This window comes from Hermetia illucens, chromosome 2 (assembly GCF_905115235.1).
Source record: "Hermetia illucens chromosome 2, iHerIll2.2.curated.20191125, whole genome shotgun sequence".
Lineage (NCBI taxonomy): Eukaryota > Metazoa > Arthropoda > Insecta > Diptera > Stratiomyidae > Hermetia > Hermetia illucens.
In genome coordinates, this window is record NC_051850.1 from 147,909,386 (window position 1) to 148,156,247 (window position 246,862).

General features: G+C 41.1%; 3 protein-coding genes across 16 annotated transcripts; 1 reads left to right on the forward strand and 2 right to left on the reverse strand.

Annotated features, from left to right (window-relative positions):
- Window positions 1-9,002: 9,002 nt before the first annotated feature.
- LOC119648147 (protein SCAI) lies at window positions 9,003-77,542 on the reverse strand. Of its 13 annotated transcripts, none has more exons than XM_038049704.1 (10): window positions 76,351-77,542; window positions 40,714-40,837; window positions 40,454-40,657; window positions 33,550-33,780; window positions 33,365-33,487; window positions 26,812-26,955; window positions 21,541-21,845; window positions 16,388-16,639; window positions 16,107-16,310; window positions 9,003-11,287 (listed from the first exon to the last, which is right to left on the reverse strand). In XM_038049704.1, exons 2-10 carry the CDS (start codon window positions 40,809-40,811, stop codon window positions 11,043-11,045), a joined length of 1,806 nt encoding a protein of 601 aa, XP_037905632.1. In that variant the 5' UTR covers window positions 40,812-40,837; window positions 76,351-77,542; the 3' UTR covers window positions 9,003-11,042. The 13 variants fall into 13 exon arrangements, with proteins under 13 accessions (XP_037905632.1, XP_037905641.1, XP_037905643.1 ...); XM_038049713.1 differs by having other exon boundaries at window positions 40,714-40,862; XM_038049715.1 differs by having other exon boundaries at window positions 26,812-26,940; window positions 76,351-77,541.
- A 22,098-nt stretch (window positions 77,543-99,640) lies between these two features.
- LOC119648395 (UPF0428 protein CG16865) lies at window positions 99,641-100,716 on the forward strand. The gene is made up of 4 exons (XM_038050134.1): window positions 99,641-99,852; window positions 99,929-100,077; window positions 100,183-100,443; window positions 100,503-100,716. Exons 1-4 carry the CDS (start codon window positions 99,732-99,734, stop codon window positions 100,653-100,655), a joined length of 684 nt encoding a protein of 227 aa, XP_037906062.1. The 5' UTR covers window positions 99,641-99,731; the 3' UTR covers window positions 100,656-100,716.
- Window positions 100,717-110,029: 9,313 nt separating this feature from the next.
- On the reverse strand, window positions 110,030-243,062 carry LOC119650168. Of its 2 annotated transcripts, XM_038052718.1 has the most exons (8): window positions 242,245-243,062; window positions 211,312-211,368; window positions 159,138-159,179; window positions 119,343-123,959; window positions 118,416-119,223; window positions 116,967-118,312; window positions 110,756-110,792; window positions 110,030-110,557 (listed from the first exon to the last, which is right to left on the reverse strand). In XM_038052718.1, the coding sequence occupies exons 4-6, from the start codon at window positions 123,642-123,644 to the stop codon at window positions 116,976-116,978; spliced, it is 6,447 nt and encodes a 2,148-aa protein (XP_037908646.1). In that variant the 5' UTR covers window positions 123,645-123,959; window positions 159,138-159,179; window positions 211,312-211,368; window positions 242,245-243,062; the 3' UTR covers window positions 110,030-110,557; window positions 110,756-110,792; window positions 116,967-116,975. The 2 variants fall into 2 exon arrangements, with proteins under 2 accessions (XP_037908646.1, XP_037908645.1); XM_038052717.1 differs by having other exon boundaries at window positions 110,030-110,792.
- Between the last annotated feature and the right edge of the window lie 3,800 nt (window positions 243,063-246,862).

Sequence of the window (246,862 nt, forward strand, 5' to 3'; positions counted from 1 at the left end):
CCAAAACGGCTAAACCGGTTCGAACGAAATTTGGTGGACAGAAGGGAACTATGAAATCCCACGCATACAGTGACATAAATTTAGATGGAGTTTAAAGGGGAGCTCCCCATACATGCAAAGGGGAGATTTAGGAAAATTTTTCATCAGATGTAGTCGTGTAGGGTATCAAATGAAAGGTCTCGATTAATACTTTGCGAAACTGATCTTACTTTTGTCATGAATTGCAAAACTGCCAGTAAGGAGTCGAAATGTACGCACTTAAGGATAGGTAGGACTCATTTTGGAAAACTACCCAACCGAAAAATCCGAAAAAATCAGGAAAGTGCGCTCAAACAAACTTACTAATAGTATATTAACAACTTTTAGAAATTTACTAAAAAGCCCCCCTTAAATTCATTCTAAAACCACCAAATTTCGCACCAGCATATTTCACATACCCGTGCCAAATTTCATGTAAATCTGGCTATTAACCCGAAAGTTATAGCAGTTCAGCGAAAACCTGAAATCTATTTTAATGGATTATTCACGGCCGGAATCTGTTGGATATGCAAATGATAGCGGTTGGATGTCAGTAGCGGATTTTGTCATTTTCCTGAAGCATTTTATCAAGTTTACTTCGGCCTCAAAAGACAACCCCCCAATGTTGGTCATGGACAATTACGTGTCACATGTTTCGATTGATGCTATCGATCTGTGCATTGATAATGGCATTACTGTCTTAACACTGCCGCCTCATTGTAACCACCGCATGCAACCGCTGAATGTGTTTTTGGTCCCACCAAAAAGTCATACGCGGTGAAATTCCATGAATGGTGTCTCAGTAATGCCAGGCCGAAGTTCGGCATGTAGCTGGATTGATTGGTAAGGTTTTGATTCAGAGCTGCACATTCTTCAATATCCGAGAAGGCTTGGCATCAACGACATTTTTCCTATAAATTCTGACACAGCTCACGATTTTCTTATGTCAGACTTTAGCAGTGAGAATCTAATGGCCAAAGAACCCGATGAAGAGGGAGACGTGTGCAATATGATTTTCCTAGACTATGGTCATTGGTCGCACTGGGGAGGTGTCAGCAATAGTAACAGCATCTGGCATGTGAAGGAATTTTGCCAAAAAAAATGAATCGTAACAATTTACTGCAACACTTGCGACATTCCATATCATCTAAAATGCAAGGTCGCAACTACTTCACTTGTGCACATTGCGATTCAGGTGAGAAATCGTTTTTCGAATAATTTCTTCAATGTTTGAGCATTAAAAAGTAAAAATTCTAATAAAATAGGTTTTTTCTTCAAAGTTCAATTTTTCTAAGCTCAGTTACATCACACAAAAGATTTTTTTCACCAAAATTTGATTACTTTTCAGCCTTACAGCCATTTATGTAAATATCATTGCATGTATTACCTGATTTTCGCGGATGTTGCTGTTGGACGACGTTTTTCGAAAAATGCCAAGAACGACCTTCCGGAAAATTTTCAGAATTAATACCAAAATCTAAATTAAAAAATAATGATAACGAAATTTAGTATTTTCCTTCCTTTATATGATATAGTCATTTTATATTCAAAGATTTAATTTTTGGAGATTTTCCCTGAACAACGAAGAAAAGTGTTGCACATCACCCCACTCCACTACATAGTTTCAATCTTGCAATGGCTGAGGTAGCTTCACCGGTGGATGTTAGTCTTTGAGCATATATCATTACTGGTGAAAGGATATGTACATCAATAAATAAAAACCAAGTATTTTAATTTTTATAAGCATTTTATTTTTAACTATATTCACGTTCTCTTATAATTTCTTTGCATTTTTCTCTTTTTTTCTTTGTTTTTCTGTTTAAATACAGTATGTCTTGTTTTATTTTTTTTTGTATGGCTTCTCTATAGTTTCTGTTAATTTTCTGCATTTTTGGATACAATTTGGTTATTAAACTATTTCAACTATATTCATATTTGATACATAATGTTTCGAAAAAGGATTAAATGTTTTATAGGTTGTGTTTTCTTTTTCTTGTATGTATGTATGTTTTGCATGTTATCTCTGCTTTCTTTCGCTAATACAATCTATTCTTATTTCTGCTTCGTTACTTTTAACAATGATATATGCATATAATGTATGGGGGATGACGTATTTTTTCCGAGGTTTTCGATGACATTTGTCGATTTGGGTTCTATTAAAGCATTAAAGGAGCGATTCGTTTTCCAATGAAGGAAATTCGTTACAGGATTCATGATTGTGTGAGATGGTTATTGCTTTTCTGAGATTTTTTATGTTTTATGATGGTTTCGTCTTTCTTACTCATGTTATGTAATATTCTCTTGAATAATACTGTTCGGTTTTGTTTTGAAATACAGAGTCGAGACTTCATGTTATATAGAAGAATGACCAACAACTGGCTTTCAATGCATTTTCATGACCTGATTTGGATGCTGTTTTGGGTAAAGGTACTAATTTCGTTTCAATGTGTAGTGAGAGTCGAAAATAAAGTCTACTAACTAAATGTTAATTGTTTTTATGTAAAATTCTAAATTCTAAGTGACCGAAACGAAATCAAATTGCACAAAACTGCTTGATTTATATTTTATAAATTATTTATTCAAAAGTCCAATGTTTTTGTTACAAACCTAACTTCGACTCTGCCAACTAATAGCATTCTGGTATCAACTTATAAAACTAAAGTACATTTATATAAATATTTTATGTTACACCATCATTGATTTGAATAGTCGAATAATGTAAGAATATTGTTGAAAACAATTCATATTACAGTTCATTTGACAACTAAGCACAATTTTAAATATATTTTACATTTATATATAATATTCATAATTTATTCAATTTTATTTGTATATTATTCACTTTGTATGTATATCATAAAAAATCGAATAATAGAACGCTTATTGTTATCTGTATAATATGTATAATAGTGTATAATATTTTTTAAAGATCTTTTACTCACATTATTATTGTTGTTTGTTCTTAACTTAATTTAAATAATAATGAAAAGAAAACATAAATCAGAACTTTGTTGTTAATTCTCGAAATTTCACCTTATGAGGTTTTGTTTCAGACTTATATCACTTTTATTGATAGATATTGAAATTATGATAGTATGTAGATGTACATTGTTGTTGTAAGAAAAGAATGCATTTCGGCGTTATTTATTGTAAGTTTTCAACTTGATTTTATTTTGCAAGAGCAAAATATCCGGTGTCTGCTTTGTTGTTGTATTTAGAAAGCGAGTATGAATTTCATTTATTCAGAAATACAATTTGATAATATATTTCTTCAGTTAGACTGATTTCAGAATTTGCCAATGGCTATCACAAATATTTCCTAAAATACTCGCTTTTTACTTGTTCAAGTCTAATTATCAACGGCAAATGATAGTTTCATATTGAATAAAGAGTGCAAGAATTCAGTACAAATCCAGAAGCAAAATCACCTCAATGTGCTTCTAATACACATCCATTGACTATACTGAATGCTACATTGATCTTTGGAGAGTTGGTTTGACTTATTCATTTACTTCTGCTATGATTCAGTAAATATTATCCGTAATTTACATTATATTTATTCGATTTTGTATAAAATCTGTGCGTCGTGTTTTTATTGTTTGCCCATTAATTCATTAACTAAGTTTGATTTGATGAATATAAGAAGCTTTCTATATTTCTTTTTTCCGTTCGTTACCTACAGTTGATTTTCGATATGAAGAAACTTAGGGCAACTTATAAATATGGTTATGTTTTCATAAATTATTACTTAACCGCTACTTTTAATCGCTTTCTTTTTGAATATGGTTTGCATGAGATCACAAAAGGGCTTGATCTCGTACCGCGCTTCTATGCGTTAGTTTTGTTTGCTTCCAATACTTTGGCGGTTAGAAAAGTGAACTTGGGATGACTCTGAAGAAATTAATTGAATAAAAATATTCAAAAACAAGGGAAACTTGTATGAACGTAAGATTATATTGAACCGTGTCATATATATAAGTGTGATTCACAAATAGTTCCATATTTTGACAAATTTTTGGCTTTTTTAGGGACTCAAAAATTAACAAACTGGTATTGTTCTAAAGAACTTTTTAAAAATTCAGCGTTCAGGTCTTAAATTCGGTGAACACAAAAATGAGTACCCAAATTAAATTTAGTTTCACAGAAGATAGAGCATTCAAGTGAATTTTGCTTGGTAAATTATTCTTAACTACTTATGAAATTAGCTTTATATTTATGTTACACAACTATATCACTAACACCTAAGCAGATGTTTATTGGTAATTTCATATCTTTTTTTACAATAGTTTACATAATGTTGCTTGCTATCATTTATCTTATTAATTTTATAGTGAAACACGAAGGGCAGTGATGTATATTTTTTGTTTTTCTCTATACATAAAAATTTACATTCATCAAATTTGTTTTAATATTTAAATTATCATTGCGCAAAATGCTAATTAGAATATTAATGAACAAATTAAATAAGACAATAAAGGAAGTTGTAAGCTCTATTTTTATGCAGTTCCTAATGCACTGGTTTGGTTTAACGCTGTCTTCTCCACAATAGGACGAATTTTCTGTTACGCTTACTTATCAGTAACTTTTCAGGAATACTCCTGAACTTTAGCAAAGACAGAGGACAAGAGAAGCAGAGCAGGGCCGGGTTGGAGGAAAACACTGGCAAATGGGGAAAATCACAGCGAAAAACAACTGAAACTAGATTTGTCCTTATCTCCCATTCCTACTTCGTGATACCCTCATTGCATATACATACGCATACTACTACCAGTCCTGGAAGTTTGAATGTGTACAACAAGCTACCAGTCAAAGATATGGTTCCATACACCCCTTTGTGAGGTAAAGCGCTTCAACCATACCTACGACATCACTGTCAAAACTAGCCAATGTGCTTCAATTCAACCTAGGATTTGCTGAGAAACTTGCTCTCCTCCTTCGCTGTTCTCACTATATGTCTCTGAATGAACCCACTCATCTGCCATTTAGTAAGGATAGGCACTTAGCCAGCAATAGAATTGCCACCTTTTCTTGCTGTGGCACCTATTCACTGCCACTTTTGCATTTTCGTCAACACATCTACCGATACTTGGCATGTCCACCGACGAAGTTCTTGTTCGAAATTGTATCAAGCTAGGAAACCCCGATTACATGACATGAATTGAAGAAAGTTTCTTGCTTTTGAGTAACAGTAGCGGCCACTTTCTATGCACCATCCCCATATATAGTAGCGCAAAAAGAACATTGGTGCAGAAGAACCTCAACTTCACATTGTTGTTGAAATAGATGCGTTTCCAAATTTTCCATAAAAAAGCAAAAGCGGATTTAACGTTTTCAATGCGTCGATAGACACTAAATTCAGTGTTGTTATTGGCAAATAGAAGTTTCCTAGATATTCAAATTATTCTGTGATGTTCTGCCGATTAACGCAAAAAGTGTGATGACCACTTGTTTGTCATTTTTTCTAAGTCCCAAGTCATTAACCAAGGTCCATGACTCGAGAAAGCAAGCAGATGTCATAAGTGTAGTCGAGGTGTTTAAGAAAGGATGGCATAGTCCACTGAACCCATGTCCTCCAGCCAAGGTAGCTTGAAAAAAGTCACCGATAACGAAAAGAAAATTTATCAATGGCAACATGCAACCCTGCCGGACTCTATTTTAGACTTCAAATTGTTCCGGAGTTTACTTCGATGTAGCACATGACGCTCTGCGCCATCATATTTCGCTGTGATAATAACTATTCCTTTATTCGTAATGCCCCTCCTGCATTACGCCATCCCGGATACACTTACTCATTTGGGCGCTTTAGAAAAACCTTCCGAGAAATAACATCAAGCGGGCATTTAAAGCAGTGAAAGTACTTTTAAGTAAAAACTAGCCTCTGTAGATACAAGGGTGGAAGCCCAATCACCAGGAGTGTTGAATAAACAAAAGATGAACGTGTTACTTCTCGATACTCCTGATCCCTCGCAATGGCAACAAAAGAATCATTTGTGGAACATGGAGTCCTCCGCTCATAGAACATAGAGAAGTGTTTTGTTGATTTCAAAGAAGCACACGAAAGTGTCGACCGTTCGGTACTGTACAAAATATTTTTTTTTAATTTGAAGTTCCAGTACAGCTTATTAGACGCATCTGAATGAAAATAGTCAGTCTAGCACCCCACTCAAGATACAAAGCTAATTAACAAGAGGATTCAGCACAGAGTTCATCGCTCTGACTATATAATCCTGAAAGCGCCAGTGAGTCTAAAAAGTACGCTACTGCACAAATCATCCAAAATGATAGGCCAGATAGGCCTATGCAGATGATGTAAATATCCTGGCACCATCGAAAAAGAGCGCGAAGGAAGTCATGGTCAAACTTGAAGAAAAAGTCAAGAGAAGTTAGACTAAAAATATAGGAAGAGAAAACACCAAGTCAATTATTGAAATTTCGAACAAATCGACTACTACTTAAACGCAACTCTCCCAAAGGACACTAGCGAAATAGACGAAATCAACATGTTGATGATGTTTCCAACAAAACAGCTTACCTCGTACTGCCAGTTACAGAAAATGTACCCAGGAAAAAAAGTTCAAAATATGTAAACTTTAAGAAGGGCGTTCCTGTATTACGGCAGCAAGATGTGGACAATGTACAGAGAACGAAAAATTTACGCTACTGAACATCCTGTCCTTAGGAGAATCTTAAACCCAATAAAGGTGGACGACGGATAGCAAATAATACGGCATACCAGAAGCCGAAAGCTTCATTAGGCAGATCATATGGAGCAGATGAATATCAAAACAATTGTAAGGCGTCTGCTCAAAGACAAGGTGGAAGATAAGGGACCATGTGGAAATTGCACGTTGCTCGGTTTTGAAAATTGGAGGTCGCTATCGCTTGTCCGAGAAGACTCGGCACCAAGATTACGGAAGACTAAGGAAGAACTGGTCTGAAAGCAGCACTCCTCCTATCCGTGAAAAATTAGCAAAATTCTATGCCAAAGCATAGGTATCTCACTAACAACAACCACAGAAAAAGAGGCACAAGCCAAGGCTTATAACTAGACAGTCACCACAGTACACCACCGCATCTATTAACGGATAGGCTAGACTTAAAGAAATACTGAAAGTAGAACACCATCAATCATTAATACCAAGCAATTGTAGACTTGAAGCACGTTTACGAGAGTATTCATCGCGTAGTAGTGCTTAATGACAAAACTATTTTCGGTTCATAAAATCCTTGATGATCGACAAATGTGGGTTCAGAATACGCTGACTGACCCTTTGGTCATCTAAACAGTGCTAAAAAGGAAGAAGGGTTGATCCCTTGCTTTTCAATTTATTACTCCGTATGTACTCACGAAGCTCCTCGTCAACACTAAAGGATTACTTTTAAGTAAATCTTACCTGATGACATTAACGCATCTTCCCAATTTTGCCTCGGCTCAAAAGAAACTTTGCCTACCCTGAGAATGGAGAATTCACTTGCTAAGATTTCTCTAATCCCCCCCAAAAAAAATTGAAACACGGCAACAAAGCAAACTGGAAGAACGGCTGGCTATTGCTATTCTAACTGATAGCCAGGCAGCTATCAAGATACGTCCAATCACTCTAAACTGACATGGAAATGCCTTAGTAAATTGAATACGCTTGGCTCACACAATAATAAAATCTGACAATAAGGCAGTGCATGAACTCCCCTCAAAAGGAGCAGAGACTCCGCTATGTGGTGCCAAAATCCTTTTCTAGAATCGGGAAGGGGTTAATACCCATGACGCGAAGCGGGAAATATGAACCTTAGCGTTCCCAGGATTGTTTAAACTTCAGCAAAAACCGCTTAAAGATCAAAGTGGTCACGGGTCACTGCATACCACATCGCTACCTAGAGTAGCTAGGGGAGGGCCGTATCTGCAGACTCTGTGAGGATAGTCACGAAACCTTCACATATATTAATTTCTCTTATTGCCATAATTATTATCGAACAGATGGGCACCAGCAAAACCATATATGGAGCGTTTAACTTTCAGACCACGAAAATCAAAAAATTATGTGAGGATTCCACCAATGCAAACAAAATCTATATGCCAGTTGGAAACTCAGTTGCTGGATCAAAACGATAAGAAAGCCAAAGTATCAAGGAAGGAATAATGGTTGACCTTAGGGAAAAGGCGCATGTATGCCGTCTAAATTATGAATGGAATAATTCCTGAGCCCATGAAGGAGCATTCTTAGAATCCAATTCAGTCCATGATCTGAGTCCCCTCAGTTTATCATATTCACTGATTATTGTAAATTTAGGAAATCTGTTCCACACGCTGGCAATTGTCGTACGATCGGAAAAACCAACAAAATTTGAAAAGGGATGTTTCCTAGATCTCCTTATATTATTAAATAACCAATGGAACGTCACATTTTATGTCGGAGTAAAACTTAAATATAATTTATAGTTAAAAAACCGACCCTGTGGATGGCAACTATACCTTTTCTTTTTTCCTTTATAGACTGAGCCTGGCTCTTAGATTCGTTTTTATTACTGTACAAATTCAAAGGCGGATTTTCTGTGCCAGACAAAACTTTCTCACATAGTATGTGCAGTGAAAGGCTTCACTGCTAGAACTCCAACAGATCTTGTAATCAGCCCCTATTCTGAATCGACTTGAACCGAAAATGCAGTCAATGGAATTAATCGACAGACTCCCTACCTATACAGCAGGCACACGGTCTCACAATATTTTTTATATAATATAATAAATGAGAATTCTAAATTTTCTATAGTATCGACCGCCCTGTTGCCCTCTATGGTTCTGAGTATTGGCCGAATATAAAACACAATGAGCGGCGCCTCGCGAAAATGAAGACGAAGATGTTGCGTTGGACCAATAGCGTAACATATCATGATCACATCCGAAATGAAGATATCTGTGACCGATATGGGGTTGCATCGATCGGGGAAACATTCCGAGAGAGACGTCTTCGAATTAACGAGAATTTACTTGCCAAGATTGGTCTAAACATCGAAGTCGATAGGAAACGACCAAACGGCCGACCGAAACAATGATGGCTTGATAGGCTGGATGGTGATTTGAAATCCTCGCGACTGCATCCAGTTCAGGCTTTCGACTAGAACAAAGTAGCGGAGCCGATCAAGACGAGCCAACCCCACTTCTGAAAGGGGTAAATAATAAATGAAAATTTTATTTTTAAACTGTCCTCAATTCTCCCCATTAGCAACTATTCTTACCAGAACCGGGTCATTAATTTGAAGTTCACTCAGTTTTATTTTATTTTGCGCTTACAAACCATTTCAGAAGTATAAGCTCAAGCATTCCATATAAACACAGTTGTAGGATAAATAAAGTGAATCCGATGCTAATAAAAAAAAATTATACAATGAATTTGAATAAAAGAACGCTTTTCAGAATTTCACTTAGCAATAGAGTATGAAATGTTTTGCCCTAATCCCATAAGTGGTTAAGTGGTCATTTACGCAAAGGTAATTGAATTGTTAAGCGTCATAACCTACTTTGTTGTTATTTCTTTTTACACGTAATTTATTGAAAAATATGAAGAATATATTATCTGCAGTGTTTACAACAAATATCCCATTCAATGATTATTTGGTTTTATTTTAATGTTTTAAATGTACTGCAGTATGCATCAGACAACATCAAACCTGGAACTCAGGGTAGATATTAACAAAGAGTGAAAGTAGCTAAATATGGTTTTATAACATTTTTCCTATAAAAAAATCTCTCACATGAAATCGCATTCATTTCACTCCTTCATCCTTTCATAATTTTCGGTTATTTAAATGTTTTTCGGGTTATTGTATGTGTTTTTTGCTATTTTTCACTTTTTCTATTTTCACACGTAGAAAACGTTCATGTTTATGTTGAGTATCTACTTCAGTCAATCATTGCTGAATATGTGCAAATGTAGTTTAGAATGTGATGATTCTGTTTTTCATGCTTTACTAGCTTTGGAAAGTCCATTTGTTCACAACACTGGCTTCCTGCCTTCACTTGAACAGAAGTAAAAATGAACACATCGCAAAATTTTGATAAAGCCAGATGAGTAAAAAGTCAAATCCTTGGTCTCAATCGTCTTCAAATTAAATATTGACATTTAATGATAGATAAGTTTGTAGAGTATTTACAAAGTATTTATATACAGGATATGATTGTAAATGATAAAAATATTATTTTACATTTATTTTAGATTCGCAATCTACAACAATTTGATCCTTCCTTCGATTTGCTGAGTAAAGTGATTTTACAAAAACAGTTTTTATTACTTTTCCACTTGCTCTGTTCTAGTTTCTTCCCCTTATTTTGCTGCCATACCATATTTTAAACCACTATTGGCATACATTATTTACAGGACATTCATTCAATTACATTTCTCTTAAAGCTTTCGGTTTGCAGTTGAGCATAAATGGGTTCATATTTGTATGATTAAATGAAATATGACTCTACCGCTTCCATTGTTTCAAATTATTATTTGATTTGTTATTTCTTTCTCGTTGCTTATTCATAAGTGATTCAATATGATACCATCTTCCGATGAATTAATAAGAATGTATGCAAATGGATCCATAGATAACAAATTAATTTTCTTTGTTTTTAGTTCAAGTGTAGAAGACGATTGATCCAATCGCGCGTAATTTAAATAAAAGCTTACCATAATGGAGTCTGCTATGAGTAAATATATGGAGATTACATAAATACTGCTTTACAAAACTCTTTCCTTAAAAAAAATCCGGCATCTGTTCTTTGAAATATCTCATTGCATACCATCTCACTCCATCAGTTATTATGTGATACAAATGGTCTTACTTGTATTCGTGATCATTACCAGCATTACTCTTTTTGTTCTCAAATTATTGAAAATCACAAATAGCAATTGAATTAGAATAACTATACAAATGTAATAGTAATTATAAATATAAAGCTTATTGAAAATGTATGAAATTAGAAACATTGTTGTTGTTGCTGCTGTTATTATTCTTGTATTACGACTAATTTCTAAATGCGGCCATCAATCGCCTTCGGGTCCCTCAGAGAAATGCCCTCGTACATCTAATGCATTTGCCAATTGCAGTATAATGTGTGATAACGATGGATGTTCCAATAGTTCGTTAACTGGTAGTGGAGGTTCACAGCGTGGACGCATATGACGTCCACGAAAAGCTCGATGCAATCGAAGGACGACATCACAGAATACAAATCGTAAGATAAGAGTACGTAGGAAATCATCACCGAAGAATTGGACATACGATGGATCTGAAAACAAAATGGAAAGTATAAACTTTAAAGCCTGAACCATGATGATATTTTCCAATTAAAGTTAACGGTAATATTTTTCTTGTCTCGGGAAATTAAATAATAAACCTCTCTCAAGGCCAGCTCGGGAAACGGTTTTTATTTTTTGGGCGGTTCGGAATAGAGACTTAAACATTATTTTATCAATATTGACTGACGGTTTTGTCCAGGGTAGAGGTAACTCATCAGACTCTGCCTCACCAACGAGAGGTCCGTGAACCAAAAAACGTAAGAGTAAGTTGCTCTCCATTTGGTCCAGTCTAACATCAAGTAGACTTAGGATCCCTCATTATCCAAAACAATTATTTAATCATTGCGTAATTTATACAGTTGAGGACATAATTTTCATCATAAGTCAAATTTTTCTTGTTCTAGCCCACTCTAGCCACTGAGTTAGCTAGTTCGGGAATGTGAACCGGGTCCTTATCCTATCTCATTTGAAAGCTACGCGTCAACTCTCTCGCTCACCCCAAATCAATACTTATTTTAAGGAATTACATCCATATTCGACACTATCCTTCTCTTCAAGTTACAATAAGACTAATTTTCACCATATGCTTGGATCTTTTCCTAACAACCTTGAAAATTCCAGGATCACGAGCTATATCTGGTAATATTATATATTAAGCGCCAATACCTTGAATTTGGCAAATGGCCCTTCTTTGTACTCAATCATCACCAACGGCACAACAACCGATATCCGGTCTAGGGCTGCCGAGGTCCACCAATTCGATATCCCTAAAAAACTGTTTGGTGTCCTGACCTACGCCACTGCTCCATCTCAGGCAAGGTCTGCCTTGTCTTATTTTTCTACCATAGATATTGCCCTTATAGACTTTCCGGGCTGGATCATCCTCATCCATACGGATTAAGTGACCCGCTGACCGCAGCCAGTTGAGCCGGATTTTATCCATAACCAAACGGTCGCTCATAGATTTCGTCGTTATGTAGACTACGGAATCGGAGGATTCTTCTCTCGAAGGCGCGAAGGGTTCGCAGTTTTCTTTGCTAAAAACCCAAGTCTCCGAGGAATGCATGAGGACTGGTAAGATCATTGTTTTGTGCAGTAAGAGCTTTAACCTTATGATGAGACCTTTCGAGTGGAACAGTTTTTATAAGCTGAAATAGGCTCTATTGGCAGCCAGCAACCGTGCGCGGAATTCATCGTCATAGCAGCGGTTGTGATTTTCGACCCTAGATAGGAGAAATTTTCGATTCGATGTTCTTTGTTCTTTCGATTTTGGGTTTGACACTGACGTTGCCACCATGTAGTTCGTCTTGCTTTCATTAATGTGCAGCCCAAGATCTCGCGCCACCTGCTCGATCTGGATGAAGGCAGACTGTACATCTCGGTTTGTTGTTCCCAGCATGTCAATATCGTCATGGTAGGCCAGTAGATGGGTGGGCTTGAAGAGGATGGGGTGCCTCTCGCATTTACATCGGTATTGCGAATCACTTTCTCCCGGGCTAGGTTAAAGAAGACGCATGATAGGGCATCCCCTTGTCTTAGACCATTGTTGATGTTGAATGGTCTCTATAGTGATCCTGCTGCTTTTATCTGGCCTCGCACATTGGTCAGGGTCAGCCTAGTCAGTCTTATCAATTTCGTCGGGAAACCGAATACTCTCATGGCCGTGTACAGTTTTATCCTGGCTACGCAGTCATAGGCGGCTTTAAAGTCGATGAAAAGATGGTGCAACTGATGTCCATATTCCAACAGTCCAACAGAGAAAATCTGATCTGTTGCTTATTTGCCTGAAGTTAAGCCTTTTCAGTTGGTGTAATTGGTTGCCTCCATATTTAATCAATTCATCTGTAATTCCAGCGCTTCTTGCGACTTATGATTTTTAAGCCAATGAATTGCACGGACAGTTTCTTCTATGCTTGGTGGTGGCAGTATTTGTCAGTCGTCTTCAGTTGGCGGGACCTCCAACTCGCCGATATTTTGGTTGTTGAGTAGTTCGTTAACATACTCAACCCATCGCTCCAATATGCTCACTCTGTCAGAAATCAGATCTCCCTCTTTGTCTGTAAACCTTCTGCGCCTGATGCGGTTGCTCCCTGTAGCGTACCTGCTGGTTCTCCCAGACTTCTTTTTTCCATCTGTGAAGTCGTTTCTCCGCTCGACGGAGTTCGTGATAAGTCTCTGTGCGTGTCCGCGTTCTTTGAGAATGCAAGATTACTCGGTACGCAGCATTTTTCCGTTCTATTGCTAGCTTACATTCAGCGTCGACCCAGTCGTTCCGACTTTCCTTGCGGCTGGGGCCATGTAGGTCATTTGTTGATGCTTCACCTCCAGGACATATGTTAGCTTCTGTTATTACGGCATCCATTTTTCCATTATAGGTGTTACGGAGGGATGTGTTGTGAATGTCAGAGGAGATTGTAAGTGGTGTTGTAATTCGAACTCGGAGCACTATGCCAACGAGACAGTGATCCGAGTCTTTATTGGCCCCCCCTTATATGTTCTAACATTCATCAAGGCTGAAAGGTGCCAACGTTCGATCAGCACGTGATTAATTGTGTTGAAAGTGGTCCCATCTGGAGAGGCCCACGTATGTTTGTGGACCGCTTTCCACGCAAACTAAGTACTTCCAACAACCATTTCGTAGGACTGAATCTACTGCTTTGGTTAATTAATAAAGAGACATCCATGTTGGCGTAAGATTTCTTCGGGCTCATCCCTGAAGTCGCCTATTACTACGACGAGGATATCTTACGCATACTGGAAAATGTTCAGCTTTCTTGGAACACTTCTCATGGAGGGCGGATGTGTAAATTTTGAAGAGCATACCTCTGGGGCAGGCCATTATTTACCGAAGTTTGACGACCGCACATGAACAGTTACCTGTTGCACATGATTCTCTAAGTCCCTAAGATAATGTAAGGGAGGAGATTCATGTTTGACATCACGTTTATCAAAACCTTGCTGATGTCAATGGATACACCGTGGGCATGCTTTTCTGGCTTTTCTTGATATAGATGTGTAGAAGAAGCTGATTGAGGCATTGGGTGGTAGACCTGCGCCTCCTATAGGCGAAGCAGTTGTCGGGAAGAATGTGGTAGTCTTCGAGGTATTAATTAAGTCTAGGTTTCACCACGGAGTTTACAATCTTTCTGAGTTTATCCTTTCTTCAGAATCGGGACCAGTTCTCCGCAGGGATCTAGTTGAGCCAGATCTCATTCTAAAGTTCCTAAAACCTAAAAAAAGGTTTTAAAGCCGCACTCCACTAAGATTTCTGGATCGAATTCCTGTCATTCGGTTTAAAAGTAGAGAGTGAGATATGATTGTGAGCAGCCTATGATGCAGGTTAGATTATTCAATTCTATGCGCTCTGATTTAAATGACTTTTCTGCTTTTAATGAGATGGTGATTTGACATCTCTTCCGCTGGTGCGTTCCAGAGCCGGTTGGTCGAGACTGAATGTTCGGGGACAGAGCCGACAAGGTTCGAGGCATTGGATTTGGCATAATTTGCGAAGTTTAACAAGTCACATGGCAAAGGAAGTCCTAAAATGGTTCAACAGCTCGAACTGAAACGTGTAGCTGCCTTTAATATCATTAAAAGAAAGTATGTAGTTGTAAGATCCGCCGGAAGACTTTACAGCAAAATGGCCAATGCAAAATGACTAGAGAAATGCTAAGGCGTATTTCGACTAATAGTCGCCGTTTGTGATAATCGGTTTTTGGGGAAAAGATTTTGAGATTCCGATACGCTAGCATCAATATGTTGATTGAGGCTTTGGCACATGTCAGAGACAAAATCACAAGTGCAATCATATCAATTTTCAAGAATGAGTTAAAAAATATGTTGCTGATTGATTTTTTTCAAAAATGTGTTATTATGAAGTTTAAGGATTTCCTTTTCGTTGTTATTTTGTAATCAATATTGTAGAATATAATCTAATAATAATATATATTTTAAAAAGTACTCGGCCGCTCTTTAATAGAAGTGTTGTTCAAGCGTTATTGTACTTCAAATGTATGTTACATATTTCCCAATGTGTTACGCCCTGTCTCCTTGCAAGGGAGATGTTCTTCACCGACACGAATTCCCGAATGAGAAACCTTTCAGTGATGCAGATTGGAATTGATTCAGGTTATTAGCCGCGTCTCGAAAAGTCCGGACACAAGTTCAAGCAAGTGGCAGTATTTCGATAAAAGCAAGAAGCGGGGGTTTCGCATGGTTACTACTACGACTACAATACTACGATGAAACGCAGGAAAAATAGAAAGGAATTTAGCCTCCTATTGGTCATAAAAACAGAAAGGAAAGGAAATTTTGCGAAAAGATAGTTATTTCAGCTCTAAGGTATATATCAGAAGAAATTGCAGATGATCGTCTATCTCTGGGATATTCAATTGGAAAAAAATAGCAAGAGGCTGCTCCTCCCTGGTGGTGAACAACTTTATAGTTAGAAATACACATTATGAAGATCCTCAATGGTGCCTCCAGTAAAATTCAATATAATGCAATACCTCCCAAGAAAATAAAATAATCTGAGTGTAATTATGCGGTGTTTCCAACGATTAATTATTTGAAAAAATAAAAAATCTGATGAAGAGAACAAGCGGTTCCCGAAATATCGGTATTTGCAAGAATAAATATCTACACCAGGGAAAAAGAAAAAAGAAGTTTTTATTATTCCAAATAAAATAATTTGGAGAAGAAGACAGATTACATATTAAGAAACGATTTCAAACTAGAATGGTGCGTAAACGCATCATCACCATCCTCATTCTATATCTCCCACCAAACGTTAAGAATTCACTACTTTACCTATAAATCCAATTCCTTGTTCGATTTCATCAATACGACATCTCGTCACAAGCCTCGAAGCCTCCGTAACAAAACGATCCACATAACTTTGACATCGCTCCCAATGATGAATTGGTACATCACCCACATTGCAAACATAACAAAGAGCTGTTAATGGCGAGTGTAGGAACAGAGTAAATAACGAACCGTGATGCTGTACATCGACTGTAATCCGAGAAAAATAAATTTTCAATTTAAGAATTACTTCAACACAAAAGTAGTAAAGATACTCAAATACTTACTTTGAAAGGCTGATGGCACGTCTTGAGGTGACATGAGTACAACAAGTGGTTGCCCGAAATAACGTGGGATGTGTTGAAAAACGAATGAATTATCTGAGTCGATGATGATGAATAGCGGACGCCTTGTAAATGGATATAGATCACCCGGGTATAAACAATGTGGTTCCTTGTATGATTTCCCCCTACATGCTACTCCGCTGTCCATACCATCACGTTTAACACTGGTTGCCAGACCTCCCAGTTCATAACCATCTGCGAAAAGTGTTTTGTATAAATTCTAAGCTTATGTTTCATCATGTTTCGTGGCTTACTTGTTTAAATATAACTAAACAAAATATTTAATAATAAATAATTATAAGGTAAATCACCAAAAAAATTATAGTACTATTTGTACTATTCTATGAATCAACTTTAAATAATAATCAGCATTATATCGTATGTTGATTTTTCAACCTCATCCCCGGAGCAGGTAGAAAGTTTATGGAGGGGGAAGGACAGCCATCATATTTGAAAACCTATGGCCGCTCAAAGTGTATTTTTAATGACATCATGGTCCAGTTTGAATTTCCAACCCTACTCGTCAGGGGAGGAGGATGAGAAGATATGTAAAGGAAGGTCCCCCTTTCTAATCTCGTTAGGGCGGTTACTTCCTTAAAAAGCAATGAAGCCTAATAGTGAGGCTATTTTCATGTCAACATGGTAGAGTTTCATTTTGAAGTCTATCCCCGCAGGGGTAAAGGAGAGTGTGAAAGGAGACCCGGGAGCTCCTCCCTCTCGAACCCCGTTGAAAAATTGTGACGGCAACCCCGCTCAAAAGTTATGACGCACCCACGCAGTTAGGGAGGAGGTTGAAAGGCAAGGGATCGGTCCCCTATATAACCCGCCTTGCACATCATGCGATAATTGTCCTACCAATAAGCGAATTAAAGGTACACAAGTTATTCGTTTTTGAGGATCATAACTTTCAACGGAAACGCCAGTTTTTCAATGCTGCTAGAAAGAGGAACATTTTTCTTCATCCTACATACCCTCTTTTTCCTCCCTCTGGAAGCTGCGATTTTTCAAATGGGCTTGAGAGGGGTATCTCCTGCTCCTCCCTTCCTATCCTCCTTTACTTCTTGCAGTTGAAAGCTAAACCCAACCGTTTTGACATGAAGGGAGAGACCGCCACATATCCTCCCCATTCTTTCCCCTACATGGGATAGGATTCAAAATTCAAACTTTACTCAAATAATATAAGAAAAACCTACGCATAAGTTTTTAAGTGGGGGCGACCGCCACGAGTTTTCATTGGAACCTCCCCGCTTGCACGCTAAATATTGGCTCCTTTACTGGAGAGACCGCGGAACTCGTAAGAGCCCTTCGGAAAAAGCGCATTGATATTTGCGCTCTACAAGAAACCCAATAGTATGATGCCAAAAGCTACTACATAGAACGCGAATGTGGTAGACAGGCCTTAAACTTTTTTTGGTAGCCCACACATTCAATACGGTGTTGATATTGCCAACTTTGAGGATTTCCGTGATGCCATTAAAGAAGTAGAATGATTTGATGATCGGCTGATGAAGCTCACCATTATATCAGCCGATCCCACTATTCACTTCTTCACCGCGTTCGCACCACAGACAGGTCGACCTGATGCCGAGAAATATGTCTTCTGGCAACTTCTCGATTGTTACGTGATTGCTAATAACTGTACAATATCATCATTGCAGGCGACATTAACGGTCATTTGGGTGAAAAGGAAAACGGCAACAGATGCCCAGGGGGAAAAGGGTTTGGAGTATGCAATGGGGGTGGTGACCCTCTAGTCAATTCTGCGGATATCAATGACTTTGTAATTATGAATACATGGTTCATTAAACAATTGTCTCATTTTCCTACATTATATTGTGGAAACAGTAAAACACAAATCGACTATATTCTCATAAGATCCAATTTCGTTCCCTATGAGAAAATCGCTCCTCAGCATTGACCGTCAATTGCCGTCTTGCGAATCAACAGCATTAGGAACGCACTGGCCCGCGGTGCATTCAATGGTGGTGATTTCGTAAGAAGAAAGAACCCGGCTTTGGAATGACTATGTCCATGAAAAGAAACGCGTCTACCATAATTTTCTCAACGATTGGTAAATTTGCAAAAATGTCTTTCCGGTAAGCAAAGAAAGCGATTGCTGTCACCCGGGCAATTCATTACACTGATCTTTACGATAAACTGAACACTGAGGATCGCGAGAGAGAACTACATCGACCTGTCAAAAATTGACACCAGGGCATACAGGATATCGAATACTTCTGTTGAGTCAAGGATAAGAACGGTACTTTGCTTACCGACCGACGAGCCGCGACGGATAGATGGTGAGAATATTTCGAGCGGATTTCAACTGAAGAATTTGTCTCTCCACTTCCATAGCATTTCCGACATTTGGAGCAGTTCCACCTGCGAGATTCACTGAAATCGAGGCCGCAATAAAATGAACGAAATCGCGGGAAGCAACAGGACCTGACGACTTTGCATCTGACCTCTGGAAACCGGAGATCTGGATCCCATTACTGTGGTTCAGTGAATTTTTCAATTGGGAAGATAGAAAGTAGACCACAATCTGACTGACAAGAAAGTACCCCAGTTCCAATCTGGGAAAAGAAAAGTAGTCCAGTATTCCGATCCTGTTGTTGTCCCATTACATGAAAATTTTTGAACGCATTCTTCACAACCATACTCGCGAAATTTTTCATATAACCGTGAATCAAGCCGGGTTGGTTAAGAACTGCGATCCACGATCCGAAAAGTAAAGTTCGAAGCCCGCTTCGTGTAAGTAAGTAGCATGTCCAAAAATGGAATAATCTGAGATTGAATCTGAATAAAACTGAATCTGAATTTTTGACGACCGATCCCCATGAAACAGGTACTATTACTGTCAGTGTCAGCGACCTTCCCAGAACTGAGCAATTTAAATATTTGGGGTCAATGCTATTAGCCAATGGAGAACTACTTTAGGAAATTGCTTCACGCATTAACGCAACCCGGATGAAGTGGTGTTCCACAACTGGTGTTTTTTGTGATCGACGTATCAACGAACGTCTCAAATCTAAAATTTACTGCAATGTCATCAGCTCTGCCGTTCTCTATGGTTCTGATTGTTGGCCGACTATAAAAGATAATGAACAGGGTCTTGCGGTAATGGAGACGAAGATGTTGCGTTGGGGTAGTACTGATCACATCCGAAATGAGGATATCCGCGATTGATATGGGGTTGCACCAATGGGGTCATGTAATTCGCGCTAACGAGAATTCACTCGCCAAGATTGGTCCGGCTTGATATGCTGGATGAGGTTTCGAAAGTCTCGCAACTTTATCCAGATCAAGCCTTTGATAGGACAAAATGGCGGAATCGATCACGACGAGCCGACCCCGCTTGTGAATGGACAAAGGCCAAGTAAAAAAAGAATTGGTTTGCAAATTTCCAAAGCGGGAATTTTGAACTCAAGTCGTGCCTCTCTTTGGGCGACTTTTTAGCTGCACAAAGATCCTATGAAGGCTTTTTTGAAAGAATATTGCCGTTAAGCAACTCGGAAGTTGGAAGCAATGATGGAGAGGAATACCACGATTCTCCAATGACCTGCCTCAATGGAAGAAATTGAATGACTCTGAGTTTGACTTTCCTATGAACCGAACCAAAGCAAAAACAAAAGAGGCTTTAGTATCTGATCTCATCCACAGCAGTGGCAAACCAAGGAAACATACAATTTTGACAATACTTGCGTATGGGGAGGATTCGTGGTTATCCGCAAAAGATTTGTATTTTCTCAGCATTCAGTCCACATTTTAATAGAAAATTGATCAAAAGTAGCTTTTAGCGATGAATAATATTCGAGATAATTTTCTTGTAACTATTTTTTGCAATAGAATCATTTTTCAATTGAAAATCCTTTACCATGGTCATCTGTTACTGCACCAGAATTTTCTGGAAAAAATTTGGAGCACAAGCCTAAAAGCTGAATTTTTGAGAGACCTATTTTTAATTTCAAAGCTTTATACATAGGAAAGCGGCTTTAGATGAGTTCTTATGACTTATCAGCCTTTTTATTTCCGAGAATACTATGACATGCTCCTTTTTTTATTTCATTCAAACTTTCGATTATTCATAGTTAAACGTGAATTCTTCATACCTCTTCTTATTGGCGGGGATGAAACTTCTAGCTTTACGTCAGTTTTGTTCTAAGGTAAGTCTTTACCATCCTTATTCACTGCTGTGACGAAATTTTATGAGATCCAACAGATACGAAGCAAGTCTAGAAAATAAGTGTACTGGAGCTCTCACAGTTGTAGGGATAGTTTTTTGACATGTTGACAACACCACACATTTCAAAATGAGACCAACATACTAGTTGAAAACTCTTTGTCCTGGATCATTTGTTGTGAAAAATTTGGACATACATCGTATTTTTTTGAACCTTACAAATTGAGGACGGAGTTCCAGTTTCATATCGCTATCGCTTGCGCAACTTTACTACCATTTTACCAAATAATCAGCGCTTCATTCAATCCTTGAAACATTTTTTATAATCAGTGTTTTACTTGGTATGTCTACAGCCTTTGATTTTTCCACTGTCTCATCCATAGCGATTTTTTTAAATGATTGAAAAAAAGGAAACCATAAGGAGCCAAATCAGGTGAATTATGGTTGTTGCGAGTTTGATCAAAAATTTGCAACTAATGATGCCATTGTCTGACGATACATTATCGTGGTGCAAAATATATGAAATGTTGGCCCACAAATGCTTTCATTTTTGACGACGTGGCAACATCACAGAAAAAGACAACTTAATTCGGGTAAATAGGACACACACGGCCAATTCCGGGAAAGCGGTTCGTATAAATTTTGAGCAAGAATTACCAAGCTACCTGCTAGAAACATATAAATTAAAATTAATTTGAAAATGAAGTAGAATAAATTTTTGATTTTAAACAATTAAAATATTTAAATTATAATATATGATTATAAAAAAATATACCTAAACACAAAAAACGAAAGCAAATTTACAATCACACACAAAATATTTATATTTGAAGAATTTTCGCTTGCAAACCAGTGTTATTGCTCCATTTATTTTCAAATTTTTAAATCTTAAAATTACATAAATAAAACTTACAATCTTCTGGATGTTTTGTTGTCGAAAAACACCCATCCGCTGAAATATATAGTAATAATGCACCGCCTGGTGGTAATTCTTTAAATCCACTAGCTAAGAACACGAGAAGTTGACTAATTGAAGGCTTATACAAGAGATATTTGTGAGGATTGTCGCGATAATGCCGTCGATCACCATTTTCCATATAACCCTTTGAACCCGGTACACCATAGGGTGGCATCCGACTTGCTGCAGGACTTGCATCATGTCCTGCATGATGTGGGTGTGCCGTTTCAGTTGGTTCACGTTCCAGAGTTTGTAACATCCTGTAAAGTTTAGATAGGGTTAAATATTACTGACAATTTTGTTAAATTATAATTAGTAAAAGGAGCTCAACAAAAAAGCAAGTATCATTTATGGTGCTCAAATGAAAAACTATTCGTAGTTCGTGGAAGCAAACCTTTTTACTTTATAAGATAAAATCTCTATTCGCAAGTTAAAGGTTTGACAGACAGATTTGCTTCTAAAATCGTTAATAATGTCACACAGGTATTATGTGTAGCGGCTGTTATTTAATCTGTTTTGTTAAAAGTGTCAACCTGGGGAGGGGGTAGAGTTGTCCCTTTATGAAAAGTATCTTAAAAGTGCTACTCAAGTTATTTTCATCTATTGTCCTTACCTACTGCTTTGAACATTAGGATCTCCTTTGGAGTTTCTTGGGGGTATCCAAGATTCCCCTTTGGCTATCAAATCTAAGGATGCATTTACAATGCGCATGATGAAATCTCACTTATTGCAAGGATGAAGCTTACTTACTTACTCTATCTAGTTGACACTGACATCTTTGTCTTTTTTTACTTTATTGCCGTTGTAGTGAAAGTACACCTTTTTGCTATATTGTAAAGCTTCATCAAGATTGATCTCATCGGCTAATTAACAAGTGTAGCCATAATTACTGGTAGCCACGATATTGATTTAAAAATGAACGCATATCGAACTCTTTTCAAAGTTTGCTTCTAATTTATTGGACTCCTCGACTGCAGTACATTTTTAAGGTTTTGTGTAACTTATAATAATAATTTAATTCTTTAGTAATTGCTGCAAAACCCCCCTTAAGTTCATTGTAGCACCATAAAATTTTGGAGGGGTCAAAGTTGTTGCTTCTTTGCAAATTCAAGACTTTGAATGGCAATATCACCTGAATGTGGATATTCTTACAAAATATACGCATATATTACGTCTTACGTACTAATGGGACAAACGCACACTCTTTATAGAAAAAGTACACAAAACCTTTCATACCTGAAGCGTCCAGCTTCCGGTTTCCCGACTTGTTCTTGCATAGAGAAGCTATCCAATCCACAGATGTGGCAACAATTCAATATGTAATGTTTAAGATAGCTGGCAAAATAGCGGTTAAAGCTTAGGTTACCAATTAGAAAATCATCTGTTAATATTAACTTCCAAACATTGTTTTTGAATCAAAATTAAGTCATTTGTGTCTTATGAGTCAGAGCATAGTCTTGCTGGGAGTTCCACGCTAATTGGGGACCATTGATTTTTGCGAAGCCTTTTCACTTTCTTGGAATTGGCGGAAGGTTGACGAAGGTTGTCAATACATTCTCACGAAAACTCCTTAATGGGCGTAAGTAAATGTCCAGTGAGTTTGTACCAACGCCGTTCCAGGTAATCTTTTATGAACACTGAAGAATCAACTTACAAATTAGAAGATACACACTCTACACAAGTACGTACCGAAATATTTTACCTCATTCTGTTCAGGGATCATTACACCATTGCCTAAGGCCTAAGTAATCAAAGATCCTGATCCTTTCCACATATAGGAGATATTGCAATTTCTGAAACCTTCCGAGCCTTGTTATGAGTCATGCGTTGCTCTCTTAGGATCTTTTTGATAACTCGAGTGACTTGATGGGCTCGAAATGAGAAGTCTTTCTTTGATGTAACTGTAGATATTTGTGTGTGGCATCACCTCTTGCCCAGCCGCCGTCTGCTGATCTTAAAGGCGATTTACGCTAAACAGGCCTCCGGAGCCAGCCTGGAAGGCATTTCCGTGCGATGCTGGCGCTGCAGCTGACACTATCGTAAATGAACCCAACAACGACCGCCTGCAGAGCTTCTATGCACAAGGAAGCATCGAAACCGGACAAACATTCTATGTATTGGCGGAAATTGCAGAGCTCCGGAAGAAGTGTTACAGACTACACTGCTTAACACAACGTGTTTAAACGACCGGGAGGGGAGCGGGGAGCAGCGCAACAAACAGAAGCAAAAGTCATGGCTGACAGGACCTGGTCGACGAGATGAATGGGGACCTTTGGGAACTCGATTAAAAATGAGTAACCCGAAAAGTCTAGATTCTGCAGAAATCCTGTTTACTTAAGGCCCCGCAGATGGACCATATTGTATGGGTGCTATTCGCTGCGGCTCCCGTGCCGGTTGATGACAACAGCATGGAAGGCATGGAGGATTGCTGCTTTTTCTCTTTAAGAGAGTCCTATTTACGAAAAAGAGGAAAGCACCAGGAGCCGAGAGAGATTCTAGGCACACTAGACAGCACTTTCAATGTGTCGAGCTACTTACCTGTTGTGAGAAAAATCGAAGTAGTCATCCTGACTAAACAGAGAATCACGACCCTTCGTCCCATATCAATTGGCGAGTCGATAATAGAGCCGAATCCAACGGTTAAGTTGATTGGATTGACGCTTGTCTCAAAGATGAACTTTTTCGAGCAAACCAAAGCAGCGGCGAACAAAGGCTGCAACTGAATTTTCGACCTTAAGTCGGCTAATGACAAACATTGGAGGGCCACCTTAAAGAGGCAACGTTTTCTGATGAGTACAATGCAGCCTGTTCTACTTTACGGCGCAGAGGTATGGCTCGCGCAAGTACAGAAACGGAAAGCTTTGAGTCACTAAAGAGTGTAAAGCCATATACAAGCGCAAGGGAGAAGAATCACTGAAGAATCACTGCTTGTGACACGTTCTCCGAAAAAATGTTGGAGCCTTGAATCACACCGATTTTGCAGACCTTTTTCTCACATGTCAGCCGTCAAATAACTTCCATAACAGGCCGAATTGTCGGCCGAGCATCAGGTACGACTCGACATCGGCGGGATCAATGTCGCGACGAAAATCACGATTAAGTTAGTAAATGATAATCTTCCTTGGTAACAATACGATCATCAACCTTTTGAAGAATGCAATGGGTTACTAAGTTTGCTGAAAAATGAGTTTTCTCACAAATTTGTCAAAGATGACCATCGGCACGTCATTTGAGAATTAAGCTGTAAGCCACCACGAAATTCTCTCCGAAATCTTTTGCGTTCTGAACACAACAACACAACACAACAACTGAACACTAAAGTTGATTAAGGTCCGATAAGTATTCTGATTTCCCGGCTATGGATAGCAGACAGAAGTTACCGATACTCAAGACAGATCGCGAGTTCGAAAACTTCAGAGTTTGGTGGACCGAATCATAGGTACCTACACTGTAGAATCTTATGTAGAACACCTAGATATTCGTGATCCATGGAGCACTATATAGGGTGCATTCAGTGATACTTACTTATACGGGCTATATGCTTTCCGAGATTTCTGTTTGCACCTTGAAATTTGCGATTGTGGCCATGCGAAAAAAGCAGGGATGATGAGAGGGACTAGAAGGGGGTGAAAATTGTCTCAGTGATCCGGAGTAAAGACGTTAACCAAATTAAATTAAAGGGACCCTTATGAACTCTGGGCCCACATTTTTTCTCTTTAATCTTGATATTTTGATCGGTCCGCTCAATGCAGAAATTGTGGGGTAAAGGTTTTATTAGCAATGAGTACCATACGACCTTCTGTGGAAAAGAACATTACATGGTTTCTGCTAGCGCTAAATACTCAGGAAATTAATGCGGCCTCAACCTTCCAAGAGTTTTTAGCGATTTCCGTACCTAGACTATTTCCAAAGTGGACTTTATAAGAATCTTTGTAAACCATTTGTATGAGACAGTCTTTTATTAATTATGATAGGCACCGTATATATGTCAAGCTGCACCGTCCTTAAAAGTCATATTTTAACAGAGTTTGAAAACATGCTTCGTTAGCCTGCTCTCTGACGCCCGTGAATGACAAGAGAAAATTCAACGACCTGCAGTCCGTTGTAAAGTTTTCCGCAGTTGCGCAGGGTATTGGGGCTGATTCCATTGTGAAACTAAAATTTCTTAGCGCTACGTTGGTTCAAATCATGTCTTAGCACTTCAATGAGGATTCCCTACATTTCCCACATTCCAACTAGGGAAATAGCCGAGGAGAAACCTCTACCTCCAATGAGGTCGTCAAGGCGCTGAAAATTTAGTTAAGGTGCGAAAGGAAAACTGATTTATAAAAAGAGAACAAGCTTATGAAGACGTGTAAAGAAACCTCGAGTAAGTGGTATAGTGGAGTGAGGCAGACCCTTAAAACACGGGTGGGTTTCTAGAGGTTTCTGATCGGACCAGAGAAAAACCTTCCTACCAGGTCGTCTCCTCGGAGTTATTGTATGTTGAACCCTAAGGACTATTAGTGGGGCGTTGATCTACATTCTCTTTAGTCTTTGTCTTGTTCGTTTCGGAGCCAACTTGAATAAATCAAGTTCGCCATTTGTTTAGATCGTAAGCTTAGTCCGAGTGAATCCAAGGGATTCTGTGAGATCACGCCATCGCTATTTTGGTCGGCCCTTGGGTTGCCCAAAGACTATTGATGCTAGTCTTAGTAGCAAGTAATCATCAGTAGGGATTATATGACTATGAATATACCATCAAAGTTGATTATCTCACAACTTATCCAAGATGGGTGAAATACCATATCCTTCACGTCCATTGATTTGGGAAGCGCTGGTACATTTGACGAATTCCTTTGCGGCTTTCTCTTCAATGAAGTTATGAATATGCTATTCGTAAAGCTTGGAATCTTTCATTATAGTTCAATAGTGATATCAACTGTGATGACTGCACTGACTGACCTTCAACTCGAAGTCTCGAAAATTCGATAGAGACTTCATTACCGCATTGTTGATTACAGTTCTGGCGGGAGAGGGCCAAATAAGGTAGGGGACAAATAATATTCTCAGCGCCATTCTACTATCTACTTTAGAAGTTTGCCTTGCTAGCCCACGCAATTACCTCAATAAAAATTCGGACTGTATATATATATTGGTTTAATTACATTTGAGCTTCAGGACCTTTGCCAAACTCATAACTATGACAGAATATTTACAAGAAAATTGCAATAAATTTCAACCTACCTGAACATATCCATTGTTAACTCTGAAAATTTCGCTTGTTCACACGCTGATCCCACGATGAGAATCTCTTGCAAACTCAGTGTCATATGAGGTGACCGCTCACACGGCGGCGTCGTCAGCGGCGATAGCCTGGAACCGGAACCACTGGTGGTCAATTTGTGGAGTCAACCTATTCAAATTAGTGCACCCATGGCCCGTGCTTTCAAATGGGGCGATTTGTGTAATGATGTGAAATGTGTATGTGATGATAATGGATCCATTCGGGTTTGAATTGGAGTAAGGTTTTCGGGGTGTTTTAAGGAAGGGATATTTCTTTGCAGATATATCGGTTTGGAAGTTGGCTCTTTGAAATTATGTTTAAGAAATCTTCGAAATTCCAATCGGCGGTTGAAAAAGATACCCTAAAAAGAATTTCAAAGAACCAAGATCCGAGCGTTTCACGAAACTTCGTAGAAGAAAAAGAGTTTCCTCATGGTACTGACAAATTTCTTTATTCCATCTGCAATGAAAACTCCTTCTTTTGGGTAGGTTACTATAGGATAGTTAAACAGGACTTGGTAAAATAAAGCTGAAGGACCACAGATGTAACTTATAATATTCAAGATAAAATTATGTATGTTTGTGAGCTAGAAAGTAAAGCTTAAATGTGTTGTGTTATGTTAAAATGCGACTGGCAATGGCAATGATCTCTGATACATTTACAGATAGGGCAAGTGAGCTAATAAATAAGAACAGAAAATATACTCGAAACCATATGATACAAAAATAGATAATCAGCCTAAAATCAACGTTTGTTTTTCGACAAAATAAAATATTTCGTAAAACAATATTAAATTTACGGTGGCAAGATACTCTAAGAGGAGCAATTGTTTGAAGAATGTTGAAAAGTATGCTAAAGAAGCGACTAATGAATTTCGAATGATATCAAATGGACAAATGAAAAACGGGCCAATTCTTATTTGATACAAATATTATTAATATTATTATCAATATTTATTAATACGTTACTCGAATATATATGAATATATTTCACGTACATTTAGAAAACGTATATGAAACATCTAAAGCAAAGTATAGGATACATTGACTTAAAATTAAATTGCTTCAGCGTTGCTAGCAGCAGACATTACGAATAAACGATTAGACTTGGAAAAATAGATACTTATAGTAAGATAAAGGAAAACACACGATAAAAAAGAGTAGAAATTCTTAATAAAATTTTATTAGAAGAAACCTTAAAAGTAGACTGGAAAATTAGAATATTTAATAATTGAAATTAAGTCAATAAAAACTTTATCATCCCTTTTCCTATATTCACTAACAAACGTCTAAGCCCTAAATTTTGTTAAGATCACATTGCTATAACTTCTCAACCAGCTAATAGTCATCTACCCCACATTCAAGCTACCAATTTTTTTCCGAATAGTCGACTAGAGCCCGCTTATAATGTTAAAATAAAGTCAACTTATTTAACTCACGATGCTGCCCATATATTTATACTCAAGATTTTGGAAAACTACGGACTAGTCGAGTCAATACTTGCTGGAACTAACTTTATTTTCGGCATAGTTGCCTTAAAAGTTCCACACACTAAATCTAATCTGGAAAAATTCACAACAACACACAAAACACCTTTCCTAAGATCGTGGAATAAAATTGGCTCATTTTTTGCACATTACTAAGAGTCCAGCATATCAACTACATCTACTCAAACAGATCCACTGATTCAATCCCCCAAAACAACTTCGTCAACCCAATATGTTTGCAATGTTCATGAAACAGACAAGGAGCAAAAATCCCGGCCATAATCCTTAAAACATAATACGTATCCATCAGCCCTTTTCTTTCAACATTATTCAACCATTGCTTATAGAATGATCATTTCCCTTCAAACTGAAAGTGTGCTCAGATCACACTCATCCCAAAGAAGTACGAAAAACGGGCTGATCTGATTATGCTTCAGGCTAGGGTTGCATAATTCCATAAGTCCTCTAACGACCTCTCCACAGAGGAAGCTAGAAACCATATTCGGACGGGCTAAGAGTGTATAGAGGCGAGCTGGGAGTAGGTTTATCCATCGGACCTTCCTTGCCTGCTAGTTATGTTTCAAGAGCATGTCAATCTAGCGAGGGATAAAATGTAGCAACAATTCGCGGACCCCAAGCAAAGGTGGAACAGCATACACTGAGCGCTGCGTGGTCAATAGGGAGCTTGGGGTCTATGCGTATCTGAATATCTCGAGTACCTTCAATTTTAAGTAAGACCCTCTCCTTGGTGACCAAACTAGCTAAGGTGAGCAACATTTCGTTAGGTTTCGATGACATGTTGTAGCAATGGCAGATGTTATTCATATGCTGAACGCGTTATCTCCACTATAGGGTAGTTAGTGTATGACCATCAAATTATGATCTCTTTTGACGGGTTCCAAACGAGAGCAAGGATCATACGCCAACATTTTCAAAACGCTGAAAGCGAGTTTGAGGAAAAATGTTAGCACACCAGATGACTCCAACAAGTAGACCTTAAGTTGGAGCTCTTAAGTGAAGCAGCCGCACAGCGAATGTTAGAGGATGTTTTCCAACAAGATACTTGCAAATGCTGCCACAGTGTTTCCTCATAAAAAAAAACAGCTAAAGGCAAATGATGGTCCTGTTCATTGAACATGCGGTGCTTCTAGTTAATGGAAGCGAACTGTAAATATGTGGAAAAATTGGGGACAATAAGGCCCCAAGTTACAAAGGCATTCCTAACAAAGCTTTGAAGCTACCAGTGGCAACTAGGCCCAGCCTGTTTGTCAAATCTTTAGAAGCAAATCCACTAGTTGGATACTGTGTTTAAGGTGATGGAGAGAGTCATCTACAACAGACTGGTGCTCATCATCACCTGTAGGTTGATAGTCATAGCAGGCTTTGTCCTAATCTGATTATCAAATAATCAAGTATGATAATTGGCGAAACTAAACTGAGCTGTGAAAGAGCACCTGAGTCAAATCAAGGTAATAATCTCGGGCGAGCGCAATGCTGACCACATTGCCTCCTTTACGGTACTGTAATCCTGTAGTATACCGTTACGGTGATCCAATTGGATTGTTGCGCTAACGAGTATTATTATTAAATTAAGCTTAGAAGGGCAGCTAGAGTATGAGTGCTAAAGCGCATCTGATAATTCTGACGGTTTGCAGCGCTTAATAATTACATAAGATGGAATAGCACTGACGGTAGCAAGCATGATCATAATCGCGCAAAAAATTAAGTTCCTATGTCAAATTAGACATATAAATGCAAACACGGAACACAGAACCTGGGTAAATACCTAAGTTATATGAAGACCAACTATGATAGTCATTACTCTGGAGAAGTTAGGAGTAATATCGAAAGTAATTTAAAGTAGAACGTAGTTCAAAAAAGAAGCCTTATTCGAGTCAAAAATTGAAGAATTTAATGAAAAGAAATAAGATTTTTCTACTTATTTTTTTTTGTTTTTTTTTCAAAGGAAAAGCGAATACGAGAACGGTCCCAAAATGTGATAAATATCACGCATAACCGATAAGGTAGGGGATGTCTACAGTAGAGTAAACCTTTCGAAATGAGGAATATTTTGCGGCCTAGAGAGAATATAAGGGCATCATCATGATTTTTTTCAGGTTTTTAGCTGAGTAATTTCTGATAATGAGATCTACACCTAAGTGCGAACTTTTCAGCCTTTATTCTCTACCCTTGAAAACTAACGTCAAAATTAAGACCTGCTGGTACTAATCGAAACCTCTCATTTGATACCCTAAATAGCCATGTTTAGTAAAAGAAAATTTCGCACCTGCCTTTTACACATTTGGAGATCTCCCCTTAAACACAACGTAACACGATTTCATACATTGCTTGTGTAGGGGTTCTCACTTTCACCCTTCCTATCAAAATTCATGTCAATAAGTGCTAATTTCAAGGATTTTTATTTAGAAGAACTACAAGCATCGGAACAATAACTATTTCGAGGAAAGTGTTTGCGATAGAAAGGCGGGCGGACGAAAAGGATGATATACAGGCAGATGCCTGGGAATAGGTACACCCTTTCCTGCGGATAAGGAAAGTCTCGGTCGTGCGAATGACCATGCAAATGTACGAATATAGAGAGGTGCATACATGGGCATCTTTAAGCGGGTAAGCGTCAGAACAACATCTACCACTGACGCAAGCTGGTACAAAAATAATCATTATCATCTTGTATGCGAACTTCATACCCGTACGTTTCAATGGCTGCCTATGTTCCTCTCCAAATAAGCGATGTGGCGATCCGGGTAGAATTGTACCGGTTAATTTCCTTCGGAGTTCAGAATCCAAAACACCACTTTGTTGCAATCCTGAACCGGATACCTATTATTACCAAAAGCATAAAGCGACCCACCCAAACAAGCCCTAAAGTGGAAAGTAGTAGAGAGTATAAGGAGGCGGAGAGAAATGAACGAGAATATTTTAGCAAAGCTTCCAACACAAGAAAAGAACAGAACCTTCAAAGAACCTGCACCGGGCGAGTGTTTACGACGGTTTGAACTTTTTGAGTAACAGTGCTGGTTACTTTCTACGTGCAACACAGAAAAAACTTGCACAGAGCATTCTCACTTAATGTTGATGTTGAGCTAACTGCATTTCTACTCTGGCGCTCTTAATGTATTGAGTGACATCATCGGCGGAAACCACGCTTCCTAGATAACATTGTCAACGCCTTCGATGATCTGCCATTCATTGACAGCTTTGGTTTTGTTGGTGTTTATCTTCACTCCGACTCTATTTGCCTCTCTTTCCAAATGTAGGGCCATTTTGCCAAGATCTGACTCAGTAAGAGAGTAAACAACAAGTCAACATGTTTAAGGAAAGATTTCATAGTCTATCGAAATCCTCCCTGTCCTCAGGACAAAGCAACATGAGGAACGTCACCGCTAACAAGACGGAATAACAATGATGGTAAGCCGCTACCCTGGTGGACTCCACTTTGCAACTCAAACACCTCCTAGAATTTACCTTGATGCAGCACATGACACCATATTTCGCTCTGATAATAGTTTTAGTTTCTCCAGAATACTCCTGCCGCGTAGACCATATGAAATACACTTCCGATTCACACCATCGAACGGCTTCTTGAAATCGATGAAGTATAGGTGGAGCGATGATCTTAACTCCAACACTGTCCCAAAAACATCCGAAAGGTGTTAATATAGTAGGTACAAGAGAATCCAGAGTGGAAACTAGCCTGCTTTCTATAAATCAAGCTTGGCAAGATCAAGTATGGCAGTTGATGAAGTCTTAGAAGAGCTAACAAATATTCGAATACAGGTCCAGGGTTATGCTGATGTCATTGTTTTCATTTGTATATGATAGAATCCAAACTGGACTAAGAATTACTAGGACCTCGTGCAAGAAAGCGGAGCTGCGCATCAATTTAACCAAGACCGCCATAGTACCATTCACTAAGGCGAACAAACTTGGTCACCTGAGAGCCATTAAATTACATCGCATTACATTAAACGAGAAACAGATGTCAAATATTTAGGAAACTAAAAACTACTTTAGAAGACACACGTCGGGAGCATGTTTCAGATAGCTGTCAAGGTCCTGATGACTTTTATATCCATAGGAGAGAAAAAATTAGCGATGCTCCACGCAAACATTGAAGATTTATATTCTTTCCAGGCGGTATTCCAAATTACTGATACCAAGGGGTAGGATGACAATGAGGTCGCATTTCGACTAGGAGTTTGAAACAGGTTGGAATAATAAGGTAAACTATAAAGCGTGGCAATGGCCTACGGCTTAAACCAGCTGTTGACCTGGTGCATTGACGGGTCCCTCATTAAAGGTGGTTAACTTAAAATAGTCATCTGAACATTTCCAAGCAACCCTGCTCATTCCATATTTCATTATGCTCCCAAATATAATTCTTCTGATCGTTACTGTCGTCGGCCAATTTCTTCACATTCCTATCGAAAATGATTACTACGCTAAACGCTAATTATGATCACTACGTCTAAGCAAAGCCTACCAAGCGCGATAGATGGCATCAATTGCGCATTTACTTATGAAACTGCTCCTGCAACAACCCATACCTACAAAATTGTTTTACCCAACTTTACTTTCAGAAATCTCAGAATAAACGTAACTAAACCTATTCAACTCTAACTAATACTCGGCACCCACTCTGCAATCTCCAAAACCAGCCTAAAATTAAATCAGCCGAAAATATGTAATTAAAAAAATAAAATTATTTTAATTTGATAATTATGTTGCCTTGATTTTGTCTGAGAATGGTGTAATTGGCCGAAATGTATAAATTAAACAAATTTATCGGCTGATTTAATCAACTGTTGAAATCTAACTTGTGTACTTAACCCTAGTATAGTATTTCTGTAGCGATTGCAAACAGTCTGGAAGTTCAACCGTACTGATGATTCCAAATGCCACATTCAATACAATTGTCCTTCCGCGCACTGCTTTCAAACGTAAAATTCACCATAAGAAAGCACGGGCTTGAAGCTACTCTACAGAAAAACCAGAATTTTCCTCACCTGTGTGAAAGTACAATGGGATTCGAGTCCGCATGCAGAACCGCAACAGCTGCTTCAGCCTTAATAAATCCTTTAATTTCGTCTAATACTAGTGACCATTCTAAATGATCTTCAGGTTCATATCTGCAACAAGAAAGGATATTTTCATCACACAAAATTTCACTAGTTTTCCTATTGAGCCTTACGTTGTTGTATATTCCTGTATTTGTTTCTCTAACTCCGCTACCAGTTCTCGAACTAATTTCATCTTTTTCAAAAGCAGACACACCACTATAAATCGTGCATAATATCTCAATTTCTTAACCATCAGATCGGGTCGATCCTCCTTTATAGCACGTGAATAATAAGCTCGACCACGAATTGCGGCATAAAATTGATACGCTTCATTTAAATAATTAGTTTCACTTGTTCTAAGGCTGGAATCGGAAGAAAAATTCCATTTTAGAATTTACATCATATGTTACCATATATAGATAAAAATTTTCACTTATATCTGAAGAAATCATTATTCTAAGGCAAAAGTGCCAGGATAAAAAGAACAGTACCGACGATTTTTGGGAGTAGGCAAGCGGACTCCCAGCCGTCAATATCCAGCGACCGCAGTGCGTTAGTAGTGGGGAACTTGGCTACTTTGGGACCTAATGCTACAAGAGATCTTATAGGAGTAGAAATGAGATCTACACCGGACCTTGCGAGGTCATCACTGAAGAAAACATTGCCCCTAGGCAGTCAAGATTCGTCGCGGAACTCAGAAAGGAACGTGGATAGTCCCCGGATTGACCCGGATTACCGATGCTGCAAAAGACGAGCATGGAAGGAAGCAAACTGTAACAGCGTTTGTTTCGCTGTACTCTGTGATTTCATCAAGGAGAAGGGGAATATCCACCAAAATAGCAGGTTTCTGATACGTGGCAATAAGTTTTCCTACATTAGAGCGGTGGAGGAGAAAAACATCCAAGCGTCAAGTAATCACGCGGGAGATACAAGTGACTCCTCCTCTAAATAAGGTAGATGAGAACCCGAAGTGAACCCTTTGGTGCTCAGTAAGCAGCCAAGAAGAAAAAGGCCTCTTCGCCGAAGAAAGCTGCGCCGGTGGGTAGTTCGTCCAATATGGCCCCAGCTTTGACAAAAGGGGGAGAGTGTACAGCTCATTAACCGGAATAATGGACAAAATTGGGCAGCAAAAAATGCAGAAGGAAAAAAAGAAAATTCGTCCAAAAATAATAATTATTTCCAAGAAAAGAGATATGTCTTGCGCCAATATTCTTGAGAAAGTCAAAGCCAATCCAGAATTGACAGACCTGGCCGGCAGTGTGAGTCGTAGTAGGCGTACGCAGAAGGGGGATCTGATGGTGGAGCTGAACAAATACACTGAGAAGACAGCGGATATTTTTCACGGTCAGATGGAGAAGGTGAGCAAGCTGAAGTAAAAGCTCGACCATAACAGATAGTAATCGAGTGCAAAAACCTAGATGAGGTCACATCACGAGAGGATATCTGTGCTAAGGGAACAATTCAACCTTAGCGCAATAGAAGAAAATGCCATAAAGGGAATGAAGAAGGCGTATAGAGGTACATAGACCGCTATCATTAGCTTGCGGTTGAGTTGGGTCGTGTGCCGAATTAAGGAGCAAGTATCTCTCAAGGGATGCTTTAGATGCCTCGACTTCGGTCACTTTGCAGCAGCACGTACTAGTGAGCACGATAGGTCGGGAAGGTGCAAGAAATGTGGAGATAAAGGCCATCTTATTAAAGACTGCACTGGAGATCTGCGATGCATATTGTGCAGAGAGAAAAAGGGACTAGACAATCGGACGTTGCAGGTCAGTACCCGGCATACAGGAGGGAACTGAATTGTAGGCATAAATGAGGTGCAAATCAACCTCAACCGCTGCGAAGCAGCTGAAGGCTTGCTGTCGTAAACCATTCGAGAGTCGAATGTGAACGTGGCGGTAATCTATGAACCTTACTAAAATTATGTTAGGGCTACGTGGGTAAAAAATTCATCTGGAAACGCAGCGATATGAGTATGCGGACAGCAAGTCATTCAAGAAACAATGGTTTTGTAAGGGCAAAAGTCACCGTCGTCCATATCTACAACTGTTATGCTCCTCTTTGCGCAATATGAGGAGATACTGGACGGCTTTGTGTTGGATGCCAGAGACCACAACCGCAAAATCATTGCCAGCGATTTGGACTCATGGATCTTAGACTGGAGAAATAGAGTCACGAACACCAGGGGCCAAATCCTGCTTGAAACCTTCGTGAAGTTGGACAGCGTACTAGCCAATGTTGGATTCGTGCCCACCTTCCGAGGCAGAGGGCTAGGCTCAATCGTCGATCTGACTTACTTCAGTTAGCGAAAGGGCTGGTCTGGCGGGTAGGTGAACACTATACCCACAGTGACCTGGGGCGTCTTTCTCGACATCAGAAACGGAGGAGGTGACGGTGTAGTGAGCAACAGTAGATGAAACCAAGAAATTGCGAGCACCAATATTGAGAGCACCGTTGATGCCATTGTAACCGTCGTGGACCTGGCTCGGGGGGCATCGGCCGCTGGTAAGTGCTGCGCTGCGCCTAATATTGGAGGGCCATCTAGTCGGCCGGTGCTTATCGCAGGGGTGGTGAAATCAATCCTGCTAGACGCGGCTCATGTCTGGGCATGCGAACTGGATAACACAGTGAACCAAAGAAGAGTAAGTTCGAAATACCGGCCAATCGCGCTGAGGGTGTGCAGTGCATATAGAACAGTATCAGATGTGGCAGTGCTTGTCATCGCGGGAATGATTCCCTTGGATCTTCTGGTGAATGAGGCACACTGTCTTTACCGGAGAAGGAGGGTGAATCCGGCGGGAGTGACAGCGGGCTTCCTAAAAACCACTAGGAAGGAGCTGTATGGGAGATGGCAGCAACGGTGGGATAATTCCGAAAAGGGCCCCTGGACCCATACACTGATCCCGTATATTAAGAGATGGGTCGAGCGCAAGCATGGAAAATTAAATTACCACCTAAAGCAGCTCCTTACGGGACACGATGGATACGAAAAGTACTTGCATCGCTTCGGATTGGATGAGTCTCCAGACTGTCCCGAATGCGCCGCTACACCCGAGGACCCGGAGCATGTTATGTTCCACTGTCCGAGATTCGCGAATGAAAGAAGGAGGTCAAAAGATGCCCTCAACGCAGTTATTGGACCCCATAATAAAGCGGAACAGTAACTGCGACACAGGAGAAGCTGAAGGAACTGGAACGAGCCCGGAAAACGCGACGGATGCGTGACTTAGTTGTGCTGATGTAAACCAGAACCCTCATCCCGAAGTAATACTTTACGGTGGTCTGGCGAGGATTTGGGCGGAGAAGTGGGGGTGGTTTTAGTGGGTGAGAATCCCACACACTGCTGCAACCTGGCGTAGCAGCGTCTTTTTAAGATTTCTACCTCCATCTATAAAAAAAACTAGCACATACATATACATACATAAGCTTACAGACAAACAGATGGGCGAACAGACGGACAGGCAGAAAGACACTGTGCTGAACCATTTGGAGAACCGCATCTACTTTGACTAAAGTAAAAAAAAAGGAAGACTGCAATAGAGATAGCGGCCAGATGCGCTGATTATAAAAACAACAAGCGAGCTTACATATGCGGAAATCTTGCCGAAAGTTAAGGCCTCCTGGACTTAGTTGAACATATCAACAAGATAAGAGGTACGCAGAAAGGCGATTTACTTCTTAAGCTTAGGCCTGGGCAGAGTAAGTCTTACCATCTCCATAAGAAGATCGAATCATCACTGAGCAAAGCAGCGGAGGTAAAGGTGAGTCAAGACTCAATGCTGATTGAGTGCAAGGACCTAGATGAGATCTGTGAGGTCTTAAAGATGCATATGATGGTACTTAGACGGCCACAATAGCTTTGCCATTCGCAGCGAAAAAAGATATTGCTGTTGGTAAAATTCGCGTTGGCTGAATCAGCTGTTGGCTGCAAGAGTAGATAACGCCGAAGAAGTGTTTCAAATGCCTGAAATTTGGACACAGTTCGGGAAACTGTCCAAGCAAGCACGATACATATAATATGTGCCGATGATGTGGCGAGGAAGGGCATATTTCCAAAGTATGCGAATCCTACCTATCCTACTATGCAGAGAAATACAGGAGAGTAACATCGACCCTATCACAGGCAGTTACCGATGTCCGGCGTTCAAGAAGGCGATTTCAGCTTTCCATAAATGAAAGTCCTACAACTGAATTTAAACCACAGCCCAGGACCTGCTGTTCCAAAGCGCACTTAAAAATAAAATTGGCTTTGACATCATATGTGTATATAACAAAGATCTCCACAGTGGTGTTTTCATATCAGATAGATGCGGAAAAGCGGCAATCTGGACCTGTGGAAGCCGAGCAATTGGAGAGACGACGAATAGCCCAGAAGACGGATTAACACGGGCTAAGCTGCGCCAAGCCTCACGCTTGATGAATTCGTATCAATGGTGGAAGGATTAGCTTCTGAAGCAAATCGCCTCAACCCAACAATAATTGCTGGCGACTTTAACACTTAGGCCGAAGATTGGAGTAGTCGGGAAACAAATGCAAAAGACCGCATATTGCACAAAGTATTTTCACGTCTGAATATCGTTCTGACAAATACTGGCGACGTCAATAGTTTTTGGAGACGAGATATGGGTTCGGTTGCGTTTGTTAGCGACACATTATCTAAGGATCTCCAATGGCAGGTGAGCGAGGAATATAAGCACAGCGCCCATTAGGCTACCTTCAAGCAGCCATCTCTAGAAGTAAAACTGAACACTTCAAGAGGTTATGCAACTAAACAGACTCTAACTCATGGGGAGGTGGATACAAGGCAGCCATGGCATCAATTAAAGGTAAACGCCCGCCACCGAACACCAACCCCGCTTTGCTGCGGGATTTCATTAATTCTCCCCTTCCAACAGTTTCCAATGAATCAAACCAGCCCACTGTCCATGTAGATTCCGATGACTCTCCCGAGGTAGCCACTGAAGTCTTGGCTGTCACAAAGAAACTTGTAGAAAATCAAGCCCCAGGCTTAGACGGAATTCAAAATAAAGTTCTGGTAATGCCCGTTAAAACAGTTCCAAGGTGCTTCGCTGGAATATTTACGACGTGCCTCAAAGAAGAGTTTTTCCTGGTAAAAAAAAATAGCTGAGGAAGTAGTAGATGCCAATAAATCTTGCGCGGTAGTTACTCTCGCTGCTGCAAAATGGAGCAAAATAATTACGGGTTTAGCAAAACTGAGGACTGCCAAACACCTAGTGCGCATAGTCAAAAAAATCCTCCAGGAGAGGCTATTATGTTGCAATTCGGACGATAGACCTAAGACATATAGAACAAACTGTGGGGTTCCACAAGGATCAGTCTTTGGTCCTCTCCTGTGGATAATAATGTATGATGGAATTTCGAAATTGCAATTGCCCGCAGACGACATCGGAGTGGCTATCGTGGCACAAGATATTGAGGAGATCGAGGTACTCACAAACAAGGCAATTTTTGAAATAAGGTCTTGGCTAGAAGACGCTGGTCTGACGCTCGCAGAGCATAAGTAACTTTGATCACTAAACGAATGAAGCAAACGTCGATAAAGGACAGAATTGGCGAACACATCATACATTCTTGCTTTATGCTTTATATCTAGGAGTCATGGTTGATCAAAGACTAAAATTCAGGCCTCACCTTGAGAATTTGGCAACAAAGCCTTCCGGGGCTGCTACACTGATGCCAAGCACGTTACCAAATGTAGGTGGCCCTAGGCAAAGCCGTCTACTACTTTTCTCGAGAGTTTTAAGCCCCGCCTTGCTTTACGCAGCTCCAGTCTGGGTATCGGCATTAAAGGTATAAGCAAATAGAAGAAAAATTGCAGCCTCATATCGAGTGAGTACGCTTACCATACAGTATAAGACGAAGCAGCATGTACGATAGCAGCCAAAACCAAACGAAGACACGGTGAAGTTAGTTACCACCTGACTCAATGCCTTGCATGATACCGTGTATACCTTAATCGCTTCGGGCGTAACGACTCCCCATATTGCCCAACATGTGAGATGATTCTAGCGGATGCGGACCAGGTTGTTTTTAAGTGCCCGAGGTTTACCGTAAGCAGAGCGGAGGCGGAAATTGACGCCCGGGCGAGAATATCGTCAACGAAATGTTAGCCTCTGAAAAACTTGGAGGGCGGTGGAAAAATTCGTGAAGGCGATCCACAATCACCAGAAGGAGGACCTTCGAAGGAAAGTGGTAAATAACGAAACAAGCCGCAGTTTGTAACTGATCCTGCCCCGCAACGTAATACCGAAATGGCAGTCCTGCGGAGTAAGCGGAGGAGAACAAGGTGGTTTTAGTATGGCAGGAGCCAGTGCTAGGTTTTGAACCCTTCCACCTTCAAACGCCAAAAACAAAACCGTCACTGAATCAATTTTAATAAGGTTTTGTTGTTTGTGCATCTGAGAAAAAGGGGTGGTTGCTCGCAAAGCGAAATGAACACTTATTAAATATATTTTCATTGTGTTCACTACAAGGAGACTAAATACAAGAGATTCGCCTCCCATCGCAATGGTTGAAATTGTATGGTAGAAAATCATTGAGCATGTTCGACCGCCTTCGGTACGTCTGCGAGAAAAATTGCACGCATATGGCCAGGATTTAATGCCGTGCATGTGATGCGGTGCATTGGCGTGTGGTGTGGCATAGGTGTTTAGGGCCACGGGCCTATTTGCTACCTCTTCCTTACCCCACGAATACGTAATGTCATTCCGTGACCCCAAAGCATTTGCTCTTCCTGTATGTAGTCTTCGTGGTTCACTATTATATTTTTTGAACATCATTTAAGTGACATGACATGACATTTTTGAGGCATACCGTAAGTAGGTCACTTTTCTATAATACGAAAAGTAGGAAAGGGGAGAAAGTTTCAATTAAAAATGGGCATTACAACTCGAGATTTTAGTGCAATTTTATAAATTCAATGATGATAAGGTGAAAGTAATCCAGTCTCATTATTATACTAAAACTTTCTGTAAATTAAAAGTTATCTGATTTTCAAAAACAATATTCACTCACTAATAATGATAATACAGTTGACCAATTTTGCTAGCTATCTCTCCAATTTGCCATCGTTTCAATCCATATTTTGAATCGAGTACTAATCGATGTTGTTGTTGAAATTTCCATAATTTCGTATAAACATCGAATGTTCGACCAAAATATGCTTGCCACTGTCGGTGACCATATTGTGGTAGGTCCCTAGAATTACAAAATATACCACTTAAATTAAAAGTAGATTATGAAAAGCAATAGCAAGTAAAGTGCTCTAAAGTTACCTTAATCCATTGAATAGTTGCTTAGATTTTTCCAACAAGTGGCAAAATTCTAAAACAATTTTCCTATCCTGTTCTTCCGTTGACTCCATTTTCACCATACCGTCAATTGTTTATATTATTAATCCTGCAGAGAGAATGTCGATAGTAAACTGTTAATGCCATGATTGATTTCAGGCATGTCAACTATAACAGACTCCTAGCGATTATCTATTATCTGAAAATCAACACATGCAACGAATTTACACTCAAATAATCTGGTTTTTAAGTCAACTACCACTTTTTGCATCATGGAGCTCCCTCAAACCATTTTCAACGCCAATATTTAATCTGATAACAGTCAGTCAACCAGGTACTAACGCATGTAATTCAAATAGATCCACATCAAGTTTTCACTCAGAACTCATATCAAACACATGCATACATACATATGACCCGCAGTGAACAATGGCTGAAGCAAAACCACCACACTTTCCTCTCGTACACCCACATTTTATTGAATTAATTAGTAATACTACTCATATGGTAAACGCGCAAACAATTCCTCAGATTCGAAATAAACATGTTTACTTCATGTTGTGGATGTTGCTAAAACATTTCGATTACTTGCGTCCCTGCTCAACACACTCTCGCTAGTTATATTTAGAAGCACCACCAAAGCTTACGCTGTACGCGGGCTAATGCTGTAAGACTGTCCGGCAACTTCTTCACATTAGCAATTTTCACTTGGATCCATTTGGATTATCTTCTACGGAAGCTCACCTCTGACTCATAAAAAAATTTTCAATTTGCACTTTGCTGTGCATTTGCGATTAGCCCGCGAATTACGTCACTCACTCACTCATGCCTAATCCGCCTTCTGCGAAATGAATCAACTCCCGCCTGAACCATAATTAAACTATCTAGGGATGAAACTGCCACAACTGTTCATATTTTATTAGAATTCCATGCCTAATTTTTAAAGCTCCAACTGAATTGACGTAGCCATTAAAGCTACGTCTTCGATGGAAATGGCGACATGAATTTTGCTTTATAACGTATGAGTTTAGAATTAGAACTAACAATATCAGCTAAACCCATTAAAAATATCTCTTCAAATTGTTGACTTCAGGCTAGATTAGGATTACGAATTCGATTTCAGAGTAAATTAGAATTAGGGACGGTTTTGTTTATCATTCTGTCTTTACTTATTTTGTGCCATCTCATTTAGTAAACTTCCTCCAAATTATTTTATTATCTTCTCCTGCACTTGCAGAATAAACTTAAGATGTCAATGTTCCAGGTAATTTATTTCGCCGCCTTATCAATTAAATTCACTTTCTCTATTAACCTATCTGAGAAAAATCGTGAAATCCAGATTGTACCCGAAGATGTGTCTTTGGAAGTAATACCTCGAATTTTCCTGGCCGTTTGCAAAAACAAATTTCAAAGTCAATGAATCACAAAAGGCTCACGACTATCCTTCAGGATGCGCTAGTAATAAAGGGAATGGATGTCCTAGGTCTACATATTCGGAATATATATCGTGCATGCCTAGCACACGCTTATATTCCAATTAAATGGTGTGATGTGAAGGTGTTGTTTATTCCTAAACCAGGAAAATCCACCTACACCGGCACAAAAAGCGTCCCCGGCCCTGGCCTTGGGTACCCTGCTGTGGCTGGAGGACAAAAAGTCTTCGCGCAAGCATTTGCGGATGACCTAGCCGTAATAATTACCGGCAAGTTTGCGGACACAGTATGTGTTAAACACCGCATCCACGCCAACGTTTCGATTCCCAGGCTGTGAAGGAAGCATTCCTGACATCACTTTTCCGTCGGAATCTCTGGCATCATCGGTGGACGGGTGGCGAGTCCTAGAAGACTTCTCGGCAAGTGATCACTAGTACATCGCGTTCGAGGTGGTTGACGCTACTTGCCGGTGAGCACCAACGCGACGCTCCCCCTGCCTGTGGAATGTCGCGAAGGTGACCATCGGCAAGTTCGTCGAAGCTCTTGGAGCACGCAAGGCCACGCTGGAGGGCACTCCAGGGGGTGGTAGTGTCGCAGCTGACACCGTCGTAAATTCAGTGATGAATCTGATAACGACGACGTGTGAGGCTTCCATGCCCCGGAATGGCCCCAGGCACGACAACCCTTCTATATACTGGTGAATGACAGAAATTGCCGACCTACGGAGGAAGTGTCATTAACTTATCAAGAGTAGACTCCCTGAAGCGATCCGCGCTGCCGGGGACTTATCCGCAAGGCAGTTTGGGTTCAGAACAGGGAAATTTACAGTGGATGCTGTTATGGAGGTCGTAGATGCGGTTCATCAAGCCGTGGCACACAGCCGCCGATCTCGACGGATAGTGCTCCTCATAACGCTTGATGTCAGAAATGCCTTCAATTCCGTAAGATGGACAGATATGCTAGGCACACTAGAAAACTCATTTCACTTGCCAAGCTATCTCTTGCGGATATTGAGAGATTATCTAAAAGACCGCTCCCTGCTCTATGAGACGCTAGAGGGCCAAAGGACGATGGAAATCACGTCGGGAGTAGCACAGGGATCCATCCTAGGGGCGGACCTCTGGAACGCTTCCTACGATAGTCTGCTGACACTCGATATGCCCGAAGAGTCACGCCTGGTCGGTTATACAGACGACGTTGCGGCACTTGTTGCCGGACGAGTCCTTACCGAGTGGCAAAATGAGCCAAGGGCCAAATTAGACCCGTGGTTGAACAGAACGCACGGTGAGATTGATTACTTCCTCACCCAACTTCTAAGTGGGCATGGAGGTTTTCAGTCTTACCTGCACAGGATCGGGAAAGCGCGACATCCTGATTGTGTTTTCTACAATGGAGCGGCGGCCGACGCTGAACACACTTTTTCTCTTGCGACAGGTGGGACGGCTTTCGTCAGCAGCTTTATGCAGGCACAGGGGAGGTCTTTCCAGACAACATTGTCAGAGAAATGCTGAAAAGCGCTGGCAGCTGGAATCGTATTGCGCATTATGTTCGGGCTCTTCTTACTGCGAAGAAAATTGAACTCGACCGGCGGAGGGATCGGACGGGGCTCCCTTCTTCCCCTCCCCTCCCGTTGGTGAAAGGAATTCCCCGACTTGAAGGCTCCCAAAGCCGGGAGAGTGGAAGGGCTAGCCCGAAGTAATGTGTCAAACGGTTCCAGGCTAGTTCTCTGATGACAGGGAGGTGATTAGTTGGTAGTCCGACAGCGTACTATTGCGGGAGTCCAACACTCTGTGCGTAAATTCATTCACCTACCCTACTCCCAAAAAAAGGGAGAAGTTATAGTGTAGTGTATCCACTACCAAGAGCTCCTGGAGGACAAAAAATTTTCGCGCAAGCTTTTTCGGAAGATCTAACCATAATAATTGTCGGCAAGTTTGCGGACACAGTATGTAACCACTTAAATGCAACTCTGCATGAAATCCACAGTTAGTGCATCAGCAATGGACTCACGATGAACGCTAGGAAGACTGGACAAGTTATATTCACTAGGAACGTCAGGTGGGGCAACTATACGCTACCCACCTTAGCAGTGGCGGAAATCCAGCTGGCACAAACAGTCAAGTGTTTAAGAATACATTTCGACTCCAAGTTAACGTGGATGCACCATATCCAGGAACAATATCAGTAATCCTGCAGATTGCTCTGGTGCTGTAGGAATGCGATAGATGAAACCTGGGAATTCTCACTAAAACGGATACACATAATAAAATCCATTTTTATGTATGCATGCATCGTCTGGTGACCGAAATGGAAAGCAGCCAACGACGCATATAGACTTGTTACCATTGGAGCGTGGAAAGGCAACCAATCATACTTCAAATTCAAACATCCGGCAGCTCTGATGCCGGCCGATCATATGGTTTCCAGATTCGTCTTTGAGAAGACATACACTGTCCTAATCACCAAAAAAGGAAAATGGTCAATAAATGGTCATGAGTCTTTTCAGATTGCAGACTTGATAATTATCACCGACAGGTCGCTTATGAAGGGCGGATCGGGCGCAAGGGTGTTCTCGGGGAACCCGATTATGGAACTGGCCTGACCCCTCGGAAAAATTACGACCATATTCCAGGCGGAGATATATAAGTCTGCGCCAAAAATGGAGGGGCCGCAACATTCGGATCTGAGTCAGGCGGCATTATTAGCCTTAAACAGCAACAGCAACGACATTGCAAGGCAGTTGATGTAGAGTTGCCATCAGGTGTTGTTGAAACTTGGCCGACTGAACGAAACATTCCTGATGTGGGTACCGTCGGTAATGAGGAGGCTGACAGATTGACTCGCCGAGGGTCTGCATCCACAATGGTGGGGCCAAAACCAGCATTTGGAATCCGGTAATCCACGGTCAAGTCTACTCAGAAGGGTGAAATTGCAAGGATTCACGCGGTCGAATAGAGAAATTTGAACTCTTACCGGCAGGCGAAATTTCTTGTGAAAAAAACCTAGGGTCGCCACAATGGCATTTTTGTCGTCCATTAAGAAGTGGGATATGAAAACCCTAGTAGGGCTTTTAACGAGACACTGCTCCTTAAACTACCACCTATGGAAAAGATTGAGGTAGTTGTTTCGGCTATGTGCAGCCAATGTGAGAAGGAGAAGGAGGAGACGGCCTGCACTTTTTATGCAGCTGCCCGGCCTCCTCAGATCTTAGACGAAGGCGCCTTGGTAAGGTTTTCTTCAATGTAGAATCTGCACTTTCTTTGCCTCTGGAGAATGTTCCCAGATTGGCAAAAGCCTCCGAACGTCGTAGGAGGGAAGCCATTGAATAGGCGATTTACGGGGATAATACAATGAACCTAACAATGGCCTGAGTGCTCAGAGCTGCGGCTCCCCCTAGCCTGTGCGTCGACCAACTTCTTTGTTTGAAATGGAATCAGGTCAGCCTACATCGATGATACCATTTTATACAAGGCAAGAAATTAAACGCTTTTAATGCGTCAAGCAACATCCGTGCACTGTTCCAGAATGATCCGTAGAATGTTAATGTGGTCAATGTAGGAGGATCCGGAGCAAAAACCAACCTGCTGCCGATCAAGTTTTCCGGATATTCTGTAATGCATTCCAGGGTTATTTTAGCTATTATCTTTGCGACGGAAGCGCGCAGACACCCCTCCAATTGTCACACTTAAAACGGGTGCCCTTTTTTTAACCTTAAGGATCATCCACTTCTTCTACTCTCTGGGGATGTTCACGGATTCTCAGGATTTCAGTGTGAGTAGGAGACCGTCAAATCCAGCGGCTTTACACCTTCTTCTGCTGCTTCTGTTTCGAGGAACCGTCCGTATCCGCATGATACAGTGATTAACCATTTCATCCACAGAGAAAGAACCCCACCAGATGTGATACGGTTAAGAATCGTGGTAAAGTGTTCTTCCCATCCCTTCAACTGCTCGTCATCGTGGATGACATGTCGACCCAAGTTTTAGCAAAAAGAAAAGCAACGGCGTCCAAAAAATTCGATGTCGTACTCTAGACCCTAAAACCCCAGAATAATTATTAGCCAATCAACGAGCGAATCTTGGAATTAGGAAAACGAGTGACTTAAATCAGTGGCCAAATTCAACTGGAATCCTCTTTGAAGTTGAATATCTTACTACTAGCCAAAGTTGTATGTGCTCTCAACTTCCGACGTAGGAAACTAAACTCGATCGTCGTCCTAAGAACATCAGAACTAACGAGACAATTGAGGATACAGTGAGAAATCAAAGGTTGCTGGGTGATTCTCTTCTTTAGAAGAAGTTCACGGTGCAAACGTAATCGCGATGGAAATGCCCAATGTGTAATTATGTGAATGTTACGCTATAATGCCGGGAAAAGGTTGAATAGCAGCAACCAAACTAATGGCGAAATTAGCAAATCTCGAGGTTTTGTTTCCGAGCAAGGAGGCTCTACCAAAGAGAAACTGAAACATAAGGTACCGAGCTCCAAAGAAACCTGAACAAATTCATTCATTCATACAAGAAGCAAACGAGAAAGCTGCAGGAAAGTGTACTTTGATAGGAAAAATTCACCTAAGGACGCGCTTTTGATGAAAGTACAAGCGCATTGGAAATAGCCAGGGTCGGCATTAGATCGAACCTTGAACAAAACTTCCAGGTTGGTGGCTGAGACTAGATCAAAGAGGTTTATAAGCATATTCGAATTGTGCATGCAGAAAAGTGTATTTTTCGCCCAGAAGTTGGCACTGCCAAAGAAAAACCATCCGAGTTGCTTGGAGTTTATGAGCCCAAAGGGAACAAATTTATTGATTTTGCAGCAGAAGCGAGACAGTGTACGTCATCGCGGAAGTGATGCCCGCAGATCTGGTAGTGAATGATACGGACTAATTTCATGAAAGGAGGAATACAAATAGCTATGTGGCTGCACGAGAAGAGTACTACCAACTCTAAAAGGATTACTCAGGTTAAGCGCAACATCTTTTTAAGACTTCGATTTCCAACCTTAGAAAAATTCCTTGAAAGTGAGGACTATTTCATGGTTTTTTTCGGAATCGAAATATATTTCCACTCTAAAAGAGGGACTGCCCCCTTCGTCTATTTTTATATCAGTTTTATAAAGATAGAAATGAGTTGGACTACTTTGTTTACTGTCAACGATAACAAAAAAAAAATAAATTATTATATTTAATTATTATCACATCAACCCATGACATAGGATGAATCTATACATGACCCAATGGCGGTTATTGAAAAGAGCAGGATCATGTATCTTGTATATACGTCCCCTATGATTGCCCTTCTTACCCGTACGAAGAATTATTTGACAGTTTGTCGGAACTCCTTACTGTCGGATTTCCTTCCCTCCATTTCTTCCTTTGCGGAGATTTTAACCTCCCATGCTCCACTGGCCTAATCATCCTATCCTTCCAATTCCTTCCAACAATCTCTCTCATTCTTCCCTTCTACTTTCTTCCTTTATGAACACTTGCTCTGCCCTGAATTTAAATACCACCAAAAACTGTTTGGACTGCACTCTAGATATCTTCCTTTCTAGCCTCCCCGAGTGCCACCTCTCTTTATTTCCTTGCACACCCCCTTATGTCAAAACTGACGCTCATCACCACTCACTTGAATTTGAAGCTAAGCTACCCCAGTCAAACTTCAAAACGGCGCGTAAATCTACTAAGTTCAACTTCGGCAAAGCCAACTTTGACAGTCCCAGCTCAGCTTTAACGTTTATCAACTGGGTTCACATATCATGCAACTCAACGTGTGATCAAGCCCTTAGCACCTTTTAAAATATCCTGCCCGATCTATTCTCCTATTATGTCCCGTCTTCCCCTGCTTGCCTGCGTTCGTATCCAACTTGATTCACGACGGAGATCCTTAATAACATTCGCCTGAAACATACACTGCGGAAGAAGTTTCGGACTTCTAAGAATGACGCCGACCTTGCTGACTGTGCGGCTATACGCTCCAGTGTGAAGATGATGATTAAAAAAGTGCATAAAAGATACTTGTTGAGCATCCTCGCCCGCGGTAACTTGGAACCTTTTTGGTCCCACACGCGCTACTCCCGTAATCCTATTTATAATGATCTCTCCAAAGCCTTTGATATCGTTGGCCATAATATTCTCCTCTTCTACTACTACTTCCTTCTACTCAACTTCCTTCCCTCAATTATCTCTGGCTTTTCTCTCATCTCTCACACCCTCGCTTTTTTCTCATCGCTCATACGGTTCCTGCAGAGTTTCTCGTCATGGCTCGGTTCTTCTCTCCTTCCTTTTATATTCCCCAAGGCTTTATACTTGGCTTCATACTCTTCCTGTTTTTTATCAATGACCTCGTCTCTACTTCCACCTGCCCATGTTTGCTTTGCGCAGACGCCCTTAAATTGTTTGCCTCTGTTTCGTTTCCACTGGACTGTGCTCTCTTGCAGTCCAGCCTTGATACCCTGATCCGTTGGTGTTCGGTTAACAAACTGAATGCTAGCAAATGCCACAGGAGGTGCTATTCGCTTAAACCGTTCCCCAATATCCTTTTCCTATTCTCTTAGCGGACAACCCCTTTCACTACTGACCTTCTTCCAAGACCTGGATGGCAAACTTCGTTTCAGTTACCACTTCGTTAACATCATCAATAGAGCTTAAAAAATGTCTGGTTTCATCCTATGTTCCTCCTCCAAATTTACTCCAATTCGGACGTCCTAAACACTCTTCAACTCGCTTGTCAGAAACATCTTTGAATATTTCTGTGTGGTCTGGTCCTGGTGACGGTCGCGCTCTTGAAGTTGTACAATGTGAATTCACCCGGACCCTCTTTTACAAAAAGAACCTTCCACGGGTTGACTATCCGTCACAACTCCGCATCCTCAATCTCCCTTTGCTACAGCAACGCCGCATCTTTCTTGATATATGCACCATTTTCAAACTCTATGATTGGCTGATGGACTGCTCTGCCAACTCTGATATTATTTTCCACATCGCCTCTCATGATACTTGTGGTGCGAAGTTTTTTGAAATCCCAGGCTATGCCGGTACAACGCCTTACAATTTGGGTCCTTCGACTCTTTACCCTTCTTTAGCTTTAAGCGTAAGGTAAGCCATTTACTTGCTCCTCCTTATGAGGACAATATATAACAAGGAATTTGTTTTCTGTATAATATCTTAATCAAATAAATAAATTTCGAATTAAGTGGTTCCCCGAATAATTTCGCGACTTCTCCCTTCACCGCCTTGCTCTGTTAGTTGAGGCTTAAGAATACACTCACATTCCTTCCTGCCTGTCGTAAAAACCAACTAGCAGGAATAGAAATTTATGAGCTAGCAATATGAAAATTTGAAACCTTATTGCTACCGAAAAGTCAAAAACAACACGGATAGGGGCTACGACCTTTCGTCCCAGAAATGCTCGTTTTTTACAGCTTGAGTAAGAATTCCAACGATATAAGCTGGGCACTCTGGGCCTAAGCGAAGTGAGATGACGGAACTCTGGGGAGTACTCCTCTCCATCTTGCGACAATTTGCTATTGTAGCTTGCATCTCGGGTCTCGTCATTGGTGGCATATTTTTGGGATACAACATTCAACAATCGTTATGGGAATCGTTTCAACAATCGTTATGGGAACCTCTGTGCTTGGGTTTCCACTGGTCGCCACCGTACGAGCAATCAGATTGACAATTTTGCGATCAGCAGTAGAGTTAGAAGTTCTTCTAGATGTGCGTAACAAGAGAGGCGATGACATCGCCTTCGAAAAGGATACGTTCTCCTGCGCGTTGGGTCCGCCCCTTTCCGTAGAGTTGGAGAGTTGCAAGTCCTCAAGTTCAACAGCTACCGCTTGTATGATCCAGCTGCCGCTCGACAGTGGGAAAACTATTGTGCTTATCAGATGGCAGATACATTGAGTAACCCACCCGAGAATCATCGTAGGGCACGTCCCGAAAGGGCATCAGTCTGACTGACTGGCTGCAATAGTGAAAGTGGATCTATCCATTAAAGTTCCTCCTCTTGAAGATAAAGTGGCTAGTCACCGCGGATACGACTGCATCTCCAAGCAGAAAAGATCAAAGCCGCTAGGCAGTTTTCGCAGATCTGTTACTTCCGCTCGTATTAAAATCCTGGGAATTCGAAACTTTTCCCAAAGAGTAAAAGAAGGAGATGATCGTTAAGATTGCAAAGAAGGGCACCCGCTTTGAGTATGACAATTAAAGGAGTGTCTGCGTACTTCCTGCCGTCGCAAACATCATAGCTAAAATATTCCTAAAATGCATCAAACAACATCTCGAAAAGTTGACCGACAGAGACCAGGCTACTTTCTGCTCCGAATTCTCCTCCATTGCAGGGTTCTTCGCGTCACCTGCTGTTCATCGATTTGAAAAAGGATTTCCACAGCGTGAAGAAGAAGTGCATCTGGCGTACTCTACCCAGGAGAAGCATTCCGGAAAACGAATAGCTATTATGAGAGCGACATATGATAGCACGAATGTCACGTGTTGCATGGAGGGAAAATATCAGAGGAATTTGGGGTTCAAAGCAAAGTCTGTCAAGGTTGCATTTTATCAAAGATATTATTTCTTCTTATTATTGGTCGCGTTCTTCATGCTGCCTCCAAAGGACTTGAAGGAGTTTGATGAACGACGACATCTTTCCTCAAGCACCTCAATAAAGCTAATGACATCGGTTTGCTACCGAGGTCCATTATTTAGACCTCGGCCAAATCGCTCTGGATTTGGAAGGAGAGACAAGTAAAATTGGGCTCAAAATAAACACCAACAATATCAAGGTTCTCAACCGGAGGGGTCATCGTACTCTCCCCATCTGCATTAATGGGCAGAGCATCGAAGGCGTCAATCAATTTGTATATCTACGAAGCGTGGTTTCTGCCGACAGTAGCCCCAAACTAGATGTTCCCCGACGCATTAACAGCGCTAGATCCCCTCTCGCTGCCCTGTCTAAAATCTGGAAATGCAATCTCAACACCAAGATCGAATATAGACCACTCTGTGCTAGTGTTCTTTCTATGTTATTACAGAAGAGTAGCGCATGAAAAGTGACTACCACTGCCACTCGGAAACTCCAAGCCTTTGTAAACACCTGTCCAAGTCGTATCATCGGAGTACAATGGTCCAATACTATATTGAACGACAAACTTGGTCGCCGCATTGGCCTCTCACCCATGGGTACCATGATCCGCAGGCGGAAGTAGTAGCGGATAGATTACACATTAAGGAAGGGCGGCTATTTCGTGGAACTCGGCGCAGAACAGTAGAGGAGAATTGCGGACATCTTGGATAGTCCTGGGAGAGCCGAAGCGCTTTTTAGCAATCCACGAACAGTGACGCGTAGATTGATGCGCTATACCCCACCAAGAGGTATATGGCAACCATATATATGCTTTCATCAAGCCATTACAAACATTAAATTCGATTACAAAATTCCTCGAAATATAGCGTGAAGCATATTTTTTTTCTGATTTATTAATGATTCCCATTCCCATATTATTTAGCCTATATGGATTCGTTTGCTACCATAGGCATTAGCAATCTTGAATCTTCCCATTGTTGTATATGTTATGCATGTGTGAATGGTAATGAAATTCAAAGTTACACACGCATGGAGACACTAGCAGGAGCGATGCTCACATCTCAGTAAAGGTAAAACCACTGAATGCTGTTACTGAATAATGTCCCTCATAATTGACGTCAAGAACGAGCTGAACAGAATCAAACGAGGGATTATTGATGATGCGGAAGATGGTTTGACAATGAAGTCGAGCACTTAGTGCTCTTACTCACCCCCTAACTCATGTGTCTGACGACAGTTTCATTAAAAAATAAGCGAACAATGATGAAAGCATAGTAAGAAATCCCCTACTTAAGCTTGCAATTACTTCAAGCTTTCGAAGGAGGGTTGTGAATCGCCGATATTACTAAAACCTTGCACATCAACAAATCGTATGCAATTTCATAGATGTGAATCAGACTGTGCCATTTTGAATAAAATTCACTGTCTTAAAAAGCCATAAGCATACAAAGTGAACAAAGGCTTTTTTTCCACCCTCTGGTGAAAGGATGGCACATATGTGCATATGTTGGTGCATCCGCCTATCATGACCACTAGTTGGCGGTAATCCCTTCGCAACACACTGCGTGAAAGCCCTCGTGTCGCGATGTCTGGAAAATTAAAGAACACGTCGTTGTACATCACCTCCATCATTCTATTTGAGCTCGCTGTAAGATAAAATTCATCCAAATTCCTCGAGGACATTTCGATGTCTGCGGCAAGATGCGATAGACCACCGTTGGGTTAGAGGTCCCATCGTACTCTTCCATCATCATTTCTCTGTGCACTATGTGAACTTTCCTCATTTTCACTATTATACACTCATATCTTGAGAATACAAGAAGAACACACAAGAGACAAAAGAGACATCGCATCCCTACAATGGAGTCTCCCCCGCATGATAACGAAATGTCTACAATAAGTGAAGTAGACGTGGTACACACTGTTCTTTCCAAGCGTATTGTACAGCACAATGTACAGATATGTCATGAAATATCTTTAATTGCCAAGTACTTAGGAACAATTGTTAAACACAACATTGGCTGTCTTCTAGTCAGGGGAATGGGAAGACATGATTGTAGCATAAAAAGATATTATCGGCTCTCCGCAATGTGCAGTTATTTTTCGAGGAAAATTTAAGAATTAGCACGTTTTTTGCAGGATAGCACTTCATTCGCTTGCTGCCGCTTATGAGCAAATTCATTAGGAAGTCTCTAATCAGTGTATAGACACCTCTTAGCGGGAAATCGATGGAAAGTTCAAAAATAACGTCCCAGGAGGACTACAAAAAAGCGAATTTATTGGAAAGAACGTACCCAGTGAAGCCTACCTTTAAAAATTCAGATAGAGTTTGAACGGTTCTATTTTTCGCACCTGACCCCACCCATTCCTTACGAAATGCAAAATAAAGCAAAAAAGGAATCATATTCTCCGAATACAAATTGAATTTACAATTAGAATCGGAAAAACTAATCTCTCAGCACTGCAAAATCGAACATTATTTGACGTACATCAGCCACTGTGTCCTCATTGCCAAACGATTTATTCATTCCTTTAATTGCATCCTCACGATATCCCTTCAATTTTTCCAAATATCTCCCATATATTCTTCACTTGGACTTCGCTTTCCACCAAAAGATGGCTCGTCTTCAACCCCGTCCATCTTTTGCGTGAACCAATTTTCCAGAAATCAGTTTCAAAGTAGCACGAACCAAGGATGCGATTGCTGCTACTGCCAGCTTTGCTATCTTATTCCCGATTTCACTGTGAACAGATTTTCTTCCGTAAAAGACTTCAAGGATCTAAACGTACGAGTACAAGGATAAAGAGATGAGGATAGTTTAAGTTTTTCATTTTCATTTCGTCATAGTGTCGTTTTCTTCTACTACAAGTCGTTTTTTGATTTTTTCCCTCCATATCCTTTCTTATATTTTTTCCAGGATAAAGGACGACATTTCGGTGGCGATAGTTCGGGATATCATACTGGCAGTTTTCCAATTGCATCCTGGATCATGCTGCTGACTAATGTTTGAGCAAAAAATGCCTCGCTATTCGTCGTTTTAGTTCTCATCCTTGTCCCGAAACCCAAGCCAAAAGCAGGAACTGAAATGAACTTTGTTGGAGAAATGTGCGAACGTGCTTTAAATCGACCGATTAAATTCTGTTATCCTTATTCGTTTTTCAATGAGTCCCGTGAGAAGTTGCCGTTGAAATAGTTTGTATTTAGGAAAAAAATCTATTGGGAGTTTAAGGAACGAGGACATGGTTTAATTTGATAAAGAATTGAATCTTTCGAAATCTAGAAATGATTTTCTACAGTTTAGATACAAAAGCTTGAAATCTTTCCAAAAAGCTACAGGTAAATCACTTGTTTTGAAGTATTGAATTTCGTAGTTAATACGGAATAGACCTGGGTAAAAAAGGATAACCCTCACGCTGGTCCTCAATTTTTTTTTGCGCTGGTGTCTATATTTGGAGACACAATGTACTTCCAAATGATTAAAGCCTTCTGTATGTCGCAGTATTATGCATCCATATATAGACAACATTCATTTATGTACACACACATGTAAATATATTTTAACGTAATTCACTGGAATTTCGGTAGTAGATCAGGGACAAAAACGTAGGCCAAGAGAAATTGCGACATCATAGGGTATATCTGTCGCCAGAATGCTGCCCTACTTATGTGTAGTATTTCAATAAAAGTACAAAGATAGCAACAAAAACAACGTACCAAGTGGTTAACAATAGATTTCCCATAGCTTTTTAGGTTTTTTGGCAGCCAAACTCTCCATACTGGGTGTGCTTGGAAACGAAAAACAAATTAACGTTAAGATAGCAAAGGATTTCACTGGAAAAGTTTTTATGTATATGTCCTGTGGATTTTATTGTTTTTGCCAGAAACCATCAATTTTTCTCTCGTTCTTTTAATAAATAAAAGTGCAGCCTGATTGTAACGACTTTGTTTTTCTCGTACTCTCCACACTAAGGACACCGAGGTGGAAAACGTTGCGGCCTTGTAATGTCTTCTGAAGAAGTTAATGTAATTGGAATGGAAGTTTTCGTAAGAATGATATGATTTGTTTGCCAAATTCTTTGTTCGGTGAATAATCCATTCACTCCGGATTCCTCTACTGACCTTCAATAAGATGGATCTAATGTCCACTCATCCATTTACACTTTGCACCCTTCGGAGGGATGAGAAGTTAAAAATAGAAAGCTTTTTTATAACAAGCATTATATGGAAATAAAGAAACTGGTAGATTAGTTAAAGTGGATATTCTGGAAACCAAGGCACAATTAGTGCTATTATAGTCCATTTTGATATTACAGCTCCCAAAAGCAATGGGAGAAGAAAGAAACCAAATCGGTACGGGCAGTTTCGAACTCTCAGAAACAACCCAAAAACCGTACAAAAGAAACCAGTTCCCTTACACTTTATAGTAAGAGATTTCCGTCTGCCGCGGCGACTACCTAACTTGCCGTGATGACGGAGCTTAGTAAGGTAGATCTTCTAGGCAACCAGAGGTAAAACCTGAAGATAACCGCTAAACGAAAACCCAATATATATGGTTGCCATTTACCCCTTGGTGGGGTATAACACATCAACCACACCTATGTCCCATCGTTCCCGATTAGCTGAAATGCCCTTCAGCATCCCCAAGACTTCCCAAGGCCCTCCCAATACTCCTCTCCTGTTCTGTGCCAAGTGCCCTTTGGGACGACCCACTCATCAACTATAATATTTTGGGAGAGTGGATTTCACTGCATGGTGTGCAATTGTCGCCCCTCCTTAATGTGTGACCTATCCGCTGCTACTTCCAATTACAATGCGTGCGAGTCCTAGACCTATGCGCCGACCAAATTGCTCGTTCGAGATACTGTCAGGCCATCGCACTCCAATGGTACAATGCAGACAGGTAGTAACGAAAACTTGGAGCTTTTGGGTAACAGTGGAGTTCACTTCTCATGTCCTGATCCCATATAGCAACACAAAAAGAAAACTTGCACGGGACAGTCTCAACTAAATCTTGGTATTGAGATAACTGCATTTCCAAATTTTAGAGAGGGCAGCGAAAGCAGATCGCGCTGTGAATGCGTCGGGCAACATTCAGCCACCGTCAGCAGAATCCACGCTTCCTAGATATAAAAATTGATCAACGCCTTCGATGCTCTGTCCAATAATGCCATGACCCGTCAAACGGAGAACTTTGGTTTTGTTGGTGTTTTGTTTTTCCAAATCCAGAGCCATTTGGCCAAAGTCCATGACTCGGTGAGACAGCAAGCATCAGAGTAATCGCGGTATTTGAGGAAACATAACAATATCAGAGGGCCTCCAGTTTCAACTAGTCTTGTCTCGACATGAAGGAGCTCTGCTGAGATCGACTTACTTTCCCCAATAAAACAAAAATCATGACAGCCAATCATGAAAAAAAACTCCTAACAAAACACAAAAACAAACATTTGCCTCCGTTGAAGAAAACAATGTCTACACGCAAACCAACCGCTTTCAGCAAACCGCCCCGTGCTGATCACAACCCCCAAGTTGTGCTGAAGTGGAAGGAAAAGGTTCGTGGAGGCATCTACAGCTGAGGGTAAATTGAGCAGCAACGGTTCCATGATGATCCCAACTCAATAGTCCAAAGGGTGGCAACGAGCACCAGGCTGTCAACGGCCAGAACTTCATTTAAAGCCAAGGCTACCAAAGCCAATGGATGTGTCCTGTATAAGGACACCAATTCATCCACTTGCGCTAGTGATCGTTGCGAACTGCTTTAGAATAAACTCGTCATAGCTGTAAGGACTGCATCAAGGTTAACTTTCATTCACCGACTGTATACCATGTATACCGCGAAATGTTACGGCTAAACTGTGCCGGCGAAGGTACGAACAATTGGTTCATGAAGTACCACTTTTCTTCTCACAACGATGTGTGCGACGGTGCGCGATAAACCTCATAGAGGATCTCAAAAAGTACTTTCTCTGGCTCCCAGATGAGGAACCTAATGACGATGAGGCTCTGGAACAACTTTCCAGCATCTTTCTTAACTATCGATTTTCCTGAACCGAATATTAAGGAGGTTCGAGAGCAAACAGGCTACCGGCTCTACTAGGGACTTAGGATCATCATATTACCAGTGCCGGCTCCTAAGGTCAGTGAAGAGGACGTGGAGCCTATAGCATTTTCATCCAATGAGCAGATGAAGTACAATATTTTTCAAATTAGTAACATTAATCATTTGTCGAATCATCTGCAAGCCGGGGTCGTTGATGGGCAAATCAGGGGCTTAAACTTCCTACATACCGACCTGTTGTATGCCAACGGAGGTGCTACACTCCGCCCTTGCATAGTGATTTCAAAGGACTGTTGGAACTGTTGAATTAGCCATGAAAAATCAATAGCGAGATACGCACACGATGACAGGACACCTTACTATGATTCCTGTATATGATCCCCTAAATGTAACTGGCTGGCGCCTCCGTAACGAACTCCTGATGAACATTAGGGAGACTAGACTAGTTTCATTCACGAGGAATGTTCCATTCTACCTACATTATCGAGAGAAAAAATTCAGTTAGTGCAAGCAGCCTAGTATTATTTAGGAGAACATCTCGATTTCAAGCTAACGTGAAAGTATCATATTCAGTAGCAATATCAGAAAACCTGCAGATTGCTCTGGTGTTGCAAGACTGCGATAAGTAAGACCCAAGGATTTTCACCATAGCACAACCGTAATAAACCCCATTTTAAAGTATAAATGCATCGTCAGGTAGCCGATGCTGCGCTGATCCAAAACTCTAAGTTCTACAGGAGCGGGGATTACTTTCCGACATCACTCAAAACTATCCTATTTCTAAACCCCAATTATTTGTGATTTTTAAGAGGACATTCAAAGTCAGTTGCTTGTCGTAAAAGGCAACTAAAAGGCTAGCACCCTACAAATTTCGAAATTTTGCTGCTAGCAAAACGTCAACAATGCCTCAGATGGGGACTGATCTCACGGGTACTAACTTTGACTATCGAAAACCGACTATGATCAGTTTCTGGAAGGTATCCAAGCTCCTCGACAACGACATCGAGAGTCCTCAGAATTTTTTTTCTTCAGGTAGAGCGAGAATTCCAATGACATAAGCATGCTGCTCCCAAGCAAAGTGAGATAAATTACTGTTTAGAATATTCCTCTCCGTCTTGTATAATAGTTCTGCACTTCTGTACTCTGAAAAACCAAGACGCGAATCCGATATTGGACAATTACGGCGAGGTTCGCTCTCTTGATTTGGGAGCCGGTTTCTGAGAGACTTCTGATTACAAGATTCCGGTCCAGGTTAAGGATAATCGCAATTGTATAGTGCTATGTACCAGCGGGGACTTCCGACATAATGGAGAAGGATGTGTTCTACGAGCAATTATACGCAATTCAGACAAAGCTCCCTAAAGATGAAATTACGCTCGTTATGTGCGATCTGAATGTCATAGTGGTCTCTGACAATACCTCGTTCGGACATGTGATGGGGAAACACAGTCTTGGTGACTGTAACAATAGTAAAGGAAGGTTTTCGGGTATTTACAGCTTCGACCACCTAGTCATTGGAGGCACATTGTCCAAGAACAAAGTTTGCCATAAAGTCATTGACTACTTTACGATCAGCTATAAATTTAGGAGTTGCCTTCTGAATGGGTGTAACAAAACAGAAGAGAGAGGATTACCATCTAATGGTTTTTTGCGACAGTTGGTGGGGTACCTGCGTGCTTCCTGCCGTCATTAGTGAAAATAAACCTGGACCACTTCAATGAACATCTTGAAAACTTGACCGACAGAGAGCAGGCTAGTTTCCGTTCTGAATCCCTCGGCATTAATCACATCAACACGCGACTTTTGGAACAGTGAGCGGAGGTTAGATTTTCGCTTCACCTGTTCTTCATAGGTTTGCAGAAAGGTTTCGACTGCGTAAATAGGAGTGTATTTGGAGTGCTATTCGTAAGAGCCCATTCCGGAGAAACTAATAGTTATTAGCAGAGCAACATACTATGCACAGAATGTCACGTCCAACACCAAGGTGAATCTCAAAGGAATTTGAAAGCGGAGTCCACCATGGTTGCATCACCGATATTATTTCTTCTTGCTATCAGTGACATTTTCCACGCTGCCTTGCCCAGAGGACGTGGAGGAGTTCAATGGACTTTGATATCTTGCCTCAAACAGCCCCACTACGTCCATGACATCTGTTAGCTCTCTCAGCGGTACATGGACCCTGGCAAAATAGGTTTAGAAACAGAGGAAATTAGAGTTGGAGTGAAGATAAAAACCAATCAAACCAAGGTTGTCAGTCTCACGGGTAATCGCACTCTCCTTATCTGCATTATTAGACAAAGCATTCAAGGCGTCGATCAATCTGTATATCTAGGAATCGTTAGTCTGCCGACAGTGGCACGGAACATAGTGTCGCTCAACGCATTAACAATTCTAGGTCCACCTTCGCTGCCTTGTCTCAAATCTGGAGAAGCATTTATTTCAGCAACGAGACCAAGTTAAGATTGTTCTGTGCTAATGTTCTTTCTGTGTGGACCACCACTGTTATTCAACAGCTCTTATTTACTACTTCAAACAAAGAACCTGGTCGACGCACAAGCCAGTTACAAACGGACAAGTTGATGAGAATGCGAAAGTCGCAATGGATAATAAGTCACATATTAAGAACGGGTGACAATTGGATTGCTCCCGCTATGCGGGAAAAGTCACTCTCCCATAATAGCCTACGTCCCAGGAGCATTCAGCGCGTAGAGGTAAAAGGCAACCATATACATTTATTTGGAGGTGGAACAGAAAACCGCTAACGACGCGTATAAGCTAAAAACAGCGGCCAATCATGACTGGCTCTGATGTCTGCCAATCATAGTGGTTTCAAGGCTTGCCTTTGAGAAGACCTACTCTGTCGTAGTCATCAAAAGCAAAGAATGGTAGAGAAATAGTCTTCAGGGTTAAAGACTTAAAGTCTTCTCAGAAAACCCAAGCATGAAACTGCGACTCCTCTCGAATGAATGGTGACTATATTTCAAGGAGAGATAGATGCCACTTTCTGAGCTAGCAGAAGAACTTTTGCGACAAAAATGGGGGGGTCGCTCCATTTAAATCGGCTCCATCAGCACTAAAGAGCAAGACTATATCAAGATTGTCCAAAACATCAAAGTCGATGGAAAACGACCAAAAGGTTCGCCGAAACAACGATGACTTAAAACGCTGGATGGTGATATGAAAACCTCGCGACTACATCGAGATCAGGCCTTTGACAGGAAAAACGGGGCCCCGGACGGGACGATCCCGCTTCTGAACGGAACAAAGGCTAAATAAAGAAAAAGAAGAAGATATCAAGATAATTAGTGTGAAGTTTCCATTAGTTACTGCTGAAGCTTGGCCATTTGAACGAAACATTCCAGATGAGGGTGCCACGTCATTCAAACATCGCTAGTAATGAGTGGGCTGACAAACTGGTCTCTTTCCAAGTGTTTTAGCCTGGTATCGGCTATTAAATACTCTTTCAAGTGCCTTAATTACTTTGCAGTCATACCTATCTAAATAAAGTGAGAAATAGGACAGGGGCGTCTCCTGTATCGGCAAGGTTTTCTTCATCGAAGAAGGCAGGAGTCCGTTGAATGAGTTGTTTTAAGAGACGGTATAATGGATCTAACAAAAGGCCTCAGCCCTTGGAGCTGCGGTTCCCCTTCCCAACCAAAGTAACTTTCGGAGCTTTTTTTAAATGGAAAATGAAAAATTTCAAGAGAAATACAAAAACTGGTTTACTCAAAATATTGTCCCTCGCTAGTTACATACGCCACAATGAAATGATGCGTCTTTGAACCGAATTCATTCATTCAATCAATTTTACAATTCTTCCGCCTCCGACCGAGTAATCAAAAGGGATCAGATCCGGTGAATATGGTGGTTGCGATAACACATCCAGCATTTCCTTCTTTCCGAAGCTATTTGCCCGTGGAGTCGCTGTTGATGCTTCGAAAAAGCAACGTTTTTTTTTGCATTTGGGATTCTCAAAATGTTGTCATTTCTCATCGTCATTAGCAATTCGATGGAAAACACTCTTTTTTCATACCGCAAAAGCGAAACTTTGGAAGTGACTCTTCGATCCTCCAGCTGTCTCTCAGTCAAGTTATGTGCAATCCATTTTCCCTCTTTTGAAATTGTCCCCCTAGCGTGTAAATGTTTCGAAATAACTTAGTGCAAGTTGTTTGCCTATCGTTTTCATCCAATAACGCTTACAGACCGGCATCCTTAAATGTTTTTTTTGATCCTCCGGAGCGCTCCTCAAGCCTCCTCAAGTGAACAACGTACTTTAGTTGCATTTTTTTAAGTTAAAGCAGAAAAGAAAAGCTTCCCGCAAATGCCGTTTATTTGACACAAATCTTAACATCTTTCTATGATTCATAAAATATATTTGCGTTAAATGTCTTGCTGACAGATATCCAAGCAGTAAAAAACAATAGCTTTCGACATTTAAAATATACTAAATATGATGTTAGCGCCATCTATGTGTGAAACCTGGGAACTTACTTGCGCTCCTAACACTTGCGATAGTCAAACGGGCAAACAATGATCCGATTTGAATAAGGTTTTGTTGTATACACCTAAGGTTACACCAGCTGAAACGAGACGCATCTTTTCAGATTCCCACCCTGCTCTTGAGCCTTCACCTTTCATTTTTATAAATTCATATTAGAAATATTCTTGGATGTAGGGGGTGAAGAAAAGAATCGAAACTATTCGAGGAGACACATAACCAAAAACCAGCAACGTAAACGTAATTGCCACCCATTACTTCACAAGGGTGTTAACAGTTATAGTATATATATAGAATCGTTTCATCGAAGACGACAGTCATGGGAGACGATATATTGAAGACTTCGTGGAAGCCCTAATAGATCCCAAAATATCCTTCGTTTTGAATTTCCCTTGTTTAATGATAAAATCCTTTGAGCTTAACACGCACTCCTTTCACCATTTTCCTACATTGCAGGAATTGTGATTTGTCTGAATTCCAATTGATTCTGTATTAGTTGTACAATTTTCACTGTGAATTTATGTTTCATAACTCACAGGGACGCTGCAAAATTCCTTGCAATATAATTTTGCATTTTCCAATTCTCAGCAGTGAAATCCTCCATGATTTCCTTGCTGTTTTACTTGTGAAAATGAGAGACGCTTCTCATGTTTCCATGCTAAACGTCTATATAGATAGTATGTAGTAAAAGCTCTCTAAGTACACTACAGACTAAAAACTCTACTGAAGGAATAGGAACGTGAACAAATAAACCCAATGAGAAAAAAATATTCACGCGGTCCTTCCTATTGCTTCCCGGTTCCTCTGTGAATCCTCTTTTTGCTGAGCTCCTCCTGGTTTTCTACCCATTACTCCCGAATCCTCTTCCGACTCAGAGCAGCGCAAAACCCCGGTCCGTACAGGAACTAGCACTATACGTAGCTGGAAGGCTTCCTTACATTCACCCCCTTCTATGTGTGTATGTTTTTTTTTCCTTTTTACACGTGGAAAAAATCAGCGTCTGTGCATCTTTTATGCTCCACTACAGAATAGTTTATGTAACTTTTGTCTGCTGTTGAGTGGAAAGTTATTGCTGAGCTCTATGATTTTCAGATATGGCAATTATGAATGTATATCAGGGGAAACATGAGCTAGTTAGCCGCAGGAAGTGGGTAGGTAATTATTTGACTAAGATTAACGAGCAAATATTTATAAAAGTTCTTTCCAAAGGTTTTTTGGTAACTGGATTTTTCATTGTGAGGAGAAAACGTATTTTTTCCAGATTTCCTAACCTTCCTAAGTACAGTAACGGCAATTTTCTCCAGCTCTGCATTTTTTACGAAAAGTAATATCAAAGTTTATTCGCTCCATAGAACAAAATCAATTGCAATTCCCTATTGATCCCAAAACTCAGATCGTGATTAATTTCGAATCCCAGATTCGCAATCAAATTCTGAAAGAAATCATATTTCCCTCCCCATTGTAAACCACAACTTCTCCTATCATCCTTCGCCTTTATATCCCAGAAGGCCTATTGATTCCGAAAAGCGATACACTCAAATTCCATACATTTCCCCCTCATGCAATCTGACTAACAATTAGAAAGGAGAGGGTGAAGAATACCAAGGGTCCATACTTCCTCATAGACAGGGATTTTACATAAACAATGACCTGCAAACAATATTCTGTGTTACCCAACATTTCCCTGCAAATCCTAGCACGTAGACACATAGGAATCGGCAACCATATGCCAGGAGGGGGTGTATGGAAGCGATATGGAAAAAATGTTCACAAAATTTCCAACACAATAGGGCTGAAGTTTTTCATATTGTTATAAGTGGAGTTCTTTCCTATGTGAATCGGCATACATTCATGAATGAAATGGTTCAATACTGATGGCATTGTTCCCTTTGTGATGACAACAAAAAGTTGAGGTGTCTAGGATAAAAAATATACACATTTCTGACTCGTTCAAATTCTAATTATTGATGTTGGTTATACCACAATGAGCATATTCCCGAAATTGAGGTTAACACTGTCGAAAAGCTTTTAACTGAGCGTTCCTAGCATAAAATCGCTTGACTCCTATTATCCAAATCCATTCTCACGCCATTACGCTCCCCAAACTACATCGTATGGTCATAAAAGCATTTAGATGTTTGAATACAATGCCAAAATGGTTTAAGTAATTCATGTAAAATTTGGAAACACTACACAGAAATGCAATCGATGACTGGGGAGTATGAGGGAGTTTCAAGAAGTTGCTGCCGCTTAAAAATAGTTTACTTGGCTGCAGATGGAGAGGTCTACATCGAGAATATGGGCCCACGTAGCTACTCGAAATTGAAAACAATTGCTTCCTCTCTTATTTCAAACTACTTACAAGTGATAAATATGGCTTCGAATGAGAGTCTTGTTTGGCCCCACGCCAGGATTCATATCTTTTCTTCAAGGAAACACAATCATTCACCATTTCATGAAATTCAATTTAGTGTTAGTCAGTCGTGTAGTAATTTCCACCCAGCAGCCCAAGGCGAAATAATATTTAATCATTGTTAACTCTATATCGTGACCTAAGCGTCTAAGTATTTACCCTTTGCTCCAGGAGCATTCGTTCAACCATAACCATGCACGTAATTCACCTGGAATCTCATTCGCCACCCTTCCGCTCGTTGCTAACTTACCTGTGACACAAGCATGCACAGAAGCTTTACATTCCAGCCATCGCCAAAAAGTAGTAATTATGGCGTATTAAGTCTAATTATTTTATAAATTTCACAGTCCTGGTAATCACGAATCGCATTTCCGCGTTTATGTTATAATAGCGGCAGTCAGCCGTCTATTTACAAGCACGGATAAGAACTGGAATATAAATTATATTAGATATTCACCTAGTGGGTCGAGACGAGGGTATAATACGTCCGTTAAGGGGTGGTGCTCTGGTGCATTGAGGGTTGCAAATTGGTATAAACGTTAAGGGTTCTTGTGACTAACCATTTCATAGTTGCTTGGATATCTGATTTGATGCGAAGATTGATGAGGCATAAGCAGTAATCGGGTGGTGACCAGAAATAATGTATTCAAAATGCTTAAGGAAGAAAGTAGTGCAGGAAGGAATTAAGGGAGGATTACCCCATACATGAGGCAGTTATTAGAAGTCAACCCAATTAGACATCAAATAGTATCTTCTCAACACTTCACAATTCGTCGTGGTACCGTTTTTAAGATTTTGTGTAAAACAAAACATTAAAATCGATTCACTATCTGTCTTTCACACGTAGTTTCCTTTAAAACGGCTAAACCGATCCAAACGAAATTTTGTGGACATATGGGAACTATGAAATCCTACGCATACTGTGAGTGACAGAAATTTATGTAAAGTTTAAAGGGTACTCCCCATAAATGCCAAAGAGCAATGCCAAAACGTTTTTCACCGAATATAGTCATGTGGAGTAGCAAATACCAAGTCTCGATTAGTACTTTCCGAAAATGATATCCGTTTTAACGTATGATTGTAAAGTGCGCGAGTAAGGAGTCCAAATGTGCATTCTTAAAGTGAGACAGGTTCCCACTTTCCGAAACTACCCAGCCCAAAAATCTGAAAGAAAATTAGGTTTACATGAAATCTCACGCATATAGTGAGTTACATCGTTCTACATGAAATTTACAGGGGGTCCCCATGCATACAAAAGGGGAGTCTACATTTTTTTCACGAAATATAATCATGTCAAGACTGGTTTCAGTTTTGACATTTAATTCACAAGGGAGAGGGCGGTGGCTGGAAAAGGATAATTTCTTTCCCGGGGCCATTCTCAGAGCCTACTCAACCCAAGAATTTGAAAATAATCAGGAAGCTGCTACTTCATGTTACCTAGGCTCCAAAATACCCTTCATACTGATATCTGTCAATATAAAGTTAATATTAGTATATTACTATAATTTTTAGTAAGTGACTGCAGAACTCTCCTTAAGCCCATCCTAGAATCATGAAATTGCAATAATATAGGCTATGATATACAGCATGATCCTACCAACTTTGATGGAAATCGCACTGCTAACAAAGTCATAATAGGTCAAAGTTGCCATTTCAATGTGAATTCTACGACTTTGAATGTCAGTAGTATCCAGTGGATACTCTCACATAATATATGAATATACATCACGTGCTAGGGTGAGGAGATGTTTTTGTAAAAGAAATACACAAAACATTTCATACCTTCAACAGATTTGTATCTGTTGTAAGTTAACTTTTTCACATTTGCTAATAATATTGAATTCCTAGTGTGAATCGTATAGAGTTGACTGTTATCAATACAGTGCTTTCCAGATCAAATTATTTGAATAAATGGTTTTTTAAAAAATCCAGAGCAATTAACTTTTAAACTGTCATACACTAATCGTTCCTCACATAGGGAAACAGAAAACCTTATATACCTGAAGCGTGTAGCTTCCGGTTTCTCGACCTGTTTTTTTTTAAAGAGGTGGAAATCTTCAAAAGACTAACCCCATGTTTCACAATCTCTGGGGGTATGGGATTTTTATCCACTGAAACCACCTCTTGCCAAGTTACGACTGAAATTTCCCCAACTAGTAGCTTTCTTTACATATTTTGTGTTTCGTTTTTATTAGGAGAAGACCCTGAGGTCAACCCCAGCACTTCGGTAGACTTTGCTGTCATTTGGCTTTACTCTTTTCAGTCGTCCAATTATATTAGAGTTACCAGTCAATTTTCGAACTTCGTTATTTTCACGTGAGCGTTATCGGCAGAGATGCTTAATTGCTTGGTCTTTGATAACTTTACTAACCAACTCTACTTCCCTATGCAGATCCTCATTACAAATGAACCAGGGACCGTCTACTATGCTTCCAAAGCACTTTATTTTAGAACGTTTGTATGACCTTCAAGTTTGAATCTTTGGCACAACTCCAGAGGTGGATACCGGACGTCCATGGGCGTTAGGATCTGCTTGTAAATTAGCAACTTGTTGTCAACGGCCAGCTGGAAATTCCTTCCCAAATACCAGTACATCTATATGTAACTGATATTTAACTCGTCTTTCTCTCTTTAACCTCACTCGCCTATACGTCTTGCCCATTTATGTTGACTTTAGCTTGATTCTCTTTTTGTGTGTGAAGTTAAAGTACGTTGATATGCTTTCGTTTAATGTTATTTTCTATTGTTTGGTCCATTCTACAATGTGATCAATAGCTGTTTATGCTTTATTTTTGCTTACTCGTGGTAAGGATATTCATCCGCAAATGTCACTACTTTGGCTTTGCCGCAGCCAACTACAAACAACTACATATTTTGGCATTTTAACTGGGGGATACAAACCAAAACTGAAAAATCGTAGCGGTCACCTGAATTCTTAATATGGAAATGACACGTGACACTGGAAATTATTCTCTGTCAGGCAACTCAACAGCATCGCTTCGTTGGCTGAATGTCGCGTCGCATAGTGTCGCTCAAGTGTGAATTATTGACTATGCCTGCAATTTGTAAATGGAGTCCTACCTTAAATAGACGCTCAGATACGCATGATTTTAAGATCTCAAAAAAATCTTGATAAACAGTGTTGGTTTGGTCATTTACTTGGATGTACTTTCAGAATATTGCCCACTTTCTTTGTTTATTAGTCAGCCTGGGAGGATAGCCTTTCCTTCTCACTTTTTCACTGACAAGCATCATAACAGGCAAGTGATAGGGCATTATGGTTTCATTATTGACAACATGTATTTTTGTTACCTCAGTCGGCCAGTATGTACGCTTACCGCTGGAGTGGAAATTGCACTTTTGTTGTTAGCCTAGATCCCCAGAATCCACTTTTTGCGTTAAAGTCACCTCCTATAAAGAAGGACCTTCCAACAAACTGGAATAGTCGAGCGAGATTTTCTATTTAAGGTATTGTGGAAACAAAACCTTATAAAAATCGATTCAATGTCTATTTCTCCGTCTGTCTGTCTGTCCGTTTGTCACACGAGATTTACTCCGAAACTTGTGGACCAATCATCACGAAATTTGGTGAGAGGGTTCAATAGTACTTTTCGAAAATGATCTTATTCCACATATTAAGTGAATTACAGGGGTGTGAAAACTCAAAATGTGTGTCCCAAAAAGTGAAACAGGTGTCGCTCTCAGAACCTATCTAATCGTAAAATCCGAAAAAAAAACAGTAATGCATCGATACAAAATCTAGACGACACTAGGCTGACACTAACACCAGGCTGTTGTAGCAGTCTCCTGGGTATGAGGTTAGGATGGGAAGCTAATCTGCCTTTATACTTCTTCACCTGGAATGAGCTCTCCTCTCTTACTGTGGCAATTTTAAAGTCTCTCTGGATGTTTTCATTTTTCACATACCAAGGTGCATCGATGATCATTCGTAGTATCTTCGATTAGGCTCTTTGTAGCAATTCGTTATTAGATATACACACTGAACTCCATATTGACATTACGACGGCTTTGCAGGGCAGGCGTTTGTTCTCGCGTCCCAGCTTAAAGTTTTTACTTATAAGCCAAAACATATTTTTCGTTCTCAGCTTCATTTGCATTACCTTCGTTTCAATATGTGGTACTTTACCTCATTCTCTTGAGAGATCATTGCACCATTGTTTTCTTTTGTTGGTTCAGGGTAAAAGTGACGTGATAGCATCTGAGTTCGCTTTTAGCTGGATTTGTAAGTTTTTTGATGCAACCGCAAACGTTGAGGTTATCAGGTTAAGATCAATTGGTGGATCCTAGGTATGGCGGTAGATGAGGTAGAATGTCGGTTCAAGGAAATAGCCTTGAGGGACCCCAGTTTGGATATTGTACCAGCGAGAGGTGAAGCTTTTGTATTTCACCGCGAATCTGCGATCCGGCAGAAAAGATGCTAAACATCCATGAAACTGTACTGGAAACAGTTTCTTTACTTTAAAAATCAAACCTTCATACCACACCTTGTCGACTGAGCTAAATGCGCTCTTAATCTCAGGATCGTGTGTTCGGGACCCGTGTTGGGCGCCATTTGTAATCCCATTATGTCATTAAAAATCAAAAGTAATCAATTATTCCTAATAAAGAACTTTGAGGATTCCTCTATCTCTAAATTTTCGACTCCCTCCTCCACAAAACTCATGGATGCCAAATTGCAAAAGACTCCCGCCCATAGTGCTTATCAACGGAGAAACACCAAACGGGTTACTCCCCTTGGAAGAGTATTAAGTAAACAAATAAAACAAAGGGATCGCGAGAATTCAATCTTCTTAGTTTGAAATCAGCGAACAAAGTGATGATGAAAAAAATTCACAAAGGCAGCAAAAAACATTCATCAGAAGCTCGGACGGCAATACGGCAAAAATATAGCCGCAAAGGCCGTAGATCCAAAGGTTTCCGGAAGGCAAACACCTACGAGACACTAAGTCTCAAAGACAAACACAAGAAATGACCAGCTTTTGTGGCATACTACCGAGGATAAGACAGGAAACTCTGCTCTACAAGGTGGGAAGAAAAACTGAGGCATAGCAGCATTTGCTTCTGGGAAAAAAAAGTGAAACCTAAAACTTGAAAGATGAAGTCAAATGCACATGGAGCCTCGCCTAAGATATTTCTTGCCCTATATTGGGCGTCATTCTTAACACCATTATGTCATTACAAATGTAAGGGGCATCCTCCACTAGAAAATCCTGAGGATACTAAGACAAAAAGGGAATCTCGAAGATCGCACCTCATCATACATTTGAAGCAGAGGAAACATCGATCGAGGATCCTCCGATCGAAAGATCGCGGCATTCAGGTCTCGAGTTTTACAGCTCCACGTGCACGGTCAAGGTTGATTTGGTTTTTAGTTTTCTAGTAAGATTGCTTGGTATAGGAAGTACGCACGCAAGTGTTATAATGACCGGCGAGTGGTCTGCAAACAGCTCATAGCACGGCTCGCCTGTTATCAGCCACCTCACGTTTTTAGTAACACGAAAGTCAATCAGGTCCAGAATTTTTCGTCAATCTGCTGACTAAATGGGCTGTCTCAGACTGGCACGTCCCCAACTCTTCTCCTTTGGGAGTAATCAGTCTGGATCTCCAACGATTGTGCTTGGCATTAAAAAATGTGTTCCCCAGTGTGTAGAGCATAAACTGGCTCATCGTTTGAGCCAGTGCAAGGAGAAGCCCTTTCACATTATGGGATGGGGCGCTTGTATGTGCTTTGCTTTGAGGTGCTAAGATGGCTCACATCTTGCCGAGTTCTGTCTTTAAAGCCTCGGCGAGTTGAATTCGTTGTTTCAGTTAGGATTCTTGCTTAATTTTCAGTATGGACTGGGCAACCTTTTAAGTTAGCGGTGTGTGATCCACCCCAACTGCTATAGTGTTTAGCGCCCTCCTAATTTTCTTGCAATTAACTCCTACATGCAGATCTCCACAAATGACAGAAACACTAGGTAGGTTTTAGTATGTTTAACTTCTGACACTGCACCGAGTGCAGCTCTTCCTCGCTTAACTTACGCTTAAAGCTAAGGAACGAGGCAAAATTACACAACTTCAAGGGCACGAGAGTCACGATTGCGGAATGGGGGGCCAGACTACACAGCAATATTCAAGAATGTTTCTGACAAGGGAGTTGCAAAGTGTTAAGGAGGGCTGAATTGAGGAAATGCCATAGGAGGAACGTAGGATAAAACGAGATATTTTGGAAGCTCGATTGATGACGTCAATGAAGTGAGGACTGAAACAAAGTTTGTCATCGAAGGTTTCAGCCAGGTCTGAAAAGGAGGTCAGTAGTAAAAGAGGTTGTCCACCGAAAGAGTAGGGACAGGATGTTGCAGAGGATTTAAGTGAATAGCACATCCAGAAGCATTTGCTGAAATTCAGTATCAGCTTATTAATTGAGCACAATGGACCAAAGTATTAAGGTTGGACTGAAAGGGAGGACAGTCCAGCGGAAACGAAACAGAAGCAAACAATATAAGGTCGTCAACGTATAGCAAACACTGGAAGGTGAAGATAGAGGGGAAGTCATTGATAAGTGATGAACCAGGAATAGTAGCGGGCTAAATATGAAACCTTGGGGGACACCAGAGAAGGGAGAGAAGGGACGGGATGAGTGTCCATGAAAAGAAATTCTTCAGGCACGGTATGAGAGGTAGGAGGAAAGCCAAGAGATTGTTGAGAGAGAAGTGTAGTAAAGAGAGTTCGGAGAAGATAACATTGTGGTGAACGGTATCAAAAGCTTTCGTGAAATCTGTATAAATTGCGTGTACCTCCTGTCGCGAATTAAGGCATTTAGCAAGGTAAGTAGTAGATCAGTGTTTCACGAAACCATGCCTTTTTTTCTCAATGAGGTGATGAAATGCGCGGTCAGCCAGTTGCATACATACCTTTCGAGCATTTTGGAGCAAGACGAAAGAAGGGAGATGGGGCGATAGTTCAAAGCTAGTGAAGGGCCTCCGCTCTTGAGGATAGGGATAACAAGAGCTCTTTCCAAAAGTGGCGAAAGTAGCATTCTTCTAACCTTTTGTTGAAGGTAAAACACAGAAGGAGGGAAAGCTTATCGGAACCAGGTCCGACATTAGTGTCAAGATTCTTCTTTTTCTTCAGCCTTTGTCCCGTTCACAAGCGGGGTCGGCTCGTCGTGATCGGCTTCGCCATTTGGCTCTATCGAATGGCTTTCAAATCCCCGTCCAGCGTATCAAGCCACCGTTGCTTAGGTCTGCCTTTTGGTCGTTTACCATCGACTTCGATGTTCAGACCAATCTTTGCAAGTGAATTCTCGTTTGCACGAATTGCGTGACCATACCATCGAAGACGCCTCTCTCGCAACTTTTCCACGATCGGTGCAACCCCATAACGATCGCGGATATCCCCATTTCGGATGTGATCTAAACGTGTGACGCCACTAGTCCAACGTAGCATCTTCGTCTCCATTACCGCAAGACGCCGTTCATTGTCTTTTATGGTCGGCCAACACTCAGAACCATAGAGAGCGACTGGACGGACGACATTGCGGTAAATTTTAGATTTGAGACGTTCGTTGATACGTCGATCACAAAGGACACCAGTTGTGGAACGCCACTTCATCCAGGTTGCGTTAATGCGTGAAGCAATTTCATAACGCAGCTCTCCATTGGCTGATAGCGTTGACCCGAGGTATTCAAATCGCTCAGTTCTGGGCAGATCACTGCCGCTGACAGTGATTTTGCCTGTTTCATGGGGATCGGTCGTCAAAAATTCAGTTTTGTTTAAATTCAATCTGAGACCGTGTTGCATGAGGCGATCATTCCATTTTTGAAAAAGTTGCTCGAGATCATTTTTGCTATCAGATGCTAGGAAAACATCATCTGCATAAAGTAGTGTGTAGGGCGCTGGACGTTGGATATCCCGTGTGACGGTGTCCATAACAAGGACAAAGAGGAATGGTGAGAGGGCACTTCCTTGATGAACTCCAACAGATACACGAAGCGGTTTTGATACACCCGCCATACTTCGAACTTTACTTTTCGGATCGTGGTAGAGCAATTGAACCCAGCGCACGAGTTCTTCTGGCACGAAGTGTTGTCGTAAAGCATACCAGATGAGTTCGTGTGGTACACGGTCAAACGCTTTCTCAAGATCCAGAAAGGCAATGTAAAGAGGGCGATGCTTCTCACGGTGTTTCTCCATGAGTAACCGCGCAGCGTGTATTGCGTCAGTAGTTCCGCAGTTCTTGACAAATCCGGCTTGATTCACGGTTATTTCAACGATTTCGCGAATACGGTTGTCAAGAATGCGTTCAAAAATCTTCATGGTATGGGAAAGTAACCGGATCGGACGGTAATTTGAACATTCTGCTGGGCTACCTTTCTTTTTCCATATTGGAACAGTGGTACTTTCTTGCCAGTCAGATGGTGTTCTTCCTTCCTGAATAACCCGGTTAAAGAATTCACTGAGTGTTGGGTCCCAGCTCTTCGCTTTCCAGAGCTCAGATGCGATGTCGTCAGGTCCTGTTGCTTTCCCCGATTTCATTTGTTTTATTGCCTCCTCGACTTCAGTTGCGCTGACTGGTGGAACTGCTCCAAATGTCGGCGATGATTGTGGAAGTGGAGGATGAGCAAATTCTTCAGTTGAAATCTGCTCGAAGTATTCTCGCCATCTATCCGTTGCGGCTCGATGATTAGTAAGCAAAGTACCGTTCTTGTCATTCACACAACAGAAGTGTTCGATATCCTGTGTGCGTTCATCACGGCTTTTAGCAAGTCGATACAGATCTCTCTCGCCATCCCGAGTGTCCAGCTTATCGTAAAGATTTTTGAAATGGTTCGCTCGGGTGACAGCGACCGCTTTCTTTGCATCCCGGTTGGCATTCTTATAAATTTGCCAATTAGCAGGCGTTTTATCGTCGAGAAATTTGTGGTAGAGGCGTTTCTTTTCACGGACCTTCATTTCAACATCATCATTCCAAAGCCATGTATCTCGGTTGATGTACCGCTTACCTGGCTTGGTGACCCCGAGGCTTGCAGAGGCCGCTTTGTGGATCGTGTCTTTCATTTGGTTCCATGATTCTTCCACATTCGTAATGGTTGGCAATCGTATGAGTGAGACCGTTTCTTCGTTCTTCTCACCAAATCGCCACCATTTAATGCGCGGCGGGCCAGTGCGTTCCTCACGCCGTTTTATCGGTGGCTTAATTCGCAGGACAGCAATCAACGGCCGATGTTGAGGTGCGATGGTCTCATAGGGAACGACTTTGCAATCAGTGACAGTGGTAAAATGTTGGCGTCTTATGAGAATATAGTCGATTTGAGTTTTATTGTTCCCACTATAAAATGTGGGAAGATGAGACAATCGTTTGATGAACCATGTATTCATAAGTACAAGGTCATGGGTGTCCGCAAAATCGATTATACGCTCGCCACCTTCATTGCGCGCTCCGAACCCCTTTCCCCCATGGCACCTGTTACCGTCTGCCTTTTCACCCACATGACCATTAAGGTCGCCGGCAATGATTATGTAATCATCAGCAGGCACGTGACAAGTCTTTTCATCGAGAAGTTGCCAGAAGGCATCTTCTCAGGCACATTAGTGTCAAGATTACCCATAAGAAACTCAACTGAATAACGAGTGAAGAGAGCAATGGCGAGGCAATCCATCTTGTCAACTAGCAGAAAGTCAGCCTTGTCGTATGGAATATTGCGATCAGTAAAAGCTTCAATCTCAATACATGCCATAAGCAGAACTGCTGTGGTTCATATTGATAACTTTTATCTTTTAATATTTTTCGCAAGAATTACCAACCTTCCTTCGATTGGGAGGAGGAGGACCATATTCGTTGAAAAAAAAATCCTAGAAAACTAGGAGGAGACCTGCAGTTAAGTAATGATCAAACGCTAAGCCATAGCCGGAAACGGGTACCAAGCGTTCTCACTTTACTTTTCATGGAATGCTGACTGCCATCGTTCAAAAAGCGCTTGCTCTGACATTGTTTTAGGATTGAACGAGGTCAGAATTCACATTCATTTGGTGACGGTCGCCCAGATTGGGAAGAAACTACTCCCCCCTTTTTGGATCAACTTTTTTAGGATGAAAAAATGAAGATTGACGGCGTCATCCAGATCAGAGGCAAGTCATCACATCTCTGCCCTGGAAGCAGTGTGGTCGAAACTATACATATATGCAGATCTGGTCCTAGAAATATTAAGAAATAAAAGTTGTGGACCTGGAGGAATATACCAACATGCTATGTATATTTAGGCATTTATACCCAAGCCTGATAAACCCACCTACAGAGATAGAAAGAAAGCGGCCGCCTGATCTGCCTAAATTTCCTTTTCTTTTTCTTCAATATTATTTCCAGTTATAACAGGCATGGTCGTCTCAAGGGAGGCCCCACATAAATGCCCAAGGTGTGGGAACCGTGCCGCTGCTAAATTGAAGGAGTTGGCGTATCCGTAAACAATTCTCCAGAAGTCTGCCACTTGATCCAGATTTCCCGACTAGAATGGTGATAGATTATATAACAGGAACAAGGTATTAGCTGTCCTTCAATGAGAGTTCTTTTAACACTTGCAGATATAAGTTTCTATTTCAGTACCCCGAAAATTTCATGTCCGTTTTCAGTGGGCCGTCAGACTAGATCAACCTTCCAAGTCTCCTGGGAAATTTCAATGAAATTATAGTTTCTAATGACTTCTTGAAAATGAACCTTTTTGAAATTTTGGACTCTTTTATTGAGCAGAAACACCCACAGCGATAAAACCCTAACCTGTTATTCACCCCAAGATCACGATTATGGAGACGAGGAACCGTGGCAGCCGCAAAGTAAGTCAATCAGACGCAGTAATCTCGGTAGTTAAACAATGGCGAAGAATTCTATTAACGGCAGTAATGATGTTAACAGTTGGAATAAATTTTCATTTTGAATTTTGTTTAGCCACCAGGCGAATTTCATCACACTCTGTAAACGCAATGAAGAATATAGTTAAAGAATCACCAGCCACTAACTCTTTTCTGACCACATAATCGAATACCTGCACTCACGTTACGCTCTTAATCTACGGTGCGGCAGTAGATGCGGAAAGTTACTGCATGAAGTTGATTTCCCCAGAATGTACGATATCTAGGTCTTCCATCCCTGAAGTTGGAATAGTACCAGGTACCGTTTTCTTGTCTTGGAAGTCTTTTTGAAATATTTGATCCTCAATTTTTTCCCCATGAGTAACGTAGAAATAGTTAACCCTAATGTTGCAGTGTTCTTTAGTTACGTTCAAAATGGAGGAAGGATTCCTAGGAGAAACGAAAGACACTACATTTACCCGCCACTGCAATTCATCCTTTAAGTTCATCGATTGCCCCACTATAGATAGCGACTTTTTTGTAGAAATTTACTTCCCCAGGAAAGGAAAAGAGCCACAAGGAAAAAAGTAAGATAAAGGAAAATATTCTGCCTTTTCAAAGCTATCTACCAGCATTCCTAAGATTAACTTGTAACATGCTTGGCAGAAACGATTGCTCATATTATCAACTTCTACACGGCACGCGCCTGGCGGCGAGCGCTTGCGCATTTCCTGCTGATGACGGAATTAAATCTAACGTACCTAATCACCAGAATCTATGAGATAAGTACTTAAAGTTGTCTAGGTTAACCTAAATCCCACAGTTATCTTTGGACACAAATTGAGTACGAGTACCATAGCGTTACTCGTATATACTGAGTGTAGGCTCAGCATTGCAAATTCTGTCTAAGATCTCTCTCGCTATTAAAGGGTACGGTCCCCGAGTTGGAAGGCACAACTCCATGTACATCTTCCGGAAATTTTCTCGGAATATATGTTCTCAGATTACCATCGCGGATCCCATGATACCAGATAACTTCAAGCGAGGCCTCGTGGCAACAGCGACTTCAGAATTCAGCCCTTTAGAGACTCGGGTCTGGTCGTGAAGAGCATCCATGTTTGAAGGGGTTGGTGTTTTATTCTATTCGGTCTTTATGTTAATTTCAAGTCTTTATTAATTTCAAGAGCGTATAGTATACATATTTTCAATAGTAAGGTCTCAAATTGGAAGGGGATGCTTATATCATTCCTGGATGACTACATATCTGCCGCCGAGAACAGAGCGTTGCTTTTAGATATGAAAATATGTACGTTCATACATGTGAGCATATACGTATGCTTGCTCTGAGTGCAAGAAATATGGAGCTATTAGATCTAAATCACGGCCCCATTATTCATCATCATACCATAATCTTCTAAGTTTTTGGCAAGCAGACAAACTTCGAGCTTCTCACTGTAACTTCGCCTTATACTATACACAACCTTCATTCCATCTTAACGCGGCTGTCATGGCTTGGCATGTGCTTTTCAGCGTCGGCGTTGCCGGAAAATGCTTGACGTTTACTAATACCATCAAATATATCATACCTTCGAAGAAAATCTATTTCCATTCCAACACAAAGCCCCACTGTATGCAGGACTATCTAAGGAATCAGGAAAAGTAGGAAAGGGGCACTACCTACTAGATCATATCAACGACTAGCCGTCCGAACTAAATGGAGGCTCAATGATAAACGGACTGGCGGTTGCATGCAAAACAATATACTCGTACATACAGCTCAAACATTACTCACATATCTCGAGAAAGTACAGCGAAATTTAATAGTTTTCTCCTATTACTAAATTCTACGGCAACGACGGCGAAGGCGACAGAAACGGCCGATAATTTTATACTAGTTTTCCACGTGTACGATATTATAGATACTCGTCGATTCTAGCAACCGCATCACAGTCAGGAGAAAATATTCTTCGGTAAAACTATGATAGTAGTGATGAATGCGAAGGCGGCGTACTAATAATTCCGCGTACTGTCACACTTTGCATATCCACCGGGGCGGTTATTCCCCTTTCACCGACAACAATAAGGTTCGACATTTGGTCATGTTAGTGCACTTCTTCACGTCCTCTTCAGAAATTTCGCTCTGGATTTGTTACTAAATTTGGAATAATATCAGTTATCGCGCCAAACCATCGATTAATAGGATTAAAATAGGACTTCCCCGCACCTCGCCCTTCGTAGGCTGATTGCGGCAGTTGCTCCTACAAAATTGGCGCTTCTTTCGACTGTAGCAATATAACGAATTGCCTAATTAATTTTAAACTTATACTTTTTAGAGAGGCAACAGTACACTGGAATTACTTCATTATGTCGAGCCCTTTTCGGACGCGTCGAACATGCTTTCCTCCTCGTCAAAGTTAAGGCAAGACGTTATTTAAAAACTAAGCTTGCAGTATCTCCCATCTTATACTCTTCATTGATCTCGTCCTCGATTTCACCGACTTACTATCCCGTTACTACACGCGAACGATATTACTACAGGATCCACTATGGTACGTACGATGCAACCTCTCATGCACTCTACGCAAAAACTTATGAATCACATCGGCCGAAAAAAGGAATTTCAGGATTTCATACACGCCGTGTAATAGGACCCCGGAAAAACGTGAACGTGTACCACTTCCCGAGCGTATCCGCGGAGAAAAAACCGAAAAAATCAATAAGTCATCCGGAATACATTCAACTGTCTACGATTATTTAATTTTTATGAGGACAATACACGGTTATCTTGTAATATGAATAAAGGAAAAAATGCTTCGAAAAAACATAATGGCGGCGTCCGGGAGTTATATTAAAATTGTACACTAAATTTCGCCGCAACATGATTTCAAGGCGAGAAACATTTTCGTACGCGCGCCGCGGATACGCCGAAGCGATTTCCTTCCTTCTCGTCCTGACTGATGTGTAGCAAGTACACAGAGAACTTCTCTACTCCTTTTGCACGTACGAATACCAACTATTAGGGGGTTGTGAGGCATGCACGACAGACACTATTCATATGGGGTGGAGGTGAGATTTTATTCGGCGAAAAATACAATCAATGAGGGGTTAGTTTTCATGCTTGAGGAATCGACCAGTGATTTTCAAAGTGTTTTTGAGTTTGAATAAGGATTTGAATGAGTAATGTCCTGAGGATTGAAAAGAAGCATCCCGGCCTACTCTACTATAAGTGAAAAACGCTTGTGCCGATTTCATTCATTTTTCTGAATGTATTATATCTTCTGTACAAAATTCAGATTTATCTAAAGGTGCTTGCCAAGTAATCTACCCCAGGTACAAAATCAACGCGTCGCAACTCTCCTACCTTCAGTAGTACTCAGAATGTCAGAAATCTTCAATGCCATGTGAAGTGGAGTTCCTAATGCACTTATCAACTAGTCGAACTTGGAAGTCGGGAGGGGTGCAGACGGGGCGAGAACCCTGTCGGCTGAGTCAACACCAAGTGGCCAAGAAGAACCACCCCGAGGTTTCACCGGGAAACGCTGTATTCACTGACTTGGTGGTAATGATGCTATATGTAAATGTTCCCACGCCTTGGATAACCTGACCCAAGTCTACAAAGGGCTCATCTGAAGTGGTATTGGGTACCATGCGAACTAGGATAATCCGAATTCATATGTCTCAGGAGAATTCCAATGGGATGTGTTCTCGGCCCGTTTTTTTGCGGTTTTTGTTTTATGCAGGTTGTGGTTGTGCCCACATCGTGGCCAGAGCTCCTTGTGGGCCCAAGTATAGAGTTGTGCTATACTCCTTAGTTACGGTAGAGGCTTTAGGTAGACCTCGCATAGAAAACTATGAGAGCTGAACCTGCACTCAATATAAATTACTACCGTTGTGTCAGTCACAGCGGGGCTCTGATTGTGGTCACCAAATCAAGCCCGTGGGGTTATGTCGACACGGCAGGTACTCACATTAGACCATCAGGACTTAACTATCAACTAGTCTAATTTTTTATATTTCAAGCACTCCAGAGTAAGATATTATCATTTACTGAACTGTAGCAGGGCGAACCAATGGCCTAAGAACTGCTGTCAAAACATTAATTCCTTTTCTCGATTATATGAAAGGTAATAACGTTGACTCATCCGCCCCTTTGAGGTGTGCACTGCGAGCAAATCTGCTACTTTTTTCAAATTATTTCCAAATAGGTTGATTTGAGATTGACAGCGACAGAATTGTGGAGGTAAAATTGTCATAACGATCTCTTTACTCTGCCTACTCTGGCGAAGACATGTGAGCACGAAGTCAATTTCTTATGAGTGAAAACTCTACGTCAGCGGTGATAAATAATAGGAGGCAAGCGAACTTGCCTCATTTACTCCTGAATCTGTCCAGTAAAAATTAAGGATCTGGTGATACGCCTTCAAATGGAAGTTCATCACGGGAGAGAGAATTTGAAACGTTTCTGGTAACCCCCAACTGAAAATTCAAGTCAAGTAAAAAGCTTCTGCTTGAAATGTTGCTCCTCTAGTAAGGAATATAGGAGCAATTACATTCAATAGTTTATCTGGCCATCGACCACGAAATGAACTTTGACGGGACCCGCCGGAATGGGGCATCCGATGTTTCACTCAAAAGTGGGACTTTCCAATGGTACAAGTATACAGTTGTCGAAACTTTATTTTATTTTTTATTTTAAATGACAACAAATTGTAAAACAAGTACAGTAAAGCGCGAAGTGATTTCCCGCCCTAACCCCACGATCTTGCCAAGGCACGGATTGAATTTGTGACCACAATCAAAGCCCCGCTTTGACAAACAACAACGACACCAGTTAAAACTATGGACATGACTCAGCATTCATACTAATGAATACACTTACCTAAATCTCTATCGAACTAAGGAGTACGGCACCTGAGTTGTAAACGCAATTGAGTGCGATTGAGCCCCGAAGGTCTATCTCCGCGACGTAACCACAACCACTGTGAAACTCCCACTAGGAGGTCAACCAAGCTGAGGACACATACTCCAGAAGTTCTTCTGAGACATATGAAATCAGTGGGCCATCCCAGCTCCCCTAGTACTTGATAACTTCTGGTGAGGCGTAGGGGCCGAATCCACCTCAGATAAGTCCCCATGAAAGCTGGAGTTTTATTAACCAAGGCCTCGGATCATTCACCTACCGCACGACCAGCAAGTCAATGTAAATACAGGGTTTCCCGATTAAACCGTGTGGAATTTCTTCTTGGCCACTTTATGTTGATTCGGAATACAATACAGTCATATCGTTACTTCTAAATGATGCAAGGGATGAAGCCAAAGGACCAAGTTGCAAGCGCTTATAGTCGCAAAGCATATCACATACTCCACGTATCTCGGAAGCTATTGGATCGTTCACAAGCCCCTTCAAAACTTGAGCCGGATACAAGCGACTATCAAAGTTCGTTAGTGCTATAGAGATGTCATATTAACGAAAAGTAGACGATCAAGATAAGATGAGTAGGGAAAATCATTTTTAAACAAAAAAGAACGAGTAAGCTTCTTTTGAATTGGCATTGCCTTTATTATATGACAGTTACAACTGTGGTAGGACGGTCATACCACAGGAGCATATTCGAGAATATTAAGGGCAAAAGAATTAAATAAGATGACCGTGGAATGGTTCGACTGGGGATTTCGACATAATTATGGTTAAAAGCAAGTTTTCTATCAAACATCATTTCAAGATCCTTGTGAAGCTCAATCGCTGTTAAAGATTGCTCATCAGAGTATTAGGTAGATATCAGAGGTGAAGTTTTTAATGAAGAACATAACGTATAACATCTACTTACATTCAATGCTAAAATATTCTGAGACCACCATAGAGATAGGGTGTTGGTTGGGTTTGATTGTAGCCAACTTTGTTCGGTACGGGAATCAACAACAGAAACTAATGTAAGGCGGTTACGGCTTTACGGTTTTTTACCAGGGCAGAGGCAAATCGTCAGACGGTACCTCAGCTCCGCCCTGGGAGCAACGTGACCGAAGCAAAACACAATATGGCTACGAATTATATTGAGCGTAAATCCGCCCATACTTTGGACCAAAGCTTGGCCAGAGATGAACATATTTTTTTTTTAAGAATTGCGGGGTACTATTTCCGCATCCACTTGATGTCGGACCAGGTCAAATGGGGAGCAACTTACTCCCTCTTTTTTTGGTCCACGGACCCCTCGTTTAGGGCTTAGCACCCAAATTTTCAAATATTAGGCGGTGACAGCTTTACCGTGGACCAAAAACCCTATTGGACCCCATTTGGTCCGGTCCGACATCAAGTGAATGCGAACTTAGGACCCCGAAATTCTTAAAAAAAAAACGACAGAAACTGTAATAGTTTTACACCGTCAGCATATAGGAGGTAGAGATAAGTAAATAAGGAAGATCATTTTTAAAGAATGAAAGTTGGAACGGACCAAAAATGAACCTTTAGGGTGACCCGGATAAAGGAAAAAAAGGAGACCAGACAAAACCATGGAAAGAGACTATACATAACCTACTACTTAGGTGCGCTCGCAACCAAGAGAGCAGTGAAATTAAAGCCGTACGATCGGAACGAAGAAACTGACATGCAGGTTGAGTAGAATTTGCTGTAAAATCGGCGGATTTAATAGCAGTAACTGGACGGGCGAGCGAGGGACTAGAAATTTAGGCATATAACCAGTATGGCCTGGATTCCTCAGGTTCAAGTAAGCCTCCAATCCTTGCTAAATACTGCGAGTGCGTTTTCGTTATAAGGGTTTTAGTCGGCGACCTTATGGCTTCAAAGCTGACCCGATCTTCAGCATTACCTGAACGGACGAATTGCAAAAGATCGGATATGAGCGATACAGCACAGAGAAACGCGAAAATAAAACCAAAGAAGCAAGATGTTATTTAAGTACGGCTCTGACGGCTGAAATTCTTGACGAAGATGTTAGATTCAATCCTTCCAGGTCATACAGATAAATAATTTTGCGGGGCACTATAATTCGCCCAGAGGTATTTTCCTTTGAAAATTAATGCAGGAGAAAGGAGACGTAAATATCCCAGCCTACATTCGACATACCTGTCATGTCATTAGTTGAGATGTTAAATGGCAATTTCGAAACAAAGAGTTGTCTGGGAGCATGACGATTCTTAAATAAGAGTCCTCTGCATTCCGTAACTCGTCACGCATAGTTGCTGAATTCATGATAAAGAGTTAGTTGAAGCAACCCTAGGTCATGACGACTTCGTTAATCGTGGTATTTTGGTCACTGCACCAGTGTCATGATTCACATTCTCTAGGGTATTTGGTGAGTGTGTTAAATTGTTGGATTCGGATAAGACGGCGTTAACTGAAGGGAATTATGAAAAGGTTGAAGTAGTAGTATCGGATGGACAGTTGACTCCGCAGGCAGAGGGATAACAATCGGTTGCTATAGTAATGAAGAAGTCGTTGAACTTTTTTGCTAAAAAACCGAGTAGATTCGTCGTCATTGTAAAATTGGTCCAGCACTGTATCCATTTTTACATCTGAAATATTCCTAAAGTAGCAACTTTCTCGGGTAAACAATCAGCGTCGCGTTGGACAACTTCAATTAGCTGGACTCTTGTCTTTCGTTTTAGATCCAGTTACCAGTTAATTCAATAAATTTGAGTTTAACGGAATCCTTAGTCCGCATTTCTTCATATCGGACCGGCCCAAATGGAGGGGTACGAGTACTTACTACCTTTTTACCTTTTTGATCCACAGAGGCGAAAAGCATCAAACGCTACCTCACCTCTACCCTGTGAGCGGCGTGGCCATAGCGGTTCGTAGGTATTAAACGCTCCTTTATATAATTCGCTTTCCCTTAACAAAATAATAATAATATATAATTCGCACAACGGGAGTGCGAATTATATTGGACGTAAATTCGCCCATACATCAGACCAAAACTTGATCGGCGTAAGACAAGCTACTGATATCTATGTGATGACCTTCCTCTATCATGTGTTTGGCCACCATGAATTTTATAGCCCTCTATTGTTTTTCACCTAATCTCAAAATTACAACAACATACACTTATGGAATGGAAGGTGGACTAAAGCGATGACCAAATGGCAGACAAATTAATTTAGTTTCACGGGGGAGGACCCACAGTTCGAAGCACTCAGGCCTTTTGTTTGTTTATTTGTATTTACTATCCCCTAAAATAACCTATCCAATGGCCTCCAGTTTGTGGCGTCCGAAGACTTTTGCGAATCTTAGTACATTTTTCAGAAGGAGCGAGTGCGGAGATTCTTCGTTAAAAAAAGCCTTACGCGGTATCTTTTTCTGAGCTATGAGGATGCCACACAGCTGCAAAAGCAGTGGAGGGCCGCCTCCTGCTCTTTCATATATTGACAAATACCCCATTTTTTCTCGTATGATAGTTTAAGCCCAACCAGGATTTTCATGTCCCATTTCTTAAGGGACAATAAAAATACCGCTCTGAAGGCCCGGATTCTTTCACAAAGATCTTCGCTTGCCGACAGTTCTTTATTCAGTTGCGTAAATCCTTACAATGTCGCCCTTCAGAACAGATTTGACGTAAGATGGGCTGATGCAAAACGCCTCATTATTGTGGATTCAAACCCTTGCCGAGTCAGTCTGTGAGTTTTCTCATTACCAGCGATGTTTGGATTTCAGGAATGTTTCGTTCAGTCGGCCAAGTTTCAACATCACCTGATGACAACTCCACACCAACCGGCTTGATATGTTGTTGCTGTTAAGTGTTGGAACAGATGCGAACGGTGCAATCCCGCCACTTTTGTCGTAAATATTCTTCTACTGCCAATAAAATGGCAGGTATCTTCGATTGAAGTAGTCGTCTCTTTTCCGAGAGGTCTGGCCAATTCCATAAGCGAATTTTTCAAAAACACCCCAGAGCGCGATCCATCTTCTATGACTGGGTCAGTCATTAAAATTATATTCTTATAAATTCTCGTGGCCATTTGTCAATCATTCCCCCCTTTTAGTGATTACGACAAGGTATATCTTCTCAAAGACAAATCATATGACTGGCAGGCATGAGAGCCACCTGATATTTGCCAAAAGACTTCCAAATGGAAGCCTAACCGCATGATTCGCCGCCTTACTGATATTGTTCCTAACTATGATGCTCAGCTAGAAGTCAAAATGTACTTCTAACATTGTTCCGGCCGGTTTTCACCCCTAATAAACCTATCAGGAAGGAAAAACATAGCTAGCCGACCTAACGTCGTCTGCAGATTTGCTTTCAAACTGTGTCCATCATGTGACGCATCCAACTGATGGACACTGGATCGATTCTCCGCCGCGTTACAAATCGCTGCAAATGAAGTGTGAATGAAGGCACCTTCGATGTTCATGAATGCGCCTAATACGTATTCCTTTTCAGACATCATCATCATCCATTTTTGCAGTGAGTGATGTCTCCGTGAATTTGCGTCTCTGGTGGTCATGTTGACCACAGTAAAGCTGCCGGCGAGAAATGTATGAGCCCGCAATGAACCAATTTACTTGTTTTTCTTGTCCTTTTAGTAGAAAGGTAGTTAGACTGATCGGTCGGAAGCTTTTTGGGTTCGTGTGAAAGGCTTCCCTGGTTTAGGAATAAATAGAACTTTCATATTATGCCAAGTAATTGGAATATAAACTTGTGCCAGGCGTGCACGATGTACAAATATTCCGAATATGTAGACCCAGTGCATCCATTTTCTCCCTTGCTAGAAGGGGATGATGCCATCTGGCGCCTGCAAACTTGTATCTATTCAATTTACTCACTCAACCCACACTATTTTGCATCCTAAAGCCCTGTGCTGAGATATACTTCAAGCAAATGATTTGCCATTTCTTCACCACTTTCTGGATACCTACTGCTCTGTAAACGGGCTTTTTTCATTGTTCAACAAGGATTCGCTTCAGTTCCGAGGTTAGTATCTTCGCAAAATCGTCATTTTGTCTACTTTACAGCTTTCTAGGCATATTTGTACCGATTCCATTCAACAGCTGAATCAAAAGTGTTTTGTTGGCTGACATTTCAATCGCTGGGCAGAAGCGATCTCATCAGACGCTGCCTCGCGCCTTTGCCCATGATACGTAGACGCCACCCGCGAAACTCCCCGTCTCTGTACTTGCGTGAGCCGCTTTCGATATACCTCCTTGCCAATAGCGTCGGTTCATACCTTTGCGCAGAAGAGCAGCACAGTCTGCATGATCAGGAGACGTCGCCTGCTAGACGCTGGGCCTCCAATATTTGCCATTAGCCGACTTAAGGCCGAAACTCCAACTGCAACCTTGTTCGCTGCTGCTTTAATTTGCTCGAAAAAGTTCATCTTTGAGTCAAGAGTCAGTCCAAGGTTGGTTTTGACTCCATTATCGACTCGCCGATCGATATGGGTCCGAATTCTCTTTTTAGTCAGTGCAAGGTTGAAACCATGAGCAGTCATCCATCTGCTTACCCGTTGCATCAATATGCCAAGTTTGCTTTGCGCCTGTTCAACAGTCCGTCCAGCAACAAGCGCCACGACATCATCTGCATAATCGACCAGAGTTCCGGACCTAGGATAGATCCCTGCGCTACCTCTTCTCTGACCTTAGAAGCCGATACTTGTAATATGATGGTCCAAAGTCCATAGTAGAGTCCGTAGTCCGTTTCTTCCCGGATCTTCTTGAACTAATCAGGAGTCCCGATAGTAAGGAAAGTTCCCTATCTAGGACCAGACCATCGGCTCTGATCATTAAACCGATGGAAGGCAAGACCTTTGTAGAAGTTCTCAACAAAATTCGCGGGGCGGAGTCCTCGTCGAATTAAGTCTGAACTAACTAACTAATTAACTAACAAGAGTACCACCTCCCGGGCGATCAAAGGCCTGCTGGAAGAGAAGGCTCTGATTTCTAGTCTAGAATGCACGTGCTTTTTTGTAACCCGAAATTTTTACTGTCTCACAGATAACGTCGAATTGAAGGAAGCCATCAAGCGTGAATGCCCGGATATATGCAATGCCCAGTTAGGTGTTCCATCTGCGAATTCTCGCCACCAAAAGCTCATTGTGTTGGAATTTGCCGAGAAATACGCGAGGAAACTTCTTACCCCCGAGAAAATCAAAATTGAATGGACAGTATATACCTGCCTATCCCCCACCGAGTGCTACAGGTGCTTAGACAATTGACACACATCTACAACTTTCTGGGGATCTAACAGGAGCGAAGACTTCCAACAAAAACGAGAATTGCGTTCTCCGCAGGGATCGCAACGCATCGGGTGAGAGCGTTGCACACACTGCAGGCTCGGGGCGGTATCCTGTCTTCAACACAAAACTGGAAAGGGCTAGGGCGCGGCTGGCATGATCCGCATCCTACAAATTAATATGCACCGGAGTGAAGTCGGTTATGAGTTGCTTACGCAGTTCGCAACTAAGGTAAAGGTTGATTTAGTGCTAATTAACGAATAATACCGGAGCAAGGATACCGCTGGATTCGGAATGGCACCCGACTTCGTGTTTTTGTCCAAGATCGAGGAAATGGGTTTATCTGGATTCGGTGTTCAGGGATAAGGTTTTTTAACGTTTATCTAACACTGAATGGGAAGCTTGACTTTCGATGTTCTAATGGACATCGTTTTAGTGACAGAAGAGTGGCTTCAATGCTAGGGCCATTGAATGCCTCACCCAGAGTCCTAAGGGAAACGGATCGTGCAAATGGCGTTTCGGCGCTCAGGCTGGAAAGCAAGCATCCTTGACGTAACCTTTGCGTTGGAGTCACTGCCGCCTTCGGGCGACCAGTGGCGAGTTCTAAAGGACCTCCCGGCCACCACCAATAAATACATCGCGTTTGAAGTGGTTGACGAAATTTGTCGGAATGCACCAACCCGCCGCACTCTCTATGCGTGACACGTCACGAAGGTGAACACTGGGAGGTTAGTCTCTTGGAACAAGCTGAGTCGCACTACAGGGTACTTGGTTGGGTAGTGGCGTTGCAGCTAGCACATTCGTGAATACAGTGATGAACTTGACAATAAGAGCCTACGAAACTTCCATTTCACAGAGGACACCCAGTTTTGCCAAGCCTTCTATGCACTGATGGACTACGAAAATCGCCGACTTCGGAAAAGAGCGCCATAGGCTCCGCTGTTTGGTACAACGTTTACACGTTCTTAAGGAAGCATGCACTACAAATGACCGAGGACCCATCAACTAAAAGGAGGCTTCGCAGCCCTATAAACAAACGTAAAGCTCACTGCTGGCAAAACCTAGCCAACTAAGGTAATAGGGATCTGTGGGGACTCGATTATAAACTTGTCATCCGGAAAATCGAGGCTCTATGAGAACCTTGGATACATAACATCGACTAGATGGACGGCATTGTACGGGTATTATTCCTTAAACATCGCGTACGGCTTGATGGCAACATCGGGGTAATCATCGAGCACCGCTCGCTTTTCATCATCAAAGTGCTTGCACAAGCAACTTTCATTATGAAAAATAAGAAGGCGCCAGAAGTATTCAAACCGGTGTTTCACCATCAGTTAGACTGACTGCTCGACCCGTTCAACGCTTAGCTGAAGGTGGCAATTTATCCTCACCGCTGGAGAATGGCAAGAAAGGAAACTCTGAGCTGCCGACTATATGCTAACGGGCCGTGAAAGTGCTCGAAAAGCTCATCAGGAGTAGACTCGCAAAAGCAATACCCGCTGTAGGGAACTTATCCAGTTCGGGTGTTATGGAAGTCATGGATACGATTCATGCAGCTGAGGTACACAGCCGCCGATCTCAACCGATAGTGCTCCTTGTAATGCTTGATGTAAAAAATGCCCTCTATTCCAAATCCAGACGGGGTGGATATCCCTTCGGCGTAGCACAGGGATCCATCCTTGAACCGGACCTATAGAACGTTTTCTACACTAGTCTGGTAAGATTAGACATACTTCGCGCCTGGTCAGTTATGCAGACGATGTTGCGACATTTGTTGCCGGACACACTGAGCAGGCGCAAAGCATACTAAGCATAGTGATGCGACGGGTAAGCCGTTGGATGACTGCTTACGGTGTCAGTCTTGCGCTGAAGAAAACCGAATTGGCCATGTTAATCGATCGGCAAGCTGGCTATAGAGTCAAAACCAATAGTTTAGTACCTTGGTTTAACACACGGCTCGAAAATGAACTTTTTCAAGCAAATCAACACAACAGTGGACAAAGGAGGCAGCTGGAGTCTCGACCTTAAGTCCGCTAATGATGAATGTTGGGGACTTATGTATATCTGCCATGAGACGCCTCCTTAAGGGTGCAACGAAGTCCGTCCTCTACAGCGCGGAGGTATGGACAATCCAAATGGAGCTCTCTCTTGCCAGAGAATTGTTAAAAGGTGCTGGTAATTTAAGTCGTGTTGCACATTACCTTCGCTTGAGGAACCTGGTGGCAATGGGTTCCTTAAACTAACAACTCCCTTCCTCCTCTCCCCTCCCGTTTTCGAAAGGAATACCCTGAATCGAAGGCTCCCTAAACCGGAGGAGCAGGAGGGCTAGCCCAATGTCTCTGATGACGGGGAGGTATTAAGCTGGTAGTCCAACGCGTACCGTTTCGAAAGTCCAACACTCTGTTTGTAAACGCATTCACCTACCCACAATAAAAATGAAGGTGATATGCTCTGCTCACCGTAGGAGTTACAGAAATATGTAGACGCCGTCGGCTTCCTAAATTTAAGACGAAGATACTTCAGAAAGCCTTTTGCAATGGGATACCTGCATGATCTCTGGCTTTAGGAGACGCTCTGTTATATGGTATACTCATCTAACGTGACTTAAAATTTGCTGCTTGAAATGACATTATCTAAGAAAGGGTGTCATCAAGGTGTATAATAACTCATCATAGGTTCTGAACGAAGTAACTTGCGATTAGATTATTTATATTAATAATGTGGAACATCAAGAAAAAAACCAACATGACCAACTGAACTAAATTAAGTATAAGTTTCAGAACCACTGAATGCAGTTCGCTCACATGAATCTTATCCAAGTAGCGAATCAAGATTCCAACCCTAATCTTACGTTACACCTTTGGCGAATTATATGATACGATAGGGGAGAAAACACATCCAAAGAAAACTACCCCTAAAATGTCAACAGAAAAGTAAGGCCAACCGCGGAAACGAAGTTTTATGTGCTTCGTACCCTCAGCAGAAAGCAAACACGAAAAGATCAAATGCAATTCGTGTAGAAGCAAGTTATCGATATCGCGCCCTCTTCCACCACGAAATCCTTATACTTTTCCGTTTGTTCATGCAATTTGCCGTGAGTTCTAAGCCGGTGTCTCCATACGTCTTCAGTGCGCTTGTTTATGTATTCCTTGCTACACTCTACGCCGATTGCATGACGAAACCCACGCGCTTTCACTCCTGTGGTATATGCATTCCCAACGTCGATACCGGCCAGGTTACGACTTCTTTAGTAATATTACATCGTAAACTGCAACCCCAAGAGGCTGTGCGAGTACTATTTATTTGTGTACGTAGATAAAGCAAAGTGTAAACAGCAATAAGGGAAAATGAGGGTAGAAAAAACTGTGACTTGAAATCATTTATTCAGTAATGATGAAGTTTTGGATGGTTTAAGGATTTTCTGAAGCTCTGAGATGTGCAAGGGCTAGGTTCAGGTTTCCATTCGTTCCTTCCGTTGGGCGAGCACTCCTAGAATTCAGGCACAATCGGAAGACGCAAGGGAAGCTGTTGGAAGAATTGTCGGCTTCTATACAAATTCGGAGTATAGACTGATTATAATAGCCGTTCTAGTACTTGATCCTATCTAAGTAGGTAGTAAGGATTTGGGAGTAAATATTCCTTAAATGACGATCCCGTATCTCTTATGAGGTAGCGCCTATTGAAAATTTGTTGAATGCAACTGCATTTAAACACGACGTCCTTGCACAATTGCAATATTTATCCACTATTAAACAAATTTCAATCCAGTATGTCCTCGAACTTTAAATATTCATCAAACCCATAATTCATGATCTCTTGATAAAAGAGCTAATATTCACAAGCCAAACACCGCCCTTCCCCTCGCCCAGCTGCCACCATGCACGCATGCATTCACAAATCCACCCTTTTGTATTGTCAAGCCTACAAACGGACGACCATTCAAATTTTAGTGAAATTTATATGAGGTCCTTATGGGCATACAAAAGGAGCACCATAGAATGTCTGTCTGATATTCGACCCCGACATAAAATTATTGGTAACGAGCGACATTTGACCAGATTCATTAATAAACATTACGTCAGGTGGATGTTTGCATACTACCTCTTCCGGGCACCCACCCCAATAGTGGTACGTAGACTGACTGGAACATAGGAAGCAGATATATGTGGGAACGCGGGTATGAAAGACAACGGATTACACTTTCGGGGTGGAACAAATAAGAAATCATATTGTGCACTTGAAGTGATTCATTCTGATGTGAAAAATATGTTCTTCGTGGTTTGGTTACAATCTTATGAAATTTGCTTGGTTAGCATACATTGGCGACATGGCAGATACATTTTTTGCAAACAATCGATATCGGATAAGATAAACCTACTGCATATATGCTAGTCACTTAAATTTTTAATTATACATTTAAGACAGGTAGTATATCAAATACATACATATATGAAGAAACATTCCTTTCTTGTGCCCTCTGCCACGAATACAAAATTTATTCAAGAAGCACCATTTGAATTCAGTCGAAAATCGGGAACTCGACGCTTCAGGTATGAAAGAATCATATTTCAGTGCAGGATTATTCCTCTGGTACATAGCAAGTAATGTATATGCATTTAATACATCAAACTATTTTCTTGTGATATTATTAGTCAATGTCTTGTGTTATAACAAATTTGCACGCAAGGAACAATTGTCAAATGTTACAACTTTATCAATAATAGTAGGGTTCTCACCAAACTCCGCCTTGCTATTAACATAGTATGCTGGTCCTAAACCCAGGTAAAGGAGGAGGGTTTGAGGCAACGTACTCTCTACTATCCTCAGTAGAACAAAAATAAAATGCGGAGATCAGGGAAAGAGATAAATAGAGTATAGTTGGAGTTATTCCACCATGCTAAATCCTACCTGATCTCGCTTGGTCACGGGTCCCGCGACGGGCCGACCAAGAAAATGCATACAATGTCGTTACAAACATGATGATCGGATTGAGTCACAAGCCTCGGTGAAATGCTAGGACGTCCACCTCAGTCGACGCGGCAGGACGGGCCTCGCTCCTGTCGAGAAATGGACAAGGGTTATCGACGCATGGACGCCGTGATGACGTAAGCAAGTTAGTCCAAACAAAACGAACAAAACAACTACGTGTCTGCACGCTAAATGTTGGTACCCCAACTGGAGAGCCCGTCGGAAAAAGTGCATTGATATCTGCGCTCTGCAAGAAACCCGATGGTCTGCTGCCAAAAGCTGTGACATTGAACGCGAACGCGGTAAAAATGGCTACGAACTTCTATATTTTGGAAACACACACACTCAATATGGTGTTGGCATTGCCATCTCAGAGGGTTTCCGTGATGCCATTAAAGAAGTCGAACGATTTGATGATCGGCTGATGAAGCTCACCATTATATCAGCTGATCGCACTATTCACTTCTTCACCGCGTATGCACCACAGACAGGTCGACCTGATGCCGAGAAAGATGCCTTCTGGCAACTTCTCGATGAAAAGACTTGTCACGTGCCTGCTGACGATTACATAATCATTGCCGGCGACCTTAATGGTCTTGTGGGTGAAAAGGCAAACGGTAAGAGATGCCATGGGGGAAAGGGTTTCGGAGCATGCAATGAAGGTGGCGAGCGTATAATCGAGTTGGCGGACACCCATGCCCTTGTATGAATACATGGTTCATCAAACGATTGTTTCATCTTCCTACATTTTCTAGTGCGAACAGTAAAACGCAAATCGACTATATTCTCATAATGCGTCGACATTTTACCATTGTCACTGATTGCAAAGCCATTCCCTATGAGACCATAGCACCTCAACATCCGCTGTTGATTGTCGTCCTGCGAATTAAACCCCCGATAAAACAACGTGAGGAACGCACTGGCCCGCCACGCATTAAATGGTGGCGATTTCGTGAGAAGAAAGAAGAAATAATCTTACTTACGCGATTACGAAAGTGGAAGAATCGTGAAACCAAACGAAAGACACCATCCACAAAGCGGCCTATGCAACCCTCGGGGTCACCAAACCGGGTAAGCGGTACATCAACCGAGATATTTGGCTTTGGAATAATGATGTTGAAATGAAGGTCCGTGAAAAAGAACGCCTCTACCACAAATTTCTCAACAATAAAATACCGGCCAATTGGCAAATTTATAAGAATACCAACTGGGAAGCAAAGAAAGCAGTCGCTGTCACCCGAGCGAATCATTATAAAAATCTTTACGATAAACTGGACACTCGGGATGGCGAGGCCGTTACGAACGTACAGAGGATATCGAACACTTCTGTTGCATTAATGACAAGAACGGTACTTTGCTTACCAACCGTAGAGCCGCAACGGATAAATGGCGAGAATACTTCGAACAAATTTCAACTGACGAATTTCCTCATCCTCCACTGCCACAATCATTGAAGTCGAGGAGGCAATAAAACGAATGAAATCGGGGAAAGCCACAGGACCTGACGACATTGCATCTGAGCTCTAGAAAGCGAAGAGCTGGGACCCAACACTGTGGCTCTTGAATTCTTTAATCGGGTTATTCAGAAAGGAAGAACACCATCTGACTGGCAAGAAAGTACCACTGTTCCAATATGGAAAAAGAAAGGTAGTCCAGCAGAATGTTCAAATTACCGTCCGATCCGGTTGCTTTCCCATACCATGAAGATTTTTGAACGCATTCTTGACACCGTATTCGCGAAATCGTTGAAATAATCGTTGAATCAAGCCGAATTTGTCAAAAACTGCGTAGCTACTGACGCAATACACGCTGCGCGGTTACTCATGGAGAAACACCGTGATAAGCATCGCCCTCTTTACATTGCCTTTCTGGATCTAGAGAAAGCGTTTGACCGTGTGCCACACGAACTCATCTGGTATGCTTTGCGACAACACTTAGTGCCAGAAGAACTCGTGCGCTGGGTTGAATTGCTCTACAACGATCCGAAAAAGTTCGAAGTATGGCGGGTGTATCAAAACCGCTTCGTATCTCTGTTGGTGTTTATCAAGGAAGCGCCCTCTCACCACTCCTCTTTGTTGTTGTTATGGACGCCGTCACACGGAATATTCAACGTCCAGCGCCCTACACACTGCTTTATGTAGATGATGTTATCCTAGCAAAATATGATCTCGAGCAACTTGTCCAAAAATAGAATGATCGCCTTATGCAACACGGTCTCAGATTGAATCTAAACAAAACTGATTTTTCGACGACCGATCCCCATGAAACAGGCACAATCACTGTCAGCGGCAGTGATCTGTCCAGAACTGAGCGATTCAAATACCTCGGGTCAACGCTATCAGTCAATGGAGAACTGCGTTATGAAATTGCTTTACGCATTAATGCAACCTTAATGAAGTAGCGTTCCACAACTGGTGTTATTTGTGATCGACGTATCAACGAACGTCTCAAATCTAAAATTTACCGCAATGTCGTCCGTCCTGTCGCTCTCTATGGTTCTGAGTGTTGGCCGACTATAAAAGACAATGAACGGCGTCTTACGGTAATGGAGTCGAAGATGTTGCGTTGGAATAATGGCGTAACACGGTTTGCGAGAGAGGCGTCTTCGATGGTATGGTCACACAATTCGTGCTAACGAGAATTCACTTGCCAAGATTGGTCTGAACATCGAAGTTAATGGTAAACGACCGGAAGGTCGGCCGAAACAACGGTGGGTTGATACGTTGGATGGGGATTTAAAAGCCTCAAGATTGTACCCAGATCAGGCATTCGATAGAGCCAAATAGCGAAACCGATCACGACGAGCCGACCCCGCTTGTGAACGCTTGTGAAAAAGTAGGGTTCTCACCAATTTTCTAGTATCAAGCTGCATATTCTAACTTATATCACTTCAATTTATAATTCCAGGATAAACTTAAGAAAGTTTTCCGATCAATTTTCAAGAAAATATAGTAACATAATATTATTGAGAAAATATCGAAAGGGACCAGATGGGTTCGGACAGGCAGGGCAAAGTTGCTGGATGTCAATGATCCTTGTGATTTCCGAATCAAGTCAACTCATACCTCCCAGCTGACAGCCCCGGATAACCACTAATGAACCTAATGGTCAACTAACGTGAGCGGCGACAAGGACAACAATCCAGCATGGCATTGGTTTATGATTTGGCAAACGATTCGGAATAGGCTGCACATGAGCTGACAACTGTGGCATTATGTTACCTTAGTACACGAAAGTGACATCTGGTGGAAACAGCTTCCAGGTTAATGTTACAGCTGTCTCCGTTCCGATAATAAGCTTAACAGGGCTGCAAGTACGTTAAAAACTTTGACATTATTAAGTTGGCAGTGCAGGCTCAGTTGAGATGGACGCCTGATTCCGATCTAAACACAAATGCCCATAAGGAATTTTACGCGCGTCACTTCCCTGCTCGCATAGACAATCAAAGGGATCGCTTAAGGCGACGGCACTTTCTAGCGGAGGTAGCGGCTTACAACTGGGAATTAAAATGACAGCAATACCAGCAACAACAATCATGACGATACAGCCGGCTATAGCCGACATTTTCAGAAGAAGCAAAAATACACCACGCTCACCACTTGTAGCAGTTAAAATGGAAGATTCCACTATAAACCCCTTTGTATGAAGGGCAAAGCTAAGACAGTCACCTATTGAAAAAGTAGAAAGACCCGATGAACCAACGATGGAGACGACTGGAAATGAAAAACGGATTGACATCCTCGAGGCTAAGAGGCCTCTCGACCAAAAAGAAGACACGCCATCGAATTCAAGTTCAGAAAAGGGGTCGCGAGAAAAGATAGCAAACTGCGAGCAGCGTGACACCTTTTGCCGGAAAAAAAAATTCTGACGAACTCTTCAATCAGGCGGAAATGCAAGTCGAAGAGGATGGACTTCACCCGAGAGATAAAGACAAAAGAAGAAAGGCTACTCAAGAATTACAGGGTGGGCCTACGGAAAATGTAGGCTGCTACCATCGTCCAGCAAAACATCTCCATGGATGTCAAAAATGGGGCAATAGAGAGGAAAGAACTGCTGGACCTTATTGTACACCAGCGAATCTCTTGGAAGACAACCGAAAAGAAGCTGAGAAAAAAGCACATCGTTAGTACAGCCCCTAATTGAATAAAACACAGTGCCCTCAGCCCGCCAGAGGAGGAACAAATGAGAAGCAATTCCTCGAGGTGATAACCAAGCGGACCGAGCAGCGGCGAGAATACTCAACAACAACAACCTAAGTAACAGTCACAGTAGATCTACTATAGGCAGTACCCTTACAAAAATGACCCCACTTGCAAATGTGCTTGCAGAAGCTTATCTGTACACATCAGAGACGCTAAACAAGGAAAAGGCATAATCTTCGTCAAACCGTATTGGTAAGAGAGAGATCGGTGAGCTTTTGCTATTCTGGTACTACGGCGTGCTCACCCATATAGCAAAAAGTTGTTTCACGTATTCACTTATACATAAGCAAAAACTTGCCAATCTCACCAATACATTGGCAAATCCGGGCGGTATGTCAAACACAGCTGATCGGGTTTTCGGTACAAATCTCGCTCATGCTCAAGGGCAAAACAATTTGAAATCGTGTGTACTCGCACTGATTTCCCCCCTTGAGGAGCAAGGGGGAGTGAGGTAGCTGTCTAGTATCTAACTGTGGTAACAGTGGCTTCAATGTAGGAAGGTCGAAGTCTACTATGACCGCAACGTCAGCACCAAAAAAAAGAGCACGGACAAACCAAGGTCAGAGGCAATTCTCCACAAGCCGAAAGAAGATCTTTCGCGGAAGTTCTTCGAGGGGTCCGCAGCAATGCTAAAGCAGAAGTGCCTGAAGTAGATGTCAAATCTATCCGGCGGACTCGAACCGGCGATATACTCGTTGAGCTTAGATCGAAGACCGACAAGAAGAGTACATTCTGCGAGACAGTCCAGTGCATTCTAGTTAGGAAAGCAGTGTTTCCCAGCCTAGAACCCATGTGCACCCTTGAAATAAGGGATCTGGATTATCTCACTAATACGGAAGAGGTGAAGGAGGTAATAAAAAAGGATTACCTGGATGTGATGTCCAGAGGACAAAAATTGTCCATTGCCACTGCTCCTGAGAAGACAACGAACCAACTACTCCACTGCGGAAAATAAAGAGGTTATTTGCAGAATAAGGCGAAGGGCAGTTCAAATCCACTGTTTAAAGTGATGGGGCAGAGCACAGTTAGATACTAGACAGCTACCACACTCCCCCTTGCCCCTCAAGGGAGGAAATCAGTGCGAGTAAGCACCATTTCAAAGTGTTTTGCTCTTGAGCATGAGCGAGATGTAACGAAAATTCGATCAGCTGTGTTTGATATACCGCCCGGACTTGCCAATTTATTGGTGATATCGGCAAGTTTTTGCTTATGTATAAGTGAATACAACAACAACTTTTTGCTTAGTCACTCTAAATTCTTAAACCTACCCAGTAGCCACTTGGCAATATTTGATGTGGGCGTGTTTGTAGCTGTTATAATTTCCCGGAAATCGTTGCTAGATTTGTGGATCTTAGGTAAACCCTTTAATTTTGGCAGTCCGGGGTTGGGCATTCTTAGTTTGACTGGATTTTCGACAATGTAGCAGCATCCTTTTGATACTTTTTCTACCCGTTTGATTGAATCTGGCAAGATGTCTTTCGTTAATTCAAAATACCCTCCCGTCCCGATATTTTTTGACCAGCATTACTGCCGCATTCTTATTGTCCGGTTTTCCTTCAGTTCTTTTACAATTCTTTCTGGCCCTTGTACTATCCGCAATTCCTTGACGGCCGGATTATTATACGAAGAGAGGATGTCAGCCACATTATTTATCTTGTCTATATACATAAATATATTGTCACGTATTTTTTTTATGGGTTCTTAAAAAGACGTTGCTGCCGCAGTTTCCACTAGTTCCTGGAATTCTCATCCACTAAAATCACAACCACTTCTTCGCTCATATCCCCGCGGAGCCACCATGAAATATTACTTCGCGAAGACGGCTCTGGTTTACACTAGCACGACTAAATCACGTGTCCGTCGCGCTTTCCAGGCTCGAAACAGTTCTTGCTGCTTTCTCTGTATCGCGGGTTCTTTTACGTTTAACCCACCCCAATTTGCTTCGGACATCAGTATTTTCTCCACGAAATTATGGGGTCCGATAATTGGATTGAAGGCGTTGTTTAACCTCCTTCTTTCAATCGCGTACAATGGAACATAACATGCTCCAGGACCTCGGTACACTCTGAGGACTTATCCAATCCGAGGCGATGCAAATACTTCTTGTATCCGCCTGTCTTGTAAGAAACGGAACAATTAAATTCTCCGTGTTTTCGCTTAACCCATTTCTCAACGCACGGGATCAGTGTATGGATCCAGCAGTCTTTTTAGGATTATCTCATCGTTGCTGTCATCTCCTGTACAGTTCCTTTCTAGTGGCGTCTCGGAAGCCCGAACTCACTTCGACAAAGTTAACCCCCCTTTTCCGATAGAGACAGTGTGCCTCAATCGAAATCAACCCCGCGATGACACAAACTGCCTCACCAGATACTGTCCGATATGCACTGCACACCCTCATCAACCTGACCAATATGTCGAGTTTACCCTGTCCTGGTTTATTGTGTTATATAATGCGCACGCCGGCGACTAGATTTTGACCTTCCAATATTATGCATCATCCTTGCAAGAGATGAGCTGGCGTTTGCTGCCTTTCTGCTCGTATAATTCAGGTGCCCCTTGAAGCGCAACTTGTAATCGATCATTACTTCTTATCTTCCGCCAGGTCTAGTTTCACAATTTGGAGCCATGCTCTGATGGCATGAATGGTTTAATTTCCATGCAGTTCCACGTCCTGGGGGTGTTCCGCAACTACTACCACAGTCAACCAACGTTGCTTCCTTTGGGACGCGCAAACCGAGCACTTGGTCGTACATTACGTTCCACAGCAGAGGCCCCAGTACTGAGCCTTAGGGAACACCTGCTGTCACAATATATTCCTTCGGTCCGTCCATCTCGTACCAAAGGAGTCTCTCCGAGTGGTAACTGTCGATTATCCGAGGATGCTTTTAGTCCAACCCCAGTTGGCCGAGTTAAAGGCATTCCTGGCATCAAGTGTCACCACTTACCATATAAGGCCTTACCAACCTCTCGAGTCAGGTCCACGAACGTTCCTATTGCATCGATCGTAGATCGCGCTGTACGAAACCCATACTGCCGCTCCGATAGACCACCCACTAGCTTGACGAAAGGAAGCAGCCTGGTGTATATCACCCTCTCCAATATCCTCCCCATAGTGTCTAAAAGACAAATAGAGCGATATTTAGAGGGTGCGCCAAGTGGTTTTTGGGGCTTCGGTAGTAGAATCAACCTCTGCCTTTGCCATTGGGCAAGAAATACTCCTTCCACCATACACAATTATATGTGCTTATGAACTATACCGGCCTGACTTTAGCAGCCAACGTCAGGGCTTTGTTCGGAATACCGTCCAATCCCGGAGCCTTACTATCCCCAATTCGTCCACAGACCTCTCGTAGCTCCTCCTCGGTCACTCTGGAAATTACGAAGGTGTGGAACCGTTGACTGAAGTCCACTTTCTTCCTGTTGCACGAAAGGAATTGCGATTATTTTGAACAAGAGTCGCGGACACATCACTTGGGTTGATTTTTGTCCACGAATCTTGTTAATTACAACCTTGTAAGCAGCGCCTAACGGGTTCGGATTTGCCTTAAGAAGCAACTTGCTTGTAGCAATTCCGCTTACTTTCCCAATCGCGACGAGTGACCCCGCCTGTGAACGGAACAAAGGCTGAAGGAAATGAAGTTTGGTTTCTTACTGTGGTGGAACTTGCGTCACGGCACTGTAGAGTCGCATGCCTCAGTTACCCGCTCGCATGAAAGCTCTTGTGGACCACCCAACTATCCTGGTTTTTCCACTTCTGTTATTCACTCAACCGTCGCCTCAACCGTTTCTGTTATCGAGAAAGATGGCGTGGTGGTCGCTGTGGGTGTAGTGTTCACTCAACTGCCAGCCAATCCTTCTGGCCAACGAGGTACTGAGGTCAGTTAGATCGTCAATTGAGAATAGCCCTCTGCCTCGGAAGGCGGACGTTCCGTTGGCTAGTACGATGTCTAGTTCCGCAAAGGTTCCAAGCAGGGTTTGGCCTCTGATATTCGTCACTCGACTTCCCAGTCTAAGGCCAACGTGTTGAAATCGCCGGCAATGATTTTTGGGCTGTGGTCTCTAGTGTTCAACACCAAGCCCTCTAGCATCTCCTCATATTACGCTAATATTGCACTGGGAGGAGCATAACAGCTGTAGATATGGAGACCGTTGACTTTTGCTTTTACAAAATCAGCTCAAGAGAATTCCACTGACTTGCCGTCTGCATGCCCATGTCGCCGCGTTTCCAGATGATCCACAGATTATCGCCACATCCACATTCGATTCGAAAGCAAGTCTTGAGCTGCCTCGCAGTGGTTGAATCTGATTTGTGCCAACCGCATTTAGCCCTTAGCTTTCTCTTATATGCCGGGTACCTGCCACCTCCTGTAATGTGCCGATTGTTCACTTCCTTTTCACTTTGCATAACATGCATCGTGAATCCTTGATAAGGTAAGCCTCTTCACACTTCCTGCACCTTCTTGACCTTTCGTGCTCACTAGTACGGCATCGAAATCCGGAAGTACTTCTGGTCTATTCGGAGTAACCTTCTTGCCCCGTCTTGCCCCCCCCCCCCCCCCCCGCCCCCGCCCAACATTACAAAGAAAAGATTCTGTAATTTTGGAGTAATATTTTAACGATTTAGAAACACACCGCCTTCTAACTAAAGAAAATCTTCTATACAAGCGCTAGTACCATCTGGTGGCGAATAGCAATATGGAAAGCAATGTTATCGTGAATGGACATTGCCTTTCTTAACCTGACGTTTATAATCGCATCTTGTATTTATATTTTGTCGCGGCCAGGAAGGCGATTATTCTACGAACTGGTCGCAATGCCGAAGGTTGTGTCCAGAAGTATTGTGTGCTCCGATTCAAAGGACCAAGAGGAATATAATGAGGAGAAACCTTTGAATATTTACTACTGTCTCTGCGGGCGATTGTCCCTCATCCTCGGTAAGTATTTCTCTCATTAACTCTGATCATTTTACTAAATCATCCAAATGCTATTTTGATTTTATTCAAATTTTAGACTGTGCCATTGAAAAATTGCCACTTCGACGGGTGGATGGAGCCCGTGTTATTGACGGCGCCCAACGGGCCCATAAGTTGGCTTACGACGTAGGCGAGACAATTCACCTCAAGCGGGAGAAAGGCATCGAGAGGCAATATCGTCTTAATGTAAGTAGAAAGCGCTGGATGAAAACATTCCAAACGGACCAACAATAAAAAAAATCACGTTGAACACTTAGCGAGGTTAAACATAACGTTTACTGTCCATTTCAGTGCAAATCCTGCAGTCTTCCCGTCTACTACCGACACAGCCCCGACTCCAACGTGACATTCATTCTCAAGCGAGCTCTGGTGAAAAGGAAGAACGAAAAGCAATTGTCGGCCACAAGCGCTCAAGCTACTGAGGATGTTCTAGGCCAAGTCCTTGCAAACCAACCCCAGAAAGTAATGGTCACGCGACACACAAAGAACATGGGAAAATTCAGCTCCGTCACGGTGTCAACTATCGACGAGGAAGAGGATGAGATCGAAGCGGTAAGGAATTTATTTGATCCTCAAAGGAATAATTGTAATAACTTTTCATCACTTTATAGCGTGAAATTGCCGACAGCTATGCTAATAACGCTAGAATCATTGAGAAGCAACTGCAACGAAAAGGCGGGAAACTTGCTGATATTGGTGCCCGACAAAGGACTGATGATGCGGTTAGTGCTAAGCGACCGAGAGGGACCTTGATTGATATTTAATTTAAGACAGTTACAATAATGGTTTAATCTATAATATAAATATATGCACACTTTAAGCGAATAACGCATTTTCATTTTTTTCGCTTTGGATATTTTTAAAAGGTAACTTTCGTTCGTTTTCTCTACTATGCATGGGGTATGCTTACAACCAGAAGTCGCTATTGTCACAATAATTGCATTGGTACTTTGCAAATAATTGCCTTATCTGGTTGAACAAGGAATCCAATATTATAGATTTGGAGCCCCACATTTACTTTCAAAAGCAAAAGTAAATCTGCAGGTCGATTTCTTATACCCTGGAACCGCATACTTTGTGATGTGGGCTTTCAAGTAGCTTGCTTCAAAATTGATTAACAACGAAAGGCTGTTATTGTGCCGTAGCCATAGCTATGAAAAAATTGTGAAACTTAAATGTTGGTGATACATTGTTTAAACATAGAACTGTAAAATTAGTTGAATTTCGATTAAGCAGCTAAGATAGCAGTTTAAGAGGAAATTGGCGCCAACCACTAACAGCTATGAGATCGCTAATTAATAAATTTCCTTACGTGTAACTCCTACAATGTCTAAAATGCTTGGCTGCCACTCTTCAGAAAAGTGGGCCAATTGGCGGTCAAATCCCAAAAGTCATGTCTATTACCTGGCTGAGTGTGAGAATGTGAATGCGGATAAACACGAGGAGCTAACAGACCCAATAATTGTGATGCTCTAACAAATCCTTTATCAATGGCGCAACAACCGGTATCCGGCGTAGGCCTGCCTTAATAAGGAACTCCAGACATCCCGGTTTTGCGCCGAAGTCCACCAATTCGATATCCCTAAAAGCTGTCTGGCGTCCTGGCCTACGCCATCACTCCATCTTAGGCAGGGTCTGTCTCGTCTTCTTTTTCTACCACAGATATTGCCCTTATAGACTTTCCGGGTAGGATCATCCTCATCCATACGGATTAAGTGACCCGCCCACCGTAACCTATTGAGCCGGATTTTACCCACAACCGGACAGTCATGGTATCGCCCATAGATTTCGTCGTTATGTATTCTACGGAATCGTCCATCCTCATGTAGGGGGATAAAAATTCTTCGGATGATTCTTGTCTCGAACGCGGCCAAGAATTCGCAACCCAAGTCTCCGAGGAATACATGAGGATTGGCAAGATCATTTTCTTGTACAGTAAGAGCTTTGACCCTATGATGAGACGTTTCGAGCGGAACAATTTTTGTAAGCTGAAATAGGCTCTGTTGGCTGACAACAACCGTGCGCGGATTTCATCATTGTAGCTGTTATCGGTTGTGATTTTCGACCCTAGATAGGGGAAATTTTCAACGCTTTCAAAGTTGTAGTCTCCTATCTTTATTCTTCCCGTTTGACCAGTGCGATTCGATGTTGTTCGTTCTTTCGGTTTTGGCGCTGACGTTGCCACCGTGTGCGTCTTGCCTTCATTAATGTGCAGCCCAAGATCTCGCGCCAACTGCTCGATCTGGAAGAAGATAGAGTATACATCTCAGGTTGTTCTTCCCATCATGTCAAAATTGTCAGCGTAAGCCAGTAGTTGCGTGAACTTGAAGAGGATGATGCCTCTCGCATTCACATCGGCATCGCGAATCACTTTCTCCAGGACCAGGTTAAAGAGAACGCATGATAGGGCATCCCCTTGTCTTAGACCGTTGTTGATGTTGAACGGTCTCGAGAGTGGTCCTGCTGCTTTTATCTGGCCTCGCACATTGGTCAGAGTCAGCCTAGTCAGTCTTATCAATTTCGTTGGGATACCGAATTCTCTCATGGCCGTGTACAGTTTTACCCTGGCTATGCTATCATATGCTGCACTGCGTGATATCCCCCTTTTTATATATGAGGCAGATAATGCCTTATTGCCAGTTTTCAGGCATTGAATCGCTGTCCCATACTTTAAGCATCAGTTGATGAACCACTTGGTGTAATTGGTCGCCTCCATATTTAACCAATTCTATTCAATGTAATTCTATCGACTCCTGGCGACTTATGGTTTTTTTAGCCGATGAACTGCACGGACTGTTCATTCTATACTTGGTGGTGGCAGCATTCGTCCATCGTCTTCAGTTGGCGGGACCTCCAACTCACCGATATTTTGGTTGTTGAGCAGTTTATCAAAATATTCAACACATCGCTCCAATATGCCCATTCTGTCGGAAATCAGATTTCCCTCTTTGTTTCGGCAGGATGAGCATCCAGGTTTCACCTTGTTGACTTGTTGGTAAAACTTCCGCGCCTAGTGCGGTTGCTTCCTGTACTTTTCTAGTTCACAGACTTGTTGGTTCTTCCAGGTTTTCTTTTTCCGTCTGTGAAGTCGCTTCTCCGCTCGACGAAGTTCGCGATATGTCTCTGCGCGTGCCCGCGTTCTTTGAGAATGCAAGATTACTCGGTATACGGCATTCTTCCATTCCGTTGCTAGCTTACATTCATCCTGCCGTTCCGACTTTTCTTGTGGCTGGGACCAAGTATGTTTGTGGCCATATCAATGATAACATTCTTCAGGTGGTTGTGAAGATCATTTGTCGATGCTTCATCTCCAGGACATCTGTTAGCTGCGGTTATTGCGGCATTCATTTCCCCCTTATAGGTGTTATAGAGGCTGTTTTGTGAATGGCTTCAGTATTCCCTCTCACCTAATTGTCAGAGGGGATTGTAGGTGGTGTTGTAATTCGAGCTCGGAGCACTATGCCAACGAGATAGTAGTCCGAGTCTATATTGGCCTCCCTATATATTCTTACATTCATCAAGGCTGAGAAGTGGCGGCGGTTGAAAGTGGTCCAGTCTGAAGAGGCCCACGTATGTTTGTGGACTGCTTTCCGCACAAACCAAGCACTTCCAACAACCATTTCATGCAACACTGCTAACTAAATAATCCGCAGTCCGTTATCATTGGTACTCCTTTGTAAGCTATGGGAGCCAACGTATCGCCCGAATACGGGCTCCGTCCCTACTTGACTGTTGAAATCTCAAAGTATGATTTTGATAGGACCCATCTGTTTCAGGTTTTCCTGGTGGTGGTTTATCTGCCACCTTGCCTTTGAATGGACACCTAGGAGTGCTTCTATTATCCATATGCTTTACACGGCCTGCCCACTGGAACTTCCGAATCTTAATATAGATGAGAGCTTGTGGCTCTTCGTATTAGAGGAGCAGCTCACGGTTTTATCTCATTTGACACCCTACTGAGCTTAAGATTCTCCTGAGGACTCGACGTTCGAAAGAATTGATTTATAGCTCTCCTGCCTGGTTTGTTGTCCCTGCCGTAACACCAGACCGAATCAAAATTTTATATAGTGTGAATTTTATTTACGGGTACACTTTTATTTGATTTGGCTGTTGGTTCCGATTATTTCGTCGTTACCCTTTGCTACTCAGCTTTGTACTGATGAAGGGAGTAAGTTGCTACTCAGCTTTGTACTGACGAAGTGAGTAAGTTGCTCCCGAAATATATATATATATAATAAAATAAAATTGTAGTTTGGAATAAGCTACTGGTCTATCAACTTCGTACGCTCCTCGACAACGGTAGCGAGGGTGCTTAGAATTCTCGCGCTTGAGCGGGGATTTCAGCGATATAAGCTGGACATTCTGGACCTAAGGAAAGTAAGATGGTGGGACTCTGTAGAGTACTCCTCTCTCTTTTACGGCAATGTGATTTTGTACTCTGCAAAGCCAAGTGGTAGCAGACGCAAATCCGGTGTCGGAGTGATTCTGACTTCTATCGCAAGGTACGCTCGCTTAACCTGCAAGATTTCGGTCCAGGCTAAGAATCGTCCGCGACATCCGATTTAGGGGAGAAAAATGCTTTCTACGAGCAATTAAACGCAGTTCAGGCTCCCTAAAGGTAACATTGTGATCGTGATGGGTGATCTGAATGCCAAGCTGCCATCTGACAACACCTTGCTCGGACATGTGATAGGGAAACACAGGACTGGCCGACGCCGTACGAGCAATTAGATCGACCCCTTCGCGATCAGCAGTAGATTTAGGAACTGTCTTCTGGTTGTGCATAACAAGAGAGGCGCTGGCATCGGCCTCGACCCTAGAAACGGATCGATGAATAGAAGGGATTGAAGGCTCTACTGACCGCTGAAAGCGATGGCGGATACCCTCAAACTCCGATACCGAGCGAAATCCCGAGAAGTTCAGCGTAGTTTACGCCGTGACAAGAGAGAATTTGCTATTGCGCAGAGAGAAGCCGAAGATGCCGCAGATTGCAATGATTTCAGGAATGTATACCGCATCACGAAAGAGCTTGCATGGGGTCGCAAATCTTTCGATGTCTTGTGAAGGACACTAAAGGTCAACTTCTCATCCACGATTATGAACAACTGAAGAGGTGGAGAAAATACTCACTATAGTTCTTAACCGTATCACATCCGGTGAAGTCTCTCCTCTTGTGGATGAAATGGCGAATCACCATAAGAGGATTTTGAGCTCCAAAGCGGAGTCTGCCAAGGTTGCATCCTGTCACTGATATTATTTCTTCTTGTTATCGGTGACGTTCTTCATGCTGCCTTCTCCGGAGGATGTGGAGGAGTTCAATGGACAATGACAACTTTCTTCGACTAGGAAGATATCTGCTTGCCCTCTCACCGGGTCATGGACCTTGGCCAAATGGCTCCGTATTTTGGAAGAAAGGCAAGTAAAGTTAGACTGAAGGTAAACATCAACAAAACCAAGGTTCTCAGTCGGACGGGTCAATGCACTCTCCCTATCTGCATTATTGGGCAGAGCATCGAAAGCGTCAATCAATTTGTACAGGGTGCGGCAGCATAACTTCCTTTTTTAAAATGCGCCCCACTCAGTTAGTTGATGTCATAGCGGAGCGCTAGTGGTCTCGTTCAAGAGGGGATACTGTAAAGTTTTGTCCCGACACGGTTCAGTCGCCATCATGCGTTGGAATAGTGAGGAGCGTGCCTTTGCCGTTGAGGTTTACTTTTCAAGCGGATGTTCGGTTATTGCAGCACAGCGTGCATTTCGGAATCATTTTAATTTAGCCCTGTTGGCTCCCGTCCTAGACCGCAAATCAATTGTTACATGGGTGACTACATTCAGACAAACTGCAAGTGCGACAAAACGAAGAACTGGAGTCCCTCGGCCCGTTAGATCACCTGAGAACATTGAAGCAGTGAGAGCGTCAATGTTGCGATCGCCACGGCGTTCTGCGCGCAAACACGCATCTGCCCTTGGACTATCCGATCGTTCTGTGAGAAGAATTCTTCGTGATGATCTTCATTTTCATCCCTAAAAGATGGCGATAGTGCAGGAACTTTTCCAGAGCGCCTTATCTCAATTAGAGGCGATTTGGAATGGCCGGCACGCTCTCCCGATCTGTCCCCTTGTGATTTTTTTTGAAATCCCGTGTTTATGTGAACCGTCCAAGAACCCTACAAGATTTGAAGACCAACATCCAAGAAGAAATTGCCAACATAACACGTGCTATGCTAACAAGAGTCATGACAAACGCCAGAAATCGGTTTATGCAATGTATGGAGAATGGGGGACGTCACCTAACAGATTTGATCTTCAAAACAATGTAAATAAAAACGTTAGACATGTACCTACATTATAAAAAATAAATAAATATTTTCCGATGCATACAATAGTTTTTATTGAGTTTTGAAAAAAGGAAGTTATGTTGCCGCACCCTGTATATCTAGGAAATGTGGTTTCTGTCGGCGATGGCACCGAACTGGATGTTGCCCGACGCATTAGCAAAACTACACTACTGACTGACGTCATACGGTTAAGGACCCTGGTGAAGTGTTCTTTCCACCTCTTCAGTTGCAGGATGATGAGGATAAGAAGTCGACCGTTAACGTCCTTCACAGGACTGTTGAAAGATTTGTGATTTGTGATCTTTTGTGATGCGGTATACAGTTCTGTATTCATTGCGATCTGCGGCAACTTCCGTTTCCTTGGCCAGCGCAATAGCAAATGCTCTCTTGTCACAGCGTACATTAGGCTGAACTTCTCGAGATTTCGCTTGAAATGGGAGTCGAGCGCGTCACGCCCGCCATTATTCGCAGCGGTCAGTAAAGCCTTCAACTCCTTCCGTTCACCGATCCACTTCCACGACTCTGCAATCAGCCGACAACCTGTGAAGCGCCTAAGAAAAAAGCATTCTTGATGGTGACCCAATCCTCATCTATATTCTCAGGAGCGTTACTCAATAGATCTGCCGTTCGATCAGGAAGACAGCTCTCCCACTGTCAAGCGACAGCTGGGTCGTACAAGCGGTGGATGTGGAACTTAGGGGGTCGCAATTCCCTAACCCTGCGAGAAGTGGCGAACACAACACGCAAGTGAGTTTAAACGACCACCAGATAGTGATCCCTTCCAAGGCCGATGTCAGCGCCTCTCTTGTTACGCACATCCAGAAGACAACTCCTAAATCTACTGCTGATCGCGAAGTGGTCGATCTGATTGCTTGTACGCGCTAAATCCGCTTTCGCTGCCCTATCTAAAATCTGGAAATGCAGTTATTTCAACACCAAGATGAAATTGAGACTGTTATGTGCTAGTGTTGTTTTTGTGTTGCTATATGGGAGTAGCGCATGGAAAATGAACTCCACTACCCAAAAGCTCTAAATTTTCGTCAATAGCCCAGAACAGTAGAGGAGTGCGAGCACCTCGAAAAGTCGTGTCGGAAGCTGAAGGGCATTTCAAATAACCGCGAACGATGGCGCATAGGTGTGGTTGACGCGTTATACCCCACCAAGGGGTGGATAACAACCATATATATAATGTTCATAAATATACCAAATCCTGAAAACCCATATTTTTATCTAAAAGTTGGTTCATGAAATAGTTGTTACTCAAAACTGGTTTTCCGATTGATATCTTTGTCTGGACGAATGCAGTCGCCATTTTGTTTTTTATTATGTTTGACTATTAAAATCTCAACTTTAAGCCTTAAAAAATAAATAGTCAAAATTTGAAATTGATATCTTTTGTGGTTTTTTTACGGTGATTTTTTAAAGAATATCATGACAAGCATTTTAAGCCCCCTTAAGGCACGTAATTTTTTTTAATGGGGCCATAACCGTGACAGCTTATATTTTTTAAATAACTAGCATACAAGATCTTGCCGACCAGCATTTCGACACAGGTGTACTTAGATGTGGTAGAGCCAAACGTTCATTTGCCCCCGTTTACCCTGAGGTGAGATATAGCGCTATTGTCATGGTTACAATAGCCAACTCAGGTTGTTCATTGGTTGATGTTCAAACCTTTGCGTCCATTATAGTGTAGTTTTTCATTGGAGAAGTGCAAAGGGTTTAAGCGGTTTCAGATAAAATACAAACTATGTAAATAGTGGAAAAATATCTTCTCATCATAGCAACTAGGAAAACCATAATCCGAATTACGAATACCTAATTTCAGGATATCGAACATGAATTAAAACACAAAACACTTTACAATAATAACTTTTTTTATTTCTATCTTTTAGATAAATCATGTTTTGTATTATTGTTTTACAATAGATATTTATCAGCTAGAACTTGTTGCCTGTTTTCGCTTCAACATCTGATTTTACATTTAGAAATGTTTTGCACACACTACTAATAAATATTTAGGTATATTTAACTTTAAATGCGGTACACTAAAATATATTCATATAACTTATCAATAGAATCTTTATTTCTTACTTTAGAGAACCTTATTGTGGAACATTGTCGTTAATAAATTTGTTTACTGTTTGTTATTTGCAATTATTTTAATATATGTTTAGAAGCAATACAAAAAATTCAAAGAGAGACGAAGTAATCATTCGTTAAAAAAAAGATACCAATATTTCTATACAGTTCCCTTGCTTTCTAAGTAAAAACATGATTCAAAACCGTGCATTTTAAAGGATAACATGGCACTACGAGAAAAGGAATAAAGTGTATAATAAGTTATAATATTTAAAAAATAAAACGGCGAACAACGAGACACAAATTCAAGGCGTTAGATTTTGAGGATTATTGTAAATATTTCTAGTATTTAACCAACGTCTAAGATTCAATGCGTCTATTTATGATTTTTCCTTTCAGTTTCTCAGCGGCTAAAATGAAATAATTCTAAACGTATTACGGCTGCTGTTTTGCTTAGTAGATCAACGTTGTGCTCGCATCATTGTAATTTTCATTTCTCTTGGTTTATGAATTTAGAAATTGTTAGGTGTCACCATTCTCATCTGAACCCTTAAATATTGATTCATTAAAATTTAATCGGTTCACCTCGAACCGCTTCACCTCGTTACATTTCAGGATTTCCCTTTCGTTTTTGTTTAGTTCTTTAGTTTTTGTTTGCTTTGTACAAATGACTAGTTTTTTCATTCATTTTGGAAGTAAATTATTTGAGTCGAAAATTTTAGTGTTAGCCAAACGAGTTTTTGTAAAGTCGAAATATGTATTGTCTACTTACAGAAGCATGAGCAAAATTAATATCAATTACTTTATCACATGTGCTAGTAAAACAGCTCATTATGAGGAATGTCTTAGTAGCTGCCATTCGAATTTAGAGGAAAAAGCGACTTGCATCATGTCGAAAAATATACAACAGTTACGTAGAAAGCCATTGTCAAAAGCAGAGAGTTATAGTGTCACAGAGAAATATTTTTAAATAGTATTCGCTTAGAATAACATATTTTAGTATAATCACATATAGGAATGGGTTTCAAATGAAATCAATCTGTTGAAAATTATAAATGCAATCACGCAGGCATGAACTGTAGCGAGACTTATGCGTCCTCGACCATCGCGTTCAAATTAAATTAATTGAGTGAGAAACAACTAGGTCTCATGAACGGATTCACATAATTTAAGAATGTAGCTCAAGCATGAAAATCGGAAGTTTCGAAACGATTCCAATCTACCTCGTTCTTCTCACGCGAGTTTTCTCACCATAAGTACATACATGATTGCAAAATAGATTTCCCTAAATTATCACTATTAAATAATATAAAAAAACGCACATTGAACATTATCACTAACGAATTACAAACTTTAATGGCCCAGCTATGGCGATGTTTCACAGATCACCAACTTATCAGGAAATGCATACAAAAGGCTTCAAGTCGTGAAAGAAAAGCTGTTTCGATACTGCATAAATAACATGCCCTTTTATCTAATGCGAAAATTGCATTTTGCATTAACAAAGTTTTAGCATATCAAAATCTACACTCGGTAAATAGATAAATGTTAATAGAAATTGCTTTGAACTCTTCAGCAATTTGTGTTCCCGTCACCACAAAAGCATTCAGTTGAACTCTCTGAACAACAGAAAATGAAGTAAATATTATTTCACACCGCTCGTCGGTTTCTGCTTTTATCCAGATTGACAACGTCAAAATTATATAATACAAATTTCACAATATCAATATAATACTCGCCAGAAATTTATTAATTTTCCACAAACATTGCTTGCTGTACATTTTAGTGAATATTATATTTGATTACGTTTTATCGAAGTTGAGAAATTCGCAAGAGTCTTCAATGTTTACAATAACACTTAAACGAGTAAACATTTTTCAAATTAAAACCGGCCTCTCACCACGAATGTAACAAAGGTGCTAACAAACAAACAGACAAACAGAGGTGAATCAGAAGATGATTCCACTCCTTCGAATTTCAAATCTTCAATTAAGTTATTCACAAATCTTCAAGACAGGCGGTCTCAACTTGTCCCCTGAAAAACCAAACAGCTTACTTTCTTTGCTTTACAAATTTGCTTTATCAGAGTAAAAGTGGTTAGTATGGACGAAGTCATACAATTATTTCACCTTATATTTATTTTTTTCATATTCTCTTGCATTTAAAATTCATTTTCAATTCACAATTCATGGGGTAAGTGCGCGTATATTCTATCTTGTTCAATCCTCGTACTGTTAACAGTCTATTTTCTAGAAGAATTATTTCTTGTTATTTTTGGAAATTCTGTGTAATTTATAGAAATTTTTATCGAAGCGATAATTAAATGACTTTCCTTTATCAACATACACCTAACACAATTTAAGGCTGCTTAAAAATACATAAATTTGTAGCTATTGCCAAATTAACAATCGATTTTTACATGGCTAATATTAGAAACAAATACTTGCCTATGACTAGATTTCAATTTCAAAATTTCATCAATTCCTGAAATTAATAGGAAACAATATATTATTATAACGTAAATGTTGGAAATCCAAGTGTCAAAAAAGCATTGAATGACGATTGCTAAATAAAATATTTTAATTCATTTTGGAAAAATACCCTTTTGAGCTAGTGTACTTTGAGATAATAAATAAGCAAGTTAGAAAGGATTCTTACCCACTAAAACCACCCCGACACCCCCCAAGCCCCGTGGAACCACCGTACGGTATTACATCACGGGGTGGAGTCACCTCTTTTTAGCTTGGTACCCATTCATCTCTACACGGCGTACGCAACCGTGCTTTTCTAGTCTCCTCTGCCTTTCGCAGTTTGCTCTGGATATATACGATTATGGAGTTGATCGCATCCCAGTCTTCCTGACATGCTAACATTCTTCGCACCAGATTCTCTGGTACGAGCACCTCCCCTAGAGTCTCCTCTAGGTTCTTCCTTTCCTCCACGAACCTTGGATAGTGGAAGAATACATGCTCTGGGTCCTCTAGGACTCCATCGCAGTGTCGACAATCGGGAGAGGTATCTAGTTTAAACTTGAAGAGGTACTGGAGATATCCTTCATGTCTCGTGAGAAACTAAGTAAGGTTATAATTAATCTCACCGTGCCGTCTCTCCAACCACTCCTTGATGGCAGGGACGAGCCTGTGTGTCCACCGACCATTTCCCGAGGGTTCCCAACGCTCTTGCCATCTATTTAGAGATCTCTCCCTTTCGGCGTTCTTCGTCTGCGATAAAGGAGAGGTAGACTTCGCATTACATATTGGGTTGGGGAAAAAGAAATGTCGTACTTGGTCAATAGCTGGCGACAGTTAAACATATCTTCTGTTGTACTTATCGTATTGGATCATACTATACGGCGATTTGAAGACGACAATCTGTGCTACAAGTGTCTATTTGACAGTGTTGTGATCGTACGTTTCAGTCTCAAGTTATAGCCCGTCAAAAATGGAGTCCACCAAGCAAGAAATTCGTCATATTTTACATTTTTACTACCTGCGAGGTGAAAATGCAACGAAGGCGCACGAAAAAAATTTGTGAAGTTTATGGGCCCGATACTGTAACGATTCGCACAACACAGCGTTGGTTCAATCGATTTCGTTGTGGTGTAGTGGATGTCGAAGATACACCCCGTACTGGTAGGCCGATCGTCGTAGAAACCGATAAAATCGTCCAAATCATCCAAGTAGACCGGCATGTGAGCATTCACTCGATTGGCCAGGAACTGGGTATAGACTATAAAACCGTTTGGAACCATTTGCAGAAGATTGGATTCCAAAAAAAGCTGGATGTTTGGGTGCCACATGAGTTGACGGAAAAAAATCTCTTGGACCGAATCAACGCGTGCGATGCACTGCTGAAATGGAACGAATTCGACCCATTTTTGATGGTGACTGGTGATGAAAAGTGGGTCACGTACGACAACCTCAAGCGAAAAAGATTGTGGTCAAAGCGCGGCGAGCCGGCCCAAACCATCGCCAAGCCCGGATTGACGACCAGGAGGGTTTTGCTGTGTGTTTGGCGGAATTGGAAGGGAATCATCCACTATGAGCTGTTCAACTATGGCCAGACCCTCATTTCCGTCCTCTACTGTGAGCAACTCGACCGTTTGAAGCAGGCGAATTAGTCAATAGCAATGGTGTTGTGTTCCACCAGGAAAACGCTTGGACTCACATATCTTTGATGACCCGCCAGAAGCTACGGGAGCTCGGATGAGATATCCTATCGCACCCGCCGTATAATCCGGACCTGGCACCAAATGATGACCATCTCTTCCGGTCCATGCAAAACGCGCTTGGTGCTACTAAGTTGGCCTGCGAAAACTGGCTGTCTGAGTTTTTTGCAAATAAAAAAAGGGGGGGGGGGATAATGAAGTTGCCTTCTAAATGGCAACAAGTTTGCGAACAAAACGCATTTTTGACTTAAATCGGATAGATTTAAGTATGTTAAATAAAGCGTCAAATTTCGATCACAAATACGACATTTCTTTTTCCCCAACCCAATATATTCGTCATTTCATCTGCCAAGATGTCAATGGGCATCATTCCAGAGATAACGAATGCTGCATCATATGAGACAGTCCTGAATGCCGAGCACACCCTTAGGGCTGTTCTTCTGTAGACTGAACTCAATTTTTTAGCGTTAAATATAACCTACATACAATGCCTTTCCCCAAACTGGAGCTGCATAGAGCAGGATCGAACTCACTACCCTAGCTATATGCAACCTAGAAGCATGCCGTGGCTCTCCCACGTTCGGCATCATCCCTGCAAGGGCCACACTTGTAGTGGATGCTTTGTCATAAACATACTGCACGTGTTGATTATAGCTAAGCTTCCCGTCTATCGTCACTCCCAAATATTTGATGGCAGGCATAGAAGTGATGATATGACTCCCAATTTGAATACGGGCAAAATTTATTTTACGGCGCTTGGTGATGAGGACCGCTTCTGTTCTTTCCTCCGCAAATGTCAGACCAGAAATCTCTAGAAAACCCTTAGCAGCGCTGATCGCTTGGCATGAGTATAACTCGGCAGCTTCGAGGTGCTTTGCGACCACATCTGCCTGTCTGTATGTCACACCCGATTTATTCGGAAACGCCTGGACCGATTGTCACGAAAATTGGTGAGAGCATGTAATCTATTGTTCCCTTTACATACAAAAAGTGGCGCCATTTTGTGTTAAGTTTAAGGGAGGACTTCCCATACATGTGAATGGAGGGTGCAAAAGTTTTTTTCATAAAATGTGGTCATGTGGGGTATCAAATTAGCACTTCTCTAAACTGGAGCTTCAATATTTGTAGGCAAACTTCCACGGTAAACTTCGCTAACATTTTATGGGATAACCCTCCCATTTAAGACGATTTTAACAACCTAATCTTGTCACCATCACCTAATACAATTTAAATTATTACAAATGGTGTCCAACGTGAGACCCAACATTTTTAGGTTCAGGATCACTCATTCGCTAGGTTCCCAGTAAATGGGCCAGTGGTGGAAGACAGTGATTTCCAGCTCCAAACGAAGTTGACATAAATCGGATAGCGAAAAAATAGTTTATCAACATTTTTCCCGGCTTGGCTCCATGTACACTTGACTACATTTCATCAGAATTGGGTTTCACGCCCATTTTTCCAACCCAACTTGTAGAGTAGAATTTTAGTCCTGAGTAGCATACCTTAAGAGTTTGTCGTTTCTTGTGTTTGTCTCGTAAGTGATTGCCTGCAAGAAGTCACTGGATCTACGGGCTATAAGCTGAAAGGTATTGCCGTCCGAACTTTCGATGAATGCTTTCCCTACCTTTGTACACACTACCTTTGTACACACGTTGAAGATTCCTTTTGTTTGATTTTGCCATATAATACCCTGCGACGGGGAGCAACTCGTTTAATGTTTCTACGTTTGATTAATGCACTGTGTGAAGGAATTTTTCCTGCGCATACGATGCAAATAAATTTTAGGGTTGGGATGGTATTTTGGCCATCCGTAAGTTTCACCGGTTGCATATGGGAAAGAGAATGTCAAAGCAGGGTGGGAACCCAAAGACTACGACTCATGGACGTCTAAGGGAGGAGAAGCATTGATCGAGGGTGTGATCCGTCGTGGATCTTCCCTCTCCATCGCGGCAACTGGTTCACGACTTTTACGCGCGTTGTCGGGCCGTATTTTTTTAATCTGTTAGTTTTGCTTGTTTTTCAGGTTTCGGTGCGAACCACGTAAAGTTTTGTACATGACAAGTGTTCAAAAGGACCTCCCCACATTCCCGACGTTAAACTTCAGTGGAGCTTTAATATTTGCGGGCGGGTCATCACGGCCAAATTTGCCAATTTTTCAAAATTTTTGGAACAGCTCTCCACTCTATGTCGATTTCAGCTACTCTGATGGTCTTTGGTCATCGTCCACTTCCATAAATGAAAGGGTAAAGGAGATAAAAACACGTACTTGAGCAACTAAACGTAACTTTGACCGCGAGTTTGCTGAACAAAATTTACATTTTGACACCTGCTTTTGTAGAATTGAAGCGAAATTTTCTATTTATTTCGTTTATAAACCGTAGTTATGCTTTGTTTGTTTATTTTGAAGACCTAAATACTAAATAAACTAAGAAATGGAGAAAACTATTAAAGTGCGTATCGACATCGTGAGAGAAATAGTATCACAACAACAGAGCAATTCCAGAGAAATGTAGAAAAATATCCACCACTTTCGTATGAGAAGCGATCAATTGGCCTAAATGCAACAGAAAGAAACACACATTTGATTAAGAGTTCTATTTGCCAGCACAGACAACTCGAGTACATAGGCCAGTTTTCCATTTGATAGGAAACGACAATACCGCAAGATAGTTCGTGAAGAGTTAGCAGGATTGATATGCTTATCAGTATTACTGCCGAGGATTTGGTCATACCCCAGGAGAATGACAAGGAGTTACACAGATCCCTACAAAACTCGATATGATCATCGAAACGGAATAATACCAACATTACAAGGTACGCGATACTTCCACCTGGACTATTTGCCTTTATGAACCTAGAATCTTGAGATAATATGAATCTTTGGCATGGTCCACAGCCTCGCTCACCCTAGTGGACATATTACCAAGCGTCAGTTCCTTCGGCCAAGCATATCAAAATTGCAACATAATAAGCACGTTCCAGACTCGCCTGTCATAAAAACAAAATTTTAGTGACATATATACTTGCCACATAAAAAAGTCTTCAACACAAAAGCTCACTGCCTCAGTTGGAATACAAATAGCAACGAAAAAGGACATTGACGTGTACATTTGGATGTACCTTCATATAAAGAGAATATGAGTAGCAATTCCCCATTGCGGTATCAAGCGTCTTTATTTATCGAATTGTTAATATACCGATGATCTGTTAAAGCCAATCTCAACCGGCCAACTCCTTGAAGCCTGATTATTTATCACTTCGTTTCGCTCAATATCGCTAGGGGTGAGCAAGGAAATAAAGTGAAATTGAGAGACATTACTGTGCATTATTCAAATGAAATTGAAAGAGTTTTAGATCAACGCTAGATTGATAACTTACTTTTAAAGGAAAGCGTCTCCTGGATTTAATCAAAAAGTATAAGGTGCGTTTTTGCATTCTTCATATAAGTGTTTCATTGTAAGGACATTGCCCTAGACCTTCATGATCAGTTCGGCCTATCAGTTACGCTTAACTAGTCCGCAGTTGACCGGCTCCCGGAACATGGGTGGGATATGGCTGGCCTGTCAGTTTGGAACGTTTGTGTGAGCGATAATTTTATGGGGATCTCCATAGATGGTTAACATTTTTTATAAATGATCACACACAAAAATATCTCAAATCTGCGTCTCAACGCGTTCCACGTCCAGAGTTGAATTAATGATGGTACTCGGCTTGCCGGTACGTGGATGGTGCTTTCAGTTCAACTGGTGGCCCGGTGCACTGCAGGCTCTTCCGGTATAACTGGCATGCCGACCTACAAGTGGATGACAACCTTAAGTGTAAATGGCAGAAATTAAAATCAAATGTCAACTGTTTTGAGCAAATAATATCAATATCCACTCCAGGAATTCATCATTTGTGATAAGTCTGGCCCAATTTCCGAAGAGCTGCGGCAACAGAATTTTCATAAAGAAGAATACTACCGAGGAGCTCATTTGAACTGGGCACTAGTAACATTATTCATCATCATCATCATTAACGTAGGCCTGCCTTAATAAGGAACTCCAGACGTCCCGGTTTTGCGCCGAGGTCCAGAATTCGATATCCCTAAAAGCTGTCTAGCGTCCTAACCTGTGCCATCGCTCCATCTTAGGCAGGATCTGCCTCATCTTCTTTTTCTGCCATAGATATTGCCCTTATAGACTTTCCTGGCTGGATCATCCTCATCCATACGGATTAAGTGACCCGTCCACCACAAACTGTTGAGCCGAATTTTATCCAGGATCAGACGATAGTGGTATCGCTCATAGATTCCGTCGTTATGTAGGCCACGAAATCGTCCTACGTGTCACGTAGGGGGCCAACAATTCTTCTAATAATATTATTGGATTAACATTGTGGCATTTTGATTTTCTGGCTCACTTTTAAAGGGACCGCCTAATTTTATTTCCGTTTCACAGTGAATTGCCTAAATTAAAAGAAGTACTAATGCTCCAAAAATCAATACTTACCTAATTCTTCTATTCTATAATTTGTAGCTCACTTACAGGAAGATCGGATACTTCCTTACAGAAAGTACTCGATCGTTCCAATTTCGATTCAATTCGCATCTCCTTCGCACCGTGCGGACCCTCAATGACCAATTCAATTTTCTCTTCACCTCCTCCTCGCTCCCCACATCTTCCAAACAGCTCCTTTTCCTTCCGATTATTGTCATAAACAATTTTCTTGCTCCCCATCCTATCATTCTTCTCGTTCATTGTCCGTCGATCTGCTTTCGATGTTGAATTATTCCGTTGGACACATTTCAGCTGACTACTTTGTGTTGGATTGCTCAAACTGTTTGAAATAGGCCGGGCTCCTAGGCTTCTTCTCTGATGTAAATTATTCGGTTGTACTCCCCGTCGAGTAGGAATATTCGAACTTGAACTGGATTTGTAGACAGCGTTCGTATGAGGAGCTTTTTCAGTAGAACTAGTCGACTCGTTAAGTTTTGCGGCTGCTGATTTGCGTGCTAAGATTTCACGTGATTTCGGGGTCAAGAAACTTTTTCGGACGTTATTATTTGTAGAGCCTGCCGGTACAGATATCGAGCGATTCTTAAATGCATCACGGGGCGAGTTCATGGAACTTGTATTGCTCGATAGTCGTCCTGATTTATTGGTCACGGACGACGGACTCGAACCTGATGTCGTTTGACATGAAAGCGGTTTGTTACGAGCAAATTTATTCGGCATCGATTTAACAGATTGAAGATTTTCTTTGTTAATAACAGGATGCGAGCGAGATATCTTATTGTCTTTCATGTTATCGCACCTTATCAAAGATTCCTGTGAAATCGTTTTATCCGTCTTCATTGAGCTCTTCATTGAATCTCCAAGTGAATCAATGGATATATCCATATCGCAGCGACCCTTCAATTTACCAGTGATTGATGCTTTCTTCGATGGCGACGCTAGACTATCGAGGGACATGTTAGTTGATTTGGTACCGATTTTTCGGGCAGCATTTTTGGCATTGCGTCCTGTTGCAGGACTTGATGTTCGTGAACTATCACTGGACGAGATGTGTTTACCTTTGAGTGATGGAATGTTGGAGCTTGTTTGACTCTTAAGTGGACCAGTTCGAAGTTTTCTAGGCTCTAAGTAGCGAGGTCGAATGTCGGCAAGGCGAGAAGCACTCACCGTTGTAATTGGCTTTTGGGCGGTGAAATCAGAGGAGTGTTTGGTAGATGTAGAGGAGTCTTCGGAGTGGGTGCGACGGTGTCCAAGAATTTTAACTTTATCCGGTTTAGGTTTAATAGAATTTTGTGGTTGGTGCAGTATATTAGATTTCGAAGACGATTTGAAAACTTTTCCTGAAATAAATATGAATGATTAAAAAAGTTAGATCAATGATATGTGAAAATCTAATATTTTTGCAATGTAAGGGAAAAATAAATTTATAAATCTAGACCTTACCCATCATTTCTTTAACCTCATTATTCGCCTGCACCCCTTTCTCGTTCGTTTGTATATGTTTATTTTGACTATCGACATTGTTTGTTTGTGTATGTGCTGTGGCCCGGTAAAGTTGCGTGTCCTGAGCTAATGCTCGTTTCGAGTGCGCTTGTATAGCCAATTTGACCTGATACAGGTCTTGACTACGATTGCCACTTGTATTAAAATTAATCTGTTTCGGTATATTCTTATTCCTTCGCAAATCCAACGGTTCAGTAAGACATGCTAACTTCTGAATCTTTTTGCGTAACTCCAAATCCATACGTTGCCATGCGGCGACACGCATCGCTCGCGCACATTGCTTTGTTAGACATTGCTCCACAGCGGAAAGTATTGCGCTAACAAGCCGAATAAACTCTTCGTTCCATTCCATTTCTTCTTCATGATCATGTAGACTTTCTGTGACGCGGCCGTTAGCCAAGTCATTACCATGATCACTCATGCCTGGTACCTTTATCACTTTCGCTGCCAAGACAGCATTCAACCTTGTTATTCGTTGGTAGCTTCGACACGACTGATCAGGAAGCAGAGACGAAGCCGTTCTCAGTAGAATTGTTTCCAACCGCGATATATTGTGGCTTTTATCATGACCCAAAGACAGGAAACTATCGCTTGCAATTAAACTGGCAAAATGATCACTTAAATAGCCATAGGCTGCATCCAAGATATCACGGACTAAATTTTCAATAGCTGCTGCCCATCGACATGGTGCTAGTTGAGATATCAAATGATCGCAGTCTAAAATCGTTTCCAGCACTGTTTCCGTTGTCTACAACATAAAACAAAACAAAAGGTAAATGATTTGCACAAAATTGTGATAGCAAAGAAGACAAAACATTGCGACTTAAGGCACCGCAACTTTGCATTGCTGAATCAAACTCAACTCACCAGATGCGCCACAAGCATTTGCCGGCAACGTGCAAATATATCCGACGGAAGTTGTGCAAACGATCTTGTTGGCCACACTTTCATGTAATACCGGCACGTCCACTTCAGGCATTTACGGTACAGATCATCTAAAGCGTGATTCAATGCAACCGGCAAAACTTGAAGTATTCCATCAATGCATCCTGAACATGGTTTATGGAAATTATGACAATAGTTCAATTTCAAACTATGCGCCGTCACTTCTTTCAGGCCTTCTAGTCCCAAAAGATCAGCCAATGCAGCCAACTCCATCAGACTTATTCCGTCTGGTGGATGTGAAGCTCCCGAATATATGTGGCAAAGAGCGAAGTGCACAGAACTGTATGAATATCCCGGAAGCGATATCATATTTCCTGCACTCTGCACCCAACCACCCGAAAGCATTGCTGCGAAATATTGGCATCGAGATCTGAGGATACATTTATGGGCCTTAATTCGACGACCGTTCACCTCGACCACAACATCAGTTCCGATTTCCTGTAGAAACATTTTCAGGAGATCTTCACCAAGTCTTCGTGGCTGGCGACAAGATATCGATGATTCGTCCATTCCCGATCGACTAATACTGGACGCTAAACTTGACGCGCCTGAAAAATCTGATTGTCCATACTCCCCGTTATCATGTGGACTCCTGCTGAACATATCAAATGAAACATCTCCGGGAAGGCTGCTACTCAGCTCACGTGAAAGATGAGGAAATAGACGACTCAGACTTTTCAAATTCTCTACGGAAGATGTTATGTTAGCTATGTTATTGCCAATCGATCGAGTCATATTCCAGGAGTGCGGTCGGGATCGGCTAGGCTCCTGGAAAAGCCGACTTATATGCCGCGAGCCCACAGACTTCGACATAGCGTTCTCTGGAGAATGTAATTCAAACTTGCTAATAGGCTTGTCCATATCCGAGAGCTTAACAAAGGCAGATCCTGCCTCCACGTGTTCTGTTACAGTCTCCAATAATTGTTTCTGCTTTTCAATTGTAGCGTGGAGTGTTTCCATTGTGTGAGACTTGGGCTCGACCGGAGCCACATTTTTCGTTGGTTGTTTCTTTGGTGAAGAAGTTTCTTTAGTTTCAATAATTGTTTCCATGATTCCAGGGCGCCCGAAGCCTTCTTTACTTGAAACCGAAGTCGAACTGGCCGCCTCTTCTGCAGCTATACACATGTTCTCCTCTTGCTGGAAGGTTAAGTCTTCGGTGTCGGTTGTTGAAACAGGTGAGGATTCTTTGGAAAATACACCATCAGTTAGCGAACCCTGGCTACTCTTATCAAAAGTCTCGTTTATGTGGACGTCTCTTCGTCGCTTCTTTTGTTTTTTTGTGGGATCTTCGTCGTCATTTCCACTTGAATGTATCGAAACCGATGTGGCGGAGTTTGAGTTATTCGAATATGTGCTTAACTCTGATTTAGAACATGTAAAGTCATCGAACGGCGATAGAGAAGAATCAATGGACATTGAGGACGTTTTCGAAATGATCGGTAGCTTATCGATAATGTTCATCATACTGTTATCAGCTACTAGACTAATAGAACGTTTGTGCTCGCGATTGGACAAATGTGCGTTTTTCGGTTCTGGATTGTTCCAGGAGTGTCGTTTCGATTCATCCTTAGCTACTGACCGTAGTGGCGTTCGACGCATTATTGGAGAATCGTTTTCCATGAAAATGTATGACGGTTTCTTACTTTCATCTGAAGAAGTTTTGGCAGCTTCACCTGTTGAATCAAACTTCTCCTGGCCACAGTGGCTACTCGTGCTTTGGGTCATAACAGTTTCAATTGAACTACAACTACTCTTCATCGAGTCACTTTCTCGTTTTTGCGTTAGAGACGTTGATAGCCTCGAGGCCAACGACAAAGGTTCCCGCTTCCTTACGTTTCTTTTCTCACCAAAATCAATGAACATAGAGAAAATATTCTTTTTACTATCGTTACCATTTCCTGATCCATTTGTGGGAGGAGTATGAACATCAGCACTTGGCGGTGGAGTCGCAGTTCTTGAATTCTCACTTTCTGAGAAATCTATGTAGAATCCAGTTGGCTTTTTTACTTGGTCGTGATAGGACCGGCTTAGTCTTCCACTAGAATGACGCCTCTGACTATCTTCTTCACGCCCTGATTTCGGTTCCTGCATGTCATTCAGAGAAACATAAAATCCTAGTCCCGAATTTCTTTGTTCTGATGTGGAATTGTCAGCGGTTCGTGCTGTATTTTCTGTGCTTGAAGAGGAACTCGTGCTTCTTCGTCGACGACTCTGGCAATCGCTCATATCCACTACCCATGATTTGAACGGCTGTGAAGAATTTTTCGGTTTATCTTTTGACGAGGTTTTGTCTTCAAAGCCGGCCAAATTGCAATCGAACGATATAAGTCCACCTGATACGATTGGACAGCTGTCAGTCTTTCGTCGAACCGGTGGACTTTCACATTGCTTTGGAGTAAAATCCTTTATGGATGCGCCTCCAGATACTATTGGCGCCGAATCATCACATCTTGTTGATCTTTTCGGAATTTTTATGGGTGCCGAAGAATCCTCCGCGTGTACGGAATGTAAATTGCCAGCGAGATCTCGTAGCCGATTTAAGCCATCAACTTGCATTATCGAATTATGCGGAGTATCAGGAAGTATACAAGACATTGAAGCTTCCGACTCAGATTGGATATGGGAGTTATAATTACTTGAAGACTCCCCACAATCGCTTGCATCTCCAAAATTACTGCTTGTTGTTTCTGACCAACCCGTAGTTGAATTCGGTCCGTAATCAGAAATATTTTCATCTGGAAAATGCATCTTAGGACTAATTAAATGGCCAGAAAATTGTTGAATTGAATTTTGAAAAATAAGCGTGCCCTGTATGCGCTCCTGTTCTCTCCTCTGTCTGCATTCTCGATCATCTGAATCCAAAGTGGTTTGTCTAGATACTGAGCTACTTTTTGGCTTATCTACTGACCCAAATATCGGATGAACCTCTGCATTATCTCTGACAAATTGATCTTTCACATCAACTTTCGGTGATTCCTTTTTGGAATTTTTACGTTTCCAGAGTTTCTCCTCATCCGAAAGATTGTTCGTGTTCTCATCAGCCGAACTATATTTATTTGGAGAGTCACCTGAACTGCTGGAATTGCTATTGTTACGCAACGTTTGAGATTTCTGTTTTGGTCGTATATCCATTTCTGCTTCTTCTGATCTGTTCGAAAGTGTGGAGATCTTTTCAGTTGTAGTCGGACAAGGTTTAGGTTCCAAACATGGAACGTCAGCAAGTGTTGATCCCAAACTCGAATAGGCTACTTCGGGTTCGTCCAATAACGTGGAGGCGTCAATGAAACAAGCAGTTACCGATGACAATGATGACGGATTCGTCCCACAATTTGAAGGATCCAATCCATCAGGCAATGGAACTCCTGAACTTTGTGTACAACAGTTTCGTTCATTTTGCAAGAAGTTCTGACAACATTCCTTCACTTCCAAGTTAGTTCCTTTCTGTTGAGGAAACACCGATTCCCACGAGCCTGTCTCAGACGATATGGAAGACGTCTCCATGATTACTATCTCTTCGTTTTGTCGTTGTTTTTCTTCTTTTGTTGAAGTTGTCGCCCCGGTCTTCAGGCGTTTCTTCTCGTATATTTTATTATCTTCTAGGTCCAAGGATCCAGCCGAGTTAGTATCATTTTCTAGCGTGGTAGTGAAATCGATACTACGACTATGACAGGGTGCTGCTGATACTGTTGGAACTGGCACGTCTATCGCATCATCTTGCTGCTGATCACTTAGATATCCAGCACTGTTTACAGGTGAAAATGTATCACGCTCTTCGTGTAAATCAATTTCACATGGCTTCGAAACTGTCTGCTGGTTTAGCCGATGAACCTCAGTATGCCTTAACAATAAATTCAATTCATTTGGTGGTTGCGTATTATTTTGGCTTGCTTGCAGTTGATGCAGATTGTTCACTTCTTGATTTTCGTTGTCACCACTATCATTTCCGTCTTCTGGTGAGTTACTGAAATCGACTAATTCAAAAGTTGAACTGGAATCTGTGGAAACCCGGGTAGATAGTCTATGATCCCGGGCGCTGTCGCCGTTGTAATCGTGATCACGACTTCTGTCATGGATAAATGTTCTGGGACTGGCACAACTGTTTGTCCCTCCTGAAAGGTTTGATATACTCGACAGATTCTCAATGCCACTGTCACTGGCCAAGTAGTCTGTGCGATCAGACTGTTGTTGTTCTGGAGGCAGGCGATCGTGTTTCTGCGTTTCCATTTCAATTGTTTTCCTTTTCAATAAAGTTCAGCCTTTGTTTGCTTCTCTTAGCTGTACATTTTATAAATCAATTAATTTACTTTTTCTGTTTACTTATTCCATCGATTGATCATCGATTACAATCTCCTATGGCTTCCCCATTTGCATATGCACGATTGGCGATCGTATCTGGCAAAATAATGATGGCCATAAATGGGGGATAGAGTAAATCACACAAAGCATGAGTAATCACTAGGCTAAAGTGTTATGTCTTCTCGCTACTTTGAAAAATGCGTCTTCAGTCGGCAATTCCATTGAAGCTTACGATTGCTGCACCTGTAAATAGTAAAGATAAATTCTATTAGAATACAACTTTATATTTGGCGTGAAGGCTGGTGTAAATTCGCCTCATTTATTAATATAGCAGTTAAGCCTATATTTGTGTTGTTTTTCAGAGAGCGACTATTTATGAATCACCAAAAGCTAACAGGAGAGTCCCTCTGTGCGAATAGAGATGAGGTCAGGGTAATTTGTCAACTCTATAATACAATAGCTCCTTAAAAATTATGGGCTCAAGGTAAATCCGAACTTGGCAAGTGAAAATTAACTGGTTTTGGCAAGAACCAGGAACCAATCATATCAAATGGGCATAACTAATGGAAGCATTTACAAGGAATGTTCTAACCTGTTGCCTGCACATTAACACTTTATATTCACGCGGCTTAATAAATACGTATTGTCTTGTCAATGTTTACATGCAATTAATAATTAAAATTGCAAACAATGTACATCCTCAACGAGTTAGCAAACACATTTGCAGAATATATTATCATTGAACACGAGCAGCTAAGCATCAGACCTCGAATAAGTTATTGCGCAAGAAAAAATCGTGATCGGGAAACTTCATGTTTGGAATCTTTTATGTTAATAATTCAATCTTTTAAGGAGCGGAAGGAATAAGATATACATGTACAGAACCACCCCAAGATTTATTCCTTCCGTTTCGAGAAGGATTTTAACACATCAGAATTGTCTCAATATGAGCTTGCGTTTTGAATTTCGGTCCAAATTCATCTATCGACCCATCCGCTTTCCATATGCAAATATTAAAATATCTTTCAGTACGGGACATTCACGTTAAAAGAGCGTCATAATTTGCGAAGAGTTTCAATGATGAAAATCTTGCATGTCACTTGCAAAATTTGACGACTTGAACAGTGTTGATTACCATTACTTGAGTACTTTTTAGGTGCATAATTTGCCATTGACATGGTTGCCTTTTATTGAAAGTTTCATCAAGAAATTTCGAATAGAAGTTGTTATTCCAACAAGGAATGGAAGGCTTGACATAAAGAGCAAGGACACCTGTCAAAAATAAATTAGAACCTGGAACCTATCAAGTATGACAGCTCTTTGGTCCTCTTTTGTAACAAGACAACGTGCATAATTGTTTCCAAAGACTTAGGCAATTCACTTTTGCAGTATGGATTCTGGAGGGAGTGTATCACCTGTGTATACCAGGCGATATGCTACAGCCTCTCTCTAATTGTCATCTTTATTAAAGTGGTACTTCTGCCTCGACACGTATTTGACCTGTATGCCGACGTGGTTTCCCACTCTAAACTGCAATGTCACTTTTCATTTAGTTTTCGCAATTCACAAAATAAAAGGTATCACGTTGCTGAGTACCATCTGTAAGATATTCTCCGCTATCTTGCTGGCCGAATAGCCCCATGCGCCCAGAACATCATCGGCTCATACCAAAGAGGCTTCACTCCAGGCAAATCAGCAACAGATCAGATTTTCTCTCTGCGGCAAGCGATGGAAAAACTGTTCGAATATGACCATCAATTCCATCTTTTCGTCGACTTTAAGGCCGCCCATGATAGCATAGCCAGGGTAAAACTGTACACGGCCATGAGAGAATTTGGTAACCCAACGAAATTGATAAGACTGACTAGGCTGACCTTGACCAATGTGTCCTATTGCCAGATAAAAGCAATAGGATCAACAGCGGTCTAAGGCAAGGGGATGTCCCTCAACCTGGCTCTGGAAAAAGTGATTCGCATTGAAGATATTAATGCAAGAGGCACCATCTTCTTCAAGTCCACCCAACTACTGGCCTATGCTGACGACGAACCCGAGATGTACAGTCTGCCTTCATCTAGATCGAGCAGGTGGCACGAGATTTTGGACTGCACATTAATGAAGGAAAGCGAAAATCCATGGTGGTAACGTCAGCGCCAAAAACTAAAGAACGAACAACATCGAATCGCACCGGTCAAACGAGAACAATAAAAATAGGAGACTACAACTTTAAGACCGTTGATAATTTCTCCTATCTGGGGTCGAAAATCACAACCAATAACAGCTTGTGGCGCAGCGATTCGATTGACAGTTGCCACCACCGGTGTTCTCCGTGACGGAGTAGGCCGTGATTTTGGAAATAATAATTGAATTTAAAAAATTAATTTTGACATGTCAATTAAGAAAAGAGTTAATACAAAGTTGTTTAGTTTCGTCAACTTTATGTAATAAAAGTATTTAAATTATGAAATTAAATAAAGTTTTAATGATTGACTTCCCTCTGCGGTTTTAACCCATAAACAACAAGTTTGTAGCCTTTATAAAAGGGCTTTGCGAAATCTAGGCATATTTATCGCTACCAAGCTGTACTCCTGAGGAAATGGTTTGACGAAACGCGTTGCATTAAAGACTTGCGGAAAGCTCAAGATTTATTCGAAATTGGTAACCCCGAAGAACTCGCCCGATTGGAACAAGGAAAAGCTGCGACCACGGCCCGAGCTATCAAAGTGCCATCGGCGGACATTTTCGTTGCCCCTTCCTCGAATTCGAGGCCCTACCTAAGGGCCGTGCACCCGGTGTGTCTGCAATTTTTCCAGAAGTCTACTACCTTCCCGGTGATATTTGGATATTTTCACCCAATTCGTGCTTCAAATCTTGTGTGACGTTAGCGGCGATGAGAACACGAACTAGGTGCGCCTGTCCGGTCGTCAGCATCATATAATTTCACAGCAAATTGACTGTAGCCAGTTCGGCGAGACAAACTCAACAACCAGCTGACTTCAACGACGTCACCGCAGGGAGCCAGAGCCGCCGTCAAGGATCAATCATACACTTAGGAGCCCCAACCTGAAGAAAGAAAAAGCTGCCACTGCAAGCCACCGAAGGATACCGATACGCTTTTAGAAATTCAACGGTGGGGTTCCGCTCTTGTGACGAATTTCTTTTCATTTTGGTCTGCGCATCCGCTTCGGGGTGGGTTCTTGGTGTCTTCGTTTCGCTCGTACGGGCATTTTTGGGTGCGGTCTGCTGCGTAGGACCTTAGAGAATTCGGTATCGCCGCGACTTTGACAAACTCGCGTCGGGAAGTCAGCTTTATATATGTCGTTCGACAATAAAGACGCGGCAGACCCATCGAACCCTCAGGTGACCGCCCTCGCTGTGCGCGTCTCTCCATTTTGGCGACGGAATCCGGAAATGTGGTTCGTCCATTTGGAAGCGCAGTTCCAGATGTCCGGAATAACACCGACCATGCGATTGTAGGTCTGGGTGAGGAGTCCATCCTCCTGGTAGCCGACATTGTGAAATCGGCCTCCTACACACTGTTGAAGACCGAGTTGATCAAGCGCCAGGCGGTAAGTCAGTCAGCTAAGCTGGATCACTTGCTGGCAGATTGAACGTTGGGCGATCGGACTCCCAGTCAATTGCTTCGCGAAATGCGGCAATTGGTTGAGAGCAAGATCGACGACGACTTGTTGAAATCACTCTGGCTACGACGACTCCGGGAGAGCACCCAGGCGGTCCTCGCGTGCGTCTCCGGTTCTATGGAGGCGCTGGCAGCTACGGCCGATAAGGTACACGAGGTGCATGCGTGTCCAACAATAGCGGCCGTTCAGCAGCCTTCTGACGAACTTGGCAAGCTGAAAGCGTGAAATAGCCACGCTAATGGCCAGTATAACTGAAATGAGAGCGACGCTGGACGCTCAGCCTACGGGCACCAGGTTTTCTGCTCGAAAAGGGCGATCGGGTAGCAGGTCGTCAGGACAACCTACGGACCGAAGCATTTGTTGATATCATCGCAGATTCGGCGAAAAAGCCACCAGATGTACGATCCCGTGTAAATTCACGTCTACCTCAAAAAACTAAATCCGCAGGGGGTCCTGGCGACGGCCACCCAGAACGAAGCGCCTAATCCAGCTTACAAAAACTATTTCGCTCGAAACGTCTCACTATAAGGTCAAATCTCTTATTGTACAAGAGAATGATTTTGCCAGTCCCCATGTATTCCTCAGAGACTTGGGTTCTTAGGAAGAAAAATTACGAACTCTTGGCCGCGTTTGAGAGAAGAATCCTTTTTGACCAATACTTGAGATCGGACGATTCCGTAGCCTCTATAAAGCTGAAATTTATGGACGATACCACGGCCATCTGGTTGTGGATAAAATCCAGCTTAGCAGGCGATAAGGTCAGCATTGTGCTACAGCAGAAAAGACCCAGTGAGGAAGCGTGATCATAACATAAAATTGTACCGATTATATGACAAGCAATAAGCCACTACCAAGATTGAAATTCGGAACCTTCACTGCCCAGAGCATGTAGAGCGGAATGGACCACAGAAAAATTCCTACCTACCTAGACGAATAAAGTTAAGGTGGAAGGCAGACGACTTTCCTAGACAGTCGCGAGTTACACGTTACTAAGTTCTTCAAATTGGAAAGCAGGATCACTCGATCTGGAAGAACAGAGTCGAAAATTTTAGAAGGCCAAAGGCAGGCATTGAATTGTAGACGTGTAGTAGAAGAATAAAAAAGAAAATTCGATGTTATGTCATACTTATTAACTAGAGAGCAGGCAATTTAGGAATTTACTTCTTAAAAATGGTGTGGGTCAGATGCAAACCTTTAGCAGCAATAATTTTAACGAAGAGACAAACCTATCAAAATGGCTCAACATGTACAGTACTTGATGACTGTTATTTCGTAAGGGATACTATCTCTCAACGGCGCCAGAAAAGTTAGATTATTGAAGTACATTTTAAATTTGAGATAGGAAAAAATTGATATCGAAAACCAGAGCACTCCAGGAGATTAACTTGTCAGAGAAAATCGCATGAACACTTGACAGATGCCTTCGTTATACTGAACTCTTATTGTTTGATGGTAACCAGGAACATTTTGCAGATCAAAAAATTAAAAGACCTCTAACATGTTCCCTTAAAGTTAGTTAGCATTTGAAGGTTATTCATTTCATTTCCTATTTACCTTATTTGTTACCCTTGATGAACAGGCACTGGGTTTTCGAATTACAGTACCATATTTGTGATTTTTAGTAAGTGATTTTACCCAAAAAATGAATCAATTCCTTTTATTTAATTGTTCAAGGCTAAGAAATAACTTCCAAACTTCAGCTAATAGTTGTTTGTTACTAGATGATAAAAATTAAATTCCTTCTCCGGCTCCACACGCCCGATTGAGTTGCTATTTTCTTCTTTTATTTTAATCTCATACTTTCTATCATAACTTTTTCGCGGTTTTCCCTTTTAGGTATGCACCATGCACGGTGGTAGTGTCGCAGCTGACACCGTTGTAAATTTAGTGATGAACCTGATAACGACGGCGTGTGAGGCTTCCATGGTCCGGAGGGGCGCCAGTCGCGACAAGCCCTTTAATACTGGTGGGCGGCAGAAATTACCGACCTACGGAGGCAGTGTCGTAAGCTCCGCCGTTTGGCACAACGTTTGCAGTATAGATCAGTAAAAAGGAGATTCCACAGCGCTATAAATAAAAGCAAAGCTCGCGGCTGGCAGAACCTTGTTAACGAGGTGAATGATGACCCGTGGGGACTTGCTCACCCGGAAAATCGGGGCTTTGCGAAGGTGCTGCATACCGGCCAGATGGACCGCATTGTGGTATTGCTGCTTGAAGTGTTCAACGCTTGCTTGAAGTGTTCAACGCTTGCTTGAAGAAGGGCATCTTTCCTTGTCGCTGGAAAGTGGGCAGACTTGCGTTGATCAGTAAGGGTAAAGGAGATCCGGAGCTCCCGTCTGCATATGGACCACTGTGTATGCTTGACACGGCCGGAAAAGTGCTCGAGAACTTCATCAGGAGTAGACTCACTGAAGCGATCCACACTGCCGGGGACTTATCCGCAAGGCAGTTCGGGTTAAGAAAAGGGGGAATTACAGTGGATGCTGTTATGGAGGTCGTAGATGTGGTTCATCAAGCCGAGGCACACAGCTGCTGATCTCGACGTATAGTGCTCATCATAACGTTTGATGTCAGAAATGCCTTCAATTCTGTAAGATAAACAGATATACTAGGCACACTAGCATACTCATTTCACGTGCCAAGCTATCTCTTGCGGATATTGAGGGATTATCTGAAAGACCGCTCCCTACTCTATGAGACGCCAGAGGGGCAAAGGAGGATCGAAATCACGTCGGGATTAGCACAGGGATCCATCCTAGGGACCTCTGGAATGCTTCTTATGATAGTTTGCTGAGACTCAGTATGCTTGAAGAATCGCACCTGGTCGGTTATGCAGACGACATTGCGGCACTTGTTGCGGACGCACTGTTGAACCGGCGCAAAGCAGACTTGGCATATTGATGTGACGGGTAAGCGGATGGATTACTGCTCACGGTTTCAGCCTTGCACTGGAAAAAACCAAAATAATCTTGACCAGAAGAAGAATCCCAACCCTGCGTCCCATATCGAACGGCGAATTGACTATAGAGTCAAAACCAGCGGCTAAATACCTTTGTTTAATGCTCGACTCAAAGATGAGCTTCTTCGAGCAAATCAAAGCAGCAGCGGACAGGGCTGCAGCTAGACTCGCGGCTTTGAGTCGGCTAATGGCGAATGTCGGGGGCCCTATATCAACTAGGAGACGTCTCCTTATGGGAGCAACGCAGTCGGTTCTGCTCTATGGTGCGAAGGTATGGGCTGAGGTGCATCGTGAACGCCTTGCTCAAGTGCAAAGGCGGGCTGCTTCGCGAGTGGCGTCTGCTTATCGCACCGTCTCCGAACCGGCTGCGATGGTCATCACGGGAGTGATCCCCGTTGCCCTTCTTACCAAGGAGCGCAAAGCTATCTACCGCAACTTTCGTGGCAAAATGGGCCAAGGGACAGATGGACTGCGCAGCTCATCGACAAATTAGACCTGTGGTTGAACCGAACGCACGGTGAGATTGATTACTTCCTTACCCAACTGCGGAGTGGGCATGGAGGTTTTCAGTCTGCACAGGATTGGGAGGGCACGGTCTCCTGATTGTGTGTCCCGCAATGGAGTGGCGAACGACGCTGAACACACCTTTTTCTCTTGTGAGGGGTGAGACAACTTTCGTCAGTAGCTTTATGCAGACACAGAGGAGCTCTCTCCAGACAACATTGTCGAAAAATACTGAAGAGCGCTGGCAACTGGAATCCCCTCCCCTCCCGTTGGTGAAAGGAATTCCCTGACTTGACGGTTCGCAAAGCCGGGAGAGTGGCAGGGCTAGCCCGAAGTAATGTGTCAAACGGTTCTAGGCTACTTCTCTCATGACAGGGAGGTGTTTAGTTGGTAGTCCAATAGCGTGCTATTGCGGGAGTCCAACAGTCTCTCCGTAAATGCATTCACCTATCCTACTCCCAAAAAAAAAAAAAATTTTGCAGATTGCAAGAGGAAATCTGACATATCGAAAAGGACCCTTCTAAATTCCCTGGACAGTCTTGGAAGCTACTGGAATTGCCCGGCCATTATTCTGCTTTCGTAATACGCCAAATATTAATTCAGGATGGTCTTCTGATCCCTTCAACTCCAAGCCCTAATTACGAAAGGAACGAAAAATGGTTTTGACATTTTTGGCAATGATTAATGCTGACCCTTAATGTGCAGTACAAACTGATAAAATATTTTATGAGGAATTAATACCTTGTCGACAGCTTGATAAGCTTTAAGAAACGAGAAACACTATATAACCCAGTTTCCGCTGTCTGCACAACGGAGTTCATAGTACATTGAATGAAATATATCTCAGATAAATTGATGGCGTGCGTCGTGGACAATTATCATACGTTTTGATTACTGCATACATTTGATTATAAGTATGTGCCAGTTGCGATAATTTTCATGTTTGTGTTATCAAAATATATATGAAGTGTCAGCATATACTTGCTGCGATATGGGTGAATTATCAGATGTTCGATTTTGGACTGCATTTTCATTTAAGAGCTTCTTATCTAATCTGTGGTTAACTTTCGTATGTACATAGATATAGCACTTAACATCATTTTTGCAGTGCAATATCAGCGCATTATCGTCATGCTACAAATGTTCAGAGGAAACTGTGCATATGCTTATTATTACATATGTACGGACATATATACAAGCATCTATTTCTACATAGTGTGAACGAGGCGGATTAGATTAAATCATTTTTCCAGTCAAGAAAAGCGTAAACAAAGTGGAAAATATTTTATTGCGGCTCCACACGGTTATGACTGGAGAGATATGTACATATAAGACGAGTGACCTTGGTGCATATGTAACCAGAACGAAACACACATTTTCCACAAATGGAATCATAAATGACGAATAGGTCTCTGGATCGATTTAGAAGGTGGCGAGATGATGACGAGCTGTATGAAGGTGGCTTATGGCTATAACCGACTCCGACCTCAAAAATAGTAAAATCGATTTATAGTAATCTCACAGTCAATCCAGACGAGCCAGCCACACTATGATCCGTAGGAGGCGTTCATACAATCAATCCATTTTCGAGCAGATACTAGATACTCTACGCCTCTAGATTTGAACGAGATTTGTTACGATTTTGCATGGTGGCTGTGGCGAGCTGTCGAATGCGGTTTCATTGTTGCTGCTCGAATACGGAACAATGATCAGCCGAGCGACCAATTAATAAATCAAACCTAATATGCCATAGAAAATGCAATCAAGATCACTTTAAATGTACATGCGACTGTTTTATTGGCTACATTTGTTAATTCAAATAAACGACACATTGTTAGGTGGCGGTAAGTCAGTTAAATCACTCAAAGATAATAAATAGGTTCAAATTTGCAAATGAAGCGATAATCTCGTCCAGTTCCAGTTCGATTTCAATTTCATCATGAACTTTGTTGATAATAAATTCAATCGAATTGTCCCAATTCTTTGATGGACGACAGAAGGCTGTCGCAGTCTTTTACTATCACTGCCAACCCGCAGCCATAATATAGCCCAGCTGGCTATCAATAAACAACTTTGTTTTAGCTTTTTATCAACCGTACATGGCTATATTCCGGATTTGTCTGAAATCATCCTATTATGAGGAAAATACCAACATTTTTCAAGTCTGATTTGAATTTGATGCAAATGAATGGACGCTTCGATTGGGTCATGTTTTATGTAGGTGTCAGCCGAATATCTAGTGAGCAATACGTTCATTCAATAAAATTTCCGTGAATTTACGAATATGGTAGGAACCACTTGTTACAAGAGAATCAGAAACTTTTTTGAATACAAAATTGCCTAATAACCTCCCATGGACCACAGAAATATGAAACGACTAATTTCAAGTACGAATGATTAATTACAGCAAGTTTCGTCTGAATAAGATAAATTTTCCATCAAGTATAAATCTCTTAATATTGCATTATTATCACATCAGTAGTTTTTCTACTCTTAGAAGTTTTCGCCGCGGTCGGTTTTTATGGTAATCTCAAAGCAACGATACTTAAAATGTCTTCTTACCGGTACTGTGCATTACAAATTCCAGAAGAGTATCTACCAAAATGAATTGTTTATGACGATAGTACTCTTGGAGAATTTTCGTGGTAAAATTATTTTAAATACCATAAAATGCAGCAAAAATCCCCGTAAAATGAAACTTGAGAGAAAAAGTTCAGTGGAATTATCGAATTTTCGATGGTTTGTTTGTTCGTGATTGCATTTTTTAGTCGCTACGCTCGAGTATACTTCGTTTTGCTAAGCCGCTAATTGAATTATCAATATAATTCTAGTTGTTTTTTCGGCAGTGTTTTTTCCTGAATTTCTAGGAAATGGCAGTCTACTCTTTTTAGAGTTAATAATTTACTACACGATATTATCTATTTAACTATATACTAATATTTATAGGAGAGATTGGAACTTATTTACACATTATCTATATATAGATGCTTTAAGTACATAATCACTGTCAATATGATTTTGGCTGTCGTAGTTTTCTTTGTTTAGCTTTCTCCGAGTTCGCCTGGAAAATCCATCTCATTGTCACATATTCTTCTTTTCATTTAGTACAATATTTTCACGATTGGATTGGCCCAAATTCTTATTTCTGTTATACAATTCCTGATTAAAATGTACTTTGCATTGAATATTTTCTAAAAAATTGATCCTCAACGTCGGGAGATCCCTCGAAAGTGAAAACCGACAAGAATGTCGGTCACTGGAAACCAGCTAAGAAGCGAAGGTCCACTGCTTAAGAGCCAGTACCAGAATAAGGAGGCCGGCACTGTCGACGAGCAGAATGAAAAAAACCTCGCTAAATATCAGGCGATTGTTGAGGAATACAATAGCAAACGCCTGGCAGACGAGCAGAAGGCGAAGCCCATCGCTTTGAAACGTAATCGATCTCACGACGAGGTCCAGCAAGATAAGAAGCGGAGCAGAGTGGGCAAGAGCTCAGAGGCTAAGCAACATCCGAAGATTGAGAAGAATTGCGCAGCAACAGTCAGCCGACGGGCTACGAACTGCGAAACCTTACAGCGACGTGGCCAGGAGCCACTTACGTGTGGCGCTGGCGGATGGTAATGGACCAGTGTTGAGGCCACCCGTCGCGGATGGTCTTTGAGCATCTCCTGGACACGGAAGGCAAACACGCGGGACTAATCCCCTGCTTTGATTCCTCTCAGTTGGTCCGTGGGTTCCACATTATAGCTTGCGTGGACCAGTTCTCTAGGGACTTTCTCGGTTCGTGCGTTGCTAAGATCAGCGGCGCCTGGGAGGGCGTAAAGCTCAAGGTCATCCCTTACGACGAGATTCCCAGGAGACCGGGCGCTCGCATGTGGTTGTCGAAGATTCGCAAGGATAAGGACAAGCCCGTCCAATTCCTGCGCCTTCAAAACCCCGGGATTCAAGGAGGAGGAACCTCAGACAAACAGCCAACCTTTACTACTCCATATAAACGAAGAGTGCCTGGAGGCACTGAAAAAGGCCGACTATAAAGTGCGGTTCGGAGTCAGGAATGCAAAGGTAAAAGTGTTTCGCTCTGCAAAACAGGACGACGACCTAGATCCAATCGACGTCGTCAACGAGCTGTTGGAGGAAATGACGAACGACGGTCCGACGGGGGCTGACGAACCCTCCAAGCAAGCAGATCATGCTGAGGATAACGGAGATAAATCTGCAGCACGCGAATTGCGCCTCGGCTAATCTGCTTGTCTTTCTCTTAGAGGAAGGTATCGACATCGCACTAATAAAGGACCCTGGGTCGAAGGCGACCAACTCATTAAAGGACTACAAAGCAAATATTTTAATTTATTCCATAGCACAGGAGACGCTGATCAGGATAGACCTAGACCATGTATTCTCGCAAGGAAAAGTCTACACACTTCTCAATGTCCGGACCTGAGTTCCAGCGACCTAGTCGTGGTGAAGCTGCAGCGGGCGGGGGCAGAGAACGTGCATATTTCCTCGGCCTACATCAGCTCCGCCAGAAGAACTACAACATCTGACGAACATCATAGCAACAAAGAAAGTCAACCTGTTGATAGGTTGCGACGCCAATGCAAGGCATACGCTTTGGGGCAGCTTGGAAATCAACGGGAGAGGTGAGGTGATTCTTTGATTTTATTATTACTTCAAACCTATCAGTGTGTAACAGAGGCAGTACACCAACCTTCCATTTCCCCAGCTCGGAGAATTGTAACGTTTGGCAGAAGGTCTTTGATATCACCCGACAATGGGATTCTTAGGGTGGAGGACTGGAGAGTGTCTGACGAGAGATCCTTCTCTGATCACAGTTGGATACTTTTCAGTTTAGATCTCGCCGTAGAGGTCTCCAAACCCTTCAGAGACCCCAGGAGTATCGACTGGAGAAAGTTTGGTCAAGTAATTAAGAACAAACTCTCCGGTGCGCAAATTGATAAGATTGGCACCACAGACGAACTGGAGTCAAAGGTTGAGGCTCTGGAAAAGGCAATCGATACCGCCTTTAAAGTTTCGTGCCCTACTAAGTACAGCAAAAAGACACTGCCACCGTTGTGGAATGAAAATCTCTCCAGTCTCAGGAAGCTGACAGAGAAGTCTTCAACATCTGCTACAGGCAAAAATATTGGCGGCCATACAAGGACTGCCTAAAGAAGTACAAGTCGGCCATTAGGACAACCAAGAGGCGGTCTTGGTTGGACTATTGTCAGAACATCCAAAGCACCAGTAAATCCGCAAGGCTCAGTAAGAATCTGTACAAGGAACATAAGAGCCCATCCTTTCTTGAAAAGTCGGAAGGCTTCTGGACGGAATCTTCTAGCGAAGCCTTGGAACTGCTAGTTTAAACTCACTTTCTCGCCAGCGAGGAGGACTGTGAGGCAGAACCTTGCTTGGAGGGTTTGCAGCCACCCCAGCTGTGCGAGACTATCAAATGGATAATTACCGAGGACAAGGTCGGCTGGGCTATAAACAGCTTCCCCGCATATAAATCTCCAGGCCCAAATGGCATAATGCTAGTCATGCTGCAAAAGCAACAGGAAAGGGTTGTGCCGTGGCTTGTTGAGATTTACCGGAGCTACATCTCTTTAGGATACTTACCACAGTCCTGGAGGCGTGCATAAGTGGCTTTCATACCGAAAGCAGACAGACGCGGTCATGAATCCGCGAAGGACTTTTGACCAAACAGCCTAACCTCTTTCGTGCTAAAGACCCTAGAGCGCGTCCTGGATATTCACTTAAAGACGATTTTGAAGAGAACGCCTTTCTCTAAGTCCCAGCATGCCTACCTCAAAGGAAAAGCCACAAAACCGCCCTCCACCAGATAATTGGCACGATTAAGCGGTCGCTGCAGTAAAAACAATATACCCTAGCTGCCTTCTTGGATATAGAGGGAGCTTTTAACAACGTTAGTACCAACGCTATCAAGGAAGCCTTGACCGGTATTGGATTGGAGGAGTATCTCATGCATTGGATTATATCCATGCTAGGTACCAGGATAATCCACTCGGGTCTGGGAGGCAACCACTTAACCAGAGATGTGAACAGAGACACGCCCCAAGGCGACGCCATTTCACCGGTACTCTGGTTAATAGTAATGGACGAAATTTTACGTACATTGGACAGCAGCGGGGTGAAGGTGGTGGCGTATGCCGACGACTCGGTGATATTAGTATCAGGGATGTTTATGGGGATGCCCTATCATGCGTCCTCTTTAACCTGTCCGTGATGCCGAGGTAAATGCAAGAGGTACGATCCTCTTTAAATCCACCCAACTACTGGCCTATGCTGACAATATCGACATCATGGGAGGAACCACCCGAGACGTACAAACTGCCTTCATCCAGATCGAGCAGGCGGCGCGAGATCATATGGTGGCAACGTCAGCAGCGAAAACGGACCAGCTAACAACATCAAACTGCACTGGTCAAACGGGAAGAATAAGGATAGGAGAATACAACTTTGAGACCGTTGATAATTTCTCCTATCTAGGGTCGAAAATCACAACCGATAACAGCTACGATGATGAAATCCGCGCACGGTTGTTGGCAGCCAACAGAGCCTATTTCAGCTTACAAAAACTGTTCCGCTCGAAACGTCTCACCATAGGGTTAAAGCTCTCACTGTACAAGACAATGATCTTGCCAGTTCTCATGTATTCCCCGGAGACTTGGGTTCTTAGGAAGAAGAATTGCGAACTCTTGGCCGCGTTCGAGAGAAAAATTCTCCGAAGAATTTTTGGCCCCCTACATGAGGATGGATGATTCCGTAGCCTACAAAATGACGAAATCTATGAGCGATACCATGACCGCCCAGTTGCGGATAAAATCCGGCTCAATAGGTTACGGTGGGCGGGTCACTTAATCCGTATGGATGAGGATGATCCAGCCCGCAAAGTCTATAAGGGCAATATCTATGGTAGAAAAATAAGACGAGGCAGACCCTGCCTAAGATGGAACGATGGCGTAGGCCAGGACGCCAGACAGCTCTTGGGGATACCGAATTGGTGGACCTCGGCGCAAAACCGGGATGTCTGGAGTTCCTTATTAAGGCAGGCCTAGAGCGGATACTGGTTGTTGCGCCGTTGATGATGATGAATGATTTACCAGTTTATATTTCAAAGCTACTTTTCTCTGAAGAAGTGAAGCATAACGACCAAGGGAAAAGCAGGAAACACCCTGAACTACTTCACTATATTATTTCTCTCTTTCAACCAGTCAATATTTTGTCTTGAATGCAGTCATTTGGCATGCCATGTATGTCAACTCAGACTAATTAAGTAATTTAAAAAAAAGCATAATTTCCGTTGTCTAGCCATCCTGGCAGTGGCTATATTGCGCAGTTCATTCATACCCAACTTTGTTTGTTATTCTGATGTTATAACACGTATTTGCGAGTTTCATGACAAACTACAGTCTTGTAACAAGCTTCATATTCCATATTTATTACAAACATCATTCTGATGAAAAATCAAAAAGAATCATAGATGACAGCATTACTTAGTATTCTCGCCATAAGTCTAATTACAGGGATCCAATATGAATTTTAAATAATTTCCTTATTTAGCACCAACCAGGATTCAGCATGAACAAAATTCTTAACAAGAAGCGTGGGCAATGCTTAAATGTATCTTGACTTATTACTCTGTTCAGATCTTTTCATTGCAAGGTGCTTGCTTACAACTGGCAAACATATTCAAGTTCATTATACTGATGTACTCTATTGGAATATGAAAACTTCATGTCACGTACTTGTAATATATGTGAAAAGCTGCGTACATACATATTTTGTACATGAGAAATTTTCGAGCTTTAAATAACATTTTCCTTATTCAGTAGTACGCAATAGAGTCATATGTCGGAAAAATCGATAAATAATATACACCGAGACATGGTAATGGACACTTGGCTTGTAGTGCTGTTAGAACTTTGTTCTGCTCTCCAGCCGGGATAATGGCTTTTTGTTTAGGATGATAGAGAATGTTTTTCAATAGGATTCAACACATTTTTATGACCTGAAACTTAAAAGTATAAAATATTTACCAAATACAAAACTAAATATTATTTATTTATTAAAACCCACAATGAGTAGAAGCATTTCCATGGTTACATACTCCTCAGAATATCCGATCACTAATCGAGTTTCTGACTGCGCTTCAACTAACTATTGGACAACCTTTGATCTTTTGCCAAAATCTCGATGAATAACGTATCTATGGCTGACCTTACACAATCAGTATTTCATCAGTCTGGCGTCAGTTAGAATGACAAAATTATGGCAAACTGATCGTCTAGGTTATTTCTATGGCAATGACTAATGGAATAAATATATTAAAATTAAAAAAAAAAACTGTCAGCCCGGCTGGATTGAGGATAGGGCAAGTGTAGTGCAATTATCATTGCACTGTTACTATATGACTTCCGAATGATTCTGATCTTTGAAACCTTGCAACAAAAATGATTTTTTGTTATTCTTCTTTATAGTAAACACTTCAGAGTCCAGTCAGTTTTCATCAGTCCCTTTTTGATGGATTGACTTATGACAGACTGATGAAATACTGATCTTGTAAGGACAACCTATGATCTTTCATTCAATCTAAATTTATTTTATTTTTCACAAATGTCATTACTTCGTTTATAGGGTAAAGAAACCGTAGCGGCGTATTTTGGGTTTTTCTTGATTTGATAATCTGAATAAATTATTTTTTATGTACTTCCATGCTTCAGGTATGAAGTCTTGTGTATTTCTTATACAAAGACATTTGGGTGAACATTTGTCCCATTAGTGTTTCCTTGAAGCGACAACTTTGATCTATTTCAACTTTATTAGTAATCGTGTAAATTCCACCGAACTTGGTAGGATTTGGCTTAAGGTTTGAGCCACTTTTTTTTCAATTCCTCGCTAAAAGTTAATTAACAAATTAAGAGGGAACATTTGCCAATTCCCAATCAAAATCCGCTGGCATGAGTTCCAGCTCACGACTGTCTCTTCAGAAATTTCGTCGATGATTTTTTCACATTTTTCAATACTTTTATCGTATCGAGATGATGAATGGCACCCGAAACAAGCATTGTCTTCAACCAAAGCGCCCAAACTACTCGCTTCTCTGTGGTTCATAAAACTTCCCATGGAACCCTGGTGAGGCATTAGGTGAGCTTCCGTTGCCGAGGAAATAACATTTCAAACACATTCTTTGTTCTTGTAAATTCTCCATAACGGCTTCATAGGCAGAACACGAAACCATTAAGAGAAACGCAAAAATACGACCTAATGGATTGCTACAAAGTGTGACCAATTATTGCGTGAAGGTTTTTCTTAATTCCCTGCGAATGACAGCGCGCTCGCCGTATGGTTACTTTTGAGTACCCGCTCATACTACTGGTCCGTGATTTTCATCGATTGGAGCAAGTTAAAAACACCCTTGCAAGCTCATTGCAGATCTTTGGGATTTGATAGCACCTGGAGGAACTAGAACCCTCGCCAACCTGGGATCTACAAGTGAATAGGAGAATGATATGAGGATTAGTGGCGCCGATGGGAAGACTATGGAGAGATGACTTTAAACACAATGTTGACCCAGTACTGATCCAACTAACTTGAGGTGATGCAGCTCTTCATAAAGTGCGCCCATGGTACGATAAAAGCAAATGTTTCTATAAGCTGAGGGACCAATGGTGATCACTTTTAATACGCTATATATAGCAGCGCACAGAGACTCGGAAAACAAAGAGCCTCTAAAACTCGAGGTTTTCAGAAAACTTACGTATGTTAGGGGAATTACAAAATCATACCGTACAATTCTATGTTAAGCAGAATTCTATTTTCCTACTCACCAAAAACATACAAACCTTCGATAAAAGCATCCATGTGGGTAAAAAATAGAATCGAACAGGATAACCACTGAAAATCGAAAAATTGGAGGGCAAACGAAAAGCTGCTATCCCCACACCACTCTCTAAAAATTATAGTAATTGGCTATATAAAAATCATAGTAACTATTATTAACTTTAGGTATATCGGTATGGAAGGTATTTCGGAGCCTAGGCACCATATAGTGGCAGCCTCTTAATTTTTTTCAGATATTTCGGTTGGACAGTTTCTGAGAATAGCCCCGTTAAATAAATGATTACTATCGACCCACCGAACTCCCCGCCTTTCCAACAAATGTGAAAATTAAGACCAGCTTCGGAAAATACTAGCCGATACTTTTCATTTAATATCCCACATGACTATATTTGGTGAAAAAAAATTTACAACCCTCTTTTGCATGTATCCCCCTTAAATTCGACGTAAAAGGATGTAACTCACTGTATGAGTGAGCGTTTACAGTTTCCACCTTTCCACCGAATCTGCTGTCAATCACTATAACCGTCTCCAAGAAAAATACGTGTGACCGACAGACAGATAGACGGACAAACAGACAGACAGTAAACCGATTTTAATAAGGTTTTGTTTTAAACAAAACCTTAAAAAGCAACAACGAAGGAAAAAACCTTTCCAGAAAAAACGGAATATACCAGTTATGACGTTTCATATGCAATGTGGCTTATAAACATAAACATAAAAGATACAGGATCTTAGGACTGAGATTGAACGAATCATATCGATATGCATTTGCGTGCTTCTTTGTTAGCCAAGATAGGCATGTCGTAGATCCTTTTGGGGATCCTCAAACCTAACACCCATTACGACGTTCGACACTCACTGGTACCGACCGTCGCTGCCCGGGACGTACCAAAACCCACAACCTTACGCCTTGGGGTATAGATTCCAATGTTTTCCCTCGACATCACTCTTGGTATTCCTTTGTATTTCCTTCCTTTTGTTGTTATACAGCTATTGTCCCATGTCAAGGGAAATAAGTAACTTATAATTTTAGACGGGAAGGCACGATTCCGGCTTTGTAAGTTCCTAACTCATTAACTATTTTATATGATTTCATATTACCCCAGAATGTGCCATAGCGCGAAGACCACACTTACGCAGCATCAATATCTGCTCGCCGAAATGTACTTCAGCTTCATCCATGACCTCCCGAAAAGCTTGGACTCCTCCTCCACTCTTCTGCGCCATGTGTTTCTGGCACGACCCACCTGTCGCCACTTCCGGGAAAAGTGTATTCAGTTTGTCTTAGTCTATCTGTCTAAGTCACCCGTAGGTTAGGAAAGCGGTAACTAGTATGGGGAGGACTTTTCAACTTGGTCAGTAGTTTCGCTGAAAAACAAGAATCAACCAGTAAACAGCGAAATTTAAACATCAAAGGAAATAGAATTGTATATCGTATCACGAAAGAGCTTGCATGATGTCGTAAATCTTTCGGGGTCCGGTCAAAAACTTTACCGGGAGGCTTTTCACCCATGAGAACATCACCGTAACTGCAGATGCGAACTGTTCTTTCAAACAAAATAAAACATGATAACTGTAGAGGAATTGCATGTTTCCTGCTGCTGCAATGATAATAGCTAGCTAAATCAGTTCTAGAATGCATGAAAGAAAACCTGCGCTCTGGATCCTCCTTCATTGATCACAGCAGCACCCTATGGGTCACTATGAAACAGTCTGTGGAGATTAAAATCGCGCCCTCCAATTTTGGAATCTGAGCAGTGAAGCGCCGTCTTCGTCAATGGAATCTGCCCAGAGTTTTCGGGATTTTCCTACCGGTCTTTGTCCTTCTGCCCTCCCTTCAAACACCCTTTTAGGTATCCGAATGTCAGCAGTAGGCTGAACGTGGCCAGCCCATTGCAACTCTCCAAGTTCTATTACTATGGAGGCTCGTTAACACAACAACTCATGGGTGTATCTGATTCGCAATTGGTCATCCTTCCGTTAGGTCCCATTATTCTCCTCAGGACCCTCCTCCCAAAGGTACTGACCAGTTTCTCGGAAGTTTGTGTTAGGATCCATGTTTCACATCCACAACATTGCACAGGTTTTGTTATCGGTTTTTATACTCGGAGTTTTGCTCTTCTGTATATGCAGCCGAAGAAACTACTGTACTTGTCAATCATTATATTGTATTTTGTCTAGTGGGAGTCATTTTACTCGTTTGCGTCAAAATTTTCGTCTTTTTCCGTTAATTCGTAGACCAATTTTGTTTGCTGTTTTGCCAATATTTATGAAAATCTTCTTTGCTGACGTGAAAGAAGGCCCCATGATGTTTATATCGTCCGCATATGTGAAAATTTGACAGGATTTATAAAGCGGTATGCCTTTTGTGTTCACAGGCAACGTACGTATAAACTGTTCCAGCATACAGCATTGTATGTAGGACAGATATGACAATATACAGTGCCCGGCAAAAAAATGTTGGCACTCAACACTTTTATGATTCCGCCTTTTTAATTACGTCTAGAGACTAAATGTTGTCTCGCCTAATGATGTCTATTTTGGGATTGAAAGTTAAATAATGATGTTATAAAAGGATTCTCATATTCAGATTTAGTTCAGTATCAGTTTGCTTGGAGATTTGGAAGGAGAGAGAGTGAAACCCCTAATTTTGTGTGAAAAAAATGTCAGGAAGGAAAAAGTTAAGCGTTGAGGAAAAGGCCTGTATTCTGGTTTTGCGGGTAAACGCGTGATAGTAATAGGGAAATAGCGAGAAAAATCAATTGTTCAATTCAATTATTTTTAAAAAGAATGCCAGGGATGACAGTCTGGGACAAAAACAAGGAAGCGAGAGGAAGCAAGTGATTACCCCCCGGGTCAAGCGGTCATTAGAGCGAGAATTCTTGCGAGATAGATTTACAACTGCTTCTCAATTACGTACTGAATTGCTGGAAAGGGAAAATGTGTCAGTTACTGTGAAAACGGTGCAGTGACGGTTGAATGAATTAGGACTCAGAATTCGAAGACCAGCAAAAAAGCCGATTTTAACGAAGGCTATGTCGAAAAAAGGCTGAATTGGTCATTGGAACGACGTGACTGGACTGTGGACGCGAGGCGAGTTGTGTTCTCTGATGAGTCGAACTTCAATTTGCTGGAATCTGGCAGTCCGTCCCCGTAGCGAAAAAGAAAAGGAGAGAGATTTGAATCTCAGTGTATTGTACGAACTGCACGCCATTCTCTCTCAGTAATGATGTGGAGATGCGTAACATCCAAAGAAATTGGTAGTTTTTCGTTTCTAAGCGGTGCTGTCAACGCAGAAAAGCACAAAAATGTTGTCGAAGATTGCGTTGTTCAGACGGTAGAAGCACTTTGATGAAGTAATGTTTCGGCTCCGTGTCATAGAGCTTGTACTGTAAGGAAACGAAATTTTCTCCGTGTCAAATTTTTCATCTGTTTTATCCTCAATACGGTTCTTATTGACAGGTAACATCTTGAAAAGAGGATTTTGGCATACAGTCGCTGCCATAGCCAGAAAACAGTCCAGATTTGGACCCTATAGATAACTTATGGATGTTCATGCGACGACTGCAACAAAGGTCAATAGGGAACAAAGCAAATTTAGAAGAAACTTTAGAAAAGATATGGCTGATTTTAGAAAAGATGTGGCTTATGAATGACGATTTTATTGAAAATTTATACCAATCGATGCCTGCAACCAGTTGCAACGATTTTGGTTTGAACAATATAAGTCACAGTCATGTTGCAAACTACATCTAGTACAGTTTTTGGTTACGCTGCTCCGACGAGTTGACCCTGCCCAAGCCGAGAAACCGGCAGTCATCATTTTGAAATCAGTGGACTTTCTACATATTTCTTACATTATCTTCAATTTAAATCCTATCCATATATGGAGGCATCTTCCAGGGGGATTCGTTGAGTCCCCTCTGGTTTTGCATGGCACTGAACACCCTTTCATGACTACTGAGGGCATGGTTTTGCAATCATATATGGCCTACGTGCTTACTGCGAGCTGACACACTTGATGTACTTAGATGACATCAAGTTGTATGCTGGTACTGACGACCACCTTAGAAGTCTGTTACGAATAGTGGACATGTTTAGCCATGATATTCGGATAACAAGTGTGAATTCGACACACATTCTCAAAAGTCATCAAGAGTCGTATGCCGGACATAGAATTGGTGACCTCCACATCCAAGTTATGACCGAGACAGGCTTTTACACTAAAGGATGCTGTGCTTTCTGAATTCCGGCGACATGTAAAGCTAATACTGAAATTGCATCTCTCAGGGACGAGTAAAATAGGCGCATTGAACATATTCGCTATCCTTTCATTCGGAATATTGCCCTGGACGAAGACCGATCATGCCCTACACAGCCACACATGATTTTTTCTTGCCAGGCATGCTACCATCGTTATTTTCGCTAACTACCCTTTCTTTGAACGTAATATCGGCAGCGTGTTGATGTTTATAATTACCACACTTTCTTCTACATAAAGATTTTCAATATTTTATTTAAATTTATTATTTTTGAGGAAAATAATACATCTTTCTTCCAACATGACTTATCTTTTGCAAAATTGTTATCACCTCCTGCCTCTAAGTTGAACTTTAAGGATCCAATTTGATCTGATCAGGATGGGGTCCTTATTTAAGCTAGGTTGAGGTTAGAGGTATTAAATTAAATTTGAAGGAGACAACATATAATTGGCGGCAAAATAATACAAATTTCTCAAGGCCTAATTTATCTTTGTATTTATTTTCTTTATTTTTCTGTCCTCTATTGTCTACCAAAAATGACTTTCATCAAAGAAGAAAACAATTTCTACTAAACTTTTGTACCGAAAGATTTAAAGTTCATCCAAAGTCGTAAATTATCAAACTGAAAATAAATTTCAAGTTCCAACCATACCTCCCGCGAATTTTCACTTTCATCCTATTAGTTTTAAGATAAGTGCGGCCAAATCTTAAGGTTGTAAAAAAATAGCAAACATAGATTAAGTAACTCATTTCAGCTATTTGTTCGTTTGTTCGTGAATACCTTTACTTTCCCTTGTAAGTCTGAAGTAATTACTTTACGTCACATCAAACGCCTATCCAAATTTGTACTGCATGCTGGATGAATTCTGTCTTCACATAGCATTGCCTATTTTCGTGGAAAAAAAACGCATTCGCCAAACTCGGTCTTTGCTTTCTCTCTAATAAATCACATGTAGAACAAACGTTGACAACCTCACGACTGAAAGTGTTAAATGACTTCATAAAAAACAACTCGTTTATACAAAAATGCATTCACTCGATTTGATTTGCTAATAGCTTTCACATATGGTGAATTTTTGCGCATTAATAATAGTAAATAATGTTTAAAAAATACTAGTCTGGTTTGAAGGTAGGAGACTGTTTTATTTTCTATAATATATTCATTTTTAATAGATCGCTAGATGTTTGTGGTCAGCCGAAAAGACAAATTGACAGGGAGATGGCTTTCAGAGAACCCGTTAGAAAAAGCAGGCTTATCTTTTCGTAAAAATGGCTTGGTATTTCCAAATATATGCTATGTCTTCCATTTATGAATATTCACAAATGAAAAAAATACATTTTTCATTTAAGAAAAAAGACAGTTAAAAAATGCGAATACCACTTAAGCCAATATTGTTAATAATTTATTGTAAAAAGCTGACAGGCCCGCCTAAAGTAAAAGGGACCCTGGCCGTGAAGAAAGCATTTAGATTGATAGTTTTATATAAAATTTAATAGAAAGTCGTAACTATGCTGTTCGTTTTATATTCCAAACCACTTCAATTGCAATTGTATATTCTTTTTCTTCAGCGAATCGTGTTCAATGGAATCTTAAAAATGCTAAAAAAAAGTGCAGAACAAATTCAAAAACGTTGCGTGCATATACAAATTACGTCAAACTTTCTCACCATTATTCTCCTAAAACTTATTATTGTCTTATTTTACCTACAAAACTTAATAGACAGCAATTGTGTAAAATTTGGTCATCCTATTCTCTTCGTTTCATTTTCCGCCGCTTCAAGGGGAGACAGAAAACCAAACTTTGACGATAAATTTAATTTTAATTAATGAAATTAAAATTGCATTATAAATGACATCAGTAAAACTAGTAAGATTTCAATGGAACAATTATGTTGTCTAGAAACCTGTACAATGAATTAAACGTGTTTTTGTACGATCTCTCTTTGAAATTGCAATTCGTCTTTTTATTAATCAAAGTGCTGATTTTACTAGGTTTATGCTCGTAAAAAACCTAGTGATGAATTTTCTCTTGCATTATAATTCCACAATCTGATTTCTAAGAATATTATCTGCAAAAGAAATCTACGTATGTGGAGAATTAAGATATTTGGTAGCAGAGTGTATGGTGATGTTTAGCTGAAAGACACGTTAGCTGAAGGACAAGGATGTTTAGCTGAAAGACAAGGAAAATTCTACCAAAAAAAATGGGCATGATAAGCAGGCAAACAGACTTAACTTAAAACCTTAAAAAGTAATAAAAAATATGAATAATAAATATAATAGACGGCAAACAACAGCATCCTCCTGGAATCTGTATTATCCCATTTGATGCAAGAATTCACGAATCTCGTCATTATTGTGCTCGTCTTCATGATGCACTCTCTTCAAAGTGCCCCCTCTTCAAAGCCGATAAAAACCCCTGGCGTTTACCTCTGCTACCTTAAAAAGTTATGGCCCTTCAAACTGGGTTTTTATGTCATCATGGTCAAATTTGAATTTTGACTGTACCCCTTGAAGAGTAGAGAATAGAGAAAAAGGTCTTCTCTTGCTAATCCCGTGAAATTTGCGCCAGTCACTCCCCTTAAAAACTCACGACTCTTCAAAGTGGGGCTATTTTCAAGTCAAAACATTAGGGTTTAATTTTGAACTACATTCCCGCAGAAGTAAAGGAGGGTATGAAGGGAGAAACGAGAGTCCGTCCCTCTCAGATCCCGTTGAAAAGTCACGATGGTCGACCCCCCCTAAAGAAGTTATGGCGCTTCAAATAGAAGGTAATTTGGTACATCTCTGGCAGAAAGTCTATAATCCAAAGTAAATCGAGGCACCTATGATATATTAGATTTCAGCAGCTCCGCTCCCTTCCTTTTACGATGACTGTAAGATACTGAAAAAAAAATTGAGAATGATATTTAAATGCTTTTTATGAGACACCAAAGACAGTTTTTGTTTTTGGATGTTTAGTCAATGCTGACATCAACCGTCAGAGCCAAAAGACCTTGGTGTCATATGGTATGAACAAATCAATTCAATAATTTTATCGACATTTCCTATTACCATCATAGATTTAAAACCGTACGGGGCAGCGGTTTCCGTAAAATGAATCATGTTTCCGAACAGAGCGTTGCCAATCAATAGTGGATGATAGAGAAAAAGTTGATACTCTTTCTACTGAACAACAAATTTCTTATAAAGTATCACTTGAGTGGGATATAGAGTTATATATTACGGACAGATCAAAACAGCATTTAAATACTGGGGATGCTGGCCCACTTCACAGTGATGTTCACAGAATATACTGAGATTTTCCCGAACAGGAAAGTTTAATTCGGCTACCAACATGTCTGCCATTGATCGATTTTGCGTCGGAAATTCATAGTCTTCCATATGATGTCGTGCTAGAACACTGCTGAAGAATAGCAAAAAGAAATCAGCTAAGATTACAACATCACCTAACAACACAATATAATCGCATCACCTAACGTTATTGCATTACCAAACATCACCGCATTACAAAAGTGAAATACAAATATAACATCACCTCACATTATCGCTCTTCGTAGTACAAGTGGCTGTGGCAGTTGGCGATAATGACGCCGAGTATCGGACTGGCTATGGGCTCGCTTCAGGCTGGCTTAGGCAAAATGATTTGGGATGCATGTGCAGATTATTGCCTTTAAGTAATTGATTTGTTAGGTTATTGATTGGGAGGCGACTATCGAGTGCTGATGCCCACTATCGGTTGTTCTCTGGGCTGGCTTTGATGTGAAAAACATATTTCGATTTTGTGTGATAGACAAACTTTTATTTATGCCAAGTAAAAATAACTGCTAAATCAGGTAATGCTCGTTCGCAAAAATCATGATTCCCAATTTTTTGCATGTAAAAATATTGTATTATACATATTATCATCTTTGTTTTTTTTGTGTTTTTTTCTTCTCTTGTATGCAAGGTTCACTTATTTTTCATTGATACCTATTTGGCGCTGTCGTATAGTTACTTTGTTATGAATGTAATAAATGCAGGGCCAATTATTCTAGAAATAAGTAATATATGGTATTATCGGCTGCCAACTATTAATTTATGATGTTGATGATATAACATCATATGTACGGTTAGAGTAATGAAAGGTTACGTTCGTGATATTACTAAGTAATATTACTTTTTCCAAAAAATAATATCAGATTACCTACTAAGGTGATGTTTTACGCGCTTTTAGTTACGAGTTATTCAAGTAGTCGCAGTTATGGCTATGATGGAATAAATTTCGACCATATCAAAAGAGATGAATACAGGATATCAAGGACATGCCTGCATTGGACCTGGCTATTGTAGATAAGCAATGATTTCCTTCAAGTGTAGTCCTTTGGCGATATCTAAAAATACAGCCACAAATGCGCGTCTCTAATCGTATAATCAACTACCTTTTAATCAAATTCACCAGATTTTGAATCAGCTGAAACTATTTTAGGGGATTGGAACTTAACCAAGCCAACTGCTCCAATAGCTATCTACAGTATGTTGTTTGTTCCTTATGCAGATTTTAGCTCTTCAGTCATGTGACATCAGAGGATCGGTGAATCATATTTACGACTAATTTATGAACAACTTAAGAGGGCCACTCCGCATTAAAGATTTTTTCTCATCATTTTTGGGGAATTTCGAAGAACTGAATAAAGATACAAAGATATTTAATAATATCTTGAGCATGCAAAACATTTTTTCAGCTCGATATCATCTCGGCTCATTAGTGACGACGCGGCAACTTATCCACGCATCTAAAAAAATATTGAAAAGTAAATTTTTGACTGCCGTGAAAATTTCAAAAAATTTCGTAGAATAGATTTTGAGTTCGGGTGCCTCATCAAGGCCATCGACATAAACCTGACATATGACAATTCACCTGTTTAACACTGTAATTTCCGAATGACTCGAATAATAACAATAATAATCGTTGGCGCAACAATCCATATTGGATCAGGGCCTTGAAGTGTGTTAGAGCATTTCATTCAAGACCGTGACTGTACACTACAGTATACTGTAGGATGCAATGTGGTCAGCATTGCGCTCGTCCGAGATTATTACCCTGATTTGACTCAGGTACTCATTCACAGCTGAGTCGACTGGTATCCGACGTCAGATCACGATACAAATCCCACTGCCACCAGTGAGATTTGAACAGCGGCATTCCGTACGACAGCCTTGTGCTCTAACCACTCAGCTATCCGGAATGACTCGAATGATATCGAAAAATCACTTTGACCAAATATTCTATACTATATCTGGATACAAAAATCGAGTTCTCAGACTCCACATACGGGATAACCGCCTTAATACCTATATACGGAACCGCTGCGATATTTGGATGTTTTAACTTAAAAGAAGATACCATTTTACCAAGGGGGTTTAGTAAATATTTCGATATACCACATTTCAGGAGTCTTCCCCTTTTTCAAAGCAAGATCTTCTTCGTACCACCCCATCCAAATTGCGATTTACACCAGAAATTGGCATATCGCGAATGCCATGATACACAAAATGACATAATTCCCCTAAAATCCAATTTAAAGTTAGAAATTTAATGTTTACGTATGTCTTTCGAATTTCCACCTGGCCAGTACCTTCTTAAATGTGCCCTTACTAATAGGCTAGAGGTATGAATGCAGGAAATTCGTCAACATTTGTGTCTAGTATCAAGCAACAAATCCTAGACATAGCTCTAGGGAATACTTTTATAAGTAGGTTGGTTAAGAATTGGAGAATACCGAATGATCGAGTCGGAGTGACAAAATAATTCAATTTGATATTGAAGTTAACTCTGGAATAAATGGAATAGTGAAGAATTCCAGAAGAACATATTGGGATCCCTATATACCTGAACAACCACATAATTCATTCAAAGGTGGGCATGGTAAGAGATTAAAAGGAAGAAATCATAGCCCTTATAAGGCTAGCTGTACATACGGTAGCCAAACCGAGAGCTGATGCTAGAAAATTCTCCAATGTGGTAATGCCAAAATTGAAAAACATCATCGATCGTGATTTGCATGCGCAGTATAAGTTCGATAAATTCTGAGGGCATTGAACAAACCACAGAAGCATCTTGGCTAAGAAGAGCAAAAAGGATGATGAGACGTTTGTCGACGATGAAGAGAATAGATTCTGGCTATTTCGCACTTCCCAACGTCCTGAAAGACAGTGCCATGTTGTCTAACACCACCACCACAGAAAACTGGAGAATAACGAAAGAGATTTGTTCGGAAACTAAAGATGGTCAATGAAAATCTTCAAACAACCCAAACGATCTGGAACTGATGGGATCTTCCCAAGAGGTGTGGAATCTATTTAACATCCTCTTCTAGATCTTGGGATGCATACTAAAACAGGCGAAAGTTGCCTTAATCCGAAATTGGAAAAACCTCCTTTTTACCCTAAACATTTCAAGCCCATTCGTTGGCTTCTGTCTAAATGTAGCAAGTGGTGTCATTTTCTGTTGAGTTTAGGGAATGCTCCCAATACATAGGGAAGAGAGGTGCAAATATTATTTTTGACGCAATATGGCTTTGTAGGGTATCAAATGAAGGGAAATTTGCTCTGGTATTTTTGGTATTGGATGAAATATAGGAGAGGAAGATGGAGGGCCCAAAGGCCCCAGAATGCTCTATGATCATTTTCCATGTAATGAGGTCGTATTTACAGCGTCTCTTTGGATTGACATATTTTTTGTATCGAAAACCGCACATTATTTTTGCTTGGTAATTGGATCCCACCGCAATTATGTACAATAGATTTTGTTTGTTCTTTAGATAATTAGCAGATCCCAGCAAATCACACAAGCACTAGGAAACTTAAGTACGCCTTCACCAAACCCTTAACAATTTTGGCATTCCTCGAGGCTCGAGGCTACCACATATACGATTGAATTTTCTTCAAAATTAAATACATTAATACATAAATTCTTTTAACATCTACTAGTTAATTTAGTATTATTTAGAGCTTGGCTTGGCATTGGTGAAAACCTGTAAAGATATCCTTAGCAAGGCCCATACCAACGATTGAAGAAATCACTGAGCCGCAGTGTTGGGTCGCAGCTCTTCGCATTCCAGAGCTCAGATGCGATATTGTCAGGTCCTATTGCTTTCCCCGATTCCCGATTTCCCGATTTCTAAGAGCACAGCGATGACAAAAATTACAAAAATACAAAAAAAATTACAAAACAAAAAAAATCGACATTGAATTTTCTTTAAAAACACGAATAGATCATTTGCCAGTTAGTAAAAAAACTTATAAATCCAGGTGCCAACTATAACATCACTCTTCTCTACAGTTACTTTGCACTTATCCAAACAACGCTAATCAAAATCATCAGGTGAAGTAAGAAATAACAGGTAACAAAGGTGAGATCATTTTGACCCCAACGGTTTTTTAGTATTTCCAAAAGTACACTCATATATACTCATAAGGCGTTGGCATTGAATAAAAAGTTTGACTTGATGACTTAACTTCCAATATCACAACGATTGCAGGAAAAAAGACTATTATTCACTGATCGTAACTTTTATTGTATGGTATCCGGAGACCTCCAAGAATTTTGTATCAATTCAATTGCAGTGATAAGAAACACAAACAAAGAGCATTGTATATAGAGGGACGACCGACGGTGCCGACGAGGCCCCAATTGATAATAATTGCTTTACATTTAAATAAAATAGACTCGAAGTATAGGTGCAGGAAATATTTGAAATTAAAAGAAACTGGTGAGCTCAGAAACTTCGAAATAATAAAATTATTTTATTGTTGGTGTCGATGATAAAAAGAATTGAAAATTTAATCGGTTAGGAACTTCTTCGTTGTTTTGATGGACATCAATGTTCATCATCATCATCAACGGCGCAACAACCGGTATCCGGTCTAGGCCTGCCTTAATAAGGAACTCCAGACATCCCGGTATTGCCCTTATAGACTTTCCGGGTGGGATCATCTTCATCCATACGGATTAAGTGACCCGCCCACCGTAACCTATTGAGCCGGATTTTATCCACAACCGGACGATCATGGTATCACTCATAGATTTCGTCATTGTGTAGGCTCATCAATGTTCAACTGAATGAAAACAGATGCAATTGACTTACAGAGTTATTTTAAACACGTTTGCCAAAATAATCTGTAAATCAGCCTTTTATTTGATACATGTTACTATATTATATTTATTATTCTGTAATGAGTTTTCTTTGCCTCCCACAGTCCTAGTTATCAATTGAACATTCAACTTTGCAACGGAGTTCTCTAGGTCTTCCGAATGCCTTCGGTCTTGCCTTTGAAAGAAAGTTTTGGAATTCTTTTCCTATCCATCTGCATAGCCTGTCTACTGGGTTGACCGAATTTAAATGTGAGTTGCTGTGCGCTACTCGTCGTATTGCATGAAAACTTCAATTCCAACCATACACTTTCTTGACTGCTAGTCATTATCCGACTGGTTCATAATTAAGATGCCAACACCGGAAAAGAATTGGCAAAATCAGTGCCCTACAAAGTGTAAGTTTGTACAAATTTATGCGCCTTAGTCCCAACAGCACTAATTAGTATAGCTTGTACTTTCAAACTCAGGCAAATTTGTAATGAACTCTAACCTTTAGAAGTTTGAGGAGTAAATCGCGCTTCCAAATTATCTAAACTCTGTATCACACAACACATTATTGAAAAGAAGAATTTTCGCAAATTTCCCCCCCAACTATCTACAAAGAGAGTGCATTAAACAAAATTTATTTTCTACTAGTACAAAGAATAACATAAGCAAAATAAATAACGAGGATTATTAACATTTCTTCTTCTTCTGGAAGATCTACTTTGGCTTTATCATATCACCCCTGAATTTACTGGAAATCCCCCCTTAACAAATACAAAATTGCAGTAATATACTCATAAATCACAACATGGAACATCCTACTGGAAAGTTTGCTGGAAATCTGAACATTATTAACAAGGTTATAGGAGGTCACAATTGGTTTTTTGCATAAATTTACTGTACTATTTCAACGTATCAAGGAGATTCTCAAATCGGATCTACTCCTTATTCACTATGATCGGACACTATGCTTCCAGCCATTAGCAAACCGTCAACAAGCTACGCGAAATATTAGAATAGCAAGATAATCAATTTTATCATCACGAATAGAATATACTAAGTGTCAAACAAGGACGCCTGTTTTTACAACCAGCGTGTCATCAGACCAGCAACTATACGGTCTAAAATTTTCAAACTTCTTCACCGCGAACACCTTGGCATCCGTCGCATGAAGTATCTAGCTCCCAATTATTTTTACTAGTCAAACATGGGCAACAGCATCAAGAGTATCATCTGTCAAACTGGACTAGTTTCTTGTCAAAAACAAAAACAGTGAATTCACATCAACTATACACAACTATTTTACGGGAAATGTATTCTCGTAATCCTCGGTCCCTACTCCAAATCCCCGGAAATTTTTCGTATTCTTTAGTGGAATTCTACGCATACTGTGCGGTATATGATACTAAAAATGCTCGTTAACGACAAAAAAACTCAATTATACCCGTATGAATTTAATCTTTTTACCCCGAACAACATTAAGTGCCAGACAGCCAGACAACCATTTTCAGCAGAAATCCTCTCCAACCGGAAGATTAGGATGACGTTGGCCCTCAACATGGAGAAACAATTCAACAACAAACTAGAGGTACAATTAATTTTTGGAGGATTGAGGAAGTCCTGAGTCTACAGCAATCTGGTAACGGACTGCACCAATTGCAAAATAACCTACTTCCACTATTGTGGTTCTCGGACTCCTCTTAAGGTTTAAAATTCCAAATTACTCAAAAAATGTATAACGGCGTTCTTTGTGATCAACGAAAATCTTGGACCCAAAATTTATTGCTGTATTATCCGTCTTGTCATCCCCCATGGTTCTGAGTATTGACACACTATCGACGACAACGAACGGCACTTCGCGGTAATAGAGGCAGTGCCGTAACATACCATGATTGCATCGAAAATGAGGACATCTGCGATCACGAATGCATCCACCGTGTAGAAATTGTGAGGGAGGGATCTTTGATTTTCTGAGTATCAAAGTCAATAGCAAACGACCCAAAGGAGAACCGAAACAAGTCGGGAAACCGGAAGCTGAACGCTTCAGGTATGAAGGAGTTTGTTTATTTCGTTTACCTAGCACGTTATAATGCATGATTCTAGGATGAAAGGATGAATTTACAACTTACTGTAAAACATAGTCAATTACTAAAAATAAAAATAGCAATATACTATTATTAACTTTATTTGAAAAGCCATCAAAGCCTCGGTCTCATATAGAGGCATCCTCCTGATTTTTTCAGATTTTTCGGTTGCGTAGAGTCGACTTCATGCACTCCTCACCTTTCCAACAAATGGCAAAACTAATACCGGCTTCAGAAAGTAGTAACCGAGACCTTTCATTTAATACCTCACATAACTATATTTAGCGAAAAAAATGTACAACCCTCTTTTGCATGTATCCCCCCTCCCCCCGTTAAATTCGATGTAGAATGATGTATGCGTGAGCATACACGGTTCCCACCTTTCCACCAAATTTGGTGTCAATCGCTAAAACCGTTTCCTAGAAAAATTCACGTGGCAGACAATAAACCGATTTTAATAAGGTTTTATTTTACATAAATGATGATTTGACGCGTTATATGGTGATTTGACAGCCTCTCAACTCCTCCCGGAGCAGACCTATGACCGACCGAGATGACGACGCGACGGGCCAAGTGCCTCTATAATTTCTATATCTTTGGAACGTGAAGGATGTGGTGTTTAGTAAGTCCAGCAATGGCCGAGATCTCGCAGATCTAGGATTTTTAGGTAAATATTTTCTTTCTTTTTTTGACATTCGTTTCTCCTCTCTCGTCACGTTTTACATCTGAAAAACTACCATTCCCGTTCTGCAGAACTGAATACACAGAATTCAAAATTATGCACTTATCAATCACAATATGGTATAACTGGATAGAACGGGCATTAAATGACAAAGGCAATGTGTCATTTCTTCACTACAATGGTCGCTTCGCTTTCTTAATCAAAGACACAATTCTTGTGGGTTGATCTTCAAATTGCTCCCGTTCATGATTTTTTTCGTCAATCATCCGAATAAAGTGCACGAAATATAAAATAATAGAACTTTAAATTGAAAGGAGTAGAACGTTTTTATTGTTTTGATAGGAACGGAGATGGGGTTAAATGGGTGAATTTATCGTATTATTTTATTAAGACAGATAAAATTTCAATTTGAATTTATATACATATCTCTTCATTTCATTCACTGTGCAGAACTGAAGAGGAAGCTACTTTGACATATTCAATAAGATGGATGCAGCTAGAAATGACAACAATCAACCAAAGTGTTCCTTGTTATTGAAAAAAATAAGTCAGGGAACCGGAATTTAGACGCTTCAGGTATGAAAGATTTTGTTTGTTTTTTATGTAAGTATATTTTAGTGTAGAACTACCCCATTTGTATGTAGCCCGTAATGCATATGTATATTCAGCATGTCAAACTACTCACTTTAATGTGATATTGATATTTAGTACTTGTTGAGGATGCTGGGAGTCCTGAGTCCGCATTGACTTGATGGTGGACCGAACCATTTGGGAAGCAACTTACTTCCTCTCTTGTGGTCCACGGACACCTCTTTTTTGGGTCAAACGCCCAAGTTTATCAAAAAAAGGTGCCCGGTCCGTCCTCAAGTGGATGCGGATTTAGGACTCCCAGCATCCTCAACAAGAAAAAAAATTCACTTCGGTTTGGTTTAGGTCTGAACTTACGATGGATTTCACTTCAATATAATTCGCACTTATGTCGTGTTTCCGATTAAACATAGTATAGGCCATGTATCGATCGCTTCACGCACGGTATGAAGCGGCATTTCTCAAGCTGCACGCACGATGCTGGCCTTCAAACTCTCCAAATTGGTGTAAGTTCGATCGCAGGCAGTCTCCCCTAACTTAGACCAAAGGCTGTAGTCCAAAGGGTTCAATTCCACATCCTCTAACATATTTTCGTACACGCTCGCATTAGTTTTGACGCCGGCCTCGCAGAAATGAATATCAGTTACTCCTTCAGTTTTGGCGTTAACATATGGCTAACGCACCGCCGGTAGGCACCGAGACCGAGATCTTCTCGTAAAATACGACGAATGTCCTAAAAACGAATCGTTTGTTTACCGGCAACCTTTTTAACAAACTATGAATCTTTTAGGGCGTATTCCCACATTGGTGCAACACAATAATCGCGATTCTTTTTTCGTAGTTACTGAACTTCATCATGTTATCGTTCACGCGCTACTGGCCTTCGAAACCTGAAAGTCTGACGGAAGTGAGGTATGGGGTTAGGTACTCTCCGTGCGTAGTGTGACCAGTTTCGGCGGCCTAATATTTCTCGCTATACGCATGGACTGACAGAACATATGGCTATACTATGTATATAAATGGAGCGATTACCACCTGTCGCTACTTTCGGTCACACTGTTCCCAGGTAGAGCTGAGGCAGCGTCTGATGAGTTGCCTCTGCCCTGGACGAAACCGCCAGTCAACTTTTTTTCATATTTAGTAATTTGGGTTGCAGTGAATTTACAATGAAAAGACAATTTTAAGCTATTGTAACTTTATTAGTAATAGTGCGATTCTTATCAAACTTAGAGATTACGCTTCATACCATACTCTATATTACTGCAACTCTGAGATAAACTTAAAGGAGGCTTCTAGTCAATTTCTTCAAAAATATAGTAATATACTTTTATTTACTTAATTTGAATGGGTATCGATATGGAGAGTATCTTGAGGCCTGGACAGTGCATAGAGTCTTCATGATTTTTTTAGAGTTTTCGGTTGGGTAGTTTCTGAAATTGGGTCCATTAAATAAATTATCACTTTCGACACTCCGCACTCCCGCTTTTTCAACAATTGTCAAAATTAATACTGGTTTCGAAGTACTAATCGAGACCTTTCATTTGATACCCAACAAGACTATATTCGGTGAAAAAAATTTGCATGTTTAAGGACCCCCCTCCCCCAAACTGTTTTTCAAGCAAAACCTTAATTATAGTTGGGGGAACCTTTCACTCCTTTTCCTGATCATGACTAAAATAAGCGGCAAACGCAATATCTAAAATAAAATTTGACCAAAGTGATGATTGAAACTAACCATCAGAGAAGTCAATATTGCTTAAGCTTTTCCTTCCGTTCTGATGGAATATCGAGAAGTTGGCCCCACCATTCGAATGAATGAGTCTCTGCAGAAACAAAATATAACGGTGTTGTAAACCTAGCATTGAAAATAAAGAGGTTTTTCGCTATGAAATCGAACTGCACTGAACTAGGATCGAGAGCCGCGGTGGTCTGATAACCTGAAATGTCAAATGTCAAACGGAAAACTATTATAACTTCATCTTTTTCTTTCTTTCATAACCATTGAGCATTGTTATCGGAATCAGAGGAAGGAAGGTCAAAACAGTCTTTTACAAGTAGTGTCATAAATGTATGCCCATGTATGTGCGGAAGCACTTCAGTCATTGAACGATTAGTTCATTCCCTCAATAGTTCAGTAGCTTCTTCCATTAGAAATTATTAGAAATAAATGGAGTGGATGGAGTCATCATATCTATACTTATCTATGATGTCATAACACAACTCTTCAAAGTAACAAGAAAAGAAGAAACAAATCATTACTAAGCACTTTATTCTTTTATCCGTATTCTCTGATTAGCTTCTCTTTGGAAAAAGAAGCCACCAAGTTCACGATTTCGAGGTCAAATTAACAAAGGCTTTACTTTATTGATATTTAACAGATCTTAACTTGATTTAAGATCTCTTCATCTTCGTCCAAACAATCAACTACATAATGCTTGAAAGTGACTTGATGGTTGTAATTGAATGTTGCGCAACAACGCTTCTCGATTTAAAATTTAAAATGTTTCAATGACCCGAAAGCCACTCTACGGACATTAGGTACAGTCTCAAATGCTAACTGCTATCTTCAATTGCGGTCTTTTATATCGGCAGTGATCAAGTTTTTAGAAGAGATCATAATGAACCCGTGGCCTATCTAAGCACGAGAAGAATGATGCATGAAATTTGATGAGCCTAGGCAAGTAAGAACACATTCTACTCATAATTCAATTGGATACTTACACTTTGATTGGAAGAATTTAAATTTGTACGTATGAAATTGGCCTGGAAAGGGAAAAGAAAGAAAGAATATGAGGACATTGTCTTGAAAATTGTATATAATATTAGAGTAATATAGGAATAATAAGATAATAGCATTGTATTATTTTGTGTTATTTAAATTCGTCCCTCAAAGATAAAATAATTACTATTCTCAAGCCCAAAACCCCATCAAATGGAATAATTCGAAATAAATGGAACAACACGTGCGACACTCACAAACTGTGAATTGATGTCAAAATCCTAAAGAGACTTAATGAGGTTAACTGTTGCCAATGTTGGAGGTAGAGCCACGCCTTAGAATTGGGAAACTGGAGGTAAGAAGCCACGAAAGTCCATCTAGAAGGTGGGAGGATTTTTTCCATTTCTGCCCCTGGCGTGTTTTTAAACAAACGAAGCTTGCCACCCAGCATCCCTAAAAAGCAGAACCAAGGAAAAATGTCCCCGAATGGCTTAATAGTTAGAACGCTGGGCTTTCGCAGCAAAATTTCACGACTCAAAGTTACTGGTGACAGAGGAATTTGTATCGCGTCTGGATGTCAGATACCTGTCGACTCACCGTTGCGGTCTTCAATAAAGTATTCAAATACACTTCACGACCCAGATCAAAATGAATGATCGCAGCATTTTCTGGGCCCCTCAATTGCTCCAAATAAAGATCACATGCAGAGAGCTTTTAGAAGCAATTTGGAAGACAAAAGTAAACTCCTTAGGATCGGGTTAGATTATCGATCCCTGGAGGCACTTAAATGCTGTAACTGCCTTATTAATCACAGATTTGGCAACGTTTCTGTGCATGGTAGTGTTTCCTTTTTACTTCTTAGTGGAGTATTGAGCATCCACACAGTCTCTTTGTTGTTATTGCTTTTCTCCCCCCCATTTTTTAATTAGACTGTGCTTCAGTTTTATTATCATCACACATAACGCGGTGAAAGTGATAAGCTCATAGCAGGAAGACGAACGCAAGAATGGGAATGGGCCCACATTAAAAGATACTTCGGAGGATCATTGAAAACCTTAACGGTACACTACAGGAATACGGTACCCTGTAGGAGGCAATGTGGTCAGGTTAGCATTGCCCGTGATTGATGCCCTCATTTCACTCAGGTACCCATTCACAACTGAATCGACTGGTATCCGGAATCGTGCCGCCAGTGAGATTTGAACCGCGACCTCGCGCTAGCGTACCACTCAGTCCATCCGGACAAGGAGGAAGCATGCAGATAATTTGGTATTCTCTTGCGAAAAACCAAGAGCTTCTATCATTCTTAAACACAATTTAAAATATATATGTCTTTCCGAGTTCTTGCCTGGAAGTCTCATGGTTGTCTAAGTTCACTTGGATGCCGAGGATAGAACTTGAGAGGCAGTCGCCACATCGGGCTATTTCTCAGGAAAGAACATCCGGATCCCACCAGATTTAGTCGTTAGAATGGTGAAGTTATACAAGAGAAAGGCGCTTTATCTCGGCTGCGATGCCAACGCTCATAATGAGATCTGGGGAAACAGCTACATCAATTGAAGAGGTGGGTATCATCCTGAATTTGTTTTTGGCAATAAGCTAGATAAGCTAGGCTGTTGTCCGGATAGCTGAGTGGTTAGAGCGCAAGGCTGTCGTACGGAAGGTCGCGGTTCAAATCTCACTGGTGGCAGTGGAATTTGTATCGTGATTTGACGTCGGATACCAGTCGACCTGAGTCAAATCAGGGTAATAATCTCGAGCGAGCGCAATGCTGACCACATTGCCTCCTAGTGTACCGTTACGGTCTTGAATGAAGTGCTCTAACACACTTCAAGGCCCTGATCCAACATGGATTGTTGCGCCAACGATTATTATTATTAATAAACTAGAAATATACAATTTATACGCCAATAATCATGACCAGCACCAAGCAAGAGCTGCTAGACATAATTCTGGGAAATACTGTGACGAACTGACTTTTCAAGAACTGGTCGGACGAACGCTCTATATTGAACCACAAATAATCAGATTCGACGTTGAGGCAACTCAGAAGAAGAAAGAAAATGATAAGGAATCCCAACAGAACAGATTGGGACTCCGATGCAAGCCACCAGAGCAACAGTAGAAAATTCTGTGAAGGTGCTGAACAAATTACAGAGGTATCTAGGCTATACATCTGCTTCTCAGAACTCCTTTCCCGGAGTGTGTCCAATCTTACGGCGGAAGAACCCAGTAGCAGACAGAAAGAGAAATAAGAAAAATTGGAAACCAGCAAAAGAGGTTTGCTCGGAAGCAACAGTAAGCTGAGAGATACGAGATGCCTTGATCCGTAAAAGAGCCAGAAATACACTGGCGTATGGCCAAGACATTAGAGTGTAGAAATGCCGACAGGTACAAACTCAATTTTCATGAACACTAATCAAGTTCGTCCACAAGATAGAGTACTGTCACCGCTAATTTGGAGTATGGTAGTTGCTGAACTCTTACGAGAGCAATACTAGAATATAAATCCAGGGTCCCACTGCTGATACTGTATTAATCTGTAAGGATAAATATGAGGATAGCCTACGTACAGAATCCACAATGGATTAAGAATTACTAGTACCTGGTGCAAAAGCGCGTGGCTGCGTATCTATCCGGGATACCAAAATATTATTTATTAAAAAGCACGAGCTTCATCCTCTGAGACCCATTAGAATACATGGCATAGAAATTAAACGAGAATCAGAAGACAAATATTTAGGTATTACGCTAAAGTAAAAATAACTCTGAAAGACACGAAGCGAAAGAAGAATTGACATTTCTTCTACCTACCTCAATACCCTAAAAACGTTCGGCTTGCTGAATACATTGGGTTCCCGGCCACATTCCGTTAAAAGGCAATGAGGCAGCGGATGAGCTTTCAAATTTTTAAATTTTGCCTAGAAGCAACACGTAGCATTTTCCTTCAGCATGACTCTCCCGCAAACAATACCCTAGAAAAACTTTCTTCTCACGGAATTACTACCCTGCACTATCTACTTTCTTACAATGATGGCGGCCTCGCATAATAGGTCCTCCCTCCTGCCATACACTTATAGTGATAATTTCAACTCTCACATCCTTACCTTTATTGGGCGACTCAGAAGTCTCTATTTTCAGTGATTTTAAGTCGAAAGCGCGTCTGATAATTGGATGCGCTTCAACCACGTCTATGCCCCATTGTTCCCGGTTCTGCCCGTTGATACAGACAAGAAGAGCGCGATGATCAATCAGACTGAGAACCTTCATTTTGTTGGTGTCGTATCTTCAGTCAGACTCTAATCACCTCTCTTTCGAAATCCGGGAACCATTTAGCCAAGGGCCATGACATGACAGGACGGACAAATTTCATCAATGTATTCAAGGTGTTTGAGGAAATATGTCATGGTCCGTTGGTGTTCCGGATAAGGTAGCATGGAGAATGTCCCCGATAACAAGAACGCAACCTTGCCAGACTCTACTTTGAACTTCAAATTTTTCCGCTGTGATAATCGCCTTTAGTTCCTCCGGGATGCCTCTCCTGCGTAAGACAATCCAGAGACACTCCCTGTTGACGCTGTCGAAAGCCTTCTCGAAATAGATGAAGAGCAGGTGAAGGACAGATCTGAACTCTGCACACTGCTCGAAAATGATCCGAAGGGTGTGAATGTGGCCAATCCAGAGCGGGAAAAAGTGTGCTCTCTGTCCATTGAGCATTCGATATGTTTTCGAGATAACTTTATCTATTACCTTTACGAAGGCAAGAAACACGCAAATACTGCTGCAATTGTTGCACTCGAGGCGGGTTCCCCTTTTCACAATGTTGACAATTATTTCTGTGGCTACTCACTAGGAAAGATTTCGGATCCCAGCATTTACGGATGAGTGGAAGAAGCAATTTGTCGTCGTGGATGAGGAATATACCGTTATCGCAAGACCATGTGGAAACTTCCGACTACCACCAATTTCTCTCATGATGCGATATATTTGTTTGTGTCTTCACTCATTTGCGGAGTATAGGGCATCGACACAGTCTATTCGTTGTTCTTGTCTTTTCTCTGACATTTTTATTTTCAATGAGATTGTGCTTCAGTTTCACTATGATCACACTTGGTGCTGTACAAGCGATAAGCTTACAACAGTAGTGACAAGAACAGAGACGAACGCAAATCATCCATGGCAATCGGAATTCAAACCTGGCGCAACGAGATCGAGAGATCAACGCTCTTCCCCTTTAACGATCACGCCGTCGATGTGATACGATATACGTTAGCGAAATCGGGGCTGTTTGAGACAGCTTCCGCTCCCTTGACTAGCGCAACAATGAATTATGTCACCGCCCACGCTACGTTTCACCTTCTAGGATTTTCCGTGATATCGGAGCTCAAGGGCATCACGTTCGCTCCCGCTCGCAGCGGCAATAGGAGCCTTCAATTCTCTACGCTCCTCCGGGACGTAGTGGAGGCACAGTGCTCGTTAATATCCTCCTGCCAGCTGTTCAAATTGTATGTGAAGACAATTTCTCCACTGTCGAAAGACAGCCGAGTCCCATAAGGGAACTAGGTTGAGCTTCATGGGTAGAATCTCCCCACTTCTGTGAAAAGAGGCAGACGCAAGCGAAGGCAAGCGATTATCAATTGATGGCTTTGCCCGAAGCTGATGTCAGCACCTCTTTTATTTCGCACATCTATAAGACAGCTCCTAAATCTACTGATAACCATGATGTGGCCCATCTGAGTAGGGGTACGTGGCCTGTCAGTTGACACCCAACTGGCCTTATGTCAGGCTCTGTACTCAACCAATGTGCAGCGAATGGCGAGACAGTCGAAGCTGCAGAAAACCGCGAACCACTCACCATTACCATTATGGTCCCCAAGATCGTTTTCCCCAAATTTCCCATTACGATCCCAATGTAAACTTTGGAAAGCCTCCTGGACTGCATTGAATCCCTCATAGAAACCCTCTCTACGAACCCTCGATACTGTGATCGGGAAGCGTCCACACAATTCAAAATCCAATCAGAAACCGGTAACGAAAGCAAAAGGTCGATGTCGCAAGATCAGTCTGATTTTGAGGGGTGATAGCTGTTTCTGAAGCATAGTTGATTTCGACATGGAGATTGCTAGCGCACAAATCATGTTTTCATCTAATTTTTATTTATAAATCAATCAATCAATCAAAGTTTTCCCAGTCTACATTATGTCACTCATAAAAACGGTGCAACTCTTAAATATGCACGTTCAAAAGCCATTAAATATAAATTTCGCTTTCGATACGGCACTATTTAGCAAAATTTCAATTAACGAAAAAATCGCTCGAAGGTTTAAACACTACCTCATATCGCAATACCTATTTATGCCGCCATGCATATAATTAACATTAAGATACAATATACAGTATACGTTATACTAAGTACAAAAAATTAGAATTTGCATTACATTTATTAATTTCCATTTACTGATGATCACTTTCTTTTCACCAGACTAAAATCTCATTGCAATCACTTTAAATTGAATTAATTTCCATCGTTATTCATCTCAAATGTTCCGCTCCCAGATTGAAATGGAAATTTCGGTCATGGCTTCTATTCAAAGATACAAAAACACAGCCAGATGGATTAGCGCTTATGCATAGAAAAAAGTATAATTAGTTCGCATCGGATCAATGTGAATATCTCCGGAAGATTCATATTTCCACACACAATGCAATAACAGTATCAGAAGTTATTCACAAAGAATAACAACTTCTGGTTCACATCATCCCAACAGAAGCACCATGACATGAGGCCCATTATTAAAATGCTCACTTGAAAGATTCTCACATTATTACAAATTGCTTCTAGCGTCATCGTCTGAATTACACTTGAATATTGTATCTTGTCGCATCCTCCAGCCTTCATTCTCATTATTCCATTTTGCTTTATTTCAGATTCATAAGCAAAATCCACATTTCCGGAAAATTTGCAATTCTCAAAAAGAAAGGTGGTTTCCACCAATCAACGATAATTATTATTTATGAATGGTTGGGATGACCTACCGTAAATCGTTTATCATCACAATATTCAAGATTGCCTGCTATCTTAGAGTCAGATAATCATGGATTAGTGGAGAATGAAGTAAAATTGATGCGATAATAGAAGGTCCACTTCAATTTTAGACTTAATGATGTTGAGATGCAACAGAGTGAAGGTACCCCTGGATGCGACTATCACCAGAGATGGTTACTCATTAAATCCCAATGAATTATTTATATTTTCTCAACTGTGCTTTAATCGATTTTGATTCAACTTGTTTTTAGATAGTTTTATATGATTAGAGTGCAATTAAATATAGTTACACACCTAACCAACTTACTTCATCTATATTTAATCAGATAGTGGTGCTGTAATTGATTTAATTATTGTAAAGATCTGGAGAAAGCGAAAATATTTGAATTATAGAAAAATAAGATGAGGATTTATTGAAAGGCCTCGATGCCCCTTTGGTAGGTATTCATACTCAACAACAGTGGAAAAATTTGGACACTCCTAAGTTTGATGACCTCGCGCGGGAATGATCGTCCGACAGAGCTTCAACTTCTTAGCGTACTTTGGCTTAAAATTTTGGTTTAACTCATGGGTATTCGGAAAACCTTTTGTTTACATGTTTCCTTTTTAAGGTTTTGTGTAAAGCAAAACCTTATTAAAATTGGTTTACTATTTGTCTGTCTGTCTGACCGTTTGTCTGTCCATCACAAGCATTTTCCTCGGAGATTGTAGGAGCGATTGACACTAAATTTGATGGAAAGGTGGGAACTATGAACGCTCACGCATGCAGTGAGTTACATCCTGTTACGTCGAATTCAAGGGGGGTGTAAATTTTTTTTCACCAAATATAGTCTTGTGGGGTATCAAATGAAAGGTCTTGGTTAGTACTTTCCGGAAGTGGTCTTAGTTTTGACATTTGTTGGAAAGGCGGGGAGTTCGGGGGGTCGAAAGCGATAATTTATTTAGCGAGGCCATTCTCATAAAACTGGCCAATGGGAAAATCTGAAAAAAATCAAGAGGCTGCCACTATATGGTGGCTAGGCTCCGAAATACCTTCCATACCAATATCCCTTCAAATAAAGTTGATAATAGTATATTATTATAATTTTCAGTAATTGGCTGCAGAACCCCCTTTAAGTTCATCCTAGCACCACGAAATTTTGCTGCAATGTAGGCTATAATATAGAGCTTGATCCCACCAAGTTTCCCAATATTACTAACAAAGTTATAATAGGTCAAAGTTGTTGCTTCTTTGGAAATTCAAGATTTTAAATTGGCGTATATTACGTGTTACGTACTAATGAGACAAATTTACACTCAAATGTCTTTATAAAGGACATACACAAAACCTTTCGTACCTGAAGCGTTCAACTTCTGGTTTCCCGACTTGTTTAAGGGTAAAAGCGAGAGTGAAGATTGAAGTGAAGAGTTTCTTCCCACAGGACCCAAGAATTTTATATACCCGGACTTATATAGTGTTTGTCTTAAACAGTCTTCACTATCGCTATACTCATTAATTTTTATGGTTTTGTGTAAAAAGCCTTATTAAAATCAATTTACTGTTTGTTTTTTATTCCTCTGCACGTTTCTTAGAAACGGTCACACCTATTAAGATGAAATTTGGTGAACACAAGCAAGCTACGAAATCCTATGCATACAGGAAAAAGCATGATATTGTGTAGACTTTGAGGGGGCTGCCCACACAATCGAAGAGGTTTAAAATTAGTTTGCCCCGTGAATAGTCTGACATATTAAATTCATATATATGCCACCTGCTGACGGCGCGGTGGCTGAGGGGTAAACCATTAGTCTCTCGATCTCGTTGCTCCAGGTTCGTACAACTGACGTATTATATTATAGCCCAGTCTTTTATGGCAATCATAAGTACGGCAGATAATGAAAAATTGTTGCCCAATTAAGACTTTAGAAATTTGAAAATGCCTCACAATTTGAAGCACGAGACAAGCATCAGCAGAAATATTTTTCGGGTTAATATGACGGTGACAACCCTACACGGAAAACCGATGTTACGAAGCCACAACAGGAGCCTCGGACAGGGTGGATTTCAAAACGACGAACCCGGCAACAACAACGGATAAACGCATTTTCCCATGGAACGTGCGCTCCGTGCACAGACCGAATGCTGCTGAGCAGCTAGCCGATACCCTGTCCCAATATAAGGCTGATGTAACAGCTTTACAAGAGATGCGATGGACAGGCACCGGTTTCCTGGAGAAGAGCCGCAACACCATATATTATAGTGGCCATCCAGTAAACCATGTGTTCGCAGTAGGTTTCTTAGTCAGCCAAAAATTGAAACCTGCTGTTATCGGCTTTGAAAATATAAGCGAACGGCTATGCACTCTGCGTTTGCGAGGCAAGTTTAGATATATAAGCCTCATTAATGTTCACGCCCCTACAGAGTAGACTGCATAGTCGGAAAAGGATACCTTCTACGAGGCAGTTGAGCGGACCGTCAAAGCCTGTCCCAAGTATGATATCAAAATCATACTTAGACATTTCAACAGTCAAGTAGAGACGAAGTCCGTATTCAGGCGACACGTTGGCTCCCATAGCTTACATCAAAATACAAATGATATCGGACTGCGGATTACTCAATTAGCAGTGTCACACAAACATACGTGCGCCACTCCAGACGAGACCACTTTCAACCGAATTGACCACGTGCTGATTGAACGCCGCCACCTCTCAGCCTTGATGAATGTCAGAACATATAGGGGGCCAATATAGACTCGGACCATTATCTCGTTGGCATAGTGCACCTACAATCCCCTCTGACAATCAGGTGAGAGTGAACACTGAAGCTATTCACAACACAGCCCTCCGCAACACCTATAAGGACGAAATGGATGACGCAATAACCGCAGACAACAAAGATCCTGGAGATGAAGCATCAACAAATGATCTTCACAATCACCTGAAAAACACAAAGATATTTGACCCCAGCTGCAAAAAAGTCGGAACGGCTGGTTTGACGATGAATGTAAGCTAGCAACGGAACGGAAGAACGCTGCATACCAAGTAATGTTACATTCTCAAAGAACGCGGGCACGCGCAGAAACTTATCACGAACTCAGTGGAGCGGAGAAGCGACTTCACAGACGGAAAAAGGAAGCCTGGGAGAACCAACAGGTCTGTGAACTAGAAAATTACAGGAAGCAATCGCGCCAGGGGTGCAAGTTTTACCAACAAGTAAGCAGGATGAAGCCTTATACACCTCGATGTTCATCCTGCCGATACAAAGACGGAAATCTGATTTCCGACAGACTAGGAATATTGGAGCGATGGGTTGAGTACTTTGATGAGCTACTGAACATCGGCAAGTTGGAGGTCCCGCCAAATGAAGACAATCGACAAGTACTGCTACCACCAAGTATAGGAGAAACAGTCCGTGCAATTCGCCAGGAGCCGATGGAATTACAGCCGAATTAGTTAAATATGGAGGCGACCAATTAAACCAAGCGGTTCATCAACTTGTGCTCAAGGTATGGGACAGCGAATCAATGCCTGACGATTGGCAACGAGGCATTATCTGTCTCATACAGAAAAAGGGAGGTATCACACAGTGCAGCAATTATAGAGGTATCACGTTTCTGAGTACCATTTATAAGATATTCTCTGCTATCGGATACCAGTCGACTCAGCTGTGAATGAATACCTGAGTCAAATCAGGGTAATAATCTCGGCCGAGCGCAATGCTAGGCCAGATAGCCCCATACGCCCAGAACATCATTGGCCCATACCAAAGAGGCTTCACTCCAGTCAAATCAGCAACAAATCAGATTTTCTCTTTGCGGCAAGCGATGGAAAAACTGTTGGAATATGGACACCAGTTGCATCATCTATTCATCGACTTTAATGCCGCCTATGATAGCATAGCCAGGGTAAAACTGTGCACGGCCATGAGAGAATTCAGTATCCCGACGAAATTAATAAGACTGACTAGGTTGACCCTGACCAATGTGCGAGGCCAGATAAAAGCAGCAGGATCACTCTCAAGACCATTCGCCATCAACAACGGTCTACGACAAGAGGATGCCCTATCATGCGTCCTCTTTAACGTGGCCCTCGAGAAAATGATCCGTGATGCTGAGGTAAATGCAAGAGGTACGATATTCTTTGAGTCAACCCAACTACTGACCTATGCTGACGATATCGACATCATGGGAAGTACGACCCGGGACATACAAACTGCCTTCATCCGGATCCAATCGGCGCGAGATCTTGGGCTGCACATCAATGAAGGCAAGACAAAATATATGGTGGCAATGTCAGTACCGAAAACCAACCAACGAACAACATCAAACCGCACCGGTCACGGGAAGAATAAAGATAGGAGAATACAACTTTGAGACCGTTGATAATTTCTCCTATCTAGGGTTGAAAATCACAACCGATAACAGCTACGATGATGAAATCTGCGCCCGATTGTTGGCAGCCAACAGAGCCTATTTCAGCTTACAAAAACTGTTCCACTCGAAACGTTTCACCATAGGGTCAAAGCTCTTACTGTACAAGACAATGATCTTGCCAGTCCTCATGTATTCCTCGGAGACTTGGGTTCTTAGCAAGAAAAATCGCGAACTCTTGGCCGTGTTCGAAAGAAGAATCCTCCGAAGAAATTTTGGCACCCTACCTGAGGATGGACGACTCCGAAGCCTGCATAACGACGAAATTTATGAGCGATACCGTGACCATCTGGTTGTGGATAAAATCCGGCTCAACAGGTTGCGGTGGGTGGGTCAATTAATCCGCAAAGATGAAGATAATCCAGCCCGGAAAGTCTATAAGGGCAACATCTATGGCAGAAAAAGGAAACGAGGCAAACCCTGCATAAGATAGAGCGATGGCTTTGGTCACCGGGATGTCTGGAGTTCCTTATTAAGGCAGGCCTAGACCGGATACCGGTTGTTGCGCCGTTGATGATGATGATGAGTGGGGGGGGGGGGGGGGGGGGGGGGGGGGGGGTAGTTATCTTCAATTTGCCCCAGATACAAGCCATCAAATATCGAATTCAGTGGATGCAACGCAGGACAGTTTTCTCGTATAGCGTCGGTAAATTCGATAAAAACAAAGGCGAAAATTTGCCACCAAACTATTCTGCGATGAGGAAGCTAGGGAACTCTATCGGTGCCGGAGTTTGGATAAGTTCTATTTACAACTAATATTACATAAAATGATTACAAAAGCTGTTCGATCATCAAATTACAAAATTGGTCCTAATGTGTGTCTAATATAATAATAATATCCACAATTTCTGTATTCAAGTAAGTCAAATCCCAATAGATTTGGATTTGAATGTAAATAGGCTATGCCGCATAGTGCAAACTTTAACACCAACAACTTAACAAAAAACGTTGGAAGAAAAATGTAAACATCTCGGAAAGCCTTGCCAAATCCGGACAGCGCCCAAATTTTTCGAATTGGCCAGAACGCAATCATAACACATTAATTGAGTCGATTCATTGCGTCTTCTTGGCAGTGAATGTCTATGGCATATTTTATGAGAAGGGAATTTATCTATAATTCACATATGGAGGAACATCTTTGAATGTATACAAACGTTCCTACAAATTAGCGAATGTAATATATTTTTAGTGTATCATCCCAAGGCTTCATTGGAGAACTTTCTTAGCAAACTTTATACTGAGTCATGTGCTAAACCGCGCATGTCATTGATTTTCCTATATCCTCATTACAAAGAATTTTACTGGCCAAATTCAAATAGAAGTTCGCCGAAAAAATAGTACCACCGTCATAACACAAATGGCCATCAAATTCCATTCGAATATGCTTATTGTAGTTGAATTGATCGTAAGTAGGAAGCCCACAGAAATCGAACAGATGCTGGCCTTCCAAACACCGTCCGCGGATTTTTAATTAGCTTCGGGGTGTGTTTTTTTTCTTGAACTTCTTTTTTGCAACATTCTTAACCTGCAGTGATTACTACACCGCAATCGTTTTGATATAAGGAACACATTGGAATGGGAGCTTATGAGATACACAATACCACGATCCACTGGAATCTGTCTGAAACGTGCAGACACCACAGATTATCCTCATTGGTGTATTGGGACCGGAAGATTGAAAAAGGCTAACAATTAATATGTTTATGGTGTACCGTAACGCGAAATTATTTAAACAAAAACCGAAGAGAGAAAAACGACCAGCACGACCATTTCGACGCAATCAGAATTTTTTCACAGCTTTCATGACCATGAAAATTAAACCATTACAATGTAATCACCTGTAGTTGGATTGTTTGCTTGGGTATGACCGTCATCTTTAGATAGAATGATTACGGTAAGAAAAAAGTATGCAGTTAGCAGTTTTTCTGCGATTTGGTTCCATGAAATCGAAAATGTAATCTATCTGGATTTAGAAAAGAAATGAAGTGATAATCAGATGCAAAAAAGACGAGGAAATGCAGTCGTACTGTAAATTAATCAAAATGATTTTTAATTTAAAGGCAGAATTTATTTATTTAATTGCATATACCGGTATTTCTGGCATTAGCGAACCAGCATGACTTTTTGCTTTTTTTGGATTTCCGGATGGTGCGCTTTGTCGAATATACGAACATGGTTCTGCGCAAGGTAAGCTACCTGTCTAATAGATACTGCATCTTTCATGTACCTAATATGCTACGAAGTCGATTTTTTCTGTAGCTCCTTTACTTTGTTCGTTATTCTCGGGAATTGTCATCTGAACGTTTCCTTCATTCCAAGAATAAAACTGTTTACTCTAATTAGAATGTTGAGAAAGTATTTTTTCTCTCCTTTCGGTTTTGTGTAGACCACTACTAATCCTAAGTCATCAAGTGAGACTGCTGCCATAAATACTTTAATAAGTTGACATAAAGTAAAACTGGAGATAATGGTAGAAGGCCTTAAAAGAGCCATCATTGACGCGCCTGAGACAAGCTGTCCGGTTAAGCCAGTTAAGGGACGTATCCTGCCTAACCAAAATGGGAAGACATTTTTCAAACAAGCGAAGTAAACCGCAAAATGGTCGAGGTACACAAATGCACTGACGACGTATAGCAACGCAATCCAAGCAACTGAACTAACTACAGAAGCATCCAGGATATCCAAGGTTATATAGTTGCTATTCAACCCTTGGTGGTGCATACATACCACGTCAACCGCACTCACGCACCATCGAACACGGTCAATCGGAATGCACTTCAAATCCTTCATCTTGGGAGGATTTCACTATATGGTGCAGCCAAAGCCATGCAATTGTTGACCCCCTCCTTAATATGTGACGACTTCTGATCACACTTTGTCCACGGGTAACTGGCCTGCGCACTGACTAAGCTCTTTGCTCGAAATAGTATCAGACCAGCGTACTCCGATAATATGACGCAGACAAGTGCTGACGAAGGCTTAGAGCCTTTGAATAACAGTGGTGGTCACTTTCCATGTGCTTCTCCCAAACAGCTATACCGAAAGAACATTAGCCTAGAATAGTTTCACCTTGATTTTGTTGTTGAGATGATTGCATTTCCAAAATTTAGACGAAACAGGGAAGGCGGAACCATCGCTGTTAATATGTCGAGCGAGATTCAGTTCGATGCCACCGTTGGTCGGCAGCAACCGCGCTTCCTAGATATATAAATTGAACAACGACGTCGATGGTCTGCCTATTGTTGCAGATTGGGAGAGTGCAACACCAAAATGAGTGACCTTCTTAGGAATCTCAACGATCATCTCCTTCTTCTACTATCTGCGAAAGGTCTCGGGTTCGCAGATTTCCCGCACAAGCGGAAGTAGCAAACCTACAGAAACCGCAGGTACAATTCTGTGGGGAGACCCTCAGCCCCAGCGGTTTTACTCCGTTTGATGATTTCTCTCCTGTCTGAAAGAGCAGTCTGTAAGTCACGGGGACTGATAATTCCATCCACAAGAGGAGGAACTTCACTGGATGCCATACGATTTAAAACCGTATTAAAATGTTCTTTCCACCTCTTCAGCTGCTCGTCATCGTGAATGAGGAGTTGACCGGACCACTAGGACTGCTAGACGATTCAGGTATGAAAGGTTTTGTGTATTTCCTTTATGAAGAAATTTAAGTGTGCATTTGTCTCATTAGTACGTAACACGTAATATGTGTAAATATGTGAAAATATGAAAATATCCACTTTCAAGTCATATTGACATCCAAAGGCTTGAAATCGCAAAGAAACGACAGCTTTGAACTATTATAACTTTGTTAGTAATAGTGCGATTTTCAACAAATTTGTTGGGATCATGCTGGGATCAGCCAACTTTGCTGCAAAATTTCGTGATTCTAGGATGAACTTAAAGGGGTTTCCAGCCAATTACAAAAAATTATAGTAATATACTATTATTAACTTTATTTGAAAAGATATCGGTATGGAAGGTATTTCGGAGTCCAGGCACCATATAGTGGCAGCCTCCTGATCTTTTTCAGATTTTTCGGTTAAGTAGTTTCTGAGAATGGCCCCCTTAAAGAAATGATCACTTTCAACCCTCCGCACCGTTCACATTTCCCACCTTTCCACCAAATTTGGTGTCAATCGCTATAACCGTCTCCGAGAAAAATGCGTGTGACGGACAGACAGACAGACAGTAAACCGATTTTAATAAGGTTTTGTTTTACACAAACCTTAAAAATGAGAAAAATAATCTCTAGTTCCAGGGAGGATATTGTAAATGCAATCAAAGTCGAAATTCAGAAACTTCAAATAGATAATTTAGATAATTTCAGTGTTTTATGGAAGGCGGACCTACAGACCCAAGAAATGCATTGAAATCAACGGAAATTATGTCGAAAAAAGAAACAAAAACTGATAAGGATTAATTAAGTTGAAAAAAATTTCCATTCGTTCATTTTTAAGGTTTTGTGTAAAACGGTAGAACCATTTGTTACGAAATTTAGTGAGAAGATGTGGTCTGCCAATCACTTTATATGCAGCAAAGCGCCTTTTTGTGTTGACTTTGAGGGGAGCTCTCCATATATGCGAAAAGGGGGTATCATTTTTTTTCACAGAATATGGTCATGAGGGTTTTAAATGAAAGAGCTCGATTAGTACTTTTCGAAACTGATCCGAAATTGATTTCCAATATTGGGTGAAACATAGGGGAGTAAGGGTTCAAAATGTGTGCCCTAAAATGTAAAACAGGTCTTGTTCTAAGAACCTATCCTTTCGAAATATCTGGGAAAATTCACAATGGTGCATCAATACGAAACCTAGGTCCCAAAATACATCCCATTCCGATACTTGCTCAAATAAAGTTAATAATAGTATATTATCATATTTTATAAATTTACCCGATGTTCATCCTAGAAGTACAAAATTACCAGTATAGGCAATAATATAGGACATAATTCTGAAAAGTTTGAACGCAATCTAACAATTATTAACAAAATTATACAAGGTCAAATTTTTGCATTTCGGGTAAATTTTATTGTCCCCTAAGACGTGCATGACGTCACCATCATATGTGAACTTATATGAATGACGGGGTCCATGGGAGCATTTCAGTTTTTCTTTTTTTGCTTTTTTTTAGTTATTTATATTTCAAAAAGAATTACTTCAGACAGACATATGTATGTATGTGTAGGATAGACATGTACATTTGGCCATTTAGATGGTAACAACGGAAAAAAGAAAATTTTTGAACTCCCTTTATTCAAGGTAGGCCGATTTAAGACTGATGACCCAGCACTTAATTTTTATACAGCCTTTGCTTCGTTCAGTAGCAAGGTCGAAACTCGTCCCCACCGTAAGCCTGGTCCCAGCAGTTTACAAGCCGTTTTTCGGAGAGTAAATCCATCACTACCCTGGATAACCTTTGGGTTACTTCCATTTTTTTTACCGCCTCATCTCATACGGGATTGAAATAATTTATAACCTTGATGCAGTTTATCATCTTTGTCTATTCCGCGAGGTGGAATTCTTGTTGTTGGTAAATGCCCAATTTCGAAAAACAAAATGGGTGACAGGACGCGACAAATTTTAAATTCAAAATTTTCATTGATGCATCGACCAGAAAGGACATCAGTTGCAGAATGTTACTTCATCCACTGATTTTTGCATTGATTTTTTAACGGATGCCATGACACTGTTGGCCATCGACCGAGAGCACCAAATTAAGACACATAAAGCGCTCAATTCTGACTAGGGGGCATTCCAGTCTAGAAATTTTAGTTCGTGATTTATTTTGGGCACAAATCGAAATCCGTAAACAACAAACTGAAAATAACGTCATGTTAATAAAATGTTGGCTCCAAAAGTAGAAGAATGCATTAACACATCGTGATATGCATCATGCATGTACTTTAAATACCAATAAAAATATAAATATTAAAACCATGAGCAAACAGCCATTAAACCCCTCTACAACCGTCCCATTACGCTAGAAATTACATAACAATTTCACTTCCAGCAATTTTAATTATAAAGATAAGAAAAGTAAATAATGCTCTAGTCATATATTTTTATCTCGAAGATATTTCAAGGGCGACGGTAAATTCAATTTTGAGAAGTTTCGATGCTACAGCACTTTGCCGTTTAGGCACCCAAGAATGGCGGACTGTGATTTGAAATAAATCGAAGAAACATTGTTTTGAATATTAATTTCCTAGAGATAACAATGGAGACGACATGGTGATTGTCGCCGCTGTCATTGTCTTCCATTTGTATCTTAAAAACGTGAAGGTATTTCAGAAAGTGCTTCTTAACACATCTTGTAAGTAAGCAATGTGCGGTAATAATAATTTTAATGTTTATATGCATATACATGCACTTAGTAGTGTAGCTTTTCCGCACTTATCTAATACGCTTCTAACATACGAGCACACTCAATGGAGGCTACGAATCATTACTGCGCGAAAATTAGCAGCACTGGATCTATGCAATATTTATTTTTACAAGTTGAATCACACTTGATTCATATCTGCATACTAATTTTATCTTTTACTTCCTTTGCTTTTAAGTAGGCCGAAGTGAATTTTTTATTAATATTTCTAAGAGCCTACGCACCTCACTCTTTGAACCTAAACCCGATAAAAGTTGCTTCCGTAAGTTATTTTGAGTTTGAACAAGAAATTTGAAAGCAAGAGTGTGAAGACTAACTAACAATTTTTTTCGTTCTGTCGGTATTACGCTTCGTTCCTTTCTCTTTGCTAAGATTTCACTAAGGCTTTTGAGCAAATTTAAAATCATGAGTAGACATAAACAAACACTAGAGTTTTCGCTTCCTACAGTTGCAGCAAATTGCAGAGATGTTGAGACAAGTAGCAAAAAATATTTAATCAAACCAAGCCCCTAAACTCACTACCATGTGCGCCTTTTACCATGAGATTTTATAACTATTAATTGCACGAGCAATCTTTTTGATGAGATAAAACATAAGAGCACCAGCATGTACTCAGCCATAAGATAAAACATAAATCATATGCAATTTAATATAACTTGGCGAAGCAAATAAATTGGATTGAGTCCAATAATTTCATGGCCTCTGGTAATAGTGCGGGTCGTAAAATTGTCTGTAATTAAAAATTTTGGCCAGTCTATACTTAGTATGTGTGTCATACATGGGGTAGGTGTCATACATAATAATTTTATGAGCATTGCTTATAAGGAACACTTGCCAATTCTTGATTTAGGGTCAGTATTTCAGTCACTATGCTGACAATTTTTGGATGCGCTATGAGCACTGCATAAATAGCAACATTCAAGCCGTGACAATATTGAACAACCTTTCCAGCAATAGCGGTATTCCAACGACTCCTTAAATCTGCGAATATCTGTTGGCAAAAAAAGGCACTTGCTGTTTACCAGGTGCTATTTTTCATACGCAAATTTATAAATAATTTATGAAGCAAAACGAGTCTAACAAAAAGTAAAACACTTGTTGGAACTAGAAATGTTTTAGATAGGAAACACACAGGCCTGACCAATGAAGCCATTTTGATGAATTACAGTCCGGAATAAGTTAGAAGGGTACCCTAGCAATGAAAAAAAGAAACGCTCTATGGGTATAAAAATATTCTTTTCATTAGCTCCATACTAACATATGGTAAATAATTGGCACATATTTTCGCTATGCAACAGAAATAAGGATAACTTTACTTTTTCATACTAGGAATTGACGTCCAATGGAAAACTAAGGCCATCAAGATTTCTAATGTGATGAAAATCAAAGAACGAACCTATTGATAAGCATAGGTTCATTTGCGCGGTAAAGTCTAGATTGTCTAGACTAGTAGTCTAGTAGGTTTTATTAATTATAGTATGTATAGAGCAATGCACCGGAATTTTAGGATATCTGAAACTCTCTGCTTGCTTCTTCTTTTTCTTCAGCCTTTGTCCCGTTCACAAGCGGGGTCGGCTCGTCGTGATCGGTCATTTGGCTCTATCGAATGCCTAATCTGGGTGCAATCTCGAAGCTTTTAAATCTCCATCAAGCGTATCAAGCCACCGTTGTTCCGGCCTGCCTTTTCGTTGTTTACCATCGACTTCGATTTTCAGACCAATCTTGGCAAGTGAATTCTCATTAGCACGAATTGCGTGACCGTACCATCGAAGAAGCCTCTCTCGCAACTTTTCCACGATCGGTGCAACCCCATAACGATCGCGGATATCCTCTTTTCGGATATGATGAAAACGTATCACGCCACTAGTCCAACGTAACATCTTCGTCTCCATTACCGCAAGACGACGTTCATTGTCTTTTATAGTTGGCCAACACTCAGAACTGTGGCGCACCAGGATTCGCGGCATTCGAAATTTATTTCGACTGTTGCGTTGGGGGCAGAAAGAACCACATGGAGAGGAATCGGTCTCTTCTGCCTCCAGCCTTGACTGCAGACAGGCGCGTGTTTAGTTAGTGATAACAGTGAAGCTAATTGCAAGTCATTTCATACAATCTAAGAACTTAGAAAACAAGAGGAAATTATGTTCATATAAATACTGAAATCAATCATTTCTTCGACGAAACAGTGCGTGCGTGTGTGCTGATCTATCAAAATTAAACAAATATAAAATACATACTAAATCATAAAATAAATAATTTATAAAATATTTGCAAATATATTTACATATACATTTAAAGGATACATTTAATCCGCTACAAAAATTCAAGAATGGAAATCGAGAAGTTAAAGAACCATAGAGGGCGACAGGGCGGACGACATTGCGGTAAATTTTAGATTTGAGACGTTCGTTGATAAGTCGGTCACAAAGAACACCAGTTGTGGAACGCCACTTCATCCAGGTTGCGTTAATGCGTGAAGCAATTTCATAACGCAGTTCTCCATTGGCTGATACCGTTGACCCGAGGTATTTAAATCTCCGAAACTCTTACCTCTTTACTTCTCACAAATGTCCGCCAGTACTTAAGTTCAGTTAGAAGTGGCTACAGGCCTTCATACTACTTTGCTAACCAATTCAAGATATGAAAAATGTTATCTACCATGCCTGAAAGCCAAAACAATAAAATTGCATCTTCGCTTTGAAGAAGGAAATAACTGGATCCCGAAATACGTCACATGTTAAAGAAAATAAACTCTAACCAAAAGCGGAAAAAATATCGAAATATCATAACCCGCATAACTTCATCATTCCTTGAATACCTCCATTATTTTTCTTTCAATTTTGTATAGGCCATTCGACATTCACTCATTTCTAAGATAACAATTCAAAAACGATATTTTTTAGGTTTCATTTTTATAATCCTTAAACCTTATCACCTTTTAACTTCCCATAAAACACTAAAATTCATTTAAATATTTTAAGGTTAATATAGAAACTTTCTAATAATTCGAAACGATCATTAACCTTTGTTGTTATTGTTTACACGTACTTTGAAATCATATTGCATATTACAAAACGAAACGTTTGTTTTTGCTAAAAGGCATAAGGATAGCAATCCTTTACACAATATACTAATGATATAGTACTGTTAGTGACAAGATAATAGCCCACCCAAACAAGGCATTCTCGTGCTCGAAAAATGGCACACACAACTAGCTGCAAGGACCATCAATGTGTTTCTCCTGTGCCGACCAGAAATAGGAATCCACTCAGCCACGGTTTGATGATCACGTACATTAGAATTCAAGTGTGGCGCTAGTATGATTTATGAAAAAAAAATAAAATATGTCCTTGTTAACCACCCCTTAAGAGCTCTCAAGGGAAGAGGACCTTTATCCGATAGCTGAAATTATTGTCGATCATCACATTTTTTTATTTTTTGTTTTTTCCTATTTTTGTTATCCTATCTGTATTTAATTTTTTTATAATTTTATTCGTCTAAATTCATCCTTTTTTATATTTTTCTAATTTTTTTAATATATTCCTTCAGAATATTTCTTACAGATAATTAGTTTCTTTTTTCTTGTGTTTTCTTGTATTTAATCCTTCTGCTTAGTATTTCCTGTTCACAGTCAGATTATGCTTCAGTTTTACTACCATCACACTAACGATGTGTAAATGATAAGCTCACAGCAGCGAGGCAAACACAAGACGAATACAGACATCCATGACGATTGGGATTCGAATCCAGAACTGTGAGAATGGGAGACTGACGCTCTACCCTCCCAACCATCGCGGCGTCTTTTTGCTTGGTACTAAATATAATAAAATGAGAGAACTTCCTCTTTCTTACCCTGTCTCTAATGGGAGAGGCTAAAATAGGATGGATATTGTTTTCTTTTTCATCTTCACCTCGCGTCTTATCTTCCGACAGGTTAGCAGGATATGGTTATTTGTTTTTCAGGTAACGATGCAGACCCACACATCGGTATAAGGACACGTATAACTTTTGTTAAATTGACACGTGAGCGACTGTGTTCAAAAGACCCCCCTCCCGGATTCCCGAGCCTAGCTAGCGAGTACACGTCAACAGAGCACTTCGTTGGAGCTTCGGTATTTGTGGGTGGACCTTCACGACCAATTTCGTCACATTTTTAGGTTTTTGGGATAGTTCTCTTTCCTTGGCCATCTTCGACCACTCAGAATGATCTTCTGACCATCGGCAAATTTATACAACTTTATCCTATATTTCAAATTTTAATAGCAATTCTTTCAAGGACTTTTATCCACCGTCAAACTCCCCAAAGCAAGTACTGCCTTATCGACGTAAATTAATCATTAAAAATGGCTTCAAATGTCAACATACGATAACAACATGTCTCCAATAAAATGAAAAAAACTTTTAAAAGCATGCTTTATAAAACCCATGGAATTCAAGAATTTAACCACCTACAAAACAACTGATTCCCCGACTACAGTATTTGCTACAGAAATAAAGCATTAAGATAGAAACAAATAAATTGGCTTGCTTCAAACGGATGTGTAAAAATCTTAGAAAGACACATCGGCTCCAACGTCGGAGGTAGAGTGACTGAGAGAGCAGTCGCATTAACTCCTTTTAAGTTTTTATGATTGGGGAAGCAACTGCAAGTACCTACTTTCGTCGAATCGGGTTTTTAAAGTAGAATGGATCACACTATTCCAGCTATCAGTACTTTTCGATTGTGTTTCGGCCCGTGGACGTCCGATAACATTCTTACTAGTAGCGAGGTCAGTTTGTTAAAGCTTAGCTTGGCGTTACCCCTAAGACCCCCCCCCCCCCCCCCACCTCAGCAAGTAGGGTTCAGTTCGCTCAACAAGTAGGGTATATTCCGATCTTTCCAGTCAGGACTCCGCGAGTTTCACTGTCTCTGTCGTGTGGCCTTCACATCTCCCAGACCCTTCACTATACATAATAACCACGGCCAAGTCATTCGCAAAGCCGACCATAGAAACTCTTCTGGGGCAGAAAACAGGACTACTCCGTTGTACATCAGGCTCTAATCCCGCACCAGAAAATTACCACCAAGTGGCTTATCGACTTTAGGAAGCTACAACAATTTTTTTTTTGTGGCGAATATTCCTTTCTTACGCATGTTCGAAAGTGTGGGAAAATAGGACAGGCCTAGATTTCACTACTAGCTTCAAAACTTTTCTGCTTCCTCAAAAAGTGATACTCCAAGTTGGTTATATAGTACGATCACCAAATTTGACGCCCATTAATTTTTGGCTTTACTCCCTTGTGATATTATCGCACCAATAAACGTCTTTCTAACAGTTGTTGAGCTAGGGTACATACCTGGAGCGATAAAACATTACAAGCAGGTTGTATGTGTTACATGGAAAGTGAAACATGGAAAGCCGGAACTGATTTGAAAATCCCTAACTCTGCAGCGGTGAACTGGCATCAAGTTGCTACGATTTCTTGTCTTACTTCAACAATTTATCTTAACCTCTAATCAGAATACAAGAATGTAGCGCTGAGAAACACAGACTTGTCTTTTTCAAATACGACGACCACACCTTATGAGAAATGTACGCGGGTTCAGGTAAGCAAAAACAAGCCGCGTCTGTATCTGTAGTTGCTACGTTTCTCCAAACCTGCATGTGTCCAATGATATTCTCCACAGCCTGATCTGAGATGCAAGAAGTCAGATCTCAAAAACCATCAGTCGGGCACTTTAACGCCAAGAAGGGACACATTTCCCGGAAGAAAACTCAACTGCCTATGGAATAGTGATTGTCTGAGGGCAATAGTTGGAACCAACCAATAGCAGCGGCTCGCAGGGATGCTTGGGGCTACTCTGTGAAGAGACGAGCTTATACCGGTGGAGTACTGTCTGTAGAGGGGCAAATAATAGATCATAAATTATCCAATTTTCAGCTGGAGATTATTTAGGGGTTATTTCCTCAAGAAGATAGATACGACGACTGCCTCTAAAGTCTATTGTAGATGCTAGTAACGAGGAAGCAACTACAAATTTAGTACAGGTAGGTATAGGTAGTAGTATAGGTGACAGCATAACACTGAGTCTCGATGATATACCGTGTATGTGAAGCTTTTGGGGGCATGTTTGGTTGATGGGATCCTTCTTTCGTAAGCGGAAACACCAGTCAAACTAGCAGATTTTAGGACTTATCAGACTGACTCTTTAGCAGCCAGTTTAGCGATTGACACCATCAAATTGATTGCTGGCCTCACCCAAAGAGCAATTCACCGAACAGGTTATGCCAACAGTGTTTAACTTGGACCTGAGAAATGCGTCCATTCGGAGGTCTCTAGGGATGATCGGTCTGCCTTATAACGAGGAAGCAAACACGACCCACAAACTAAAGTGGTAATTTATCTCTACAGAGAACTCGCAGGGTTCTATAGAAGAATATCTTGTCTAGAAATGTCCTTAACGTTCGGAATAGGCAGAGATAACAAACTTTTCATGAATTATTCCCTTGACACCGTGGAAACAAGTAAATATTTTCTTCACTTTTGACCTCTATAAGCGAGACTCCTTTATGTGTTTCCATTTTAGACTTCGCTGTTTAGTTTGTCCATCATATTCAAGCATGATATTTTATCACAAATTACAGTGGTGTACAAGCATTCTTAAATATTTTTATACTCGCTAATTTTTGAATTCTATTCAATTTTTCATTTCCATCAACTTCAATCAAATCTGGCCTTTATTACTATAAAATCACACAATTTTCCTGGATTCATTGGTTATTGTAAATTTAGATCAGCTAGAAGTTGGTCACAACTGTTAACAATAAAACATCCGTCGCCGTAAACATGTTGCATAACCTTAACTTTTTACCACTAGATAAGGATGGAGCTGATATTCTTTGAAAAAAAACTTGGCTTGGTCTATCCATTTTCTACCATTATTTGTTAAATTTTTTGAGAGGGGGGTCCTGAGGAGAATAATACAAGCTTAACAAGAGGACGACCAATAGCGAATCAAATATGTACAACCATAAGTTGTACCAAATGTTTGACGACCCTGAAGCCTCCAAATTAACAAAACTTCGGAAGTCGCAATGGGCTAGCTACGTTCAGCATATGGACGACACTCGGATACCTAAGAGGATATTCGAAGGGAAGGCAAATTTCATTGACGCAGACAGTGCTCGGATTTCATTTTTGGAGGTCGCGATCAATAGCAAAGGCATTCTGATGGTCAAGGCCCGAAATGGGCTATGGAACATCGACAACGACGAAGAAGTACTTCAATGTTCAAGTAAATCTTTCTTACAATGAAACGAACACTGGTGAAATCTAGAAGATCAATTTCATCTGTGGAGCTTTAAGGGGGTCATCCCGTGAGAAGGCGGTTTTTTTCACTTTCTTTTAGAAATTTTTTGTGAAGAACTGGATAAAAATACAAACACGAATTTTTCATCATAGATTTACTAATATCTTGACCGTGCATAGTATTTTTTCCAGCCCGTTCACATAGTTCGTTATTGAAATACAGAGCAATTTATACACCCATCTCCAAAAAAGGTGTTTTTCTGCTGCCACGCTAGAGGGCGCTGCGATCATCTTAAAGAAACAAGTAAATGGCATTTTAACGTGCAGACTTAATTACAGTCCGCAAACTAGGATTATTAAAAAATATTAAAAACTAAATTTTTGGTGCCGTGTGAAACTTTTTTTGTGAATTTTGGTGTTTTTTCACGGCTTCTTTAATGAATAAAAAAAAACTACCGAATGAATCGTAATTATCCTAGTTTCCGGGCCGTCGAAATAGGTTCGGAATAAGTCATGAAAATTTCCAAGAATTTCGTTGGATAGATTTTGGGCTATGGTGGCAGCCGATTTTCAACATGCAGTTTCGAGAAAAACGGATTTAAAAAATAGAATGCGATTTTTAGTCATAAAACCTTAACTAACCATTAATCTGCTATACCTAACCCATAAACCTTAGGTTTCTTGAAGAAACACATGTACAGTCTTGGCTTCAATTCTTGTTCTTTTAGCGAAGTCATTCGAACGTCATTCGGACCGATAAATACGAGCTTTATTACGGCGATCGACATAAATCTGGCATGTGACTTATCACATGTTTAACTCTATAATTTCGTAACGACTCCGAATATCAGAAAATCACTTTGCCCATATATTCTACACTATATCTAGTTGCAATTGATGCCAAAAAAAATTCGATTCCGCGGATCCAACACACGGGACGACCCCCTTAAGTTAAATAACTGAATGTGCCGCATCTTGCACCAAATCACATAATTTCGAAATACAATAGTTGCTGTTTGCACCTCTTCCCAGAAGTCCCTGAGTTCTTCCAATATTCAGAATCTACCCGCTCGAAGTCTTCAAAAGATTTTCAACTTTTGCTATGAACCTTTCTATAAACAAATCTGTAGGTACTTCGTAGGTTCGAACTTGTAGATACTCTTTCCAGGAGCTGAATTTTAAAATTTCGGGAGCTTTTTTAGTAGAAGGCAATACATTTCTAAATTCTTTAAAAGAGCAATCATCCCTAACGCTTCCTCATTAATTTTTTAATTTTCCACTCTACATTCTCTTTTACCATTAATAGAAATCGTATGCACTGCACTAGAAGCGCACTGACATTTTTCGACACGTAATAGGATATATTTAGAAATTGGTTGTTCGTAAATTTGGAGCAATTATGCAGTTAATTTCTATATAAACAAAACGAAGACCTAAATGGATAGATGGTACAGATTGGCTCGATTCCGTTGAACTTCATACGATTTTAGAAGCGTGAAGGCACATCGACCGGTTCTGGTTTCACTAGCGACCAATGTTTTTTCTTTGGTTTTCCATGCTTTCCTCCAGAGCAGCAACGAGATGTGAAAAGTTGAAATTAACGAGATATGATTGCATTTAATACCAGGTCCAAAGTACTTTCTGTTGTTTGATGATAAGTGAATCAAGTGGTCTACAAGTGCATACTCGAATGTGTCTGCACTTTAATATTGCATTATTGCATATATTACCGCGGGTAGATGGCAGCGACATTTCACTCTTCGTGTATCTGTTTATGAAAATCGACGGTTGCAATTGAAGAATTTCAATGCGAAACAGAAAGTGTTTGGAGACGATATTGCAAGGGAGACTTTATGCAATATTTTGATATCATTGGGCGTCGCAGGTCCGGGTAGTATAAATTATTCTGTAAATTGACGAGACTGATGATTATCATGGGACACTTTATGGAGACAGTTAAACTGACTGGCGTCGAAAACTTATTTACATTTCAGAAATTCTAGACTTCAATAAGTTCCAAATCGAGACTGGGGTTATGGAACCGGATGGCTGCTAACATAAATATACGGAGGAATTTCGGAGACTCCGCCAAACAAAGATGATTGTCGGAAAGGGTCGCTCACATTTACAATGCCAGGCTTTATCCACAATAACTTTCTGTTTTGCACAACAGCGAAAAAACCTGAGAAGAGCATCCATAATTTAGAATTTTCTGCCTTTATCCGATTTTTTTTTGTCAAATAGAATCACAACGCCCCATCAGAGAGGATGTTCGTTCTAGTCACCAATCGATACGACTCATATGACAATAATCGATATGACAACTTAGGGTGGATATTTTCACTCGCAAACATCATGCAAACCCAGTCCTACGTCATAATTGCTCTCAAACATGCACAAGCCATAACCATTCATGCGTTCGTGAATACGTAATCCTTTCGTAAAGCAAATTATCATATTCAAACCCTGGGGCTGTAATTCTTCCATGGTTCCGTTCCTAGAGCGACTGCACGTAGGTGGATGAAATTTATCTAGAAAATGAAATTGCGAGCATGATGTTAATGTACAATAGAAAAACCGATGATCACTAAGTGGAGATAAGAAAAATACCCTCGAAGTGAATCTCTTCGGCAGCTTTAACAATTTCCAACCGTGCCACTTAGCTTGCAGATATCAAGCACTCTTTTTGCACAGCAGGAAGGTGTTTCAATTATCCTTTGTTGCAGGTTTTTTTATAAATGACTGGTGTGGTGAAAAAGTATAGTATCATCATAAACTCTTCGGCTTATTACTTTTGTGGCGAAAGATAAGATGCGTATATTTTTTTACAAATGAATAGGGGAATTTGAAGTGCAAGTGCATTGAACTGTTCGCATTCAATATATACATCAGGTGAACTGTAAGGAATCGATTTTAATTTAATTATTTCCATAAATGTGTTTTCCAAAGGAGTTTTCTTCAAGAGTCTTATGTTTTACGATTTACTTCCCTTTTAATTTTTCCTGTGAAATGTGGCCAACAATTTCCAAATTTCAAAACGCCTAATTTGATATCGCCCCTGCCTCGTAGAAGCCCTGTACAATTTTACGCTAAAAAACTTTCCGAAAATGAACGGAATACAATGATATAATGCGCAAAATGCATTCCTAACCCATGTATCTACTTTCAATCAAAATTTGATCCCAACTCAGACTGTCAAATGCGGTAGCTACTCCCGTTAGAGCTGTGAACCTCGCTGCAATCCAGAAGAGGCTCCCAAAGTGAAATTATGGCATCATATCATATTTATATCTAATACCTCCGCCATAGTCAGGAAATTGCCAGCTGATTAAAAGGGACATCAATTTTGCGTATCAGAACGTTAAAGATAGGAGAACTTTTTACTGAAGTGCCACCTAACGCCACGAAGGAGACACGTCGATCATCCCTCACCTTAAAGTGGGAGAATCAGTCTATGCCTACTGCATGACTTACAGTTAAGTCCTTGGAGTTTTAACGTAGGTACCTGTCGTGGAGACTTAATCCTACGGTCTTCTTAAGACACGGATTGATTTTAGGACCACAATCAGAGCCCCGCTGTGGCAAGCAACAACGATACCAGTCTATGCAATTGCATGGCTTAGCATTCATACTGGTGGATGCAAGACCTACCTAAATCTCTACTGAACTCAGGAGTATGGCACCCGTGTTGAAACGCAACACCATGCCGAAGCCCGAAGGTCTCTTATCGCTTGAGCATCACCAACAACCCCATGAAGCTCTCACTAGGGGGCCAAGCACAAACAACCGAGCTGTACTCATATACGACAGGAATTCTCCCGAAGTATATGAGTCCAGGACCTTCACCGGTTCCCATGGTATCAGTATACCCCTGGTAAGGTTTCGTGGCCGAAGCCACTTCAGATGAGTCCCCGTGCAGACTCGGGTCTGATCGCCCTAATTAAACCTTGGAGCATTCGCCTACTGCATCACGGCCGGCAAGCCAATGCGATACAGCGTTTCCCGGTGCCACTACATGGAGGTTCTCCTTGGCCACTTGGTTTTGGTTCAGCCGACAGGGTTGCCGCTCCATCTTCCTCCCCGCCACCTCAGAGCACCTGCATGACTTACAGTCATATCAGACGTTGCAAGGCTTGTGTAATCACTAGGACGTCTTCAGGTAACCGGCATCCCATTGCAGAAAATCATAACTTCACGCCGATGTTTACGACTTGGGGTAGCACAGAGCCAAAGGAAGAGTTTTCTATTCCCGATCAAAGAAGAAGTCCAATTGATGTTGGACAGTATCAGTTTTGAAAAGTGTTGCTTCAAAATAATCATCGTTAGGAAAATGAAACTATTCGCGACCCCATATCGGTGCTTAGTCCAAAAAGTGGGATCTGTGGACCAAAAACCCTGAAGAAATTTTCTCTCCGATTGATCCGGATTGACAACAAGTGAATGTAGAGTCAGGACTCCTTTTATCTACGACTTGCTGCGTATTATATGGGGCAAAAAATTTACTGAAAAGACAGGGTCAATCCCTACAATGTCTCAATGTACCAATCTGCATTGATATTACTTTCTACCCATTCCACCGTCGTGCCCCATAGTCGTGTCAATTATTTCCAGGATAAATAACATATCGTTCCTTTCGTTTTTTCCATTGGTCAAAACAATGCTAGAAGTTTTCTTTTGTAAGAGAATTTAAGAGCGCTGCCGATTTCCCCTTCACCTTTTTTGTTGATTCGAACTGATTTCCTTTAAAAGTAAACTTAATCTTCGAAAACCGAAAAAGGCTCCAAGGTGCTGAATCAGACGAGGCGCGTATTCGAGCGCTGGAATGCCCCTAGCGCTGGAATGACGCTTCACTGGCAGCACGTTATGAGTATGTGCGTTGCCCTGGTGTGACATCCACGACTCCGGCCGTCTTTACGAGCTCGCTCTTGGACTATTGCCAAACCTTTCAAATAGTACGTTTGGTTTACAATTTGACCCTCTGGAACCGGTTCAGTCGTCACGATACCGTTGATGTCAAAAAAAAACGTTTAGCATGGCTTTAAATTTTGATTTCAACATCTCTGGAATACCCAGGTGTCATCGTAAGTCATGATATTTTTCATCTCTATTTAGGCCCTTCATCTCAAGAACTTCTGAACAGATCCGTTAACAGATGAACTTTTGGCCAGTGGTCATTTTTCCCATGTTCAATTCGTCATTCAAAATTTTTCTGACAGTATCTTTATTGACGTTTACAGTCTCCGCAATCCGAATGCTCATACGAAGATTTTAACGCAATATTTCACTGATTTTGGTCACTTTTTGCCTAATCAAAACGCAGGAAGGTCGACGATGGTCATCTTCGGTGCTCTTTCCAACTTCATAAAACCAACCTGCAAAACACGTGCGCGATATAGAGAATTGTCACTATAGGACCCTTTTAAAAACTTATAGTACTCAGTCGGAGTTTTTTTTGGTAATTTAACGAGAAATTTCACACGGATCCGTTGCTCATGTTTTTGGTCACACATTGTTATCGGCACTGTAAAAATACCGCAGTGGACTGTGAGTATTATTCTACAATGGACATATACGACCAATAATTACCTATGGTGCGTTAATTTGGGCCTTAGAACAGAAATAAAAAAATCATGCAAAATCCAAAGACTTGTTTGTGCTAGTGGTGGCCATGGAAACATGCCCAACGGACCCTTAAGAGTGGTCCTCGTACATTGATTCGTCTACTCACCACATGAAGATGTAAACTAAAAAAGTAATATTGGGAATATCAGGAAAAGACCTCAGGCCGAGACCAAACCCAAGCCAATCAGTCTGATTTTCTTCCTTATCAAAACTTTAGAGGAGCTAGTTAAGGAGCAAATGAGCTGGATGCTGATATCCTAGCCTCTATACTGCACTTTGTATCAGCTGGTATCAAAGATTGAAAACGTTTTTAACGGGAAAGGAACGACTATCATAGTCTTAATAGATATAGCAAAGACTTTGAATGATAACTTCTGTGAGTGTATTAAATCAATCGCCAGAAAACTTGGTATAAGGAACATTCTATGTCGATCACACCCACCTCAGCCAACCTTATTTAATAAGGATCGTACTCCAAATGCAATACTGATTATACTGCCTCCTAGTGCATCGTTACCGTCTTAAAATAAAGTGATCTAATACGCTTCAGGGCCTACATCCACATCGGGTTGCCGTGCCATCAATTATGATCATTATGTACACTGTTAAACGAATGTCCGCAAAGAAGAGAGTCTTTCTAAGATAAAGACAAAAAAAAGTAAACGAAAGCGCTCGTTTACTCTTCATAATGAAAGTGATCCATCATTTAAAACCTGCCAAGGATGTTTCTCGTGATTTAATTTCCTGGACAGCCGACAAACCTCCAAGATGAAGAATTGGAGGCGTTACTAGCCGAATACCAAACTGAAGAACAATTTGGTGAAATCAGCTACTGAAACCTAACGAGTCTATTAGTGGAAATGAATATCGACTGCAATAGACGAGACTGAACCAAGCCTTTGATTGGAAAACGACCACAATATGAACAAAGACACGGCAACGGCCAAGGACATTATTCCCTTGAACGTTCACTTGCTTTGATGGACAGTACTTTTATTCATATGAACAAACAAGTAATTGCGTCGATTAAAGGATAAGGTTAAACCTTCTCCCAACGTGGCATCCGTATGCTGCCAGAAAAGTGGGAAAAGTCTATTTCAATTAAAAAGTCTGCGGTTCTTAATTTGCCCACCGAATTTAGTTCAGCGCACCGAATTCAGTTCAGGTAGCTCTGCACTTAGCGGGAAGTACCAGATATAAAAAGCTGAAAGAACTCGAGCGACCATCTCTTTTTGAAGAACCGCTTCAGCTATCAAATACGGTCAAAAATATAGTAATGGCGCTGAATACAAAATAAAATTGAAGCAAGTGTCTCGAGTATGTAATAAACAAAAGCAAGCAGGTGCTTACCACAAGAAGGGTTATAAATTAGATATGGGGATTCAAGCCACACACGATAGATTAAGTGATAAGACTCATGCCTATCTATGGAGCTCCAGTATGGTAGCCAAAAGCAAGGCAGAGGAAAGCTGCAAAAAGCTTATCCCGGCTACTAAGGTTCCCTTGATTACGAGCGCTAAGAAGAGTAGACCCTCTCTCGACGCGTTAAAGACAGATAAGGGGCTTGTAGAATATCGGTATCTGCGACACAAGGACACATTAATGCTATCCACGAAATCACATACCTCACTAGTAAAATGTAAAGTAATTTCATGTTGTCAAAATTCTACCGGCATTCCAAAGTCGAGATCTTAATAATTACTGACGATGAACGCAGAATCAAATTGTCCGAGATCTGAAACTGAATAAAAGCAGTGTGAGTGAGGAAGCTAATATCGGCAACCCCTCCTAAAAATACCCTCTTGTCGCTGAGCCAGGACAACAGCCTCAGACCGGACGGACTCAACAGCAATGACTTCAGCAATAGTATATCGAAACTTGGAACGTTCACACTCTAAATAGAATCGGAGCTCTGCGAGAACTTCTCAAAGAAGTTTCCGGATATAACATCAACATAGGCCGTAGATAAGTTTCTGTAAGGATGATCAAGGAAACATCCTGGGTAACCCCGACGATATCAATAAAAGATGCATGGAATACTTTAAGAAGCTACTCAACGCAGTGGAAGCGCCAAGGAGAAGCACAGCTTTGACGAACCGGAAGTTATAAACAACACACCAGTCGAACCTCCTTCTATTGAAGAGGTGAAAGCAGCCCTGCGCGACCAAAAACTGAAGAAGGCCCCGGTATTCGGTGGTTTTCCAGGTGAACTATTACAGAGAGGACGATCCGCAATGGACCAAATTTTTACGGTCAAACAATTACTGGAATTCAAGATCGATGCGCATCAACTCTTCGTCGACTTCATTCAACCGTATGATAGCATCAAACCAGAAGCACTATATCGTATCATGTGCGGGTTTCGCCTACCAGAAAAACTGGTACGAATGATCGAACTGACGATGGCTTGTAAAGGTGCTTGAGGAGCTAACGCAATGCTTCGAAACGAACTGCGAATTAGAGCAAGGAGATGGACTCGCCCCCATATTTTTGACCTACTGGTATGTTGCCATTCGAACACTAGAGTTAGATACCACGAGAACGTTGCTCTACAAATCTTCGCAAATAGTGGGATTCGCCGACGATATAAACACCAGATTACGTTCAATTCTAAACGCCAAGAAAGTATTCCTACAACTAATAAAGCAACGCAAGAAACCGGTCTAAGAATTAATGAAAAGAAAACGAAATTCATGACCTGACAATCATCTTCAACGGCGTAATAACCGACATCCGGTCTAGGCCTGCCTCAATAAGGAACTCCAAACATCCCAATCTAGCGCCGAGGTCTACCAATTCGATATCCCTAAAAGCTGGCTGGGGTCCTGGCCTACGCCATCGTTTCATCTTAGGCAGGGTCTGCTTCGTCTTCCACCATAGATATTGCCCTTATAGACTTTTCAGGTGGGATCATCCTCATCCATGCGGATTAAGTGACCCGACCACCGTAACCTATTGAGCCGAATTTCAGTGACCTGACGGTCGTGGTATCACTCATAGATTTCGTCGTTATGTAGACTACGGAATCGTCCATCCTCATGTAGGGGGCCAAAATTTCTTGGGAGGATTCTTTTCTCGAACGCGGGCAAGATTTCGCAATTTTTCTTCCTAAGAACCCAAGTCTCCGACGAATACCCGAGGACTGGCAAGATCATTGTCTTGTACAGTAAGAGCTTTGACCCTATCCGTGCGCGAATTTCATCATCGTAGCTATTATCGATTGTGCTTTTCGACCCTAGATAGGAGAAATTATCAACGGTCTCAAAAGTTGTGGTCTCCTATCTTTATTCTTCCCGTTTGACCAGTGCGGTTTGAAATTGTTGGTTGACCTAAACCTGACAATTGGCGACTTTAATTTTGAAAACGTGGGCAACTTTGTGTACCGAGGAGTAAAGATAACGCAGGATTGTAATGAAAAGGACGAAGTTCAACGCCAATAATGATGGCCAACAAATAGAACTACGAAGAAATAAGCTCGGATCAAATCAACCAGGAACCAATTTCGACTGAGAAGGCGACTGCAGATGTACTTACCAAGAGTTTACCGGATCTGAAGCTTCTGGGAATTTCCAGAGACTACAAAGTTAATGCAATGCAATTTTTTACGCTTATCTCCGCTAGTTTTGGAAGGAAATATTAGAGAAACCGTGTCATGCATTCCCTCTGCGTATATTTGGACCACTTTATTGGAGCGCCACTTTTTGAGGAGCATAAGTTATTAGTACCTACCCTAACCAATGTATATTTTCTTTCTTCCTATCGAAATCGACACAGTATACCAGGTATTTATTATAATTTTTATTATTAAAACTAATCCAGTGTAGAAAAATCATTATTCCTTCGATCAGCCCCGGATCATCTCGTGACAGAATGTATTGCTGAAGTATTCGAACTGAAGTCATCACTGATAGTTTCATATAATATATCTCCACTTTCGGTCATCTAAATATGGAAGCTGCTATTCTTTTGATGAATATCTCACTGAAGATGAGAATTTATAAATATTTCGTGGAAGAGTTAAGTTCGGCAAAATATTTCTATATAAAAATCTTTTCCTCGGTAAATCTGAACTGTATTAACACAAATAAAAAATTATATAGCAGAACAATCAGAAGCATTTCAAGTTGGCACTAACAACACTAAGTTTAACACTTGCCTGAAAATATCACTAACCAACCGACCCAAAGAGAAATGGTGTCCTGTATCTCTTCAAAAGGCGAGAAAAAGTGATTCTGAACAGACGACTTAATTTTAATGGTGAAATTAATAAAACTAGTGGCCATAAAAAAAAGCCAAAGATGATTACATTTTTTATAATGAAATAAATGGAGGAGTTGACACGGTGGACAAGCTCTTTGCAGCATATTATGTTGCAAAAAAAACCAGACGGTCGCCTGTGGTGGTTCTCTTTTCACTTCTCAACATTATACTTTATCGCTATGTTGATATGGTTGCATTTTTTCATGATTTGTAACAAGTTTTGTTACATTCCTTTCATATTTTCTGTTCATATATTCTTTTATTTTTAATGTGAACATCATGGTGTGAGCAACTTTCGTATAATCAGATGGAATAATACCGGAAAAAATGCACAATTTATTTTAATCTCATTATTTACACTTTTTATGTGGGTCAAATAAAATAACAAAACAAAGATAATATATCTCTAAATATGCATATTTGTCATTCTTCATTCTAATGTTTAATCTTCTTCGAAAAATTAGGTCGATAAACTATAATTGAAATTAGTGGAGAAGAGGAAACATCTGCCAGATGACGGAGAAATATTGTAATCATATGGAGCCCGCAAGTGTGGGAAGGGTCATACCAGCATATAATGCCCCAAACATGATAAGAGGCATTAACTCTCATATAAAATACAAATTGTTTTATCGTTATGGAAAGGCCTAGCTACCATTCAAATTTAAACAAAAGAAAAAAATGCCCGCACAAAAATCAATAAGAAACCATATGAAATCTTTCAGATAACTTTTGTAATAGAGAAGATAATTTTTGCGGTTAGGTGCCAGCATTCATGAGATGAGTGTTCAAAAAACACAAATAATTTTTACATAATTTGAGAAAAGAAAGGTTTACAATGCTGTAGGTGAAGATAAATTTCTTTCCCACCCTGCCCCTAATGCGAAAATTGAATTCAAAGGAAAAAGGTGGAAGATAACATTTTGCACTTATGAGAAATCAAGATAATTAGTAATCTACCTGGCAACTTAAATGCTACTAATCGATTTGATGGGGATTTTCCTCCATTTCTTTCTATTTTGATAACAGAGATTCAATCGGATGGTAAAGGAATAAAATTTAATCATTTTATTATTTGTCATTATCACGACTGTATTGCAATTCGGGTTGACTCCTATAATATTGCACAATACCGCGCAATATAGCGAATCTGACAAATAAAATTTAAAAATAAAAAAAAACTTCAAAAAAGGCAATCTTCCAATATATAGTGAGACATTCATTGATAGTCATTATTTCTTTTTAAAAACAATTTGAATTGGAGGGAACAGAATCAACCGTTTGTTTTAAGATTGTGCGAAAAGTAGTATGAGATTATCACTATGCATACCGCAAGCAGAGAAGCACTTTGCGCTCTGCTAATTGAACCAATGAAAGCTCTAAAATTAAAGGTGGTTTCTCTTCTTTTTGGGCTAGAATTTTACTTATTTAAACTAGTGCTGTATTTCGGGAATCAGTTGGTTACGTCTCCAGGACTTGTTCCGGAAATAAACACTAAGAAGAGAACAACTGGCTGCAGAAATGCAGTCCCTGTTTTAATGGATTAAAGTGTAGCCAAAAAAATGGAATCATCCTTAATTGTAACCCTTAAAATAATAAATTTAATAAAACCCTATTATGAAGTTTAAAAACTTCCATCATTTCCTTCGTTATAGCCTGAAAGTCAACGGTCTAAAAGAGAAAGCAGATGCCTGTCTCCTGTAAACTCCTTTGTGGAGCATAGGACATCAACAAACGCCCTTTTTGCTTATTGTTATTTCTTTTCGTTTAATTTTTACTCTTTATCATTATAATAAATTCTGTCCATGCTTATTTCAAAAGCGAACCTCAACAGTATGCTAAAGATTATAAACAAATTCCCCCAAGGACAACATTCACTCAAAAAATTGAACAAAACAACCAACGCTCGCGGTTCAGCCCTCAGGGCTCCCACTACTGCACTCCCTCTCCATAATGTGTGACCTATCCACTGCTGCCTCCGCTTTCCGATCACATTACGTACAGGTACCAGGCCTGTGCACCGAACAAGTTCCAAGTATTAGGCCACCGTACTCCGATGATACGACACAGATAGGTGTTCACGAAGGCTCGGAGCCTTCAAGTGACAGGGGAGAAAGTCTCACCTTCGAGTTTGGTGATGAGATAAACGCATTTCCAGATTTTAGACAAGGTAGCGTAAGCGGATCTAACGCTGTTAATGCGTCGGACAGCATCCAGTTCAGTGTCACTGTCGGCAGAAACCACGCTTCCTAGATATATAAATTGATCCACGTCTTCGATGCTTTGCCCATTAATGCAGTTAGAGAGAGTACGATGAGTCAACACACTGAGTACCTTGGTTGGAATTGTGTTCATCTTCAGTTCAACTCTACTTGCTCTCTTTCCAAATCCAGAGCCATTTGACGAAGGTCCATGATCCGATGAGAGAGTAAACAAATTCATAATCGTAGTCAAGGCACCATGAAAAACGTCACGGATAACAAGAAGAAATAATATTGGTGACAAGATGCAACACTGGCGAAGTCCGCTTTCCACCTCAAAGTCTTCTGAGATTTTACGTTATTATATATCGCCCTGATAATTGCTGAAACTAATAGCTAATCCTGAATGTTCTTCCCGTGTAGAGCACGCCAGATGCACTTCCGCACTTTTCAAAATATTCCCCTAGATGATCAATACATTTTTACATTCGCCCAAACCATTTGTCATAGCATTTCTGCCATTCCCAAAGAAGTATACCAAAAATAAGCGTTCAAATTTCAACTGCTCCTTCGGTCATAGGAAATCGTTTACCACGCATTTTTTGCACATTCTGGAATAAAAAGAAATCATTGGGTACTAAGTCAGGGCTGTACGGCGGATGACCCATTAATTCGATGTTTTCGCTGGGCAAACATTCAATTGTTTCATGTGGTGTGTGAAAACTCGCATTGCCATGGTCAAGAATTTTTCTCCGATTGTACTTATATTTTCTTATTGATGGTCTTACGATCTGAGTGAAGTTATGTGGTGTTTCCAACGATTAATATAACTTGTTAGCACTGATGAAGGGAACAAGTGGTTCCCGAAATATCGGTATTTGCAAGAATAAATATTCACACCAACGAAAAAAGAAACAACAAGTTTTTATTATTCCAGGTCTTACGATTCTCTAACATGTCCAATTTTTCCGAAAAAAAGGCGACCATTTGCTTGGCTTGCTCGAGTAACTTTTGATGGATTTTTTTCGTCTTGGAAGACCCATACAATTGATTGTTTTTTTGTTTCGAGCTCATATGCATAGATCCATGTTTCGCATGTGTAAATATTATATAAGGCATTTGGTGCACCGCGATTGTATTTTTTGAAATTTTTTTCCCACCAAGCGCCGCAAGTCTTTTTTTGGGCGATTGTCAAATTTTTGGGTGGCCATCTTTTTTTACGTCCAAGTACTCATGCAAAATGCTTCTCATACTAAGGCTCAAACAAGCCTTAATCTCACAGTATATCACATGACGATCTTCCATTATCATATTTTTCACAGCATCAATGTTTTCTGGTACAATAACTGATTTTGGACGACCTTCCTTGAAACCGGTTTTTGAGTGAATTACGGCCACGACCAAATTCATTAAAGCAGTTTTTTACAGATAGAGAGTTGATAGAGTTGATCGAAACACTCTGGTCTTGATAATCCGCGTCAAAAATCATAATAAATCATCGCACGAAAATGTTCTCTTGTTAATTCCATTTTTTTGTGGTGTCACAATTTTCAAGTCACTGTAAACAACACATCCTCGTATGTCAAGACGTTCTGTATACTTATACCTTAAAAAATGTCAAACTTCAGGAATATATCAATGGTTTGCATCTGACGACACCAGTTGTGTATAGGTTAAGTACATATGGGGCAGCCCTCGTATGGTCAATGCAGAAGGATCCGATGCGGAAACCAGTCTAGTCTCTGTCGATCAAGCTTCCTTTACAACGGCAGGGTGATATCCCACCAATTGTCATACTCAAAACGAATGCCCTGCTTTGGAATCTTAACGACCATCCCCTTCATCCACTTTCTAGGAAAAGTCCCAAATTCCCAAGATTTCCGTACGAGTGGAACTAGCAGATCTGAAGTAACTGCAGGTGCAGCGATAAAAAACTACGGGAAGACCATCAAACGTCCCTTCGGAAAGTAGCCGACAGTCCCATGTTTATAGACATTCTCTCAACTTACTCAATGTATCTGCTGTTCGATCACCAAGATAGCTCTCCCAATGACAGCTGGATCATACAACTGGTCAATATTGAACTTGGGGGGGTCGCACTTCTCCAACTCTCCCTCTAAATGGTAGACGCAACACACAAACAAAAGTACGCAGCCATCAGAGGCTAATATCAGCGCCTGTCTTGTTACGCATATCCAGGAGACAAATCCGAAATCTACTGCGGATCGCAAAATAGTCAATTTCATTACGTGCGGTATTAGTGAGTTGAAACCCAACTGACCTTATGGAAGTTTCTGTGCTCGAACAATGTGCCATAAATAAAGAGGCGGTGGAAGCTATAGAAAGCTCCTACCATTATCGCTATCATCGCCAAGAACAGTTCTTCTCCATCACAAGGTGTTGTCAGAACCCACCTTGGCATTTAGATCACCAATCACGAACACAATACTTATAACCTTAAGGAAGCCTCCCCTGAACTTGGTAAAATGGCTAGTAAAAGATATCCTTTTTCACTATATTGGAAGTCTCCGTTGGTTCATAACACTGTACAATTGTGATGCTATTTAACCTGTACCGGAATCTTGCAGTTAGAATTTTGTCAGAAACAGGTCAAGAGGTAGGCTTGCGTTAACTATCAGAAACAAATCAACACCCGATTCGGGTTTGCTACCACTTGGCTTTCCAGAGTACAAAAATAAATTGCCATAGGTGGGGGCAAGAGGGAGAGAAATATATTCCAGAGTCACGCCATCTTTGCTTCGACCCAAAATGTCCAGCTTATATCGTTGGAATTCCCGCGAGCATTGAAGACCCTCGATACCGTTTTCGAGCAGTGTACGCACATTTCAGAAATCAATTGCAGACCGTTTTCGATTGCCAAAGGTCATAGCGGTGATGTCAGTTCCTATCCAAAACGTTGATAACGTTTCGGTAACAGAAACGTTTTAAATTTTACAGGTTGTTAGTCCACAAGTAGGAAAAACTTTGAGTGCATTCTTAAGCCCCAACTCACAGGATTTAATTGGGGTTTAGAAATACATATATACACTCAAGGAATTTCCTGCTTGTAGTAAAAGGTTAATAGAAGGAACAAAAATTTGTGGACTAGTACCCTACAAATTTCGAAATTCTAGGGCTACCGAAACATCGCGAACGCTTCAGATAAGGACTGAACTCACGGTTGCGATCTTCTGATATTGAAAACGGTTTGTGATTGCTTTCTAGAATGTGCGCACGTTCCTCGACAAGCGTCCCGAGGGCTCCCATTTTCTCTAACTTCACCGATATAACTTGGACATTTTGGGCCTAAGCGGAGTGGGACTTCCTAGAATACTCCCCTGCCTCTTGTACCTATACTTTACTTTTGTACTCAGCCTAGTAGTAGCCAACATGAATCTGATTTCGGACTGCTCTCGACCACTAATCGCGCTCTCTTGGCCTGGGAGCCGATTTTTTACAGGATCTTAATTGCGAGATTCCGGTTCAGGTTAAGGAACATTACAATTTTGCATTGGTACGTACCAGTGGAGACTTCCGAAATAGTGCAGAAGGATCCTTTCTATTGCAGACAGTTCAGGGAAAGTTTCCTAGAGATGATATTGTGGTCAAGAAAGGTGACCAGAATACCAAGGTGGGCTGCGACAAATAGGCATAGAAAGACATAGTCTTGGTTAGCGTAGCAGCAACGGTGAAAGGGTTGTACATTTCTGAAACTATCACCGCTTCACGGTATGGTGTTCGATTTCAAAGCCAATTGTATTTTGATTAACCGGCCTTGAATATATAATCTGATCGACCATATCGGGGTCAACAGTAGATTTAGGATATGTCTTCTGAATGTACGTAACTGAAGAGGTGCTGGAATCGGCCTCGAAAGGGACCATCATCTTGGCGTCGCTTGCCTTCGCTTTTGTGTCAATATTGCATCTGCTACCAATAGAAGATAGTCTCCGTCTCCGCGATGTGACTGATGTCCAGATGTGTCCTCACCGCGGTTCCTGCGCAAGCGAAACAATCCTTATACAGCTTGGCCGATAATATTGATGAGCAGTGGGTCGCTGTAAAAAGTGTCTTTATCTCACAGACGAAGTACGGACGAAGCGGTCATCCCAAAAGGACGTTACAAGCCCTGGCTGACTCCGGAATCGTAAAGGCAAGTCGATGAACATAAGGAATTGAAGACTTTGTTGACCACTGCAAGTGGGGATAAATGCCGCCCACCGTAGCTCCGTTACCTTTCAAAAGTACGAGAAATGCAGCGTAGTGTACACCATGACAAAAGGAATTCCACCATTGGATTGGTCAATGAAGCAGAAGCAGAGAACAACGATTAAGCCAACATATATTACATAATGAAACAGCTTGCAGATGGTCGTAAGTCTCCACTGGTTCTAAAAGCGATATAAACTCGCACCCATGATAATGAGAAACTGAAGAAGTTTAAAAAACACTTTATGTTTTATCATTTAAACAATTGATACTCCCCATATAAAAGAAGCATTTCTAGGCTACGATTGTTCGGTGAAAGGTCCGATATTCAGCGAACGTGTTAATATTATATTAGCGGAATGCTCAACAGATGTGACAGTGAACTTACACAATCGTAATTAGAATAAATATTGATTGAAGATTTCCCAGCATGGTTTTTGATTCGAATCACAGCCTGCGATGAAAATTAGGTGCACCATTATATGTCGGGGTTAAAACTGATAGATATGGGACAAAAGAAGGGTGATGAGAGGACACCAATAAAGACAAAAGCCCGAATTTCAGCCTTGAACGCCGCCTTTTTTATCGGCGGTACGCTCTTATAATGATTTAAAAAAAAACTCAAGTCGAGAAACCGGAAGCTGGACGCTTCAAGTATGAAAGGTTTTGTGTATTTCTTCTATAAAGACATTTAAGTGTGCATTTGTCCTATTATGATAGTACATAGCACGTAATATATGCATATATTATGTGAGAATATCCACATTCAGTCTTGAATTTGCAAAGAAGCGACAACTTTGAGGTATAACTTACATTACTGTTTCGTGGTGGTAGATATACTAATATACTAGGTATAGTAATATACTATTATTAACTTTATTTGAACAGACATCGGTATGTGTGGTATTTCAGAACCTAGGCACCATATAGTGGCAGCCTTTTGATTTTTTTCATTGATTTTTTTCAGATTTTTCGTTGGTTAGTTTCTAAGAATGGGTCCGTTAAAGAAATGGCAAATTTCGACTCCCCGCTCCAACAAATGTTAAAACTAAGACCAGCTTCGGAAAGTACCAACCGACTCCTTTCATTTGATACCCCACATGACTAAATGCGTGTGACGGACACACAGACAGTAAACCGATTTTAACAAGGTTTTATTTGACACAACACCTTGAAAACAGAACTATTAAAAAAATCTAGACGCCACGAAATCTAGCCAGATTGAACCATATGTTAGTTCCAAATTTTCTTGTGAATCCCATCTATTTGGATCGCTCAAAGCACTTGGTTTTCACAAAAATTTCACCCTCTTCACCTTTGGTTTTCAAATTAATGTTTTTTGGGTGCGCATTGGGGCATTTGAGGAACTTTAAGCAGTTGATTGATCTGTCGACCGATGAGCTCTCCAGCAATGATAGCCTCTAGTGCCTTTCGGAATAATCTGTCTGGTTCCCAATGCATACGTTTAGCGTTAAAATTTGCAGCTCGAAAAAATATGCTTTCCAGAGTATTGAAAAGGTTTTAAAAAATTATTGTTGCCATGAATCTGATCTAATGAAATAGATTGAACAAGGTAATCTTTGGAATCGATAGCTGACGCTTTATAGTTCATTCAAAACAAATATATTATGATAAATGTTTTCAATGTTTATAGCAAATTTGATCTAGCCACCTACGTCACACATCAGATAACACCAGGCCATTCTTCAAACGAATCATGACCCTTCCAGACGAGTTATTGCCGTATTCTGTCTTTCAGGAAACTCTTTATTTTTTTATAAAGCGAGTATCATCTAAATTTATTTAAAAGTTATTGAAAAAATTCCATTCCTAAACCAGTAAGTCATATAAAATGTTCCCAAACCCACCTTGTATCTTGTCTTCCGTGGATAACCGAGTAAAAATAATAATTCATAATAAAAAGTTGATGATAAAAACAAATCCCAACAATACCATCAGAAAATATCATAATTATCGCTTTCGCTAGGTGTTTTGCACATTGCACATTTTCATGCTGTTCTTTTGACAACTTTGCATTGAACATGTTTATAGACGGAGCTAAGGCAGCTCCAATACATGGAATATTCGAACATTGAATCATAAAATACCATAATGTAAAATTGCAGCATATTATATTTATTTCCATGATCAGATATCAGCTGGTAACGTGATAATGAAACCTGCTTATCATAAATTTTTAAAATTAATCTAGAAGTGAGAAAAAAAAGGAAACACGTCCTCATACCAGTGAGGAAACTAGTCTTACAAGTCCATTGTTTGGACTTCACAAAAACTGCTGCTAATATCGATTCGTTTCGCTAGACCCAAAGTTGTAGCTGGTATTTCACCCCTAGAGGCAACCAAATGATACTTATTAATGGTTGACTGAATTTGGTCAAAACAAGTTGATGGCGAAACTGCGAAGTTGAAAAACCTAAATGCTTCTTTTGAAAAATGAACATACCAGCTTCCAAAAATATGTTACGATAATTTAACGTGCCAAGTGTAGTTGAAAAGTAATAAAAATTGAAGTTTTGAACCTAAAAATAACATTTGCAATTGCACACGAATTGCAGAGCCATTCATGTTTGAAGTACATTTGGAAAAGTCCAAGGACATATAACATCGACCAGTAATTACAATTCAAATTATTAATAAATTCCTTTAATCGAAAAAGTCAATTTATTTAGCTAATCCAAAAGTCACTGATCCCGATAGTCAATTATCTAATAAGAGAATACCCTTGGTTATTATACAAACATTCCATCAATATATCCACACAATTGACCAACTATTTCCATCCATGTTACTGCCCTCGAATCGCTCAAACATTAGCCGCGGTATGATGTGCACATTTCGATAAAGTTCACGGTCCTCTGATTTTAAATAATTCTCTTCTTTTCCGTTAATGTACAATGCATAGTTGAACGTATCGAATATAATAGTTGGCACCTTACATCAATCTACATCAACACTTTGCACAATGGCTCATATTGGATATTTTTATTCTACTCAGTTCCCCCATTCGGAAGAGGTCATTGTGATTTCTCCTGAGGTTTATTGACCGATAGGCATGTGAAATCAAACTGTTCACCTGTCACATGTCAATTTTCCGATACAATCTCTTCGCCTCGAGCTGACATAATTCGATAATGATATAAGCATAGAACGTGTAGGAGATGGAACAAGCAATTCTTGGCTTGAATGATTACTTTAATGGGAGCTGTGAGCAAAAAAGTACTGGAGTTCGTCAAAATCCGCACTAAATTGTTGGTTACATCATTTGGAAGATAAATGTTTTGGAAATGCCACAGGAGTTGATTTCCATGGATATTAAATATAGAAAACCACTCATATTGTTATTAATATCAAAGTATCGATTATATTATTTCCAGAACATGTACAATGGTTCTTGACCCCGTAATGCTTTTACCAGCATTACATTAATTGGAAAAAGTGAATTCGATGCCAATCTACGACCAAAAAGCATTCTAAATTAGATCCTTCCTTGATATGCGAACTCTGGAGTTATATATTCTGTCACTACATCAAAAGATCCGAAACATAAGGGGCTAAAGTATATAATTTATCAAAGATTATTATTATCAAATGACAGCTCCACCCCGCATCTCACTGTCATAGTAAACCTTTCCTTAATCTACTCCATCGGTTTCTTTACGAAACTTTGGAATTATGATCAATGTTTAAATTGAACTTTCATGATGCTGTTTAGAAGGGAGATTGGGCTTTTAGGAACGAGGACCAAGTTATTATTCACGCACCTCTAACTCCTCAACATGATTGTAGCCCTGATGACAGAAACAAGTGATTCCCGAAAAAACAGTATTTGCAAGATTAATAAATAATACTAGCGAAAAGCAAAAGCAAGTTTTAATTACTTCAAATTATCCTCAACGTGTCGTCCACCACCGAAGGGTAATGTACCGAAAATGCCACGACTAGCTCGAATCTAAGAACTTAATCCAATTGAGCATCCATGGGATGAATTAAAAAAAGAATTCGGGGTAAAAACGCCACTCCAACGAACGTACAGGAGTTACAAGATGCGATTAAAGGAGGATGGGCGGCGACTCCACAGGAATTCGTCAAAAATTTTCTAGATCCAATGAAAAATCAGATGGAAACTGTGATTCAGCAAAGGGAAGGGAATACTCGTTAGTGATCGACGAAAATAAAGGATTACTTATAGTTTGCTTTTTACTTATTTCTTGTTTCTTCAAATTCAATTTTAGATGTTATCTGTACGCGGCCATGAGAGAATGTTATCTCCAATAATCAGCGTTCTAAACCGATTTCATCATCATCCCATCTAGGCCTACCTTAGAATGGAACTCCAGACATCCCAGTTTTGCGCCGAGGTTCCCGAATTCAATATCCCTAAAAGTTTTCTGACCTACGCCATCATTCCATATAAGGCAGGGTCTGCCACGTCTTCTTTTTCTATCATAGATATTATAGACGACATCATCCTCATTAACATAGATTATCGCCGATATTTTGCTTATTGAACAGTAGGTGTACTAGCCCCCTTAAACGATTCGAGGATGACTATTTCAGTATTGAGGACGAAGAAACATAGAAATCCGCGAAGAAATCGGAAAGCGTAGCTAATTGAAAATTTATCACAAAACGAAAAACAACTAGCAGAACTATTGCAAGGTGGTCAACTAACTATTAACAGACGTCTATATGCCATGGGAAAGATCCAAAGAGAAGAAAAATGAGTCTCATACAAATTGACGTCAACAGACATGGAAACAGAAAACAAGCCGAGATACGGGAAGCTGGGCGCTATTATTAACTTTATTTGAGTAGATATCGGACTGGAGTGCATTTTAAGGTCCAGACTTCGTATAGATGCACAATTGTGATTTTTTTTCAAAATTTTCGGTTCAATAGGCTCTGAGAAGGAGACCTGCTTCACTTTTTGGGGTTACACATTTCGGGTCCTCCCACCCAATATCAGAAATAAGATTCGTTTCGAAAAGTACTACTTGAGCCCTTTCATTTGATATCCCTCATGACTACATTCTGTTAAAAAAAATTACAACCCCCTTTCGTATGCTTTGGAAACTCCCTCCCCTCGACCTCAACTCAAGATAGCGCCACTTGCTATATGTAAAGAGATGCATAAACCATACTTTCTCACAAATATTTGTGACAATTGGTTCCGCCATTTCCAAGTAAATCGGGTGTGGCAGGCAGACAGACATTGAATCGATTTTAATAAGGTTTTGTTTCACACAAAACCGATTTTAATAAGGTTTTGTTTCACACAAAACCGTTAAAACAACTTATGGAATATACAAAAAATAAATATTTTCTGCATCGAATTGGGATCTGGAACTTCTTACTCTATTGCGCGTATTATCAGACCTTCCGACTAACTAGCACTTCTTCAATTCCCTTCTAGTTTGTAGATTACACTAACACATGCAGAATTCTTCCAGCGAGGCATCCATAACTTAGCTGGAAAGTGGATGAAGGTCGTTGCTAAAGACAGAAAATATTTGCAATGAAAAGGAAGGATTATATATTAATGCTTCATTTGTCGAAAAATCCCGCAAGTCATATGAATACATCTGAAATTTTCTGCTCTCAAGACATTTCTCATTCGTCGCAAATTTGAGTAAATATTTGTTCACTTCATCCCTTGAATACTTTATTTATTCTGTCATTGTCTAATCTTCGTCTGGAGGCACATTTTTCAGTTTCATTATAATCTGCTTGGCTTCTTCTTTGGTCTACGCTCTCGTCCATGCCTATTTCATCATCGCTTGTATGAAATGCTCGATTGTCATTCGCAACTTCGTCGCATTTTGTATTGAACAATTCTTGAAAATATTATTTTACGATCAGATTGCATCTAGCAATAGAAGTTTGTGTGTCTCTCGTTTAACCTACTTTCCATTTCTATGTACTGTTGGAAAGCACTGGGACACTGGCGCTCCTTCGATTGCAGATTTTTCAACTTCCTTCCTTTTATATATTCCATCACATGACTTCTCGTTTCTTTGAACATTTGACATTCTGCATTGTATCATTGAGAAGATTTTGTATTTGTTTCCTTACTAACTATTCCCTTCACAGTTACATATTTTCACTATTTATTTATTTCTATTCTTCATCTACCATTATGTTTTGTTATCCCTGCCTCCCTGATAACGACCGAGATTGTGTTACTACGAGTAATAAAGCGGTATTGTCCTGAAACCCACTACACAGTCACATGCACATATTGCCGGAAAAGCTCGGCGAGTCGTTGGTACAATTAAAATTGGTATGATGTTATACCCCCCCCGTCATGGTGACTTCCTAGTAAGACCGATCACCAAATCTATCAACTACCACCCTTTATCCGTGGCAGGTGCCGTAATTTTTTTCTTAGTGAGTAATCTGAAAGATTGCAAAATTCATCCACTTTTTCGGCCATTCCCCTTTCCTCACGGGGTTGAGACCACCTGTTACTCACTCCAAAAAACTATCTTCCATAATCCCTGTGTCTGGATTTGATCTTCAGCACACTTGTAACTTTGTATAGAGGCAGATTATCTTGGAAGATAACAGTGTTTGATGGCACAATAGTTAATATTTCACCATTGAGGAGGTCGCGATATTCATTCGCACTCATTGGTCCAGTAATGTCAATAAGAGGATCAGTGAAGCACCACGGTATAACAGCCCAAATCATAATGCCACCTCTCTCCTTAACTGTAGGCAGTTCGCATCGTAGGCTTCTGCTGAGGTTTTCGAAACATAAATATAGACGTTAGTTGGAAACAGCCCTCCGATCCTCAATCTTTTATTTATGCTTTTATGCTGGTGATGCCACTTTTTTGCAGGTTAGCGTTGGCGTCCGTTATAGCTGACCTTACACGATTAGTATTTCATCAGTCTGGCAAACTGATTGTCTAGGATATTTCTATGACAATGTCTGATAGACTGATGAAAATTTAAATTTTTAAATAAAATCTGTCAGTCTGGTTAGACTAATGATAAGTTGAGTGTAGTGCAGTTGTCATTGTGTTACTAATCGAAAGATGACTTCCGAAAGATTCGGATCCTTAAATGAATGTAACAAAGATGGGTTTTTGTGGTCTTGTTTATACGAAACACGTCAGACCATCAGTTTTTCATCAGTCCACTTTTGATGGGTTGACTTATGACAAACTAATGAAATACTGATTATGTAAGGTCAGCCTATGAGCCGCGCAGTTTTTGTCAACACAGTAGTCCTCAGGTAAGTGATGAGTTCTGCTGACAATTTCGTCACGGTAATTTTGTGTTGTCTTCCCTTGTTTTGTGCATGCCCTCATTACCGTAGATACCATCGCCTATAAGTCGCACAGATCAGCTGTTTCCGTCAAAGCCGATCCCGCTACTCGAGCGTGAACGATTCACTATCCTCCAAAGTCGGCGATATAACAACTACTACACTTAAATATAACCTAGAAAACCAGCCACATCAACTGCGAATGTTATCCTGGTCGCAAGATTTAGCAGTGATGCCGACATGCACCTAACTACACTCTATCGTATGGTGTTCATATTATTATGCTCATATACAATTTACTTATATACAAAAAATGCGGTCCGATAGGTACTTAGGTTACAAAAGAAAAGCGAAAATTTTGGAAATGTGGCGATTTATTTCTCTGCACAGTCTCCTCTTAGCTCGATACACTTTATCCAGCGATGTTCCAAATTATTTAACTCCATTGAAGAATACGTTTTCTCGAAGTCTACAAAATACGGAAATTTCTGTGCGACCAGTGACTTTTTAAAGTTTGGAAACAATGAGAATCCCAGTAAACAGTAGCCATCACCTTCCCGGCCGAAAGGACAATCTTCGGCTCCTTCGGAGCACGTTCGCCAGGTGAAGTCCACTGTTTCGCATCATGTTTCGTTGATGCCCACAAAACGACGCAGAAACTCCTTCGGATTGCGCTTAATCAGCGTCAAATACTGTTCGAAAATAGGCTCACGATATAAGGCAACTGGAGGTGGCTTTATGCCTATTAAAAAAAACAATTTTCCTGTTATCTGAGACTGTTGCGCCCACCATTCTTCCACAAGGACTGCTATGACACCGGGGTCTCAATGAATTCTGACCACTTTGAAGAAAGTAGGTTCCCTTCACACTTTGGAAATCTACATTTCAGCTTATTCCAGATATGTTAATACTGCGTATTTTTCAGTGTTGATGTTAGAACTCCTCCAATTATCCCTATGCTTTTATTCTTTCTACATTGGATAGCTCTTATAAATGTTCGCCTAGTTACTTCCCATTATATGTCGCCAAAGAAAGCACCGATATATGGTTGGCAGTTACCCCTAAACGGAGCATAGCGCCCCTATCATTCCTGGACGCCATCATTAACGGTTTGCTCAAATCCGTTTCAATCCTATATAGGATTTTTCGAGAAGCTTGCACTCTTCCTGCACTATCCTGTGTCATATGGTTCTGAAACAACCAACCTCGTTGGTCATTTTGGAAAAGTGGATTCCATTGCATGGCATAACCGGCAATGGAGTGTTCGCCTTCCTTAATGTGCGACCTATTCACTCCCGCCTTCCACACGCTCAGGGGTGACGGCAATGTATGCCAGCAAAATTCTTCGTTGAATCAGGCTAGAGTACCTCGATAATCCGCCCCAGACAATCGTTGACCCTGGAGGCTTCAAGCAACAGTGGACGTTACTTTTTATATGCTACTCGTATATAGAAGCATACAAAAACAGTTAGAACGAGACAGCCTCAATTTAATGGAAGTATTGAGATAATTGCATTTATGGATTTTAGACAAAGCAACGAAAGCGGATCTAGCACTGTTGGTACTTCGACCGACATCGAGTTTGGTGCCAGCGTTGGCAGAAAAAACACTTCCTAAATATACAAATTTATCAGCTCTTTTAATGAGGGAACATGAAGGCGCTTATCGCAAGCCGAATGAGTGCGATGATCAGTCAGACTAGAAGCTTTTGCTTCGTTCGTGTTTACCTTTAGTCTGATTCTACTTGCCAATTTCTTCAAGCTCATTCATGATTCGGTGAGAGAGCAGGCAGATGTCACATCGTCATAGTTGAGGTACATGACAAGGTGCAACTCTTAAGCACACTTTGGCGACCTCTTAAATTCAAATTTTCAACCTCCTTACTAAATTTTGCGGGACCAAATATAACCATTTCTGAGAACGGTGCTTGAGACTAACAGACAGGCAGGCAGACTATTTTACACAAAACCTGAAACCTGAAACAGAGACAAATACATAAAAGTTGTGCGGAAACTACTACGTTTTTAAATTTATGAAAGGGTGAGGTCACAGACAAGCATTTGTATTTTCGTCATATTCTTGATAAAAGCGGAGATGAATATCGATGATGAATCGTGGTTGAATCGCGCTGTTGCGGAACTGGTATGAGGAATGGAGGACGAAACCGATATTCTATACTTGGCTCTGGGTGCCAAAATAATTAGGACCAAATCGAAGATATTTGTCGAATGTCATGCCTAGATTCTTATAAGAGCAAGTTAAAGGCTGCCCTTCTAAACAATAGATAAAGGTCGGGAATAGAAAAATATAGGAAAAAAAGTTGACGAAAAATATCACAAATATCAAAACATCCGAACGGTCTTTGGTTTCGCTGTGCCATTTCTCTTCCAAAAACAAGAATCGAATCACTGTCAGATATTGCTTTCTCCTCATTTTTATAAAATCTGCGGACTTGCCCGCTTCCACATGCGCTCAAAACAAAGCTACGAGTCCGATTCGGCTGAAATTTTGCCGTCTATGAGAATGTACTACACAATAGTGAATATCTCTTGTTACAGGCCGGTAAGGCCAACTACTTATCGGACCCTCCTATACTATGCTATTCTTTTGGCTAGAATTTCTTATCGGTCAAGATTCATAAAACAGGCTTATTATAACTTTTTTATAATTTTCCAACAGAAAGTCATTTTTTGCGAGTTGTAAGGCTGACAAATACATTTCTGTAGGTCTGTTCCTTAACGTATAAATTCCAAACTAAACATTTTCTCAATAATTATTCACACTGGTAGACTAATAAGTGTAAATTAATTGCTAGCAAGTCTATTCGAAACTTTTTGTATCTCAACCGCTAATAAAACACAATACCATACAGCGCATTTTGCAATTGAATTTTCACTTTGTAGTATTACTATTATCACTTTTGGTTAACTTTATTTCCCAGCACTATCAAGTAGTTTTTCTCTTAATTGACGCGCCCCTATCAAACAATGCAACAAACTAATCTCATAAAATAAGCAGATAGATTTGCGATGAATTCAGCTAAATCCACACTGAATTGAGCGCTGTCCATGCCCACGAAAAAGAAAATTATTCTGTCCATCAAAGTAGAAAATAAAAATCTAATGAAAATTTTAATTTTATTGATAAACACCTGCTCCAATCCTTGTTACTTTACTAAATCCAATGATACTTCATTGAAGTCCGCACTTTTCTGGAGAACAAACACATTTAATTCATGAAATGGCCACTTCGAAGGAAGACGCCGCTATCCATTGAATTCCCCTCCTTAACCACCAAACTAAATTAAAGAAAGTAAAATTATTTAATTTAATTCATATATGGTGAGTTGAGCTACACTATGGTGCAAAAATGAGTCAATGTCATACGAAAATGAAAAAAGGCCCAATTAAAAATTGTTTATTCGGTTAAGCGAGTATTTTTTTTTATTGTATTGAACTACAATTTATTATTTCATTAAAGCATGAAATCAAAGTTAATAATTTTATAAACTAGTGAAAAAATAAATACATTTAAACACCAAACATCATTGGCTCATTTTTGCACCAGGCAAAAGTCTTTTCCAGAGTTGATTGATTCCGTAAGGATGCCCAACATGGAGGAAGAGCTGGTACCTAAAGTAATCCCAACAATTTCTAACTGAATTTAAATCCAGACTCTGTTTTAGCTGCTTGAAGACTTCAAATTCATGGTTTCTGATCCATTCCTTTGCGATTTTTTGCCGGAAGTTTAGGGTCATTATCATGTTGAAATATGACCCCGCGACGATACGTAAGAGCGATACACTGTAGTTTGTACATGAGACGGATTTGAAGGACCTCGTTACTTTACTCAATCCCATGCTCGCCCATATAATTGACACCAATTTATTTTGGTCTTATCAGACCAAATTATCTAAAAACCCCTGAACAAATTTTAATTCGCTTAGACACAAAGTAAAAAATTTTAACTTATTGAATTCCAGTCTCAAGTGGCCCAAGATTCGTACTTTTTCAAAAAAATCCCTCCGTTTTCTGAGAGTTTTCGGAGAAAGTTTTAGCTTTTTATTCTTCACAAAAGCTTTCAGTCCAACATCATTCAATGCTCTTGGAATTGTCTATCACTAATGGGAGTGTTCACAAAAGCAGTAGCTTCTTTATCCCTTTCTAGCCTACCAAAAATACGCCAACTGATGCGTCACATCTCATGCGTCAGCTGTAACAATCTTTTATGAGCATCTCTTTTTGGAATGAGAATTTAGGAGAGTTTAGTCGGATTTAAATTATTAATAATTTTCACCTCAGATTTTTTACCAATCCACAATAATTTTCCATTTCCTCGACCTTATGGGATGCATTCTAGTAATTTTATATAATATTATCTTCTTAGAGAGAAAACTGATACTGCAAAAGATTTTTGACAAATATAATTATATCACATGCGGTGGCTGTGTTTAATTGTAACACTTACTTGTAAATGAGATCTGTCCTTAATATATTTGAGATCCTTGTCCATTAGAAAGGTGCCCTTTAAAGAAAAAAAGATAAAATATAAAAATTGATTTGAATATCTCAAGAAATATAATTTATTTGATAAAAAGTTAAATAAAGTATTATAATTACGCACCACATGCTAGCAATAGGAAAGAATGTATCTTTTCTAATCAAAAAATTAAAAACTCAGAAAACCGAAAGCTGGACGTTTCAGGAATGAAAGGTTTTGTGTATTTGCTATGTAGAAACATTTGAATGGACATTCGGCCCATTAGTGCCTAGCACGCCTTCTACGTCTTACAATTTGCATTGAAGCGACAATTTTGACCTATTATAAATTTGTTAGTAATAGTGCGTCTTCACCAAATCTGGTAGGATCATGGTTTATACCCTATATTACTGCAAAATTTCATGACTGTACATAGCGTTAACTTAAGAGGGATTCCGCAGTCAATTACTAAAAATTATAGTCATACACTATTAACTTTCGACTGGGGGGTCGGGGGTTTAATTTGATACCCCATATGGCTATATTTGGTGAGAAAAAATTGTGCCCCCCCTCCCCTCTTGTGCATGTATGGAGACCTTAAGTTCCACGTAAAACGATGTAACTCACTAGATGCGTTACACAAAATCTTTTTACCTTTTCTTAACAAAGCAATGAAAGCGAAAAGCACGTGAAAACACGGTCATTGCTTCGCCTGAATTGGTGGTGGTAATCGCTAAAGCAATGCCTTTCGTGGATGAGAAGATTTTTAAAACCTACCCTTTCCGCAGAAAACATCAGCCATTACCTGACTTCAGTAATGATTTGGGCTGGCTTATGGACCAACATCTTCATCGTTACAAATGTCAATTTCGCACAACGTGCTTCAGTCCTCTATTGGACTTTCTGAAAAGCACATACTCTTACTAATTTGTTCAGAGCCAGGTAGTAAGAGTCACCCAATCGACAACCGTACTAAGGGCAAATAGCTTCTAGCAAGCACATATATAATATATGTTATTAGCTGTTGAAACTGCAGATTTTAGACAAAGCAGATTTAACGCATTAAAAGTGAATACCAAATTGACTGATTTTCTTTCCGAAGAAAGGACGTAATTAATCGGATGACAAGGAAGGAAGGGAGGAAGGAATTAATGGAATTATTTTGCAGCTTCTGATTAGCTTGTAGAGCAATCGTGAACGTCCTTTTATGGCATTTTATCCTAGGCCCATTCTTCCTTTCCTCCTTGTATTCAGCGATCCACCGTTAAGTCCCCGCACTCAACCAAGATTTATGATTTGCTTATAAAGTATAACAAACAACTTCATTTGTGCTGAATACAAATGATATTTGACATAATGACCTTGAGAGCCGAATGTTCCCGATCTTCATGCAAGACCGTAACGGTACACTACAGTACACCGTAGGAGGCAATGTGGTCAGCATTGCGCTTGCCCGAGATTATTATCCTGATTTGACTCAGGTACTCATTCACAGCTGAGTCGACTGGTATCCGACATCTCACGACAAAAACCTCTCTGTCACCAGCCGCTACTATAGCCAAGTGCTCTAACCACTAAGCTATCCAGACGCCAGTTTGATTTTTGTTTTTATAGAAGCATAGAATTGAAATTAAAAAAAAACCAAAATGTCTCCCTCTGATACCTATTCAACTTGCTGGGTATTTCGACTGGCACGAGACACATCACGAAAGTAAAGTAAGCGATATTTCTATTAAAAAATGTATTCATGTGATCTAACTAGTAAACATTGACATATTTTCTATCTACCTAATCGCTTTTTCGATTTATGTAATTGTGAGCCGTGGCAGACCCTCAAACAATCCTCCCGCCATCTTGTCCTTCTAAGGCAAGACCTCTTGCTTCACCTCTACGTTGGTTGACATTTTTTTCCATTCGTGTGAGTCTCGAGGTAGGTGAACAAAAATGAAAGTCTGAAAACATAACTTTAGTGAAGTGTGCGAGATGATTCAAAATGCTCAAAAGCCAAACTCGAGACAAACACACTTCCTTAGACAGCATTCCTCTTTGTTCGTTTTGCTGTCTTGAGATTTTTTAGAATCTCATGGTATCGTACTGTATTAAAAACCTCATCTGAACCGGGAAATCGATCAAAATGATCCCTTTTCGGTCCCAAAACATATAGGCCGAGTGTCTCTGCCGGGGCATGTCGCCACTTTGATGACTGCCTTTTTGTCTCAGTAGTGTGATGAGCTACCAATGTTTTGTCTCTAATTACAGCCGAATCAAAAAACTCGTGAACGCTAGCAACCCGATCCAGTTTGCGCAGTTCTGCCAATTGATTTCAAACCAATTCAAATTTTTGGAATTCCAGCATTTCTGAACATCAATCACATCAAATCAGGCTTACAATTTATGTGAAGCATATTGTCTCCTAGTATAACGTAACGATCTTCAATGAAGTTCTCTAATACGCTACAAGGCCTAAAACCAAATTGGACCTCCACGCCATCGATTATGTTTAGCTAGGGTAATAGTCACGCTTTTCTGCGGAAATTAAAGGTCTAACACTATGACAGCCTAGGTTAAGGTCCAAAATCTCATTTTTCTTACTCCCGCTTCTAGTAAGACTATTACGCCAGCAACAAACATCACCCGCAATTGGATGGGATGGTGAGGCACAATATAGAATCGTATTAGTACTTGGAGAGTCAGTCAGAAGTAAAATATACCGAGTCTGGTCTCAATAGCAAGTTTAAGAGCTCTATTGGGAACAGCATCCAGACCGGGGGTTCGTTATCACCAAGTCGTCTTCTAGATCGTTGGCAGATTCTTCTAGCTCGAAAACATGCAGTCCGAAACTGCACGATCTCTTCATTCCAGCGAAAGTTTGACCGCCGTTTTGCGAAGACTCACCGCCTCGTTGTAGCAGCGTCGCATGCTCTCATAATGCGTCTCATCATTTGCTCTACTTGTTTTGAAGCCCCACCACCGGGATTGTGGCGTCCCAATAGCATCTCTATAAATGAATCTTCTTCAAACTTTTTCATGGACCAGCCCTGGTGGAGGAAAATTGCCTGGTGGTCACTATGAGTATAATGGTCACTGACAAACCATGCCATTCTCGCCGCCACTGTGGTACTCACATATGTCAGATCGACTATTGAGTCCGACCCTGCTCCACGAAAGGTGGACACATTTCCCGTATTTGCAAGCACCAAGTCTAGCTCCACGAAAGCCTCGAGCACCTGGTGATCGTAGTCCACGCGTTGAAATCATCCGTTATGATTTTGGGTTTTCGACTCCTTGCATCCGAGACCAATATAGCTAGCATTCCTTCGAATTCTAGTATTGTCGTGCTCGGTGGAGCATAGCAACTAAATATGTAGATGGCAGCTATTTTTACCCTGTCGACTCCAACTTCAGGCAACTCCATCACTTCTTGAATGGCTTGATTTCCACACGCCCATATTACCGCCTTGTCAGTTAAATCTGTAGTCCAGGCACCGCTCTTATTGTTACGATAAGGCTCGCTGATTATGGCAGCTTCGATTCCTTTCTCATAGATAGTCTGCGAAAGGTCTTGGGATGCCTCACAGTGGTTGAGATTGATTTGCATTAACCTCATTTCTTTACTGCATCCAAGGCTCTCCTAAACATTGGGCATCAGCTGTTACCTGTAACGGGCCGACAGTCGACGCCGCCCTTTTTTTCCTTGCAAAGCATACATTCAGGCTTAGCCTTGCACTCCTTAGACATATGACCTTCTCCCCCATATTTTCTGCAGCTTTTTGACCTGTCACAATCACCGGTGCATTCCGCCGCTATGTGGCTAAATTCAAAGCATCTAAGGCAGCGCTTGAGAGACACCTGCTCCCGAAGTCGGCAAACGACCCAACCTATTGTTACTTTACCGGTCGCCAGTAGTTCAAATGCTGCTTCAGCAGGTCAGCTTAAAGTTGCCGTTTCCGTGCCTCCGTATGCCTTCCTCAGTCCTATGATTGCGGAATCTTGCAAACCCAGTTGTCCGAACTCCTTTCTACGACGTCATGGATATCCTCCTTGCTCGTGACTTCATTAATGTCCTTACATTGAATCACAATCTGCTGCTTTCTGGCCCGTACTTGTGCTTCTTCCCCTAAGGACTTCTCCACCTTGCCGGAGATATTTTCAGTCGGTTATAGCAATTGATACCAAATTTGGTGGAAATGTAGGAACTGTGAACGCTCATTAATACAGTGAGTTACATCATTCTACGTCGGATTTAAGCGGGGTCATGCAAAAGGGAGATGTAATTTTTTTTCTCATCAAATATAGTCATGTGGAGTATCAAATGAAACGCCTCGGTGAGTACTTTCTGAAGCCGGTCTTAGTTTTGACATTTGTTGGTAAGGTGGAGAGTGCGAGGGGTCGAAAGTGATAATTTCTTCCAACGACCCATTCTCAGAATCTACAGTTGTCGCTTCTGTGCAAATTCAAGACTTTGAATATCAGTATAACGCGCAAGTGGATATTCTTACATAATATATGCTAGGGACTAATGGGGCAAATGTTCACTGAAATGGTTTCATAAAAAAAAAATACACAAAACCTTTCACACCTGAAGCGTCTAAGTTTCACTCTCACGATTTCTTTTTTTCATAGCAATTTTATCATAATTGAATGACTTATATATAATACAATTGATTATGTTCTATAAGATAATATTGATAACTTCATGTTGTTCAGTAGCTCATATGGTTGCTCCGATTTTATTCTCAAATACTGCACCAATTGAATTTCTCAAACGTACCAAATATTCCATCACTGGCTACTCATTTGACAAAGTTAAACGGAAGCCAAATGAAATTGTATCAAGTGTTTGATAAGAAATTGAGTCCAACCTGCATTCTTCTTTCCAGATAAGAAATACATATAATGGGGGAATGGTCAATCAATTTAAAACTTAGTGGAAGTTCTTGGACTTTAATGCGTTTATCGATTGTTTTGTTCGAATCGCATAAGTTTTATAGAAGTAGCCAATGACAAGACATTTAGTTTGTATAACTTCAAGATTGTCTAGGCTAGGCTCCATTCCTTCCGAAGCAATGCAAAGCAAAGAGGAAAGTAGAATTCAATCCAAAGCACTGAATTCCGAGAAATACATACAATGTGCATTCAAAACAAATTTTCTCATCCATTCACCGAAAAAAATAATCATTGCGTGGGGGCTGATTCTCTGGAAATATTCCCTGCAATGCCATCGCATGAGTGTGAAATTGCGATAAACATTGAGAATTCAAAATGTACAAAGAAGAAGAAGCAAGTAACTATAAATGGGAACTTAAGTGGAGTTTTCAAGGAAACTCCTAAACGCGCCTAATACTCGTATGCATGAAGAAAGCAGTCTTATAGTCTTACATTCATTCTCTTTGTTTCAATTTTGGCAGAGCAAACAATTATCAGCTCCAATTTCGAGTGAATTTGAGCAAACAGAAAGATGACTGTTATTTCAGTCAGCGATAAAGCTTAAGCATTTAGAATGACAATTTCCAGCAGTTATATTCTAAAGTAAATAAAATTCAAGACGTATTCTAATTGGATCGAATTAATTTCGTATCAGTAGTTGTCGTCAGTAAACAAACGCTTCATTGTACAAGACACCAACCTCCATCTAATGTTTCTCAAAAGAATTCAACACAAGTTCAAAGTGCTATCAAACACAATATGATCCCGCAGCTTTCCTATGTAGAATTGTTTTAAATACTTAACTGATAACATTCCACAGACATGATGGAATAATGTTTAACAACAAATAGGTTTCAGTATTGCTGATTAAAATGAACCCGATTACCATGTAATTGTCCCCAACGCCGTTGTCTCTTAAATAGTGTTAGATAGCTCCACGACGACATATTGAAATTAAAAATATTTTCCGTGCGATTAGGGGCTTAGCACTTGGATTAACACTCGTAATTGATACTCGATCTCTGTATATATTACATTATACAATTATGTATTATATATTCCTATTGTGGCTTTACACCTTCAAAGTTCGTTACATCATTAGCGATAAGAGCAAACTTTCCACGGAAAATCAAACATTGAATGGAGAATTGTGTTACGTTTCGCATATTCCTGTGTGCATGATTACTTTTTCGTGTCTTCGCAAAAGGGAAATATTTCATCTCTGCAAAAATAAAGTGCACAAACATTGTTTTATTCAAATGAGAAAATGCATGGTGTGATTCAATAAAGCAGAAAATGTGTTATAATTGGGTACCCTCGATTTGGATTCAAGTTATGCGCTTCAACTTTTCTTAGACCTTCCAATAGTTTCAAATCTGAGCAATTTCGACGGTCTCATACCTTATACAGAACTACTTCCCATTCAACCCTCTCGAAATTTAATTATATCCAGCACTACTACTTAGATTACTACATCCACCTCAACTGCTGCGTCCATAACTTTGTTGGGGATGTACATAGCACAAAGAGCAATTAGGGTCCTGGGAGTTCAACGTGAGTACCTGACTACAATCAGAGTACCGCCGTGATTGGTACAGCGGTACTGATTTATACTGATTTCAAGCTCAGCAATCACACCAGAGGATGTGAGGCCTACTAAACAACTTTCCTGGCGGCTTTAGAAGGAGGTTCCGACCCGAAGGGGACGGCGCTGGGAAAAGTGAGCCAGTTATGTCAATGGATAATTGAGGCCTGCAACTCTACAATGCCACGACGCAACTTCCGTCACAGTAGGAAACAAAACTACTGGTGGAAGCAAGAATTCGCGCTATTGAGAGCATCGTGTCTGCAAGCGAGGAGGCTTTGTCAAAGGACCAGAGCGAAGCCAGCACATCAGCAGTGGGGAAAAAGAATACCGCGATCTTCAAAGTAGCCTTAAGAAGGCTATACGGAAAAGTAAGATGAATTGCTACAAGCACTTGTGTCTTGAAACAAATACCCCCGTGGGGCGCTGCTTCCAAGGCAGTAATGAACAAGATTCGTGGACAAAAATCACCCCAAGTGACGTGCCCGCAACTCTGGATCAAAATAATCGCAATCCTTTTCCCACAACAAGAAGAAAGTGAACCTAATCCAATGGTTCATCAGGACTTCTTCACAATCTCCGGGGTGACCGAAGAGGAAATACGGGATATCTGTGGACGAATTGGAGACAATAAGGATTCCGAACAAAGCCCTGAATTTGATTGCTAAAATCACGCCCGCATAGTTCATAAGTACATTTGAATCATGCATAGTTGAAGGATTGTTTCCCGCTCAGTGGAAAAGGTTTTGCTACCGAAGCTCCAAGAACCACCTGGCGCACCCTCTTTATATCGCCCTATCTGTCTGTTAGACACTATGGGGAAGATGTTGCAGAGGGTGACATACAGCAGGCTACTTCCGTTCGTCGAGTTAGCGGGTGGTCTATCGGAGTGGCAGTATGAGTTGAAGTCATTGCAACGGTCGTAGACCTGGCCCGGGAGGCGTCGGCCGCTGGTGAGTGCTGTGCGCTTGTAACGCTGAATTTCAAGAATACCTTTAACTCAGCCAACGGGGGTTAGACTAAGGGCACCCTGGGTAAACTGGGTGTCCCTGGTTACTTAATAATAATAATAATCGTTGGCGCAAACTCCGCCATGCTATTAACATAGTATGCTGGTCCCAAGCCCAGGTAAATAAGGAGGGTTTGAGGCAACGTACTCTGTACTATCCTCAGTAAAACAAAAATAAAATGCTGAGATCAGGGAAAGAGATAAATAGAGTACAGTTGGAGGTATTCTACTATGCTAAATCCTACCTGATCTCTCTTGGTGACAGGCCCCGCGACAGGTTGACCAAGAAAATGCATACAATGTCGTTACAAACATGATGATCGGTTTGAGTCACAAGCCTTGGAGAAATGCTAGGGCGTCCACCTTAGTCGACGCGGCAGGACGGGCCCCGGTCCTGTCGAGAAATAGGCAAGGGTTCTTGACGCATGGACGGCGTCAGCACGTAAGCCAGTTAGTCCGAACACAACGAACAAAACAAATACGTGTCTGCACACTAAATGTTGGTACCCTAACTGGAAAGACGCAGGAACTCGCAAGAGCCCTTCGGAAAAGCCGCATTGATATCTGCGCTCTGCAAGAAATCCGATGGTCTGGTGCCAAAAGCTGCGATATTGAACGCGAACGCGGTAAAAATGGCTATAAACTTCTCTATTTTGGTAACCCACACACTCAATATGGTGTTGGCATTTTGCCATCTCAGAGGGTTTCCGTGATGCCATTAAAGAAGTTGAACGATTTGATGATCGACTGATAAAGCTCACCATTATATCAGCTGATCGCACTATTCACTTCTTCACCGCGTATGCACCACAGACAGGTCGACCTGATACCGAGAAAGATGCCTTCTGGCAACTTCTCGATAAAAAGACTTGTCACGTGCCTGCTGACGATTATATAATCATTGCCGGCGACCTTAATGGTCATGTGGGTGAAAAGGTAGACGGTAACAGGTGCCATGGGGGAAAGGGGTTCGGAGTGCGCAACGAGGGTGGCGAGCGTATAATCGATTTTGCGGAGACCCATGACCTTGTACTTATGAATACATGGTTCATCAAACGATTGTCTCATCTTCCTACATTTTATAGTGAGAACAATAAAACGAAAATCGACTATATTCTCATAAGACGCCAACATTTTACCACTGTCACTGATTGCAAAGTCGTTCCCTATAAGACCATCGCACCTCAACATCGACCATTGATTGCCGTCCTGCGAATTAAGCCACCAATAAAACCGCGTGAGGAACGCACTGGCCCGCCGCGCATTAAATGGTGGCGATTCGGTGAGAAGAAAGAAGAAACGGTCTCACTCATACGATTGCCGACTATTACGAATGTGGAAGAATCATGGAACCAAATGAAAGACACGATCCACAAACCGGCCTCTGCAACCCTCGGGGTCACCAAGCCGGGTAAACGGTACATCAACCGAGATACTTGGCTTTCGAATGATGATGTTGAAATGAAGGTCCGTGAAAAGAAACGCCTCTACCACAAATTTCTCGACGATAAAACGCCTGCTAATTGGCAAATTTATAAGAATGCCAACCGGGAAGCAAAGAAAGCGGTCGCTGTCACCCGAGCGACCCATTTCAAAAATCTTTACGATAAACTGGACACTCGGGATGCGAGAGAGATCTGTATCGGCTTGCCGTAATGAACGCACACAGGATATCGAACACTTCTGTTGCGTTAATGACAAAAACGGTACTTTGCTTACCAACCGTCGAGCCGCAACGGATAGGTGGCGAGAATACTTCGAGCAGATTTCAACTGAAGAATTTGCTCATCCTCCACTTCCACAATCATTGTCCATATTTGGAGCAGTTCCACCAGTCAGCGCAACTGAAGTCGAGGAGGCAATAAAACAAATGAAATCGGGGAAAGCAACAGGACCTGACGACATCGCATCTGAGCTCTGGAAAGCGAAGAGCTGGGACCCAACACTGTGTCTCAGTGAATTCTTTAACCGGGTTATTCAGGAAGGAAGAACAGCATCTGACTGGAAAGAAAGTACCACAGTTGCAATATGGAAAAAGAAATGTAGTCCAACAGAGTATTCAAATTATCGTCCGATCCGGTTACTTTCCCATACCATGAAGATTTTTGAACGCATTCTTGACAACCGTATTCGTGAAATCGTTGAAAGAACTGTGAATCCAGCCGGATTTGTCAAGAACTGCGGAAATACTGACGCAATACACGCTGCGCGGTTACTCATGGAGAAACACCGTGAGAAGCATCGCCCTTTTTACATTGCCTTTCTGGATCTAGAGAAAGCGTTTGACCGTGTACCACACGAACTCATCTGGTATGCTTTACGACAACACTTAGTGCCAGAAGAACTCGTGCGCTGGGTTCAATTGCTCTACCACGATCCGAAAAGTAAAGTTCGAAGTATGGCGGGTGTATCAAAACCGCTTCGTGTCTCTGTTGGTGTTCATCAAGCAAGCGGCCTCTCACCACTCCTCTTTGCTATGGACACCGTCACACGGGATATCCAACGTCCAGCGCCCTACACACTGCTTTATGTAGATGATGTTTTCCTAGCATCTGATAGCAAAAATTATCTCGAGCAACTTGTTCAAAAATGGAATGATCACCTCATGCAACACGGTCTCAGATTGAATTTAAGCAAAACTGAATTTTTGACGACCGATCCCCATGAAACAGGCACAATCACTGTCAGTAGCAGTGATCTGCCAGAACTGAACGATTTAAATACCTCGGGTCAACACTATCAGCTAATGGAAAACTGCGCTATGAAATTGCTTCACGAATTAATGCCACCTGGATTAAGTGGTGTTCCACAACTGGTGTTCTTTGTGATCGACGTATCAACGAACGTCTCAAATCTAAAATTTACCGCAATGTCGTCCGTCCTGTCGCTCTCTATGGTTCTGAGTGTTGGCCAACTATAAAAGGCAATGAACGGCGTCTTGCGGTAATGGAGACGAAGATGTTGCGTTGGACTAGTGGCGTGACACGTTTTGAGCACATCCGAAATGAGATATCCGTAATCGACATGGGGTTGCACCGATCGTGGAAAGATTGCGAGAGAGGTGTCTTCGATGGTATGATCACCTAATTCGCACTAACGAGGATTCACTTGCCAAGATTGGTCTGAACAACAAAGTCGATGGTAAACGACCAAAAGGCCGGCCGAAACAACGGTGGCTTGATATGATGGATAGGAATTTAGAAGCCTCGAGATTGCATCCAGATCAGGCACTTGTGAACGGGACAAAGGCTGAAGGACAAGAAAATGTCCAAATGTCCTCATTTCATAAATATTCTAATGTGTAGACCTATTTAATTCGTAATCATTGCATCAGGTTTCTTTTAACGCCACTTTTAAGCTCATATTGAACAGTTATTTTTTAGCTGAACGATACATATATGAAAAAGATACTAGATGTGCGTTGTCTTACTGCCCAAAGCCGCAGGTTCTTTCCAACGCAAAACTTTCTACTTTTATCTAACGTTCTAGAATCATTTGCTTATTTACTAGAACTCAATTAAGAGAATTAGTACCAATTCTCTAAGTGAAATATGTAGCTCATAAGATTCATGTTTGGATAAAAAACACGTAAAAGGGTGTCAAACACGTATCGCTGTTTCCTAATCCCCAATTGCCGTCCACTATATTTTTTCAACCGCCAACAATATGAACTCATTCTATGTTCTCAATACTTACGACTTTCGTGATAAAAACTCACTAAATGAAAATAATCGAGGTGCCCCAATTAAGCGTAAAATGTAGGTATGTATGCACCTCTTTTTCAGGAATGAAAGCGTTTCAAGTACCAGAAATAATAACAAATCCTCAAAGTGTAGCAGTGAATTTCTAGATATAAATCCTATTGTACTTATTTGATTTCAGCTCTCAGTTCATTCCCATTTTGCGTCGATTGCCGGCCGTACGGCAGTCACGCAAATCTCTCTCTATTTCATTACAAAAGCGGTCAATAATGGAAGATTGAGGTAAGAATCGACGATTTAAAGGTGAGCATTGGCCCGATATGATGTTTAAATCGAGCGCACACACACCTCATACATCAAAATCCCAGAAGGTGTGGCATAAAAAGGTGTCTGATATAAATAACAGTAGCAACAACGTTGATATTTTAACGGTTAGATGGCGAAAGATACGATTGTGGGCTCGGTAGATTCGCGAAACGTGTGGAACTGTTGCTAGTGGAAAATCTTTTTTACTGTCCAAATTTCAAGTTCATCTAAATTTGGGTTCTTGCATGATTTAGTTTCGTAATAATTCTACACTGGAAGAGGGAAATTTATCCTTTACAAACGCTCTGTATCAATCTAACTATGCAGAAATCAACCTTGCTTTGCACCATCATTTCAGGGTTAAAAATGCCATCAGAGCAAACCTGTTCCTTTAATAAACGGGTTAATGATGATATCTACAGGCAAAACAAGAAATCGTCGTGAAATCTCAGGTGATTAAGGTAAGGGTCGATATAATTCGCTATTGCAATATCTTGTATCTTTTATCTACATGAATTGCCGTCGTCGTGAGTAAAAAGAACATCTTGGAAAGTCGATGTCAGGCGATTTTTCTTCTGTTTCTCCCCTGATCGATAAAAACAAGACGTATTAGGCATTAGTTAAAAGTAGACCATGTGTGTTTACAGCTAAAAGACAGCATTTGGTTACATTCTATATATATATATTGCACAGATAGGTAATGGACTTAGTTGTCAGTTATGTTGGATTAAGATTGTAATGATGGAAACGTGTAGCTTGCTAGCTACACTAGAAAAAGTTATGTCAGGGCACAGGGGCTAGCGGCCATCGGCTACAACTTTTGTTTTAACTGTAGAAAACGTTGTATGGTGTGATGACCACATTTTTATTGCTCGCCTTAAAGTTTTTGCTTCAATGGAAATATAAATAAGAAACTCACATACATACTGTCTAAACAGTATGCGAGCTCGTTATTTACAGGAAATGTATCCGTAAAAGTGAGTCAATTTTGTATGCACTGCTGGTTGCAGAGAAAATATGAATTACCTACCCACTTTAGAGCAGTTGGTTCGTAGACAAACACGTAATTAATTTGGTTGAAAGAACCCGATGAAAATTAAAAAAACAAAGTTTTATGACCAAATTGTCTAAAGAGGTGAAAAACATTCAAACCGTAAAATAGATACAATTTAAATTTTTTCATCCTAATTTGGTGGTTCTAAATCTCTGTATAAGTAGAAAGTACATGTACACCACCTTTTCTTATTGTACCCTATTCTCCGAAGGCCCTTCAGTAATCTACTACTAAAAATAAAAGATAGATTGATTTTAATCCGATTGAAAAAAGAACGAGATGGGGTGCCCTGATCTTGTTAGTTAAGTGTTAACCTCTGGACCTCATTGCTACCAGTGCAGATCCCGACTCCTCAAAGATTTATACTTGTCCCACTACTATAGACTCAATCCCTGGCGTAGAATTAAGTGTAATGATAATGAAACTGAATGATTTAACAGATGAGATATATTGAGTTACAACAGTCACCTAGGCCTCTAAATCCAAACCGATAACCAGGCGGCTAACAAGTACTTAGGTCCAACCACATGAACTCTATTATTATTATTAAGGAGGTCCTTGGGAGGATGAGGATACTCACGGGTCACTGCAGGCTAAATTAGCACCTGAGGAAGCTAGGAATATGTGCGGACACTTTCTACAAATTCTGTAAGGAAACCTCCATACATAATCTGAGGCATTGTCGCAGTGGCACTTGTGCAAAAACACTTAATGCACCTGCCAGAATGCTCAACACCAAGTGTTAGATTAAAACATCAAGAAGTAGGAAACATCTTAAGATTCCTGTAGGCTATAGGCTTGATCGATATACTATAGTTAATAAGTACACTATAACCATTAAGAGAGCAGAATAGTTCCTTCAGGACATAGAAGAACTTTCTTTAATGTCATTATTATTATATGCCTATCAGGAAGTTGATGGGCGAGAATGCTATTAATAGTAGATACTAAATTAGAAGCACCACATATCCTAACGAAGTAGTGACGACACTGTCAACCCCAGCCCTTGGTTCATAGTGGCAAGGATAAAAATTCATGGACTACCAGAGCCCTTAAAGCGCTCGCTTTTTCCAAATTGAGCAAGAATTCCAACGATATTATCAAGAGTTAAACAATAACGTTTTTAATAAATAATGAACCCCACCCTTAAATTTTCTTTTAATATGCCGGTTGAAGGTGCAGGCGTAACCCTTCTACTTGGTGTGCAGAGGTACCTGCCTATAAGATAAAACCGAAAGTGGTAAGTATACAATTAACTGCTTGTAGTCGGAAAGTTTGACCTTCAATAAAGGCCATTGGCGTGCTGTATTGTAAGAGGGCATGCAGAAATTTTGCCTTTTGTACAGGTTAATACATCGTTGATTTAGGAATATCTAATATGTAACCAGTGTTACAGACCCAACAGGACAGGAGAAATTTCAGCTGAACTGATACATGATAAGGAAAGAAGGATTGTGAGTAAGGATACTAATTTATGCAAACTTTTGGTTCCATAACTTGAGTCAAATATGTGAAGATTGGAATGTTCGGATTCATGTCAACTTTGGACAAACGACATTTATAGAGTAAGAAATCATTCAGAAATTAAAGCGCCAAGCTCATAGATTAACGCACTGAAGCATCAGGAAGGGTTAATGCCAGGAGTATCTTTTCCTAGATAGTCTCAGTCGTATACGACTATAGTCTTTTCATAGTGGATATCAAGGAAAGCATCCAGTAGACTGTGGAATTTTAGGTTGCATATTGGCACAACTTCGCCGCTGGATAGTTCATCAATTGTTTCAATGACTTGATTAGCTATATGATCGGTAGTATCATTTCATACCCAATTGTTTTGTGGGAGTTGAAGGGGGGACAATTTAGATCTGAAGATGAATATTGGTTGGACGTTTTGGGCCTAAGTGAGATTAGATTATGTAAGCCCTACAAGCGTTCCTCAACGATTATTGTAATCATTTATCTGGAATTGTCATCAGGTTAATCAACAAAAAGCAGAACGATTTACATTTCGTGATGATTTCATGATTTTTGATTACTGATAAAGAAGGAATACTTCGGGATTTGTTCTTGCATTATCTTGGAATAAGTTAAGGAAAAACAACCTTGCTACATTTGGTTGCCAACTAAAACATGGTTTGGATCATAGAATTTCTATTAAATGCTCCATAATCTTCAGGCGCGGACCTCAACGATGGTGCCGAGGACCAGCCGCAACAAACAACAGCACAGGAAGAAATCTAACGACAATTAGTGCGAAATTCTTCCTTCCACGGCATATTTAAAGAGGAATATTCGGCCAAGCTCAATTTTTCCGCTATTTATAAGCCTTCGTGGTTAACTCTCGTCATTTTAGTCACCTCCAGCATTCCTAATCATTACACATCTTAACTAATCCATCACCCTAGGGATCATATTAGAACAATACGCCAAATATACGTACCTACTCCATCTGTTGCTTCTGCTGATGAGCTCTACATCACTCAACTCATTATCAGTATTAGCTCTACCTCCACTTGAGACCTGAGAGTATCTAGAGCATCAAACTGAGTCCATTTTCGTCGCACTGCTCCATCAACGCTTGTCTCAGATATGTTATCGGAAGCTCTGCTCGGAATAGCAGTAGATAGGTGACGCATTAAAAAAGAACGACAAAAATTCTAGGCTGAACTATGTTAGGCTGCCTAGATAGGCAAAAATGGTTATGCCGCTTTCAAGTTGGATGGTGCATAACAATTGAGACGCAGTGTAGGATTATCAATAAGTGTTAGCGAAAACGGATCATCATTGTCATAAACGAGCAATGTTTGCGATGAGTAGATGAACTGCAACGTCACATATAGAAGACCACATCAAGGATAATATTTTAGGAATGCGCCCAAAAGACCGGCCTAAACAACGTTGGCTTGACATGCTGGATGGGGATTTGAAGGCCTCACGACTACATCCATAGCAGACCTTTGATAAAATAAAATAGTGCAACCAATCACGACGAGCCAACTCCGATATCGACGGGACAAAGGCTAAAGAATAAGAAGAAAAGAAGAAGTAGCTGTTTTCTAAGGTTTTGTGTAAAAAAAAAATATTAAAATCGATTCACTGTCTGCCTGTCCGTCTGTCACATTCTGTCTGTCTATCTGTCACACGCATTCTCGGAAACGGTTATAGCTATTGACACCAAATTTGGTGCAAAGGGAGGTACATTCATACATTCAAAAGGGGATGTACATTTTCTCCACCAAACAGTCATGTGGGGTATCGAATGAAAATTTTCAGAAACTACCCAACCCAAAAATCTGAAAAAAATTAAGAAGCTGCCACTATATGGTTCCTAGGCTCCGAAATATCATACTTCCCATACCTATATCAATTCAAATAAAGTTAATAATAGTATATTACTATACTATTTGATTGGCGGTTTCAAAATGAAGGAAAGGGAACCGAACACCATTTCAAAATTACCATTTGATTTGTCTTATATCCCTTACCGCGAAGCGTGCACTTGATAAATATATAAACGACATCGACTTTGTCAAGAACTGTGACGCTACTGACGCAAGACACACTGCGTTATTGCTCATGGAAAAACACATCCCTTTATAGATTGCCATCTCAATGTAGAGATGGCGTTTCAGGAAGACGCCTCGATTGTACAATCATGAAAACATACTCATGATAACTTGCTAGGTAAAACTGGCCTAAACATCGTAGTTGATGGAAAACGACCCAAAAGTCAACCAAAACAGCGGTGGATTGATAGATAGTGATTTGATAACCTCCAATTCCAATTAAACCATCGACTCGCGCTATTATCCAACTATCACTTTTGTTAAGCTTGGTCAATAGTCCAACTGCTTGAAACTAAGCCAATAATCATTATAAACTGGAAAGCATTAATTTCTTTTATATCATATTCATTCTATCGACACACTTTTACAAAAATTGCAATAGTTAACCGTCAGTACACAACTACACAATTTACAATTTGAGGGAGTATTTTCCAGCACAGTATCCGTACTTCTCCTATTTCTTCCAGGCGGCAGATCCCATCTCATCATACATAGCAGTGGATGCGAGGCCTATCCCCCATACCCCCAGAGCTGTACAACGCAGCTCACGCTTGGGCCCTGCGGGCGATATGAGCACAACCACCATGAAGTCCCTACAAGGTCAACTTTAAAAAACCCCGACCGAGACACATCCCCCAGAAATTCTCCTGGCAAATATGCTCTCAGAGGACCACTCCGATTCTCATTGTATCACCTTTGATGAGGCTTGGTGGTATCTGCCACTTCAGATGAGTCCCTTGCAGACTCGGATCTGAGCGTCCTCCTCGAGTTAATGGAGACGACACTCCCCAGCGGCCTGACTGGAATCAGTCCCATTTGCGGAAAACCGCCACCAGCCAACTATCACTCTTTTATTTTATTATATTACATTTGATTTATCTGTAGAATATTCACTGTTCAAGAGTGGTAATATCACACAAAACCTTAGCCAACAAGATTTCTTCCATCGTAGATATAGCTCTTTGATCTGACGAAATTATGCCGGAAGATTGGCGCAAAAGCGTTATTTGGCATACAATATACAATGTGTACAAATGGTGACAAACTCAGCCTCGAGAACTATAGAAGGATGTCATTGTTGTGGACATGTTAAAATGTGCTGTCAAATATAGTCGAAAAAAGGATCGAATCCTTCCCAAACAATATTGTTCGCAAATATCTGGGAGGATTTCAAAGTGGAGAATCAACGATTGGAGAAGTGTTGGAAATATAAAAGGCATATGACAGTATCGATTCATCTGTACTATACAAAATATTGATTGAGTTTGAAGTTGCGAATCAGAATGACAATGTGTCAGTCTCAAGTAAAAATACAAAAACGAACTAACAGGATGTTTCCGAACTAGATAGTGGCCTATGCAGATGATATCCTCGTACGATCGCAAGATAGCACGGCCCTGATGGAGTTTGACGAAATAGCCAAGGCAGTTGACCTTAAAATAAACGAGGGGAAGAAGAACATCATGGCACAAACGAGAAGAAAGACGTCAATCAGACAAAGCACAACTTCGAATAAGTCGACAGTTTTGTGCACAACTCTTACAAACCATAAATTATAAATAGACGAAACAGGTGGATCATGCGTACCAGCAAAACATTTTACCACCTGGAAAACTCCAAAACAGATATAAGAATCAGTGAACAATGCAAATTACGCGCTACTCGGTTTTCGAAATTGGAAGACGCAGTTGTTCGACCAAGAAGAATGGAAATGAAAACTTCACATAAAAGAAGATTCTCAGAAAAACGTGTCCTGAATTTATATTCTGTCATCATTTTTCATGTGGCAGACTTCATTATTTGGCTGCTGCCTCTTCTTATCTTTGGAAATGATCTCTGCTCCTCGTATCAGCACAGCTTGGAGGTAATATTTATTCGAAAATGGTAATTCCGCCAGATCAGCAGGGTTGGCAGCAAACTCTTCTCGGGCGGCTGTACAGAGGTCAATTACTACGAAAGGCAAGACCCACGACCAAGACGCATCGTCGCCCGCCTTAATGGCTGTTTTCAGGGTCCGATGCCAACGGTCTTGTATTCCATTGGACTGCGGATGGATGCTGTTGCCCGCTGTCGTTTGAATCCCAGGAGTCTCCCGTGCTCCAAAAAGAGAATAGATTCGAATTGCGTAATAATTACGGCAGGAACACCAAAGCGCGGAATCCACTCTCGACTGACTGTACTGTAATGTCCTTCAGAGGTATTACCTAAAGCCACCGCGTATATCGATCAATGATCGTACGGCAATACTTCTAGCCGTGTGAGTCACGCAAACGGCTTGCAATGTCAAGGTGTATGATGTGGAAGCGCTTTATTTACTTCGGGAATACACCTCGTTTTTTCCTACCATGCCTAGTAACCTTACACTTTTGGTAAGCAAGGCGCTCTCTGCCCCAAGAATTCACGTCGTTTTTCATGGACGGCCAGAAATATCTGCTAGAGACTATCCGGTTTATTGTCCGAATGCCAGAGTGCACAATATCGTGCGCCGAGCGAAACAATTCCTTACAGAAAGATCTCGCAGAAAATAGAGGACGGTCAGCCGAAGGCTCTGCAAGCTCTGAAGAACTGCGTCATCCTTCTAGGCCACAGCGATTACCGAAAAATTGACTGCGGCGGGAATGTTGATCTTGCAAATCCGTACGAACGATTAATTTGTCTCAACCGCACGCATGTTGAATGTTCGATGTAACTGGCTATGTGCCGAAATTGGCGAGGGGTTGCTTTGTCGGACTTCTTCTGTAAGTTAAAATTAGAAACGGCCTGAATTCACAAAAAAAAAACAGAAGGTACGGGGCTAGTAATTCACGATCGTAGGGGCTGTAATCATCTGGTGAAAGAAACGCCTACTCCGATGTCTAAGGCAGTGACGAGCACGGCTAAGGGTGCATCCTGTTGAGGGAGAGTAACATAGCTTTTGCTTGATGATTTCAAATGATGCACGTAACCTCCTGCGTTTCTTTGGTCATAGGACCAGAAAAGAAGACGTTAAGTAAGGCCTGGTGGTGACAAAACTACAGAAGTTTACCATAGCCAAAAACCTTCTAAAGTCTTTGGCCTTTTTTTCCCAGCGGAAAGCTCGCGATCGCTTGCACCTTATCTGGGTTGGGTTATATGCCTTGACGGGTGATTGATTGGCCTAGAAATTTCATTTACTGCTGGACAAATCTACATTTTTCAACGTTAAGAATTAGGCCATTTAGAAAGAGGCGTTGAAAAATGCACTCGAGATGTGCCAAATGCACTTTTCGAAATTTAGAATTAGGCCATTGCCAAGGGGCGTTGAAAAATGCAGTCCTAAAAGCGTGCAAATAGCTGTTTTTGGAATATGTTTGGAGGATATTTGGTGGTAAGCCTTGGTGAGATCCAAGATCCAGAAAATACGACAGTTTTCTAAATAGTGCGCAAAGCCTTGGTTGAGTGGAGTGAGGTACCGGTTCGGAATCGTCGTCGTCATTGGATACTGTAATTGAGAACTAGATGGAGTAGAGGTGACCAACTGTCATAGAAATGTCTACATATACTATGCTTAAGTAATTGTTGAAACTCTTTCTGCGCAACATCGGGTAAAGGGAGTGGTAAAGAAGGCATCTTCGAGAAAATTGGCGAGGCAATAGTGTCGATGTGGTGTTAAACATCATGCTTACTACATGATATACTACATTCGGTAGTAACATTTCGGCATTTTTGGAGGAATGCGCGAATGCGTGGATCGGCAACATCTTCAAAAATGATGGAAAGACTGTTGTTTGCACAGGTTAATTTTTCCTGATGACCTAAAGGAGGTTGTGGGGTCTAACAGAAACCTATGTTGCATATCCACCAGTAACCCATAATGATACAGGAAGTCTGCCTAATATGGGGATACCGATGTTAACTAATTTGGCATTTCGACGAAATCAATAGGCTGATTAGGCTGACCATTTGTGAGGCCAGATAAAAGCAGCACTCTCGAAGTCATTCAACATCAACAACTTTTTTCCTATCTACGCGTACGCGTACGATTGTTGGCTGTCAACAGAGCCAATTGCAGCTTACAAAAACTGTTCCGCTCGAAACGTCTCACCATAAGGTCCTGCCCGGAAGATCTATAAAGGTAATATCGGCGGAGCCTGCCTCAAATGGAGCGATGGCGTAGAACAAGACGCCAGACAGCTTTAAGGAATATCGAATTGGCGGACCCGGAGATGTCAAGAGTTCTTTACTAAGGCAAGCCTAGATCCATTGTTGCGCCATTGAAGATGATGATGATGTTAGCTAAAATGAAGCGCTTACTTGCCTGCAACCGTCAATTTTGATAGACGTTGGGTTTGCTGCCGCTAATTTCGGCTACTGAGGAAAAAGCTAGTTGAGTCTGCAGACAGGGAGGACCAATAATTCTTGATTAGTTGCCGAATGTGAAGTTCTAAAGCTGCTCTCGGAAACCAAAGCCAACAAAACCCTGCACTGAAGAAGGAAACAACTTGTTGCCGAAATACTGGTATTTGCTGAATAAAACATAAAAGGCCAGCGTCAAACACTGTGCTTACTATTGCACCAAAAGTTCAATTTAAAATATTAAAAATTCCCGAAGGCACTGATGAAAACTAATTTATTTTATTCGTAACCGGGAAAACCATGAAAATATTAATTAAATCAATATTAATTTTGTCAAACCTTTCTGTTTATTTACTAATTTCACAAAATATTACCGGAAACCGGTAAGATGGATTGACTTATATTCGATAAATTTGTAACGTCAGCTCATATAATCAATGAGTAATTAGAATACTATCAATTATCAACGCTGCTATCGGAATTCAGGACTGGTTTCTTGAACTTACGATCAAGACTCTTCCCCCACATATTTGCATGAATATGTCATAATTACGATAACCCACTAAACACAATAAAATAAAAGAAGACATATGTAAGTCTTTAACCCACTTATTGGCACGATTTATCGCTTCCACCCGACTTCAAATTCTATTCTCTTGGAATTTTGCATTCAACTGATGACTTTCTGGACAGCGTTTTCCGTCCATCCACACAAGAACAATTTCTCGAACACAACAAACGCTATATTGTTTTCCTCCACAGAATTCACATGATTTTCGCTTTAAGACGTTGACCATGATATCATTAAATTTTCCACGGTGGTGAATGATTCACGATATCGTAAAAGCCTGCGAAATTCTCACCAACGGTCAAGGAAGGCAGATGATGATTTTCGCTCAAACCCACTAAAAATAGAATGGAAAATGCGAATTGCCAGCAGCAGCGTTAGCGACTAGCGAGTAGAGTGTAATTTATATAATAATGAAAACGTTATTGAAAAAGTGAAAATCCACGTCAAATACACGATTCACATATGGATCATTACCCGGGACAGAGAAGGGAAAAAAGGAAGCAGCAAAGTTTGCTGTGAATTGGTTGAAACGCTTTTAGATGGTCTGAAACTTGATATACGAGGCTTAGGGCCGGGCAATAAAGCATTCCAGGGCGCAGCCGTTTGAAGGCCTCACGTACATGTGTCGGGCTGGGGACGTCCGGACACAAATACTCATTCCATTCCAAATAGTCCTTTCACCCTCTTCACTCAATCCAATTATCTGAATTGCTCAGTGCCACTTTAAGTCCAGCACTTTTTCAACTTCGTCAAAGTTTCTGTGCCTGATTTTACGGCACTCGATGTTTTAATCAGTCTACTTTGCATAATTAGCGTGGGTGTCAATGGAATGAACAACCCTCAAAGGTTACTCATCCGTCGCCTCTTCTTGATTCCGTTTAACAACTGATAGTCATGGCGTCTTACATCTTGTTGTTTACTCGGCATCAACGGAAAACAAGACACGCAATCTTACCTCGATTTAATCGATACTCTGCCAATTCAGACGTTTTATTCAATCGATTTCACGGTTGAAGTAGAGAAGATACTCGTATTTAACGATGGACTATATCTAGTTCAAATATCGTAAAATTAAGTGTGTATATTAGATGATGACCACAACTTGACTAAGGGAAATGATGGAGCTATTGAGAAAATTAGTCGCAAGTTTCGCAGACGAAAATATATTTAATGGTTTTAATGAAATTCTTAATTCAATCACAGTCAGAAAAAGGGTTAGGGGCTGTTGGCATTCACAACTTTCAATACGTAATTGCACCTAATTATCCAATAAGGCTGAATATGTTGTTGCAAACTGAACCAAAACATTACACACGGGTTGATTGTTGTGTAATAGCATTTCAAGCTTGCATTCTCCAATGCCATTCTGATGAGCCGAGCGTAGCATCAACTTCCATTCTCAGCATTTCTGTTCGCTTAAACTCATAATGCATGCTACTGCCAATTTCAGCAGTTCTCCTCAACATAATACTAAGTTCAATTATTATGACAGATCATCATCCATGGCGCAACAACCGGTATCCGGTCTAGGCCTGCCTTAATAAATAACTCCAGACATCCCGATTTTGCGCCGACGCCCACCAATTCGATATCCCTAAAATCTGTCTGGCATCCTGACCTACGCCATCGCTCCATCTCAGGCAGGGTCTGCCTCGTCTTCGTTTTCTTCCATAGATATTGCCCTTAAAGAATTTCTGGGCTGGATCATCCTCATCCATACGGATTAAGTGACCAGCCCACCGCAACCTGTTGAGCCGGATTTTATCCTTGCACGGTCGAACCAGAACGGGGATCAGCTCCACTCTGTTCCTCACAAACTCAATTCCCACTATCAACCTAACCCATTTCAACCCGACCGTTCCGAACTACAACAGATCGAACTACCATTCCTACCGAGACCACTTCCTGATTAGCAGTAACCTGACTGTTATTCCCAACCTAAACGCCTTCCCCTTCCTCTAAACGGTCCCCGGCATCAGCGATCATGACGCCATAATCCTCCGCATAAATCTCCCGGACTTAGTCGTTCGGTCCACCCCGCCTTCAGTTCCCGACTTCCAGTGTGCAAACTGGAAACACATCAACCTGGCCCTCAAAACCAAACTTCAGCCTCTCCTACTCCCATCCAACTGTACAGTTCCCAAAGACTCCATTGACCTGACAGTCCGTCAATACATCGAAGCACGAACCAATCCCATCCCGTCCCTTGAATTACCGCAACCTAATCATCCTTCCCGACGACATCCTAACCGATATTCAATATAAAAAGACCCTCAGGCGGAGAATATTTAGGAATAGATACTTGCCGCAATCCTCTCACATCCTCGCCAAAATTCGTGAGCTGGACAAGTCCACCCGCGGAAGAATCCTCACCCTATACACCCAATATCTCCACAACCGCTTCTCCAACACCGAACTGAACCCTGGTACATACAGGGAACTCAGAAAAACCCGCCCGCGTGTAGGCAAATCAGTCCAACAAAACGCGATCCTACCCCAAAACATCCCACCCACAGAAAAAGTGAACATCCTCGCTCACCACTTCCTCCAAGCCCACCACTGCACCCTCCACTTCCGTGAACCAAGTTTCGATAACGAGGTAAGCGGAAAGATCTTTTAACTCCTAACCCACCCATCCTACCTCATTCCCCAACCCACGCAAATTCCCTTCACCCACGCCCTCGTCGATCCAAGTCAGCGAGAAAATATCCTCCCCATTCACTTTATCAGTCCAGACTCCCTCAGGGCGGCCATCGCCGCCTTCAAAAACAAAAAATCAATTGGACTTGACGAAATCCCCTCCATTGTCCTCAAGAAATGCGCCCCAAGCATTGTCCCCATTATGTCCTTCATCATCAACCACTGCCTTATCAATGCCCACTTCCCAACAGATTGGAAGCGTGCTCAAATTGTTCCTATCCCAAATCGGACGTCCTCCTCGGCCTCAACCGGAACGCAACGACCACAGCCTGTCTCCTCGACATAAAGAATCCTTTTGACTCCGTATGGCAATACTGACTCGCATACAAGCTTTCCGAAGTCCTCCAGTTCCATCTGCACCTCTGCAAGCTAATTCTTAGCTTTCTTGATAGGCGGAAATCCCAAGCCCAACTCCGTGAACACCTCTCTTCCCCATATTCTAGCCCGGCTGACATCCTTCAGGGATCAGTCTTCTCCACTACTCTCTTCTCTCTGTTCACCGCAGACCTTCCCAAACCAACCAAGGCCGTGCAACTGGTGCCTTCAAATCCCTTTATCCAATCCTAAAATACAGTAGCCCAACACCTCAGAAAGTCAAGCTGTTTTGCTACAAACAGCTTATCCGTCCCCTCCTCATTTTCGGTTTCATCTTCTGGTCCGACACTTCCTCCTACCAAATCGAACGACTCCGTCTCAAAGAGCGCAGTATCCTACGTCCCTATTCCGATATCTACAAGAACGAAGACTGCTCCAAATACATCTCCAACCAGATCCTCTACGACTCCTGTTAAACGTCCCGCATCGACGCCGTCCTAACCCGTCATGCCCCTCAATTCCTCGACAAATGCATATCCCATCCAAATCCACTTATCGCTCAAGCCATGCAGATCGAGAGCGTCGAAGAGAATCTTCTACGAACTCATCTGTTCCCTAAAATCCTCCTATCTGCCTAGTCCCGTAACCTCCTTTTCGACCCCGGCGATAGAGTAATCTTCTACAACGGCATTTACTCCTCATCCCAGTTTTCAAAACCCACCAAAAAATGAATGAACACGGCCAAGAGTTCGCAGTTCTTTTTGCTAAGAACCCAAGTCTTCGAGGAATACATAAGGACTTGCAAGATCATTGCCTTGTACAGTAAGAGCTTTGACCCTATGGTGAGACGTTTCGAGCGGAACAGATACAATGCTGACGAGGAACGCAGAAGAAAATCTGTCATTGATTGTTACAAAGACAGAGAGCATATGGTATTTCTATGTCACGTTGCACTGTATCAAGGAAACGAATTACCAATTCTAGCGGAATTCAGACATTGAAGAGTGCCGCAAATTCTGTCTAGACCGATATAATAGGGCGAGAGAGGAACTACGGGCAGCCATTTCGAGAAGTAGAACAGGACACTTCAGGAGACTATGCAAGAAAGAGAATTTCAATCCATGGGGGGGGGGGGGGTGTTTACCAGAATTAGGCAGAATACCAACTTCTTCCGTTTCCATGCCGCTGCAAATATCCCCTCGAACATGCACGCTTCGAACAAGTCAGCGAACTTGTTCGCTCTGGATTTCATGGCAAGCTTAAGGGCCTTATTCGGTACTTCATCCAGGCCCGGCGCTTTATTCTCTCATATTCTACCGCAGATATCCAGCAGCTCGTCTCTGGGAACTGGCCTCTGAATCATCCCATCACGATTCTGTAGGCATTCCCCCACGGGTTTACGTCCGATTCTGAGCAGAGCTCCCTCCCTTGAGAGTTTTGCGGGCTGCCTTATAGGCGCACTCTTTTTTCCCCTGATCGACTCTACCTACCGTCCTCTGAGCCGCACTTCTGGTTCGGTGGCAGGCTGATCGAAGGCCAGCCAGTTCACCATTTCACCAGTAATTTGGTCTTCTATTGGGAAATGAGCACCTCTTAGGCATGGACACGTCATATAGAGGCGCCGGCTTCATCAGGTTGATCTAACCACACCTCTATGAAGGTCTGCTTATCCAACGTTTTGGCTGTCCAACCTGAAATCTTTGCCCTGTCTCAAAGAAGATTGCCTGGTAATCACTTTGTGTGTAGCGTTCACTGACGCACCAGGACATGCCACACTCCAGCACAGGGCTGACAAAGGTCAGGTCTACAACCGAACCTTAGCCCTTTTTCTGAAAAGTGTTCATAGCACCTTCGTTAGCCAAAACTATGTCCATCTGCGCAAACGCTTCTAATAAACTGCCCCCCCCCCCCTCTGGCATTTGATTCTCTGCTACCCCACTCAAGGGCCCAAGCGTTGAAATCACCTTTGGACTTCGTCAACTTCCGTCGATTACAAGATTATCAAGCATATCCTCAAATTCAGACAGTGTCAGACTTGATGGGGCGTAGCAGCTGTATACATATACACCATTTATCTTTACCCATAGAAAGCCACTGGCTGCCTGACTTGCAGTACATTATATAGCCTGTCGACCACAAGCCAATATCGCCGCTCCACCAGGTCCAGTGACCAATATGCCACCGTGCCGGTTTCTATACGGTTCACTTATGATGGCAATTTCCATCTCAGATTCGAACGTGGTCTACTCAAGTAAATCCTGAGCGACCCTGCAATGATTCAGGTTTATTTGAATAAACCTCATTTTCTCATTGCAGTGAGCGCCTTCCTAAATTCCGGGCATTTACTACTTCCGGCAATATGCCGGTTATCCTTCCCCTCTTTCATCTCGGACAATAGGCATTTGGGGTCCCTATTTCACTCCCTGGCAATATGGCCCTTCTCCCCACACCTTCCTCATCGATCGGATCGATCAATGCTGCTACCTTCGCGAAGTGCCCAAACATGAAGAATTTCGATGTCACTTCATCGAGATCCTTACATTTTATGTATGATAGATCCCATGTTTTTGGGCACGCATTGCGGCATTCTCCCCAAATGAATTTTCACTTGAGTGCGAAAGTCATCAGTTTTGCCTACGCTGGATCTTTTCAGTTCGAACATGAGATCCCCTTTCTGGGTTCTTTAGATTCTGTTCATATTTCTGCTCAGATCTTTTAAGTTGGGATCGATTTTGACCTTTCTGAGTATCTCCGCGTAGGATAGATTGCCCTTACTGGAGATAACATTTGCATCTGGACGAGTTCGCACTTTTGCTTTTCATTTCGCTTTTTTGCTGGTAACTTTAGTCCATCCATCGTTTTCGTTCGTCTTGGGCTTCGCAATGCTGGTCGACTTTCCTACATAAGCTGTCTGCCTGTCTGTCCGTCAAATGCAATTTTCGCGGAGACGGTTATAGCGATTGACACCAAATTCAGTGGAAAGATGGGAACTGTGAACGCTCACACATTCAGTAAGTAACATCCTTTTACGTAGAATTTAAGGGAAGGTCCCCATACATGCAAAAGGGGTGTGTAAATTTTTTTTTACCAAATATAGTCATGTAGGATATCAAATGAAAGGTCTCGGTTAGTACTTTCCGAAGCCGGTCTTAGTTTGTTGGAAAGGTGAAGAGTGCGGGGGGTTGAAAGTGATTATTTCTTTAACGGACCCATTTTCAGCAACTAACCGATCGAAAAATCTGAAAAAAATCAAGTGACTTCCACTATATGGTACCTAGGCTCCGAAATACCTTCCATACCGATATCCTTTCAATTAAAGTTAATATAATAATAGCATATTAGAATAATTTTTGATAATTGGCTGCAAAACACCCCTTAAGGGGGTCATCCTGTGTGTCGGGTTGGAAAAATCGATTTTTTTGCATGAATTTTATCTTTATATAGTGGAGAATATGTGGACAAAGGGATTTTCCGATATTCCGAGTCGTTCAGAAATTACAGTGTTAAACAGGTAAGGAGTTTGCAGCCGCGGCTAGAGTACTCGATGAGAAAGAGCATCGAATCTTCTTTTACTTGTTAGTTTTTTACCTGAGCGTTATAAATTTGAACACAGGTATAAATATAAAAAGATGGAAAACTAATCAATTATCTAAACTTATTTGCTGGTTGGAATAAAAAGGATAATCCAGTCTAGAGTGAGCACTGAAAGGCTTTCAAGCTATACTCAGTTATATTTTGTCGTAAGTATGGTGCTTGCTTTGTGTGTTCAGTGATTTTTTTAAATGGATCGTACGAAGGGAGATCGCTTTAATGCTCAACGTCAAGCTAGCACTAAAACACGAGTATTTCATGGGAATCGATACTTATCAGAGAAGAAAAAGGACTTCGCATCAACATCAGGAAAGAAACTTTTAGCAAGCATGAACATGGATGTTCCAATTACGACAAGTTTTGTATATTGTATATTGGATTTTGCTGGAGTTTTCTCCGGTATTTCTGCAAATTTCTGCAAATAATAAAATATACGTAGTAGAAAAAAAGGAATGCGTAGGACATGTCGAGAAAAGAATGGGAACGCGGCTTAGAAATGCAAAGAAGAATCACAAAGGCATTGGTGGAAAAGGGGCCGGACAACTTACTGATAAAGTTATTAACGACCTCACTACATTTTTTGGGCTAGCTATTCGTCGACACGCAAAATGATAGAAGGAATGAAGCAAGAAATTTGGGGAACTTTCTTCCATGAATGTTCTACAGACGAAAATCCTCAGCATCAAAAATGTCCAGCAGGCGAGGACAGTTGGTGCAAATGGCGCAAAGCGGAAGCTAAAGGAGAACTGGATAGTTTCCACTACGAGAAGGCACCTTTGACTGAAGAAGTTCAAACAGTCATTAAACCAATCTACGAAGATTTGTCACGAGATGATCTCTTGAACAGATGTTTAGGACCAGAGACCCAGAATAACAATGAGTCGTTAAATGCATTGATCTGGTCTTTCGCTCCTAAAGACCTTCATTCTGGGGCCAAGGTCGTAGAAATAGCCACTTTTCTGCCTGTAATTATTTTCAATGAAGGATTCAATGGCATTCTCAAAATCCTAGTGACAATGGGATGTCAAGTTGGTCACATATGTCAGGTTTATGCCGACCGCCGTAATGAAGCGCGAATTTGACGGTCCGAACGACGATCGACTGACCTCGCTAAAAGAGCCAGAATTGAAACCAGAGAGCAACAATCCGCCTTACAAGACTTTTTTGAAGAAACGGAGGGTGTTCTCTATGGACCAGGTATAGCAGATTAATGGTGAGTGAAAATTTTACTCTTGATAATCACATTTAAATTTTCAAATGCGTTTTTCTCGAAACTGCATCTTGAAAATCGGCTGCCACCATAGCTCAAAATCTATCCAACCAAATTGTTTGAAATTTTCACGACTTCATTAATACATATTTCTACGATCCGCAAACTAGGATAATTGCAATCGGACGGGTCGTTTTTTTTATTCATAAAAAAAAGCCGTAAAAGAACACCAACATCCAAAAAATTAAGTTTAAAAGCCCACCAAAAATTTACCTTTTAATATTTTCTAATTATACTAATTTGCAGACCGTGGAATATTGTCCACATTGAAATGCCGTCGAGTTTTTTTCCCTCAGATGAACACAGCGCCCTCCAGCGTGCCAGCAGAAAAACTTTTTTTTGAGATGGGTGCATACATTGACACGTATTCCGAAAACTAGCTATGATATCAAGCTGAAAAATTTATCACATATACTAGAGATATCAATAAATATATGGTGAAAAAATCACGTTTCTACCTTTATCCAGTCCTCCAAAATAATTTTTAAAAAAAAAGCAAAAAAAAACGGCCTTCACACGGGATGACCCCCTTAAGTTCATCTTAGTACCATGAAATTTTGCAGTGAAGTAGGCTATAATATAGAGCATAAAGTTCGGTGGAAATCGCACTTGTACTAACAAAGTTATAATAGGTCAAAGTTGTCGTTTCTTTGCAAATTCGAGACTATGAATGTCAATATCACCCGCAAGTGAATACTCTCGCATAATATAATATATATTACGTGCTATGTACTAATGGGGCAAATGCACAGTCAATGTTTTTGTATAAGAAATACACAAAACCTTTCATACCTGAAGCCTCTAGCTTCCGATTTTCCGACTTGTTTTTACTAATCCCTGTCATCTACTGCCTGCATATTGCTGTTAATCCACTTCGTATTTACATTGTTTTGATCAGTCCTTTACCTGCACCCTTAGAAGGCTAGAGAGGTTCCAACAGACTGGACGCATCTAATGTTATCCATAAAATTGAATGTAATTCAGGCCCCATAATATAAAGTTAACCATTCAAAATGTGTATAACTCAAAATACCGTTTTAAAACCAATCGACGCAGTTCTTGCATTAGCATTCCTTATCTCAAACAAAAAGAAAAGGCAAAGGCTAAATCCATCAAATGGAATTAACCCAGCATCCTTTGTTGTCCAGCCACTTTGCTTTGTCAACAAAACCTGTTCTGCCCGCCTCGCAAGGCGACTGTGAACTTCTCTCGGAACTCTGGCTTCCCCGGTCCACCTAAATGAGGCGATGACATAAACAACGAATACCACTAGATCTCGAGCGAGCGCACCAGCACCATTAATCGGCCGGTGGCATATCGAAAGAATGCCCCAAACAACAGCCTCTGAAATCCTCTGTGGTCACTTCAGTCGCGCGTCTGCTCTCCACGCCCGAGATAACATTGTCACAACCAGCGAGCTGCGACCGCACCGTGTGGACCTGATTTACCTGTGCCTCCGACACCGTGACTCAATCGAACTAAGTTCAAATGATTGGGGGAAAATGGGTCACACACTCGGACTTTGGGCGGTTTTCACACTCGCCCGCTGCGCTCGACCGTTGCTCACCTGAACCGGAAGAAATGAAAGGAACCGCAGAGTCAGTCAACTCAGAAAGTTTCACACAATACCTGGCGGCAATTAATCGAAGAAAGTTGTTGCGAGATCTAGTTTCGGCTGCAGTTCGCACTTGGCCAACGCGGAGTGCGAGTGTGCAGTTTGTACGATAGATTCGCCAAGGAACCGGTAAAGTGAACTTGATATTGGAGGAGATGGAAACAGGTGTGTCGGCCAGTGCGACTCGGTGCAGTCGCGGGTGACCGGATGACGAATTATGGGGTAAAGCCTGTTTGGGAAAGGGTCAAGTTTACTCAACGCTGGGCTGCGTTTGCCTTCGCGACCGGCTGGCCACTTGGAAAATGGGTTATGTAACATATGGACGTAGTCAGGGAAGAACCAAAGGAAATGGGACAACTGATCGCAATATTTGGACCATCAGCTCTGCCAATACTCACCAAAATCTATTTCAGTGGAGATTTAATCCCATTACCAGCGCAACGGTCTCCTCCCAATTCGTAAGGTTTCGCGGGAGTCCAAATCAAACTCGCAGTCCAGCTCCTCCGCGAACAGTAACCGAAACTTGCAATTATTGCAGAATTCCGCTCGCACTTTTTACCTTGCCCAGTTGGGCAGTTGCCACTGCACTTTTATCTCTCTTCCGCACAATGCACCGACACTCCACACGCACGCACTCACACACCTCCACCAAACGTCACTTCTCTGCTGCACCGCCCGCTGTCCGTTGCGTTCAGCGCTCTTTGCGCTACGTTCACGCTACAATTCACTTTCCCCTCAGCCGACACACCATTTCCCCTCCGCAGCCCGCTCGATAAAATTTCGATTTTTCCGGGGAAGCAGGTTGCAAAATATTGCACCAGAATGCAAAGTGGTTTTTCGACGAATCCCGTCCGGGTGGCCGCGGGCCGGCACTGTCCGACCAGTTCTGGGAATTATCACTCGCGACAACGCCAGCTGCAGCGGAATCACTCGTCCAATTGCCAAATATCGAAGGGCAGACACCTGACAACAAAACCCACCGTGCACAGCGTCTCTACGCAAAATGTCACTGACGTCGGGAGGTGGCTGGGAAAACTCGCAGGTTTGCTCGCCGTTTGAATGGAATTCGCGTCGCCGACTCCCGCACAAGACGCCACTGCGCCCAAACTCACAGTTCAAACCACAAGACAAATGGAAAATGCAAAAATCTTGACAGAAACCGAAAATCGAATAATCGCAATTCGTCGCCGACACTTCCTTCCACGGCCACAACAGAACACAAAGTGCGACGGAGAAATGAACGCGAGCCGTTCCACACTTCCATACACATTCCGGCCATTCCACGTTCACCCGTCGTCATCCAATTCTGGTGTGGAATGCGTTGGAACGATAGAGTGCGATGCAGTCAACAGTGCCACGAACGATGATTTGTTCCAATTAGAAATATATTTGCCAATGATAATGGTGCATATTGGGAAGTAAGTATGATTGGACTAAGGATTGCGAGTTTATACATATTATAACTGAATGTTACACAGAATCAAAAAAACTCGTTTCAAAATTTGAGAAAAAAACGGCTTTTTCACATATTCTATCTGCAAGAAATACCTCCTAAAATTTTTTTAACAAAAGGCCAATTAAGGAATGTTATAACTTTTTCCGTAATGGCACCCATGTCTGAAAAGAAATCGTTCTTCATTCAAAACGGAGCGCGAGCCACAAGCGGTTCCTTCTCCCACTGTATGCACCTTTCATATTTATGAATATTAGAAAGCTCACGTGAAGAAGTTCGTGCCCAAATTTTAGGGAAAACTACCTAAAAATTACATTAAAACATTGTAAAGTTTGCCCCAAATCATCGCTTACTTTAAAGACAATGGAAGTGATCACTGCCAGACAAAGACGTTATGGGAATAGCATCACAGATTGCAGCTTTTGTTTTTTTTTGGAATAGGGTAGGGGAATGCATTTACGCACAGAATGTTGGATTCTCCCAAAGGTACGTCATCGTACTAAACACCTTCCCATCGTCAGAGAGCTAACCTGGAACCGTTTGTCGCATTACTTTGGGCTAGTCCCCGAACTTTTCCACCTTGCGAAGCCTTCAAATCAGGGAATTCCTTTCACCAACGGGAAGAGAGTGAAGCAAGGGATCTGTCGTTTCAGATAGCAGTTCCCCTTGCCATCCGGCTCCTTTATCGGTCGAGCTCTATCTTCCTTGCAAAGAGCAGAACCCGAACATAATGCGCAACACGACTCCACCTGTCAGCGCTCCTTAGTATCTCCTCGATAATGCTGTCTGAAGAGAGATGTGTTTAAATAGAGCTGCTGATGAATCCCATCCCTCCTTCCACGAGAAAAAAAGTTGTTATGGGCGTCGTCCACAACTCCATTGCCAAACACACAATTCAGATATCGTGCCTATCCAATCTTGTGCATGTAAGACTGAAAATCTCCATCCCCACTTAAGAACTGGGTAAGGAAATTGTCAGTCTCACCATGCTTCCGATTTAGCCACGCACATAAGTTACCAATGAGCTACGCAGTCCATCTACCTCTGGTCAGTCACGGAGGATGGATCGGGTGCAGGTGTGTTCTCGGAGAATTCGATTATAGAACTGGCCCGACCCCTCGGAAAAATGACGACCATATTCCAGGCGGAGATATATGCCATTTCATTGGCGGCAGAAGGATGTCTGCGACAAAAATGGAGGGGTCGCACCATTCTGTTCCGACAGTCGGGCGGCATTATCAGCACTAAATGGCAACAACATATCAAGCCAGTTGGTGTGGAGTTGTCATCAGGTGCTGCTGAAACTTGGCCGACTGAACGAAGCATTCCTGATGTGGGTGCCGGGGCACTCTAACATCGCCGGTAATGAGGGGGCTGATAGACTGGCTCGCCAAGGGTCTGGATCCACAATGGTTGGGCCAGAACCAGCTCTTGGAATCCGACCATCTACTGTCAAGTCTACTCTGAAGGGTGAAATTGCAAGGATTCACGCAACCGAGTGGATAAATTTGGACTCTTGCCGGCAAGCGAAAATCCTTGTGAAGGAGCCTAAGGCCACTAGAGCGGCATTTTTGTTGTCCCTTAAGAAGAGGGACATGAAAACCCTAGTAGGGCTTTTGACGGGACACTGCCCCTTAAACTACCATATGGAAAAGATTGGGGTATTGGTTTCGGCTGTGTGCAGCCAATGTGAGGAGGAGGAGGAGACAGCCCTGCTTTTTTTATGCAGCTGCCCGGCATCCTCAGATCTCAGACGAAGACACCTTGGCAAGGTTTTCTTCAATGAAGAATCTGCACACTCTCTGCCTCTTGAGAATGTTCTCAGATTCGCTAAAGCCTGCGAACACCGTAGGCGGGAAGCCATTGAATAGGCAACTTACGGGGATAGTACAATGGCCTGAGTGCTCGGAGCTGCGGCTCCCCCCAGTTAACTAAACTAAACTAAAAACTACCTCTGGTTTCATTTTGCCAAGAGAGTTGCCACACATCTAATGTACGTTGCCTCTTCTCCCTTGCCCTTGTATATGGCTTTACGCTCCTTAACAAGAAGGGCAACGGGGATTACTCCTGTTCGACAGTACGTCTAGCAAAAAGCGCCGCGACATCATCTGCATAACCGACCAGGTGGAATGTCGAGTTTAAATATATATAAATCATAGGAAATGTTCCGGAGATCCCTGCGCTACCCCCGACCTCCATCCTTCACTGACCCTCTAGTGTTTCATAGAGCAGGGAGCGGTTCCTCAGAAAGTCCTTCAATACTCGTAAGAGATAGATCGGCACGTGGAAAGTATTATCTAGTGTGTCTAGAATGTGTTTCCATCTTACGGAATTAAAGGTGTTTCTGACGTTAAGCATTACGAGGAGCATCACTCGTCCAACTCGTCGGCTATGTGCCTCCACTTGACGAAGATCATCCACGACTTGCATGACAGCATCAACTGCAGATCTCCGCGCGTATCGCTTCTGATGAGGTTTACGAGCTTTTTTCCAGCAGTGTCAAGCATACAAAGTGGACAGTATGAAGATGGCAACTCAAGGTCGGCTTTTCTTTTGCCGATCAACGGAACCCTCACCACCTTACAAGGAGAAGCGAAAATGCTCCCTTTCAAACAAATATTGAATGTTTTTCATAGAGAGGACTGCCTGCACCAACTCTTTTACAGAGAACAGTGGGCAGTCGTCGGCCCTCTCCATTCCGACATCATCATCCCTTTCGAGGTGCGCAGGGAATAGTGCGCGTACAATGCGGTCTGTCTGCTCGGCTTTAAGTGAACAGGGTTTCCGCAGAGCCCCGATTTTTCGTGTTGCCAGTTTGTAACAAGTCCCTACCCGGTCCCATTCACCTCGTCGGGCAGATCCTGCCAGCAGCGAACTTTGCTCCTGTTTATTGCACTACGAAGTCTCCTTTTGGCTAGTATATGCCTCCTCCCAGGCGTTTGTACGTTATATCATGCGGCGGAGTCTGTGACACTCCTTCCGGAGCTCTGCAATTTCCACTGTCCAGCAATACGTTGAAGATTTGCCACGTCTCGATAAACATGGAAGCTCTGCAGGCCGTCGTTAACAGGTTCATAACTGAATTTACGACACTGTCAGCTGCAGCACCCCCACCACCAGGAGTACCATCCAGCGCGATTCCACCTATTCCAAGAGTTTCGACAAACCTCCCGGTGTTCACCTTCGGGAAGTTCTATGCACAGAAAAAGCACCGGAGCAGCGCACACCGAGAGTTTGTGTCAACCACTTCGAAGGCAATGTATTGATGGTCGTTTGTCGAGAGGTCTTTTAGAACGCGAAGGTTACGTCTGGAATGTTTCCCTCACAGCCTGGGCGCCGGAACGTTGGGGTGGATCCGGTGTTTAAAACGACAAGTCCTGTTCTCGCCACCACTTCGAGAATTTGCATGCCCCATTCAAGTCCCTTGGCATTGAAGTCACTCCCGACCAGGGTCCGCCCCTCCGTGCCTAAAATAGCGTTCTCCAGAGCATCAAGCCTGCGTTGAAAGTCCGGCGTCATCTCACTCGGTGTTAGATTGACACTACATCCAGACAAAGCCGTCC

What these genes read in the sequence shown, in the direction of transcription:
- LOC119650168 (XM_038052718.1), bottom strand. Translation starts at nt 123,644, where the DNA reads ATGGAAACGCAGAAACACGATCGCCTGCCTCCAGAACAACAACAGTCT. An exon ending in AAATGCTTGTGGCGCATCTG is followed by an intron (nt 119,224 to 119,342) that starts GTGAGTTGAGTT and finishes TTTATGTTGTAG; the next exon opens with ACAACGGAAACAGTGCTGGA. An exon ending in TGAGGTTAAAGAAATGATGG is followed by an intron (nt 118,313 to 118,415) that starts GTAAGGTCTAGA and finishes TATTTATTTCAG; the next exon opens with GAAAAGTTTTCAAATCGTCT.
- LOC119648147 (XM_038049704.1), bottom strand. Translation starts at nt 40,811, where the DNA reads ATGGTGAAAATGGAGTCAACGGAAGAACAGGATAGGAAAATTGTTTTA. An exon ending in CCCATTGTACTTTCACACAG is followed by an intron (nt 26,956 to 33,364) that starts GTGAGGAAAATT and finishes ATTGACCACCAG; the next exon opens with TGGTTCCGGTTCCAGGCTAT. An exon ending in TTAACAATGGATATGTTCAG is followed by an intron (nt 21,846 to 26,811) that starts GTAGGTTGAAAT and finishes TAAACTTTACAG; the next exon opens with GATGTTACAAACTCTGGAAC.
- LOC119648395 (XM_038050134.1), top strand. Translation starts at nt 99,732, where the DNA reads ATGCCGAAGGTTGTGTCCAGAAGTATTGTGTGCTCCGATTCAAAGGAC. An exon ending in GCGATTGTCCCTCATCCTCG is followed by an intron (nt 99,853 to 99,928) that starts GTAAGTATTTCT and finishes TTCAAATTTTAG; the next exon opens with ACTGTGCCATTGAAAAATTG. An exon ending in AGAGGCAATATCGTCTTAAT is followed by an intron (nt 100,078 to 100,182) that starts GTAAGTAGAAAG and finishes TGTCCATTTCAG; the next exon opens with TGCAAATCCTGCAGTCTTCC.